Raw genomic sequence first — 242,168 nt, 5'->3', positions numbered from 1 at the left:
GCATCTTAACTTGAGGACTACACTTATTGTTATCCATCAGTATCTTAAAACTTACTGAATTGTGGTCACTGTTCCTGAACTACTCCCCTGTTGAAACATCGATAAACTGGCTGGGCCCATTCCCCAGTACCGGGTCCAGTATGGCCCCTTTCCTAGTTGGACTGCCTACATACTGTTTCAAGAAGCCCTCCTGGATGCTCCTTACAAACGCTGCCCCATCCACACCCCTAGAACTAAGTGAGTCCTAGTCAATATAGGGGAAGTTAAAATCTCCCACCACAATAACCCTGTTACTTTTACACCTTGCCAAAATCTGCCTACTTATCTGTTTCTCTATCTCTCCTTACAGAGGCTGCCAGGCCTGTTGAGATTTTCTAGCATTTTCTCTTTTGGTTTCAGATTCCAGCGTCTGCAGTAATCTGCTTTTATCCAGTGTTCTGCAGGGATTGGTTGTCTGAAGAGCATTCTTGTGTTTTAATCTCTGCAATCAAGTTTCCAACATGACAACAGCACCAACATAGCCTTAATTAGTTATAAATTTCACTTGCTTTCACCATGACCCTGGTTGATTCTGCAGGCTTCAAGAAGGTCCTCCTCCATAATGTATCATTCACTGTCCAACTCAATGCACCTGCCTCAGTTCTGTGGTCTATCTGTGATTAGATGTGTAGATCCTGTGTTGTTTGTCGTGTTCATTAATGATCTGGGCATGAATGTAGGAGGTATGATATGTAAGTTTGCAGATGACACAAAAATCGGTGGTGTGGTAAATGATGTGGCGGAAAGTCTTAGATTACAGGATGATATAGACGGGCTGGTTAACTGGGCAGAACAGAGGCAAATGGAATTTAATGCTGACAAGTGTGAGATGATGCATTTTGGGAGGAATAACAAGGCAAAGGAATACACAATTAATAGTTGAATCTAGGAAGTACAGACGATCAGAGGAACCTTGATGCCCATAGATCTCTGAAGACAACAGGATAGGTAAATAAGGTGAATAAGGAGGCAAGTGGGATATTTGCCTTTATTTACCAAGGCACTGAACATGCGAGCAGGGAGGTTACGATGGAGCTGTGTAAAACACTGGTTGTGCCACAGTGGGAGTATTGTTTGCAGTCCTGGTCTCCACACCGTAGGGAGGAAGTGATTACACTAGACCGGCTGCAGGAGAGATTTATCAGGATGCTGCCTGGCCTGGAGTGTTTCAGCTTTCAAGGGAGGCTGGTTCGGCTGGGGTTGTTCTCCTTGGAGCAGAGAAAGCTGAAGGGGGACCTGAGTGAGATGCACAAAATTAAGAGGGGTATAGATAGGATGGATATGAAGGAACCTTCCCCCTTAGCAGAGGTCTCAATAATCAGGGGGCATTGATTTAAGTTAAAGGACAGGAGGTTTGGAGATTTGAGGAAAACCAGAGGGTGGTGGGATTCTGGAACTCACTGCCTGAAAGGGTGGTAGAGGTGGGAGCCCTCACAACGTTTAAGAAGTGCTTAGATGAGAACTTGAAATGCCACAGCATACAAGGCTACGAGTCAAGTGCTGGAAAATGGGGTTAGAATAGATAGGGGCTTGATGGCTGGTGCAAACACAATGGGCAGAAGGGCCTCCTTCTGTGCTGTAAAATGCTATGACTCTATCTGCTCATTGGCACAGCATCTCCTCTTCCTTCAACATACATGGTTTATGGAATATTTGGCTCACCAGGTGTGGGTTCATGTGAATTTTGTTTCGGTGACTTTCTTGTAGTTTCTTGTATGTGGAATTGAAGATATCAGGAGAGTAACAAACCTGGAGCAGAGTGGGCAATGACAGTGCCATCATCCACAAACTGTAGATCATGTGTGTCTTTGGTGGTCAGTTTAGTTTTGACACGGAGATAACAGAGTTCTCCACCTATCACACAGCCTTATTTGACCTTGTTCCAGATCTTGAAGGCTCTGTTACAGACCTTCCACTGAAGACGGTTGCAGTTATATTAACATGTTTCAATGAGATTCCATCTCATTTTTCTAAACTCCAGTTAACTCAGGTCTAATTGACCCAATTTCTCCTCATGAGACAATCCTGCCATCCCAGGAATCAGTCTGATGAATCTTTGCTGCGCTCCCTCTTTGGCAAGTAAATCCTTTATTAGATAAGGAGACAAAAACTGCACACAATTCTCTGGGTGTGGTCTCACCAAGGCCCTGTACAGCTGCAGTAAGATATCCTTGCTCCTGTACTCAAATCCTCTTGCAGTGAAGGTCAACATACAGTTGCCATCTTAACCACTTGCTGCACCTACATGCTTACTTTTAATGATTGGTGTACAAGGACATCAAGGTCCTTTTGTATGTCAACATTTCCCAATCTCTTACCATTTAAATAATACTCTGCCATTTTGTTTTGCTTATCAAAGTGAATAACTACAGACTTCTCCACATTGTTTGACATCTGTCACGTATTTGACCTTTCACTTGTTTAAATTATCTTTGAAGCCTCTTTATTTCTTCCTCAGTCCTCACATTCCACCTAGTTTTTTTTGTCAGCAAACTTGGAAAATATAACATCTGATTCCTTCACCCAAACAGTTGGTCTATTTTGTGAATAGCTGCGGCCTAAGCACTGATCCCTATGGTTCCCACAAGGCACTGCCGTCCAGTCCAAAATAGATCCATTTATTCCCACTCTGTTCCTGTCCGCTAACTAATTCTCAATCCAGGCCAATATATTTCCGCCCAATCCCCTCGCTTTAATTTTTCACACTTGAGTCTTACATGGGACTTTTATCAAAAGCTTTCTGAAAATCCAAAGACACCACATCCATAGATTCTCCGAATAACCCCCGCAGCAAATTCTTTAAGGTGAAATGAAACTAGGATTTATTAACCCATTCAAAACCTCAGGAACGTACCATGACACACATTGACACTCACGAGCTTTTAAGGTAGAACGGCAGAGAAAGAAAGGGAAAGAAGTTACAAGTTATTGCAAGTTATTTTAGAAAAAAAAGGTATTGGCGTTAATTCACCTGGGCCGAATGCAGGGAGTCAATGTCCAATGAAAGTTCTTTCAGGTGACTCTTTCTGGCAGTATTCCTGGTCTTTGTCCTCGGAGGTTGGTTACAGGTTGAAGGTGTAGCCAAGTGTTCTTGTATTCCGGGAATTGGTTCACTCTGTTGGTGAAATATAGGATTCTATCTTGAGATCAGAGGCAGGCAATTAGCTGGAGGGTTTTTTTTTCTTTCGAGGTTAAATGGCAAAGTCAGAATTCAAATGCTATACAATTAAACAAATGCATACAGCCCAAGTCTCAGTCGTGTGACAGGGTGGTTTTGTGTGGAGCCATCCTGCTAATAATATTCTTTAAGGTCCCTCGTTTAAATCCATTGTGTTTTCAGCAGTTAACTGTGGAACCACTAGTGCAATGTTGGAGACCAGGAGTCACCAACATCTTGGCTATTGTTCAGAGCTGGCTGGTGCAGACATCTTGTCCACTACGCCTTCATGTTGGTTTGGCTGGAATGGTCGTATAATAAAAGTCACATTCCAGGAGGTTAATGAATTAAACTTTGACTTTTGAAATGGCTTAGAAGCTTCCAGAACTATCAGCATGTGAACAGCTGTAGCCATTTTATCAGCCCAGCAATCATCTGTTTTAAAAGAACTGAATTTGAATTAGAGAATATGGAAGAGAAACCCATTCCTTTTAGTTTTTTAATGTTTTCTCAGCGTGATATCATTTTAAACTTTAAATGTTTGCCGATTATCATGCTTTCTGTTGTAACTGGTTTATAAATTACTAGTCATTTTAATCTGTGAAATATTGCAGAATACTATACACCATTATTAAAAACAGTCAAACAGAATATTGCAAATTGGATAATTGCTAGCCTATTTGATATACGTGGTATTGGTAAAGTATGAAACAAAAGATGGTTCTGTATCGGGAGACACAGAACCTCTTACTTAATTAATTGCTTGAGAAAATAGTATGAAGAATCATAAATTGTAGCAGGTGTTTGTTACCTGTCTCTTTCTCTTTCTTCTCTTGTAAAATGTTGCTTAAAACCTTTGACCATTTCTGGTCTCCTGTCCTAATATCTCCTTATTTGTTTCAATGTGAAATTTTGTCTGATTATACACCTATTGAAGTGCCTTGAGATATTTCACATTGTTAAAGATGCTATCTAAATGCAAGTTGGAAAGTCTGCAGAAGGATCTAGATAGGCTGGGCGAATGGGCCAGGAACTGGCAAATGGAATTTAATGTTAGCAAGTGTGAAGTTGTCCACTTAGTTAGGAATAATGGTAGGAAGGACTATTACTTACATGGCGAAAGACTGCAGCATGCGACGGTGCAGAGGGACCTCGGGGTCCTTGTGCATGAGTCGCAAAAACCCAGCCTGCAGGTGCAGCAGGTGGTCAGGAAGGCGAATGGGATGCTGGCCTTCATAGCGGGGGGGATTGAATATCAGAGTAGGGAGGTCTTGCTGCAACTGTACAGGGCACTGGTGAGGCCGCAGCTGGAGTACTGTGTGCAGTTTTAAGAACATAAGAACATAAGAAATAGGAGCAGGAGTAGGCCATCCAGCCCTTCGAGCCTGCCCCGCCATTCAATAAGATCATGGCTGATCTGTCGTGGCTCAGTGCCACATTCCCGCCCTCTCCCCATAACCCTGAATCCCCTCGCTTATCAAAAACCCATCAACCCGCGTCTTAAAAATATTTAGCGAGGCAGCCTCCACCACTTCAACGGGCAGAGAATTCCAGAGATTCACCACCCTTTGAGTGAAGAAGTTCCTCCTCAACTCCGTTCTAAACCGCCCCCCCCTTTATCTTGAGGCTGTGCCCCCTAGTCCTACTATAGTTCAACTCCGGCCGGAGTTGAGGGGGTTGAACTATGAGGAGAGGCTGAATAAACTAGGCTTGTACTCGTTAGAGTTTAGAAGAATGAGGGGAGATCTCATTGAGACGTATAAGATGATGAACGGGATGGATAGGATAGAGGTGGAGAGACTCTTCCCGCTCAGAAAGGATAGTAGGACTAGGGGGCACAGCCTCAAGATAAAGGGGGGGCGGTTTAGAACGGAGTTGAGGAGGAACTTCTTCACTCAAGGGGTGGTGAATCTCTGGAATTCTCTGCCCGTTGAAGTGGTGGAGGCTGCCTCGCTAAATATTTTTAAGACGCGGGTTGATGGGTTTTTGATAAGAGAGGGGATTAAGGGTTCTGGGGAGAGGGCGGGAATGTGGAACTGAGCCACGACAGATCAGCCATGATCTTATTGAATGGCGGGGCAGGCTCGAAGGGCTGGATGGCCTACTCCTGCTCCTATTTCTTATGTTCTTATGTTCTACTGAAGTGCCTTGAGATATTTCACATTGTTAAAGATGCTATCTAAATGCAAGGTATTGTTGTTTAAGGCAATGGTATGTTGGCTGTTAACAGGAGAGTGATGACAGCAGGACAGCTTTAAATCAAATATACGGATAATATTTTAAAGTTTTTAAAATGCACAACTTTCTTCAAGTGCTTTTACATCAAAAAAATCCTATGATCTGAAAACATGGAGTTAACTACATGGAGACATAAGCAAAGTTACTCTAAATGTTAAAAATAAAGTTAATTGAATCTCCATACTCAGATATTTAATCCACGACTTATTCTCAAATATTATATTGTAGTTTTACGATGGGCTGAATGGTCTCCTGATTATAACAATTCTGTAATAATTTCAACTAAATAAGTGGAACTACAGAGAACCTCCCCTCGCTTCTGGTCCCCCTCCTGCTCTAGGTAGCGATCCCCTCCCTATGACACCTTCCTGCACTCTCATTACTGGTCTGGGTCCCCTGGCTATCCCAGACATCTGGTGGGTGCATTACCGGCAGTCACCACTTCTCCCAGTGGCGCTGCCTGCAATGAAGAGCTATTGATCTCTGACTGACCGGCAGTTCTTGGGGGATGGGATTGCCACCTTAATCCAGGAGAATGTCTGTTACTGGCCAGTTTATGGCAGGTTTCCCTATCAGAGGCAACATGTGGCCCCTGCTGGCTCCCCAGACCCCTGGTTTAAATTCTGCTACCCTCTTTCAATATCCCTTCACTGAGAAAATGTGTAATAATGCCCAAGATCTAGGAATGACAATCCACACGTGAATGTGGTGAGGAAATTACATAATAACAGCACCAAAACTACTCATCAATCATTGATTATGTTTAGAGGTTCATTTCATTCAAATTGCCTCTAACAGATCTTGCTACCTTCAACTGACTCTTTTCCTGCTGATACCTGTCACTTCCTTATTGGTTATATATCCACTGCTACCTTCCTGCAGCTACCAGCTGCCTGTTGATTTTTACCTGTTACCTTCCCACTCCTATCAATCCATTGTACCTGTCCACTGCTACCCATCTGTTGTACCTACTCACTGCTATTTGCTTATTGCTACTGCTCCTACTCCCTGTTCCTGCCTACTGCCTTGTGTTCCCTGCCAATACTGCCTGTTACATTACTGCCACTCCTACATCTCTACTCACTGTTACATGCTCGTTCTTACCTGTTACCTGTCCATGGAGTGGCAACTGGAGGGTAGATAAATAGGAACATTGTGGTAGTTGGAGTTGGTGGAGTCAGGGGATAAACACAGATCCCTGCGGCCAGAGCGAGATGGTAATATTGCCAGGGTTTGGGACATCTGCTCGGGACTGGAGAGGGATCTACAGTGGGACGAAGAAGATCCAGTTGTCATGGTCCGTGTAGGTGCCAACAACATGGTAGGTCTAGGAACAAGAGTTTGCTGAGGAATTATGAGCAGCTAGGGGCCAAATTAAAAACTAAAACTGCAAAATCAATAATGTCTGGATTATTATCTGAAGTATGACCAAATTGGCAGAGAGTAAATAAGATTAAAGAGATGAATGGGTGACGGGGAAGTCACTGTGGGAGAAACGGTTTTTGATTCATGGGGCACTAATAGCAGTACTGGGGAAAATAGGAGCTGTAGCATTGGGATGGCCTTCTCCAGTGGTCTGGGAAGGTGGCACAGTGGTTGGCACTGCTGCCTTACAACACCAGGGACCCGGGTTCAATTCCGCCCTGGATGACTGCTCTTCTGAGTTTGCACATTCTCCCTTTGCCTGCGTGGGTTTCCTCCGGGTGCTCCAGTTTCCTCCCACAGTCAAATATGTGTGGGTTAGGTTGATTGGCCATTCTAAAATGCCCTTTAGTGTCCCAAGAAATGTGGGTTTGGGGGATTAAGGGGGTAAATCCATGGGGTTATGGGGCTAGGGCCTGGGTGGGATGCTCTGTTGGAGAGTCGGTGCAGACTCCATAGGCTGAATGGTTTCATTCTTCACTACAGGAATTCTATGACCCCATACATGGATGTAGGAAGAACTTTAATCTAAATAGGATGCATCCTCTGTGACTAAACTTTTCCATCTCTGAGACTTGCTCTACTGACTTTTATATTGAACTTATATCAGATTGCATCCTGTTCCTCTTTTTTAAAATGAGGGATTATTCCAGTAGGACACTAATCATTAAACAATAAGACCCATTGATAATCATTAAACACTGCTTTATGCTACAACCTAACAGACACAGAAGATATCTTCACATGTATTAGCTTTGAAAATCTAGATTATTTAAAGTTATGGAGGTGTTATTTCATTATATTCTGTAATATGGCATTATAATTTTGTTTACATAAAATATTTGTTGTCTTTTTAACTATGTGTTTACATTTTACAATTTTTAAATGTGACTTTCAAGATAGACTCATACATAGTAATGAGCACAATGCCAACTGGCAGAATAAAAATTCACTTTGCACTAGGTTAATTAAACAAAAATCAGCTCTTTGGTTACATTCCCACGCTCCTACTTCAGGAGTAAGATTGGTAAGTTTGCAGATGACACAAAGGTTGGCCAGGTGGTTAACAGTCAGGCTTGGGTTACAAGAAGATTTAGACAAAATGGTCAAATGGGCAGATAAGTGGCAGATAAAAATTTAAGTCTGAAAAGTGTGAGGAGCTACACTTTGGAAGGAATAATTTGACAAGGAAGTTTTCAATGAACGGCATGAACCTAGGAAGTTCTGTGGAATAAAGCGATCTTGGCTTGTTTGTCCATAGATCTCTGAAGACAGAAGGATATATTAGTAGAGCGGTGAAAAAGGCTATGGGGCACTTGTCTTTATCAATCGAGGTATAGATTATAAAAATGGGGAAATCATGTTGGAGTTGCATAGAACTTTGGTGACGCCACAGCTAGAGTACTTTGTGTCGTTCTGGTTGCCACATTATAGGAAGGATGTGATCGCACTGGGGGAGTGCAGAGGAGATTCACCAGGATGCTGCCTGGGATGGAACATTTAAGTTAGGGAGAGAGGCTTGGATTATTTTTGTTGGAGCAGAGAAGACTGAGGGACGACCTGATTGAGGTCTACAAGATTATGAGGGGCATGGACAGTATGGATAAGGAGCAACTGTTCCCCTTAGTTAAAGTGTGAGTCACAAAGGAACATAGGTTCAATGTGAGGGACAGAAGGTTTAGGTGAGATGTGAGGAAAACCATTTTTACCCAGAGGGCGGTGGTGGTCTGGAAGAAGCTGCCTGGGAGAGTGGTAGAGGCAGGTTGCCTCACATCCTGGATGAGAATACGATTTTGATTTGATTTATTATTGTCACATGTATTGGTGTACATGTGACAATAATGAAAAGTATTGTTTCCATGCATTATACAGACAAAATACACCATTCGTAGGCCAAGTGCTGGTTGATGGGAATAGGTGGGGAGTTCAGGTGTTTCTCACGTGTTGGTGCAGACTCGATGGGCTGAAGGGCCTCTTCTGCACTGCATGATTCCAGGGGACACACTCTGATTGCTGGATAACTCCCCGCCACTTGTCATTGATTGGCTGACAATCAATGACATTTCTGAGGAAGGTTGTTCTTGCTCTCGAGGGAAGGTTTAGCAGGCTGATTCTGGGGATGGCGGGACTGGTGCATGAGGAGAGATTGACTAGGATTGTTTTTGCTGGAGTTCAGATGAATGAGGGAGGATCTCATAGAGACTTATCAAACTCTAACAGGACTAGACTCCACACTGTCTGTGTAGAGTTTGCATGTTCTCCCTGAGTCTGTGTGGGTTTCTTCCGGGTGTTCCAATTTCCTCCCACAGACTGGTTAGGTGCATTGACCCGAACAGGCGCCGGAGTGTGGTGACTAGGGGAATTTCACAGCAACTTCATTATAGTGTTAATGTAAGCCTTACTTGTGACTAATAAATAAACTTTACAGGGTAAATGCAGGGAAGATGTCCCCAATGGTGGGGGAGCCCAGAACCACGGGTTACAGTCTGAGGGTTTGGGTTAGATAGGACAGCGATAAGGAGACATTTCTCCACCCAAAGAGTGATGAGCCTGTGGAATTCATTATCACAGCAAGTAGTTGATGCCAAAACATTGCATGTATTCAAGAGGCAGCTGGATATAGCACTTGGGGCAAATGGGACCAAAGGTTATGTGGAGAAAGCAGGATTAGGCTATTGAGAGATGAATGGCGGAGCAGGATCGAAGGGCCAAATGGCCTCCCCCAGCTCCTACATTCTGACCCGCCCCCTGCCATTGATTGGCAGACACGCCACGCCCCTTGTAGTTGGTTGGCAGGGACTGGCCCCACCCCTTGCAGCTGGATGGCGGACACATGGCCCGCCCCTTTGTTATTGATTGGCAGGTACTCCGAGCCCCGCCCCTAGGACAGGCCCCGCCCCTCCCGATGATTGACAGTCGGGGCCCCGTCCCTCCGCCCCCGGAGCCGGCCGTTGGGTTCCGTTTGTGGAGCAGGAGACTGAGAGAGAGAGAGAGAGAGCGCGAGCGTGGGGCAGCTGTTCACAGAGAGACAGCAGCGTGGCCATGGCCGGGTTTCGGCCTCCTAGCGTCTCGTTGCTGGTCCTCGGCCTGTTGCTGTGGTGGCTGCTGCCGGGGAAGGTGAGTGCGAACCGGGCCTGAAGCGCCGACGGGAGGGCGAGGGAGGAAAGGCTTGTGAGGGTGACAGGCCTCGGCAGGGCCCGAGGCCCCGCGCTCTGCTGCGGTTACAGCCGGTGGAAGGCTGCCCTGTGGCGGCTGTGAGGAGCTGATCCTTCCCGCGGCTCCTCGGTGTGTTCAGCGCCTCCATTCCAGCAGCAATGGGAGATCAAGCCTCTGCTTCCGTCGCACAAGATTGCAAAATGATCCGAGTGGAGGGCAACGTGAAAGGCTTTATTTATCAGTCTGATCCGGTTATTTGAAATGAAAAGTGCAAAATTCTTTATGTCAGAACTGAGATCACTTTAATCCACTAAAGCTCTTCACTCCTACACAATAAATCACACCTAGGGCATCTTAATTTTTCTTAAAACTTTGTGTGGTGTAGCATCATCTTCGCCTATTCCAGGTTGTCCTGAGCGGGTGGTGGCACAGTAGTGAGCACTGCTGCCTCACAGCACCAGGGTCCTGGGTTCGATTCCCAGCTAGGGTCACTGTCTGTGTGGAGTCTGCACGTTCTCTCCGTATCTGCATGGGTTTCCTCCAGTGCTCTGGTTTCCTCTCATGGTAAAAAGTCTGACAACACCAAGTTTTAGTCCACTATCAAATAAGATACTATCAAATAAATCGGTTGGACTGTCAGACTTTTTACTGTGTTTACCCCAGTCCAACGCCGGCACATCCACATCATGATTCCTCTCATGGTCCAAAGATGTGCAGTTTAGGTGGATTAGGATCCATGCTAAATTGCCCCTTGGTGTCCCAAGGTGTGTAGATGAGTCGAGTAAATACCATCGTTACAGAGATAGGGCTTAGATAAGATGCTCCGTTGGAGGGTCAGTGCAGACTCAATGGGGCTGAATGGCCTCCTGCACTGGGAACTGTATGAACAACTGCAGTCTTTATCATCATTCCAGGTGATGACCCAGTGACAGTGTCTAAAATGTGATGGTGTGTGACTTGTCAGGAGAACCTGGAGATGATATTGCTCCCAAAACATTATTGCTCTTGTTCTCGATGGTAGCGGTTAGAGGGGAGTGAAGTGAGGGAAATGCTGTTGAAGTAAACTTGCTGAGTTTTTGTGGATCTTGTAGATCATATATGGGTGGTGAATCTCTGGAATTCTCTACCCGTTGAAGTGGTGGAGGCTGCCTCGCTAAATATTTTCAAGAAGCGGGTTGATGGGTTTTTGATAAGAGAGGGGATTAAGGGTTATGGGGAGAGGGCCGGAAAGTGGAACTGAGCCACAACAGATCAGCCATGATCTTATTGAATGGCGGGGCAGGCTCGAAGGGCCAGATGGCCTACTCCTGCTCCTATTTCTTATGTTCTTATGTTCTTATGTACATTATGCAGGCACAGTGCTGGACTTAACTGTTGTGTGCTGTTGAAACTCAGCTGCAGATGCTATAAATCATCTCTCCATTTGTACTTGGGAAAGCATTCAGTTAGGCCAGAGTCAACTTGCTTATGATTTAATACACAAGTCTTGTGTTGCAGTCTATTCCCATGTATTGAACCATTCCCACCTAAAACAGCGATAGGGATGTTCTGGTCGAGTTTAAGTTTGTTTATTTCTTAGTGTCGCAAGTGGGCTTACATTAACACTGCAATGAATTAACTATGAAAACCCCCTAGTCACCACACTCTCGCTACACTGAGGGAGAATAGCATGGTCAATGCACCTAACCAGCACATCTTCCAGACTGTGGGAGGAAACTGGAGCACCTGGAGGAAACCCACACAAACACTGGGAGAATGTGCACACTCTGCACAGACAGTGATCCAAGTGAAGAATTGAACCGGGGTTCCTGGCGCTGTGAGGCAGCAGTGCTAACCACTGTGCCATCCCTATAACAGGTGGAAAAATGATATGTCCAGCAAACCTCGGCATAAAAATTGACCTTCAGGAGAGAAAGTAGAAAGCAAAGAAAGTTGGCAAAAAGCAGAGGAAATAGCTTTGAAGAGCAATTTATGGTTTGCTTCTTCAAGCTAATGTACATAATGTTCTGTGGGCGTTCATTACATTGCATTCTTACAGGGTGAGAAGGCAGACAAGTATGCATCTCTAAGAACACAACATAAGAAAAAGAGACAGTAGACAATTTGGTTCCTCAAGTTTGCTCTGCCAGTCAATAAGATCATGGCTGATTTGATGGGAATAACTCCAGTTTCCTGCCTGTGCCCCTTTTTGATTTGATATGGTATTGTCACATGTATTGGGATACAGTGAAAAGTATCATTTCTTGCGAGCTATAGAGACAAAACATACCATTCATAGCATATAGGAGAGAAGAAAAGGATGGGGTGCAGAATAGTGTTACAGTCATAACTAGGGTGTAGAGAAAGATCAACTTAATATAAGATAGGTCCATTCAGAAGTCTGTTGTCAGCAGGAAAGAAGCTGTTTTCCTGTTGGCTGGTATGTGATCGCAGATTTTTGTATCTTCTTCCTGATGGAAGAAGATGGAAGCTGTCTACCTTGTAGATGTAGATCTGTCTAACTCAACCTTACTGTATTCTTTGTCCCAGCCTCACGTGTCTCTGGATGAGAGTTCCAGATATTAAAGATCCTCTAAGAGAAGACTGTTCTTTTTATCTTGTTCTTAAATGGGGGTCCCCTTATTTTGAAATTCCACCCTCTAATTCTAGATTTCACTCCACAAGGGGAAATGTGCTTTCTGCATCTACCCTGTCAAACCGACTGAGAATGTTGTATATTTCAATAAGATCACATCTCGTTGTTCTAAACTCCAAATAGTATAGGTTGAACCTTTTCTTATGAGATAACCCCTGCATCACAGAATTTGATTTGCGAGCCTTCTCTGAACTGCCTCCAGTGCAAGCATATCCCTCCTTAAACAAAGAGACCAAAACTATGCTGTGGTCTAGGTGTGGCCTCACCGATGCCCGAAACAATTGTAGCAAGAATTCCCGACTTTATAATCCACCATTGCATCAAAGACCAATGTTCCATTTACCTTCCTAATTACTTGTTGTGCCAGCCTGCCTGCCTGCACCATCTTTGCCGTTGAGATGAAGGTCAAACTGTGCAGACTCACTGGGTATAAAATCTACCCAGGTCACGGGAAGCGCTCTGCCAGAATTGATGGGAAGATTTTCCAGTTTCTGAATTCAAAATGCGAGTCAGCCTTCTTCTCCAGGAGAAACCCTCGACAAATCAACTGGACTGTCTTGTACAGGCACATGCACAAAAGGCAGTCTGAAGAGATTCAGAAAAAGCGCCCCGGCGTGCAGTGAAGTTCCAACAGGCTATTATTGGTGCCTCTCTTGCTGAGATTATGGCTAAGAGGAATCAGAAACCTGAGGTGCGCAAGGCTCAATGTGAACAAGCAATCAGGACCGCCAAGGAGGCTAAGAAGGCCAAAGCTGCAACAAAGAAAGTCAGTGCAGCTACAGCTAAGGCTACTCATAAAGCAGCACTCAAACAGAAGTTTGCCAAGCCAGTGAAGTCTCAGACTCCTCGTGTTGGTGGAAAATGCTAAACATTGTTAACTGTTGATGTAGAATAAAAATCACCGAATTTTTTAAAAAAAGGACACCCAACTCCCTCTGTATGGCACCATTTTGGAGTTTCTCTCTATTTAATATTCTGCTTGAGTGCTCTGAAGTTTAACTGGTTGTCAGGAGAATGGTCTTTGGTAACCAGCGCCTAATTTTTCTTCCTCACTTGAAGTGCTTTTCTGCTTCGTCCCATCTGCTGAATGAATAACCACAAACTCAGTACTTGCGTCAGTTGGAATGAGAGTTGGAACTGATGTCCTTGCATCTGTATCACAGCTCATTGAAGTGCTAGTGACCTGCATTTCTAGACACTTGTGGAGCCACTCTTGCTTAATTTTTAATTTGTTCATTGTGCTGTCCTGTATCAGGGTCCATCAACTAGAAATAGGAAACGGGAAGAACCTCTACTACACTATTCCTTGATGTGGTTTTGAAGTGTTCGGTTCTGCTTAAGAAGTGGTTGTGATTCTTTGTACTGAGATCCCCTCCTAAGGCTGTTCTTTGTCATATTTTAGTATCATGCCTTAATTACTGCAAATGAGCTAAATACCTTCAATAAGTTTTTAAATTAAAACTCTTTAAGACTCTGACAGAAACTGCCTTTTCCTTCAACTTGGTTCCTAATGTCAGATTTACACAGCAATGTAATGAGCTGTCAAAACTGATCAAAAATGTGGTTACAGAAATAAAACTCATCTGTTGACAGTAATTGCATCTGATTTATGCTTCAAAGAAAGCCTCTGGTACCACTTATTGGGCACACTCAGTACTGCTGGAGTCAGAAATGGAACATAGTTCACTGTGTATATGTAAGCGATTAAATTGATGTCAGGGAAACAGATACCTGACCACGCATGACATTCCCCAGTTTTTAGCACTTGCCATTTCGCATTGTATAGAATTCCTGAACCACACATAACAACCTAATACAAGACCTTGGCCCAAGCATAGTGTTCCCTCAATTAGGTTATTTTGTTATGCTTAGTAAAATTATTCCATTGCCAATTGCCTGCAAAATATCTAATTGTTCTTATTAAGTGCTCGATGTAAAGGTGATATTTTTCAGCTCATTTGGACATGTGTATCAGGATTGAGGTTTGTGCGCACTGGTGAAGCAGATTGTAAAATGTAGTGTTTACACAGGCAAGGTTTCCAGGAAAGGTGTAGGTGTATTTCATTCCCAACAAAACTGCTACATATGCCTTGGGATTAATCTGTTTGTGTATTTTTTTTGTGATTTCTCCCTCCTTTTGGTTTCCCTAAGCCGTGCACCCTTCTCTCCATCTAATATTCTGTCAGTGTCGCTCTTAAAATTGCGTGGTGACTATGCTACTTAATTACCTGAGCCTTTGAGGAGCTAGTTGGCACTCTTTCCTTGAGGACGCTGAGTTGAGACTGGGGACCAGTTTATTGTGGGATCAAACCTTCATACTGCTTGGTTAAAGCAGCATGAAGGTTTCAGTGTGCCACTCATGCTGCCTAATCCATTTTCCATTGTTTGTATTATTTTGCTATTGTGCACTTGTGAAAGCAGTACATTGTATCACAGCAGGCATTTTCACAGTCAGCACAAGGCCATACATATCGTTTTCCCTTGGGTGACCTGTATTTCTGAACCCAGACACAACTTTTTCTACAATTCCCCACCCCATTTCCTGATGTTTGTATAAAGATTGTATTGTATTACCAACCTGACCTTGGAAACCTTATCAAACTGGCATGAAAGCAAAATACTGCAGATGTTGTAAATTTAGAGTAAAAACAGAAAATGCTGTAAATATTCAAAGGTTTTGACAACATCTGTGGGGTGGGAAACAAAATTAACATCTCAGGTCAATGGCCTATTGTCAGAACATTCATTATACAACTTGAAGCAATATAGAACAAAAAGAAAATTACAGCACAGGAACAGGCACTGGCCCTCCAAGCCTGCACCGACCATGCTGCCTGACTGAACTAAAACCCCCTATCCATCCTGGGACCATATTCCTCTATTCCCATCCTATTTATGTATTGTCAAGACAGCTGTCAGAAACCTACAGGACATTACAATTAAGTGTGATCTTGTGCTCAATTTGAACACCTGCTGTGTTTTTAAAACTTGTCTTTCAAATGCTATGGGATGTTGAAACTAGTTGTACAAACCATCCTAAATGACGCAACTAATTCTTGCAGATCACGAGTAATCTGTGTAGGTCATTACCACACATGGTAACACATCCATTCTGTTAATCTGTCCTTTTAATGTAGTACTGCTTACTGTGGTTCGTTTGTTAAAATTGCCCAAAGTCACGCATAGATTGCCTTCTACTGTTATTACAAAAAAATGTAATTGCGGTTAATTTGGAAAAGGACAGAGAAAATGACTTAATTATTAGGTTTTCAGAACGAATGCTAAACCTTTGTGATAAGGAAATTGTATTTATTTTTCTATTTTGCCTTATTACATATCTCAAAAATGCCTTAGGGCACATATTAGAAATAGATTACTAATGTTCTCATTGGCATTTGAATGAATGTAGATTGTTGGCCATGACATCCGAAGAGCTCTTTGATTAGTGCCATGGGACCTTGTATATTTCTCTAGAGACAGCCTGTTGGGGTCTCATTTGAGTAACTGAATTGTAGCGGTTCAACAAGATTGTAGAAACTTGTCAGTCTTTGCTGTTCTGTGATACATGGAATGGTAGTGAGCCTGTATTAAAATGATTTGAAATAATCTCTGATGTTACGGTTTGTACGTGAATGGGTTAAGCATTTATCCTCTTTCACAGCTCAAAGTGGTGCAGCTGGTCTTTAAATAGGAGATGGTAGCTCATTTCTAGCTGTTTCATTCTGGTTTTGGATCACTATCAATAGTGGTATGTTGCAGGTGCCAACGGTGTGATCAGACATTTTGCTTGCACAAATGAATTGTGTATTTTAACATGTCCTCCATACCATCAAACAAACCATTGAAACGCATATTTTGCTGAGTGCCATGCACTGTCCAGTTTTAGTCCAAAATCTAGATGGCATAGTTCAGTTATTGATATGTTTTCGTTTATTGCTTTTTATCTCCTTCCTGGGAATTAAGCAGCAGCAGCCAGGAATTAGATCAGATAGGTGGATGAAGGGACCTTGCAGCAGGATGAATAATGCAATCAGCCATAACTCAGCTGGGAGCTCTCTACATCAAAAGGTTGTGGATTCAAGCCCCACTGAAGAGACTTGACCATAAAATCTAGGCTATTACAGCAGTGCTGTACTGAAGCAATGCTGCATTAATGGAGGTGCCATCTTTCAGATCAAATGTTAAATTGAGGCCCCATCTTCTCCGGTGGATGCAAGAATCCCCAAAGTGCACTTATTGAAGAAGTGTTGGGGAGTGCACCCTGCTTCCCTGGCCAACATTTTCTTATATTATCTTATCTTCCTAGGCATATGAACAAATGGGGCATAGAGGGATATTAGAGGTTGGTCTAGCTAGGACAACATGATCAGCGCAGGCTTGGAGGGCCAAAGAGCCTGTTCCTCTGTTGTACTGTTCCTTATTTTTTCTTTGTATTATGACAGTGATTCTGTTTCAAAAAGTAGTTTGTTCGATGTAATTGGAAGAGCTTTCTATTAGTGGGCAAGTTCTAAAAAGCATTGCAGGACAGATTAACACGTTCTTTTGATCAGAAGCTATTCATCATGTGAGAAAAGGAATTTTTAAAAAAACTTTTCTTTTGTGATCCTTCTCCATTTGCGATAAAGAAGTAGGTGGGCAACTTGCATTCAGGCTTCTGCCAATAGCGGCCTGTCTGGTGTTCCCAAGTGTGCCCGAGCTAAATGGGGTGAGTTGTGTCTTTTCTCCTCTTGCTTCCCCAGAGGACTGCAATTGGGAATTTGCTGCATAAAGATTGTAGTCACAAGCAAATTTATCTCTGCTGTTTTTGCAAGCATGCTGTGAGCACATTAGCTGCTGCTTTTGCCTGTGTAACAGCAGTGTTTGCACTTCAGAAGTGCAGTACTTAATTGGCTGTGAAGTGTTTTGGGACCTTCAGAGAATCTGAAAGGTTCCATAAAATTCCAAGTTATAGTTTTTCACTGCTTTTTATTAGACATTCAACACATTGTCACACTTTGTTTCTTGCATATAGTATTTTTCATGACTGGACTATTTGTCACTTAGTCCAAAAGGTCCAGTGTAGTAATATGCTATCTAGTTATAAAATAGGATGGAATGGGGAAAATTACATTGAAATCTCAGTAGTGAACATTTAAGTAAAAGTGATACTTTATTACTTAAATCTCAAGGAAAAGATTGGATGAATGCCCTGAACTTGGTCTTCAATTAAATGCCTTAATTAAGGAATAGGCTGAACTGCATCATCATTTCAGCACTTTTGTAAGATTATCTACAGGCTATTGTATAAAGTTGCTGTGTTTGTCCCACCTACGTTGAATTTGGAATAGTTGAAGTTTAGAAAATGGATCTGTTCCCAGTTGAGTTGAAGTAAAATAAAAATCTGCATTATGGATCCCTTTTCAAAATCTTAGGACATCTCAAAGTGCTTTACAGCCAATGAAGTACTTTTTCACAGACGAGCAAGATACTATAGATGCTGGAAATCTGGAATAAAAATCACAGAAAATGCTGGAAATACTCAGCAAGTACTGTAAATATTACTCTGTTGTAGGTGTGAGACTAAGATGTCACACCTTATTTCTCTAATATTTACATCTGCTCATTGCTATTTCTAAACTTTTAAAACTGAACAAAGACCTTTAAGATGGCTGAGTCAATGTCTGTCTCTGAACCCTGAACAAAAGAAGCTACCTAGCTGTTTTTAGAAAATGTGCACCTCGTTATCTCTGAGGAGGCACTAACAGCCACTTGAGGACTGCACTGCTCAACTTCAAAGAGAGCTACACAAGGATCATCTGTATTTATTAATTCAGGTTGGCCAACAGGAGTTGGATTGTCTGCTGAGACAAAGACTGCACAAGCTTCCTTTCAATTTCTAATTGCTGAGATGTTTAACAGTCTGTGGAATCCAGATGATCGATGCATATCCTTTGTCAATGATGGTAGAAAGGTGAGAATTATGTGACATGGGATTCTGGCTTGTGGAACTGCGCAGCTCACTGTTGTTTCCCATCTATGTAGCTGCCTCACAGAACGTGTGAAGTTTGCACATTCTCCTCTTGACTGCGTGGATGTCCACCGGACGCTCGATTTCCTTCCACAGTCCAAAAATGTGCTGGTTAGGTGCATTGGCCATGCTAAATTCCACCTCACTGTACCCGAACAGGCACCAGAGTGTGGTGAGTAGTGGGTTTTCACAGTACCTTCGTCAGTGTTAAGCCTTCTTGTGACACTAATAAATAAACTTAAAAAGAAGATATGGTGCTCTGCCCAGGTCAAAAACTTGGCTCAAGTTAATTCTGCTTCTGTGGGAAATTCTGTACCATCATCTACAAGACTGATTCATCTCTGAATGCCTATCTCATTATGTGAAGGCCACTTTGATTCTGGACTCTGGAACCCATGTGAACCAATGTTTATGTTCTCTGTGGTCTCTATACTGTAAAAACTTCTTTTCTCTATTCCTCTCTTCACTGTCTGAGTGTGGAGGCAATATTTGGTCTTCCTTTCATGTTTTGAATAAATTCATTAACCCTTGATTTGACTGTGGGATAAAAACATAAGAAATAGGAGCAGGAGTAGGCCATCTAGCCCTTCGAGCTTGCCCCGCCATTCAACAAGATCATGGCTGACCTGAAGTGGATCAGTTCTACTTTCCTGCTTTCTCCCCATAACCCTTAATTCACTTGTCTATCAGAAACCTATCTACCTGTGACTTAAATATATTCAGCGAGGTAGCCTCCACCACTTCAATGGGCAGAGAATTCCAGAGACTCACCTCCCCTGGTGAGTTGAGGAGGAAGAAGTTCCTCCTCAACTCCGATCTAAACTGCCAACCCCCCTCTTATTTTGAGGCTGTGCCCTCTAGTTCTGCTATCCTTTCTAAGTGGGAAGAATCTCTCTACCTCTACCCTATCTAGCCCCTTCATTATTCTTATATGTCTCTACAAGATCCCCTCTCAGCCTTCTAAACTCCAACGAGTACAGACCCAGCCTATTCAATCTCTCCTCATAGGCTAGCCCCCTCATCTCTGGCATCAGCCAAGTGAACCTTCTCTGCACTCCCTCCAAGTTCAATATATCCTTTCGCAAATGCGGCGACCAAAACTGCACACAGTACTCCAGTTGCAGCCTCACCAGTGCCCTGTACAGTTGCAGCAAGACCTCCTTGCTTTTATATTCTATCCCCCTCGCTATAAAAGGCCAACATTCCATTCGCCTTCTTGATCACCTGCTGCACCTGCAGGCTGGGTTTTTGCGATTTGTGCACAAGGACCCCCTGGTCCCTCTGCACCATGGCATGCTGCAGCTTTTCGCCCTTTAATAATCCCTCCTACTATTATTTCTACCAAAATATTAATTATTAATAGAAAACTGGATCTCACAAAAACAGAGGGGTTGGTAAAAATGTCACTGCTTATAAAGATGGAAGCAAATCAAAACATCTTTATGTTGATAGATGGGTAGTAGGGGGCAAAATTAATGCAATTTAAATTAATCCTCCCTCCTGTCTGTAACATAGGAAATACAGCCACCAGTTTGTTCATTGCAAGGTCAAAGGATTAACTCCTGAGTTGAACAAAACTAGCTGTCTGTTCAAACGTGGAGAACCTGACCTAAAAGATTGGTGACATTATATATGGAAACCAAGGTAGATAAATATTTGTAAAGGTTATCTGATGAAGGTGAATTTTATTTTGCTTCTACTGCAGTTTGTGTGGTACATTTCACTTTGAAATCTCTCATTTGTTTTACAAGGAGAGGAAAGGTGAGTTTGAGAATAATCAGATGGGGGTTAGTTATGATTCGGTCAAAGAGGAAGTCTTCAAAGGTAATGAAGAGTTTGGGCAGAGAATTCCAGAGGTCTGAATAATGTTTGAAAAATGAGCCACTGGCATTGAAGCAGGGAAAAGGAAGAGACACCCAATAGAACAGGCCTGGAAAGGAAGGTAGGACAATATTGTAGAAAATATATAAAGTGAAAATTCAGGAAGCAATAAATATCAGAACAACTTGTTTAGTCTTTGTCCCAGGTATTTTATGACACACTGGGACCCCAAAGTATGTGCGCAAATTAACCTCTGACTTTGTCATTTGAGATTGCTATTGCTTCATCTCCCACTTCCTGTATAGGTTCATAGCCTCTTTTGGAGTCGTGGGAGTTGGAAACCCCTCATTAGTATTCATGTCCTGTAACTATCAATTTCTGCCATGTTTCTGTGCTTAAAAAGCAAATTCAATACAAGTTAATATTCTATGCTGCTCCTTTGCAGCTAATGTTAGAAAAATGCAGAATAGCCATAAGCTTATGCAGCAGGAAAAATAGTCGGGATTTTATGGGACCTGTGGGCATATGATTGGTTAGGGGGAGGCCAAACATCAGGAGGGGGAGCCAGGGTGCAATGCCCATCCTCTTGCTACTGTTATAGCATTTAGCCAGTCATGGGGAAGATAAAGAATGATGGCCAATTGGCATCTTTTAACTGCAACTGACATTGCTTGGGGTTACCTGATGAACCCAGGCGGCTTCCCTGTGGGCTTGGGTGGTGGGGGTGGGCCACCAATCAGGCACTCTGGCCCACGGAAGGGGCTCTCCCTAGTGGGAGTGGTTACCCCTACAGTCTCCACCATTCATCTTCGGTCTTCCCCAACAACCAGTTGCTCCTCTTGCCCTACGCTTGCTGCGTTACTTGGCCCACTGCAGTTACGCTAGCCTGTATGTGCCCTGGGGACAGTTCTTTACCTCTAAGATGGGAGTAAAATCAGGCTTGGTTCCCCTCAAGCAGCCCAGGTGGAGTTCCCTCCGACTTCATGGCCCCAAAATTCAGCCCAGTGTGTGTCATTTGAAATATGATGGGTTCATCAAGTGCTGAAAGATTTAAATATTTCAGTCTCACAAAAGAGCTAAAAATACAATAGCAAATGTATTAATGGATCTTTCACATCCTTCATAGTCTTGTTTATTCTTCTACTTCTGTTGCAGTTTAATTGATCCTCCTAGATGTTTATAATTAAATGCTGGCTGCTCTGTAGTGTTGGAATGGTAGCTATTTTGATGAATCAGATGAAATCCAGACGTTAACTTGCTGTCTTTAGTCACTTCTTTCCCACCTTTTTGACAATATATAAATGTGTATGCTGACATCTTGTATAACTCAATAATAGACTGTAGAAAATGTAAGGGAGGAGTGTAGATGAATGTACAGTTTTTACCTGTAAAGCATTTTAGCTTTCAAATGATTTAGCTAGTTTGCAAAATATCATAGCGAGGAAACAGTCTTAGCTACTGCTGTACAGAGATACAATGCAGTAATTGATCCACATGCCATTCCAACTAAGACGAATATTTCTCTGTTAAAAACAAGTGCAGTTAGACATTTGGAGATGTCAGTGTTCTGTCTGTTATCTTAAGTATTCCCAATAATTTTCAAATAATAGAGTAAACTTCAAGGGTAAAATAAGCATTTGCTGATTATTCTGAGCATAGACAGAAACTAAAGCATGATTGTAGCAGAAATGGATGTTCAGATATTTGCATTTTACTGATGTGCATCTGTTAGGTAAGATGTTAAATGGAAGTCCTGCTCTGCTTGTTCAGACAGTAAAAAGTCTGACAACACCAGGTTTTAGTCCAACCTATTTATTTGATAATATACTCGCAAGCTTTCGAGGGGTTACCCTCTTCGTCAGGTGAATGGAGAGTTCTGGCCTCAGACAGAGCATATAAAGCACAGACAGTTTAGAGATTACTTCGGGTAAGCATTCTCCAAGGCGGCGACTCTGCGCTGTCGTGTGTTGTGAAGGCCGCCTTGGAGAATGCTTACCCGAAGTAATCTCTAAACTGTCTGTGCTTTATATGCTCTGTCTGAGGCCAGAACTCTCCATTCACCTGACGAAGAGGGTAACCCCTCGAAAGCTTGCGAGTATATTATCAAATAAATAGGTTGGACTAAAACCTGGTGTTGTCAGACTTTTTACTGTGTTTACGCCAGTCCAACGCCGGCATACCCACATCATGACTGCTTGTTCAGATCAGTGTATATTATCACATGTACTCTTTCAAAGACTAAATATTAAACCGATTCTGGCCAACATTTATTTCTTAATGACCATAACTGAAACAAGCAATTGCTCTGTGTTCCTTGTTGTACGCACGCTGGCTGTCAAATTTGCCTGTAAAATGGTTAGTACTTTTACAGGCAAATTTTTGAGCTGGCTAGGAAATTGAGCGGCTAGAGATAGATTAGTGGTAATGGACATGTTAAACATTTCTCTCTAGCAAAGGATGGCCGAAATTTGAAAATCTCTTTACAATTTGCTAATTCAATTGCTAAATTTTAAATTTGAGAGTGAGATTTATAAGAACATAAGAACATAAGAAATAGGAGCAGGAGTAGGCCATCCAGCCCTTCGAGCCTGCCCCGCCATTCAATAAGATCATGGCTGATCTGTCGCTGCTCAGTTCCACTTTCCCGCCCTCTCCCCATAACCCTTAATCCCCTCTCCTATCAAAAACCCATCAACCCGCGTCTTAAAAATATTTAGCGAGGCAGCCTCCACCACTTCAACGGGCAGAGAATTCCAGAGATTCACCACCCTTTGAGTGAAGAAGTTCCTCCTCAACTCCGTTCTAAACCGCCCCCCTTTTATCTTGAGGCTGTGCCCCCTAGTCCTACTGTCTTTTTTGAGCGGGAAGAGTCTTTCCACCTCTATCCTATCCATCCCATTCATCATCTTATACGTCTCAATGAGATCTCCTCTCATTCTTCTAAACTCTAACGAGTACAAGCCCAGTTTATACAGCCTCTCCTCATAGCTCAACCCCCTCAACTCCGGTATCAGCCTAGTAAACCTCCTCTGCACTCCCTCCAAGGCCAAAATATCTTTGCGCAGGTGCGGCGCCCAAAAATGCACACAGTACTCCAGTTGCGGCCTCACCAATGCCCTTTACAGCTGCAGCAAGACCTCCCTACTTTTATATTCAATCCCCTTCACTATGAAGGCCAGCATCCCATTTGCCTTCCTGACCACCTGCTGCACCTGCAAGCTGGGTTTTTGTGACTCATGCACAAGGACCCCGAGGTCCCTCTGCACCGTCGCCTGCTGCAGTTTTTCGCCTCGTAAGTAATAGTCCTTCCTACCATTTTTCCTACCAAAGTGGACCACCTCACACTTGCCAACATTAAATTCCATTTGCCATTTCCTGGCCCATTCGCCCAGCCTATCTAGATCCTTCTGCAGACTCTCCACACCCTCCGCACAATTTGCCGTTCCCCCAATCTTGGTGTCATCAGCAAATTTCGACACTCTACACTCGGTTCCCTCCTCCAGATCATCTATATAAATGGTAAAAAGCTGAGGTCCCAGCACCGACCCCTGGGGCACTCCACTAGTCACCATCCGCCAATCCGAATAGCACCCGTTGACCCCCACTCTCTGCCTCCTATTTGACAACCAATCTTCTATCCACGCTAACACCCTACCCCCAACTCCATGTCCCTCGACCTTCTGCAATAACCTCTTGTGAGGCACTTTGTCAAACGCTTTCTGAAAATCTAGAAAGACCACATCCACCGGCTCTCCTCTATCCACCGCCCTAGACACATCCTCATAGAAAAAATATCCTCACCAAAAATATTTATCCTCACCAAAAAAAATATCCTCACCAAAAATATTTATCCTCACCAAAAATATTAAGGGGCATGTAGCAAAGGCAGTAGGTACATGAAGTTATGTCACATGTTGGCCAAGATCTTATTGCAGCTATGTAAAACCTTGGTTAGGCCATTTTTGAAGGGAGATGTGCGGGGGAAGTTTTTCACACAGAGAATGATGGATGCCTGGAATGCGCTGTCAGAGGAGGTGGTGGAAACAGGGACATTAGCAACATTTTAAGAAGCATCTGGATGGGTGCATGAATAGGGAGGGAAAAGAGGGACTGAGTAAGGGCAGACGGTTTTTTTTTTAGTTTAGTTAGGGCACCATGATTGGCATGGGCTTGGAGGGCTGAAGGGCCTGTTCCTGTGCTGTACTTTGTTTGTTGAGTGGAACAGACTTAACGGGCTACAAGGCCTACTCCAGTCCTCATGTCCGATTTTCTCAACAGAAAGCAATTGATTGATTGTGATGTACTTTGGGATATCCTGAGAATGTGAAAGATGCAGTATCTCTAGTTTTCATTTTTAAATGAAGACATTATTTTGATTGCCTTTTTTCACCTTGCTGCTAGCTGCATTGAAAGGTCAGAACAACAATGGTTAAAGGAACCTGTTAGTGCTGGCAGGTGTGGAGACAGTATTATCTATGTTTCACCTATAAAAAATTACTGACACAATCTTGAATTTGGAACAAATGGTCTAATGTGGCTTTTATGTGAGATATTTGTAATGGGCCCTTTTCTTGTTGTTATCTTTCACCTTGTGTTTTTCTCCTTGAAAGCAAGTGACTTGGACAAAAATAGTGTATATTCCACAACCCAGATTAGAAAACTGGCACTCATTTACAGGGGTGTGATTCAAATGGACTTCCCTTAATACTGTAAAAAGGCTGTAGAGCTGTTGCAGGTTCTCTAATGAAACACAGATCTTTTTAGTAAATGGGGATCAAATACATTTTGCCATTTGAAATGATTCTAGCTGAAGATCCAGTAGCTATATTCAAATGCTGCAGCTGGACTGTGATAATTGAAACTGCATAGCAGAAACACTAATTGACTGAGGAGCTAATAAAAAGCATTGTATGACTAACACGGTGATTTTTTTTCCCCTTTAATGTAATAGCAAATTGATAATATAAATGAGTTATATACTGTTAGGGATCAGAATAGAAATTCCCAAGTTACATTATGAAGTTAGACTTGACCCCAACTATTTTTGATTTTGGCATTAGTGTGAGCATAAGATGTTCTGCTCCAGGTGGGATTTTATTGACCCTCTAGGAAGCTTTTGTCAAACAATACAGTCTAACTGTAGCAAAAGAATTAGCATACCTTTATTAGCATACCGAATGAGATACTTAAACAAGATAAGGTATAATTTTTAACTGCTCCTTATCTTCCCCAAAAACATAATATCCTCTTCAGCAAAACACACACGTTTACATGGCTTGCTGGTCTTCCAGTCTTTTAACACCTCTGGACAGATATAGAGAGAGAGATACCTATCTTCTGACTCTCAGACAGCAGCATCCAGAAAAAGACCTGTCTTCACAGCAGAGCTCCAGAGAGAGAGGGAGAAAACACCTTTGCATTTTGCAGACCTCTGGAGCAACGTACTTATTTTCTAGCAGGTCCCACATTTCAATTTCCAAAGAAAAGGAGAAAGAATGAACTGCTGCACCTTTCAAATTCAAACAGCAACTGCCTGCTTGTTCTTTCTGTATGCCTAGGTCTGTCCATTCACACAACACTGTTGTCAATCAGCTCTCATCTAAAATCCCAGGGCAAACTCTAAAAAAACACAGCTACGTTAACTCAGATTAAAATAAACACCCAATAACTAGGAGCAATTATTCTTCTACATGCTCAGCAAGTGGGCTGCCACTTGTAGACAAATCAACACTGTTTAAACAGAGTTGAACATAATAAGAACATAAGAAATAGGAGCAGGAGTAGGCCATCTAGCCCCTCGAGCCTGCCCCGCCATTCAATAAGATCATGGCTGATCTGAAGTGGCTCAGTTCCACTTTCCCGCTTTCTCCCTATAACCCCTAACCCCCTTGCCTACCAAAAAGCTATCTACCCGCGTCTTAAATATATTCAGCGAGGTAGCCTCCACCACTTCAATGGGCAGAGAATTCCAGAGATTCACTACCCTTTGAGTGAAGAAGTTCCTCCTCAACTCCATTCTAAACTGTCCCCCCCTTATCTTGAGGCTGTGCCCTCTAGTCCCGCTGTCCTTTCTGAGCGGGAAGAACCTCTCCACCTCTACCCTATCCATCCCCTTCATCATCTTATACGTCTCAATATGATCCCCCCTCATCCTTCTAAACTCCAACGAGTACAAGCCCAGTCTGTTCAGCCTCTCATCATAATTCAACCCCCTCAGCTCCGGTATCAGCCTAGTGAACCTCCTCTGCACTCCCTCCAAGGCCAAAATATCCTTGCGCAAGTGCGGCAACCAAAACTGCACACAGTACTCCAGCTGCGGCCTCACCAGTGCCCTGTACGGTTGCAGCAAGACCTCCCTACTTTTATATTCAATCCCCCTCGCTATGAAGGCCAGCATCCCATTTGCCTTCCTGATCACCTGCTGCACCTGTAGACTGGGTTTTTGCGACTCATGCACAAGGACCCCCTGGTCCCTGTGCACCGAAGCATGCTGCAGCTTTTCACCCTTTAAATAGTAGTCCCTCCTACTATTATTCCTGCCAAAGTGGATAACTTGACACTTGCCAACATTGTATTCATCTGCCAGGTCCTCGCCCACTTGCTCAGCCTATCTAGATCCCTCTGCAGACTTTCTATCTCCTTCATGCAAAACTTGACACAAATACACTTCTTAAAGGCACAGTTTCATCACAATACATGTCAACATGGATAAAGATGGATAGATTGGAGCTGCTTTGTTTATGTGGTTGTTACATTAGAAGATATAGAATCCTTCAAAATTTTAGTAAAACATGAATGAAATAGGCTTTCTGCCTGGATATGAGAGGTGAGGTGCAGGGAAAAATAAAGAGAAACAAATATTCTTTTAAAAAATAGTAACAAAAAACAAAGACCTGGAGTCCCATGTGGCTTGCTCGACGTCATGGAGGTAGAGGGAAAAGTAATTCTACCAAAAGTCACGGCGATGGTACAAGTCTGGTTTGCAGTACTTGGTGACAACCGCTCTGTTGGCCTATGTTTAAAATTGTAGTAGTTTGGGTTGTGAAAAATTAGCTTCTGACCTGTCTGTCTGATTTATGTTGGTAAGTCACCTGATTTGGAGTTTGTTCTTAAAAACAAAAACGAGGATCAGTAGTAGGCCATTTGGCCCTTTGAGACTGCTCTACTAGTTAATAAAATCATGGCTGATCTGTTAGCAACAACAAATCTGCATTCCGTCCACCCCTCGTAACCTGTCACCCACTTGCTTACCAAAAATCTATCTATTTATCTAATAGACCTTAAAAATAATCAAAGATTCTGCTTTTGCAACTTTTTCAGTAAGAGTATTCCGTAGACACTCAATCCTCTGAGAGAGAAAAAGAGCCTCATCTGGTGAGGAACCGTGGTTTGATTCCGGCATTGGGTGACTGTCTGGGTGGAGTTTGCATGTACTCTCTATGCCTGCATGAGTTTCCTCTGGTTGCCAAAATGTGCAAGTTAGGTGGAATAGCCATGGTAAATGCACAAAGTTATGGAGGGCCTGGTTGGAACGTTCAGTCGGAGGGTCAGTTCAGACTCGATGGGCTGGCTAACCTATTTTTCCACTGTAGGATTTCTATGGTTCTACCTCCATTTTAAAAGGCTGACTTTATTTTTAAACAGTGACCACTAATTCTAGATTTCCCAACAAGAAAAGACATCTTCTCCGTATCCACCCTGTCAGACCCCTCATGACCTTAAAAGTTTAAATTCCAGTCACCTTTCACTCTTTCAAACTCCAGTGGATACAAGCCAAGCCTGTCAACCTGTCCCCAGAAGACAACCCAGCCACTCCAGGTATTGGTCTGTAAACCTTGATACCAATACGTTTGCAGCATTCCTTAAATAAGGCAACCAATACTGTACACAGTACTCCGCATAGTCTCATCAGTGCTCTGCATCACTGAAGCATAACCACCTACTTTTGTATTCAATTACTCTCTCAATAAATGATTCTATTAGTTTTCCTAGTTACTTGCTGTACCTATGTACTAGCCTTTTGCAATTCATGCACTAAAATACTCAGACCATGTGAATCTCAGAACTCTACAATCTTTTACCATTTAGATAATGTGAACTATTGATACATCATAGGACCAACACATTTATTTACAGTATTATTATAATTTTATGCCCTTTTGTGGAACTACTTTAATGCACAACATTTGAATCATCTGCTTGTGGCTATTGCATTATTGATTAGTATTTGCTAAATTGAGTTTCTATCTAAAAATCCACTGTTTGGAAGTAGCTACAGGGTCTGTTTAGTGTAAGACAAAATGATTACAGTATCCCTTTTACTATGGTAGCTATTGTAAAGTCCTATTGTCCTGCAGTGGGGCTAATAACTGTGTTTTTTCACTGCTCACCCTTTAAATAAAGTTAAGCAAAACACTTAATAACCACTGTTTGTCAAAGTTAGTGACATATTATGTATTGTGCTTCCAGTGCTATAGATGGGGTGGTGCATGATGAGGGATTCTTTTGCTGAAGTAACTGTGCTGTACCATAGTGTTCTACATATGTCTTTGTGCATGGCCTTGTATTACAATTCTTGTCACATATACATGTTGACACGACTGTTCTCTACTTTCACATAACCTGTAAATTACATTCATAAAAATTGCCCTTCATTTTATTCACATGAGTTGAAAAGAATAACAAATGTTGTTCAGGAAAATTGGATGAGATCCTTTATTGAAGCTCTGCTGCAATCCTTTATTGAAGCTCTGGCCTGCATATCTGCAATTCTTGTATAATAATTTGCTAAACTATTGGACTTGATTTATTGTTATCAAGTATTAGTATACTGTGAAAAGTATTGTTTCTTGCGCACGATACAGACAAAGCATAGAGAAGGAAAGGAGAGAGTGGAGAATGTAATGTTACAGTCATAGCTAGAGAAAGATCAGCTTAGTATAATGTAGGTCCATTCAAAAGTCTGATGGCAGCAGGGAAGAAGCTGTTTTGAATTGATTGGTATGGGATCCCAGAATTTTGCAGCTTTTTCCTGATGGAAGAAGGTGGAAGAGAGCGTGTCTAGGGTCCTTGATTATGCTGGCTGCTTTCCCTAGGCAGTGGGAAGTATCGACAGTGTCATCAATGGATGGGAGGCTGGTTTGAGTGATGGACTGGGCTTCATTCACAACCCTTTGAAGTTTCTTGTGCTGTTGTACAGAGTGGGAGCTATACCAAGTGTGATACAATCAGAAAGAATGCTTTCCATGGTGCATTTGTATACAAGTGACAACAAAAAAGAACAGACAAATATAATAGAATAGAAAGTTTCCACACTGAATCAACAATAGTACAGGTACAAAGATTCAATATGTCATGGCACAGCTTCCATATGGAACTAACATGGAATATGGATAGCTTTAGCATGTAATTACTATTGCAAAAGGGACACTGTAACATGCAGCTAGTGTTGGAAGAGCATTATGCCTCCAAATTTCCTCCTCCTGTATTGATATTCTTATTATGCTTTGAAAAGGCTATTAACATCAGATAAATACATGGGATTTGGGGAAAGCACTCAACTAGTTGGAGCTATACTTGCCATGAACTATGATAATGGTTGTTGGAGAGGCCATCAGGGCCCAACCATCTTCATCTTCAATTACCGTCCTCCATGATAAGGTCAAAAGAGGGAATGTTTGGAGGTGATTGTAGTCTTTAATTCCATTTATGACATCTCATAAAAGAACAGTCTGTTCATGCATGCAGTGAGAACTGGGCAACAATCAGGTTTGGGCTGATAAGTGGTAAGTAATATTCACTCCTTGCAAGTGCCGGACAATGACCATTACCATTAAGAGAGAAACTAATCACTGCTCCTTTAGTGGAATTACCATCACCGAATCTCCCACCATAAATATCCTGGGGTTACCATTAACCAGAAACTTAAATATTGCAGCTACAAAAGCAGGTCAGAAGTTGGGTATTCTATTGCAATTAATTCTGATTCCTTGAAGCCTTTTGATGATCTACAAGACATTAATGAAGAGTGTGATGGAATATTATCCACTTGCCTGGATGAGTGCAGCTTCAACATCATTCAAGAAGCTCAATACCATCTTGGACAAAAGGGCCAAAACAAATGCTGTTCAGGCAGATTGGATGCGATTCTTCATTGAAGCTCTCAAATAGTGACTGGTCTGCATATCTGCAATTCTTGTATAGTAAGTCAAAATTGCTAAACTATTGGCAGACCACATTAAATATTGGCTGCCTCTGCCATTGACATACTACAGTGTGTATGGATCGCAGATATACTGCAGCAACTTAAGGCTTCTTTTATAGGGCCTACCAATCACATAAGCTTTACCGCCAAGAAGGACAAGCACAAAAGGTGCAAGGGAACACCACCACCTGCAAATTCCCCTCCAAGTTCAGCATTGTCTTGACTTGGAAATATATCACTCTGCCTTTATCATCACTGTGTCACTGTGGAGCTTGCTACCTAACAACACTCAAGTTTCTTCACATGGACTGCAGTGGTTCAAGAAGTTGGCTCACCATTATCTGCTCTTTGGAATGGCTCAATTGGCAGCATTCTTGTCTCTGAATTGCTTTGGATTCAAGTCTCATCCCAAGTCCTGAGCATAGAAACCAAGGCTGTTAACCTAGTGTGTATTTTTGGACGAGGTATTAAACCAAAGCCCATCCATCTGCTCGGGCTTAAAAAGATTCCGTGGCATTAATTTGAAGAAAAGCAGAGGAGTCTGCGTGGATTTCCACAGGGAATTCCGGTTTCCCCCCACATTCCAAAGGGTTGGTTGATTTGGTCATGCTAAATTGCCGTCAGTGTCCTTAGCTGTATAGGTTAGCAGAATTGGGTTCAAATCCCGCCATGGCAAGTGATGGAATTTGAATTAAGTAAAAATAAAATCTGAAATTAATAATCTATTGATGACCACGAAACCATTGTCGACTTTCGGAAAAATCCATCTGGTTCACCAATGTCCTTTAGAGAAGGAAATCTGCCGTCCTTGCTTGGTCTGGCCTACATGTGACTCCAGAGCCACAGCAATCCAGCACTTCTCAACTGCCCTTGGGCAACTAGGGATGGGCAATAAATGTTGACCAATCAGCGACACCTATGTCCCACAAATGAATTTTAAAAAATTAGCAGGATAAATATGTAGAACTATGGGGCTAGGGCCTGGGTGGGATGCTCCATCAGAGGGTTGTTGCAGACTTGATGGACTGAATGGACTTGTGCACTGCAGGGATTCTTTGATTGTCCTGGCCAATGTTTATCTGTTAATTAACTACACAATTAAACAACCTGGTTATTATCACATTGATTGTGAGAATTTCCTGTGCACAAATTGGTTGCTATGTTTCCTGTGTTAGAGCAGTGACTACACTTCAAAAGTACTCCACTGGCTGTGAAATGATTTGAGACACCTGGTGATTGTGAATACGCTACGTTAACGAGTCTTTCTTGAGGACCATGGGGGATGGCATTAACTGTTGACTGTGTCAGTGATAAACACATTCTGGAATGAATAAAGAGTACTTTTTACTTTTGGTTAAAATATAATTTGTTTTTTCTAGACTGTGATGTCAAACTTGTGGATCCCATCAATAGGACACAAGTTCAACAAAGTGGCCTTTTAGTAAATAGGAACAGAAAACAATTCAAGCCACGAAATGGCAGAAAGCAGATGAGTGTGGGGATGTGGGAAGTCAGTGGCAAATCGTCTGCTCCTACTCATCAGATCTAGAGGTAGTTCAGGGAGAACGTAGTGACTAGACACTAGGGCTGGGCCTAAAGAGTACCAGGAAAAGTAGCTGCAACCAGATTAATAATCGCTTTGCAATTGAGAATGGCGAGAGAAAGCAGTTTGGTTTATCTGATAAAAATTTGTTTCTGTGGGCAAAGGTTAGGTTGGTGGAGCCGCTTCCACTAAAAATTTATGAATCAGTGGAATGTGTGCCGCTCCTTGCCATCAGTATCACATCCAAACATCATTGTTATTGGCAGCTTTCTTGTCTTGAGATAGTGGTTTGAGCCTTGGTGGTCAACTCTGTTAAACATTGTCTGGCACTGGCATGGCATCAACTCCAAGCATTGCGATAATTTACTGCAAGCAGGCATACTATTGGTGGAACCTTGCATGCAAACTGCTTGCTGCATTTGCCTACAAACCAAAACTGACTGTATATGAAATGAATTATCTTAAGTTATCTTGCTTCATCTTATCAATCTTTATTTATTTCTTCATGTCACAAGTAGGCTTGCATTAACGCTGCAATGAAGTTACTGTGAAAATCCCCTAGTCACCACACTCCAACGCCTGTTCGGGTACACTGAGGGAGAATTTAACATGGCCAATGCCCCGAACCAGCACATGTGGGAAGAAACTGGAACACTTGGAGGAAACCCAAGTAAATTCGGGGAGAACGTGTAGGGAATCAAATCTGGGTTCCTGGAGCTGTGAGGCAGCAGTGCTAACCACTGTGCCACTACCATCCTGATCTGAAAGGAGCTGTATAAAACTGAAACTTGTTTTTTGTTTCAAATTATACTTTTTTTTTTGCATAATAGCAATGCAGATCGCTCTTTATAAGTAGAAGCATAGAGTACAAAAAGAAGGATGTTCTGATGAAGTTTTATAAAGGAAGAATAGAGTCAGTGTTTTGACTCAGGATGATCCTTCATCAGAGCTGAGCATTTGAGCTCTGATGAAGGGTCATCCTGACTCAAAATGTTGGCTCTGTGCCCTCTGTACAGATGCTGTCAGACCTATTGAGTTTCTCCAGCATTTTCTGTTTTTGTTTCGGATTCCAGCATTTGTAGAATTTTGACTTTTAACTTTTATAAAGCACTGGTTAAGTCTCAATTGGAACAATTCAGGGTATGACACTTTAGGAAGATGCAGAGGCATGAGAGTGCATGCAGAAAAGATTCATGAGAATGATAGGACAGAGAAGATGGACTTCAGTTACATGGATAGATAGATAACTTCCAAAACAATAGAGTGAAATAAACTAACTAGCAAAAAAGATTTGCTGCTAACTTACTTTAAATTGAATTTCTCACTTCATGGGTAAGAATATACATGTATTGTTCATTGGGTGATGTTGGGGAGATAACTTCTAAAGCATTTGTGACACCTGTGATCCATCAGAAAGACCTGGACAGGTTGGGTGAGTAGGCAAATCAGTGGCAGATGCAGCATAATTTGGATAGATGTGAAGTTATTCACTTTGGAAGCTAAAGCAAGAAGGCAGATTATTACCTGAATGGCTGTGAAGTGGGAGAGGGGCATGTGCAGCGGGACCTGGGTGTCTTTGTGCACCAGTCACTGAAGGTAAGCATGCAGGTGCAGCAGGTGGTAAAGAAAGCAAATGGTATGTTAGCCTTCATTGCAAGAGGTTTTGAGTACAGGAGCTGTTGTTGCAATTATACAAGGCCTTGGTGAGGTCACAGAGTATTGTGTGCAGTTTTGGTCTCCTTTTCTGAGGAAGGATGTCCTTGCTCTTGAGAAGATGCAGCAAAGGTTTACCAGGCTGATTCCGGGGATGGCGGGACTGATGTCTGAGGAAAGATTGATTAGGTTAAGATTGTTTTTGCTGGAGTTCAAACGAATGAGGGGGGATCTCATAGAGACTTAGAAAATTCTAAGGACTAGACAGGGTAGATGCAGGGAGGATATTCCCAATGTGGGGAAGTCCAGAACCAGGGGTCACAGTCTGATGATTCAGGGTAGACCATTTAGGACAGAGAAGAGCCTGTGGAATTCATTATTGTAGGAAGTAGTTGATGCCAAAACATAGAATGTATTCAAGAGGTGGCTGGATATAGCACTTGGTGCAGATGGGATCAGAGGTTATACTAGGCTGATACCGGAGTTGAGGGGGTTGAGCTATGAGGAGAGGCTGAATAAACTAGGCTTGTACTCGTTGGAGTTAGAAGAATGAGGGGAGATCTCATTGAGACGTATAAGATGATGAATGGGATGGATAGGATAGAGGTGGAGAGACTCTTCCCGCTCAGAAAGGACAGTAGGACTAGGGGGCACAGCCTCAAGATAAAGGGGGGGGGGGGGGCGGTTTAGAACGGAGTTGAGGAGGAACTTCTTCACTCAAAGGGTGGTGAATCTCTGGAATTCTCTGCCCGTTGAGGTGGTGGAGGCTGCCTCGCTAAATACTTTTAAGACGCGGGTTGATGGGTTTTTGATAAGCAAGGGGATTAAGGGTTATGGGGAGAGGGTGGGAATGTGGAACTGAGCCACGACAGATCAGCCATGATCTTATTGAATGGCGGGGCAGGCTCGAAGGGCTAGATGGCCTACTCCTGCTCCTATTTCTTATGTTCTTATGGGGAAAAACCAGGATTAGGCTATTGAGTGGGACGATCAGTCATGATTGTAATAAATAACGGGGTAAGCTCAAAGGACCAAATGGCCTCCTCCTGCTCCTATCTTCTATGTTTCTGTTATTTTGAGAGTAGTTTTATTTATTGTGCTTGGTGCCTCTGACCAGGTTACAAAACGGAAATAGCACAGAAATCTCTTCCCTGTGAGCACAGAACAATGGTCAACTAACATTTGCTGAGAGGAGCAGATCACTTGTGGCATTTCAGCACCAATTTCATTTTAATTTTCCTAATAATTGTGTGAATACCTGCTTACTGCACTATACCAAAAGCTTACTATTGAGTGAAGAAGTTCTTCGTAATATCTGTTTTTAATTTTAATTGTTGCTAAATTAAATGATATTTTTCCTTGTAACTCCTTTTGCACTTTTTCCAATGCCTCTGTGTCTTTTTACACTTAGGAAGCCAGAACTCTGCACAGTACTCTTAGGGAAGCCTGACCATTATACGCAAGATACATAGCGCTTTACTTTTTATCTGAGTGATAGTTTTTATCTGCCCAGGTACACAGCTGATTCTAATTCTTCTGTAGCTTTTTGCTTAGTGTTTGATTTTCTGAATGACAAAATGCAATAACAGTGATATACAAAAAGACATTTGTTTAAAAAAAATTCAGTGATTTTTATTTTGTATCAACAGTTAACAATGTTTAGCGTTTTCCACCAACACGAGGAGCCTGAGACTTCATTGGCTTGGCAAACTTCTGTTTGAGTGCTGCTTTCTGAGTAGCCTTAGCTGTAGCTGCACTGACTTCCTTTGTTTCAGCTTCGGCCTTAGCCTCCTTGGCAGCCCTGATTGCTTGTTCACGTTGAGCCTTGCACAGCTCAGGTTTTTGATTCCTCTTAGTTATAATCTCAGCAAGGGAGGCACCAATAATAGCTCGTTGGAACTTCACTGCGCGACGGGAGCGCTTTTTCTGAATCTCTTCAGACTGCCCTTTCTCGTGCATGTGCCTGTACAAGACAGTCCAGTTGATTTGTCGAGGGTTTCTCTTGGAGAGGAAGGCTGACTCGCATTTTGAATTCAGAAACTGGAAAACCTTCTCACCAATTCTGGCAGAGCGCTTCCTGTGACCTGGGTAGATTTTATACCCACTGAAACTGCACAGTTTGACCTTCTTCTCAATGGTGCAGGCAGAATGAGGAAAGACTAGCGATATAGGAATCTTTTGTTTACTTTACTGTTGATGGCTTCCTTTCTCTTCAAATAAATATATTGTGCAATGAGCTGAGACTTTAGGATCCAAATAAGCTAGCTAATCTTTAACTTGATTATGGTTAAATTGATGCCAAGTTCCACAACACAGTAAACAAATATGGATCAGTGTAGTGGTGGACAGTTCTCTTCTTAACAAGTTCTGTGTTTAGTTCTTGTGTGTGCATGTAATGAAAGTGATGCTGTAAGCTTCTAAATCCATATGTTGCTAATTATTTCTTCAGCAAGGTACCTTCAGAAATTTCAAACAAATAGTTCCTCTCCTTCGTTTTCAACAGTTTCTCTACATTACGTTATAACATCACTTTCTTTTTTTAGATCATTTTACTATTTATTATCAATTTATGTATATCTGTGCTTTAAATCCTTGATGTATACAACACACGAATCCTGTGCCCAATAACCTTAGCAGACAGGTTACTGCTGAACTTGGCATGCACCATGCCACTGTTTCCATGAGCACAGGTCACTTTATCCAAATGACACGAGTCTTTTGGTTTATCTCCAGGAGTGACAGTATTGCTCTTTGCTTTGTAGACGTAAACTCATCTCTTGCCCAGGTAAAATTCTGTTTCATTGTGGCATTAAACACCCTCAGTCATGAGGAGAGCAGTGTGCTCTCTTTGGTTTTGAAGGCCTCGTTTATAGCCAGTAAACACACTTTGCACCATAATCTGGGCATTGCGAGTGCGCTTGGGGCAGCTGGATTGCCTGCCCTGACAACAGAATGGAGGAAGAGTCATCTTTTTCTTGGCAAGCATTCATTCTGTGTGCAAAAATTGAGATTCCTGGTGAGATATTAAGGGGTTAATATCTCATGCAACTAAGAGCTTATGCAAAAACCAGCTGTTCGGGTAAATGACAAGCTTAAGACATCTGTGATTAATGAACTTGCCCATTAACAGTTCTCTTTCTTTCAACATAACCATATTACGACCTTAGATATGGTTAACCTGACTAGAACAAAGGGTGTCTTGTGATCAGCTATATTGCAAGAGACCGCATATGACCATGAGGATTGTAAAACTACATAAAGGGGGGCTGTCCCATTATTGAGCGCGCCTTTGCTAACTGACTCCCAGCACCGAGTGGAAGTTGGGTAGCAAATGCTTGCCAACTTGCATATGTAAGAAGAATAAAGAACTTTCGAATTGGACAACAGTTGGTGTTTGCCTTTGTATCAAGGACGGAAGAGTCTCGTGAAAAATGAACTTAATACTGGAAGGCAATTATGTGACTTTTCTAGGGGCAGAATTCCTGTAATAGCTGCAGACAGAATTTCTATTAGTGATTCTGCTGCCATTGATCTGTCAATTAGAAGAGGTTAAAATATTGAACTTGCAATATTTATAGCAATCCTCTAGAGTCACTGTTTTTAATATGTGCAGACATACCTGTGTACTTTTGATTCTGTGTTGTACTTAGAGCACAGTGCAACAAATTTAATGGATTTGGATTGTGGGTGTGAAAAAAAAATTATAATAGAAATCAACTTTTCACCTGATTTTGAGACTTTTTAATTTGCATAAGTACTGTTTTATTTACATGCGAAACACTACTTTCATGTTTTGAAAAATACCAAAAATTAAAAAAATCTCAATTGTAATGGGGGCAATGTTAGATGGTAACCCAAAACAGGAAGAGCTCAGTCATCATGGTCAGTTGTTTGGTTTTGGATTTTAGTGTCTGTGTAAAGTTTGTGCAGCATTGCTCTTGTGGTTTTTCATCAGAACTCAGTTCTTTCAACGTATTCCTTATTTATTCTCTGCAAAATGAAGTCCAGTTATACAGAGAACAGCAGATATCAGAATGTTTCCTAGCATTGCTTGTTTATTATCTTTGTGCACTGGGTTGAATTTTGTGTTGAAGTTTTTCATCTTTGGCCCTTTCAGAACCTGTCATTCTGCTCGGAATGTGCAGTGACATCCTGCAGGGGGAATTGAAATTGGGACTGTTTGAGTAATTGACTACAGCTGAATACCAGGGCATAAATCACTACGTATAGGAATGAATTATGTAACATACATACAATACCCCGGTCCTGTCATATAATCAGCACAGGCAGCCCGAAACGTAACACTAGATTCTATCTAAAGACACCTTAACCTTGCTACTTAGAGAACATTGACAAATACAATGTTATAAATTATATGTATAAATTCTGCAAAATCATACATGCAACTGAAAACTGTTGACTTGAGAAGGTAAGTTGGATTATTTTATAATGTGGTTTCAATTCCCTGATTGAGAATCTGCATGTTACATGGTTAATTCAATCTTTTTATAAAAATGTTGATCTTATGGTTTGATGCAATCTTTGTACTGAAGCCCATGTATCATGTGACTATATCTTCATTCCTTTCTGCTGTACTGGGCCACTTCTGTACGTGTTGCTAAAAGTTTGGTGAACGAGAGGGAGGTTTTGAGGAGGGTCTTTAAATGCGAGAGAAGTGGAGAGGTTTAGGAAGTAAATTCTAGAATTTAGACTGCAAGCGTGGATGTCAGTGATGGAGTGAAGAGAGTCTGGGATGCGTAAGAGACGGAGTGAAAGAACAGAAAAGTTGTTGGAGGAGATTGCATGGATGGGAAGGGGTAAAGTCATTCAGGGCTTTGAACATAAAATGAGACATTTAATACAGAGGTATTGGTCAAGCAGAAGGCAATGCAGGTTGTCAAGCACAGGGATGATGAGCAAACAGGACTTGTTCCATGCTAGAATGCAGGCAGCAGAGTTTTCAATTCATTTTATTTTGTACAAAAAGGGAGGCCTCCTTTCATGAATTAATTGACCCATTTTTACACTTGGATTATTTTAGCTGTTTAAGCTACTGGTTCATTTAGCATTCAGCTTCTTATTTCTGCAGCACAAACGGTCCAGTTAACTGTTGGTGGCACAACACATTGCAAACAAAGCAAAAAAATTATACTTGTACAACCTAGTCACTATTAGTACCCTGTAGAAAACTGGAGCTTAAAATCCTTTTTGCCTGTTTGATACCTTTCAATTCATAACATTCAGTAATTTTTTTTATTAGATTCTTCTGCACCTACTGTGGGCGGCATGGTGCATAGTGGTTAGCACTGCTGCCTCAGCGCCAGGGACTTGTATTCAGTTCTGGCCTCGGGTCACTGTCTGTGTGGAGCTTGCACATTCTTTCCATGTCTGCATGGGTTTCTTCCAGGTGCCCCGGTTTCCACCCACAGTCCAAAGACATGAGAGTTAATTGGATTGGCCATGCCAAATTAACCCTAGTGTTAGGGGGATTAGGGTAAATATGTGGAGTAATGGAATAGGTTCAGGGTGGGATTGTGGTCGGTGCAGACTCAATGGCAGCAGTGCTAGCCACTATGTTACTGTGCTGCCCATGGTGTAGCTTGTTTTAAGTAATAAAATGTAATGAGCAGTGAGAGAAGGAGGTGAATGGCTTGGTTCAATGTGCTAATACTGCACCAAACATGAACACCAAAAGGGATTGTGAAGACTTCCTCTTTGAAATAAGTGAGAAAGGGAGCAGCTACTGAATGATTGCTTATCTTGAGATCCTACTGCACATTTCACTGAGCCATTGCTGATGATTCACAGTTATGGGGATCATCAATGTTTTAAAAATTTGTCTCCTCTGAATTTTAGGTTGCTTGGATAAAATATCCAACTGGATGTGTTGGATTTAAAAGATCCTTTAATTGGTTTAGTCTTAGAAATACTGAAGGAGTGAAGTATACATGTACATATGACATTTTCTTTCTGGGTTAACTGACTTCCTTGTTCAGTGGATTAGCCTCCTTATGTTTTTCCTACAAGGTTACTTGAGTGTACCAGTGGAGAGAGATTATGGTTACTGCTGTTTCCTGAAGTCTGCGCTGGATATGGAGTGGGAACATGACTTGTGTTTGCTTTTCTGGGACAACCACCTTCACCGGGCAGCTATTGACTCATTTCACAGACATTAATATAACAAATTAATTTTTTGCTTTTAAGAAGGAAAGGAAGAAAGAGTTGTAATTATATATTTGTGCATGAATCGCCCTTCATAACCACAAGATGTCCTAAAGCAGACAAGTACTTCTGAAGTATAGTGAGGGTTGTAGGAGAAGTGATGGCCAATTTGTGCACAGCAAGTTCCCAAAAACAGCAATGTGTAATTTCTTAGTGATGTTGGTTGGGGGATAAATGTTGACCAGGATAAATGAGCCTGATCTGAGTGTTTCTGGCACTATCTGTTTTTATTTTGGATTTCCAGCATCTGCAGTACTTTGTTCTGTTCTGTTTACAAATCTTTTAAAAATATTTCTCAGCTGGCTTGCAAAGTCTCTTAAGCCAAACAGTTTCTTCTGGTTGGTCTTGCTGTGTTGAGTAGGATGTACTTTCTCTGAGTCTCTATAATGGGACATTCTTCTGTGAGGTGGTGCACAATTTTCTCTCTCCTGCAGGCACAAAGGGGTGCTGGCATTAATGCCTTCCCTGTGGAGGTTGGCCAAGCAGGGGTTGTAGCTAATCCTGAACCTGTTTAGGATGGACTACTCTTTCCTGGAAGGTTGAAACCAGGCTGCTGTTGTGTTGAGTTTGAGATCAGATATTTGTCATGTCCAGTGATTCCCATTCATTTGTCCAGGTGGAATTTGCATTGAAGTCCTGTGTGGGAGAGTTTTTCCAGATTGGTCGTCTTGATCGGAGTTGTACCAGGGTGAGTTGAGTAGATCAGCATTAAGTGGCAGGTGGGGGCATAGCAAACCTTTTCTATCATTTTTGTGGGTGGATATTTGGGGGAGGGATGTTTGCTAGGACTAGAAGCCAAGGGAATGATGGTGAGCATAATGTTCCAATAATGATATGCATGGTAGTATTCAACTGGTTACCAACTGTGTGTGTATGTGTGCGCGCGCATGTGCGGGACTTGACCAGACAGGGACACAGTATTCTGTTATTGAGTATGGAAAGGCAGTTTAGAGGATGGTGGTAGCAACATCCCACGTTCAACCAGCTGGTTTGGCAATCAAGTTTCTTGGCTGCAGTTGTTTTTAGGTGTTACCAAAAAGTTAGTTTCATATGTTGAAATTGGATGCGCTCTAACTTATAGCCATTCATTGAATGTTGAGCTCTTTATTGCCTTTTGCATTGCTTTGTCTGGGGAAGCTAATGATCTTACCAGCAGAATAAATTCCAAAGGAAACTTCACGAGAAGTTTGGTCAAAGCCCCAAAGCCAAATTACTTGTAAAGAAAGACAAAGATTGTAGGTAGGATCAATCTACTTTTGTCTATTTGTATAAAATCTCATTATGTAACTCGGTTTGGAGTAAAAATATAGTTATGTTTAATAACCTATTCATTTCAAACTGGGCATGTGGGAAGTCTTTCCAGCATCATGTTGGGGAGATGGAGGGTGGATGGTGGTTGAAGAAACTTCCTTAGATGTAATACCTTTGTGCGAGATGGATACATTGAGATGAGTGATTTTCCTGACGTGTATCCTTTGTCAAGTGGTAGCAAACCTTTCCAGCTGCTCTTAGTTTCTGATGTCTGTGTTTAGCATTGCAGGGAGTGCAAATGTCGGCTGGGGAAATGCAATCAGTACCAAAGGACTGTGATCTGCTAATGAAGCTCATATCCTGATATAAAAGTGTTCAAGTATTGGATGAAGAGTTGTGCCCTCCAGAACCATTAGGATTTATCCTGTGCTAGTAGACCAGAGAGAACTTTGCATGATTGTTTGCTTTGATTGGAAGAGTTTCGTATTATGCATGAAGTGTAATTCACTATGAAGTAAGTGTGGTTCTATGATTAGTTTTCATTGAACAGACCCTTAAATTGAGCTCAGAGGATCACTGTTATGTATTTAACTTTATTACAGCCTGTTACTCCCAAGGGAAAATCTGATGAACTAAAGTAGTGTTAAGTGATCGGCTAATCTTAAACCTCTGTATTTGGGTAACCCAGTTTGTGAATGGGAACCAAAGGAGCACAAATAAACTCCGTTCAAGAGAATTCGTCTTTCTTAGCTTTGTCGTTCCTCCACATCACATCTAATGTTTCAAAATTTATTAGATGGATTTGTGACCTTCTCCCAGATTACTGCCAGTGCTGCCTGGGTGAACTATGAAGTTTTGTAATGACGGGTCTAAACATTTCCTGTGACCATGGAGCACATCCCAAAATTGAGCTCTTTTCTAAGGAAAAGTAATATGCGCACAAGCCACATACCCAGCTTGAACTGAAGTTTAGCTTTTATAATATTGCATTGTATGCAAAAATTATATCTTATGTGATTTTACTCCATTTATGGAAACAGATATCTTTGAAACAGTTGCCCCCTCTTCAAGCAGCTTTTAAAATGCTAAAGTAGATAGCAGCTATTTTGTTGGAGCATATAATTTCCAGATAGGAGACCAGTGGTTGGGTGGGGGGAATGCTCGCACACTTTCATTAATTCAGTGGCAAAATGGATGATCAGAATTTATCACTCACCTGATGAAGGAGCAGCACTCTGAAAGCTTGTGATATCAAATAAAGCTCAGAATTTAACCTGGTGTTGTGAGAATTCTTACTGTGCCCACATCAGTCCAAAGCCGGCATCTCCACATCAGAATTTATTAGTGATTTTTTAAAAAAAATTCTAATTAATGGGAAGCATTTGGCCTCTACCCAACGCTTCCTCGTAAATGGAAACTAAAATTAGGATTGAAGAATTATGCTTCCACACCTACGTCCTGTGCTTCAGTGCTACTTCTTGATTCTGCAATAATATTGTTCATCTTGTGTTACGTTTTGAGTGCTGGATATTCATGCTATTCCATGAGGAGGCAGGCAGAAGGGGGGAAGTATATTGCCCTGTTTCTTTGGTGGTTGAAATCTGACCTTTCTGGCAAAGAAATTGAATATGGAGTAATCTTTTCTAAAGTTTCAGACTGATATTAATGGTGAAGAATGAACTATCTTTCTTGGATGAAGTTTATATGTCAATATTTGTCTCCAACAGTGCTGTGGAAGTTCAAGCACGGTGCTGCCCGAAACACTACTCTTTATATCAACACTGGATGGAAGCTTACATGCTGTCAGCAAGCAAACGGGCTCAATTAAATGGACCTTGAAAGAAGGCAAGTAGCGTCTTTTGTATCTTGGAAATACAAGAATATATCATTTTACCTCTACTTATAGTGTTGTTTTAATTTTACATGTTTGACAAACACTCTTCCTAAGCATGAATCATCCACCATTGGTTGGGAGGAATGCTCAATGCTTTCATTGATTTGGTAGCAAAACAGATGGCCAGAATGTTTTGATAATTTTTAAAAGAATTCTCATTATGGGAAGCATTTGACCTCTGTTCAGCAGTTCCTCATAATTAGAAACTAAAATTAGGATTGAAGAATTATACTTCCACACCTACATCCTGTGCCTCAGTGCTACTTGATTCTGCAATAATATTGCTCATCTGGTATTGTATTTGAAATGCTGCTTGCTACAAAATCGCATTCTTCTTCACTATTTATTGCAGACTCTTGCGTTTGCAAGATTCTTTAGATTGTACTAGGAAGTATATGATGGAAAGGCTAACATGAGACAGGATAACTGATATTTTTTGATAATTTGAAAGCATCTTTGTTTAAAATGATTACAGAAGAATTTTCATTACTGTTAAGAGGACACTTGAATTGATTGTAAAGAATGTGTGTGTTGGAAAGCATTCTGAAGGAATTTCAAATTCTAAAGACTTTTTGACTTTGCCCGCGTACATTATGTGGCTTTAGAAGCAATTTCTTCAAGAGTCGGAGTCGACCACAAAAAGTTCAGTTTAGAATTAGTATTTGGTGTTTTTGAATTTGATTTTGAATTTCAATTTTGGAAGTCTCGTATTGATGGCACAATTTAGATGCATTTTTTTAATCACCCTCTTTCTCTCTCACAACCATACCATTTTCTGGTTGGAAGGCTGGGCCCCATTGCCACAATTCTGCTTTCTGACTGGCTGATCAAAGGTTATAGGAAAAAGCTTGGTCAACTATATTGCAGCAACATGAATTCCCATCAGTTAATTTCTCCACTTGATGCATTAAACATGGCAGCTTTTACATATTGGTTAAATATAGTAATCTGTGTGGATCATTGAACTTTTGTCCTAGTGATTCATGTTATTACCAGAGAGAGGACTGGATGTTCCAGTGGGTCAGATATTGGCTTTCTTCATGTCTGGAATTTTCAAAACCAGCACGAGCTGATAAATTCAAACTTCCTTCTCTGTGTTGCCTGTAAGAGTCATAAGAGTTACAACGTAGAAGGGGGCTCACTTTGCATATGTCTGTTGATTACTAGAGGAATCCAAAATTGTCCCAGTAGCCTCCCCTGTTCAATCCTATATATTCTTCCCCTTCCTGTGGGAAATACATTTGATCTGATTTGCATATTTCTAGTTCACATGCCCTCATTTACAGTACAGAAGGCGGCCATTGGCCTCTCAAGTGTTTGCCAGCTCTCTTGTGGAGCAATCCAATCAGCCCCAAACCCCTCTGCTTCTTTCCCATAGCACTGCAAGGTTATTTTCTTCAAGTACCCATCCAATTTCTTTTTGAAGTGACTGACTATCTCTGCTTCCTCCACCCTCATGGGCAGCAAGTTCCAGGTTATTACTACTTGCCAGCATCTGTTGCCCAAAATCTGTATCCCCTAGGCCTAGACTTTTATCATCAGCTAATGGGAACAGTTTTCCTTTGAGTATCTTATCCAAAGAGAACAACCCAAGCTTCTCCAGCCTAATCTTGTAGTTACTATTCCCCATCCCTGGAACCATACTGATAAATCTCCTATGCACTCTGTCAAGGACTCTCGCATCCATCCTAAAACCTGTGGTGATCAGAACTGGACATAATATTGTAGTTGCGGCTTAATCAGAGCTAAAGGAAAGGTTTGGTGTGACTTCCAAATTAGACTTCCAATTGTACTCGATTCCTCTATGTATGAAGCCCAAGATCCCATGTGCTTCGCTCACTGTGAGCTCAATGTTTCCTGCCATCTTCAAAAATCCATACAGTGCACACCCAGGTCTGCTTGTCTCTGTACGTTTGTTAGAGCTGTGTCAACAATTGCAATAAATTAGGTCATTGAGGAGCAGTCAGTAAATGTAGCTTTAGTTTGTTTCCGTTCCATTTTCTGGAACTATTGACCTTGAGTTTAAATTTGCCACATTTCACGAAGTCTTTGGTTGGATGATTGGCTTGTATTCCATTCCCATCTCCTTGTGCCTTTATTCTGTATTTAAAAATCTATTTTCTCTCCTGTCAAATCCATGGCATAAAAGGTAAACCAATGAAAATATGCAATGGAAAACTGTTTTACTTGAGAGTGTGTCACATATTTGCACATTTCAAAAAGTGTGAAATGTGATGCTACTGCAAAATGCTGAATTTAATTTCCTCTGGGAGGCTATCTAACAAAGATCTTTCAGCTTGTCAAAGTTGTGACTGGTTGTGGGTGTGTGATGGGGAAGTGATCTCTGAACAGAGAAGCAAAAGTTTGAATGTGGTTATGCACAACTTGTAATAGCAGAGTTTTGAATTTATGAGCTGCTGTTAGTTAAATTAGTTCATCAGCAACAGCAATTAAACATTGCTTAGGATCCCTACAGTGCAGAAGGAGCCATTCAGCTCATCGAGTCTGCACCAACAACAATGCCACCTAGGCCCTATCCTTCTAACCCCAACTATTTACCCTGCTAATCCCCCTAACCTACACAGCTTGGGACATTAAGGGGCAATTTAGCATGGCCAATTGACCTAACCTGCACATCTTTGGAGTGTGGGAGTAAACTGGAGTACCCAGTGGAAATCCACGCAGACAAGGGGAGAATGTGCAAACACAACGCAGTCACCTGTGTTGTGCGTGTGTATGTTTTATGTTCTGCACCAATTTACCTTTTTTGTGCTTCTGAAACGGGAGGGGAAGTTACTGTGAATAAAAATATATACTTTCTATTTGATTTTGTTTTTAGAATTGATTGGAAGCAAAAGGTGTAATTTTGAGAATTCACTACACTCTATCTGAATTGTGAATATTGAACTAATGCCTAAAGTGCAGGACAGCAAGTAGAGGTGGTTGCCCTATATTGGAATTCAGTTTAACTTAACACTGTAACTAGGAGACCTGTCAGTAATAACAATTGTTTCATAATCAGTTTCAAATACTGCAACTATCCCAGTCTACAGTATGTGTGTTTGTTGAGCAAGTTTTTTTTCATTAAGCAGGGTGTATGTTCTTTATGGAACTGGTTATTCTGGAAATTGACAATCTCAAACCTGTATCAAAAAACAAATCGAGGTTATCACCTGAATCTTCAACTGGTTTTCTCCACAGATCCACCATGTATTTGAAGCCACATTAACATACCAATTTAAACGCTGACTTTTTGTGCAACTTGTTATGATCCCTGAAGAGGCTGATAACTTTTAAAAAGAGAAATGAATTTCCCAGTGAACGACAAAATTGCACTAGAAGATGCCATGTTTTAAGACTTTTACTGTAACACGCAAGCTAAGATAAACTATGGAAAGGTACTTTCCCCATTATCACATTAACACAATCAAAAAGCCTGCGTCATGGCACACTCAGCTGCAATGTAACCTTGTAGATAAAGTTTCAAATATATCCAGGCTTTTCATCAAGATTTCATCTCTCTGCCGCATCAGGACAAGTCTTCCTTTTACAAGTCCCTTCACTTAATCTCCTGAGTATCATTGAATTGACTTCCAGCAACATTAGTACATGAACCATGCACTAAGACTGAAATGTGTAAAGGAATGCGTTGGATTCAGCTAATGTGGCATCCAGTAATTTTGATCAAATTTGTCCTTTTTGAACAGACCTAATTGAGAAATTTCTGTAAGGAAAGAAGGAAGTAATGGACAATACTTACTGTGTTGTCTTAGTTCATAAATGATTGAAATAGTCTGAATGTCATTTTCAGGAACTTATGCACAGACCTTTTTGTCTCCTTGGCTATTTCCTTGCCAACTTTTGTAGAATAAAGAGTCACTTTTTATTCTTTTTTTTAAAGAGTGCTTAACCTTCTTTTAAAGGCGGTGCTCATTTTGAATTGGCTGAGCATACAGCAAGGAAAATATGTAGACAAAAAAACAGCTGCAGGAATACATACAATTGGGGTTATCACATGCAAATCCTTGTAGGTGGCAGGACACATTGCTAACACTTATTTGCTTTATAAATAGAAACATTCAGTGAGGAAATTATACTAAAGCTTTATAAATTTGCTTGGGCCTCAAGATGGAGTATTGTGTTCAATTTTAAGTACCATCCTTCAGCCAAGATTTTTGAAGAATGTTTAGAGGAGGTTTTTTGATGTACTAGGAGCTGAGTGAAGAGACTAGAAGGTGAGATTTTTTAAGTATTGGTGGTTAAGTGGAGATCTAATAAAGGTGGTTATTGTGATGAAGAGTTTCATTGATAGGAGGCTAGTTAACCAGAGGACACAGGTTTCAGATAATTGAAAGAACCGGGATTGGGGCAGGTATATTAGTTGAGCATTTTTAACGTGGCAAATGCTACATATTTGAGGTATGGGGCTATGAAATTAGCTTGTTGGAAATGGGTAGATGTAATTAGAACTACAAGCTTGCATGGAAGATGCAACATGGATTGTTTCTGATAATGCAAATTATGTTGTATAAACAACAGAATAGTGCATATTAGTGCTGGAAAACCTCAAATTAAGAGTGCATTGGAAATTTTAACACTTAGATGAACATACAGTATAGGAGTAGGAGTAGAAGTAAGTAGACCATTCAATCTCTCACTTGCTCTGCCATTCAATAAGATCGCAGCTGTTCTGTTTGTATTTAGAGTTCTACATTTCCATCTACCTCACACTGTTGATTTTCTTGCCTAACAAGAATCTTGTCTACCTTGGCCGTAAAATATTCAATAACCCCACCTCCACTGTCTTCTGAGGCAGTGTTCCAAAGTCGCACAATCCTCAGAGAAAATAAATTCTCTTCATCTCTGTTCTGTAAGGGCATCACAGTTCTGGACTCGCGTACAAGAGATTTGATTTGATTTATTATTGTCACATGTATTAACATACAGTGAAAAGTATTGTTTCTTGCGTGCTCTACAGACAAAACATACCGTTCATAGAGAAGGAAACAAGAGAGTGTTACAGTCATAGGCTGTTGAGAAAGATCAACTTAATGCAAGATAAGTCCATTCAAAAGACTGACAGCAGCAGGGAAGAAGCTGTTCTTGAGTTGATTAGAAGGTGACCTCAAACTTTTGTATCTTTTTCTTGAAGGAAGAAAGTGGAAGAGAGAATGTCTGGAGTGTGTGGGGTCCTTGACTATGCTGGCTGTTTTGAGGCGGTGGGAAGTGTAGGCAGAGTCAATGGATGGGAGGCTGATTTGCATGATGGATTGGGTACATTTATGACCTTTTGTACTTGCAGTCTTGCGCAGAGCAGGAACCATACCATATGTGATACATCCAGAAAGAATGCTTTCTATGGTGCATCTGTAAAAGTTGGTGAGAGTCGTAGCTGACAGACCAAATTTCCCGAGTCTCCTGAGAAAGTAGAGGCATTGATGGGCTTTCTTAGCTATAGTGTCGGCATGGGGAGACCACGACAGGTTGTTGGTGATCTGGACCCCTAAAAACTTGAAGCTTTCGATCCTTTCTACTTCGTCCCTATTAATGTAGGCAGGGACATGTTCTCCTTTACGCTTCCTGAAGTCGATGACAATCTCCGTCCTTTTCATCCTTTCTATGTCTACCTTGTAGAGACCATTCAGGATACTTCAAACAAGTCACACCTCATTCTTCTAAATTCCAGTGGAAACAAGTCCAGCCTGTCCCACCTTTCCTTATAAGGCAACCCATTCATTCCAGGTAGCAATCTAGTAAACCTCTTTTAAACTTCCTCAATGCAGTTGCATCCTTCCTTAAATGAGACCAAAACCACACACAGTATTGGTGGTCTCACCAAAACCTGTATAACTGAAGCACAACACCCAATTTGCATACCAAATTCAAAACCAACCACCTGCCACCAACTGGAAAGATGTCAGGGACAGTTGCGCAGTGCACTCTGCAGCTGCCGGCATGCTGCAAATTCAGAACAGTGCCTTGCAACTTTTAGGAGCTGGCTCTAATTATAAAGGTGACCTACAATAAGCTTAACAACCCTGCTTTTGGAGGGAAGAAATTAAATTTGGTTATTTTGGGCTCACTTATTGGTAAGCCACTGAAGGTTGATTATGTTACAGGTGATATTGGTGTGGGAAGTATGATATTAATATTATTGTGGTCATACTTGAATTAAATTCAGTTTCTAAAATTGGTCTCAGCAAGCTGTGATACATGTTCCATATGAACTTGCAAATTAGACTATGAATTAGGAAAACAAAGATAGTTTTAAGAGATATATATTTTGTTGTCGGTTTTCTGCTCGAGTTGGATGAAGTGGAGTTGAAATGCCTGAGCTTGGCGCGAAGAGCGGCGTGTCTCGTAAGGCGTCAAAGCAGTTGCTGACCAAGGTCACTAAGAAGCCGTCCAAGAAGCGGAGAAAAGCCCGCAAGCAGAGCTACTCCACATAGGTGTACCGGGTGCTGACCTAGGTCCATCTTGTCCAAGGCCATAAGCGTCATGAACTCTTTCGTGATCAACATCTTCGAGCGCATCGCCTCTGAGGCATCGCACCTCATCCACTACAAGTGGCATACCATCTTGGCCTGGGAGATCCAGAGCAGTCTGACTCATGCTACCGGGCGAGCTAGCCAAACACGCCGTCTCCGAGGGCACCAAGACGGCCACGAAGTGCACCAACTCCACCTAAGTCGACTACATAAAGACTAAAGAGTATATATATATATATGTAATGTTAAATACTATAAATAATGTAAAGCTTTAAGGAGGTTTAATATGTCTGTGAAAGGAAGGGTAAACCAATAGTTAGATTCATGTGAGACAAATGTATGTGCAGGTGTTTTGGTGTCAATTCAAAGTGCACTCTTATTGTGCTTAGAGAAGTTACTGTGTGAAAAGTAAACAAAAACTTAGAGGAGCATAGTCGTTGCTTAGCAGCCGAGGCTCCCTTGAGGTTGGAAGGCATTTTGAGTTTAATTTTTAGCTGGATATATTGCTGTTGAAGATAAGTTGCTGAGTGAACATCTCAGCTGTGCTAGGAAAATCAGACAGGACATGGGCTGCAAAAAGGCAAACTTTTCAAAAACCAGATAAAATCCAGATAATCTGGGAACTGGGACAATATAATGCCATGGCGAGATTGAAGTTAAAGGAACAGAGACCAAGAAGTTGAACACAGTGCTGTTCAGGAGAATTCGAGGGAAAAACAGATAAAGCCGTCTACGTTGAAGAGACATCTGCAGTAGCTAGATTTAAAGTAGGAAATCTGATTGTCAGAGGTAAATCAAACGGTTGGTGCTATCTTTATACAGTCTGAGAATTGATAATTAAACAAAGAAACCCTGAAAGGAGAGACGTAAAAACTTGAAGCAAATTGATGATGGAAGCAACTGAGGGAAAACTTTTATTTAAAAGAATATTTGAAAGGGTGTGTCTTTTGTGAGCGGAGTTTGGAAACTCGTGACAATCATCTGGGAATATTCTGAGAGAACTCCATGGAAAATCCGTTGAGTGGCATTGGCCATTTGGTTCAGAGTGGAGAGTGTCTTACTATAACCAGACTGTGTGTTACTAAGACTATTATAGCCTAAGATATACTTTGTAATACGTATTTATGTAGGTATTAAGGAACTAATATGAGGTTATAAAGGCAGTGCAAGTGTATCACAATAATTGACCATCAACTGGACTTGATGTTAGGTTCTATATCCAAGGTTAGCACAAGTTAAATTAGACTCTTGCTGGCCTTAAACTCTGTATATATTCGTGAAACAAAGGGGAGTACAGGAATATGGTACCATATCAAACTTTCCATGTTTAATACTTTTTTCCTTATTGTTCAAACTAGTTAATGGTCCTGTGGCACTCTTCCTTTACATTTTCTAGAGAAAGTAAAAAATTACAATCTTTTCAGCAAGGGTTCCATTCTGGGATTTTCCTGTCCAGTTATAACATCAACTGGGATTGTAACACATTATGGAACCATTTGAATTAAATCTATTTCTTACCCCATTCCCCAGGGGTGGCACAGTGGTTAGTACTGCTGCCTCACAGTGCCAGGGACCTGGGTTCAATTCCCGGCTTGGATCACCATCTGTGTGAAGTCTGCACCTTCTCCCCATGTCTCCATGGTTTCCTCCCACAGTCCGGAAGACTTGCAGGTTAGGTGCATTGGCCATGCTAAATTCTCCCTCCGTGTACCTGCACAGGCACCAGAGTGTGGTGACTAGGAGATTTTCACAGTAACTTCATTGCAGTGTTAATTTAACGTAAGCTTAGTTGTGACACTAATAAATAAACTTTAAACATTAAACATTGCTATACCTCATAACTATTCCTTTATGGCTGCCTTTGGACTTGTAAGAAATTTGTTTTTCTCCTATTTTTGCTGAGATGTACAAATTTTGGCACCGCACCCTCTAGCCCTCTATTCACATCACTTCCCAAAGTGAGCAGACATCAAACTAGAAATGAACAACCACCTACAGCAAACCACTCTTTAAAAACTGTCCTTAGTTTCTCTCTCTCTTCCCATCTAAACAATTTTGAATAATTTTTTTCTACCGCCAACCCTAATTCCATCCTTTAAACTTTGGTAGTAATCATCCTCCGTGTGCTTTCTTAAAGCCCATACAGCACATGTTACCACCTCAAAAGAATTTTGGGAGATTTCTCAGGCATGATTATTACTTTTGAAATTCCTACTAGTTACCTCTTTTTTTTTCTCTGTGATTATTTAATCCTTAATTAATGACTACAGTTCAGCTTACTGGCCTGTAATGATGTAGATTAGCTGTTTCTCTTAAGGCTGCTACCATTTCTCAATGGAGTCTGCCACAAAACTCTGACTGGGGTGATCAAACCTCCAACATACTAAAACTCTTCTAATTCATACCAAGAATTTGTCACGAAGAGGCAGCTGTGTCATTTATAATGTGCAAACATTGGCTTTGCATAGTGGATCTTAAACAGCTGGTGGAACCATGAAGATAAACTTGTCTGTTATTTTTTAAAGTAACAGCTAGCATGTTGTGCATGGCTATGTTCTGGACCTTGCTGACTCTGCTACTGGGTCAGTAAACATACTGTTCTGATGCCAGCCAGTTTACTGCAGCGTGTCCCATAGAATAACAGCAATATTTCTGTAATTATGTGACATTTGTGCTAACCAAGTTGTCAAATCACCCATAACTATTGTCATACCTTTCTTACTGGGTCCTACTGTTGAACTACTGTTTGGGACTTATAGATCACTCCCATCGGGGACTTTTTTCCTTTGCTTTTTCTGGTTTCTATCCAGATTAAATCTATATCTTGGACTCTAGTGTCTATATCATTTTTCACTACAGCACTGATCTCTTTTTAGCCAACAAAGATACACCACCTCCTTTTTCTTCCAAAATACTGAGTATCCTTGAATATTCAATTCCCTAACTTCATTTCCCTGCAACCACATCTCAGTAATCACCACTAATTTGTCTCTATTTGCAAAGTTAACTCATTAATTTTATCCAGGATGCTTTTTGCATTCAGATATAAAGCCTTTAAGTTTGTTTTGTTATCCAACTTCCCCCACCTGCCTTGTACGAGTCCTTGGTGCAATATGACTTCTATATAATATTATCACTCATATCTTTTTGCTTTTTTTTGATACTAGGAATTATCATTAACCTGCACTCCTTCCTCTTGTTGGTTCCCTTGCCATGTGCCACAGCCCAGTCAGGCAGCTATGTTCTTTAAAGCTTGGTCTGTGCTGGTACAAACATATATGAAGGCAAGTGGTTGAAATGGTAATGAACAGGGGTCATGATGTGGGTATGCCGGCGTTGGACTGGCGTAAACACAGTAAAAAGTCTGACAACACCAGGTTTTAGTCCAACCTATTTATTTGATAATATACTCACTAGCTTTCGGGGTTACCCCCTTCGTCAGGTGAATGGAGAGTTCTGGCCTCAGACAGAGCATATAAAGCACAGACAGTTTAGAGATTACTGATTAAAATGCGAATCCTTACACCTAACCTGCTGTTCAAGACCTGAAGTGGCTGATGATGTGAGTGGAAGGAGCACTGATCACAGTTTAAAGAGATGTGTATTGTCTCCAGACAGTACAGTAAGTGAGGTTTTGCAAACACCCCCACACCCCCACTTCTTGCTTTCAGACAACCACACAACCTCAAACAGACCATTGTTCGCAGCAAACTACCCAGCCTTCAGGAGAACAGTGACCACAATACCACACAACCCTGTCACAGCAACCTCTGCAAGACATGCCGGATCATCGACATGGATACCATCATCACACGTGAGAATACCATCCACCAGGTACATGGTAAATACTCTTGCAACTCGGCCAACATTGTCTACCTGATACGTTGCAAGAAAGGATGTCCCGAAGCATGGTACATTGGGGAGACCATGCAGACGCTACGACAACGGATGAATGAACATCGCTCGACAGTCACCAGGCAAGACTGTTCCCTTCCTGTTGGCGAACACTTCAGTGGTCACGGGCATTCAGCCTCTGACCTTCGGGTAAGCATTCTCCAAGGCGGCCTTCACGACACACGACAGCGCAGAGTCGCTGAGCAGAGACTGATAGCCAAGTTCCGCACACATGAGGACGGCCTCAACAGGGATCTTGGGTTCATGTCGCACTATCTGTAACCCCCGTGACTTGCCTGGGTTTGCAAAACCTCACTTACTGTACTGTCTGGAGACAATACACATCTCTTTAAACTGTGATCAGTGCTCCTTCCACTCACATCATCAGCCACTTCAGGTCTTGAACAGCAGGTTAGGTGTAAGGTGTAAGGATTCGCATTTTAATCAGTAATCTCTAAACTGTCTGTGCTTTATATGCTCTGTCTGAGGCCAGAACTCTCCATTCACCTGACGAAGGGGGTAACCCTGAAAGCTAGTGAGTATATTATCAAATAAATAGGTTGGACTAAAACCTGGTGTTGTCAGACTTTTTACAATGAACAGGGGGCCAGGGAATCGGCCTGACTAGGAATTTACATTTGGCAGAGAAATGAAGTGATTTTAAAGTTGGCTGTTGAATTTCAAAAGAAATGTATACAATTGGAAAATCATAAATGTGTGAGGCAAATTACTAAGTTTACTTTAGAAATATAAAGCAAGCAATATAAAAAACGTTATGCAGTTTTGGAAAGAGGACCATCTAAAGTTTGGAGTGGAAGATCAATGTGAAAAAGCATATTTAAAGTAAGACTGAAGGCAGTTGGGTGTCATGGTGAGATCTTGACTAAGATAGAGCTTGCTGAAGTCAGACCTGTGAGCACCATCCTCTGAAAGGAGAGCCTGGTTGAGATTTCCTGTAGAGCAGCAGGGCATTGTGTGGCAACGTTACTGGAAGTTTTATAGATTAGAAAATACATATGGACTATTGCCTTAAAAAGGGGTTTTACTTTGGAGTTTATTTCTGCCAATGCCTTGTACGAAATGTTGGTGGAAGAACTCTTAAGTATAAAGGTATTCCTGTCTTTTTAACTGTTCATTTCCTTTAATAGCTGTTTAAATTTAATATGTATTATTACCCTCACCCTTTTCTACATCTTCATCGCCACCATCCTTTATTTAGCCAAGAACAAGCTTCCCAGTGGAGTGGACATCATCTGTAGGATGGATGGAATATTTTTCAACCTCAACCTATTCAAACCCAAGAAGAAAACAACACTGACATCACTCATGGAACTCGTGCGGATGACATCGCCATGTCCACTCTCTCAGAAGAGAATCTCCAAGTCATGTTTGATACCTTCGTGGGAGCATAGCGAAAAATGGGTCTGTGCCTCAACCTCAATATTCAAGTCCTTTACCAACCACCCTAGGGAAAGTTCTGTTCCTCTTTCCTTCAAGATCACTGGAGAAACCCTCCCAAAAGTGGAACATTTCCTCTATCTGGGAAGCCATCTCATGTAAAGTTGACATTGATGCAGAGATTCAACATCACATTCAATCTGCAAGTGCCACTTTTGGACCCATAAGGACGAGAGTTTTCGATGACTGCAACATTTGTGCTGACACCAAGATCCTCATATACGAGGCAGTTGTCCTCCCAGCTCTTCTCTTCAGCTCAGAAACTTGGATTCATACAGAAGCTACTTCAAGGTCTTGGTGAAGTACCATCAATGTTGTCTGAGATGATTTCTCCGCATCAGCTGGGAGGACAGGCGCACTAACATCAGCGTACTTGAAGGAGCCAAGAGTACCAGCATCAAGGCCATGATCATCTGAAACCAACTGTGCTAGGCTGGCCATGTGCTTACGATGTCAAAGTCCTCACTGCCAAAGCAACTCTTCTTTGTCTAGCTCAAGATAGGCTCCTGAACAAGAGGACAAAAGAAGCGCTTCAGAAACACCCTGAAGGCTTACCTTCAAGAAATACAAATAGCGGTGTTGCTCAGAAGAGAGCTAGTTGGAGAAACCTCCTGAGTAAAGGGACACAATTCTTTGAGGAATCTAATGACAATAGGAGGCCTGGAAAAGGAGTCTGAGGAAGGAATACCAGCAACCTGGAGTCCAAGGACTGAACCCACCTCCAAGAAACATCTGCCATGTGTATGGTCAAAGCTGAGGCTCTATGATCAGGCTCATCAGCCTACAGAACCCACAGTCAGTAACTTGGAGCCTCTATTGATGCAGGCATGAACTGCATCAGTTCAAGAAGATAGCTGACAACCATCTTCTTGAGGGCAGTTAGGGATGGGCAATAAATGCTGGCCCAGCCAGTAACACTTCCATCCCATGAATGAATAAAATCAAATTGCCATTTAGTCCATTATATAGACATGTTTTTCCATTAATACTCTTGGTGCATTTTTTTAACAAATGTGAAGTGGTTACCTTTTCCTGAGCAGGGATTTGTATAATCTGGAACCTTGATAATTAATCTATGACTTTGTAACTTAATGAGTTTAAAAAAAAACTTTTAGGACCAGGAACGATGGAAATTCTAGGTGACTTCATAATTTGCATTGTCCTATTTATTTTTGTGTTACTGTGTAATTATAAACTTAGTGTCTTTTTTTTTGTCTTGTACAGATCCTGTGCTTCAAGTGCCCATGCATCTAACAGAGTAAGTTTTAGTGTGACTATACATCTGTTTACGTATAAGGTCAAGGACCCAGGGTATCTCCACTTACTGAGCGCTGGAGAACCTGGGCAAAGGGTGCACTCAAAGGGTGGTGAATCTCTGGAATTCTCTGCCCGTTGAAGTGGTGGAGGATACCTCGCTGAATATTTTTAAGACGCGGGTTGATGGGTTTTTGATAAGAGAGGGGATTAAGGGTTATGGGGAGAGGGCGGGAATGTGGAACTGAGCCACGACAGATCAGCCATGATCTTATTGAATGGCGGGGCAGGCTCGAAGGGCTAGTTGGCCTACTTCTGCTCCTATTTCTTATGTTCTTAAATGTTTAGACGGACAATGCTTTAAGACCTTAATGTCTTTAAGGGTACTGTTGCTGGAATTGAACCACCTGAATTAAACATGCAAACTAAAGGAACTCGCTTGACCTGTTTAGCTCAAGTACTGGATTAGAGTCTGCTGCAGAGGTTTTACTTAATTTCACATTTCTAAAGGAACTACAACGGAGTGTGCAGTATTGCGTGCACATGGCAGGATGTATGGTGTTCTTGCCATGTACTGTAATGAAGCAGTGTTACCCCCACATTATTTCATTATACTGCATGGCAGGGTGTACACTGTTCTCCCACATTGCTTCATTATAGGACATGGGAATAACATTAAATTTTGCTAAATGGGTAGGTATTGGCACTTCTTAACGGCAGTGTGCCCCTCTTCACAGAAAGGTAATGTCAGCAGTGTGTAATCCAGTTGGTTTTGTGTTTGCAACACCTGGGTTTTTGCTATCTGTCGATCTCTGTACTGTGTAGACAAATGGTCCAGCTGAGACTGGTGGTTCATCATTTTCTATAATTAGAAATGCTGTTGCCAATGAGTTGTTTATTTCTTCATTGCAGACCGGCATTCCTTCCTGATCCTAATGATGGCAGCCTCTATACACTGGGAGGCAAAAACAATGAAGGACTGACTGTAAGCTAATGCTCATATAGTCCCACCTGTTTGACTTTAAATGTGTGTCTGTTCAAAAAGATATTTTCTCCAGTCTAATTGCTAAATACTTCTACAATCAATAAGCAGTCTTTTAATTCTTGTTTTGAATTAGTTTGTTGACCTTAGTAAGTGTTAATGCTGGAATATTGGACTTTATGTATTTCAAGTATGAGCATCAAGCATTTTGGCTGGAATAATGTGGGTATAGTCAGGTTTAATTGGGCTGAATGGCCTCTTTCTATGCTGTAAATTCTGTGTAATTTTCTAATCTGCCTCAAAAATGTGTCTTTCACCAACTTTAGAAGAGCAGTTAATGCTTCATTGTGGAGGTTTATTAATGTCCCCAAACCAGCTATCCCTTGGCCTCTCTGAAGTTGCAGGCAAGGCCAGGTCCCCTCTTTCCAAATCAGTCCGATAGATTCCAGACCTGGAGATTTTATAGATACCTGATTTCAGAATGAATGTACTCTGCTGCTAGGTTTTAGTGCGTTTTTTTTATGTGATGCATCCCCTTTTAGTTCCAGTATTGCCTCACGTAAAACTTGTTTCCAGTTTCTGCAATTGAACTACAGCCATTGATTCTCTTTTACAGAAACTTCCGTTCACAATTCCAGAATTGGTTCAGGCATCACCTTGTCGAAGTTCTGATGGTGTACTATACATGGGTGAGTAGACTACCAGTTTCACAAAACACTACTCTTTAATTGTTTTCTGATTACAACTATTCCTGTCCAAGATAAATGTGCTATAGACCATATACCAAAACTGAGTGTGGAAGAAGACTTCAACATGCAATGCTCAACCACTTGTCTTTGTTGGAAGGAGGAAATCTTTGCAGGCATTGGACAAGTTTGCAAAATGTAGCCTTAATGTTTGTGATAAATAAATTTCAAATACACTCTGATAAAGCAAAATACTGCGGATACTGGCATCTGAAACAAAAACAGAAAATGCTGGAAAATCTCAGCAGGCGTGACTGCATTTGTGGAGAGTAGAGCTCTGACGAAGGGTCATCCAGACCCTCAATGATGGCCTTGTGGTATTGTTGAACTATTAATCCAGAAACTCAGCTAATGTTCTGGGAACTCGGGTTCAAATCCTGCCATGACAGATGGTGGAATTTGAATTCAATAAAAAATATCTGGAGTTAAGAATCTACTGATGACTGTGAAACTGTTGTTGATTGCCAGAAAAGCCCATTTGGTTCACTGATATCCTTTAGGGAAGGAAACCTGCTGTTCTTACCTGGTTTGGCCAACATGCGACTCCAGAGCCACTTCAGTGCGGTTGACTCGCAACTACCTTCTGAAATGGCTTAGCAAGCCACTCAGCTCAAGAGCAATAGGGATGGACAATAAATGCTGGCCAGCCAGCAATGCCTATGTCCCACAAATGAATAAAAAAGAAAGCCTGACAGCATCTATGGAGAGAGAATGGAGCTAATGTTTCAAGGTAGGATGGCCCTTTGTCAGACCAAAAGGATCATCCTGACTCAACTTTGGCTCTGTTCTCTCTCCACAGACACTGTCAGACCTGCTGAGATTTTGCAGCATTTTCTGTTTTTGTTTCAGATTCCAGCTGCTGCAGTATTTTACTTTTATAAATTGATGTACTGCGACTACATTGGCCATTACCCAGCAATAATCAGCTCCATGTTGGTTCTGTCTCTGCTAGACTGTAAGTTGTGAGATATTGTAAAAATTGGATAAACCTTTTCCACCTGTTGTTTATGGGTGACCTGGGGTAGTGGGGGAGAATACTGGTAATAAAAGTGGCTTATTTAATGGATGACATGATTGCTACATCACAAAGGTCTGGAAACAACTTTTGAATTAGTATCTCCAAATCGTATTCACTGCTAGTCAGCTGTGATAGTTTACTCAGAGATCTGTCACTCAAACCTTTTAATTCCAGTCAGACTGTTTATAAAAAGTCCTCAGTGTGAACAAAGCTTTAGGTAATCACTAATCTTTGAACAGTTCAATATTTGATTAGAACAGGTACCATAAATCTTTTTGTTCATGGACTCACTAAAGTGGATTGTAGATGTTGCGATTAAGTTCAAGAGTGCATTCTGTGATATTTTTATGGTAGCCCCCTGCAACTTAAATTAGTTCTTGCAATTATTGGGTTATAGGTGTTGTTTTGGTAAGTAAATTTAAAATGTAGGCTGTTGAGAAGTAATTGTTTTGTAAGTGTTCCTTAAGGGGATGTTATTTATAGATCAGTACTGTTCCAGTAGAACTGGCTGAGCAGCCTCTACAATCGTGTGACATTTAGCTTGCTTTATACCTGGGAGTACAAGAAATGGAAGGCTTGAATCAAGCTGTGAAGTTGTATCTGAAGTCATAGATATATACAGCACAGAAGCAGGCCCTTTGGCCCAACTCGTCCATGCTGGCTAGGTTTCCAAAACTGAACTAGTACTGTTTGCCTGCATTTGGCCCATATCCCTCTAAACTTTTTCCCTGTCCATGTTCCTATCCAAATGTTTTTTAAATTTGTAATTGTACCTGCCTCTACCACCACTTCTGGCAGCTCATTCCGTATGTGCACTACTCCTTGTGTGGGAAAAGTTGCCTCTCAGATCCCTTTTAAACCTTTTCCCTCTCACCTTAAACCTATGCCTTCTAGTTTTGCATTCTCCTAATGTGGAGAAAAGACCTTGGCTATTCACCTTGGCTAATTTCCCTCCTACGCTCCAGGGGAATAAGTCCCAGCCCTTTTTTTAGTTTAGTTAAAGCATCATGGTCGGCACAGGCTTGGAGGGCCAAAGGAGCCTGTTCCTGTACTGTGCTTTTCTTTGTTCTGTTTGTTCTTTGTTTTCTATCCAGGCTCTCCTTAAGTCAAACCTCCCAGTCCCAGTAACATCCTTGTAAATATTTTTGCACCGTTTCCAGTTTAGTAAGATTCTTCCTATAGCAGGATGACCGGAATTGTACAATGTACTTCAAAAGTGGCCTTACCAATGTCTTGTACAGTTCTAACATAACGTCCCAACTCCTGTACTCAATACTCTAACCAATGAAGGCAAATGCATTCTTCACTACCCTGTCTACCTGGGACACCACTTTCAAGAGTTTCCTTGTTTTGCTCTGTTTGACAACACTCCCCAGGCCCTACCATTAACTGTACAAGTCCTGCCCTGGTTTGTCTTACCAAAATGCAACACTTCGCATTTATCTGAATTAAACACCATCTGCCAATCCTGGCCCAGGTATATAACCACCTTTGCTATCTGCTGTGCCACCAATTTTGGTGTCATCTGCAAACTTACTAACGACGCCTCCTATATTTTCATCCAAATTGTTCATATTATTGACAAACAACAGTGAACCCAGCACCAATCTTTGCGGCACATGACTGGTCACAGACCTCCAGTCTGGAAAATCAACCCTCTACCACCACCCTTTGTCTCCGAGCGGCAAGCCAATTTTGTGTCCAGTTGGCTGGTTCTCCTGGATCTATGTCAACTGGTATGCCTTATGAAGAGTAGGTTGGTAATTTCTGAAGTAACGTGATGCAGTTTATTCAAAGGCAGTTTTATTTTATTTCCCCTCAGGAAAGAAGCAGGATATCTGGTATGTTGTGGACCCAATGACTGGTGTAAAGCAGCAGACATTAACAGCTACTTTTGCGGAAAGCATGTGTCCATCAACACCTCTCCTATACCTTGGACGTACAGGTATATTTGTCCCATGTGTGTGTGTGCGCTAAAAGCCAGCATGTAATAGCCTCTGAGTAAATTTCCCATGTTTGATGGGTTTAATTTTGAATGAAAGTGTCTGCAAAAGTTAATTTCCTCCTGTGGGCTCATCACCATATTGTAAAATCCAACGCAGCCTGATCATGGCAAACAGCTAGGTTACTCTAGATTCTGTTCCATTTCCCCATGGCATTCACCTTTTTAGTTTGTCCAGATGGGGTCTACCTGAGGAAATGATTTTAGAATGGATTTAAGTACTTGCCATTTGTCTCCTGCTTTGATTATAGTTGAGCCTAAAAGAGCACAGTGCAAGCTCAAGATTGGGTGATTATAGTTACTGTCCTGTGGGCTAGCTTGTTGAAGTTCTATTTATGAAACAGGAGCTGTCTTATTTGCATTTTGTGTAGCGGGGTAGACTGCCTAACATGAAAAGACGGTCAAATGCTGAATGCAAGGATGAGCTTAGTTTATTATTGTATGTATTAGTCACAAGTAAGGCTTATATTAGCATTGCAATGAAGTTACTGTGAAATTCCCCCACTAGCCACTCTCTGGCGCCTGTTCAGGTCAATATACCTAACCAGCCCGTCTTTCAGACTGTGGGAGGAAAGCGGAACACCTGGAGGAAACCCATGCAGACACTGGAAGAACATGCAGACTCCACACAGACAATGACTCGAGCTGAGAATCGAACCCGGGTCCCTGGTGCTGTGAGGCAGCAGTGCTAACCACTGTGCCCACAGCCCTGTGTCTGTCTATTGGCTGTTATTAACTTGGGTGTCAATTTGAGATAGTTTCAGATCACTTTTAGAAGCAAAAGTCTGGGGTAATATTTCCTCCTAAAAGCAAGATCTTGTCAAGACAAAAGTGCACCAATGTCAGTGGAGATGTTTCATCAACTGTACCCATAAACACGTTTGTAGGGAAGAGGGAGGTAGCAGGAGAATATCTTTCCTTATTTCTTCCTCTTATTTCTTTTTGTCCTCCTGTAGTTGGTGACTGCCGACAGAGCGTATTTTCATAATAGCTGCCCCTCATTGATTTTAATTAATTTTCTCCTTTTTAGGGGGAATGTGTATCAAGCAGGGACCTCTGGGAAAAGTTTAGGCACCACCTGTCAATCCATTTAAAATATGAATCAATTCATCATGATATATCTTTATATATGAACACTAATGTGTGTTGGAGAAGCCACAGGTGAGGGAGGACCACCCAAGTAACTTGAAAGAAGTGTTGGCTTCTTTGCTTTGGTCCAGTTGGGTGACTTTGGTTCCCCCCAGTGGCTCAGCATGTTTCTGCAGCTGCTTGGTCACATCAAACAGCAAGTTGCTTGGCAAATCCAGATTTAGCTGATCTCAAAGTAGGGTAGAGGCACTCGAACTGACCTCAACTCCCGTAAGTGAGGGAGAAGGGAAATGGGCCACGAATCTTGATTTCTATCCACTGTTGGATGTGGTGATTCCTAGCTGTGATGTGACCGAACAACCTTACACCTGCAATGGGAGAGGGGACCAAAACTGTCCTATCGCTGTTCACTTATGAACACTAGCCATTTAGAGGCAGGTACTGGAGGATAGTTGGAATATCAGTGTGAAAGAATGAGGAATTGATGCTTTTCAGAAAGGGAGAAAATTGATGAGGAAACCTGAATGTGTGGTGTGGAGCACATAGAGAAGATTGGGATTGTGACATGGTTAAAAAAAAAACCCCAAAAATTGGAACACATTTCATTCTGGCACGAGCCCCTGTCCAACTGGATTAGGGCAGTATCAGTGAAACTTGGCCACAGACCGAGGCAGAATGCAGTTTAATCTCAATGCACATGGAATTCCAGTGACTATAAATAGCACCCACAATCCCTTCTGTGCCCGAGTCCCAAATGGCCGCTTTGTGTTGATGTGCCGTTCTTGTTTTCAGAGTACACGATCACCATGTATGACACCAAGAACCGGGAACTGCGATGGAATGCCACCTACTTCGATTACTCTGCCACCTTACCTGATGAGGACACTGAATACAGTAAGAATACTTTGAGTTGAACAGTTTGCTTGTTCTGCTGCCTCTGCAGAGGCAACTTACTGTGCATTTTGAGAATTTTACCTGGCAACAGCAGATATAAAGTAATTGTACAGTCATGTGATCAGTTCTGTGCTCGTATTGTACCTAAATTGACTATTTTACTAATGAACACAAGCGTTACACTGCAGCTTGGAAAAGTTATTGTTAATTTCAGTTTTTAGTTTTTGCGAATTTGCTCCTTAGATGTGAGCTACACTGGCAATGGCTCTGTTTATTGTCCATCCCTCGTTGCCTCGAGGGCATTGAGTAGCAAGGACCAGGACTTGCTGCCCGGATCAGGCAGAGTGAGTTAGTTCTTCAAACAGCTGAATTTGCTTAACCACACAAATAGAAAAGTGCTGGAAAATCTCAGCAGGTCTGACAGCATCTGTGGAGAGAGAATAGAGCCAACAGTTTGAGTCAGGATGACCCATTGCTTGTTTATTTAATTAAAAAGAACAGTGGTTAGCACTGCTGCCTCTCAGCGCCAGGGATCCGGTTCAATTCCTGGCTTGGGTCACTGTCTATGTGGAATTTGCACATTCTCCCCATGTCTGTGTGGGTTTCCTCCAGGTGCTCCGGTTTTCTCCCACAGTCAAAAGATGTGTAGGTTAGGTTGATTGGCCAAGCTAAATTGCCCCTTAGTGTCAGGGGGATTAATAGGGTAAATATGTGGGATGACAGGAATAGGGCCTGGGTGGGATTGTGGTCAGTGCAGGCTTGATGGGCTGAATGATCCCCTTCTGCACTGTAGAGTTCTATTATTCTATGAACATTACAACAGATCCTAAAGTTCTCTTCCCTCAAGGACATTGGTGAACCTTTTGGATCTTTTGTTTGGGTACCCACAAGTTTTGATGTTCTGATGTTAGCCCACAAATGAGAAGATTTATTGAATTCAGTTTTACAGCTTGCCTTGGAGGGTTCAGCACACCCAATCTCTCGGTTGTTAGCCCACTGCTGTAACCACCAGGTAGCCATACCTGTATTACATTGCAACTGACATCATTTTTTTACTGTCACTGCCCGAGCAGCTTCTTTTAACTTCAGTGAAGCCCTGACAGAGATTAATCTTTACTAATTTTGCAGGAAATTTGGAGGATGGGGAAAGTATGAGGGCAAAATGGGAAGTGGGAGTGTGACATGTTTGCATTGTGTCTTGCGTGGAGGATGCAGCATCTCAGTTCTGAGTAACCATTTAGTGGCGTTTACTACCAAGTAAACCTGTTGGACTTTAACCTGGTGTTATGAGACTTCTTACAGTTGCGGTTTTGACACGTGTATCCAGCCCTCCAACTCCAGAAGATTGTCCTGATGTGCCATTTTTGTGTAGCCCCTTGTCTTCAGTAGTGTCATTTTGCTATCATGCTTTCGATGCACTTAAACATTTTGTCTGTACCAATTCTAACCACCTTGTAGAAATGCTGCACTTTGTGTCGAATGGAGATGGCCTGGTGGTGACAGTGGACAGCGAATCAGGTGACATTCTTTGGATTCAGAATTATGCATCACCTGTGGTGGCGATGTACATGTGGCAACGAGAAGGACTGAGGAAAGTGATGCACACAAATGTCGGGATTGAAACCCTCCGCTACCTCACATTCATGTCGGGAGAGGTGGGCCGCATCACGAAGTGGAAATATCCTTTTCCTAAAGAGGCAGAAACCAAACAAAAGCTGATGTAAGTATTCTATCACAGCTTGCTAAGCTAGTGAGTTCTGCAGAGCAATGTAAAACTGAACAATAGTCTTGTATCGTAACAATCGAAGAATAGCTGTATCAATAATACATCAGAATTGTGAAAAGGGACAATATCATGGGTGTAAATTTCAGTAGGATTTGAATGACCTTCATCGAACCATACCATGATTCCATCCTAAAAGCAAAATACTGCGGTCTGGCAGCAGCTGTGGAGACAGACTACAGCTAATGTTTCCAGTCTGGGCAACCCTTTGCCATGTTGAAGACAAAGAAAATGGGATAAGATTTATAGTGTTACGGTGAAGGGCGATCGTAAAGACAGAGGGGATGTAAATGTTGGTTAAAATTGGTACACACAAGGTGACGTGGTTGGACAGTGGTTAGCACTGCTGCCTCACAGTGCCAGGGACCCGGGTTGAATTTTGGCCTCAGGTCACTGTATGGAATTTGCATGTGCTCCCTTTGTCTGTGTGGGTTTTCTCCGGTTGCTCGGGTTTCCTCCCACACTCCAAAGATGTGCGGTTTAGGTTGATTGGCCATGATAAATTGACCCTAGTATCAGGGGATTAGTAGGGTAAATATGTGGGGTTATGGGAATAGGGCCTGGGTGGGATTGTGGTCAGTGCAGATTTGATGGGCTGAGTGGCCTCCTGTGCTGTAGGGATTGTATGAGCAAAGATAAGCAATATGTAAAAGGACAACCTGAGACAAGTAACAGGGGAATCTATCACATCTCCTTTCCGTTCCGTCCCAATCCTTGCAACTGGACACTTCCCTTCCCTGATTGCGTCCTGCTGCAACAGTGTGCTTATACTGACAATGTAACTATGGCCTGTTGTCACTGTTGCATTGTGATCATATGTTTGGGAATGAGGAAATTATGGAATGCTTCTAGTGAAGGAGATACTACTTCACTTTAAGGTAAGATACTGCTTCTCTGAAGCACTCCACCTACTAGAGGCTGGCAGAGAACTGAACAATGGCAAACAGTGCAAAGCAGATTTGGTGCTGAGCAGCAATAACCCTGTTTGTGGAAGCCCCATCCACGTTAGCTGATTACATCTATGACATTGCATTGAGTTTTTAACCATACTGAATGCTGTAACTTGTTTGAACAAACTAGCTGCAAGTTATAATTCAATGTAAAATCTGACATCAGGGTCTACGTAACCAATAACGAATGTCATTGGAGAAGCTGCTTTATTTGGCTTATGTATTTAAAAAGAAAAAAATGACCAAGCTATGGGTGAAAAACCTCAACGCCAGGAATCAAGGTTCAATTCTTGGTTTGGGTCACTATCTGTGACCTCTCCCTGCACTGTAGGGATTCTATGATTCTATGAACTGGCATAGACACAGTAGTCCGAGTGACCACTTCAGGCGCTCTATGAATTGATGTTAAAAATCCCATGGTATTACTTGTGGAAGAGCAGAGCTCTCTCCTGATGGACTGGCCAACATTCCTCCCTCAAAAACCCAGACCAAAAAACAGAACAATTAAATAGTCATCGCTGATCACAGGACATTATGGGGAAAGAACAACTGCTTACAATAACAACAGTCCCTACGTTCCACAGTCATTAACTGTGTCATAGACACATGCATTTTTGTTTGAATAATTATAGGTTCTACTTCAGGCATTCAACAGGAAGTTGGAGAAGCGCATGAGGAATAAACGGTTGGGGAGTTGTATGATTGAGGTTAGATGAAGGGGGGGTTGGGAGGAATCTAAACACCTGTCATATATCCCTCTCTCTTCTGTGAACACTCTGTAGTGGGGAACTGGACTAACAGGCCATCAGAGGGGTCAGGGATGTGTACCCAGTGATTCCCCTTGAGTTTCACAATACTGATGTTGTAAAATTAAATGGCCAATCAGCTGCGATGTTGAACTTGTCCTTGTAGCTGACTAGATCATTGGCGATTCTGTGAGAACAGATCACTTGCCTTTCCTGACAGTTAAGATGTGGCTTACGGATACTTTAAAAGTTAAAAATAGCAAAATTCCCTGACTATGTATTTTGTCACTGTGCACACTCTTTTCTCATAACACAAGACAGAGGATTCTGATGGCTCACTGAAATCCCTTTAGTCTTAACTTTCTTCTTCATTTTTAGGCCAACTCTGTATGTGGGAAAGTACTCAACCAGTTTGTATGCCTCGTCATCATTGGTGCATGAAGGAGTTGCTGTTGTAGTAAGTATTTGGAATTTTATTTATCCAGTTGCAAATTTGTGTACCATACAGTGTCCCCTCTTGTTTTAAAATGAAAGTTTTTGTTATTCATCTGTAACTTTATTGAAACAAAGGCGTTTGTTGGCATATTGCAGACATCAGCTACTGTTTGTTTTCCTCCATGGTTTATTTCCTCTTTGGTAAGGACCAGTTTGGACTTTTGCATTTTGATAAATGCCACTCTTCTTGTATGTATGACCATGCCTCATCCTCTGTCCACCCACTGCCCCATGCTTGAGACGGCTGCCTCAACATTCAGCAGGCTGGTGATTCTGGCTGATGGTTCTTTGCCCTTTACCAATCCAGAGATGCTAGAGAAAATTGCATTGCGTCTGTTGGTACTCTGGCTGGGCTCAGTTAACTCAGCAGAGATTGCTAATTTAACCGAATGCTTACTATTTTAACCAACTGATCAGCATTTCAATTACTTCCTTTGATTTTCAAAAAAATTACTTTTTTGAGAAGATTATATAAATTTTGATTCCAGCTTGCCTATTTTAGCTCACGTTTGTGGTCGGCTTAATGGCACAGTGGTTAGCTTCACAGCGCCAGGGACCCGAGTTCGATTCCTGGCTTGGGTCACTGTCTGTGTGGAGTCTGCACGTTCTCCCTGTGTCTGCATGGGTTTCCTGTAGGTGTTCTAATTTCCTCTCTGTCTGAAAGACTAGCTGGTTAAGTGCATTGGCTGTGCTAAATTCTCTCTCCATGTACCCGAATAGGCGTCGAAGTGTGGCGACTAGGGGATTTTCACAGCAACTTCATTGCAGTGTTAACGTAAGCCTACTTGTGAGACTAAGAAATAAACTTAAACTTTAAACTTATTGGGGCGTAAGGAACAGAGTTTGTTTGTGCTAAGACATCCCATTGCACAGTTCTCACGTGTGGTCAGGTTTTCTCTATCCTCACTTTATCCTGCTGCTTAATAATGACTCTAACTCCAGCTTTCAATATGAAATCTGTGTATTTTGTAAAAAAAAATTTCTTTGTGTTTAATGAGAGAACAAGATGCTTCCAAGAGGCAGTGCTTGAAGGAATAAAAGTTTTGCATTGTTTAGTGATTTAAGGGGTTATTTTATAGATAATCCTGATGCTATGTTTCATGTTCTTCTATAATTGCAATGCATTCCAACAACTTCTTTCAATGCTGTTTTTGTGTTCACAGCCGAGGGGTAGCGCATTCCCGTTACTTGAGGGTCCCAAAACAGAGCGTATTACAATCTCAGATCGTGGGGAGTGTGACACTACCCCCAGCATTGATGTGAAGTTCACACCGGGAGTCACAAATACGATTGATTACCTGAGGAACCAGTGGTTTCTAATAGGTAAGAATATTTACATGGTGTTCAAGTGCCCTCTGGTGGACAACATGATGCAGGACTTTCACAATATAGTGCAGTATTCCACTAGTTACATCTTTTCCACTCTGAAACGGACCCGTTTATTCCAACTCTCAGTAACAATGTTACTATTTTCAATCTATGCTAACACACTTCCTCCAATATATCTGCAGGTTTCTGTTAGTTCCTCAAAGAATTTGAACAAATTTGTCAAACGTGATTTATCTTTCATAAAACCATGTTGACTAGGTTTGATTACATTCAAAGTCATGATGTGGATATGCTGGTGTTGGACTGGGGTAAACACAGTAAAAAGTCTGACAACACCAGGTTTCAGTCCAACCGATTTATTTGATAGTACACTCACTAGCTTTCGGGGTTAGTCCCTTCGTCAGGTCACCTGATGAAGGGACTAACCCCAAAAGCTAGTGAGTGTACTATCAAATAAATAAGTTGGACTTAAACCTGGTGTTGTCAGACTTTTTACTACATTCAAAGTAGCAGGGGCTCTCCAGAAATGTATTTGATGGATGAAGTGGGGAGTGGTTTATCAGCTCAGAATGAGAGCTTTTCTGTGGCTAACATGACCAAAATTGCAAAATGAGTTGGAGGAAAAGTAAACTAGACCAGGAATGTCTTTTAAATCTGTACTCTGGGCTGTGTGAGCAATTGGTGGGGTGATATAGTGTCACAGAGGTTGACACTGTTGCCTTACAGTGCCAGGCCCCTGGATTCAATTCCTAGCTTAGGTCACTGTCTGTGTGGAGTTTTCATGTTCTAGGGCATAGGTTTAAGGTGCGAGGGGCAAGGTTTAAAGGAGATGTACGAGGCAGATTTTTTACACAGAGTAGGGGGTGCCTGGAACTCGTTGCCGGGGGAGGTGGTGGAAATGGATGTAGTGGTGACTTTTAAGGGGTGTCTGACAAGTACGTGAATAGGATTGGAATAGAAGGATATGGTCCCTGGAAGGGTAGGAGGTCTTATTTAAGTCAGGCAGCATGGTCGGTGCAGGCTTATAGGGCTGAAGGATCTGTTCCTGTGCTGTAATTCTGTTTGTTCTTTGTTCTCCCTGTGTCTGCGTGGGTTTCCTCCGGTTGTCCCCCTCAGTCTGGTTAGGTGCATTGGCCGCACTAAATTCTCCCTCAGTGTACCTGAACAGGCACCAGAATGTGGCGACTAGAGGATTTTCATAGTAACTTCATTGCAGTGTTAATATACAGTAAGTTGTTGTCCAGGTTAAAGTCCAGCAGGTTTGTTTGATAGCAGGAGCTTTTGGAGCACAGCTCCTTCATCAGGTGAGTCAGTGCTCTGAAAGCTTGTGATATCAAATAAATCTGTTGGATTTTAACTTGGTGTTGTGAGACGTCTTAACACCCTTAATGTGTACATAATTACAGTGCCCAGCAATCTTAAAGGGACTGCACAGTGCAATGAACAGGTGCGCAACAAAGAAAAATTAGATGCAATGTTGACTTACATAGAACACTGCAGCACAAACAGGCCCTTCGGCCCACAAGTTGTGCCGATCACATCCATACCTACCAAGCCATAGAACTATATCCCATATACTCATCCAGAAGTCTTTTAAAAGACCCCAGTGAGTTCACCTCTACCACCACTGACAGCAGCTGATTCCACTCACTCACCAACCTCTGAGTGAAAAACTTACCCCTAACATCTCCTCTGTACTTGCTTCCCAGCACCTTAAACCTGTGTCCTCTCATAGCGACCATTTCAGCCCTGGGAAATAGCCTCCGAGAATCCACCCTATCTATTTCTCTCAACATTTTATAAACCTCTATCAGGTCACCTCTCAACCTTTGTCTCTCCAGGGAGAAGAGACCTAGCTCCCTCAACCTATCTTCATAAGGCATGCCTCCCAGTCCAGGCAACATCCTTATAAATGTCCCCTGCACCCTCTCAATAGCTTCCACATCCTTCCTGTAGTGAGGCAACCAGGACTGCGCACAGTACTCCAAGTGGGGTCTGACAAGGATCTTATAAGTAGATTTGAATAAGTAAGTACAAAGGAAAAAAACACAGACTGTTATCTTTGAAAGGGCCGGGAAGTTTTAAGAAATATAATTTTCTTTGTGCTGATTCGAACATTAATGTCACTGACTTTAATGTCTTTCTGTTGTGGATAATGTGTAGTTGGATGCTCTCAATGACTGCAATGCAGATCCTTTAGCACAATGTTGTTTCATCTTTGGGGTCTGGGTCTGTGGCAAAGGCATGACTGATTCTTTGAAGCTGGAAGGACCTCATAGTGTTGAATTGGTCCAGCGTATATCATGCCATCCTTAATTTGACATTGATTGTCAGTGGTGCTTGAGAACAAAACAACTTAGAGAGTAAAATAGTGGTGGTGATGAGTATATTGGTGAGAAGGTGACGTACCCCACCTGTAACTTGTCTTAATGATTTGGGAGTTCTAGAAAGGAAACAAAGTAAAAATAGGGGAAGAATTCTCACTTTATTCACATGAATGTCTAAATTAATTGACCACAAAAGTTTTTAAGGCAAAGGTAGATTTGTTTTTGAACAGTAATGGAATTAAGGGTTATGATGAGCGGGCGGGTAAGTGGAGCTGAGTCCACAAAAAGATCAGCCATGATCTTATTGAATGGTGGAGCAGGCTCGAGGGGCCAGACAGCCAACTCCTGCTCCTAGTGCTTATGTTTACAAAATAAATAATGTGGTTACAGTGAAGCGTTCTGAAGTTCACACACCCGCTCTCCACTTCCAGCATTCATTTGTTGCTGAGAGAAAGAACAGCTCAGAGATAAAGCAAAAATAATTAAATTGTTGGCTTTATGTAAATTGAATTTATTCTTCAAAGGCTGTTTACTATGTTTTATTGCGCTAGGCAATGAAGCCAAATGTTTTGTTGCAGATTTAATAGAAGCCATCAAATTGACTGGATTTGATTGATTTTGTGTAGCAGGCTTACTGTAAAATAGAAGCCCCCCCACCCCAGCCCAAAAACATTCCGGTGCCTAACCACATTCATGTTTACACCGGTGTCCTATTCATTGTCTTTCCTTGAATTGAGTTCATGTTTATCATTTGTTGCTTCAGCTGTGTTGAGCTGTGGATTTGTTATTTTTAGGTCATCATGAAATGCCCCTAGCAGCCCACACCAAGATCCTAAGTGACTTTCCTGAGAATGTACAGAAAATTCCGGACGATGTGATCGCCACTAGCCCACAGAATGAGATATTTGAAGATGTATGTATGCCTCAATTGTTTCTTGCACTTGCATAGTGTGACCTGTAAACTGTGTTGACATATTTCAGAAGAAGGTGTGTTTTTGAAATGTGCAGCTTGGAAAAAGGAGGCTAGTCAGCCCTCAAACCTCTTGTGCCATTCAGTTAGATCATGGCTAATCTAAACATAGAACATAGAAAAACTACAGCACAAACAGGCCCTTTGGCCCACAAGTTGCGCTGAACATGTCCCTATCTTCTAGGCTTACCTATAACCCTCTATCTTAATAAGTCCCATGTACTTATCCAAAAGCATCTTAAAAGACTCTATTGAATCTACCTCCACCACCACCGACGGCAGCTGCTTCCACACACCCACCACCCTTTGAGTGAAAAACTTGCTCCTGATATTTCCTCTGTACCTACTTCCCAGCACCCTAAACCTGTGTCCTCTTGTGGCAGCCATTTCAGCTCTGGGAAAAAGCCTCTGAGAATCCACCCAATCAATACCTCTCAACATTTTATACACCTCTATCAGGTCACCTCTCATCCTTCATCTCTCTAAGGAGAAAAGACTGAGCTCTCTCAACCTATCCTGATAAGGCATGCCACCTAATCCAGGCAAATTCCTTGTAAATCTCCTCTGCACCCTTTCTATGGCTTCCACATCCTTTCCATAATGAGGCGACCAGAACTGAGCACAGTACTCCAAGTGGGGTCTGATACAGCTGCAGCATTATCTCCTGACTCCTAAACTCAGTCCCTTGATTGAGGAAAGCCAGTACATCATACGCCTTCTTAACCACATCCTCTATCTGTGAAGCTGATTTGAGAGTCCTAAGATCCTTCTGATCTTCCACACTGCCAAGAGTCTTACCCTTAATATTATAATCTGTCATCCTATTTGACCTGCCAAAATGAATCACCACACACTTAGCTGGGTTGAATTCAATCTGCCACTTCTCTGCCCAGTCTTGCATCCTATCTATGTCTCGTTGCAACCTCTGACAACCCTCCACACTATCCACAACACCTCCAACCTTTGTGTTATCAGCAAACTTACCAACCCATCCCTCCACTTCCTCATCCAGGTCATTTATAAACATGAACTCTTGCATCATTAACCAGCCTTTATTCAATATCTCTCAAAGCCCTTGCCTGACAATCTTATCTACTTCAAATCTTGAAAATTTCACTTGTTCCACAGCCATTTGGGGAAAGTTCCAGATGTCCACCACTGTTTCTGTGGAATAAAGAATGCTTTGATTTTCTTCCTGGATTGACTCTGTCAGATCTTATAATATCCCCATGTTCTCTACTCAGCTACCAGAAGGAATTATTTTCTGTATATTTGATTTGATTTATTATTGTCACATTTATTATCATACAGTGAAAAGCATTGTTTCTTACATGCTATATAAAGCATACCGCTTATAGAGAAGGAAATGAGAGAGTGCAGAATGTAGTGTTACAGTTATAGCTGGCGTGTAGAAAAAGATCAACTTAATGTGAGGTAGGTCCATTCAAAAGTCTGATGGCAGCAGAGAAGAAACTGTTCTTGAGTCGGTTGGTACGTGACGTCAGATTTTTGTATTTTTTTCCCGAAAGCAGAAGGTGGAGGAGAGAATGTCCAGGATCTATGGGGTCCTTAACTATGCGGCTGCTTTGACACAGCAGAAAGTGTAGACAGAGTCACTGGATAGGAGGCTGGTTTACGTGATGGATTGGGCTACGTTCACAACCTTTCGTAGTTTCTTGCAGTCTTGGGCAGAGCAAGAGCCATACCAAGCTGTGATACAGCCAGAGAGAATGCTCTCTATGGTGCATCTATAAAAGGTGGTGAGAGTCATAGCTGACATACTAAACATTGAATCCATTTTATTATTTTCAGCCCCCAAACTTTCAAAATCCAGGGAATACAAACCGAGTGTACGCAACAAATCTTCATATTTTAACCCTCTAGGTCCCAGTACCATTTTCACAAATGTGCACTGGACTCTTACCATTAGAGGGGGGAAAGGATGGAGAATATCCCCACAAAACCAGGAAACTTCCTATTCCCAAAAATGACATAGTACTTCAGATGGAATCTGACCAAAGCTCTGTACAATATTATGCCATTTGAGGAAGTGCATCTGTTAAGTCTGTTGGATTGGTGCAGCTATGAGAGAATTTATAGGGGACTGTTACGATTCCAGTTGGTGTTAATACTGGGTAGGAAGATTCCAGAATGGAACCCTGGCTCAAAAAATTGTAACTTTTCCTCTTTTTAAAGCAAACATGGACGAACAGACTCTCAGGGCTGCTGATTAGTTTTAACGACAAGAAAAAACATCCTTTACTCCTCCCTTAGCTTCGTAAATGTAAGCAATTTTCAAAATAGCCCCCCTCTGAATCAAATGTCTGATATTCCGTGGCTCAATCAATTCCCAGATGATTGTCAGATGACTATTTTCTCAAATTCCATTCCCAAAAAGACATACTTCAAAATTTTCTTTCAAACAATGCTTTCCATTTGCTGTTTTCATTGACAATCCACCCCAGCTTTTCCAAACTTTCAAACAAAACTTATGCTCCACCTTTGACAAGGAATCCAGCATCAGATTTTCCACCTCTCCTTTAAGTTTCCTTTGTCTTAAATGCTTTGATACCAACTGCGAGATCCAGCCACCAATTTCCATAATTATTTCAATTCGGGCTCCACAACTTGTAATAAAATCTCGTAAACCTTGAAATCACTTGAGATGTCTTTTGGCCTTTTCATTAGCTAACTTCTTCTCAGCTGTGTCTGCTTTTATTGAACAGTTTTCTGTTCTAGTTCCTGTTTCCTCTGTCCCTTTAGTCCCATACTTAGTGAAAAGTTCTCTTTATAACAGGAGACTAACCACTGATGGGAATACCTCTTCCTCACTTGATATCAACACGCGTACACTTGGGCCTCTAAATTGACAATTAGGAAATGTGCTGACTTAGTAGGGATATTCCATCCTTTCCTCTTCCTGTTAACTTGTTAAGGAGACATGATTGTGCTCAGTGTGCTTCACCAGCTTGGAACAGGAGCAACTGCTGCTAAAGCCTGTGACTTAATTGGTTCTGAATGACTCAGTACCAACTTTACCAACCTTCAGGTAAAGGAAGAAATCTCTGGATATGGCACTATTTCACAACACCAGTGATTCTATGTCACTAAATAACACGTTCTCTAAACTGATGTAATTTTGAACATGCATGCATTTCTGAAAACATCTATTACTGTAGCATTATGTATATTGATCTTTGAACAATTTTCTTACAGCATTTCCCAAACATTGATGATGTTGCAGAGGATTTTGATATTCTTAATGACCTCAAAGAAAAATATAGCAAATCGCAACCCAAACTCGAAGCTCCTGTGGATTCTGTATTGAAGGACATGGCCACAATTGTCTTTAGTACCTTTCTACTAGCAGGATGGGTGGCCTTTGTTATCACCTATCCTAAGGTAATGCTCACCACTGTGTCAAGTAACCAAAATAATGGATGATTTGTTTGGGGCATTGTTTTGGGATGGACAAGTGCATGAAGTAAAATCAGATAACATCCGAGTGACCTGCTCTCAGCGGTAATTCATCCTCGTTTTGTTGTTTTCACATATTCTCCTCCATATCCCACAGTTTGTTGGTTTGTAAACCTGACATCATTTTTAATGTGACAGTATATCCCAGGGGACTTCATAGAAGGGATTATCAAACAAAACTTGACACTGAATCATAGTGCCTGGATCTTGGAGTTGACATCAAAGCATTTAAGATGAGAGATATTAGAATATAAAAGCAGGGAGGTCTTGCTGCAACTGTACAGGGCACTGGTGAGGCTGCAGCTGGAGTACTGTGTGCAGTTTTGGTCACCGCACTTGTGTAAGGATATTTTGGCCTTGGAGGAAGTGCAGAGGAGGTTCACTAGGCTGATACCGGAGATGAGGGGGTTGGACTATGAAGAGCGACTAAATAGACTGGGTCTGTGCTCGTTGGAGTTTAGAAGGATGAGGGGGGATCTTACAGAGACGTATAAGATAATGAAAGGGATGGATAGGGTAGAGGTAGAGAGATTCTTCCTGCTTAGAAAGGATAGCAGGACTAGAGGACACAGCCTCAAGATAAGGGGGGGGGGGCAGTTTAGATTGAAGTTGAGGAGGAACTTCTTCACTCAAAGGGTGGTGAATCTCTGGAATTCTCTGCCCGTTGAAGTGGTGGAGGCTACCTCGCTAAATATATTTAAGTCACGGGTAGATAGGTTTTTGATAGACAAGGGAATTAAGGGTTATGGAGAGAAAGCGGGAAAGTGGAACTGATCCACTTCAGATCAGCCATGATTTTATTGAATGGCAGGGCAGGCTCGAAGGGCTAGGTGGCCTACTCCTGCTCCTATTTCTTATCTTTCTTATGAAAGAAACCTGAAAGGAGAGGTGGAAAACCTGGTGCTGGATTCCTTGTCAAAGATGGAGCAGAAGCTTTGTTTGAATGAATAATTTGGAAATCCTGGAGTGGATTTTCAATGCAAACAGCTAATGGCAGGCATTGTTTGAAAAAAGATTTTGAAATGTGTCTTTTTGGGAGTGGAGTTTGGAAAATGCTTCCCCATTAGGGAAAAAGATGGATAAGTTGCTTGAAGAGATTTTAAGGTGCGTTTTAAAGGAACGGAGAAAGGTGGAAAGTTTTTTGAATAGATCCAGAGTTTGGGGCCTCAGCAGCTGAAGGCTGTTATTTGCTGGGTACAATTTTACTGCAGCTGGTTGCTTTTTGGGGACACAGGTGTTTTTTGTTCTTTGATTTGATTTATTATTACCAGATGTATTGGTATACAGTGAAAAGTATTGTTTCTTGCACACTATACAAACAAAACATACTGTTCATAGAGTACATGGGGAGAAGGAAAAGAGAAGGTGCAGAATATAGTGTTATGGTCATAGCCAGGGTGTAGCGAAAGATCAGTTTAATATATGGTAGATTCATTCAAAAGTCTGGCAGCCAAGAAGAAGCTGTCCTTGAGTCAGTTGGTACATGACTTCAGACTTCTGTATCTTCTTCCTGATGGAAGAAGGTGGAGGTGATTGTATCTAGGGTTTGTGGGATCTTGATTTTGCTGGCTACTTTGAGGCAGCGGGAAGTGTACGTGGAGTCAATGGATTGGAGGTTAGGTTGCATGATGGACTAGGTTTCATTCACAACACTTCGTAATCTCTTGTGATCTTGATCAGAGCAGGGGCCACACCAAACTGTGATGCATCTGGAAAGGTTCTGTACAAATTGGTGACAGCCTTGGTGGACATGCTGAATTTCCTTAGCATTCTGAGAAAGTAGAGGTGTTGGTGGGCTTTCTTAATAATAGCATCAGTGTGGAGGGTCCAGGACAGGTTGTTGGTGATCTGGACACCTAAAAACTTGAAACCCTTGACCATTTCCACTTCATCACCGTTGATGTAGGCAGGGTCATGCCCTCCTACGCTTTCTGAAGCCGTTGACTATCTCATTCATTTTATTGACATCGATAGAGAGATTATTGTCACCAGTAAAATTGCTGAGCTTGACCTAAACCTCTTGTGGTAACATTTGATTTGTATGTAGTTGGGCGCCTGCCCCTTAAAGAGAATGGGTCAGGTGTTCCAGGGAGCAAGCCAGTGGAGCTTTCTACGGCACTCTTGTATTGACTGTGCTACTGACACAGCGTTGAATAAACCATTTCTTTTTGCATTACACATTTACCTCGTGGTCTCCTTACTGCCCATAATTAGACCTCATATTTAACAACTGCCGACGAGGATGAGTCATGGCTGCACGTGTCCACCATATTTCCAGAAGAAGGGAGAAAGATCAGATGATACCAAGATTGTGAAAACGGCAGGATTTGATAAGGTAATGGGGTAGGCTCACAGGGAATGGGCCTAGGTGTCAAGGGAAGCAGTCGTGAGGGGACCTTGGCTGCAGTTGATGTCTCAAAAGAAAAGATCCTCACTAGATATCGGGCCAAAGGCGATGGTCGTGAAGGGAGTTGGGCTGCAATCGACGGCCAGAATGAGAAGGATCCTCAACCAGGAGCATTGAGATGGTCATGGGGAAGCAGTCGCGATGGAATGTGGGTCGCATTTGATGCGAAGAGTAAGAGAGCTCAGTTGGCGAGGGAGTGGCTGGTGTGAAGAGTGCGAAACGCAATTTGTGAAAGGCCACTGAATGTGAGTGACGGGAACAGAAAATGTCAGGTCAGTTCAGAGGGATGGGACAGTTCAGCGAAGAAATGGAGAGCTGGTCAGTATATACAGCGTGTCTTCATACATACTTAAAATCCAGTGATGTAGATCTTGTGGTGGCAGTCTTTTTCAACACCGTAGGGAATAAGATGTTCACGGTGCGAAGAGATCTTGTACAGCCTGAAAAGATTAAAGTTCATTTATTAGTGTCACAAGTAGGTTTACGTTAACACCGCAATGAACTTACTGTGAAAATCCTGTCATCGCCACACTTTGGCGCCCTTTCAGATCCACTGATGGAGAATTTAGCATGGACAGTGCACCAAATCAGCATGTCTTTTGGACTGTGGGAGGAAACCGAAGCGCCCGGAGGAAACCCACGCAGACACAGAAAGAACACGCAGATTCTGCTCATACAGCGATCCAAGCAGGGAATCGAACCTGGGACTCTGGCGTTGAGGCAGCAGTGTTCACCGCTGTGCCACCATGCTGCCCCAAAAAGGTGACAGAGAAACTCCTGCCAAAGTTGTGCGAGGTGCTAGGCTCCAATTTTGCTCCAAAACCACTCATGATAGCGGAAGGTTTTTGGTTTTATAAAAGAATACAGCTGGAAGGGGAGTTCATCATTTAATTTGTGGCTGTGTTAAAAAGACAGGCAGAGCATTGAGAATTTGATGGCTTCCTGCAAGATGCTTTATGGGACTGTTCAGTTTGTGGCCTCTGTAACGAAGTGACCAATGAAAACTTTTAACAAAAATAAATTTTAGACTTTAAGGCAGCTTTTGAAATAGCTGGCGGCAGAGGAGCTAACTACAAATGAAGCAGAACACTTGGGTGTCGGTGCTCAAGCACGCACAGTAGCCAAAGTGCAGCAGAATGCGGTGTTAACCACAGAATGCTGCCATTGTGGCAAGTTTGGCCACAGAGTCAACATGCTGGACTCATGAAGCCCAATGCTGCATATGTAAGCGGATGGGGCATATTGTCCAGAGTTGTAGGATGCAACTCCGAGGAAAAGGGAGTCAGAGAGAGACTAACCTGAGAATTAGGCTTAAGGTGTATGCTGCTAGCCAAGAACGAAACAAGAATCAACTGAATCTGTGGAGGAAGCAGAGGAGCCGAGAACTATGGACTTTTATCAGTCAGAGGAGAAGTAATGGGTTCTAGGTCCTTCCCAAGATAGAAAAGAAGACCATTAACACAGATGTGGATACAAGGGCAGCAACGTCGCTGATTCCTGTACAGAAAGAAACTAAAAGCACTGTCATTGAAACCTGCCAAAATTACCTTGCGTACCTGTACAGAGTAAGCAGTGCCACTGAAAGGGTATGGACTGGCGAAGGTACAACTATGGGGTCAGTCTGAGGAATTACTGTTGTATGTAGTCAAGGGCATCTACCCTGCTTTGTTTGGCTGCTCCTAGTTGCAGAAATTGAAAATAAACTGGAGTGTAGTGAATAGGCTGGTGGATTTGAGAACAAGACGCCCAAGGTAAGTATAAGGAAGTGTTCAAGGAGATCCTGGATGAGATGAAAGGGGTCAAGATCAAAATTCAGTTGAAGCCAGAGACTTGTCCAAGGAGTCTGAAGGTGAGTTCGGTACCGTGTGCTTTTTGGCTGAAAGTGGAGGCAGAATTAGAATGACTGTTGAATAGGGGAATGCTGGAACCACCAGGTGGGCCATTCCAATTGTTCCAGTTTTGAAGATGGATGGCACAATGTGAATCTGTGGGGATTTCAGGGTCATCGTCAGCCCAACGACGTGTGTGGATCAGTGCCTGCTTCCTTTCATTGAGGACCTGTTTAGTGGATTGGCAGAAATTTTCAAAGATGGACCTGTCACAGGCCTTCTCCAAATGGGTGTTGTGGAAGAGTCCCAACCACTGCTGATGATAGTAACTCATTGGGAACTTCTCTGCTGCAGACATCTTCCCTTCGACATCATGTCAACACTAGTGCTAAGGATAAGAGTCTTCAGTAATGCGATGTGTGTCCTGGCAACAAGATCCTTGGGTACAAGGCAGTCGTCATCTCAAATCTCCTGTATGGCTCAGAAACTTGGTCTACATACAACTGTCATTGATATACCATCAATGCTATCTGAGATAAGTTGTCCACACTAGCTGGGGGGACAGGTGTACTAACATCAGTGTCCTCGGTAGAGCTAATAACACCAGCACAATCATCTGAAACCAACTCTGCTGGACCAGCCATGTGCTTAAGATGTCAGAGTCCCAACTGCTAAAGAAAATCATCTATGCCCAGCTCAAGGAAGACTCCTGGACAAAAGGATGAAGGAAGTGCTTCAAAGACACCCTGAAGGCTTGCATCATGAAATGCAACATCGAGGCCACCACCTTGGAGACCCTTGCTCAGAAGAGACCAGACTGTCCCTTTGAGGACACCTAACGGCAAGAGGAGGCCCAAAAAAGAAGTAGCCAGAGAGAGTAATACCAATGATCTAGAGTCCAAGGACTGAACCCACCTCCTGGAAACTCATGCCATGTGTGCAGTTGAAGATCTGACTCATCAGCTACACATAGACCTACAGAATCTATGACCAGTAACCCAGAGTTTCTTATGTGGACAGTCATTCTCATTAGCAAGTGATCACCAAACGAGGAGAAGAGGTGGAAACCGTTGCAACAGTTAAGAAACATTTCGACGAGCACTTGAAAATCCAGAGCATACAGGGCCATGAACCAAGTGCAAGAAAGTGGGATGGCTGGCACAGACACAGTGAGCTGAAGAGCCTTTTTCCATGCTATAAAACTCAGCCTCTGCTAACAAGTCGGACAAACACATTACTCCCATTGTGCTGCTCTGCTGTTCTATTTCAGGTTGTTCTTGGCACCATGTCCTGAATTCTCCTTATCCTTCTAGAGAGAAAGAGTCTTGCTCATTTGACAGTTTCCTGATAAGGGTTCCCACTCCTGCCCATCTTAAGACATCCTAGACAGGAGCATATATACTGATGCTCGATAGCTTATATACTGACGCTCGATAGCCTGTTGTAGTGACGCTCAATAGCCTGTTGTAGTGACGCTCGATAGCCTGTTGTAGTGACGCTCGATAGCCTGTTGTAGTGACGCTCGATAGCCTGTTGTAGTGACGCTCGATAGCCTGTTGTAGTGACGCTCGATAGCCTGTTGTAGTGACGCTCGATAGCCTGTTGTAGTGACGCTCGATAGCCTGTTGTAGTGACGCTCGATAGCCTGTTGTAGTGACGCTCGATAGTACTTGGTAATCTGCCGATCTGGCAGTTTTATTGTAGTCCCTCAGTTTGCCAGTCGATGTTGCATTCACTGGAAATAAATCTCCACAATAAAGGTGCTTGGTTGTTGTAATTGGTTTGAGAATTAAGGCTTCCTTATACACTTCATGTATTAGAAAGTGTATACTAGGATGTCCTCAATCGTGGAAACGAGCATGCAAGCAGTTTCTAATGTTTAAAAACTTGAATACATTATCTCTTTTATTGTGACTGAACTTATTGAAACATCTTTCATAAGTAACAAAAGAAAGACCACATTATTACGGATAGTTAAGCTGCTAAATGCTGTCATGGATGATGAAAACTTAAATGTGGATTTGTCTATAACAGTTTGAAATTTATATAAATTAATGCTATTTGCTGACCTGTGAGGTAAACAAGGAGTTTGGTGGGTGTTAAATGAGGGGTGGTGTGGGAGGGTATGAACTGGATTGGCAAAATGACCTTTTCTCACACCTCACTTAAACTTGGGTGGCATGGTGGCACAGTGGTTAGCACTGTTGCCTTACATCACCAGGGACCTGGGTTCGATTCCAGGCTTGGGTCACTGTGCAGAGTTTGCATATGCTACCCGTGTCTATGTGGGTTTCCTCTGGGTGTTCCGGTTTCCTCCCACAGTTCGAAACACATGTTGCTTAGGTGCCGGAGTGTGACGACTAGGGTAATTTTGCAGTAACTTCATTACAGCTTAATGTAAGCCTTACTTGTGACTAATAAATAAACTTTAACTTTTACCCTTTGTAATATAAAAGTTTAAGATCAGTTGTATTAGACCATCCTTTCGTTTACTTAAAATCGGATCCTATTATTACCATAAAAGCAAACAAATTCTGCCAAACTACGATGGAATGGATTATTTTATATGTTGCTGCGAGAGCTATCAAAATAGTAATGCTTTTTTCTTTCAGACTGTGCAGCAGCAGCAACAATTGCAACACCAACAGTTTCAGAAGCACTTGGAAGAAAGGCTGGAACTGATGCAGAAACGGCAGCTCATTTTTCGCCCCCCTCTCTTGGGTCCGGAATCAGACTTCCTGGAGTCGTCCAGATTGCGAACAGAAAGTTCCAGCACCAACACACCGAGTGCATCGCCACGAGCCTCTAACCATTCGCTGTACTCCAATCACTCTTTCTCAGAGTTTGGCAGCTCAGCCACAGAGCAAGAAGATGGAGGTAAAGCTTGATGGCAGCCTGTGGGATTTTAATTCAGTGAGATAAAGAGGCAATAATATCAGGAAAATAGAAGCAAGGGAAAAATAGAGCAGGGTTGTCCTGTTTTGTAGTTGGTGATAATTAAAATAGTATCAGCCAGCTTGTCCCACTTCATTTGCATACCCTGCAGAATTTGGCGTGTAGGACATATGATTGGGCAGCATGGAGATATAATTGGATGTAATGGGTGGCACAGTGGTTAGCCCTGCTGCCTCAACATCAGGGACCCCGGTTCAGTTCCTGGCCTGGGTCACTGTCTGTGCAGAGTCTGCACGTTCTTCTGCATGTCTGCGTGGGTTTCCTCCAGATGCTCCAGTTTCCTCCACAATCCAAAAGACGTGCTGGTTAGCTGCATTGAGCATGCTAAATTTTCCCTTAGTGAACCTGAACAGGTGCCAGAGTGTGGCAACGAGGGGATTTTCGCAGTGACTTCATTGTGGTATTAATATAAACCTAACTTGTGACACTACTAATTAAATAAACTTTAATTCAAACTGAATATATCTGAAAAAACTTGAAACATGCTAACGTAGCTTTCAGCTTGCGATTATGTCCCAATAAATGTTAGCAATATCCTAACTGAGTAGCTAGTCTATAGCGTCTCACTTGTGGTCAGGAAAATTAAACTCAACTAGTGCAGGTAAACATGTCATTGGTAAAGACCTAGCCTTGTTCAGAGAAATTCAGTCACTATCTTGCAACATGTTCAAGAGTGGAAACATCAGCTTTATCTACTTGCCTTTGTTCTCAGATGACGATTCTGATATTGTGAGAGTTGGAAAGATTTTGTTTCATCCAAAAGATGTCCTGGGACATGGTGCTGAAGGAACTATTGTATTCAAGTAAGTTTGATTCATTTTCAGAATGTATTACAGTATATTACAGTGCAGCTACCTTTAAGTAACTTTAATACAGATTACATTATAAGCTCTAACTTCTGTTAACTTTACTAACTTACCTTCTCAAGGGGCAAGTTTGATGATCGATATGTTGCAGTGAAAAGGATTTTGCCAGAATGTTTCAGCTTTGCAGACCGTGAGGTCCAGCTGCTCCGTGAATCTGATGAGCATCCAAATGTAATCCGTTACTTCTGCACCGAGAAGGATCGACAGTTTCAGTATATTGCCATTGAGCTCTGTGCAGCCACTCTGCAGGAGGTGAGATATCATGGAATACCTTGAGAGTGGCATGGTGACACGGGCCTGGGTTCGAATCTTGGCTTGGGTTACTGGCTGTGTGGAATTTGCATGTTCTCCCTGTGCCTGCACGGGCCTCCTCTGGGTGCTCCGTCTTCTCCCATAGTACAAAGATGTGTGGGTTAGGTGAATTGGCCGTGCTAAATTGCCCCTTAGAGTTGGGGGGGGTTGGGGGGGGTGGTGGCTAGCTAAAGTAAATGCATGGGGATAGGGCCTGAGTGGAATTGTGGTCGGTGCAGGCTCGATGAATCGAATAGCCTCCTTTTTCACTGTAGGATTCTATGAATATTCTCATTGGTTGCAGAAAATCTTTTTTTAGTTGGGAATGAGATCGAAAGGCAGCATCGAGGGATGTCCAGAATACAGTGCCAAAGAGTTGTAGGACCTGGCGTCTATTCCACACTTAAGTTCTGTCTGTACTGGGGAGGCACCATGTAAAAGATTTGGTGTATCCTGTCTGGCTCAGTCACTTGTCCAAATGTCTTCAAAGGGGCAAGAAATATATTTCTTAAAAGTTTAAGGAAAAGCTGAGAGAAGCTGCAGTGGGTTACACGGTGGTAGGTATCAGCCAGAAAGGACAGAGAGCAGCTAAAGGATTGGGGAGGCAAGAATATTTATGTTTAGTTCATGAAAGGAAGTTTTTCAAATCCTGAGGGTTTTTTTTAAATAATGTTTTGTGTGTCTGCTGGTAGTTTCCTTGTACAAGGAATAATTATTGTCTCTTTCTTAGTATGTTGAACAAAAAGACTTTGACCGGCATGGTCTGGAGCCTATTCCTCTACTTCAGCAAACCACATCCGGCCTGGCTTACTTACACTCGCTGAATATTGGTAAGCAGCACTCAGGGTTTAAATTGTCTCCAATGCACATAACACCATACAAGCACAGATGTGCTGCTTTATATTAACCAATAGTCCAGCTGTCATACTTGTTAGAGGCTGTCTTATATTTATGGCCTATAGTTACGTAGTTCTCCTCCGAGCAAGGTATTTTCTCTATGTCTCCCTTAACAAATCCCGTCCTTATTTTAAAGATCCCTGTTCAGTTAATCCTCAGTCCTCTGTTTATTGAGAAATAAGACCCCCCAACCAGTTCAGTTTTTCCATATAGTTAAAACTTCCCAGTCCTGATATCATTCGTGTAATGCTTTTATTGGACCTGCTGTGCCTTTATGTTCATTTTGTAATGTGGAGATAAACCTTGCACATTATTCCAAGTGTGGTTTAACTAATTATTATTTGCTTCCAAAGATACCAATATTTGCTGCTATAATTGTAGGTGGTGACCCTGTCTTGGTGCAGTTCTAGGTCACAAAGCAGATGTTTGTTAGCTGCCCGTGGTCAGGAGCAGGCACCTGATCTGTATTTGTTCTTTCCTCATTTCTACCCACCCAGTCTGAGACGAGCTGATTCAGCAGAAGTCAGGCATCAAATCTGGGGACCTTCTGTTGTGAAAGATTCAGATCATACAGAACATTAACCCAATGATCCATTTAGAGAGCAAAACTTGGGGCTTTCAGTAATGGGAATGATGAAGTGTTGATTCAGACGTGTTTGCCTAACCTTCCTGCAAGTAAACAGTGACAAGTCGTGTAAAGTACAGAATTAATTATGAGAGGATGCAGTAGTATAGTAATTATGACTGAACAAGCAATCGAACAAAAGCAGAGTTCCAGTGCCACTGCCACTGTGACAGGTAATGAAACTCTATTCAACAGTTGCTATTCAGTGGAACAAAGATCAGTTGGACAATTGTAATTTGATATGACTGACTGCATAGGGTAACTTAAGAGTCGACCACACAAGACAAGGACTTGGGAACAGAGGTAGGCTATTCAGTCCATTTACTGCTGTGCCATTCAACAAGATCATGACTGATTTCTCAATTCCACTTTCCTGCCTTATCTCCATAACCCTTAATTCCCTTACTGATTAAAAACCCTGTCTTATCTCAGCCTTCATTAAGAAGTCTCACAATACCAGGTTTATTTGATAGTAAATGCCACAAGCTTTCGGAACACTTCCTTCGTCAGGTGAGTGGAGAGTTCTGATCAGAAACAGAGCATATAAAGGCACACACAGTTTACAGAATACTGATTAAAATGTGTGTCTTTACAGCTAATCTGCTATTCAAGTCTTAAAGGTGCAGACAATGTGAGTGGAGATAGCATAATCTCTCCCTAGAAAAAAATCCCTCCATACCTGGGATCAACCTCATGAACATTTGCAGGACTGGATTAGGAACATGCATATAGGCCAGACTAGGCAAAGACAATGGGCTCCTTTCCCTAAAGGATATTAGTGAACAATTGTGTGTTCACAGCAATCTGACCACTTAATGGTTACTTTTTGCTAATGTTATTTTAAAAAATGTTTCGGTATTAAACTTGAATTAAATTCGCAAATTTATCATGGTGAGATTTGTAAAGTTCTTTGGACTATTTGTCCTATAATGTAATGACTGTATCTTTCTACAACTTGACGCTGCAATGCCTTTCAGAAGGGTTGGTGTAGCTGTAGTGATTCTCTGCCTTCTAGTCCTGTATGTTATCATTTTTCTGAAGTACCAAAACTCTTAATAGTTCACAGGGATTTGAAGCCGCACAACATATTAATCTCAATGCCCAATGCCCATGGAAGAGTGAAAGCCATGATCTCTGACTTTGGTCTCTGCAAGAAGCTGGCAGTGGGCAGACACAGCTTCAGCCGCAGATCGGGGGTGCCTGGCACAGAAGGTTGGATTGCGCCAGAGGTGCTGAATGAGGATTGCAAGGCAAATCCGGTGAGTTAGTGATTGGGGTTGCCAGCAGGTGGTAACTATTTTCTTTTGATTATCCCATTGTCTGGAGATGATTGGGAAGAATTTTACCAATTTGAAACATAGAACAGGATTAGTCCAAATTGGTGTCTTCTATGAAAAAACTACAGGTTGAGAAACAAAATGCCTTCAACTCGTCCATTTTAATTCTTGTGTTGTGCCATGTATCTTAAAGCTTTTTTAAAACATCCTGCTGAGTGAGATGTGATGGCCATACCTCTAGTCACGCAACTGATTAAAAAGTTTGTGTGGTTGTCATTGTTTGGCTTTACAAGTGGAGATGGCAAGGTTGGTTCAGCTGGGAACAGGACAAGACTTGGTTCTTCCAGAGTAGCAGCCCTGCTCTTTCTCTCTCAGAATTGAGCCATTTTTAAAAGAAGAGTTCAGGCCTCCCTTTCTGCCAGCTTGTTCCAGTTGTTGTGTTTCAGTGCTGACAGGGATTGATTAGGAATACTGACCTGTGACTAATCAATCTTCAATGCTACAGCCAATTATTCAGATCTGTCCCTCACTGGAAATAAAATTCTACTCCTGGGCCTTCAATAATAAGGGAACCACTGATGAGTCTTGAAAGGCAGTGCATTAAAATTCTGGATGGTTTATTTGAAAGTTGCAGATTCCGTCTCTGTTCGTACACTGTGTATGTATATTTACAACTCTAGACAGGCTCTAGCCCTCCTCCATCAACTCTCCAACTGAGCATCTTATCCAGTGAACCCCGCCTTATCCCTGTAATCTCATGTATTTGCTAAACCCCCTAACCTCCACATCTTGGGGCCATTTAGCCTGGCCACTCCACCTAATCTGCACATCTTTGGACTGCATGGAGAAACCAGAGGAAATCATGCAGACATGTCTGTTCCTGTAAAACCTCAGATACTTTTCACCAGTTTACTTATTCAAAGGTTTTACCCTGGTGTCCTTATTTGTAAGATGGACAAGGACAAACTTTAAGGTTTATTTACTTATTAACGTCACAAGTAGGCTTACATTTACAGTGCAATGAAGTTACTATGAAAATGCCCTAGTTGCCACACTCCAGCACCTGTTCAGATAAACCGAGGGAGAATTTAGGATGACCAGTGCACCTAACCAGTACATCTTTGGAGTGTGGGAGGAAACCAGAGCACCCAGAGGAAACCCACGCAGACATGAGGAGAATGTGCAAACTGCACAGACAGTGACCCAAGCACTGTGAGGCAGCAGTGCTAACCACTGTACCAAACACAAGTTCAGTAAGTTTGTTAATAGTACTATTAACCTTTAAATTACCCTCATAAAACAAGAGTATACCCCAGAGATGGTTTATTTAAACTGTAGGCCCGATCCTCTGGTCTGTATCACAAAGGTGAGTCTTGATGGCAGCTTCTTTCTTCTTTCCTTCTCTGGTCAGCCTTCTAGATGGCCATGATCATCATCCTTGTCAAGTTTTCACTGCTGATGTGTCTGAGATGTGTAGCTTTATACTCCTCCCTCCCTGACTTTCCAGAAACTTTTCTGGCTTCTGGCCAATGTGGTCTCACGCGTGTAAGAGGAATTTTTGAAGGTGTTTCCATAGGGTGCTCTGTACTCACTCAACCAATACATAGACCGTGAAAGACAGTATTTGGTTAAAGAATGAAAAGGAATTTATTTGCTAATACATGCATCAGGAGTGCGACAGTCAGTGAGGGTTGACTGTCCTCTCTGTGTAATATTGCAAGGTAAAATTATTATATTATTCTGAATATTTCAATATCCCACCCAGTATTATCAATTGGATTGGAAGGCTCAATCACAAAATTACCCATTATTACCTTAGCCAATAGGAATAGGAAATTATGAGCTTATTGCCCATGGAAATCAAACCCATGTCATTACCACTGTCCAAGGCTGTAGCCAACATCTGTGATTTGTAATTGGTGAAAGGAGTCACTCTTTCGCTGGAACCTGGGCCTCCTTTATCAGCTTGAGAGACTGCTCTAGCTTCAATACCCATGAACGAATTTACTCCTTTTAAATAGCAGGGCTATGATTTAAACTGATTTCCATGGATCCAAAAACAGATAAGAGAAGCTGCCTTTCTGTGCTCCATTGTGTTAAAAGAATTTGGTCTGTCTACCATTAGGTTCCCATCATACTGCATTCAGAGCGAAGTTGGCCAAGGCACATTACATATATATCGAAAATACAATTTATATTATAATACAATACTTGGTTAATTTGTGGTTGTACAGTTTATAATATCATTGCTGTTTATAATACCTTTGCATATTTTGTTCCAGGCACATTGTGAATTCTCACTATATGTTATATATATATATTTATTAGGCATTTTATAATTACCATAACCTAGTCTACTTATTACGGTAAAACTAAAATGAAAACTAAAATACTAAGAATTCTGTACTACTTTCCCTCAGTCCCTGCTTTTGACCCTTGGCTATAGCCAGAGATAAGGCCACAGAATAGAAGTGTCCCAATAGTTGTTTCTGTGACCTGAAAGATGACTGGTTCCCTTTGTACCCTTGCTTGCTCAACTTGCTGTCGCTGGTACCATCCCTTTTGTGGACTTGGACTCAGCAGCTGGATTGCAAGCTGAAGTGATTTGCAGTGCCTAGAACCCACTTGCTAACAGTGTTCTTGATCAGACAGTGCTGTTTGGCTACTTTCTACACGGGTCGGAGACTGGGTAATCTCAAGTCATTACAAGGCAATTTCTGATCAAAAGTTTCAGTGATGTGCTAAATCACGGGGTGTGCTTTACGTCTGTTATACATCAGTGTGATTCAGAGAGGTGACGAGGGAAATTGATGCAGTGACATGTGGCTTTCTGTAGATGGTGCTGTTGAGACGCTGCAGAGGGAGCTTTGCTGCCTCTGAACAGGGAGTGCACAGTATTTACGTTTAGTGGCAAGTGAAAGTGTGTTTCACTCATTCTAGTGACATTTGTCCATTCCCTGAACATCGTTGCTAACTGAAGTTAGGTTAAAAATACACTGGCAAATCTGCCAGTACTTGAGAAGGAGGTTACTGTTTTAACTTGTGTTAAAGTTCAAAATGAACCCTTTCCTTCAGGCATTGACTTGCTTGCGGTGTATTACAAGTTTTTTTTTCTGTTTTAATTTCGATCTTTAGCATTGGCAGTTTTAAAAAATCTATTTTTAACCAAGTATTTCAACTTAATGACTATCTCTTTTCCACCAAGATAGCACGCAGCTTAATTGTACAGAACCTGTGTGAAATGCTGCAAGCTACAGTATTAACAAGGAAACTTTCCAGCATTGAAGAAAATGATCTTATCACTGGCATTTAACCATGAAAAAGAATTTGTGTTCTCCAATCGTGATATGACAGATTAGTTTTTCTCAAAAGAGGAATTGAATCTGTTTCATTATCCATAATGTATTGAAATTTTGTTCGCAGACATGTGCGGTGGATATTTTCTCTGCTGGCTGTTTGTTCTATTATGTGATCTCAGAAGGCAGTCACCCATTTGGAAAAGCCCTGCAGCGGCAAGCCAATATTTTACTGGGCGTGTGTAACCTTCAGCATTTAAAGCCTGATGTACATGGTAAGAGTTATTAAATACCTTTCTCTCTTTTGCCTCTCGCTCTTTGCACTTCCCCGCCCCCTGTACTCCTGCCCTCTGGATCCCCTTACCTGTCTCAGCTGCAGTAACACCCTCCTGTCCCTACCACTTTCCAAATCAGCAGCCCCTAAGGTACAAAGCATCCAGGTAACACTCCACCTGAGAGAGAAATAGAGTTCAAGTTTCTCTCGCCACAGTTGCCAGACCTGCTGTGTTGATCCAAATTTTTCTGCTTTTGTTTCAGATTCCAGCATCGGCAGTATTTTGCTTTCATTTACTCAATTGGTAGGATGTGACCATTGTATTCACAAGGATCTGTGGTAGGGGTCTCATAGATTCACCATGTTTGTTAACAATTGAAAGGGTGGAATGGGAGACTACAGATCTATACTTGCCGATGGCACAAAGATAACTGGCAGTGTAAATAGGAACACAGATTTCCAAAGAGATCTTAGTAGATTGTGAGTGAGCAAAACCATGACAAATGGATTGCAATATAAACAAATATGAGGCCATCCACTTTGGAACTAAAAAAATGTACTCCTTAAATGACAAGAATCTAGAAATCCTGAGGGCCCAAAGAGACCTGGAGGTCGGGGTTAGATAGATTTTAAAATGTCACGAACTGGTACAGAGTATAATCACAGAGGCTGGCCTTTGTGCCTAGAAGATTAGAATGCAGGTCATACTTCTGCTATAGAGTGTGCTGGTTAGACCACACTTGGGGTACTGTGAGCTGCTTTGGATATCCCACCAAAGCATGGAGGTTACTGACCTTGGATAGAGCACAGTGTAAATTTAGCACACTGATACCTGGATAAATTATGAGAAAAGATTACACAAACTAAGTTTGTACTGTTTGGAATTTGGAATGAAATGGGGTGATTTAATCTAGGGTTACATGTACTAAGGGATGCAGGAAGAAGCTGCTTCTCTTGGCTGAGTCCAAGACGAGGGGCGTGAAGAGGTCATTCTGGAACGTAATTAGGAAATATTTCTACATGCAAAAGGTGGTGTAAGTTTAGATATGATCTGCAAACAGCAATTAATGCCTGATCATTGATCATTAATGTGAAATCTGAGACTGATATGTTTTTGTTAATCAAAGGTAGTAATTGACATGGATGGGTTGCAGATTAGCCATGATCTGAGTGGCAGGGAACAGTCTCAAGGAGTGAAGTGGCCTGCACCTGTCCCTGTGCAGGAGCTGTGTCTTTTCAGAGTTTTTAAACTGGTGGTGCTATTCAGTCCAGCTGACTGACTTCTGTTCTGTAATTTCTCTATAAAATGGTCCTTGTAATGCTTTACTCTGAATCATTATCACTGTCCTTTTGTGGGCCAGTTGACACTGCGTGATCAGGGTGATCTGAGACAGTGGGCATCCTTCCCTCATTTAGCGCTGTACAATTTAACTCCTCCTACCCTACAGATGTCTGGAATATGTTTTAAACTCTTCTGCTCTCGTGTTGACAGTTTGGATAAGCAACTCTGGATCCTGAATCCTTCCTGTTATCTTTCGAACAGCAGAATGTCATGCGGTTCTGGTCTTAGCTATCTAATTGTAGCGAATTACAATGGCTTCTCTTCCTGCTGTCGCACTGTTACCTCTTGTGGTCCCCTGTGGATACATTCTGGGCCTTCTCCTATTGCTTTGTCATCTTTAGAATCTTATCTCATCCCTTGATGACATTATCCAATGGCGCAGCGTTCATGCCGACAGTGTCCAGCTCACCACCGCTGCCTCCAGTGTTGTAAAATTACCTGACCACTTTTTCATTATCCAGTACAAGATGAGCAGAAATGCCCTCCAATTAAATAGAGGGAAGGTTGAAGACTTGATTGAAACTCCTTTCTTTAGCTGGCCATCTGACCTAATATCTCCTAATGTAAAATAAAAGCAAATTACCACGGATGCTGGAAGCTAAAACAAAAACTGAAAATGCTGGAAAATTTCAACAAGTCTGACAGTATATGTGGAGAGAGAATAGAGCTGCTGTTTTGACTCTGAATAGCTCTTTGTCATAGAGGCCACAGAGTCATAGAGGTTCAGAGGATGAAAAATCATTCAGACTCGAAACCCCTCTCCACAGATATTGTCAGAGTTGCCGAGATTTTCCACCATTGGGGTACTGTGAGCTGCTTTGGATATCCCACCAAAGCATGGAGGTTATCTCCTAATGTGGCTTGCTTGCCTTTATAAAGCTCCTGTGAAATGTCTTGGGATGTTTCATTACATATAAATATAAGTTGTTGTTGCCCAATGGCTGTTAGAGAGAATATTGTTTCCATCTCCAAACAATTGCCTCCTTCCTCCAGTGCAGCTCCAGAGGAATTCAGTTGTTTCTTGGTAGATTTATCAGTCGTTCCTTATTTCTCTTTCTAGAGGATATTATTGCTCATGATTTAATTCAAGAGATGATGAGCATGGACCCACAGAAACGCCCGTCTGCAAAATGCGTGCTGAAAAATCCTTTCTTTTGGAGTCTTGAGAAACAGCTTCAGTTTTTCCAGGTTTGTTTTTCATCCAGCGAGCGCACAATTCTTTCCCTAATTTATTATCTCCAAGAGCTGCTGCTAGTCATTTTCTTTGCTACGTGCTTTGTGCTATAGAGTTAGAAAAAGGGGGTATTTGAAGGGAAGTTAATTTTATGTGAAACGCACCTTCATTATGGAGAACTTTTTCCTCCAGTGCTTTTTCAAAATTGTTTGCCTCCTGCCAGCCTCTTTGAGAGAGGGCTAGGCTTTTTGACACTTCCTTCCATTGCTGAGTGGTCTGCTAACCATGTCTGAGTTGAAATAGCACATTTAAACAATTCTAGTGTTTGGCTCATAAGGTCTTAAAAATAAATATTATAACGGGAATAAATGATTTACAAAGTCAACCTGCACTCTCCTGTTTGAAATTCTACTGGAAAAACTGACTAAACCTCCAACCCATCAAGAGCAGCTTACGGGTTAGAGAAGAATTGTTGAACTCCTACAGTGTAGAATGAAACTATTTGCCCCCTTTGATTCTGCACCAACCGTCCAACAGAGAATCTTACTCAGGCCTATCCATGTAACCCTACAAATCTACTCCTCTGTCCCCTCAGTTTTGGACACTAAGGGGCAATTTGGCATGGCCAGTCCATCTAACTTGCACATCTTTGGACCATGGGAGGAAATTGGAACATCCAGAGTTAAAATCATTGAATCCCTACAGTGCAGAAAGAGGCCATTTGGTACATCAAGCCTGCACTGACAACAATCCCACTAGGCCTTATCGCTAACCCTATGTATTTATCCTGCTAATCCCCATAACAAAAAGGAGCAATTCACCCTAACCTGCACATCTTTGGACTGTGGGAGGAAACTGCATCATCTGGAGGAAACCCATGCAGCCATGGGGAGAACATGCAACTCCACACAGACAGTGAGCCAAGGCCAGATTTGATTGTGCGCCATGTTGTTCTGTAGAGCAGAGGTGAGACATCTTTAGCTTATCACAGACCATTCACACACAGACAAAATCAGTCACAGATCCCCCACACACTGAAAACAACATTTAATATTTTTAGCAAGAATCCAAAAAAGTTCAACTTATCCACTGTTTTATTGTGATGGCTGAGTTTTCTTTTCCTTAATGAATATTGTTATGTCTGCTGGCACTGATAATGTTACCTGTTGCAACTGTTTTACAAATTCATGCGCCTGTTAATCTGGCACATAGACAATTCTTTGCAATAAGAAGTTTTGAAAAAGTAACTGCTTATAGCAGTATATAGTTCCAAACAACAATGCAGTTCACAGCACGTCTCCACCTCCAGTTTATAAATTGATGTGCTTCTCGCTGTAGTGTCTTTCCATGTTGACGGTCTTCGTAACGGGAATCACTTTTCCACAAATCAGACACACAGGGTTTGCATTTCACCTCCGCAAAAAAAAGTTGTTTTTCACTTAAAACATGACAATCCACGTCCAGTTTTATTTGGTTTTCCACAGCTGTTTTTCAACAGGTAAACATACAGGGTTGGAGTTATCTGCAAACATGCTGTAGATGTGAGGATAAGAATGAGCATTGAGACATGACAGGAAAGGAGACATGAGATTTGAAAATTAGGATAGTTGCCATGTCAGTACTAAACACAAAACCAATCAGTCTACCATCAACAAATTTAAATGTTATATTAGCTATTAATATAGTAATTTAGCTGACTCTTTTGTCCAAAGCAAATTCAGTGATAAATGCTATTTTAAAGGGGCTACTGTCATAGGTCTATTTTTTTTAGAAAACTTTGCCACGGGCTGGATGAAATTGAGCAACAGGCTGGATCCGGTCCACAGGTAGGTCCCCCACCCATGTTGTAGACTGACTTGTTTGAATCTCCTCTTTCCCAATTAAGTTTTCTCTTCTCTCTTGAAGGCAGTAATTTGGATTGTGCTCCCAAAATTTATCCAAACGGTAGTCTAGCCATGGACATAGTTTTATGGTCTCTATGGTGGAACAACATGTCAATAAACAATGTCTAATCCTGTTTGTACCCAGACAGGAGTCATCCTTTAATGAGCTGGAACCATCAGCCAGTTTTTAGTTTCACCTCTGTCCCTGTTGTGGGGATATGTTAATGATAGAACCTTTGCTATCTCCAGCTGGAATCAGTGCATAGACAGATAATCTTTTCTGCAGGCCCAGTATCAAACAAACTGGGCCAGCCAACTAAAACACCAGGGGGAGGAAGGGCTTTTCGCTTTCATTTTTTTAAATGTTGACTGTAAAATCTAAAATGTACATCATTGAAATCTGTAAATCAAAAATTCCATTGCTGTTAAGAGCAGATGCACAACATCACTTGAAATTCATATCAGGAACCTGTAATTTTGTGTTAATGATTGCAGGATGTCAGTGATCGAATAGAGAAAGAGCCTCTGGATGGGCCAATAGTAAGAGAACTGGAGAGAGGTGGACAAAGTGTCGTTCAAGGTGACTGGAAGGCGCACATCACTGTACCTCTTCAGACAGGTGGGCTGATCATGTGTTCTGCTGTAACTGGTTGGTTAAAATTGTGCTGATTCATCCTCACGAGTACTGTACTCACTTCTGACCCCATGTTAGAGAGATTGGAGGTAGCTGTAAAATTATTTCCCTGCTGTTGCCATTGGTAACTGTTAATTTTTACTGTCCTGTCAATTTTTATTTCACGATTACAGGACAAAACAGCTAATGTAAAGTTACTGTTTTACCTGATTTTGCTCAGGAAAAGGGGATTTTTTCTTAAAGTGTGTTTGTGAGAGTCTTTGGAATGAGTCTTTTCCTTGATGCTGTTGAGTATGTGAACCTGCATCTGATCATCCTGACCCTAGTCTCTATGTCTGTCATTGAGGGCTGGACACACAAACTCAATTCCCTCTCTCCATTTACTGTTTGATCTCTATTCCTTTTGGTGCATGGTCACTAGTTGTTGTCCAGGATGCTGTGTACAACTGCCTGTGTTTCATCTCAGAATAACCAGAATAACTTTTCCTTTATAGATCTTAGAAAATTCCGATCATACAAAGGGAGCTCAGTGAGGGATTTGCTACGTGCAATGAGGAATAAGGTAATTGTACTAGTTCTTCCAGCATTAGTGCTCTAATCTGTAATAAAATGGGTAATCACTGTTTGGACAGTTATACATCTGAATTATTTGGTTCATGGGTTTAAATCTGTAACTATTGGCAGTAAATGGTGCTCCAAGTCGCTACTCAGGAATATGTGGCAATTATGTAAACTGCCATCTCCATCCACAAAGCCCCAGTCACTTTGGATAAGTGGATTAGGGCAACGCGACTCCTGACAGAGGAAAAATCATCTGGAAACAGATTAACTAATCCTTGAACTAGCAAATGATGTTTGTCAACCTCCAGCTATAACATAGCTGTAGCATCTTATAAATCAACAGCTTGCATTTATATAGTGCCCTTAGTGCTGTAAAAAAAAAAACCCTCAAGGTGCCCCACAGGAATGTTAACAAGCAGCTTACGATATTGCTGTGCAGCATTATCAAGGATAAGACTCTTGAAGACCAAACACCAAAAAGGCAGCGGTGAAGAGAGTCAGGGGAATCTTTTAAAGGCAACATTCGCACAAAATATCACATCTATAAGCCTCAAATATGAAAGTGATCAAAGTACCATTAAATGTCTTAATCTTGCATAAGAGGAAATGTCCTCTCCATATCCACCCTTTCGAGACCCCTCGCGATATTGTATGTTTCAATCAAGTCACCTCTAACTCTTCTAAACTGTGGTAGAAACAAGCCTAGTCTGTCCAACCTTTCCTTATAAGACAGCCTACCTATTTTAGGTGTTAGTCTGGTATACCTTTTCTGGACTATTATCAATGTACTTCCATCCTTCCTTAAATACTGTAGACAATATTCCAAATATGGTCTGACTGGTGCTATGCCAAAATGTTCCTCCTTCTGTTTGTAATTCCCCTCACAATAAATGGTAACAATTTGCAAATTACATGTCATACCTGCACACTAACCTTTTGTAATGTGTGAACTAGGACACCCAGAATCCTCTAAATCTCACACCTCTGCAATCTCTCATCATTTAAATAATATGCATTTTTAATTCTTCCTAACCTGCCAGTATGTTACCCTGGAGATGACAGGTTACATCATTGCCACACATTCCTGAGCAGTGATTTGGAATACCATCTACTGCCAATACAGTCACAGATTTTAACACATGTATAACATGAGATTTTATTTTCTGTAATAACCTTTGATGTGGCGCTTCTGTCTAATGTTTTCTGCAAATCCAAGTACATCCACTGATTCCCCTTTATCCACAGCATGTTACTTCCTCAAAGATCTCCAATGAATTGATTGAACATTACTTCCCTTTCACAAAACCATGTTGACTTTGCCTGATTACTTTGAGCTTGTTTATTTTCCCTATGACAGATCTTAAGCTAACAGGCCTGTAGTTTCCCACTTCCTGTCTCCTACTTTTTTGAATGCCAGAGTTGTATTTGCAATCTTCCAATCTAATGGGACCTTTCCAGGGCTTGAAGTTTTGGAAAATTAAAACCAATGCATCAACTATCTCTCTGACATTTCTTTTGAGACCTGAGGATGAAGACCTGGACTCTTGTAAACTTGTACGTCTAGCAGTTTACTCAGTACCAATTCTCTGGTGCCTGTAATTTTCCTGAGTTTCTCTCTCCCTTCTATTTCCTGGTTTGCATTCTCTATAATGAAGAAGAATGCAAAATACTGTTCACTTCATCTGCTATCTCCTTGTTTTCCATGATCAATTCTCCAGACTCACTGTCTATAAGACCAGTGCTTACTTTATTAACTTTTCTTTTTAAAATATGCATAAAAACTCTTACTATATCTTTTTATATTTCTAGCTAGCTTTCTCTCATATTGTGATTTTTCTCTCCTTTTTAATCTTTTCATTAGATGTATTCATGGTGTTGCAACCCTGTTTATGATTTAGAAGCCTCATTAAATAAGGGTGTCATTATTATTTTCGAGTGATGTAACTGCTTGAAGATCAGTTTTTCTAGAAATATGTGTCTCCCCTTACATTTCACTCGTGTTATTATTTTTTACATTAATATGTTTATCACCGTATAACGAAAGATCGCTGGAATACATTAAGTGAGCACCATTATTTTGACCTTCACTTGGTGGGATGAGACTGATGTGGAGATGCCGGCTTGGGCTGGGGTAAACACAGTAAGAAGTTTCACAACACTAGGTTAAAGTCCAACAGGTTTATTTAGTAGCAGAAGCCACTAGCTTTCGGAGCACTGCTTCTTCATAACTTGCCTGATGAAGGAGCAGCACTCCGCAAGATGGTGGCTTTTGCTACCAAATAATCCTGTTGGACTTTAACCTGGTGTTGTGAGACTTCTTACAGGGAGGAAAATGAACAGGCAATAGTGCAAAGGGTGAGGTGGAATTGGTTATTCTGACCTCAACTTATTCATCTCCTGATGACAGAGTGATGTTGGCATTGATCTTGACAGATGGACAGCCCCAGGCTCTGCAATGAAGAAGCTAATGATTTGTAGCACCTTGGGGCAAAACATCTCAACTATTAAATTACGATTAACAAATTTAATAGTACTTTGATCACTTTCGTATTTGAGATTTCTAGATGTGATGTTTTATGTGATTGTTGCCCTTAAAATATTCCTGCAGGCTCTCTTCATCTCCCACCCCCTCCTTTCTGGTGTCTGGTCTTCAGGACTCAGCCTTGGTGATGCCCTTCTGTTATTGTGAGGTGCCAGGTCTCCAAACCTAGCTGCGACTGATAGATTAATAGAGAAACTAAACCTATGTCCCATCATTCATGTGACACATCATTTAATCCACCACAGATTAAGATCTTTATTATTTTCTCTTCAATGTCTCAAAGTTTGTTAAAATTGACTCATTGTGGTGACTGAAGTGGCAGAGGATTTTATTCAAATAATTTGTCTGACTGTCCAAAGATGTGCAGGTGAGGTGGATTGGCCATGCTAAATTGCCCTTTAGTCTCCAAAGGTGTGTAGATTAGATGGATTAGCCATGATAAATGGTGGGGGAAATGGGTGGAATGCTCCATTGGGGAGAGTCAGTCTGGACTTTAATGGGCCAAATGGCCTCCTCCCTACACTGTAGGGATTGTATGATATAGTTATTAGTCATATGACAGCATATTTTTGCTGTTATCTAATTTGTTAAAAGTTATTGGAAGGTACAATCATAAAACCTTAGACATTTGCAACCAACCATCTCCTTGCTGTGTAGATATCCAAGTGCATTAGGATGAGAGTTAACTCTTGTAATGTGGAGTGCTGGGATAGCCTTGACATTTGATTAGAAAACAGGTATTACATTGCGAGGCAAAATTGGAAAATATTTGACTGTTCATATTTTCATGTTTTATTTTCAGAAACACCACTACAGAGAGCTGCCAGAGGGAGTGCAAGAAACTTTGGGCTCGGTTCCAGATGAGTTTGTTCGCTATTTTACCCTTCGCTTCCCCCATCTATTACGCCACACGTATTTTGCCATGCGAGTCTGCAGCCAGGAGAGACTATTTCATCCTTACTACTGTCAGGAGGCAGTGGAACCAAGTCAGTTAGCTGTCTGTGTCACTGATGGCCTTATATAACCAAGGGAAAGAAGGTTAAAGGGAAAATTGTTTATTTTTCAAAACATTCCAGCCAGAGGCCTTTTTAGCGCAGCACATACAAAGAGACTAAGTTTGGGAGATAGATGTTTAAAGAATGAAGACATCACTAAACTACTGTTAAGTGCCTTAAACTGCAGACGGCCTGCAGGATGATTCAAGACAAAGTGGTTCTCCAATTTAAGGACCTGCAGTCTGACTGCCACAACTACCTTTTTAATACAAGAAAATATTTTCCTTACAGGAAGAAAGTTGTCTTTTTTATAAAAAAAAAAGTGAGAAAAGCAATTGTGACTCTCTGCACTGTCAGATGCTGTTGCGTGTTTCACCATTTCATTTTTTTCAGGGATGTAAATCAAATGATTCTTCAGCCGAGGGTAACAACCATGTTATAACACTGAGATACCAAAACAAAGTGTGCATTCACAGATGCTGGTTAGGTTTTGAGTGGTTGCAAGGACTTTTGGCTGTGGTTGGCTAAATTATGTCAAGACAATTTGATTCATGATCTGAAGATCAGAGCAGTTGCATTGGTTCACCTAACTCAATAGGGCAAAATATTCAATCCTACCAAAACGGCATGATGACCCACAGCGTTCCCTGGTCTGTGACTGCTGAAACAGTAGGACAAAAATGCAATTAAACCAAGGAGTGAAGAATGAATGACAATCAGTGGGAGAGTGGTTATCCTCACAAAACAAAAAGCCTTTTTGAAAGCTGTGCTTTCAGATCTGCTTGAGCAGGGTTTTATACTGGGGCACTTATGGTATTTGTAGCTTTATGCCACCGTTCTGTGTTTGCAATTTAAATGTTTTCTTGAAGTCCAAAAACTGAGCATCAGTTACCAAGTTTTATGCGTTACAGATTAATCTCGTTAATTTTCAGTGTTTAACCCACAGACTCTTAGCTGAAAATGCTTGAACAGCCAACGTGTATGTTTAGTTGGCACAAAATACGCTGAAGATTGATTGCTTTTATTTCCGTCCTGTGCCTATTACAATAGATGGCAGATATATTTTATGCTAGGATATTATAGAAATGGTGAGATAATTTCCGAGCCATTGGATTGTCTCCTGTCCAACTTGAATGAAAGATCATTGTCTTTACAGTTGAAATTTCTATGGCATTAAATCATCTCTTTTGTATGGTCCCATTTTATTTTTCCCCCCACTATGCATTAATCCAGAATCAAGATGGCACAGCAAGTGACCTTATTGCAGGACCCAATGGCAAGTATCCTTCCCTCTCTAAAATAGGCTAAGTATTTGCTTAATGTTTCATTGACAGTGAAGCTGTGATAACAGACTCTCATAGGGAGCAGAGTCTTCTACAGTTCTGATGTAACATAAAATGTTGCATTTAATTTAAAACCTATTTATTGAAAATGTGTTCTTGTGGTAAAAGCTCAGTATTTGGTACTTAAAGGAAAAATCATTATCTCACAGGATAGTGCAGCTTATGTTTTAATCTTTTAAATAATGTGCTGATAATTAAAAACGGTAACTTATTTATTTATTGGGGGGTTTACCTTTACATCGGGTGAGTGATTGTTTTGTCTTTTCAATGTTTAATGTATGTACAAAGCTGATTTTAAGGCATCTGTACCCATCTTTGGTTTGAGGGGATTGTATCTGTGAGGTAGGATTAAATGGACATTTCTGATGTGTTAACTTTTGTGTTGGTTTGTTAGTTGTGAAAGAAGAGTGGCAAAAAATAATGTAAATGTCTTCATTTTTTAAAAAAATGTTTGAAATGTGATTAAATGCAATTATATATGTTTCTTTTTACGTTCTGACATTTGCACTAAGGTTTGATCTGCAGTTTAAAGGCTGGTGCAGAAGCTGATTGCAACAATTGATACAATTCCATGCTTAATTTTGTGATGATGCTATTGGACCTGAATTGCTGGTGACTTATTTTTGATTTGAAATCATTGGGAATTGTGATTTTAAATGTTCAAAGCAGACTTTTCACCATCACAAACAAATCCCAAAAAAATTGTGCTGTTTCCTATTTCAAGTGTAAATCCTACTCCTGATCTCACCTACAGTCTTTAACTACAACAAATTGCTGTAAGGACAGGGAATATTTCAAGACTGAGTTTGATAGCCAATTGCATCAAACAATATGGAAAATGAAGTTGAGGGATCACCAATCACAGAATCTTTGCAGTGCAGAAGGAGGTTATTAAGTCCACTAAATCTGCACTGACTCTGAAAGAACAATCTACCTAGTCCCAATTTTCTGCCTTATCTTTGTAACTTTGCAGATTCGTTCTTTTCAGATAGCAATCCAATTCCCTTTTGAATACCTCCTTTCAAATGTTCATTCCAGAATCCAACCACTCTCTGGGTGAGAAAAGACTTCTTCATATCACTTTTACTCCTTCTGCCAAATATTTGGAATTTGTGCTGTCTAGTTTTTGATGCTTTCTTGAGCATGAACAGTTTCTCACTCTTTACCCTGTCCATACCCCTTCAGGATCTTGGACGTCTCTATAATACCTCCCCTCAGCCTTTCTTCTCTCTGAGGAAAACAGTCCCAACCTCTCCAATCTATCCTTGTAGCTACAGTTCTTTACCCTGGGAATTGTTCTTGTGAATCTCCTCTATTCTGTACTCCAGTTTTTTATTCTCCCATCATTTAACTGAATAGCAGAAAACACCCAAGGAGGAAGATTGGCCTCCTCCTGTTACTGTGCCAGATGAGGAAGGTCAGATGACCCAGTATGTCTATCCGGAAATAGTCCAGTGCTCACCCACCTTGGCAGAGCATCTCTCTGAAACATTAGCTGAATACATTCCTGCGCACAAGGACATAATTTTCTACTTGGAAATTGATTTGTTCACAAGTCTAGTTTACACTTCTGAAATGAAAGAATAATTGAAACCGGATTATTCTTTTATCCATTAGATCTCGAAAGCACAGTTTGGAGGGTTTTGTAAAGATTGGCCCTTCAGACCTGAATGAAGTGGAACAAGGTGAATTTATTTAAGCTTTTACCACGTGCATGCAGGTGAAGCCTTCCAAGTCGAGCTCAGAGACGCCCTGTCGTTTACAGCTCATAGCTCTATATACATTTTTGCGGATCCAATGGATGGATGCACGTTGCTTCAAAATAAACCATGTCTCAATCAGGTGCCAATCCTTTTCCTTTTCTCTGTATTGCAAATTAGGTTAAACTCAGTTTGTGGGCCTCATTGTCTCTGTGGTTTGTCCTGTCACTTGTGGTTTCATCAGTATGTCTGCTTTTGTGTTAGTGATAATATTTGTCCTCGCCACCTGCTATCTGTTCCTACACTTCCCTTTGTGAGTCATAGTCATGCTGCATGATTGTTGGGGGCTCCAAAGAGGGTCCTTGACTCAGGTCACTGCTAATGGTTCTCTGTCATGATCGGGCTCATTATTGGTACTACCATTTTTCATAGTATCCTGCTTCTTTCCCTGTGTTTTCCTCTTTTTGCCCTCTCCCATCTACCTTGCCTGTCTTAACACTGGTCCATTAACACATTGTGCATGTGTTCAGGTTCTTGGGCAGCACAGTGATCACTGCTGCCTCACAGCACCAGGGAGCCAGGTTCGATTCCTGCCTTGGATCACCCTGTGCAGAGTCTGCATATTCTCCCCGTGTCTGCATGGGTTTCCTCCCACCCAAAAGACATGCTGGTTAGCTGCACTGGCCATGCTAAATTCTCCCTCAGTGTGCCCAAACAGGTGCTGGAGTGTGGCGATTAGGATTTTCACAATAACTTCACTGCTGTATTAATGTAAGCCTACTTGTGACACTCAAAGAAAAAAAACTTGATGGTGAATTCCATTATTTGAACATATCTTAACTGGAGTAAATGCCCACAGTCGGAAGTCTCACAACACCAGGTTAAGTCCAACAGGTTTATTTCGGTATCACAAGCTTTTGGAGCACTGCTCTTTCATCAGATGAGTGGAGTATGCTACCAAATAAACTGGTTGGACTTTAACTTGGTGTGAGAATTCTTACTGTGCCTACCCCAGTCCAATGCTGGCATCTCCACATCAGGGGTAAATATCAATAGTAGAGAGTATTTTCCTCTCTGAAATGACAAGCTTTTTGATTTCTTTTGTTTCCCAGCCAAAGTGTTTTTATTAAATGGTCTTGGTTAGCTGTATGGGTGCAGCTAAAGGCTATAAAACTGGGAGACCTCAGGCATTACAGTTAGATGTTGTTCAGAGGAGAGTTTGTTGAGATGCTGGGAGTAAGGTGATGGATCTTATCAGAAAGATAGCTAAAATACAGGCAGTAAGAGAACTGAGGTTCGGCTAACACCGTAAACCACAGGTTCATTAAGTGCCAGAACTGAAAGATCTACCTGTTAAAGCCTTTTAAATCATTCCAGCTGTATGTCCTGTGCTGTACTTGATGCACTGTGCCGAATTGCCAATGATATCCAATGACTATTAAGAAGATTGTCTCTTGCTATGCTGGGGTGATATAACAGTGAGTTAGACAAAGCTCTGATATCACCTACCTATAGTGATACGGTACATGTTTCATCCTGGAAAAAATTCATGGGTGCACTCTTACTGGCTGCAAGCAAGGGCAGGGAATTTGACACCCAGCTAAATCACCATTCACTGCAGTGGGACCAGAAAATCCTGCCCGAGTGAACAGCCGTAAGATTGCACCCTAGTTTGTAAAGATATAAGGTGGCTTTAAATATGTTTTGAAAACCATTTTTAATGATTCTGGGCTTGTGCAAGGAATAGACAAGAACTGCGGAGCTGTGCTTTTTGTTTAAACTGGAGACTACAATTTATGCAAGTCTGGACGGTTGCAATGGTAAATCATGCTTTAAATGTAATTTTTTATTGATCTTTGGATTAAAGCAATACAATATTAAAAATATCACATCTATTTGTGGTCTGCAGCTTTTGGCACCTCTTTTTTTATTGAAGTTCATATGGCATTTAGTGTGGAGGTGAAGGAGCTTATGGTGTAATTGGTAATGTTACTAAATTAATAATCCAGAGGCCCAGGCAAATGCTGTGTGAGTGCAGGTTCAAATCCCACCTTTGGGAAATAAAAGCTAGTCTAGTCTACTAATGGTAACCATTAAATGATTGTCATAAAACCCCATCTGGATCATTAATGTCCTTTAAGGAGGGAAACCTGCTGTCCTTACCTGGCCTGTGATTCCAGACAATGTGGTTGACTCTTAAATTGCCACTCAATTGAATCAAACAGCTACAGAAAAGTTGATAAGAAATGAAACCGAATGAACCCCCACCTGGCATCAACCCAGGCACCAGAAGTGATAATGACATTCTCAGTCCTGTCAACCGTGCAAAATCCTCAGTAACATCTGGGGCTTGTACCAAAATTGAGAAAGCTGCCTCACTGGCTAATCAAGCAACAACCAGATAAACTTCCCAAAGCCTTTCCACCATATACAAGGATCAAATCAGAATTGTGGTGGAATGCTCCCTACTGGCCTGGAGACTGCAACTCCGACTACACTTAAGAAACTTGAGACCATCCAGGATAAAACAGCCTGCTCAGTTGACATCCTATTCACAGCTCAAAACATTTACTCCCTGCACCACTGATGTACAGTGGCAGCTGTTTGTACCACCTACAAGATGCACAGCAGCAACTCACCAAGGATCCTTTAACATCACCTTTCAAATCTATCACCTCACCACCTTGAAGGACAAGAGCAGTCCTAAGAAACACAATCACCTGCAAGTTCTCCTCCAAGCCACAGCCCAACTTGATCACCATTCCTTCACTGTTGCTGGATCGAAATCTTGGAACTACATCTCCAACAGTACTGTGGTTGTAACCCTCATGCAATTGAGTCAAAGATGGGTAAGGAAACCTCCCACTGATCATCACCTACAACCACCCCAGGCATTATTAATTCTGTATTTGTACAAGAAATAGAAATGAACCACAGAACAGTGCTCCTTTTACTAAAGACTGCAATTTATGCAATACATGTTTTGAGCCTGGATTTATTGCCATGGTAAATCATGCTTTAAGCAATTAGGGATGAGTAATGCAGGCCTAGCCAGTGACATCCACATCCTGTGAAGAAATAATAACATTTTATCAAAGGTACCGATTCACCAATATTTGATAGCATGAGCTTTTGGAGCGTTGCTCCTTTACCAGGTGACATCTTCACTCAACTGATGAAGGAACAATGCTCTGAAAGCTTGTGCTACCAAATAACCCTGTTGGACTTTAACCTGGTGTTATAAGACTTATTACTGTGCCCACACCAGTCCAACACCGGCATCGCTACATCACCAACATTTGAATGCTGAATCACCACCACAAGGATTAATGGAAGAACAGCAACAGACTGGTAACAAAGGCAGCAACTGGACAACTTTGAAGACTGCTTGCAAAGCTTGAAGGACCATGGTTACCTCTGTCACTCAACATGGCATTTAGCGTACGATGGGTGGATTTGTGAAATGATTTACCAGAAAATACCATCAATGGATTCAAGAGGTATTAAACCTGTTTTTGGGGAGAAAGTTTAAGGTGGGTAGGTGGAACTGGATTCCTGGAATGGGGATTAACTCAAAAGCCTTATTCCTTATCCTGACATTCGGGGCTTTAGGCTTGACTCGAGTTTCTGAGCCCAATAGTGGGAGGCAAACTGAATTATTCATTTACTTGCGATATTTCAGTTTAATCAAAATATCTTTTGATCTCAGTAAAACATATCAACATGTGGATTATGTTTTCATCACCCACTGCTAAGAAAATATTAACCAAATAGACTAAAATCACACACACAGCATGAATTAATATGTGCATACTTTATTTGTACAGCCTATGTTTGGCCCAACCTTCGAGAAGTATATTCTTGTAGGGCAGCAACAAGAATCATCCCATACGCTTTCATCACCTCCGATTCCTCACCTATTAAGGCAAAAAATAGTTGGACCAGACGTAATGGTTTCTACAACAATTGAAGCATAATCTTAAAATTAGAATATGGCCATTGAATTAGCATACACTTCCAACCAAGATGTGGAGATGCCAGCGTTGGACTAGAATGGGCACAGTAAGAAGTCTGTCAACACCAGGTTAAAGTCCAACAGGTTTGTTTGGAATCACAAACTTTTGTAGCACTGCTGCTTCATCAGGTGAGCATTTAGCCTGGTGTTGTGAGATGGCTTCCAGCCAAAATTAGTAGAGCTCTGGTACTCTCCTCAAGGCTATGGAAGCTGGATGTCAATTCAAGCCTTGACCACTGATAGGCTGGGTAAGGCTATCAGCGTGTGGATACATGGTGAGTAAGTAGAGATGAGGCACAGCAATGTTCTAATTGAATGATGAAATAGGCTAAAGTAGGATTTTCCAAACTGGGTTCTGTGGGAGGTTCCCAGGGCTCCTGCGGATCAGCTGAAAACTAAGCCTTCAGATTTCCAGACCAGAGTGACAGTGGAGCAATGGGGAGAGCAGTGGGAGCAATGAGGAAAGTGACGGAGAGAGCGGCTGGTGGGAGTGGAAGGCCTTCGGTGGGAGAATGTGGCAAGGAGAGAAAACAGGACAAAGGTTGGGTGTGGGGCAAATTGGAATTGTGGGCATGTGGGAGAGTGAGAGCGAGGGAGAGGTTAACGTGTGTTTGCCCCACATGAGAACACAGTTTTCCCGGTGCATACCCCGCCCATTAACCAATTGAACCAAAGGAGCAGCATCCCTCCTCCCATTAAAATTGATGAACAGGTAAGTCTTGAGCACTTCTTGAAAAATGAGAACTTTTTTAATTATAAAGAGATGTGTACACAAAATAAATAAAACAGTCTTTTATAAACTAGGTTTTTGTATGTTTTTAATCGACCCATTTCTGAAACTATAGTTAAGAAAGCCCACCAACACCTCTACTTTCTCAGGAGGCTAAAGAAATTTGCCATGTCAGCTACAACTCTCACCAACTTTTTAAGATGCACCATGAAAAGCATTCTTTCTGGTTGTATCGCAGCTTGGTATGGCTCCTGCTCTGCCCAAGACCACAAGAAACTACCATCACGCAAACCAGCCTCCCATCTGTTAGCTCTGTCTACACTTCCTGCTGCCTCTGCAAAGCAGTCAGCATAATTAAGGACCCCACGCACCGCGGATATACTCTCTTCCACCTTCTGTTGGGGGAAAAAGGTACAAAAAGTCTTGAGGTCATGTACCAACCAACTCAAGAACAACTTCTTCCCTGTTGCCGTCAGACTTTTGAATGGACCTACCTTGCACTAAGTTGATCTTTCTTTACACCCTAGTTATGACTAACACTACATTCTGCACACTCCTTCTCTATGAATGACATGCTTTATATAGCATGCATGAAACTACTTTTCACTTTATGTTAATACATGTGACAAATCAAATTGCTTAAAAACAATGCTTCAATGTAAGGAGAATGTTTCTCAGGGTTCCATCGCTTCTCTTGGGAGGTCAGAAGGGTTTTGTGGCTGGAAACAAATTGGGGAAACCCCGGGCTAGAGGATCTGAATGGTTTTCTGTTGTACAGAAGAGCTGCAATCCCCCATTCAATCTCTCAACCTGTTGTGGGAGCCTTGCCTCCAGTTGAGTGAAGTAGATTACTTAAGTGCACTGGCAGTGGAATATGGACCGGCCTCCACGGCAGAGAGCTGCTTCTGTATAACAACCTGAGCTCCAATAGCAAGCTGCTGCTAGTTTACAGGATTGCAAACAGTGGTAGCTGACTGGATGATCAGGCACATTTTAAACAAACGCTTTGGCAGGATGTGACATTTGTGGAAAATCCACTGTTTATGATTTTAATCATAGAATCCCTACAGTGCAGAAGAGACAATTGGCCCATTGAGTCCGCACTGACTCCCTGACACCATAACTTATCCGGGCCCTCACCCCTGCTCTATCCCCATAACCCCACAAGTTTCCCATGGATAGTCCATCTAACCAACACATCTTGGGACACATAGGGGCAATTTAACATGGCCAGTCCATCTAACCTGCACATTTTTGGAGTGTGGGAGGAAACCAGGGTGCTCAGAGGAAACAAAGACATGGGGAGAACATGCAAACTCCACACAGTCACACAAAACTGGAATTGAACCCAGGTCCCTGGCACTGTGAGGAGACAGTGCTAACCACTGTGTGCCTGTTTTTTCTCTGCGGTTTTCAGTTAAATTGCTTCCTGATTTCCAGTAGCTGCAGATTTTTCCCTCCCTAAAGCACTGTGGATACACCTACATCTCAGAGACTGCAGTGGTTCGAAAAGGTAGCTCACCACCACCTTTTCAAAGGCAATTAGGGATGGGCAATAAATACTGGTTTAGCCAGTGATGCCCATGTCCCACAAATTAATTTTAAATACTAAAAATGCCAGTTGGCTGATCCTCTCCCACTCCCCCCCTTTTCCCTGAGCTAGGGCATATCACTCATTCCCAATGTCTATCATTTTAAAGTCAGTGTTGTTCCCAAACTTTAAGTGAACCAATTGCCTAACCCTCTTACTCTGGCCCTGAATCTGATAGTGTTGTTTGAACAGCAGAGATTTCTGGTGAAATGCCAATAACCTTTGGCATATCTGTAGGCGTTTTCACTTCCTCTAAATCAGTTTCAATTTCAAGTTTTTCTTTGGTTGTAAGCTGTCCCTGAGATGAACAGCGTTTAATTCCCAGCTTTAAAGGTACTGAAAATACTGTTATTTGAACTATCTGTACAATCATATCGGTCATTATTTCAATGAGGAAAGATTTTGCTAAGATTTGACCATGTCTCTGGGTATTTTTGAGGCTTCGTCTGTTGGTTGAATTCTCTGTTCCCCATCCTTTGGTCTCAGACTCAATTAAAGTGTGTGGAAGTGAACAGTAAATTTATTTTTAAAAAATCACATTTCGCAAAATTGGAATAAAATTGGCACTTTCATAGTGGAATTGGGTGATGTACTGAAGTATTGAAGGGTGTGGCTGCTGGAACTAAGTTCCGTCGTCATGAGTGTTGCTGTCAGAGACTCGGGTTCCATTGAATTGCATCTGCTGGAGGGGCAAGGAGAGGGGGAGCTGAACAAGTCTTTGAAAGAGAGATGAAGGAATCTCAGGGCAGTTGTGCCACAGGGGAGAGGAGAATGGCTAGACGTAGTTGAGAAGAAGAGGCAGATAGATAGGGATGGGGCCAGAGAAAGGGTAGCGATTGGAGAGGATGCCCTATACAGCTGCAGCAAGACCTCCCTACTTTTATATTCAATCCCCCTCGCTATGAAGGCCAGCATCCCATTCGCCTTCCTGACCACCTGCTGCACCTGCAAGCTGGGTTTTTGCGACTCATGCACAAGGACCCCGAGGTCCCTCTGCACCGTCGCCTGCTGCAGTTTTTCGCCCCGTAAGTAATAGTCCTTCCTACCATTCTTCCTACCAAAGTGGACCACCTCACACTTGCCAACATTAAATTCCATTTGCCATTTCCTGGCCCATTCGCCCAGCCTATCTAGATCCTTCTGCAGACTCTCCACACCCTCCGCACAATTTGCCGTTCCCCCAATCTTGGTGTCATCAGCAAATTTCAACACCCTACACTCGGTTCCCTCCGCAGCTGGAGTACTGTGTGCAGTTTTGGGCGCCGCACCTGCGCAAAGATATTTTGGCCTTGGAGGGAGTGCAGAGGAGGTTTACTAGGCTGATACCGGAGTTGAGGGGGTTGAGCTATGAGGAGAGGTTGAATAAACAGGGCTTGTACTCGTTAGAGTTTAGAAGAATGAGGGGAGATCTCATTGAGACGTATAAGATGATGAATGGGATGGATAGGATAGAGGTGGAGAGACTCTTCCCGCTCAAAAAAGACAGTAGGACTAGGGGGCACAGCCTCAAGATAAAAGGGGGGTGGTTTAGAACGGAGTTGAGGAGGAACTTCTTCACTCAAAGGGTGGTGAATCTGTGGAATTCTCTGCCCGTTGAAGTGGTGGAGGCTGCCTCGCTAAATATTTTTAAGACACGGGTTGATGGGCTTTTGATAAGAGAGGGGATTAAGGGTTATGGGGAGAGGGCGGGAAAGTGGAACTGAGCAGCGACAGATCAGCCATGATCTTATTGAATGGCGGGGCAGGCTCGAAGGGCTAGATGGCCTACTCCTGCTCCTATTTCTTATGTTCTTATGTTAATAAATGAGTGGAATCTGCAGATTGATGGGGAGGAGAGAGTGTGTAGGGAATGGTTTAAATCTGGCGAGGAGATGAAGTGGACAATTAATATAAATTAGAAGGAGGGAGAACATCAAGAAGGAAAGGGCAATGGACAAGGAGGAGAACTGGGTGGGGAAATGAAGAGCAGGTAGATTGATTTATAGAGTGTGTGTGACAGGAAGGAAGGTGGGAGTTGGAAATGGGAGGGGATTCGTGATGAAATGGGATCATTACATGGTAGAGTGGAATCAAGGAGGGGGAGATGGAAGATGAGATGTGAATTGGTTAAAAAAGGAAGAAGGGAAAAAGGAGGTGAAAATGATAGTCGTGTGGCAAATATGGAAGGAATCAGGAGGACAGAATTATAGTGGGTGTTGGGTGGGGGTAGAGAAAGGGAGAGTAAATAAAGAGAGATGAGAGGGTTGGATTGGGTGACCTTTATTCAACCCCACTGCTCTCTGCAGAGGTTGGGATTGAAGGGAAGGAAGGTTGGATTGTTAGATGTGGGAGATGGATAGGAAGGAATGGCATTGGCAGGTGGAAGAGGGAGAATTGGGTGGGGGGGGCAGAGAGGGAGAGAGTTTGGGAATTAATATGGAAAGTGAGGAGCGGGGGAGATGGGGAAGGTGTCGATGATTGGGTGTTGAGCTGGACATTGCCACGGTGAACCTACCTGGAGAAGAAAGGTAAACCAGAGAATAGCAAAAATGACATCAAGACCGGACTGTGAGGAAGGAAGAATGAGACAATACCTCATCAATGAGCCTTTATCAGTCCTTCAAGATACTCCTTATTGAAGAAACATGAACGTTTCTGATTCCCATGGCAATCACCTGGATGAGGTCGAGAACTAGATGGTAACACAGCAAGCTTATTTCATAGATTCACAGTATCATAGAATACCGAATAATGTCTTTTTGGCTTTTGTGCCTGCACGTTTTCCAATTTCCCCCCACTGCCCTATTCTTTCCCTATCATCCTTTTCAACTTTGCAAAACGTATCCAATTCCCTTTGAATGTTGCTATTGAATTTGCTTTCACTGTGTTTTCAGCCAGTACAATTCACATCGCAACATTCATTGTGTAAAAATTCACCTCTGTTTCTTTTAACAATCACTAATTTGTGTCTTTTGGGTAGGCACTGGAATTGGTTTCGCCTACTTTACCAGCCTGATTGGAAGTATATCGCCATTCCTTCACTGTCACTGGGTCAAAATCCTGGAACTCCCTCCCTAACAGCATTGTGGGTGTACCTACATCGCTGGGAATGCAGCAGTTCAGGAAGGCAGTTAGTATTGGGCAAGAAATGCTGGCCCAGCAAGAAATGCCCACACTCCCTTAACAAATAAAAATACTTTTGGGTTTACTTTTATGTCAGTTGCTGATCTATCTTGTACTCTCTCTTAGCATAATTTGGATTTGAATAAGGAAGAATTGCAGGACTATTTGGGAGAGTGTGTGAGGGAATGTAGCTAATTGGAAAGCTGTTTCAAAGACTTAAGGGCTTAATACTCTCCTTCATTGCTTTATTTTTCTATAACTCTTGCTCTCCAATTGTATCAAGGATCACTCATTCCTATAATGTTCCTTTTTTAAGATTTTCTCTTTATATATTCATATTGGTGTTCTGATGTAAAATATACCCTATATTTGTCATTACTCTCTTTTTTTTCCATTTAATTCCATATGTCATCCAGAGAGCTCTAGTTTAACATGTCCCTCCTTTCTCTCTCCCATGGGAAAGTATCTATTCTGCATCTCAATATGCTGTTTTCCACCAATTTTTTATTTCAATCCATCTAGCCCAGATCTTTCTCAACTTGCTATTGTTATCTCCTTCAAGTACTTTTATACATGACACTTCCTTGTGTGTTTGCCTAACCATTCTAAAGCTGGTAATATGATCACTATTCCTCAAATACCCTCTACTTCATTCCTAATAACAAAACTTAGAATTGCTATTCTTAATCATTAGCCACAAACAGGTTGATAAAGAAAGTTTTCTTGTATATGTCAAGAATCCCTCCTTTTTCTTTATACTCTAACAATAATTTATATTAGGATTTTGTACTTCTGCAGCTTTCTGTAATTTTCCTGAATGTTGCTCCTCTATCTAAGTGGCTTGGTAGACCATTTAGGAGGACAGTCGAGAGTCAACCTCATTGCTATGGCTCTGGAGTTGAGTGTAGGCCAGCGCAGGTAAGGACGGCAGATTTCCTTCCCTAAAGGACATTTGTGATGATGGGTTTTTCAACAATCGACAATGGTTTCACGGTCATCAGTAGATTCTTAATTCCAGATTTTTAAAATTCAAATTCCATCATCTGCCGTGGTGGGATTTGAACCCAGGTCCCCAAAGCATTAGCTGAGTTTTTGGTCTAGCGGTGACACCGCTAGGCCATCACCTTCCCCTAGAATGAATTGCAAACAGAAATGTTGCTGCTCTTTGTTACATTAATATGTTGGCTAATTTGTGCAAATTCTTTTCGCAGACAGCACGTGATTTCTACAACACATCTCCAGAATCATAATGGGTAGGTGTTGTAATCTTTGGAATTCTCTATCCCAGAAGCTTGTGGGGGGGCAATCATTGACCCTGTTCAAGACAGTGGTAGTGGGGAAAACTGGCATGGAGAAAGATGATTAGCTCTGATCTATTTGAATGGTGGAGCTAGTTTGATGGGCTGAATGGCTGTACTCTCATCTGTGCCAAATAATTGCTTTGTTAAATAACAGTTCCTGTATCTAGCCATAGTCCCAAACAACCATAGGTACTCCCTGCATTCTGGCTACTCATAGCTTGAAGTGCACCACTCAGCAAGCATGAAACAAGGAAAGGAGGCAGAGCCTCCCTTACAGACAGTATGGGGATTGAACCCACCTCTTTGATATTCTGCGTTGCCCTCTAGCCAACCGGGCTAACCAGCCTCGGGTTACTGTCTGTGTGGAGTCTGCACGTTCCACCCGTGTCTGCGAGGTTTCCTCGGGGTGCTCCAGTTTCCTCCCACAGTCTGAAAGACGTGCTGGGTGGGTGGATTGGCCGTGCTAAATTCTCCCTCAGTGTACCCAAACAGACACCAGAGTGTGGGGACTAGGGGATTTTCACAGTAACTTCATTGCAGTGTTAATGTAAGCCGACTTGTGATACTAATAAATAATGTTCTCTTCAAACAGTTGTACTTTTACAAGTCTGGATATTGTTGGTGGTTTGATAGCCTGAATTTCATATGTTCACAAAGTGCTTTTGATTTCAATTGTTTGCAGAAGAATTATTAAAACGACGATTGGAAGATTGGGATGAAAACCATGTACAAACCTGGTTACAAAATATTCGGGTAAAAGCTGAACACGTACAAACTTTGTATGAAGAGCAAGTCACAGGTGCTCTGCTGCAGGTGATAAACAAAGCTGAACTTAAAGACCTGCATGTACCAGAAGGTCAGATATTACTGATTTTGAAGAAAAGGGATGAGTTATTGAAGAGTCAGAGTTTAGAACTGTCCCATTGCAGCACAAGTGAAGTAAGAGAGCGGGAGAATGTTTCTTTAACACAAGATAGTCAGAAAGGCGCTTCCAGTCAAACACAACAGACAGAGACTCTGCCAAGCAAAGAGAAATTGAAAAGCCAGGTTCAGGTTACTGTGTCAGCATCAGAAACTCTGGCTAGATCTGCTGACTCTCAGCACATGAGTACAACTGAAGTAAATATTAACATAAATAGTCCTCGGATACGATGCAAACCTCGCCCATTTGGAAAGAATGATATTGACTTTAAATATGTCAGAAACCAAGTTCTTCCACCAGAAACTGGGGTTTTAAATTTAATTTGCCCTTGTCATGAATACAAATCTCTTGCCACTGCTGCAAAGTTGAACAGACAACCACTCCAAGCAAAGTTTGCTCATGAAGTTATCAGATTTGCCGCTGGTTGCATGAATATTCGAACTAATGGTACAATCCATTTTGGAGTTGAGGATAGTAACAGTAATTCTGGGTACACACATGGTGAAATAATAGGTTTACCTGTCAACGATCCCAGCATTTATGTTGATGCATTGGATCACATTGAGAAATGCTTCCCAAGATATGGTGAGGACGCAAGACTTTGCATTTCGCCACCTGTATTTGTGGAAGTGATCAGCAGAGATGGAACTGAAGGAAGATTTGTTATCGAGGTTGATGTAAACTCATCAGTAAGTATTGTGAAAAACAAAATTTATAGAATTCGTCTTCCAAATTTTAGTGAGAAGAAAAATAAAGTAGGACATGAGAAATTAACCATCTACAGGAGAAATGGAGCAAAAACTGAACCTGTTTGTGACGAAGAGCAGGATGAATTTATTTCGGGTATGCGTGAGAGAGACGCAAGAAGGGAAGCAGCTGAAAACTCAGAGCAGCCGAGCAATAGAGTCTGTAAGGATCTAGGAAGAAAACTCTCAGTCCTGCTAACTGGCGGGATGAAGAGCATGGATAACAGCCAATGGTATGTTATTGTCACCAACAAATGTAAACCAGAAGATTTACAGAAATTAAATTTCCTGATGCATTTGAAAATCTTTTGCGTGTTTGACTTTGATCCTGATTCTAAGACCAGTGGCTTCTTTGGACACTACGTAAAATATCACACAGCCAATGTTCACTTCTTACAAAATTACAAATGTGAGGACAGAGAGAGCATGAGTGACTTCAGGAAACGTTTGTGTTTATTCGATCAAACCAGTTGGATATTCTGCAATGGCTGCAATGATTATGGTGGTGATGAAAGACCATGTGATGTGAGTACATGGGTGAAGAGCAAAAAAAAGTACCTGAAGAGGTCTGTCTCCTTGATCTGCAATGAAATTCTACCAGCTGGTTCCTTTATTGTGCTTTTCCTCCTTTTGTCACCAGTGGAACAGCCTCTGGTGGACACGTTCCATGAATTCTATGCAGAAATGAATGGCAGAAATGACATTGTTTGTATTGCAGAGTGTGAAGACAACTATCAGAAATGGGCCAATCTTGTACAGCCTTCATGCAGCATTGAAACTATTGACGAGATGAGTGTTGTTGGGATGAAACTAAACCATGTAAATGACACAATCCAAAATATGCTCCCAACATTAACTGACTATGTCAGGCACTTACCAGTGTCAACGGGAGGTCTGTGTCTTCTCAAAACTGCAGATGAAGAAAGAATGTTCACGTTGGAAATACTGAGTGTCAATCAGTGTGAAGATGAAATCAACCATAAAGATCCAGATCAAATCACCAAAGTCGAGAGTGACTTTTATCGGGGTGGTAAAGTCAGATGGCTGAATTTCTTCTTAGCAGAGAGAGGATATTGTGAAGCGGTCATACAGCGAGATGCCTACAAGGATGTTGTTAACATTATTGATGGCATACTAAAGGGTTCATCAGGGAAGCAGTTAGTTGCCACAGTACATATGTTTCATCATCCAGGCAGTGGAGGAAGCACCATAGCACGGCAAGTTTTGTGGAATTCTCGAAAGGATCTGCGGTGTGCGATTGTTAAGCTGTCATGTGCTGTTGGGAAAGTCTGTGAACATGCCATCCAGCTGCTGGAATATGAAGAAACTGATATTCAGCAGTGCTTACCAGTATTACTACTTGTTGAGGATGCTGACGAAGATTACTTTGATGACATTAAGCATGAATTAATAGTTGCAATTGGCAGTAAAGCAGTCAATGTTGTGAGGACAGTTTTCATACTTCTGAATTGCAGGAGATGCAATAATCCTGAAAAACTGTGTAAAAAGATCCCACTGGAAGCTGTAGTTGTTACCCACAAATTAACAAAGGACGAAAAGATAGTGTTTTCTAACAAGCGTAAAATACTTGAGGAACATTTTAAACCAGAGTTTATACTGACATTCGTTCTAATGAGTAAAGAGTTTCCAGAACAGTACATCCGGGACTTTGTGAAAAATTCACTAAAAGGCATTGACTACTCCAAACCTGTCACTCAACTGATAAAGTATGTTGCTTTGCTGAATCATTATGTGGAGAATTCAAGCATTTCTCTGTCTCATTGTGAAGCGTTTTTGTGTCTTGGCATTCAAATAGATCACCTGCGCCAGCAGAGCTTCATAAACACCTTGAATGACCAGGCACACCTTTTGTTCATACACTTCAGAGAAGACACCACTGAGATTAGGTCAGTCCGAATTGTGCACCCTCTTGTTGCGAAGGAAATACTGCATCAGTTGTCAGATCAGCCTCCGAGTCAAATTGCGAAGGATCTCCTTCAGGAAATGGCATTTTCCAAACACAGGTTTGCTCGTGATGAGTTCTTTAAGTTCATTAGAGACTTGTTCATACGACGTCACAAAAGGAGCAAGGGTGACAGTACAGATACCATTTTCTCTCCTCTTATTGAAGATATTCGCAATGTGGAGCAAGCTCCAGAAAAAGCAGTGGAAGTTTTGGTAGCAGCTTATGAATACTTTGGGAAAGATCCATACTTTGCACAGCAGCTTGCTCGACTGCATTACATGGACAAAAATTTTGTTGATGCTATAAAGTGGGCTGAAGATGCAAAGTATCAGCTGCCGCGTAATTCTTTCATTTTGGATACAGAAGGACAAGTGTACAGGAAAAAGCTTAATGTACTATTTGATCTAACGCACTGGCAAACTGAGGAGGTTACTTCTGACAAACTGACAGAAGCAATAAGAATAGCTCTAAAGGCGATTGATTGTTTCAGAGCTGCTCAGTTGGCAGCACAGAAAGAGGCAGATTCTATGAATAACTCTGGTTTTGTTGGTGAAGTTGAGGTTGGATGTCATCTATTGCAGCTTCTTTCACTACTGGATGTCTTTAAAAAAGATAAAGATGACAGCTACACAAAACTGGTAGAGTACCTTCTGGGTAAAGATATTCCTGAAGAAATTAAAGAACCTTGGAAAAACTTCCATGGTAAATTGAAAGGCCTTCAAAAGGGAATACATGAGGCACTTGAATGGATATCTGAAGATTCAAGCTATTTTCAGACCAACAAGTATGAAGATGACGAAGATGAAACCAGGAGCACAGAGGACGCGGCACACAATCCGAGGAAATGGCTAATAAAGAAAGCAAAAATATATGCACGCTATTTCACTCTTTCAGAACAGCAAGAGCAAAACTTAAAACAGAGTTCCAATGATTATTTATCCCCACTGATAACTCAGCTACGAATTTACCAATATGGCGGAGGAAACATCACAGCAATTTTTTCTCTGTTGTCTGACCAAAAGACTGACCGAGTGGCAGAAAAACTGGAGAAAATAATCTCCCTGTATCCTGAAGACTATCAGAAAGAGAGACTAGATCTCGGTGATCTTGTCAACTTCACACTGAGTCACATTGCATTAGCTTGCATAGCACCAAGGTCTTCAAAGTTGTTAACGTATCAGAAGCTGAGGGAACTTAGTCTGCAGTTTTGGAAAAATAAATACTACACTCCAAGTGCCTGTTTTTTGCTTTCTCTGCTCTACTGGCCTGATGAAGCTGATGATCAGGAATCCAGTGAAACCAAAGGTAGAATCTTAAATACAGCACTTGAAACAATGAAGAGGCTGCATGACGACAAAATGAAGAACTTGCCTCCCAGAAAAAAACAAATCTATACACATTTTTTCTTGGGAAATGGGCGTGGGTTTGACAAAATTGTTCACAAAAGTTTCCTGGAAAAGCTAACTGCTAACCGCTTAACTGAAAGAAGACTGAAGTGGCTTACCGGGGAAGTATGGAAGAACTCCAAGGTCACCCAAAAGTTGAAACGGGTGAAAGGCTGGACAGAAAATGGAGCAATATTTGTACGTGGCCACTGGAAGCAGAACAATATCCGAATTTCACCGTTGCATTTCCCATCAATGCCTCACGGCAATGAGAATGTTACCTTTTATCTCGGCTTTACATATGCCGGACTTTTTGCTTGTGATATCCAAGTGCAACACTAAACTGAAATTGCCCACTCCCCAAGATATTTGCTTCTTGTTCTAAACTGGCAGGAGTTGCTGGGGCTTTTCTTTACTAGAATACTTATCATGCATTTGTTTATTTTCCTTTTAAACCGAAACGTGTTTTCTAAAACTGCATATTATAGCCTCTGGCTTAAAATTCTGTCTATTAATAGTTAAAGTGATAACGCTGAGAGAGTTTTAAAATTGAAATGGGTATCCACTGGGAGACTATGATTTCAGACTATAGTTCATAATAAATGTCTGGGCTGCAGCTGTAAACTCTCCCGCTCTCTTCAAATAGCTTTCTGGTCATCCTCAAATAATCTACTATTAGGAAAATAAGGTTAGTTTTAAGGGATTTATATTTTAAGGGATTTACATTAGAAATAAGATATAGTTTTATGTGGGTTTAATTTAAAGTCCTTGTATCTGGAAGGGTAAAACCTAGGGCTAGATTCATGCTGGACAAAGGTTTTGCATGTGTGGGGCTTGGTTTCAATTCCAACTATGATTCTATTGTACTTGGTGAGGGTCATGGATGAAGAATAAAAAAAGACATACATGTGTACCCATTGCTTTGCAACCTGAGGCCCTGTACGGTAGAAAAGCTTTTAAGTTTTAGTTTTAGCTGGATATATTGCGGTTGGAGACAGCACACTGGAGAGTGAACATCTCTCAACTCTGTCAGAAGAGAAACTGGATAGGACAAGGAGATTGCAAAGATGCTGGCTTCTTAAGTAACAAGTTATAACTCAGATAACCAGGGGATGGGGACAGAAAGAATGTCTTAAGATGACTAGACTAAAGGAACAAAGACCAAGGTATTCGGAAGAATTCAAGAAAAAGTAAACAAAGCGTTCGGAGTTAAAGAGGAAGATTGCAGTAACCAGATTTAAAGTGGGACAGCAAACCTCAGAATAAATCAAACATTTCATCCCATTTTGTTAGAGCCTGGGAATCAAGAGTTAAAGCACTGTGAACAATTTGTGCAGCAGAAAGAAATTCTAAAGGGGTTAGTTAAAATCCTGGCCTAGGTTCACTGTTAAAAGCAGAATGGAAACTTTGTTTAAAACTGTCATTTGGAACACCTGGACTGGATTTTGGAATTCAAACCGCGAAGGGAAAAAGTCATGAAGTGAGAAGATTTTAAAGTGTGTTTTTGGGGATGGAGTTTGTCACATGAAAATTTCTGAGGAGAAATCCACAAAAACCAACTTGGGTCCAGAGCAGTGTGTGTATTTGGCCACAGTCATTTTGTCTTCTTAAAAGTGACATTGTGTGTTAATGAGACCATTACTGAATCCTCAGTAATCTTAAAATGTACGTGTATTTGTTACTGTAAGGGGAGAATAACAGATTATAATACAGCTTTCTTTCATTGTTAATAAAAGAGTTTTATCAAGAAAAAAAATCAGTAATCCTCTGATTCTGTTCTTCCACGGTTCATAAAAACAATACAAGTTATGGTCCTTTAAGCCATTCTGGAATCTTTCCATTTGGTTTTAACACTAACTGGGATTGTTCCACCAGATTGACCAATGGTGATCTGGAGTGCAAAAGGAGGAGGAGGGAGAATGAGAAACACAAATGGATTAAGTGGAATTCAGTAATAGAATAATTAACACAGCCTTCAATATGTTGTCGTTATTATTTATGTTTTTGGATTTTTAGATGTTAATTTTCCTCATTTTTTTTAATTTTGGGAAGGTGATTAGTGGAATGTTTACTTAAAATAAATATTGAATCCATTGCAGTGGAAGGACAGATTGTGTAATTCGAAAAGCATGGTTAAAAGCAATTATTTCTTAACATTAATGATGATTTGAACAATAATTGTATTGTAAATTATCTGGTTAAGGGGTAAACAGGTAGTGGGGATTGATCGATTAATTGCCTTTGATGAAAGGAGATTCCTTCTTGGGAGCTGTAACCCTACAATTTAGTGTGGTAATATAATCGGGGCCGAGTTTTAAGGCTGATTAAATTGGATATCCTAAATTAAAGAATTGGGCGTATTAAAATCAAACACAGTCAAGCCTCAGGCAGGCTAATTGTACAAATACACAAACCTGTCTGGGCCTGACCCATCGATCTCTCCGCCCAGGTCTCCAACCGATCTATATCCTGCTGTATCCTCTGGTGATCCTCATCGCTATCCGCAAATCAGCCAATCTTTGTGTTGTCTGCAAATTTACTAATCAAACCAGTTACATTTTCCTCCAAATCATTTATATATACATTACAAACAGCAAGCTAGTTATGAACTTGGGCTGTTTTCCCTTGAGAGACGTCGGCTGAGGGGGGATCTAATAGAGGTTTATAAGATTATGAAGGGGATAGATAGAGTAAATGGTGGTAAGCTTTTTCCGCTATTAGAAATGGATAGAACGAGGGGTCACGGGCTTAGAGTGAGGGGGGCTAGGTATAAGACAAATATTAGAGGGCAGTTTTTCACGCAAAGGGTAGTGGGGGTGTGGAATGCACTGCCGAGTAAGGTGGTGGAAGCAGGCACGCTAGGGTTGTTTAAGAGTCACTTAGACAGCCATATGAGCGGGCTACATATAGGGGGATATAGTAGGCCTTACTAAACATTGTAGGCTTGGGAATACGTTTTGCCTCAGGGATGTTAGTCTTTGCCTGTTTAATAAAGAATGTTTTTGTCTCCACAGGCATTTAAGTCCAGCAAGGGGCATGCATGCAGCAGGTTGTAGTGGGCTGCTCTTGGACGTTGCTTCGGGAGTTGCCTATTGCTTCATGTCGTTAGTGTGCTTAAACTGGACCATCTCGAGGGCAACATGACAGCTCAGAGACTATCTCTGTTGCTGTGCGGACACATGAATTTGGGCCTGTGTCTGTGGGAGTTTGCACGTTCTCCCCGTGGTTGCGTGGGTTTCCTCCGGGTGCTCCGGTTTCCTCCCACATCCCCCAAAGATGTGCTTTTAGGCTGATTGATTGGGTACTAAATTGTCCCTAAATTGGACCTCCCTGATCCTCGCACGTTAGGTGTAGACTAAAATCATGAATAGGTCACAGACAGTGGGACGGCGGCGTGGGCTCGTTGGGCCGAAGGGCCTGTTTCCCGTGCTGTGTTGTTCTTTGTTCTTTGTTAGCAAAGGTCCCAGCGCTGATCCCTGAGGAACACCACTTGTCACAGCCCACCATTCAGAAACTCACCCTTCCACTGCTATCCTCTGTCTTCTATCACCGAGCCAGTTCTGTACCCGACTTGCCAGCACATCTCTGATCCCATCCGACTTCACCTTCTGCACCAGTCTGCCATGAGGGACCTTGTCAAAGGTCCATGTAGACAACATCCTCTGCCCTACTCTCACCAATCATCTTCATCACTTCCTTGAAAAACTCAAACAAGTTAGTGAGACACGACCTCCCCTTCACAAAACCATGTTGCCTCTCGCTAATATTCCACTTATTTCCAAGTGGGAATAATTCCTGTCTCGAAGAATCCTCTCCAATAATTTCCCTACCACATACATAAGGCTCACTGGCCTTTAATCACCTGGATTATTCTTGCTACCCTTCTTAAACAAAGGAACAACACTGGCTATTCTCCAGCCCTCTGGGACCTCCCCTGTACTTGGAGCTTACAATGTAGTCCGACAAGTTGACAATGGACTTCCCTGCAGTGATGCTGTTTTCTACTGTGGTACCCGGGGAGGCTTGGTCGCTGCTGGTGGTGATGCCGAGTTTCTCAAGTTTCCTGTTCTTGGTGTACACGTAGATGGTGTAATCCCTTTGCCCCGTCTGCTTGGCAGAGTTTCACAGCTGGTCTGCGTCCTGAGCGCATGTTATTAGGAAGCATGTGAACCGCATGGAGATCCTAGTCCAGCAGATCCTTTGGAGCCATTGGGAAGCTTTTGCAGTTGGCATGTGGGAGAGGGATGGATTACCTCAACAGCGCTTCAGGTGCCCTTTCTCCTCCAGGGTTCAGTCCCGGGCCTTCAGGCACACTAACCGAGGAGGGACAGTGGGTGAACATCCATGGATCACTCACTCAGGAATCGTCCACAAACTCCTGATCCCCTTTGCCTGTGATCTCTTCACCCCCTGTCAGTGCCGAGAGAGAGGGAGAATGGGATGTGGCTGGGTCTTTGTGCAATCGCTCTCTCCCGTGTGCTTTCCTGCACAAGCCAATTGTCTAAGTATCACATCGCAGAGTCTAACATTGTCAACAGTGGGGTCCCTTCCTGTTGTCCAGCTGAATATGACCTACATCTCTGCCCACTCAGTCACCTCCCATGGAGCACATCAGGATCTCCAACACCAGGCTCTTCTTAGTTTCAACTAGACCCCCCGACGTGGTGGTTGCAGCATTTTCCCTGCGCTCCAACACCGTTCGCTCCCCCCCCCGCCCCCCCCCAGTCATACGCACCTTTTCTCCATTACCCCCACCCCAGCATTGCATTCAATCTCCTCACTGTCACCCTCCAATCCATTCCCTTTTCTTTCATAATGTCCAAATCAACACTCAGGTGCCCTTCCTGCCTAAGAATCCCGCCTCTGTGTAAACCTGCCCAGCCCTGGTTCCATGTGTATCTATGTGTCTTCCCCATTGCCCCTCACTGCCCCTTCCTGTGACACCACTGTATCCTTTCCACCCTACTCTCTGCCCCCTGTAACACTCACTATTCCCTGGTGCCATGCCCATCCAGAGGTGGCTCCCAGCAATCAACTGTTGACTCCCCCAACCCCTCCCTGCGATCCCCTTCACACGGGGACACTGACCCCGCCCCCCATCCTTCACACCTGTACACTGAATCTCCCCAACTCCCACCCAACAGCCAACACAGACCCCACCGCCCCCCACTTTCATTCCAGCACCCTCAGCCAGTTGCAAGTCCCAGCTTCCACCAGTCCTCTCCGGAGTGTTTTCCTGCCAGCATTGCAGAGAATCGGACAGAGGCGGAAGATTCCGGCTGGGTGTTAATCTCATTATCCCATTAACAGGATAATGTGGAGATGCCGGTGTTGGATGGGGGTGGGTACAGTAAAGAGTCTCACAACACCAGGTTAAAGCCCAACAGATTTATTTGGTAGCACGAGCTTTCAGAGCATTGCTCCTTCATCAGGTGAGTGGGAGTTGGGTTCACAAACTGGGCAATGTATAGACAAAGACTCAGTTGCAAAATAATGGATGGAATGCAAGATTTAACAGGTGATTAAGTCTTTACAGGTACAGACAGTGCGAGTGGAGCGAGGGATAAGCTTGCAAAATCTCACTAACTGGTTTGGCTTGAGACAATTCACACTTCTTTAACCTGTGCTTAACCCTCTCTCTGCGCTGTCATTTCACATGGGTGTGAAACTGAATTTTGGACCCTCGATGAATTGTTCCCTGCCCACCTAATCATTGCCCACCCAACAATCACCCACCCAACCATCGCCCACCTAATCATCGTCCACCCAGCCATCACCCACCCAGCCATCACCCACTCAACCATCGCCCACCCAACAATCACCCACCCAACCATCGTCCACCCAACCATCGCCCACCCAACCATCGTCCACCCAACCATCGTCCACCCAACCATCGCCCACCCAACCATCGCCCACCCAACCATCGCCCACCCAACCATCGTCCACCCAATCATCGCCCACCCAATCATTGCCCAGCACTGAAACCACCAAAGGGAGAATTCCACCCACTGTCTCTTTCCAGAAAGATCCATTGTGTCTCTGCCTGGGTTCTTTTCTATCAATTTTGAAAATTAATATTTAATAATTTCCCATATATAAATTTATATCCAACAATAGATGGATCACCTCAACATCCCTTCAGGTGCCCTTTCTCCTCCAGGATTCAGACCCGGGCCTTCCCGCTCACTAACGGAGGAGGAACAGCAGGTAGACATCAATGGATCACCCACTCAGGAACCTCAGAGTCCAAAGACGTGTGGGTTAGGTGGATTGGCCACGTTAAATTGTCATGTAGTGTGATGGGGACCAGCAGGGTAAATATATAGGGTATATAGGAATATATATAGGAATGGGGCCTGTGGGCATTGTGGTCAGTGCAGGCTCGGTGGGCCGAATGGCCTCCTTCTGCACTGTAGGATTCTATAAAATCCTGTGAAGTGTTAAGGTTGAGTGGGGAATTAAAAAGTGGCCGAGAGGGTTAACTTCTTCATACTTTAGAAAAGGACGGAGCAGGCATTCTCAAATGCTGATTTCATCATATAATTTTTGGTAAGTGAAGTCATTTAATTTGTCCCAATTGATGGCAAATGAAACTGTGTGAAACTTTTCCCTCGAGTTTTGGTATCTGTTTAAATTTTCATAAGTTTTGTTTTACTCTTCCTCAAACCAATTCTTAAATTTCTGAGGATTGTGTCTAGTTAACCAGGCCTCGATTGTGGATTGAAACACTCTCCATCTTAGCTGGGAAAGGCTTCAAATGTGTCCGTCCCATTGGGTTAGGACATGTTTTCACATGTCTGTTAATTACACTGAGAACATACTGGAGAATCATCCATCTTTCAGAGGCACCGGGTGTGGCAGCTTCATATTTCTCTACAAATCCTCATCCTTCCTGGTGGCAAAGGAATTGCACTCACCCAATCTTAGTTACAGAAAGCTTCCAACGTCTGCAACATCCCAATATTACTGTATCCCCCTCTCTGTAGAAGATCTGCTGCAGTCACTGGGATTCTCGAGTCACTTGCCTGGGTGTTGATGGAGTCCAGCAACCAATCCAAATCTGTTATGTGGCCTCTATCACTGCATCCATCCTCTGCTCAGCTGGGCTTTAGGACTCAGCTGCACAGAGGCCCGAAAACTAGTGGCTTTTGCTACCAAATAAACCTGTTGGACTTTAACCTGGTGTTGTGAGACTTCTTACTGTGTTTACCCCAGTCCAACGCCGGCATCTCCACATCATGACTTCACCTGTGGCCAGCAAAGATTTAAGTATCTCTATTAGGACCCCTGCAATCTCCTCCCTTGCCTCTCATTGCCGGCTGGGATACATCTCACCAGGTCCCTGGGATTTATGCACCTTTGTCCCCACAGAAACATCAGATGCCTGTTCCTTAGTAACCTTATCGTGCTCTAGAACCTCACCATCTCAACTGAAATCTCCAGCGACAAAGTCTTTCCCCTGGGTGAATGTGGATGAAAAATGGTATTTTATGATTTCACCCACATCCTCTGGCTCCAAGCACAGATTCAGTCTCTAATGGACCTCATTCTCTTCCTTTCATCCTCTAGCTTTTAATATCCTTGTGAAATACCTTCGGGTTTTCCTTAATCGTATTTGCCAATGGGCACCTCTTTGCCCTCCTCATTTCTTTTTAATATTCTGGGTCGGTTGCCTGAAAAACATCCTATTTCGCTGCAAGGCAAAGGGAGTGGGTGTGCAGACCCTCTGCTCCTCCTTCAGAATCTCGACCTCAACAGGGAGCCACATAAGGTGCTGAACTCTTCCTCTGTAAACGCGGCTGGTTATTCATTGTTCCCTTTATTCTACTCAGCTTTGGCCTTCGCTCCCTTGGCCCAGCCTTGGGTGACCACATACACAGATCTTTTCTTGACTTTCCGAGAAGGAAGAGGTAGATCAGAGTTGGGGATTGGGGAGGGAAGTGGGGGGGAGGAGGATGTCCCCTATATTGCCCCAGAAAGGGCTGGGATCCCCTGCTGTAGTTTTGGAGGTGGCAGCCCCACCAATGATTGCTATTGGCTGATATGTTATTTGATTTGATTTGATTTATCATTGTCACATGCATTAACATACAGTGAAAAGTATTGTTTCTCACGTGCTATACAGACAAAGCATACTGTTCATAGAGAAGGAAACAAGAGAGTGCAGAATGTAGCGTTACAGTCACAGCTAGGGTATAGAGAAAGATCAACTCAATGCGAGGTAAGTCCAATTCAAAAGTCTGACAGCAGCAGGGAAGAAGCTGTTCTTGAGTCGATCGGTACGGGTCCTCAGACTTTTGTATCTTTTTCCCGATGGAAGAAGGTGGAAGAGAGAATGTCCGGGGTGTGTGGGGTCCTTAATTATTCTGGCTGCTTTGCCGAGGCAGCAGGAAGTGTAGACAGAGTTAATGGATGGGAGGCTGGTTTGCGTGATGGATTGGGCTACATTCATGACCTATTGTAGTTCCTTGTGGTCTTGGGCACAGCAGGAGCCCAGACCAAGCTGTGATCCAACCAGAAAGAATGTTTTCTATGATTCATCTGTAAAAGTTGGTGAGAGCAGGTTATTATCAACCTATTATCAATTATCAACCCTTCTTCGTCACTTAATACTAAATCTAAAATAACCTGCTCCCTGGTTGGTTCCATAACATATTGCTCTAAGAAACAATTCCTCATACACTCTATGAAATCTCCCTCGAGGCTACCTTTGCCAGTTTGATTAATCCAGTCTATGTGCATGTTAAAACCACCCATGATTACCATTGCGCCCTTCTCATTATTTTTTGGTTTATATATGAGAGCAGGTTGCTGGTGATCTGGACGCCTAAAACTTGAAGCTCTTGACCCTTTCTACTCGATAAAGTTGTTGGATTTGAAGTCAGCTTAGGATATCGTCTGCTTCTGGGCAGCCAACTGTGTTTGAACCAACTCTGTCAACTAAGTTCCCTTGCATGTTTTAACTCCTCACTAGATCTATTATTTTCTACCAATAATGTAATGTAATGTGGTGTATCTTTGTTCTTTTGTCCCTTGTTTCACTCTGTATGGAATGTATTCCCTGCTTGTGGAACACCTGACGCAGGATAGCAATAATGTTCTAATTCCAGACTCACAAGTTGATATTTCCATTCACCCTTTTGTTTTATTTCGGTTTACTCTCTCTGCTAACACGTCTTGCCCTTTTCAAAACAATTAAGTTTGTGTTTCTGGTGCCATTGACACCAAATGTTACAAAACCACATTTTCAAATGTTCCTTTAAATCCGAAGTGAAAGAGAATTTTCGGAAGGGTGTGTCTGGAATTCCTGGCAAACACCTTAGTTCAGTGAAATGTTGCACAGGAAGAGAAGGTCGGAAACCGAAACCCAGTGAGGTATCGAGGGAACAGTTTCAGCATGTTTCACAGTATCTGACAAAGCAGGAGAGAAGCTTCTGTTGAAAGCTGGGGTTCATCTACACCTGTGGAGAAACAGGACAAGTTGGTTTAATGATCAAATAGGAGACTTTAGAGAGTTCAGTTTCTGTTCAGGGAACAGAACAGGTGACACTCTCATATAATTGGCCAGTACGCTTCAATGATAGACGGATCTGGAAAACTCAGACGGAGCGGATCAATTGTTGAGAGACACCAGAGATTCCAAGCTGGAGTGGTGAGGAGAGGTAAACATCTCCATGTTTTTACTTGTTTACGGGACATGGCCATCGCTGGCTAGGCTGACAGTTGTTGTCCATTCCTAGCTGCCCTTGAGAAGATGGCGGGGAAACACTGCCTTAAACTGCCGCACTCCATGTGGTGTAGGTACACCCAGAGTGCTGTTAGGGAGGGGAATTCTTGCCTTTTGACTCAGTGACAGTGAAGGAACGGCGATGTATTTCCAAGTCAGGGAGGGGTTCTTCCAAGTGTTGGTGTTCCCATGTACCTGCTCCCCTTGTCCTTCCGGATGGAAGTGTTCATGGCTTTGGAAGGTGCTATCTAAAAGAATCTTGGTGAGTTCCTGCAGTGCATCTTGTAGATAGTACGCACTGCTGTCACTGTGTGTGTGTGGTGAAGTGAGTGAATGTTTGGAGATGGGGTAACAAGTGGGCTGCTTTATTCTGGATGGTGTTAAGCTTCTTAAGTGTTGTTGGAGCCGCACCCATCCAGGCAAATGGAGAGTATTCCATCACACTACTGTCTTGTGCCTTGTAGCTTGTGGACTGGCTGTGGGGAGTCAGGAGTTTAGTTACTTGCTGCAGGATTCCAGCCTCTGACTTGCTCTTGCAGCCACAGTATTTAAACGGCTAGTCCAGTACTGCTGGAGAGCTGAGAATGATTTCGAAAATGTCCCTATAACGCTACGTACCAGATCCATGGCATAGAATAGCAGTGTTTATAAGATGCACTTTGTTTAAATTAGTTTGTTAATGCAAAATGTACCTTTCTCCTCAGTTTGATACATAGATTGCTTGTTCATTAATGTTTAATCTATGTTGATTTTAGTTTGTTACAGTAAAAATGCTAAACAGTTTGTTTCTGTTGGTCACTTGGGAAATTTATCTCTTTAATTATCGTAGGAATTTCAACACTGGACATCCTCAGAAAGTTTACTGAGAATACAGTTGTAAACCCCAACTCTTTCTTCTAAAACTCTCAGGATCACCTCATACATGCCCACGTTCTCTGCCCTGTGAAACGTCAATGCCATTGTGCTCCTGGCTTTACTTAATCAAAACCCTTACCTTTTCTCAACAATGCTCACCTGTATTTGTCAAAGACTGTTACTTCTCACCATCCAAGCGCACGATTCGAAACGTTGCTGTGAAACCCACTTCTGACACCATTGTAAGATTTGGTCCAGGAATTACAGACTAACCAAAAAAGTATGGGAGTAAATATGTGGGGTTATTGGGATAGGGTCTGGATGGGATTGTGTTTGTTGCAGACTCGATGGGCTGAATGGCCTCCTTCTGCACTGTAGGAATTTTATGATTCTATTGGGTAATTTTCACACTAACATTTACTATTTGATCTTTCAAGTCAGGACTTGTTGGCAACGTCACTGAGAAAAACAAGAATGGGTAAGTACATTGGTAACGTTCTTAGTGTCAGTAATGTAAACACAACTTTTGAAAAGTTAAAATAACAACTATATATAGAACATATTCTCATGCTATAGACTGGAGGCGGGGAGGAAGAATAAGCCAGCACAAAAATCAGAATTTCCCAAGAGAATCATAAACTCCCAACTTGTATAAATTTCAGTAAAATGACTGTTTGGAACTTTCTCAACATCAATCCTACTTTGCCCCGGTTTCAGTTTATTTACTGAATTCCTCGATCATGCTTTTGTTACTCCTGGATTTGACTGATCTAATGCACTCTGAGCTGCTTTCCCATATTCCACACATCGTAAATATGAGATTATCTAAAACTCTACCACTGGCAGTGCTGAGTTGAGTTTTCTCTTTGTCTTTCCAAATGATCAGTCATTTCCTCTTTAATATTTGATTCCAGCAACTTCCCCACCGCAGAGGTCAAGTTAACTGCCTTACAGTTTCCTACTTTTTGTCTCTCTCCCATTTTGAACAAGGCCATCACATTCGCGTGTTTCCAATCCACCGAGACCTCACCAGAATCCAAGGAATTTTGAAATATCACAACCAGTGCATCCACTATCTCTGCTGCCATCTCCTTTAATATCCTTGGGTGCAGGTCATCAGTTCCCAGAGGCTTATCTGCCTTTAATCCCATTCGTTTATTCAGTACCTTCTCTCTTTCATGGTGGTTATTACACCAAGTTCCTCCGCATTAACAACAGTTTTTGGAAAATCTTCATTATTCTCTATCGTGAAGACAGAGACAAAATATTGGTTTAGTGCCTCTGCCATCTCTGTGTTCCCCATTAGTACCTCACCAGTATCATCATCTAAAGAGCCACCATTTACTTTAGCTATTCTCTTCCTCTTTTTATACTTATAGAAGCTTTAGGTAGCCGTGTTTATGTTTTCTGCTGGTTTCCTTTTGTAGTTCATCTCAACTGTTTTGATTTTATTTTTAATGGCTTTTTGCTGAAACTTAGGGTTCTCCCAATCCGCTGGCTTTTGCGGTTTGGTAGGGCCGAGGTTTAGCCTTTATGTCCTCTTTGACTTCCTTGTCTAACCACGTAACGTCTTTCTTCCTTTTACAATTCCTCTTCCTCTCGGGAATATAACTGAATTGAGAAGTATTCAATATCTCCCTGACCATCCACCATTGTTCCTCGACTATCTTGCCTCAATTATTCGCGCCCAGTTTACCTGGGCCAACTTTTTCCTCAGGCCTGTATAATGGGAAGGGTTATATGGCGCTCTCTTCTCTCACTCAATCTGAATCTGAAATTTGAGCACACTGTTACCACTCTTTCCAAGAGGATCTTTACCAACAAGACAAATTATCAACCCTTCTTCGTTACTTAATACTAAATCTAAAATATCCTGCTCCCTGGTTGGTTCCATAACATATTGCTCTAAGAAACAATTCCTCATACACTCTATGAAATCTCCCTCGAGGCTGCCTTTGCCAGTTTGATTAATCCAGTCTATGTGCATGTTAAAACCACCCATGATTACCATTGCGCCCTTCTCATTATTTTTTGGTTTATACTCTGCCCTTTGGAAGTATTGCTTGGAAGGCTGTAAATTCTTTCCTTTGATTTTATTTCCACCCAAGATCAATTCAACATGTTGGCCCTTAGTGCCAATGTCATTTCTTAATGCAGCCTTGATGTCACCTTTAACCAGTAAAGCAACTCCATCTCCTGTCCCATCCTGTCTATCCTTCCAGAATGTTGGACATTCGACTCCCAATCCCGGTCCTCTTGTTAGAATGGCAAATTTTCGTCCAAAAAAGACATTAGTGAACCAGGTGGCTTTTTCCAACAATCGACAATGATTTCATAGCCATCATTGGACTTTTAATTCCTGATATTTATTAAATTAAAATCCCACCATCTGCCATGGTGGGGTTCGAATACAGGTTCCTGGGTCTCTGGATTACTTGTCCAGTGACAATATCGTGAGGCCATTGTCTCCTCTATGTTGCACTGCAGAACTCACCAAGACCTCTAAGATAGCACCTACCACCTACAAGAAAAACACGAGGAAACATCAACACTTGAAAATTGCCCTTGAAACCACATCCCATCCTGACTGGGAACCATATCCTTCACTGCCGCTGGGTCAAAAACCCAGAACCCTCCCTAACAGCATGGTGGGTGTACCTACACCACATGGACTGCAACAGCCCAAGAAAGCAGCTCACCATCACTTTCTCAAGGGTAAATAGAGATGGACAATAAGTGTAGGCCAGTGAACCCCACAACACCAAAATAATTAAAAAACATACAGTCCATAAAGTCCATCTCTTAAATCAAGCTGCTGGTTTTCTGATCTGATATCTCCAAGGTGCATAATCATTCCAGAAACCAGCAAAGTCCGATTCTGGGCAGGTAAATTGGTGTTTGACCGGCGATGCCAATTTCCGCTGTAGTGTATGGCACTTTGTGTAAATAAAGCAGAGGCAGGAGTTCCATGTTGGCCGACTGGTCAGTCACTGATTCCCCCTCCCCACCAGGTTTCTATAATCCAGGTGGAATATTTAAAGGTTGCCCCTGGACACAGCGAACACTCAGCGAGGGAAAGGAATCTCTCCGGGAGTCCTGGCCACCAAATAGATGTGATGTGGATGTGCTGGCGTTGGACTGGGGTAAACACAGTAAAAAGTCTGACAACACCAGGTTTTAGTCCAACCGATTTACCTCGCTAAATATTTTTAAGAAGCGGGTTGATGGGTTTTTGATAAGAGAGGGGATTAAGGGTTATGGGGAGAGGGCGGGAAAGTGGAACTGAGCCACGACAGATCAGCCATGATCTTATTGAATGGCGGGGCAGGCTCGAAGGGCCAGATGGCCTACTCCTGCTCCTATTTCTTATGTTCTTATGTTCTTATGTTCTTATTTGATAGTAAACTCACAAGCTTTCGAGGGGACTCCCTCTTCGTCAGGTGAATTGGAGTGTCGCCCTCAGTGAATGGTCCTGTGGCAAGTTGATCCTCAAACTTGGCCTGTGGCCCAATGGTTCTCCAGTCCCATTACACTCAGCTGATTTTGCATTAAAGCTGGTGGAGAAATGAGTGGCCCTCCCAGGAATTCACGTTGCTTGAGTGGGCACAATAGCTTCAGAAGCCAGACTCCAAGCGTGGCAATGGAGCTTGTACTGAACTAGCTCAACTCTGGATGAAAAGTTTTGCCCATTGCAAGGCCCAGTTACCCTTTCCCCGTCCACACTGCTGCCCTTGTCCCAAGGTTCGCCTCATTCCCTTCTCTCTCTGGCACGGCATCACAAGCCAGTCAGGAAGTATCCATTGTATTGAACCCCAGTCGGATCTGTAAATGTTCTTCCTTGCACTGGGAGCCTCACGGGCGCTGTTGTGTTCACACACCTCTGAGTTCAGGTTGCCAGGTGCTCACCTTTCAAATCCATTCTGAATTCACACCATTCTGGTATTTACAAGCTTAAAATTTATTTATTACTGTCACGTGTCAGCTCACATTAATACACATGAATGAGGTTTCTGTAAAAATCCCCTAGTAACTACACACTGTTCGGGTTACACTGAGGGAGAATTTAGCATTACCAGTGCAACTAACCAGCACGTCTTTCAGACTGTGGGAGGAAACTGAAGCAGCTGAAGGAAACCCATGCAGACATGGGGAGAATGTGCAAACTCTGCACGGGTCAGGAACTGAAGCTGTGTCCTTGACACTGTGAGGCAGCAGCAGTGCTAACCACTGTGCTTCAAGGGGAATAGTTTTGCCAAGTGACCATAATAACGAGATGCAAATTTGTTAAAATTAAGTTCCTGTTGTTCGATGGTGGAAAATGTGGCCTGTGATTGATAGGAGGGGACTGGGGAGGGACCAATCGCTTCCTCGATTTATGTCACTGGGAAATGTGCTTTGAGCCTCTTCCTGGGATTTTCCAGTTTCACCGCTGAACCCGCCTAGCGGGTCAGGAAAATTCCAGCTTTTTCGTTTCAGCGTCTGGTTATATTTAACTACAATCCCAAGAAGAACTTTTAGAGATATTTTATTACCTTCAAGGTGCTATGACCAATGTAAAGGATTCTTACAGTATTTCAAGTTGAAACCTCAGATTCAGCATTAGAATTACCGGGCAATTGTGGTTTTGTTTTGCAAGTGTTGAAACTAACAGTGTAAACATAGATGTAATTACAACTTTTTGTTTCTCAGATAAAGACCCAGATGAAGTAACTCACTCGAATAGAACAGAAACAGTTTGCAGCGGCCTGGAGGAGAAGCCACCGGGTTACATTCAGTGTAACCCCTACCCTTTTGACAAGGAAGATGCGGAATTTAAGTATATAAAAGGCAACGTACTTCCGCCAGAAACTGGTAGCAAAAATTTAATCATTCCGTGTCACAAATTTAAATCTTTTCAGCTTGCTGCAGGGGAAAATGAGTTTGAGCAGAAAATAAAGTTTGCAAAGGGAGTTATTAAGTTTGCTGCTGCGTGTATGAACTGTAGAACGAATGGGACAATTCATTTTGGAGTTGAGGATGGTGGTGACTATAGACATGGTGAGATATTGGGTGTTCCTGTCCACGATAAAGAGCTTTTCGTTAATGCGAGAGACCATTATATCAAGCAGTGCTTTCTCGAAAAGCACCGTGCGCCTGCTGAACACTCGATTCGCCCGCCCAGGTTTGTTGAAGTGTCTGGCGGTGATACTGGGGAGCAGCACTTTGTTATTGAAGTGGATATTGTTCCATCGTTGTCAGTGATGAAAGGGACGTTTTATCCAGTGAAACTTCCTGACCCCGACAAGTCCAAAAAGGGAGCTGTTGCATATTTTCATCCCACAATCTACAAAAGGGAAGGAGCTTCTTCAGTCCGCGTTCCTCAAGATAAACTTCAGGAAATGCCTGAATATATTCGCGACAGGGATTTTGAAAGGGAAAAGGCAGAGCACAAAGAAGAGCTTTCCAATGATGAGGTTTACAGGAAACTATCTGAATTGTTCACAAGTATAAAGAGACTGATGAATAATGAAGTGAAGTATATTCTGGTCACTGACAGTTGCAAAAAGGAAGATTTAGAGGATCTGGGCTTTTTGTTAGGAATGAGGTTTTTCTGTGTTTTAGATTTTGACCCCAATTCTAAGCTGGGAGGTTTATATAGACTATACCCCAAAGCCAGTCCTCATTTCTTAGAAGATTGCATCACTGAAAGTGGTTCGGTGGCTGATTTTATAATGAAGGATTCATTTAGTCAAACCAGCTGGATATTTTGCAATGGGCAAAATGACAGCGATGGACAAAAACCTCACCATTCAAAAACCTGGATGGAAAACAGAAGGGAGCTTCTTGTTAAGGTGATATCACAAATCTGCAATGCAATCCTTCCCCCAGGGACTTTTGAGGTACTTTTTCTTTTGCTGTCGCCAGCGAATCAGTTACAAGCGGAGGCATTTCATGAATTCTATGCTGGAATGAATGGTAGAAATAACATAAAATGCATTGCGGAAGACAGAGAAAATTACAATCGATGGGCAAGTCTTTTGCAGAAGACATGTAACAGAGAAGCTCTTAATAACTTGAGTATTGTGGGAATGAAACTTAGCCATTTAGACAACATGATTCAGACCATACAAGCTTCAAGGTTGAGTGTCACACAATTGTTAGATAACAGTACAAATTATAAAGATTTGCTGCCTTATATTGAAGTACTGAGGTCAGATGAATACAGCTGTAGAAATACTGATGCAAATGATGAAGAGTGGCAGAAAGAAATCCAAGACGTGGAAATGCGTTTTTACAGAGGTGGTAAAGTCAGCTGGATGAATTTCTGGCTTGCTGAAAATGGACATTGTGGTGAAATTGTAAAGAGGGATGCGTATGAAACTGTGGCTGAGCATCTGAATCAAGTGTTAGGAAGAACAGATTCAAAAGAACCGGTGATTGCTGTGACAATAAGTCACCAGCCTGGCAGTGGAGGGAGTACTGTAGCTCGCCACATCCTGTGGGACTTCAGGAGAAGACTAAAATGTGCAATTGTCGACACATCGCAGCCTATAGAATCCATCTGTGATAAGGCAAAAACATTACAGAACAATGAAGGGAATGGTGAGGATTTACCAGTGCTTCTGCTTGCTGAAGATTGTGATGAGGAATACATTGCGGAACTGCAAATCCACCTGGGACAAGCAGTTACTGATTCCCCTTCAAAACCAAGCTTCATTTTACTGCATTGCAAGAGGTCTACATTAGCACAAACATCTGCCCCTGCATCTCACCTTGTATATGTCACTTATAAATTATCTGAGAAGGAAAAACGTTTGTTCGATTGGAAACTGAATGACCTTCAAAGGAACAGTAAATACAAAGAAAACTCTATCCTTACATTTGTTCTAATGAGTAAAGAATTCAATCCAAATTACGTTCATGAACGTGTGAAGAAACTGCTGGAAGGTATTGATCAGACACCAGGTACACTGGAGCTAATCGGATGCATCTCACTGCTAAATCATTACGTAGCAGATTCTTACATCACAGAATCACAGTGTGAGCCATTCATCAATCGACACCGAAGACACCCTAATTTTCAGAGTGTATTAAGGGGAACATCAGGCTGTCTGCTCTTTCACTTCTACGCAGCAAAGCTCCCGTGCGTTAGGATAATACATTGTAAAGTTGCAGAACAAATACTAAGTCAGATGATGACCCCTCTGAGTCAGATGGTCGCTCACCTTCTTGACAGAGATGTATTTTTCAATTACCAGACCGCCCCACAAGTAAAGAAATTCATCCGGGAACTGTTTGTTAAAAGAAATGACAACACAGATCAAGTCAAACTTCCCTTTCCTGCTCTTATTGAGCGCATACATAATCAGGGGGATAAAGCTGAAGTTGTTCTGGAAAATGCCTGTAAATGTTTCGATGAGGATGCCTTTGTGGCTCAACAATTCGCTCGATTCTTGACTTATGTGAAAAAGTTTGGAAAAGCTGTGAAGTGGGTCGAGACAGCTCGCTCATTACAACCATCCAGTTCTTACATTTTGCACACAGAAGGTCAAATATATAAGAATTGGTTCTTCAGCACAAAAGATCAAATTGTCGAGCAACTTCCAGAGGGATTTACAGAAGCAATAAAGCGGGCACTAAGCGCAATTGATGCTTTTCGGAACTCCCAGGAAGCATCCAAATCAGAGTCTAACTGGAATATTGCTGGCTATTTTGGTGAAGTACAGGTTGTGTGTGCTATTGTGGAATTAATGTCTAAACTTGACATATTTAAGAGCAACAATGGCTGCCATGTGAAACTGATGAAGTACTTGTTGACAGATTGGGTCCCTGAACAAATACACACCACCTGGGCCGAGTTCCATCAAAAGCTAAAAGGATTACACCGCAATGTTCTCGAAACGATGGAATCAATTTACGAACACATGGCCTACTTCCAGCCTGAGAAACGCAATGAGGAGAAAGCTTTTGAGAGATTAAACGCAGGGGCAGAACATTTCTCACGTTTGTTCTGTAAAATCATTGATTCCAAAGACCAGATAAAACAAGAGAACATGGAACATCTGATTTCTATACTGAAATGGCACAAAATTCATCATCTAGGTGGTGGGAGATTCACCAAAGTATTTTCATTGGCTCGTAACAATCTAACTAAAATAATAGAATTGTCCAAAAATGAACAAGGAAATTGGCATGAAACTGATTTACAAAACAGCATTTTATCACGGATTGCTCTGGCCATTGATCCTGACAACTTTTCTCAAGACAAGAATGATAAAAAGGAACTTTGTGAGCTTAGCGATCTTCTGTGTGAAATGAGTGATCCGACACAGTCCCCGATCCCATACTTCATACAGGTACTGTTATACTGGCCAGAAGCTGATTCAGGGGAAGAAGATAGTAGCCATTTAATCGATGCATTAAACGCCATGAACGTCCTGTACGAGGCCAAGAGAAAGGAGAACCAGGCTAAGAGAAAAACTGCCTACCCTCACTTTTTCCTCGGACCGGGAAAAGGCTTTCAGCGGTTCATCCGCAACAGAAACCCTGGAGCCAGTAACCCATGGGAACTGAGTCGAAACAAGCTACAGCGCTTTGAGGGATGGACTGAAGAAAGCAAGCTTTATATCCAAGGGCACTGCAAAGAAAGCAAGGTTCCGATCCACTGCGGAGACAAGTATTTGATCCCACCTTGGAGCAGAAGAGTTTCATTTTATTTGGGATTGACGTTGCGAGGCTGTGTTGCTTATGACATTAGGAATGAGACTGAGGATGGTGATGTCCAATCCGTGGGTTGCACTTAACTCCTGTCTTATTATTGGGTTTAACTGTGACCAATGTTGCAACATTCATTTTTCAATATTGTAAAAGGTGGCCATACAAAATGTGGAAACTGGAACAATACATATTTTGAGCAAATCTGATGGAAATTTGAAATGATTAAAGGATGGGATAGGTTATAGATATATTGCCTGGGATTTTACGGTCTCGCTCGCCTTGAAACCATAAGGTTAACAGAGTTTTTCATGGTCCGCCCCTCACCTGCTCTGATTCCTCTGCTGGGTGGGGCAATAAAATTCCAGCCTTCATGTAGATATACGGGTGGCAGAGTGGATAGCACTGCTGCCTCAGTGCCAGGGACCTGGGTTCGATTCCCGGCTTGGGTCATCATCTGCGTGGAGTTTGCACGTTCTCCCCGTGTCTGCGGGGGTTTCCTTCCACAATCCAAAGATGTGCAGGTTAGGTTGATTGACCATATTAAATTGCCTCTTAGTGTCAAGGGGATTAGCAGGGTAAAAAACATTGGCAGCGGAAGGGATATGGAAACAGGGCAGATAGGTGGGAGTTGGATTACTTGCTTAAATGGAAGGTCCCAGCAAACTGAGCTAAATAACTTCCCTTCTATGCATAAACAAGCCTGTAATTGAAAAGACCACTTGGATATTTGAGCCCATAAACCACAGACAAACTGTTGCAACTCTTTATTTAACTTACCACCTCATTTGAATCAAACAAGAGTCCTCAGTAAAACTTGAACTTGGACTTGAATAGACTTAAAAATTAAAAAAGAGACTTTCTTCTCTTTGGCCTGGTGATGATGGGTGAAGCTACTCTGAACAAAGAACAAAGAACAACCCAGCACGGGAAACAGGTCCTTCGGCCCAACGAGCCCGCGCCGCCATTTCAACAAAGCATTTTCCTACACCTATCCTGCCCCATGTGTATGTGAATGGTACCCCTAATGTAGCCAATTCAGGGGAGAATAGTGTAGGGTCAATTTGGTACACCAATCAGCCTAAGAGCACATCTTTGGGGTGTGGGAGGAAACCGGAGCACCCGGAGGAAACCCACGCAACCACGGGGAGAATGCGCAAACTCCCACAGACACAGGCCCAAATCCATGTATCTGCACAGCTAGCAGTGATAGTCACTGAGCTGTTGCGGTGCCCGTCTGCTGGTCCAGGATTAAGCACACACATCGACACGAAGTACTAGGCCACTCTCGAAACCTCCAAGAGCAGCCCACACACGACCCACCATGTGCATGCCCCTCGTTTGACAACAAGGTGGACCGACACCTGTGGATTAAAAGAGACAAAACGTTAACATGTAATATTACATTTCCTAGTTGAACCTAGTGGGGCAACTATGTGGGCATGAAAGCTGAACTAGGTGAAATGAATTGAATACTCGGACGGCTAATTGATCAATAAAGAAATGGGTTGCAGACATTTGACCAGATATTTCAGAATACACAGTATGTTCTTTCTGTAAAGGAACATTCTAAAGGGAGGAACCACCAGATATGGTCAACTAAAGAAATTAGGGAAAGCATCAAACTTAAGGAAAAAAGATATAATCAAAAGAAGGCACTGGAAGCAGGATCACTGAATATTTTTAAAGCTGAACTGGATAGGTTCTCATTAGGTAAGGGGATCAAAGATTATTGGGGAATGTGGAACTCAATATAAAGAGATCAGCCATGATCTTATTGAATGGGGGCAGGATTGAGGGGACAAACACGCTACTTCTGATTCTATTTCATATGTTCGTAGGCCTCATTTTAACTGTAGACTCATGGAAGTATGAACATGTATTGAGGTAGTTTTGAGATAACTGTGTATGTGGAAAAAGTTTCTTGTTACTTTGGTGGGATTGCTGTAGTGAATAAATGTTCATTCTATTCTAATGTGAAGGGTGCAGGTGGGAACAAAACCTATTTGGAATGTTGGTCCTGAAACTCCTGAATGAAGAAATGAGGAAGTGTTTTACTCTTGTAACTGAGTAAAGTGGCTTTGTCAGTTTATTGTTAATTATAGAGAAGAATTGGCATTCCACTGGCATCTGAAAACAGGTATTTCAAGCCAGGGCACATTTTAGGCTTGTTGTCTTCATTCCTCCACATTATTATTAACACAAACTTCCCCGAATACTTTCCCTTCCCTGTATAGGAATTAGGTTTCAGGAAGTTTAACTTTTTTATTCCATTTTTAAATTAGGTTGCTATGGTTTCAAATGTGTTAATAAAATTTTTGTTTCTTATTGTCAGTGTACTTTCAGCATTGGGCACTGTATTTTAGCAATGTTTAATGAGCGGGAAAGAATAGAAAGGTGCAAGGTTCTCTACGTTTTAATGCTTCTGAAATCTTGGAATTCAAAATGATCCAATCCAAAATGAAAATATTGGTGGATGTCTTTTTACTGATGATTTTTCAGAATTGTATATTCTTTGTGAACTTCCACATTGTAATAGTTGAGAAATAAACTTACTTTTGGATCTATAGAAATGTTGAATTTTTTGATTATTGGCATATTCATCTCATCAGTGGCTGTGCCCTTCACTTAGAGTTCATCAACTCAGTAGCTAATCTCACTTATATTACATTTATGGTTAGAATGAAATATCGAGAGGAGCCTGATGATAACATAATATTCATTTCAACTGTGGAAAATCCTTCCTGCAAAAATGAGCTTAGAGGAATGTGCAGAGACTCACATCCTCTCAAAATTTTTCATGTGTTGACTGGAAGGATCTAGCTTTATGCTGTTCTTTTGGCTGCCTTCATTTTACTTTGTTACGTAGAAATATAGGATGGGATTTTCTGCCTCCCCTCGCGACATATTTTCTGCCAGTGGGGATGCCCGGTTCCATTGCTGCCGATGGGGTTCTGTGTGCCCTGCACCCTCCACCTTTGGGAAACATGCCAATGGAGGTCACCATTGACGGGATTGGAAGATCCCACCAGTGGAAGGGCCAGAAAGTTTCAGCCATAAGAGCTGGATTAAGCCATTCGACCCTCGAGCCTGCTCTGCCATTCAACCTGATCATGGCCGATTCTCTATCTCAACACCATTATGCCCCTCTCTCCCCATACTGCTTGGTGCCTTTTATGTCTGAAGTTCTGCTTTGGATCAGAGTGTGAAAATTCTCCCACCCACTGAAATCACAAATAGCAATTTTGGTTTGCGTGTACATTTCCCATTCCACAATAAAAACCTGATTCAAATATTAACACCATCCTTTATGGGAAAAGATAAGGTATTTGAATTACAGTTGTTTCCCCATATTATCTTTTCCCAGCGGTCTAATGCAATGGTATTAAGAAGTAAGAAGGGATTGGATTCAAATCCTACTCTAGAATAAAGTTCCTGGATGACACTTCAGTGCTGTACTGAGGGACTGCTGCATGGTTGGTGCTGTCTTACTGGATGCGACGTTAAACTAAGATCCCATCTACTGTCTCAGTGGACTAAACTATCCCATGGTGTTGTTCCAAAGAAAAGTTGGTGCATACTCAGCGTAACTGAAAAAGAGATTTTCAGGTCATTATCACGCTGCTGTTAGTGGGAGCTTGCTGTGCACAAATTGGCCACCATGCTTCTTACATTACAACAATGACTATGTTCAAATGTGCTCTGTTGGTGTAAAGTTCTTTCAGAGATCCTGCGTTTGTTAAAGGTTTTATGGAAAGGCAAGTGTTTTTTTTTAAATTGCCAGGGAGTAACCAAAGGAGAGGAGGGAACAGTAAAAGTAGATGGTAGAAAAGGAGAAAAGTGAAAGGACTTCCGCTTGTATGTGTAGGGATCTGTTAGTTAAACTGAAGAGAATTGGAGATGGAAATGTTAGAAAGAAATCAACAAACAGATGAACAGAAATTGGAAGAAGCCGAGGCAATTCTCACATTTGGAACAATAAAGCAGAAAGGAAAACTTCCAAGATTAATGCTGAGAAGTGCAGGGGTGTAAGTAAGGTATAAAATTTGATTATAGGAAATAATCTTGCCAGAGCAGATGTACCCCAAGTGACCAAGGTATGGGAGCCCTCGTGGCTCTCTGTCCCATGGCTCACCATGAGATTAGCTCAATTTGAAAAATTAGCTTGTTTTGGAAAAACGATTTGGCAAAACCCTCAACTCAGTGACTTGAAATATGGCACATGGATTAATATTATTCAAGATGATTGGGAGAGGATATTCGAATGTCTGTTAAAAGCAAAATACTGCAGATGCTGGAATCCAAAACAAAAACAGAAAATGCTGGAAAATCTCAGCAGGTCTGACACCACCTGCGGAAAGAGAATGGAACCAACGTTTCGAGTCTGGATGACCCTTCGTCAGAGCTGAAGACAAGGAAAATTGGACAAGATTTATCTTGTGAGGGTGGGGGAGGTGCTGAAATTGATAGGAATGATGTTGACAAAAACAAAATGAATGTAAATGGTGATGATAAAGGTTAGGGATGGTGCTAAGAGCGTCCGTTCAGAGATCGGAGTTAGTAAATGGCAGAACAAAGACGCGGAGTGTAGAAATGCGGCCATTGGCCCTACTGGGGTGAGAGGAGGGGGTAAAACATGATAGAGACATCAAATCTATTTCTCTTCTAATGAAGTTTAAAGTTTATTTATTAGTCACAAGTAAGACTTATATTAACACTGCAATGAAGTTACTGTGAAACTCCTCGAGTCTCCACACTCTGTCACCTGTTCAGGTCAATGCACCTAACTCACACGTCCTTCAGACTTTGGGAGGAAACCAGAGCACCCAGAGGAAACCCACACAGACACGGGGAGAATGTGCAAACTCCACACAGACAGTGAACCAAGCCAGGAATTGAACTGGGTCCCTGGCACTGTGAGGCAGCAATGCCAACCACTGTGCCACCTTGCTGCCCTGACGTTGGCAGACCTTCTGAGTTTTTTCCAGCATTGTCTTATCTATAAACAGATTTGTTTCATCTACTTAATATGAAGCTTGTTGCTGGCCTGGAACGAGAATTGTGCCAAAATGAAGAGGTAAATTTGATAAGAGAATATGCATGTACTGGACCAGTGTTCAGAACTTCATCGATATCACTGCTGTAAATCCAGCTTTCTTTAAGTAACTTGGAGAAAACAGGACCAATACTTCCCAGTCTATAGACGGAGCCATATTTATTAGTCTATCCACACCCTGACTCTCTGTCCAATACCTGGTGACATCACAGTCTCCAATAAAATAGGTTCAAAGTTTATTAAAGTTTATTTATTAGTCTCACAAGTAGGCTTACATTAACACCACAATGAAGTTACCATGAAATCCCCTAGTCGCCGCACTCTGGTGCCTGTTCGGGTACACCGAGGGAGAATTTAGCATGGCCAATGCGGTGCAGGAGACCATTCTACCTTTCTGCCCTGAGCTGAACTTAGTTGAAGGGAAATTCACTTAGACGTTTTTCTATATCCCTGGAATATTTTTCTCCTTTGAATACTCCAACTGCCCTTAGAAAGCTATTATGGAATGTCTTTCCATGACTCTAACAGGCATTATGAAGACATGTTTCCTCTCATCAGTTGGTAAATCTTCTCTGCACTTAGAACAGCACCATTCAAACAGCTTCCTCACCTTGCTGTGACAAGTTGTTGCTTTTGACTGAAGAATATTTAGGAAAACACCATAATCGAAGACTCGCATCAGTTTTTGGGGACATTGGTCTGGTCCTGTTATTGTTAGGCCCCCTCGTCCTCATCCCTCCCTATCTTCCCACCCACTCCTCATTCACCTTTCATACACCACCCATACACCATACCCCCTGCACTCTGTACCTATTCCATTATCTTTAAGCCCCTCCGTGTCCCCATGCATTCTCCATACTCTCTGTTCCAGTGTCCACTGTATTCAGAACCAATGAGTCATTGGCAAATCTGGTGAATCTTGGAATGCTCCAGAACTGACACTAAAGGCAGGAGGTTTGAAAATCTCCTTGGACGAAACTGCTCATCTTACAAACTCTTACAAACTGCTCATCTTACAAACTGGACAAGCACTCTAGTATAAAAGGTTAATGTTTCAACCTTAATGCCTCTTAAACTAGTCCAGAAAAACAAACAGGGATTTGAAAACCACACCCAAAAAGAACAATTTACACAACTTCTTAGAGCTATCAATCAAACAAAGCACTCCCTCGTCATGAACATAGAGCTTCCACCGTTCAGTAAGATCATAGTTGAACTGATGAGTAGAAGAATGAGGGGTGATTTGATAGAGGTGTATAAAATTATGAAGGATTATAGATAGAGTGAATGCAAGCAGGCTTTTTCCACTGAGGCTAGAGGAGAAAGAAACTAGAGAGCATGGGTTAGGAGTGAAGGGTGAAAAGCTTAAAGGGAATATTGGTGGGGGTTCTTCACACAGAGAGTGGTGGGAGTGTGGAATGAGCTACCAGATGAAGTGGTGAAAGTGGGCTCACTTTTAACATGTAAGAAAAACTTGGACGGGTACATGGATGAGAGGGGTGTGGAGGGATATGGTCCAGGTGCAGGTCAGTGGGACTAGGCAGAAAAATGATTCGGCACAGACAAGGAGGGTCAAAAGGCCTGTTTCTGTGCTGCAATGTTTATGGTTCTATCTGATCTCAAATCTACTTTTCTGTCTGTCCATCATAACCCTTGACTCACTTATCTAAGAGAGAGAGACGGAAATTGTCCACAATATTTCAGATTTATAAACAGATTTATGCTGAGTTGAGTCCATTAGCCATTTCTGAATCTCAGCCAAGCACATGATGAGACTATCTGAGAACTGCATCAACAGGAGCAACTTGAACAGGCATCTAGACATTTACTTTACCAGATGGCCTCATTACGAATGCTCGAAAAATGATTAATTCAGCATGGGTCAGTTTAGGGGAGCTAGCTTTGTTTTACTGACAGCTTTGTGAGGTGTGATACATTATTCTTATTTTGATATTGTTATTATTTGTCTGCTTGTTTATTTGGATGATATTAAGAGGTAATATGAAGATTAATATTTTATTTATTGATACTATGGCTGTGATTGATTGACATTTTCAAGAGAATACAAAATGAGTCTTTTTTTCAAAAATCATTTTGGTCACAATTTTCCTGCTACGCTGGTGAGGTAGTGTGGCAGGGGCGGGAAATTGAAGCGGGAAGCCAAAAATGGGAATCGCAACCTTTATCCGGCCAGTCGTGATATTCCCATATTTCTGACATAATCAGCCTTGCACCGGGGAACAGTGCGAGGTTGATATAAATACGTGCATTGTCATTTGCATTTGTTCAGTGAACCCAGGACTCAATCGATTTCCACCAGCCAGGATCACAGGTGGTCACCAGCAATCGGGACTTAATGTGATGGCCTTGCTGGTGGGAACAGAGGCCATTGAGACCCCAGGATATCAGGGGGGGGCAGTGCCAGCCTGACACTGGCACTGCCCACTGGACATCCTGGCACCGCCAGCCTGGCACACTGGCAGTGCCTACTGGGCACAAGGTAGTACTAAAGGGGTGAGGTTTGAGGGAACTGGCTGGCATTTGGGCAGTGTCAGATGAGGCACAGCTATACTAGGGAGAAGCCAGGAGGGGAGGGAAGGGGGGGACTCAGGTTTGGGGGAGTAGGGGTTGAAGAGTAGCTGGCTATTAGAGATTGGGGGGGCCAGTGATCAGGACAATGGCCATGGGGGAGAATGGGTCCAGGCTGGCGATCGGGGAGTTTTGGGCTTGGCAATGTCTGAGATGCAGGTGGGTTAGGGCCAGTGATCAGGAGGCTGGTGATGTCTGGGTGGGGGGGTCATGCCCAATGGCCTCCCCACCGAGCAGTCTGCTGCCAACCTATCCAGCTGGTCACAATGATCCCAGGCCATCTTTTTCAGTATAATCTCCCTCTTGCTGGGAATAGTGTGATGCTGATTACACTATGCAAATACTTATTTGCATTTATTTATTGAGCCCAGGACATAAATGTCTGGGTTCATTAATGTTTTTGACCCCCTGCTGGAAGTCCACACCAGCAGGGAACATGTATGGTTCCCAGAAAAGGGGAGCAGGCATGATGGCTTCGCTGTTGGGACTAGAGGTTATTGAGACCCCCTCCCCCAGGAGGTCAGGGGGGCAGTGGGGAGCCCCTTGGGCAGTGCCAGCCTGATACTGGAGCTGCCTTCCTGGCACCCTGGCAGTGCTCAGTGGGCACTGAACTGTGCCACGGGGACCGAACCTGATGGGGGCAGGGCCAGATGGGGTGGACCTAGACCATGGGGATGGAGGAGGTCAGAGGGAGGGAATGAGGGGAACTCTGTGCGGGGGGGGGTAGGAATTGACCGTGTGGCCGGCACTTGGAGGCCAGATCCAGGCATCAGAATGGGGCCATTGAGGTGGAGGTGTATTCAGGGTTTCCTCAGCAGCCTGATGCATCTGTGCTGCACAGAGTGTTGTAAATTCATTTTATTAAAACCCACCCAAAAAAGCAGGTGGGAAAAATTCCGATTTTCCAGCCCTTTGGATACTTAGTACTTTTTTGGGAAAATCGCGCCCGTCATTCTCCATACTCGATACTAGATTGACAGACAGAACAGCTGGGCATCACACTAAAATGTTTATCTAACATTTCTTTGCTGTCTTAGTGCTTCAGGAAGTCCAGTTTTTAACTAAATCGTCATGGACAAACAGGAGTAGAGATTGGCATTCAGTAATCCTGGTCTATTCACTTAGAGAGACATCGCACTCAAAGTACAACCAATTTGCTGGTTAAAAATATACAGTAAATTCCATAATTGTCTCAATTAGTAACCAATCATTCCAGAAGGCTGTGAGCTGTTTTTACAACTTGTGTTGTGGTATAAATTACAGTTGGTGAGAACAATTAAAATCTACTTTTTTATCCCATTGGTGATGTATTTGTAAGGAGCAGATATATTCACTAGTTTTATTATGTATTGCTGCAACACTTCTGAAATCATTACAATTGTGTAAACCTGTCACAGGACTTTAATCTTATGACTGTATTATAATGTATGTTTGCTTCTCTTGAACTTTTAAAGCAATTCAGTGCCTCAGTTTTAGCTTTTGCCGTACCAATTTCATAGATTTTTAATTTCATCATCTTAAATCTCACTTGTTCAGCCAAGATTAAAATCTGACTTGGCTTGTAATGTGTTGTTATACTCACTTTGAAACTGGGGAGGTGATGGCCTAGTGGTATTATCGCTAGGCTGTTAATCCAGAAACTCAGCTAATGTTCCGGGGACCCGGGTTCAAATCCCACCACGGCAGATGGTGGAATTTGAATTCAATAAAAACAAATCTGGAATTAAGAATCAACTGATGACCATGAAACCATTGTCGGAAAAGCCCATCTGGTTTACTAATGTCCTTTAGGGAAGGAAATCTGCCGTCCTTACCCAGTCTGGCCTACATATGACTCCAGAGCCACAGACAGCAATGTGGTTGTCTTGCAACTGCTCTCTGACGCCCATGTTCCATAAATGAATAAAAATAAAAGTTTGCACCAAAATTATAAGAATCAATAAGTTTATTTAATCATATCCTTGTTAATCACACAGCATATTAGTGACATAAATCCCTTGAAACTTTTCCTAACAACTTAATTATGCATTGATTCACGGATACTTGCAAGTTCTTGTAAAGTTTCAATTCCACTCAAAGGTCAAGATACAAGGACAGAGCCAGTGTCTTTATACGCTCATTCCTTCATTAGATTCCTGTTTTTAAATCATTCCCGTTTTGACTTCTTGTCAGAAAAAGAGAGGGAATTTAAGTGATCGATATTTGTATTAAATATTAGAAATAAGTATCTTTAGTGTTTCTGTGTAGTGAAAGGTAAATCTGTAACAAAAACAGAACATGCTTGAAAATCTCAGCAGATCTATGGAGTGAGAACAGAGCTAACTCTCCCAAAAACATTTTGTGTTGAATCTTGATTAATTCACGCTGGTTTTTTTTTAGTGGGAGTTCAGACTAGAATCTCCCACACGCTGTGCATTGCAGAGGTCTCCAGCGTGAATATCATTAGATTTCAGGGCCTATTCCTACCCAGGAGGCTGAAAACAGCAGGCCTCTGTACATGTGCACTGACCCCAAACTGTCAGTCTCCTGTTTGCTGGCCAGCCTGATCACAGTGCTGCCCATAGACTGATCGCAGGTCCTGACCATTATTGGGTCCCCCATCACGGACCTTCCCGATCTCCAGCCTCCGCTCATACCCATCAGGCAGTACAAAGGGATAGGGCCTAGAGGACAGGGCCTATTAGGAGCATGGCCTAGGGGGTAATCAGTGGGGGGTTAGGGGGTTCCACTGCCACTCTGCATTGGGGGTAGGGTCTAGAGGGCGAACAGTGGGCATGGGGGGTCCTGATGCCATTCCGCATTGGGGATATCCAGCCTCTGCTCACGCAGTGCCAATCCCTCCCGGCAGACCCCCACTGTTCACCCCAGGCCCTGCCCCCAAAGTAGAATGGCATCAGGACCTCCCCATTCCCACCGTTTGCTCTCTAGGCCCTACCCCCATGCAGAGTGGCAGCGGAACCCCCCCAATCCCCACTGATTACCCCCTAGGCCATGCTCCTAATAGGCCCTGTTCTCTCGGCCCCACCCCTTGGTACAGCTTGATGGGCAGTGCCAGGGTGCCCCAGGCATGGGCACTTTGCCCTTAGGCATGCCGGGGGCACCCCTCATCAACTGAACCCCTGAGGGGGGCCCCAATTGTTCAATTGCCCCCCTTCACTCCATTGGGTCAGGCTGCTAGCTTCCCAAAAAAGGGGAGCTAGTGTAATCCCTGCTGGAGTGAAACACTATGGCGGAGTGGGAGAGGCTAGCGGGCTGGAGACTTCAGCCCTGGGCCTGCTAATCGTATTTAAATGATATGTGAAATACAATTTAAATGCTAGCTCCGCCTCCTGCCAGAACTCCAGCGCTGGGAGATGCTCGTGGGGCCTGAACGCTCGCAGGAATCCCGTGGATCTCACCCACCCACCCCCCCCCCCCCCTCCGGCCTACTGTGCTAGAAAAGCAGTGCAGCGGGATGGGAGAATCACCCCCAATATTTTGAGTCTTGATGATTGAGACTGAGATGAGGAGGGATTTCTTCTCTCAGTGGGTTGTGAGTCTTTGGAAATCCTTCCATTGGAGAGTCCAAGTGGCAAAAATAAGTTTATTTAGCAGGAGGCTGTCTGACAGGAGTCTGTCAGGACTCCAGGGCACAGCCTCAAGATAAGGGGGGGGGGGGCAGTTTAGATCAGAGTTGAGGAGGAACTTCTTCACTCAAAGGGTGGTGAGTCTCTGGAATTCTCTGCCTGTTGAAGTGATGGCGGCTACCTCGCTGAATATATTTAAGTCACGGGTAGATAGGTTTCTGATAGACAAGGGAATTAAGGGTTATGGGGAGAAAGCGGGAAAGTGGAATTGATCCACTTCAGATCAGCCATGATCTTATTGAATGGCGGGGCAGGCTCGAAGGGCTAGATGGCCTACTCCTGCTCCTATTTCTTATGTTCTTATGTTCTTACCTGACAGGCTAGGGCCTTATCTATTGCTTTCATGATATATTTCAGATAGAAAAGTAAATCAGCGCTCATCAGCATGGACACTGACCTCCTTGCTATCATTTTACTGAAATGTTGTTATTGTAAGTGAGATAATTTGAAACTGGTTTACACAAACGGTTAGTACAGATTATATCGCAGGGCCAATGGCAGTCATATAACAAATCATTGGTTTTTTTAGTCACACTGGCACAACAAAAAATAAGGTTGTAAATGTGCATCTGTTGAAATTAAACATTTGTCACTATTGGGTTTGTGGTTCCACTGTAATCAGACAGCGTTGGGAAAAGTTACTTGTTTCAGGTGATGTTTATTTTTGTTGAACACAGACAATGTAAAATTACAATCACTGCTCGCAACTCAAGAATGAGAATCTGACATGCTGTAAATTATATTATAAAAAGACATTTTGGTCTTCTGCACAGATCGTTGAGGTAATATTTTGAGTAAGTCATTGACCAATGCAGATTATTGTGAATCTAAAATTGCCATGAATTTTTTTTACAGATTTAACAAGAGGTTCCCACCTAACTTCTACTTCAATTTATGGGTAAGCAGCATTATTCTGAGGAATGTTTCAAAACAAATTTGACATCTTGGTCCTTAAGTCTTCTTATGTAAGTGTAATCTTTAACCACCATTAGCTGTTCAAGATTTTGTTTCAATGCTTATTCAGTTGTCAGGAGCGGAAGTAAGAAGCTTCTCTTTCTGTATAAATTGAGATCAATGGACATCATTAAAAATTAGTTCCCCATAGCATTAACAGGCTTTTAACGTGAGCAATATGGAATAATATTAAATATCAATGGAATACTGAGTTAAGTTAATATCAGCAGAGGTTTTGTTTTCTTTCACATGGGTTCACAATACCAGAGGGCAATAAAGAGGCAGTGCCAAGGTGCCGGGGGCAGCAGGCATGTCCTCCTTCTCCCAGGGGTTACACTTACCTTTGTGCCCCCAGCATAGTCCCTTTGGCAACTTCACGTGTTACAGAAGCTGTTGTAAACCTGTATTATTTGCAAACTATCTTCCACACATCAGTGAAATATATTTAAGCCACACACAGCATTCCAAATGTAACCTCACCAATGACTTATACAGGATTCAAACAAACCATTTGGAAAATCCACTTCAGAGGTTTCCCAAATTGATGAATCAATTTGCATTGCCTTAATATTTTAAGTTAATAATCAATGTCTCATTCTGCTTTGTCGATATAGATAAATTGAGTGCATGGGCAAAAATGTGGCAGATGATGTATAATGTGGGAAAATGTGAAGTTCACTTTAGCAGGAAGAATAAAAAAGCAGAGTATTATTTAAATGGAGACCGACTGCAGAATGCTGAGGAATTTCACTGTTCTCGTGCATGAGTCACAAAAAGTTAGCATGTAATCAAGAAGTGTCAGGGGAGTCGGTGGTGTTTCCACTGCACTGGTAATCCAGAGACCCAGGATACTGTTCTGGGGGTTTGATTCCCATCAGAATTCGCCATGATGCCATTATTGAAAACAAAACTGCCTCACTAACGTCTTTCAGGAAGGAAATCTGCCGTCCTTATCCAGTCTGGTCTACCTGTGCCTCCAAATCCACAGCAAGACTTGTAACTGCCCTCTGAAATGGCCATAACAAGCTAGTCAGTTCATGGGGCAATGAGGCATGGGCTATAAATCCTGGCCTTGCCGACACCTCATGAATGAAAAATAAAAAGTTGCCCTTTACTATGAGAGGAACTCGGCAGAAAAGCCAGAAAAGTAAAAGTAAAATTTATTTATTAATTACAAGTGAGGCTTACATTAACACTGCAATGAAGTTACTGTGAAATTCCCCGAGTTGCCACAGTCCGGCACCTGTTCAGTGCCTATTCGGGCCACTGCAACTAGCCAGCACTAGCCAGAAAGTGGGAGCACCTGGAGGAAACCCGCGCAGACACAGGAAGAATGTGCAAAGTCCACACACACTGACCCAAGCCAGGAATCAAACGCGGGTTCCAAGCGCTGTGAAGCTGCAGTGTGAAGCACTGCGCTACCGTGCGGCCCCAGGATGTCAGGACGTTACCCTTTAGTTATACTGAGCATTGGTGAGATCAAATAAGAACCTAAGAACTAGGAGCAGGAGCAATTCAGCTCCTTGGGCCTGCTCCGCCACTCAATATGACAATGGCTGATCTGATCTCACCTTGGCCTTATCTACACCTTCCCGCAAGCTTCCTGCCCACTCAAAGACTGTGTGCAGTTTTGGTCTCCTTATTTAAGGCATGATGTAAATGTGTTTGAGGTTGTTCAGAGAAGGTTTGATACCTGGAATGAGCGGGTTGTCTTATGAGGATAGGTTGGATGGGTTGGGCTTGTTTCAACTGGAGTTTAGGAAAAATGAGGGGTGACTTGATTGAAGTATATAAGATCTTAAGAGGTACTGACAAGGTGGATATTGAAAGGATGTTTCCTCTTGTGAGTGAGTCCAGAACTGTTTTAAAATTAGGGGTTGCCCTTATAGGACAGAGAGGGGAATTTTTTTTCTCAGAGAGTTGTGTGACTTTGGAACTCTGCCTCAGAAGGCAGTGAAAATGGGGTCATTGAATATTTTAAGGCAGAAATAGATGGATTCTCATTAGGCAAGGGAATCAAAGGTTATTGTAGGTAAATGGGGAACGTGGAACTCAATATAAACAGGTCGGCCATGAACTTATTGAATGGCCTACTTGGATTTGATTTAGTTTATTATTATTGCATGTATTAAAATACAGACAAAGCATGCTGTTCATAGAGAAGGAAATGAGAGAATGCAGAATGTAGTGTTACTGTCATAAGTAGGGTGTAGAGAAAGATCTACTTAACTCCATTCAAAAGTCTGACAGCAGCAGGGAAGAAGCTGTTCTTGAGTCGGTTTGTGAAGTTGTATGAATGAAGTAATGGCACGATGGGAAAATTAGTCAACTATTTGGTACAAAATAAGGAAAGCTGATCAAGCTATTCCAAAATGCCTGACCCCTGTAAGACCTGATAAAGCTGACTCTGCATAACCTAGGGCTGTATGAGAAAGACAAGATAAGGTCAGGGGTGAAGGAGTCACCAACCTTCTTCTATTTTATCAAAGGACAAGATAAAGATATGACCGATGAGACAAAGAGTTCCAGGAGGTCAACAGATTGTACCATGATTTATGACATTGCTTATGGTGCTACCGCTGATCGAATTCCTGAATAAGCTCTGGTCACGCAAACTGATAATGATTATGTATAAATACTGAACTGATTCTTTACATTAGCGCAGATTTGAGAAGGAATTAGCAAGTTGTAACGACTGCTCTCCAAATGCAAGTCACTGCCAATACTGCATGCAATCTTTCGTAAATAAAGACTAGTTATTTTGTTGGAATTACTTTTGTTGAGTCTCTATCACAGTCAAGAAGCAGGAAAATTTCCATTTCAAAAGGGTTGGTATGTGACCTCAGACTTCTGTATCTTTTTCCCGATGGAAGAATGTGGAAGAGAGAATATGATGTGGATGTGCCGGCGTTGGACTGGGGTAAACACAGTAAAAAGTCTGACAACACCAGATTTTAGTCCAACCGATTTATTAAGTATCAAATAAATCGGTTGGACTAAAACCTGCTGTTGTCAGACTTTTTACTGTGAAGAGAGAATATCCAGGGTGTGTGGTGTCTTTGACTATACTGGCTGCTTTGCTGAGGCAGCGGGAAGTGTAGACAGAGTCAATGGATGAGAGGCTGGTTCTGCTCCTATTTTGTAAGTTTGTAATTACAGAAATTTTTGCTTAGTGCCAGCAACTTATACCCTTACCTGCAAACTGGGAGGATTGTGACCAGTATTAAAGAACTTTTCAGGAGTGGTTTCTAACAGCTGTATGCCCTGTGGAGGAAGAATTGCAGTGACCATTATTACTCAGTCTGTTTCCCCATCCTTATAATAAATCCCATCTGGGAACCAGAAAAATCATCACATTTACAGAGGAAGTCTGGAGTGCTGAAACAGCAAATTTAGATAAGCAAATAAAATTAAGCAGGGCAAATGGGACGTGAATTTCCCACCACTTCCTGCCGTATCAGGGTGGGAAACGTAAGCGGGAACCGGAAGGCAGTTGGTAGGTTGCAAATCTGCCAGGCCATTTTTTTTTGCATAACCAGCCTTGTGCCAGGAAATGGTGCAAGGCTAACTGAAATATTCATATATGAATTTAAATCCTTTTAACAAATGCCAAATGGCATTGTCTGGGCTCACTTGGGTTTCCAATCCCACTGGTGAAGGTTTCCACCAGCGGGGATCAAAGCTGGTTTCCAACAATGGGGATTGGAGATGGTGGCCTTGCTAGTGGGACTGGAGGCTTTTGAGCGCCCATGGGAAGTTGGGGACGTGGGAGCAGTGCCCCTTTGATAGTTCCAGCCTGGGACCCTGGTAGTGCCAGCCTGGCACACTAGCAGTGCCTATCAGGCACTGGGCAATGCCAAGAGGGTGGGGCCTGAGGGGGCATGGCCTCACAGGAGTTGGGGAGAATGGAGGTGGAGTCGGGGGAAGGGGGAAAGGGGGGTGAGACTCTGCACCTGGGGTGGGGGCTAGTGGCGGGGCTGGCGACCAGGGATCGGGGCTGACCATCAGGAGGACGGCAATTGTGGAGGGGAATGTCAATTGATCTCCCAGTATACTGGCAGATTGATGGATGCCCAGTAGCCCCTTGAGCGCTGTGCTGCTGGCCTCTCCAGTGGGTTTAGGCTTTCGTTCCCCCTCCTACCCCAACCTATTGGCGTGAATCGCCTGACAACCTCGGTATTGCACAAAGTGCAGTAAATTCACTAACCTCAGCAAAAATATTCAGAAGAAGGAGGGAATAAGATTGCAAAACATATAAAGGCAAGTGTGAACTCTGGGTATGCAAATACACAACTTCTCGCAAATAAAATGGAAGTTTTTGAATAGATTAATATCAAAGTCTAATCTCTGAAGTTGGACTTGTACCCAGAACTTACAGAAACTAAGTGATAATAATAAATGGAGACTGCAACCTAAGGCAGCCATAAGGCATATGGAGCCCTCGGAACGACAGAAAGTTGAAGCCAATTTGTCAGTGAGGTAGAAACTGAAGATCATAGCTATTTGGGCAGTAGTGTTCCTTCACTCCATTATATATAACAAAGAACAAAAAAAATTACAGCACAGGAACTGGCCCTTCCACCCTCCAAGCCTGCACCGACCATGCTGCCTATCTGAACTAAACCCCGTACCTTTCCGGGAACCATATCCCTCTATTCTCATCCTATTCATGTATTTGTCAAGATGCCCCTTAAAAGTCACTATCGTATCTGCTTCCACTACCTCCCCTGGCGGTGAGTTCCAGGCACCCACCACCCTTTGTGTAAAAGACTTGTCTTGTACATCTCCTTTAAATTTTGGCCCTCACACCTTAAACCTGTGCCCCCTAGTAATTGACTCTTCCACCCTGGGAAAAAGCTTCTGACTATCCACTCTGTCCAAGCCCCTCATAATCTTGTAGACTTCTATCAGGTCGCCCCTCAACTTCCATTGTTCCAGTGAGAACAAACCAAGTTTCTCCAATCTCTCCTCATAGCTAATGCCCTCCATACCAGGCAACATCCTGGTAAATCTTTTCTGTACCCTCTCCAAAGCCTCCACGTCCTTCTGGTAGTGTGGTGACCAGAATTGAACACTATATTCCAAGTGCGGCCTAACTAAGGTTCTATAAAGCTGCAACATGACTTGCCAATTTTTAAACTCAATGCCCTGGCCGATGAAGGCAAGCATGCCGTAATCCTTCTTGACTACCTTCTCCACCTGCATTGCCACTTTTGGTGACCTGTGTACCTGTACACCCAGATCCCTCTGCCTATCAATACTCTTAAGGGTTCTGTCATTAACTGGATATTTCCTATCTGTATTAGATCTTCCAAAATGCATTACCTCAAATTTGTCTAGATTAATGTCCATCTGCAGAGATCTGAACCACCTATAACAGGCAGCTCAAAGCACTGAGTAAATATCACCAATGTTGTCTTTGCAAGATTTTCCAAACCTGATGGCATGAAAGGCAGTCCAAAAGCAACCTCCTCTCCCAAACCAACACACCCAACATGGAAGAGCTGAGCATTCAAAATCAGCTCCACTGAACAGGACATGTAAATGGTATGCCTAGCACCAGAGTCTCAAAGCAACTGCTCTGCTTGAGACTCGGTCATGGCAGGAAACTCCCAGGAAAACAGCAGAAATGCTTCAGAGATGTCCGAAAGGCGACCTTAAAGCCACCTCTATTCATGTGATTTACTGGCTTGTGGCCAGCTAAAATGGAGAAAGAATCCTTATCAGGAATTCACAGAGGCAAAGACAAAATGTGAGAGAGAGCCCACAAACCTCCCAAAACTCATTTACCTGACTGACCCCCCCAAGCACCACCTGTCTCTCATGAGGTAGGAATTGAGGATCAAGTATTAGATTTATCATTGGACTTATTTCAAAACCCATTAAATCAGAGTGGAAGCAAATCACCGTCGATCTCAGAGATCTGCCTAAGAAGAAGAAGAATCTTACTGATTCAGGCAGTGGTGTAGATGGTTTCTTCTTGAAGATGGATTTGTGAATGGTGTGATATATAGGAGCAATGAGAGATTGATCTAAATCCTGAGTTCCTCCTGTGTTAAAGAGAATAGGATTATTAATGATGATATCACATTCAACTGACTACAACAAAGACAAGTTTGAAGTTCCTAATTTTTTGATAGAAAATTGTTGTTTCTTGATTTGCACAGACAATATAAAATCCAAGCATTTTATGCCATGTAATTTTTATATTCAGAGTAAAGACACCACTTCACATTGCAAGTGAAAGAGGCTGTTTGTCACAATTTTTAAAAAAATTTTAACTTTTTAGACAACTGATAGTTTTCAAAAAATTCCATATTAAGCTGATAGGAAAGTTATGACAACGTACAGCCCTCATTTAAATCAAACAACACAACAGATTGAATTTCACTTATCATAAGTATGTGGATAAACTATCCCACAGTTTCTCACTGCAGTAAATAAACCCTCACTCATCTTTTAGAGAATGAACTGCTGGAACAGTGAATCATGCAGTAAGATTATGTAAGTGTGGTGTTCAAAGTAGAAGAATGAAATGAATAACACCAGCCAACAAGACTAACACCCCAGCGTCTAAATTAGACATATTTTTACTTTACTTACCAGTAATCAGACTGACTAGAAAACCTATTATAACTGAAGCCACGCAACCCACTGGGCTGTAATATGCATACGACAAGGAGGACATCTGTTCCCATATGTTGACCCTAAAGTAGATTTTTAAAAAGTTACTGATATTAGACATTCTTATGTTGAACTTTCAGTTTAAGTTAACATAATTTCAAAGTTCTAAGGATTTAACCAGCCCCCACTTTGTGAGAACACGGCTGGGAATTAGCCAGGTAAGTGGAATAATTTCTCCATTCCATTTCTATTCCCACCATGTCCCCAGGAATAAGAATCTTGTAAGCATCCAAACAGGACCTCTGTCACAAGCTGACAGAGCCCTTGTTAAATATGCAAATCTCAGTCCAAACACATTTGGGGGCCTGAACAAATATTTCACATCCTTGCCTGACCTACAGGAACAGCGATGATTTCCCTTTTTGATGTAAAATGCCAGGAGATGGATTGTGGACCAGAAGAGGATCATCCGAATAAGTTCAAGTTATTTTGGGGGTGGTGGAAAGGGGTGGATTTTGCCTTTGGCATGCTGCATGTGTAATAGCTAAGGAATTATGAATGGTACTGAACACTGTGTGGAGAACACTGCCACATTTGATCTTAGCTGAAAGCCAGGGACCGATCCCACAATCCCCTGTCTTTTGCTGCACTCTGCTTCAAATCTGTTGGACTTTAACCTGGTATTGTAAGACTTCTTACTGTACCTACCCCAGTCCAACGACAGCATCTCCATATCATGCCCACCCAATCTGGCAGTGTTTGGGCCAGACTCTGGAGAAAGTTATGGTAATGAGGTCCTTCTGTCACAGTCAGAAAGGCCTTCAGGTTACTGGGTTCCGTGGTGTGCCCCCTGTTTTGGGGTTTGTGAATACTATACAAGCACTTGCCCTAGAAAACCTTACTTTGGCCAATGGAGTGAGACTTTTTTTTATTTGTTTACAAGATGTGAGAATCACTGGCAAGACAAGAATTCATTATCCAATTAATGTGAGTTTCCCCCTCCCAAGGCTGCAATTTATTATTCACAGTATCGATCCAGCTGTTTAGTTGACTTTGCAATTTACAGAACCATGTGAATCTTGTGATATATTTATACCTGGTTTTAAGAAACAAATTGACTTACGTTTTGTCTGGTGCTGGAGGTGTTTCCATGGTTGTGAGTAAAGATGTCACATTTGTGGAGCTCGACAAAGTGATATTGTAAAGATGACAGTTTGCTGTTGATGTCTGGAGCTTCCTTGTAAACTTAGCAGCAGGTGGGTACATTTCGGAACCAATTCCCAACCACAAACTAAAGATAGAACTTATCATCATACCCACAAATGCTCCCTGGCATCAATGAAATAAAGAAAAGGCTGTCTTCAGGACATGGTATAGAATTACGGATAAATCCATTACCCTGACTTCTATGCTTGCTGTGGCCAGCTTCAGTTATTTTACTTTTATATACATAATTCAAGTTTCTGAAGGTTTCTTCCAATTTCCTGCCAACACTTTGACAGAAACCCGGAAGAAATAGTGTCGGCATTTACAGGCAGTCACGCACTTCATGATGTTTGTGTTACAGTGAATGGCATTTACAATGTTTATAAATTAACACCCTGTTTGGACTTTACAATGTTGGTTTTGACTTTATGATGCCACACCAGCTTGTTCATACAAAGAACAAAGTACAGCACAGGAAGAGGCCCTCCCAAGCCAATGCCAATTGTGATGCCCTTTCTAAAAAAAACCTTCTGCCCTTACTCAGTCTGTATCCCTCCATTCCCTTCCCATTCATATACCCATCCAGATGCCTCTTAAATGTTGCTAATCTGCCTGCTTCCACCAGCTCCTCTGGCAGCGCGTTCCAGGCACCCACCACTCTCTGCGTGAAAAACTTCCCCCACGCATCTCCCTTAAACTCTCCCCCTCTCACCTTGAACCTGCGCCCCCTTGTCATTGACAAGGCAAAAAGCCTCTGACTATCCACCCTGTCTATGCCTCTCACAGTTTTATAAACCTCTATCAGTATCCCCTCAGCCAGTGAAAATAATCCTCGTTTATTCAATCTCTTGTCACAGGCAACATCTTCGAGATCAGGAAACATCCTGGTGAACTTTCTTTGCACTCTGTCCGAAGCTTCCATGTCCTTCTGGTAGTGTGGCGCACAATACTCCAAATGCAGCCTAATCAAGGTTTCATATAGATGCAACATGATTTCCCAACTCTTGTATTCAATGCCCCTGCTGATGAAGGTGAGCATGCCATGTGCCTTCTCAATCACCTTGGCCACCTGTGTTGCCATTTTTAGGGAATTGTGCACACCCAGATCCCTTTGTATGTTAATATACGTACATGCACAGTGATGATTTGTGCTTCCCATCTATATGATCGGACAGATTGAACCATCTTTATTAGGTTGGAAATTCGTCTGTACGAATTATGAGAATAAAATAATGTCAGGATTTTTAGATCACTGTTGTGTTTTTCAATGTGTGTAAATGTTTACATTGTATTTAAAATATGCTCAAACATCACAGATGTTCAAGAATAGGCAACTGACAGTGATCGATGGCTTCACAATGTCCCCCACACTACCCAAGGAACTTGTACTAAAGCATGCAGACATCAACAGTCACCTCAGTGCCTTGTCAGGACAAGAGTTGAGAGCATTTCTCACTGCTGGGTGCTCTATGAATGATTTCCAGCCTTGCTTCAGGAACCAATCCCCCATTTATAACATTGTTTCTATGGGAAAATCGATTCCTACTTACAGTGTTTTGACATATTACTTAGTTTTCAGGAACCAATTGTGTCGTTAGTCCTCGGATTACCTGTACTTTGTTCCTCCAGCTTTCCTGCCAATCTTCCAATAAAGTTGTGGGGTGGAATTCTAATGATGGTTACCGTTGAGCATTGACTGGCAGTGGGCTGGACTTCTGTCCACCGTTGGAAGGAAGTCCCACCCGTGAGAACCGTTAGGTAGTCTGATTGGCTAACGTCTCTCTCACTAGTTCAGGCACAAGGCTGCAGTGCTCTACCTGCAACTGTTCTCAAGATAAGTCAAGGAGTCACATGGCATGATCTTACCTGCCGTTCAAGCCATGTTCCTGCTGCAGTGAGGTCAGAGAGTTTGGCAGCCAGACAAATCTCCATTCACTGTGGTGGGATGGGAAAATCCCAGCAGTGTGAACTGGGTTAGATTCCAGCCATAGAAACATACAGCACAGAAACAGGCCCTTCCGCACACCATGTCTATGATGACCATCAAATATCAATCTCTACTAATCCCATTTACCAGCAGTTGGACTATTATTTGCTATGTCTTGGCGATTTAAGTGTTTGTCCAGGATGCTCCTTCAATGTTACGCGAGACCCTGCTGCAACACTCCCTCAGGCAGCACATTCCATATTTCCATCACACTCTGAGTGGAAAAACTTTCCTCAAATCCCCTCTCAACCATTTAGTCCTTACCTTAAACCAATGCCTTCTGGTTTTAGACAGCTTTGTCATAAGGAAAAGATTCTTACAAACTACCCAACTATGCCTCTCATAATTATGTATACCTCTATCAGATTCCCCCTCAGCTTCCTCTGCTCCAGGGAAAACAGAGCCAGTCTATCCAGCCTTATCTCATATCTGAAACTTTCGAGCCCAGGCAACATCCTGGTGAATCTCCTCTGCATCATTTCCAGTGCAATCATGTTCTTCCAATAGTGTGGCGACCAGAACTGCACACTCCATCTGTGACCCAACCGATGTTTTATAAAGTTGTGCCAAGACCTCCTTGTTCCTATATTCTATGCCCTGACTAATGAAGGCAAGTATTCCATATGCCTTCTTCACCCTATCTACCTCTGCTGCCACCTTCAGGGATCTATAGACTTGTACACTAAGGTCCTTTATTCCTCAATGTTCCCTAAGGACCTACCATTCACTGTGTTTATCCTACTGTTATTAGACCTCCCCAAATGCATCCGCTTACACTTATCAGGATTAAATTCCATCTGTCATTGCTCTACTCAATTTACCAGCTGATCAATGTCAGTCTGTATTCTCAGACTATCCTCCTCACTTTCAACAACTCCACCAATGATCGTGTCATCTACAAATTTACTAATTATATCTTCTACATTCACATCCAAATTGTTAACATATACAAACAGCAAGGGTCCCAGCACCGATCCGTATGCTACACCGCTGGTCACAGGCTTCCAATCACAAAAGCAACCCTCCACTATTACCCTTTGCTTTCTACGAACAAGTCCATTTTGGATTCAATTCACCAACTTGCCTTGGATCACATGGGCTCTGACGTTTTGGACCAGCCTCCCACATGGAATCTTGTCAAAGGCCTTTCTGAAGTTCCAGGGGTCAGGAGGGAGGGTATACCCTGGGGGTGGTCGGGAGGGTGGGTGATTGTGCCATCTGGAAGGTGGGTGGGCTGAAGGGGGAGGTGGGAGGGGGACAGAGGACCAAGATGCTGGAGGGGAGGATGCTCCAAATATCGAGGGACCTTCAGATTGATACATTCAGTCCCCTTTCCCACCCGAGATGGAGAAAACTTTATTTCTCTGTTTCCCACTGTACTCTCACCTGCTCCCACCAGCCTAAAAATTGAGGCTGGGCGAGAAAATGCCATTAAATGACCAATCAAGTATCTTAAAATGTTAAAGGGTGGGTTTCTTGCCCAATGCTGTACCCACCCAGTCATAAAACTGCATCTGGACTGTAGTGGGCGAAATCTCAGGGAAATCAAGTCCATGCAATTTTACACTCCCCACTGCCTTACCTCAGAACCTTCCTGGAGTGGGGGGGGGTGGGGTGATGGTGGTTTGGGGTGGGGGGGATCGGGGGGTGTAAAATTCTGCTTGTGGTGTGAAAATAGAAGAAGTACTTGGAATTTCTAGTTTCAAATCTTTACAGTTGCAATAAAAGCTGCTAACAATTGAAGTGTTGAGAGATTTTATTTCAAGACTCCTTCAAAAGCCATGGTGGCAGTGGATGTGCCTCGATTGGCCATCGTATTCTTGGAAAAATTAACCAGGATTCTTGCGTTTGAACACTTTCCGTGCCGATAGTTCGCATACAGATTCCAGGATCAGACATTGGTTATCAATGAATGCCATTCATTGCTGGCCAAACGGATTCTGTTCAATGACCATGAGTAACTGAAAGGTCATTGGTCATTGCCATTTCAAAAAATGGAACACAGAGAGAGCTGATCACCCCAACAGAGGGATAGAATATCACCTGTCTCTGTGCGTGTGTGCTGTGCTAGCAGTGCAAGACTAAGGATGAATTGGGCATGTTGTTATCAAAGCATCCAAAGCTGTGGAACACCACAACTCTCAAAGCTTTCTCAATCACACCTTTAACCCATGCCCTCTGGTTTTTCTCTCCCCTAGCCTCAGTGGAAAAAGCCTGCTTGCATTCACTCTATCTACATCCATTAAAATCTTATTCACCTCTATCAAATCTCCCCTCATTCTTCTACGCTCCAGGGAATAAAGTCCTAACCTATTCAATCTCTCTCTGTAACTCAGCTTCTCAAGTCCCGGCAACATTCTTGTGAACCTTCTCTGCACTCTTTCAACATTATTTACATCCTTCCTGTAACTACGTGACCAAAACTGTACACAATACACTAAATTCGGCCTCACCAATGCCTTATACAACCTTACCATAACACTCCAACTTTTATACTCGATACTCCGATTTATAAAGGCCTACGTACCAAAAGCACTCTTTATGACCCTTTCCACCTGTGACGTCATTTTTAGGGAATTCTGTACCTGTATTCCCAGATCCCTCTGTTCATCTGCACCCTTCAGAATCCTACCATTTACCCTGTACGTTCTACTTCGGTTTGTCCTTCCAAAGTGCAATACCTCCATTTGTCATTTTTCAGCCCATTTTTCTAGTTGGTCCAAATCCCTCTGCAAGCTTTGAAAACCTTCCTCACTGTCCACTACACCTCCAATCTTTGTATCATCAGCAAATTTGCTGATCCAATTTACCACATTATCATCCAGATTATTGATGTAGATGACAAACAACAATAGACCCAATACCGATCCCTGCGACACACCACTCGTCACAGGCCTCCACTCAGAAGCAATCCTCCACAACCACTCTCTGGCTTCTTCCATTGAGCCAGTGTCTAATCCAATTTACTACCTCCCCATCTGTACCTAGCAACTGAACCTTCCTAACTAACCTCCCATGAGGGACCTTGTCAAAGGCCTTGCTAAAATCCAGGTAGACAACATCCACCGCCTTTCCTTCATCCACTTTCCTGGTAACCTCCTCGAAAAACACTAATAGATAGGTCAAACATGATCTATCGTGCACAAAGCCATGTTGACTCTCCCTAATAAGTCCCTGTCTATCCAAATATTTGTAGATCCTAGCCCTTATCACACCTTCCAATAACTTGCCCACCACCACCATCAAACTTACTGGCCTACAATTTCCCGGATTTGTTTTGGAACCTTTTTTAAACAACGGAACAATATGAGCCACCCTCTAATCATCCGGCACCTCCCTGTGCATATTGACATTTTAAATATGTCTGCCAGGGCCCCTGCAAGTTTACTACTAGCCTCCCTCAAGGTCCATGGGAATACCCTGTCCGGTCCTGGGGATTTATCCAATGATTTGCCTCAAGGCAGCCAGCACCTCCCCTGTGATTTGTAAAAGGTTCCATGACCTCCCTACCTGTTTGCCCTATTTCTGTAGACTCCATGCCCATTTTCTCAGTAAATACGGATGCAAAAAACCCATTTAGTATCTCCCCCATCTCTTTTGGTTCCATTGGTCTTCAAGAGGACCAATTTTATCCCTCACTATCCTTTTGCTCCTTACATACCTATAGAAGCTCTTTGGATTTTCCTTCACTCTCTGCCAAAGCAACCTCATGTCTTTTAGCCCTCCTGATTTCCCTCTTAAGTAGCTTCTTGCATTTCTTATACTCTGATCTGATCTGTTCCTTGCTGCTTGTACATTTCATACAACTCTCTCTTCCTCTTAATCTGTGTTACAATCTCCCTCAAGAACCAGGGTTCTTTATTCCTATTTATTTTGCCTTTAATCCTGACAGGAACATACAAACTCTGCACTCTCAAAATTTCTCCTTTTAAAGGCTTCTCACTTTCCATTTACATCCTCACCAGAGAACAGTCTATGCCAATCCACACTTCCCAGATCCCTTCTCATTTCATCAAATTTGGCCTTTTTCCAGTTCAGAGCTTCAAACGGAGGACCTGATCTATCCTTATCCATGATCAGGTTGAAACTAATGGCATTGTAATCACTGGATCCAAAGTGTTCCCTCACACTCACATCCATCACCTGCCCTAGCTCATTTCCCAATAGGAGATCCAATATCGCATCCTTTCTAGTTGACACCTCTATATACTGATGTAGAAAATTCTCCTGAACACATTTTACAAGCTCTACCCTGTCTAAACCTTTAACAGTATGCGAGTCCCAATCTATAAGTGGAAAATTAAAATCCCCTACTATCACAACTTTCTGTTTCTTGCAGTTGTCAGCTATCTCTCTGCTGATTTGCTCCTCCAATTCCCTCTGACTATTTGGTGATCTATAATACAACCCCGTTAATGTGGTCATACCCTTCCTGTTTCTCAGCTCCACCCACAGGGCCTCTGTAGACAAGCTCCCTAATCTATCCTGCCTGAGTACCGCTGTAACATTTTCCCTGACCAACAATGCCACCTCCCCCCCCACCTTTTATCCCTCTGCCTCTATCATGCCTGAAGCATTGGAACCCTGGAACATTGAGCTGGACATTATCTGGACATTGTAGCCATTAAAGCCATTTCCTGTCATATCAGGGAATGGCCAAATCATTGCTGAGAAAATGAGTTCTCCATTGTGTGTTCTAACCTGATGAATCATTAGGATTTGGTTTTAGATTTAGTCAGCAGTGACCTGCCAATGTGCTCAATCTGTCGACTCAAAGTCGACTGAGCAATAACAGTGATGTGAGACAAGGTTTGATGCAAACACTGCCATACACACCAAATTCGGGATCTCATTCTAAAGTGCACAGCTTGGGTTCAGGGAGGAGACCCAGGTACTGCTAGAGTTTCATTGCTGTCCCTTGATGTATAAAAGTTCAAATCTTTTACACTCCAAATAAATGTTAAACACATTTCCCTGACAATATACAGGGGTCTAGGGACTAGTTGAGGTTGATATTACATGTGTGTTAAACTCAGAATGGAACGATCTCACTGAGTGGGAAGCTGGCTAAATCTCAAGACAAGAGGATTCCTAAGTACAAATCACATTGCTTCCATTTGACTAGAACATTCACATACCCATCCAATGATTTTCAGTAAGTGCAATTTATTTACAGTAATAGCACACTTGTGAACCAGAAGCGACATAAAAATGTTTGAACTTTCCTAACTCTACAGCTAAGTGCAGCAGAGGTGGAGGCACCCAAATGCTACATCCTGGTTCCTGTGATGACCTTGGCGAAAGTCTTCTGGTGCTCTGAGGGCCTTATAGGGGTTTCCTGCTCAGGGGCAGAAATGCCTTCAACAACCTGTGCTGATAGAGTGGGTGCGGGCACAGGTAGCAGGCACTCTGAGAAGTTATACATTCTTGCATGCCCTGAGTGCAGGCTCCAGTATGTCTGGCTGACACTCATCCTCCTTTGAATGCAACTCAGGCATAAAGATCTGAGCTCCAAGAACAGGTACTACACCTGATCCCAGGACTGCCCCTATGCTTGATCTTTGCCAAAAGCATTCCTCAGTTCTACTGCATGCCTTTTAGAGTCTTTTTTCAGTGACTCAGCAGATATAGGACTGTGCTGTGTCCCAACTTTTAAAGATGCTGTTAATAGTCCAACAATAACATAATTTTCACAGCAGAAAAAAAACCCCAACTTCAAAAGGTTGTTGAGATCAGTGAAGTTTGCATAATAAAACAGCACAGGCCTTAGCATACCCGACAAAGGGGTTGGAATGAATGTAAATTGGGGACACAAAAGCAGCGGGGGTAGAATTTCAGTTCCCCCCTCCCACATGTAAATCAGATGGTGTAATTAATGGTTTCACGGACCTTCTCCATATCTGTTGCTCCTATTTCCTTTAAAAGTGTCTATGTCACCTTTTTTTTGTAGGGATCTATTCCACTTACCACTATCCTGTGAAGGGGAAAGTTTTTTCCAATCTCTAACCTTGCTTAGAGCTTGTGAATTTTTAATTTGTTACTGTACTTGTTAGTGAGTTAAATAATTGCTCATTTCAACCAGACCTGTCATTTTCTCGCGTAACAATTGACAGCATTTCAACATGATTATTTGCTAAGGAAAGACTTTGGAATGTTCTGGGGCTGTGAAAGGTACAAGATAATTCCATGCACATTCCTTGTTTGTTCATTTTTTCATTGTTGTAATGGCCTGCAGCAAGCTTCTCCTTGGTTTTCTTTTCTTTTGCGAACAAGTTGACGTGTACGAGCATTTCTTCATAATTTGATTCCCTTCATTCTCAAATCATTGTAAATTAAGCTTCCTTTGACCATTTTACCTTTATTTGAAGGTACTGTGATTAATACTGTAAGCTAGAACTGGAACCTAGGTAGAATAGGCACAGTGGCACAGGGGTAAGCATTGCTGCTTCCCAGTATCAGAGACCTGGGTTCGATTCCCAGCTTGGGTCACTGACCGTGTGGAGTTTGCATGTTCTGCCTATCTTTATGTGGGTGCTCCAGTTTCCTCCCACAGTCTGAAAGATGGGCTGGTTAGATGCATTGACCTAAACAGGCACTGGAGTGTGGTGACTAGGGGAATTTCACAGTAACTTCATTGCAGTGTTAATGTAAGCCCTACTTGTGACTAATGAATTAAAATATCAGTTTGAATTATTCGATTTGTGTTGAGTGATTTGTCTTATTTCCTCCAGCGCTACTCCCATGTCACACTTGTTTATACCTGGTTGTTTTACCCTGACTGTATTCTTCCAGTGTATGGACAATAACAAATCCCAAATCACCCTGAAAAGGGCCTCTGGCGACACTGCCAAATGTGCTTTCCAGTTAAACCCAGCCAAACCTTTACCTGCCTCATGACAGAGAGCCTCATGTCATCAACAGAATTAATATTCTAACTATGTCAATGTATTTAATTAATTAGTGTAAACATTACAACTTCTAGTATCTGAATGCAGAATGTACTTTTGTCTTTGTTTTGCCTGTCTGTTTGTCAGAACCATCCGGATTAACTAAATCTAATTAAACTGAAGGAATCTGCTGACTAAAGGTGATTTTAACTTTAGACACACAGCAAATTAACGTGTGGTACGGGGAATGCATCTTCCAGCTATTCATTGTTGACACAATGGAGATATGAAGTAGGGCAGCATGGTGGCACAGTGGTTAGCACTGCTGCTTCACGGTACCAGGGACTCAGGTTCAATTCCAGCCTTGGGTGGCTGTCTCTGTGGAGTCTGCACATTCTCCCTGTGTCTGTGTGGGTTTCTCCTGGGTTCTCCGGTTTCCTCCTACAGTCCAAAGATTAGATTGATTGACCGTGCTGAATTGCCTCTTAGTGTCAGGGGGATTAGCAGGGTAAATATGTGGGAATACAGGGATAGGGCCTGCATGGGATTGTTGCCAGTGCAGAGTCAATGGGCCGAAAGGTCTCGTTATGCAATGTAGGGATTCTATGATTTGAGCCAACTCTACCATTCAATCAGATCTTGGCCAATCTGTTTGTGTTTCAAGTTTCATATTCACATCTATGCCCAATAACGTTTGATTCCCTCGCCTAACAAGGATCCATGCATCTGTGCTTTAAAAATATATATAACCTCCACTTCCACCCCTCTGAGACAGAGGGCGGGATTTTACGAGATTGATTATAAGTCCCTAGCTAGTGTGAAAATGGGAGAGTTCCTGGTTCATTTTTGGGTGAGTTTTCACAAAGAACAAAGAACAACACAGCACGGGAAACAGGCCCTTCGGCCCAACGAGCCCACGCCGCCATTTCAACATTGTGGGTTCCCTCCTCCATCATGACCCTTCACATCCAATCTTATGCAATTAGTCATTGAAAAAATGGTGTAGACTGTTTCTACCTGCTTTAGGCAATGGGCTGGGCTTAATTCACCAGTCAACCCGTGGACAGAGCCACTGCACATGTACAGATCTCTGATTCTGCACAAACTCAGCAGGGGTCTGACAGAGAGCTGTCATGGCCCCTGCTGCAGCAGGCAGCAGACAGCCTCAACCAGCTCCCGCCCACCGCAATCGCAGGGGCCTAAGGCTGATCACGAGCCCCACAATGGATGGGAATCTAGCCCCATCAAGGGCAGAATGAGCTGGTAAAATTCCACCCACAGAGTCCCAAAGCCGCATGACTCTCCCCCAACCCTCACACAAACTCTCTCTCCCCCAACCCTCACACAAACTCTCTCTCCCCCAACCCTCACACAAACTCTCTCTCCCCCAACCCTCACACAAACTCTCTCTCCCCCAACCCTCACACAAACTCTCTCTCCCCCAACCCTCACACAAACTCTCTCTCCCCCAACCCTCACACAAACTCTCTCTCCCCTACCCCTCACACAAACTCTCTCTCCCCCAACCCTCACACAAACTCTCTCTCCCTCACCCCTCACACAAACTCTCTCTCCCCTACCCCTCACACAAACTCTCTCTCCCCTACCCCTCACACAAACTCTCTCTCCCCCAACCCTCACACAAACTCTCTCTCCCCCAACCCTCACACAAACTCTCTCTCCCCCAACCCTCACACAAACTCTCTCTCCCCCAACCCTCACACAAACTCTCTCTCCCTCACCCCTCACACAAACTCTCTCTCCCCTACCCCTCACACAAACTCTCTCTCCCCTACCCCTCACACAAACTCTCTCTCCCCCACCCCTCACACAAACTCTCTCTCCCCCAACCCTCACACAAACTCTCTCTCCCCCACCCCTCACACAAACTCTCTCTCCCCTACCCCTCACACAAACTCTCTCTCCCTCACCCCTCACACAAACTCTCTCTCCCCTACCCCTCACACAAACTCTCTCTCCCCCAACCCTCACACAAACTCTCTCTCCCTCACCCCTCACACAAACTCTCTCTCCCCTACCCCTCACACAAACTCTCTCTCCCCTACCCCTCACACAAACTCTCTCTCCCCTACCCCTCACACAAACTCTCTCTCCCCCACCCCTCACACAAACTCTCTCTCCCCTACCCCTCACACAAACTCTCTCTCCCCTACCCCTCACACAAACTCTCTCTCCCCTACCCCTCACACAAACTCTCTCTCCCCTACCCCTCACACAAACTCTCTCTCCCCTACCCCTCACACAAACTCTCTCTCCCCCACCCCTCACACAAACTCTCTCTCCCCCACCCCTCACACAAACTCTCTCTCCCCTACCCCTCACACAAACTCTCTCTCCCCTACCCCTCACACAAACTCTCTCTCCCCCACCCCTCACACAAACTCTCACTTCCTCCACTTCCAGATAAAGTCTCTCTTCCTTCTACCCCTCGTATACAGTCTCTCTCCCTCTGCCCCCTCTCACATTCGCTCGATTACCCCCACAACCCTCCACACCACCAGAGGTGTAGTTGAACATTTTGAGGAGTGTGATGAAAACATGTTGGCCATGTTATTTCTTAATCTTCTTTTATTTGGTTTCTTATGTAATAACCATTTGAACCCCCAAATGTCAGTAAAACTAAGCTTGTTAAATCAAAAATATGAGTTTGGGAGGCAATGGCCTTGTAGTATTATCAGTAGATTATTAATCCAGAAACTCAGCTAATGTTCTGGGGACCTGGGTTTGAATTCTGTCATGGCAGCTAGTGATCTGTCAACTGTGAAGCACCCTTGCTCTACATGGACTCTAACTATCCCATCTTGTTTAATCATAGAATCCCTACAGTGCAGAAGGAGGCCATTTGGCCCATTGAGTCTGTATCAACTGCAGGGGCCGCAGGGTATTTTACCCAGCTCTCTCCCTGACCCTATCTCTGTATCCCTCACACAGTTACCATGATTAATCCATGTGAGACAGCAGTGCTAATCATTGTGCCATCGCGCCACTGTGTGCACCGTAATACACAGAGGTGACACACGCTCCCTTTGAGAGCTTCAAAAGCCCCCAGTGACCATCAGCATTCCCTCTGCAGCCCAGGGACATCAACTCTAAGATAGCCCTGTGTTTTTCCTGCAAAGCACACAGCCCCTGCCCCTCCCTGCAGCTGAGGTTCACTAAGCTTCCAATGATTGCTCTTGCTGCTCTCCTGGACTGTCTTCTATCTGTGACTCCTGACTGTGAGGTCCACATAGCCCCGGGACTGCCTAACATTTCCTTTCCATTTCTCAAGAGGAATCACTGCACTCTGAGACTCCTATCTGCCAGCCCTGGAACTAAAGCAGAGCACTAAGGACAAGACTGAACCTCCCAATCCACACCAGCCCCAAATTCTGACTGTTGGTGCGAATCATCCCTAATCATAGAATCATAGAAAAACTACAGCACAAACAGGCCCTTCGGCCCATAAGTTGCGCCAATCATATCTCTACCTACTAGGCTTACCTATAACCCTCAATCCTATTAAGTCCCATGTACTCATCCAGACATCTCTTAAAAGACCCTATCGAATTTGCCTCCACCACCACCGATGGCAGCCGATTCCATTCACCCACCACCCTCTGAGTGAAAAACTTACCCCTGACATCTCCTCTGTACCTACTCCCCAGTACCTTAAACCTGTGTCCTCTTGTGGCAGCCATTTCAGCCCTGGGAAAAAGCCTCTGAGAATCCACCTGATCAATACCTCTCAGCACCTTATACACCTCTATCAGGTCCCCTCTCATCCTTCATCTCTCCAAGGAGAAAAGACCGAGCTCCCTCAACCTATCCTCATAAGGCATGCCATCCAATCCAGGTAACATCCTTGTAAATCTCCTCTGCACCCTTTCAATGGCTTCCACATCCCTCCTGTAATGAGGCAACCAGAACTGAGCACAGTTCTCCAAGTGGGGTCTGACCAGGGTCTTATACAACTGCAACATTATCTCCCGACTCCTAAACTCAATCCCTCGATTGATGAAGGCCAGTACACCATACGCCTTCTTAACCACATCCTCTACCCGTGAAGCCGATTTGAGAGTCCTATGAACCTGGACCCCTAGATCCTTCTGATCTTCCACAATGCTAAGAGTCTTACCCTTAATATTATATTCCTTCATCCCGTTTGGCCTGTCAAAATGTACCACTATACATTTATCCGGGTTGAAGTCCATCCGTCACTCCTCCGCCCAGTCTTGCATCCTATCTATGTCACACTGCAACTTCTGACATTCCTCCGAACTATCCACAACACCTCCTACATTCGTGTCATCGGCAAACTTACCAACCCATCCCTCCACTTCCTCATCCAGGTCATTTATAAAAATCACAAACAGCGAGGGTCCCAGAACAGATCCCTGGGGCATTCCCCTACAGACTGACCTCCATGCAGAAAAAGACCCATCTACAACCACTCTCTGCCTTCTGTGGGCAAGCCAGTTCTGGATCCACAAAGCAACGTCCCCTTGGATCCCATGCCCCCTCACTTTCTCAATAAGCCTTGCATGGGGGACCTTATCGAACACCTTGCTGAAGTCCATACAAACCACATCCACCGCTCTTCCTTCGTCAATGTATTTAGTCACATTTTCAAAAAACTCAACCAGGTTCGTAAGACACGATCTGCCTTTAACAAAGCCGCGCTGACTACTCTTGATCATACTATACTTCTATAAATGTTCATAAATCCATCTCTCAGGATCTTTTCCATCAACTTACCAACCACTGAGATTAGACTCACCGGTCGATAATTCCCTGGGCTATTCCTATTCTCTTTCTTGAATATAGGAATCACATCCGCAATCCTCCAATCCTCCGGAACCTCTTCTGTCTCCATTGACGATGCAAAGGTCATCGCCAGAGGCTCTGCAATCTCTTCCCTTGCCTCCCATAGTAACCTGGGGAACATCCCATCCAGTCCTGGCCACTTATCTATCTTGATGCTATTCAAAAGCTCCAACACATCCTCTTTCTTAATGTCCACACACACAAGCTTTTCAGTCCGCCGCAAGCCTGCACTACAACCACCCAGATCCTTTTCCACTGTGAATACCGAAGTAAAGTATTCATTAAGCACCTCTGCTATTTCTATCGGTGTCCCTATAGTACAGAGGAGGCCATTTGGCCCATTGAGTCTGCAACAACCACAATCCCACTCAGGCCCGATCCCGTAACCCCAAATATTTACCCTGCTAACCCCCCCGACACTAGGATCAATATAGCAGAGTCAATCAACCTAACTCGCACATCTTTGGAGTGTGGGAAGAAACTGGAGCATCCGGAAGAAACCCATGCAGACTCAGAGAGAACGTGCAAACTCCACACAGTCAGTGACCCGAGGCTGGAACTGAACCTAGATTCCTGGTGCCATGAAACAGCAGTGCTAAACACTGTGTCACTATGCCGCCACAGTAAGGAACACCCTACTCCCATCTATGTGCATCCTCTCCAGTAAACAATGTTGTGTCCCTTTGATCCCCCCTCCCCTTGCGTGTTAGTGTTTTAGGGTTCAGCTCCCCTCCCCACAGTCTTCCCTCTGCCTTCCATTGATCATTGGCCTCCTCCACTTCCCTGCCCCTCTACCTTCCATCATCCAGCTAGTCCTTCTGCCTCTGCCCTGGCACAGCCCTCCTCCCTGATTGGCCCCACTTGTATTTGCATTTCCCCTTCTGCCCTGGCACAGATCTCTGTCCCCGTTGCACCCCTTGTCCTCATCAGCCCCACATTCAACTTGCACCCCCCCCGATGAACTTTGGCTGAACAAAGAACAAAGAAAATTACAGCACAGGAACAGGCCTTTGGCCCTCCAAACCTGCCCGACTTAACTAAAACCCCTACGTTTCCGGGGACCATATCCCTCTATTCCAATCTCATTCATGTACTTGTCAAGACTCCGCTTAAAAGTCACTACTGTATCCACTTCCACTAGTTGGTTTAGCTGGAGGCTCTATGAGTGCTGCAGAACAAGGCAGTGTGTAAAGACAATGGTGTCAGGCACTGGGAGCAGAAGATTCCTGCAGTCCACAAGTCCAGCTACAGCACTAGTTAGGGTTGGTTCAAGCGGAGGGTGTATAAATCCTGCTGCACAATGCTGTCCATAAAGACCAGATTGGCATGGAGCTGGAGGACACAAACTGGTCTCTCACGGCAGGAGAGGCCCAGCGCTATGGTCGGTAGGTTATGTATGTTGCACTACCTCAAAGACTTGAAGGAACTGAGATCCAACTGGTCCTTTTCAAACAGGTTTGAGGCTGGCCTGACGCGGGTTTGGAAGATGTGGGGAGATTCTGATGAGCAGCTATTTTAATGAGCGTTCATGACGAGTGAATTAATGCAAATGGCATTGATGCCAGCAGGTAGTGGGAAAACCACCATTGAGAGAATTGCCCTGTTTTTATGTGGGCTTTTTTCAGGCATTTAGCTTCCATTAAATTCTCCCACAGTGTGCAACAATTGACATTATTCTTCAAATGGGTAGCACTTTCTAAACAATCCTGATTGTGTTAAGAGTTACACCAACTAGCAATTGAGAATTATCTGTCAAGCTTGCAGTGTGGCTTACTTATGTGTGCCTGACTCTACATATATTCACACACAAGACACTGTGCTTTGCAGACAGAAGGAGCATGTCCACAAAATTGTGTTTTTTTTCAACTGAACAGAAGTTTGAGGGGCAACCATTCCTTGGTTCATTCCTCATGGCAATGCCTTGACCACCCAGAGTCAACCTGCCTGGTTTGAATTTAAACAAAAGCTCAGCAATTAAATGTTCCCTGGCCACACCTCAACCAATCAGAGTCCACTTGCTAACAAATCAGCACTCTCTTCTCATGCAGTAAAAATCCTTGTTACCTTTCTGATCACCATTCTTGTGAATCTGTCCAAGGTGAAAAGCTTTGACAGCATGTCTCTTTTTTCTGCAATAATCAGGAGACCATTTATCCCATTGGGTGGGATTTTCCAGCTGCACTTGCCCCAAAACCGGAAAACTCTGCTCGAGGTCAATGGTCCATTCCACAGTCCCCCCTCGCCCCCATGATTCCCGTTGCAAGCGGAATGGGAAAATTCACCACATTGTCTCGGTGCTGGCTCTCTGAATAAGGAATGTATGTAGTATCAACTCCCTCACCTTCTCTCAGTAGATAATAACCCAACTCCCTCTTGAATGACTCGACTGAATGTGCTTTCACCACACTCTCAGTCAGCACATTCCAGACCATAGCCATTTGCTGCACGGAATGTTTCTCCTCATGCGCCACTGTTTCTTTTGCAAATTAACTTAAATCTGTAACTTCTCATCCTCAATCCATTCATGAGTGGGAATGATTTCCCAAACCCCTGGTGATTTTAAATAACTCTACCAAACGCAGGGCTGTGCAGGGGCAGTCCCAAGGGGTTGTGCTGGGGGCAGTGCCAGGGGTCCGTATTGGGGGCTGTGCCCAAGCATTGCCTGGTACTGCCCGAGCATGACCCTCTCCCCTCGGGGGTGTACTCACAAGCTTGTTGCAATGTATCCAATGCCTTTTGCAAATCTATGTACATCACACCAACAGTGTTATCCTCATCGACCATTTCTGTATTCACTTAAAATAAACACCAGTAAATTAATTAAACACGACTTTTCTTTAACAAAACTGTATCCCAAATTAACACACATTTTCCCAAATGGTTTTGTCTTGAATTAATATTTCCAGATGATAATGAATATCATGATAAACCAATAGTTCTTTCAACAAACATAAGTTTGATGTACTGAAATGCAAGTCACTGAAAACAGTCTTTAACATGTTTTTATTGTCAGTTTATGCTCTTACCTTGCCATTGCTCATTGGAACTAAAGCTGCCAAAGTAAATACACCCAGTATGGGTCCTAGAAATAACCCATCAATACTCCGGATTAGCTGGGGAGAAAGGTCAAAAGAAGTCATGTTACATCAACAGGAATAATGCTATTGCTGTTGAATATAATTATATAAATTAATCTACATCCAATGCATAATTGAACTTAATTATGTGTTTACCTGCATTACATTTTCATCAAAGAGAGAAGTTAACCCTGCAAGGCCCATTATCGAAATCCCAAAGATCATAGCTAAATACAAGAAGAAGAAAATCAACAGGAAAACACTATTCTTGGATATTTAGGATACTTTACTTTTTCTACTTAACAATTTGTTCCTGAAATCAGCACAAGTAGAACAATGCAGGGCTCAAATCTGGAATAATTTTGCTTGCCACAGCCCACTGGATAAACTCAAGGATTAGCTGTCTTTGGTGTGGGGTGATGACCATTTTTTCATAAGGGATTAAGTACCTGAGGGAATTTTGAATGAGTTTTTATGAATAGGTTTTTAAAAACTACAATAAAGGCTGTAATAGATACTTATGCATTTATTTTGTTTCATCTCAATGGGCTCCTGATGTTTGCCAATGATGTATATCTTATGAATTGGAATGGAAAGAGTAAGGGCAAAGATATGTAGAGGGACATGAGGTTGGCATGAGTTGGTATTAAGTTGGCATGAGGTTTATAAGAGATTTCGGTATGACAGTGTGCATGGGATGGTGCTCTCCTGCACCTGCCTACTCCCATCAGATAAAACCAAATCTGATGGAGCACTTTCTCCCAAGGTGGATGTGGTAAGATGGGAAAATTTCCCAACTTGCATGACCCACCTTGGGAGTGAAAACCCGCCCGTTATCTCAGTTGCCCTCTCTTCAGATGCTGCCTAACATCGTGAGCATTTCCAGCTCATTGTACTTTATTTTTGTCTAGAACAATTACAGAATAACTGAGTGCATTAAGGAATCATTCAGCTTTATCTTAAAAAGTATTTTTGACTGTCTGTTGGAATGGTTGTTCACTGCAGCTAGTTTTGGAATAATTTTCTTACCCCAGTCCCCTTGAGGCAATTGACCCCACAGTAGCTCATTAAAAATTAATCTGGGCCGGCACAAGAATATACACGTATCGGGGCATACAGGGATTGGAGAAACAAAGTCTTATTTCACCACTCATCAGGCAAGAAATTCTGGACCATACTTCCAAATCCATAATCAACTCAATTTATTTGGCGGCATGGTGGCACAGTGGTCAGCATTGAGCCTACACTGACAACAAAGCTACCCAGGCCCCCATTACCCCACGTATTTACCCTGCTAATCTCCCTGACACTAAGGGACATGAGCATGGCCAATCCACCTAACCTGCACATCTCTGTACTGTGGGAGGGAACCGGAGCACCTGGAGGAAACCCACGCAGTCCAACACTTCCAAATCTAAATGGTAATGTTCACAACTTTCTCCACTTAACTTACTGTACGTAAGTACTGCACAAATAATAGATAATAGATTCAGGAATTAAAGAATTGTTAGAAAAAAATGCAGCCACTTTCTTCCAAATTAATTCCTCAAAAACATAATAAAAGGCTTTATCTTGTTTTGAGATACATGTATGCCTATGTTTATCTATGAGCGACATGGTGGCACAATGGTAAGCACTGCTGTCTCACAGCACCAAAGATTCGGGTTTGATTCCAGCCTTGGGTGGTTGTTCTTGTGGGGTTTGCACATTCTCACATGTCTGCAATGGGTTTCCCCCGGGTGCTCCGGTTTTCTCCCACAGTCCAGGAATGTGCAGGTTAGGTGGATTGGTCATGCTAAATTGCTCCTTTGTGTCTCAGGATGTGCGGGTCAGGGGGACTAGGGGGTTAAGTATGTGAGGTTTCAGGGATAGGGCCTGGGTGGGATGCTCTGTCGGAATGTCAATGTTGACTTGCTACTGTTAACAAATCGCTAATGATGCTGAAACATGTCTGCTTGGAACCATGCCTAAAACAAGTGTTACAGTTTGACTGTTCTTCATACACAACAATTTACTTCAGTTCTGCGCATGATTATTTAAGCTACCCAACATAGTTAGACAACATAGCACGGTTTTGTGAGGGGTAAGTCCTGCCTCACAAATTTGATTGATTTCTTTGAGGAGGTTACTAAGTGTGTGGACAAAGGTAGAGCAGTTGATGTCGTATACATGGATTTTAGTAAGGTGTTTGATAAGGTTCCCCATGGTAGGCTCATGAAGAAGATAAGGAGGTGTGGGATAGAAGGAAATTTAGCCAATTGGATAAGTAACTGGCTATATCATAGAAGGCAGAGGGTGGTGGTGGAGGGAAAATTTTCAGACCGTAGGCCAGTTACCAGCGGTGTACCACAGGGATCAGTGCTGGGTCCTCTGCTATTTGTGATTTTTATCAATGACTTGGAAGAAGGGGCTGAAGGGTGGGTTAGTAAATTTGCTGACGACACCAAGATTGGTGGAGTAGTGGATGAGGTGGAGGCCTCTTGCAGGCTGCAAAGAGACATTGATAGGATGCAGAGTTGGGCTGAAAAGTGGCAGATGGAGTTTAACCCTGATAAGTGTGAAGTGATTCATTTTGGTAGGACAAATTTGAATGCGGATTACAGGGTCAACGGCAGGGTTCTGAGGAATGTGGAGGAACAGAGAGATCTTGGGGTTCATATCCACAGATCACTGAAGGTTGCCACTTAAGTGGATAGAGCCGTGAAGAAGGCTAATAGTGTATTAACAGGGGGTTTGAGTTTAAGAGCTGTGGGATTATGCTGCAAGTATACCGGACATTGGTGAGACCACATTTGGAATATTGTGTTCAGTTCTGGTCACCTCCTTATAAGGATGTGGAAGCATTGGAGAGAGTGCAGAGGAGATTTACCAGGATGCTGCCTGGTTTGGAGGGTAGGTCTTATGAGGAAAGGTTGAGGGAGCTGGGGCTTTTCTCTTTGGAGCGGAGGAGGATGAGAGGCGACTTAATAGAGGTTTATAAGATGGTCAGAGGGATTGATAGAGTGGACGCGCAGAGGTATTTCCTTGGGTGAATGTAGCTGTTACTAGGGGGCAAAACTATAAGGTTCATGGTGGGAGATATAGGAGGGATGTCTGAGGTAGATTCTTTACTCAGAGAGTGGTTGGGGAGTGGAATAGACTGCCTGCTGCAATAGTGGAGTCGGACACTTTAGGAACTTTTAAGCGGTTATTGGATAGGCACATGGAGCAGTTCAGAATTATAGGGAGGAGTTAGCTTGATCTTGGGATGGGACATAGCTTGGCACAACATTACTGTGCTGTAATATTCTATGTTTCTATATGTTTCTATGTATAACCAAACCAAGTAAGAAGTATCACAACACCAGGTTAAAGTCCCACCAGTTTATTTGATAGTAATCCCACAATCTTTCGGAATCGCTTTTCCTTCATCAGGTGTGTGGAAGGTTCTGAGACTCTGATGAAGGAACAGCAATTCTGAAAGCTTGTGTGATTACTATCAAATAAACTGATTGGACTTTAACCTGGTGTTGTGAGACTTCTTACTGTGTTTATCCCAGTCCAATACCCAAACCAAGTCACAGATAAAAAGCTACCATGGTAAATAATATCATTACTCTTCCTGAACTTTGAGCTTTCAGAGATTGAAAGACAACCTAGAAACTTTAGGATCAATGTCCTCTTGCTTTCGGAAAAATACTCCCATGATTTCCACTTTGGTTTTATAATATCTTCCACAACGACTGCAGTAGCGGCATTGATGCCTGAAGAGATTGTGCTATGGATAAGAAGGATAAAACAAGCATTATTACATCAAATAACAGACCAATGTAGAATGTAAATACTCATGCCAATATTGGCTGGCGCAATTTATTGAAGAGCGGTCAGTTTTTAAAAATCCAGTTGCCTTTTCTTTATCTACTTTGGAAATGAATAAGCCTTTTTGGCTTTTCCTCATTGTGAGGTGTTCTTCGAGCAAGATTTACAAGAATTTCAACAGTAGAATTTTACCATGTCTTTTTCACACTTCAGCAGTTAACTTGTATGAACAGAATAGAAATTAGCAAAGTGAATTCAGATTTGCCTGCGTTCTTCAGGAAATCATGGAATAGAATACGATCATAGAACCCTTATGGTGCAGAAAGTGACCATTTGGCCCATTGAGCCTGCGCCAACAACAAAGCTACCCAGGCCCCCATAACCCCACGTATTTACCCTGCTGATCTCCCTGAACTGAAAGACTGTTCTAGGTAAAAACTGTGAATCCTCATTTCTCGGGCAACACATCACATACCTCAGAGTGCCACTAAACGCACTAGCGATAAAAAGTCCTGGAGCTCCAGGTATGTGAGCTAAGATGTCCAAAACTAGTAATGCTGTCATCTTCAAAAAAACAATAAAATAAAAAGAATTAGTAAGAAAATAATTCTTGACATCTGCAGGACCAAGTTAAGCAATTGTTAGCGTTGATGAATTTGATCAACAAAAATACGTACAACACCAAATGTGATCATTTGAAAAGAATATTTAAGCTAGATTTCCAATAATTAAATTTACATTTTTTGGTATTTAATTCAAGCATGCCACAGTGTTCGCCAACGCTTGTCCAAATCACGCTGAAGCATCTCTGCATCCCTCTCACAGCTCACTCTTCCACCCAACCTTATATCATCTGCAAATTCGGAGATAAAATATTTAGTTCCCTCTTCCAAATCATTAATCTATCATGTGAACAGAGGGGTCCTACTACAGATCCCTGTGGAACCGCACTAGTCACTGACTGCCAATCAGAAAAAGACCCATTTATGCCAACTCTTTGCTTCCTATCTGTTAACCAGCTTTCTATCCATCTCAAGACATTACCTGTAATCCCACGTGCTTTAACTTTGGACAGTAGTCTGTTATGTGAGGCCTTGTCAAAAGCCTTCTGAAAGTCTAAATAAACCACACCCATTGGTTCTCTTCAGTCAACTCTACTAGTTACATCCTCAAAGAATTCCAAAAGATTTGTCAAGTATGATTGTCTTTTATAAATCCATGCTGACTTTGTCTGATTATACCACTGTCTTCCAAATGTTGAGTTATGAAATCCTTAATTATAGACTTTAGCAACTCCCCCAGTACCAATGTTAGGCTCACTGGTCCATAGTTCCCTGTTTTCTCTCTACCTCCTTTTTTGAATAGCAGGCTTACATTAGCTGCTCTCCAATCTGTAGGAACTATTCTAGAATCTAGAATTTTGGAAAATAATCATCAATGGATCAACTGAAAGTGAGGAGGCATGGGATACAAGGGGACATTGCTCTGTGGATTCAGAACTGGCTTGCCCACAGAAGGCAAAGAGTAGTTGTAGATGGGTCTTTTTCTGCATGGAGGTCAGTCACCAGTGGAGTGCCCCAGGGATCTGTTCTGGGACCCTTGCTCTTTGTGATTTTTATAAATGACCTGGATGAGGAAGTGGAGGGATGGGTTGGTAAGTTTGCTGATGATACAAAGGTTGGAGGTATTGTGGATAGTGTGGAGGGATGTCAGAAGTTGCAGTGAGACATAGATAAGATGCAAGACTGGGCGGAGAAGTGGCAGATGGACTTCAACCCAGATAAGTGTGTGGTGATTCATTTTGGCAGGTCAAATAGGATGACACATTATAATATTAAGGGTAAGACTCTTAGCAGTGTGGAAGATCAGAAGGATCTTGGGGTCTAGGTTCATAGGATGCTCAAAGCGGCTTCGCAGGTAGAGGCATTAATTTTAAGATGTGAGCAGCAATGGTGAAGTTGTAGGTTTATTTCTTTTATCCAGTTACAATCCCACATTTCTGAGTGTTTGGAGATAACTGCTTTGGAAATCATTGCAAATTTAGGTTCCGACATCAAAAATTGCCATGGGTAGAACTTCGATAATGCTGCAATAATGGCAGAAAAATAGTCAGGTCTACAAGTAAGACTGAACAATGCAAGCCCCTGGGCATTATTTATCCTATGTTCCAGTCATTCCTTGAATTTAATCTGCAATGCTGCAGCTGAATCATGTGAGGTAGCTGTACATCGTTTTGACTTTGTTCAAGACATGCATGCCTTTCTTCGGTTTCCACGCATTGGTGGAATTTGCTGCAATCACGCTTGGAGCAGGCACATGGAAAACATTTGATGGTCGAAAGAATTTGTGACAATAGGTGATCCGTTCATGCAGATGCTGTTTTGATTTTGAAAGTGAACTTTGTTGATATAAAGGCAATCTTATCAAACATAGCCATATCAAATTCAGAAAAATGATAGGTAAGGGAGGCAGATTCCTTTCCCTAAAGGGCCATTAGTGAGCCAGGTGGGTTTTACAACAATCAACAATGGTTGTCATTGCACTTCTAATCCCAGATATTTATTGAATTCTAATTTCACCATTTGCCACTGTGGGATTCAAACCTGGTGCTCAGAGTGATACCCTGTGACTCTGAATTACTAGCCCATACAACTACACCACTGCCTCCCTTTTAGGACACCAACTTGACATTCCGTTCCTTACACACACCATTCCAGTAACTTCTTTGAGTTTATACTTCCAATGATTCCAAACAACAGAAATTAATGGTTTTTTTTCAAATTGGCAGGCAGTAACTATGGGGTGCCACAGGGATCGGTGCTGGGATCCCAGCTATTCACAACATATATTAATGTTTTGGATGAGGGAACAAAATGTAACAACTCAAAGTTTGCAGCTGATGCCAAGTTGGGTGGGAGGGTGAACTGTGACAAGGATACGGAGATCCTTCCGAATGATCTGGACAGGTTGGGTGAGTGGGCAAATCAATGGCAGATGCAGTATAATTTGGATAAGTGTGAGGTTATTCACTTTGGAAGTAAAAACAAGAAAACATATCACTATCTGAATGGCTGTAAATTGGGAGAGGGCAGTGCTGCACAGGACACCTAGGTCCCAGTCACTGAAGGTAAGCATGCAGGTGCAGCAGGTGGTAAAGAAAGCAAATGGGATATCAGTCTTCATTGCGAGAGATTTTGAGTACAGGAGCAGTGATGTGTTGTTGCAATTATACAGGGCCTTGGTGAGGTCACACCTAGAGATTATGTGCAATTTTGTCTCTTTTTGAATCAATCATAGAATCCCTACAGTGCAGAAGGAGGCCATTCGGACCATCGAGTCTGCACCGACCACAATCCCACCCAAGTTCTATTCCCGTGGCCCCACACATTGACCCTGTTAATTCCCTTGACACTAGGGCTAATTTAGCATGGCCAATCAACCTAACCTGCACATCTTTGGACTGTGGGAGGAAACCAGAGCACCCGGAGAAAACCCATGCAGACATGGAGAGGAAGTGCAAACTCCACACAGACAGTCACTCGAAGCCGGAATTGAACCTGGGTCCCTGGTGCTGTGAGCCAGCAGTGCTAATTAATGTGCCACCATTTCTTTTCTCAGGAAGAATGTTCTTGTTCTCAAGGGAGGGCAGTGCAGATTCACCAGGCTGATTCCAGGGATGGCAAGACTGTTGTATGAGGCGAGATTGACGAGGTTAAGGCGGTTTCCGCTGGGGTTCAGATGAATGGGGGTTGGGGAGAATCTCATAGAGACTTATAAAATTCTAACAGGACCAGACAGGGTAGATGCAGGGATGATGTCCCCAGTGGTAGGGGAGTCCAGAACCAGGGGTTACAGTGTGAAGATTCAGGATAGACCATTTAAGACAGAGGTGAGAGACATTTCTTCACCCCAAGAGTGATGAGCCTGTGGAATTCATTATCACATCAAGTAGTTAATGCCAAAACATTGCATGTATTCAAGAGGCGGCTGGATACAGCACTTGGAGCAAATGGGATTAAAGGTTATGGGGAAAAGCAGGATTAGGCTATTGAGTTGGATGATCAGCCATGATCATAATGAATGGTGGAGCAGACTCGAAGGGCCAAATGACCTCCTTCTGCTCCTTTCTTCTGTGTTTCCATGTTTCTATGATTATTAAATTATAATTATTATTGATCCATGCACACAAGAAATTGGGTTGAAACTAAACAAACAAGACAGTTGGAACAATAGAATGAAAAATTAAAATTTGTCCTGTTGCTATGATTCTCAAAGAGGGGTCCATGGATCCCTGGAAATCCATAGAGACTTTCTAGGCAATCTGTAAACAATGTACTTACTGAGCGTGGCTGGCTTTACACATGGGCATGTAGGACCTAAAAAGCCTTGTTGAAGACTTGAATTTTAGCTTGCCATGACACAGATCTGCCTGCCAGTGTTTAAGAGTCATCATAGAATCTCTACAGTGCAGTAGGAGGCCATTCGGCCAATCAAGTCTGCACTGACTCAATCCCACGCAGGCCCTATTCCCATAATCCCATATTTTTACCCTGTTAATCCCTGACACCAGTATCAATTTATTATGGCCAATCAACCTAACCCGCACATCTTTGGACTGTGGGATGAAACCGGAGCACCCGGAGGAAACCCACACAGATACGGGGAGAATGTGCAGACTCCACACAGACAGTGGTCCGAGGCCGGAATTGAATCCAGGTCCCTGGCTCTGTGAAGCAGCAGTACTAACCACTGTGCCATCATGCTGCCCTTCTATTTTTGTTTAAAAGCTTCATATGGTATGATATGGTAAATGCCAACAAAATCTGGACCTCTTACACTGGTGCACTATCAGTCAACGAGACACAGCTGTCAAATTCATCTCAGACCATCTTTCAGCCAACCTCCTAGAAATCTGCAGGACTACAGAGGATTGGAGAATAGCCAATGGTGTTCCTTTGTTTAAGAAAGGTAGCAAGAGTAATCCAGGTAATTACAGGCCGGTGAGCCTTACATCAGTGGTAAGGAAATTATTGGAGAGGATTCTTTGAGACAGGATTTACTCCCACTTGGAAATAAGTGGATGTATTAGTGAAAAGCAACACGATTTTGTGAAGGGGAGGTCGTGTCTCACTAACTTGATTGAGTTTTTTGAGGAAGTGACGAAGATGAGTGATGAGGGTAGGGCAGAGGATGTTGTCTACATGGACTTCAGTAAGACCTTTGACAAGGTCCCTCATGGCAGACTGGTGCAGAAGGTAAAGTCGCATGAGGTCAGAGATGAGCTGGCAAGGTGGATATAAAACTGGCTCAGTCAAAGAAGACAGAGGATAGCAGTGGAAGGGTGAGTTTCTGAATGGTGGGCTGTGACAAGTGGTGTTCCTCAGGGATCAGTGCTGGGACCTTTGCTATTTGTAATATATATAAATGATTTGGAGGAAAATACAATTGATTTGATTAATAAATTTGTGGACAACACAAAGGTTGGTGGACTTGCGGATAGCGATGAGGACTATCAGAGGATACAGCAGGATATAGATCGGTTGGAGACTTGGGCTGAGAGATGGCAGATGGAGTTTAATTTGGGCAAATGTGAGGTAATGTATTTTGGAAAGTCTAATACAAGTAGGAAATATAAATGGCAGAACCCTTAAGAGTATTGATAGGCAAAGAGATCTGGGTGTTCACAGGTGTATAGGTCACTGAAAGTGGTAATGCAGGTGGAGAAGGTAGTCAAGAAGGCATACGGTATGTTTGCCTTCATCGGCCAGGGTATTGAGTTTAAAAATTGGCAAGTCACGTTGCAGCTTTATAGAACCTTAGTTAGGTCGCACTTGGAATATAGTGTTCAATTCTGGTCGCCACACTACCAGAAGGACGTGGAGACTTTGGAGAAGGTACAGAAAAGATTTCCCAGGATGTTGCCTGGTATGGAGGGCATTAGCTATGAGGAGGGGTTGAAGAAATTTGGTTTGTTCTCACTTGAGTGACGGAGGTTGAGGGGAGATCTGATAGAAGTCTACAAGATTATGAGAGGCATGGACAGAGTGGATAATCAGAAGCTTTTTCCTAGAGTGGAAGAGTCAATTACTAGGGGGCAAAGGTTTAAAGTGTGTGGGGCTAGGTTTAAAGAAGATTTTCAAGGCAGATTTTTTTACACAGAGAGTAGAGGGTGCCTGGAATTTGTTGCCGGGATAGGTAGTGGAAACGAATACGGGAGTGACTTTTAAGGGGCATCTTGACAAGTACATGAAAAGGATGGGAACAGAGGGATATCGTCCCCGGAAGGGTAGGGGGTTTTAGTTAAGTCAGGCAGTATGGCTGGTGCAGGCTTAGAGGGCCGAAGGGCCTGTTTCTGTGCTGTAATTTTCTTTGTTCTTTGTACATTTACCACATTGGCTAAATCAAATTTTAGTTTCAATTACATGGGACTTTATGGGTATTTTGTAAGAACTACATTCTGCAATTCCATCTATTTTTCGCTAATAAACCAGAATGTTGGTTTTTATGCAGAAGCCTTTAAGAATAACATGCAGGATAGGCAGACTCTGCGGTAAGAAGCCTCACAACACCAGGTTAAAGTCCAACAGGTTTATTTGGTAGCACAAACTTTCGGAGTGTCATTCCTTCTTCAGATGAGTCTGAGAAGGAGTGATACTCCAAAAGCTTGTGTTCCAAATAAACCTGTTGGACTTTAACCTGATGTTGTGAGACTTCTTACTGTGCTTACCCCAGTCCAACGTCAGCATCTTCACATTGTGAGAAGCAGATACAGCCCTATCTCACTGATAAGCATATCTATAAGTAAATCCATGTTTTCTTAAAATCAGCATGAAAACATTCTTTACATGTAGCAATTATGGGTCTTATATCGGATTTAGATGGGGACCCGTGACTGCTACTCTAGTTGAAAAGAGGTCCTCCAACCAAAATCATTTGCGAATCTCTGTCCAGTTGGACAGAACTAGACACAAAATTGGAATTTGGAATGAAAGGTCAGTCTGAAGAAAAGCAGCCGGAATTTGGTCTGAGGAAGTTTAATACCTCTCGCATTGGTGCACTGGAGATGCACTAAGCCTTATCTCAGATCATCTTTCCTTTTGTTTCCTGCTAAGTTTGTTTGTTACAGTAAAAGACTTTAAATATGAAATCTAGACTTCTGACTCCTTCTATTTGCTGTTGGAAAGTTATGTGATGCTATCAAGCTCCTCCAAATCATGCTGTAAAAACATGTATTTACTTGCCTGGTTAGCGTTACTGATTCTGTTTGCCTCCATTGGATCACAGTTTTCATAAATAGCATACATGACCAAACCACACATACAAGCTGCAATTGTCAGTGCGAACATACCAAACCAGTTCAGGAACAACGCCCTGTTAAATATGAAAACATTATTGGTCAGTACAAAAGCTACAATCAAAATGAAACATATCATATACCCTAACATTGTGAATAAGTAAATGTTCTGAATGAAATTCTTACAGGCCAATTTGACTCATTAAATTTACAACATATGACAGAGGTGTTTGTTTACTAGGTTAAGTTTGATACAATCAAGGACCCAATCCACACAGTCGACACATAGTTCTTCAAATGGAGCTAAAAGGAAATTATAAGTGTGTGAAGAAGGAACTGGAATTATTAATTTATAAATGAGCTTACCAGATGGGATGTGAAAATGTAATTATTAGGGCAGGTTGCATGGCAGCACAGTGGTTAGCACAGTCACCTCACAGCACCAGGGACCTGGGTTCGGTGTGGAGTTTGCACATTCTCCCCGTGTCTATGCGGGATTCCTCAGGGTGCTCTGATTTCATCCCACAGTCCAAAGATATGCAGGTTAGGTGGATTTGCCATGCTAAATTATCCTTCCATGTGCCAGGATGTGGTGACTGAGGGATTTTCACAGTAACTTCATTGCAATGTGACTGCAAGCCTACTTATGACTAATAGATAAATAAAGATAATGTCACGAGCTGCTCAGAAGTTCTATTTTACTTGGGCAAATGCAATCACTGGAGCCTTGCAGTGGGTCAAAGACGGAGATGAGAGTAAAATGCAGAACTGAAATGGCAAGCGACAACCAGGTTGGGGTCATGCTTATGGACTGAGTGATGGTGTTCCGCAAAACAGCTACACAGTATACGTTTAGTCTCCTCGATGTAGATGAGACCACATTGAGAGCAGAGAATACTGTAGACCAAACTGAAGGAAATATAACTGACACTCTGTTTCACCTGAAGGCCATTGGACAGTGAGGAGGGAGGAGGTGAAGGGGCAGGTGTTGCACCTTCTGCGATTGCAAAGAAAGGTGCCGTGGGAAGGGGATGAGAAGTTGGGAGTGATGGAGAAGTGAGCCCTGTGGAAGGCAGGCTGGTGGGGGCGGGGTGGGGGGCTGATGATCTACTCCTTTGTTTCCAAGTTCCCTTCCGACCCAAAAATCCAGTGCCTGTACACATTGGCCTATTTGTCCTCCATCTGCCTATCCCCTGAGCCAATATCTGCCTCTAAGTCCCTAAGAATGGTACTCGCCACTCCTTCTCATGATGTTGTTGCATCCTTCCACCCTATTGGCTCCCTCTGCTCTCTGTTACATTGACCATTCACTCCTACGACATCTACCCTGATCTTGTTTCCCTGCAGTTCACCGACCCTCCCAGTGCTCACCTTCACCTGGACATTCTCCCCCTCTTCCCACACATGGACTTTCCCCTCCACTCACCCTTACGCCTCTGCAAACAACGCGGCCTTGTTGCAACTCCTCCCTGCATCACATGGCTATACCCCTGTGAAACACTTTACTGTGTCCCCCAAACACCTCCTGCAGACCCCCTCAACCCCACTGCGTCTGCAGTCTTCCTAAATCTCTTGGATGATCCTGTTGACATTCCACACCAGTGTGAAAACTATTTTTGGGTCTCCCGCTGACTTTGCTCCCCCAGGCCTCCATCCCCCACACGCCATTGACCCCAGTGGCAGGGGACATGAGAGAATTCGGCCCAGAGTTAACATTTCAGATCAAGTGAACTTTCATGGGAAATAAATATTACAAGGTGAAACATTCACTCAAATTCTCTTTACAGACGCTGCCTGACCTGCTCTTCCAGCATTTTTAATGTTTCTTAAAATTATAAAATTCATTCAAGTTTTAGTAAGTGAACAAAGGAAAAAGACCAAAATGAAACAGCTAGGATGGTGATTAAGATTGCTCTCTGTCTCTGATGTCAGATCCATCCTATTATTAACTCATTTCCGCATAGATACAACTTTATATTTATCAGCCATCGTTCCATTTTGAAAACTCCTCAAGTGTATCAGACATTGATTGCATGAGGTTGGGTGGAAAGTATCACAGAATCCCTACAGTGCAGTAGGAGGCCATTTGGCCCATTGAGTCTGCACTGACAACAATCCCACCTAGGTCCTATCCCTGCAACCCGTCATATTTACCCTGCTCGTCCCCCTGACACTAAAGAGCAATTTAGCATGGCCAATCCACCTAACCTGCACATCTTTGGAGGAAACCAGAGCACCTGAAGGAAACCCACGCAGACACAGGGAGAATGTACAAACTCCATAAAAACAGTGATCGGAGGCTGGAATTGAACCTGAGTCCCTGGAGCTGTGAGGCAGCAGTGCTGACCACTGTGCCACTAAGTGTTGGTTCCTGATTGGGAAATCAAACGTATCCTTTAATTATCTGTTTAACTTACTTTATTGCCTCTTTTTCACTCTTGCAAGCTAAATATCTTTGTACTTGTGATTGGTTACAACTGTATATTGCGATCCATACAAATGAACCTCCTATCACTGTGGTCCAAAATGTATGTCTTCTCCTTGGGTCAGGGTCAAAGCTGAAAGAACAAAAAATATCTGCAACATTTATCTATTTTGCACAGATCTCTAAAAATGAGATAATATTACTATTAACAGAAAATCATCAGTGGGGCTGATACACACCCTGAAGCAGCATTTTGCATGTTATTTACTTGTTATGGATATCTAATTTTATGTTTCAAATGTTTCTGGATTCTATTTTTAAGTTTGGGAATGAAATTTTTAAAGATAAATGATATTAGAACCGGAATCTTCCATTCTGATTTGATTTTGATTTGGTTTGATTTATTATTGCCACATGTATTAGCAAACATTGAAAAGTATTGTTTCTTGTGCGCTATACAGACAAAGCATACCATTCATAGGGAAGGAAATGAGAGAATGCAGAATATAGTATTGCAGTCAAAGCTAGGGTGTAGAGAAAGATCAACATAATGCAAGGCAAGTCCATTCAAAGGTCTGATCGCTGCAGGGAGGAAGCTGTTCTTGAATCGGTTGGTACGTGACTTTAGACTTTTGTATCTTTTTTCCGATGGAAGAAGGTGGAAGAGAGTATGTCTGGGGTATGTGGGGTCCTTAATTATGCTGGCTGCTTTGCCAAGGCAGCGGGATGTGTAGACAGAGTCAATGGATGGGAGACTGGCAAGTGTGATGTATTGGGCTACACGACCTTTTGTAGTTCCTTGTGGTCTTGGGCGGAGCAGAAACCATACCAAGCTGTGATACAACCAGAAAGAATGCTTTCTATGGTGCATCTGTAAAAGCTGGTAAGTGTCTTAGCTGACATGCCAGATTTCCCTACTCTGGAGTTTAAACTCAGTGGCAGGCACGGAATTGGGAGTGTTTTACTCTGAGAGGGCAGGACAGCTGACAATGCACAATCTCACGCTGGTCAGCTCATTACATGTGCATCTGCTGTTGTTCCGGGGGGGCAGGCAGTAAGTTACCATCCCTCCCATTGTTTCACGGAGTCAGGGGTCTGGGTGGAATATTTCAATTGGACCTGGACAGCTGTGCATCCATCGGTGTGGGAACCCCAGATTGTGCTGATAGCAGACAACATGAGGCCCCCGTGCTTCAGCAAAGCCTTCCGGGGGATTCTACTCTGGGCCTTCCAGGTAAGACGGAAGATGCTATTTCCCAGGGATGACAGCCAGACCTTCTGACCACAGCAGCCCGGTGGAGGTCACAGCAGCGTATAGAACCTGTGGGACCGTCCCACAGTGCAGGAAGAAAATGAAGAATCTGTTGCGCTCCACCAGAGTAAATGGCTGCGTCATCCTCACTGCAAAATGACCTTCGTAATGGCATCAGGCAATCTAAGTGTGCAAGTGCAGAGTGATAGTAGACAGCAGTTTGGACAAAGCTATCACAACCAATAAGGTATAACCGTCAACAGTCTGCTTCCCTCTCAGCTGCGGATGTTAAGGTTACACCAAGACGTAGTCATTCGGAAAAGAAAGGTAAATACATTTTGAAGACACAAGTGGCATAGGTGTACAACAATGTGTGTACTTTTGTAAATAAGTGTCCACTTGCATAGTTTGGAAGTTTCCTGGATTCCATCTTGCAGCTAATTTAACCACAGGCATCTAAGCATGTGAAATCTGGGCCCATTTCAGAGTCCAATAATAAACTCCTATAGATTCAGTTCCCTCAATTATCAATATAGTGATTATTCAATAATCCCACTTGCACGTGACTCAGCAATGGCCATCATTTTGATGTGCATGACGCCAGCCACGTGCTCAGACCTCTGAAAATGTGTTCAGCAAAGTCACTGCAACTCCTGCCCTGCTGTGGGATGTGGGTAGGTGTCAGAAATACTCAAGGAGCGATAAACCTGCTGTGTGAGTCGTGAGGAACACAGTAAATGCAGTTTTAGGACTGAGAGAGTGAAACTCTACATTGTGTTCTTGACAATAGAAAACCAGAGGTGCCCTACATGTCTGGAGACAGCAATGGTGGCACATACATCATTAATGGTCTTCTTTGATAATTTGCCATTTTGGGCTAGCATGCTAGTGGGGTCCTAACGGACAAGTTAACTCTGACTGCAGGAAGGATTTGACTGTAGAGTTTAAGAGCTGTGTGCACAGTTGACAGAAGCTGAGGCAGTAGAGAGACTTCACTGAGGAGCATTCTGGGAGAAATTCTGGGTGGCACGGTAGCACAGTGGTTAGCACTGCTGCTTCACAGCTCCAGGGATCTGGATTTGATTCCTGGCTTGGGTCACTGTCTGTGAGGAGTTTGCACATTCTCCTCGTGTCTACATGGGTTTCCTCTGGGCGCTCCAGTTTCCTCCCACAGTCCAAAGATGCGCAGGTTAGGTTGATTGGCCATGCTAAAAATTGTCCCTTAGTGTCCTGAGATGCGTTGGTTAGAGAGATTAGCAAGTAAATCTGGAAGGATATGGGGATAGGGCCTGGGTGAGATTGTGGTCAGTACAGACTTGATGGGCCAAAAGGCCTCTTTCTGCACTATAGGGTTTCTATGATTTCTATGATTTCTAAGTCGGAGCAGTTATATCTACTGAAAAATGGGAAGTGGAAGAACTGGTGTCAAGGAGAGGTTAAGCCTTTACAGAAATGTTTCCCTCCCTCCACCCTCCTCTGACCAATAAAAGGACACAGACATTAGAAGTCAGAAAGTGATGTGAGACCAATGGATGCAGCTGATTGGTGGATATTTCCTAACCATATTAAATTGAAATGCATTGTTTAGGCAAGAGTAGGGAATTATTTGCTTTATTTCAGTTTCCTTTATAAAGTTTTTAAACTTGAGGATTTAGTCATGGCAGGAGAGCTCGAACCAGTGGTTTGCTCTTCTTGCTCCATGTGGGATACCAGGTACATTTCCAGTGCCTGGGCCAGCATGTGTGCAGGGAGTGTGTCCAGCTGCAGGTCCTGGAAGCTCGTGTTTCAGAGCTTGAACAGCAGCTGGGGACACTGTTGATCATCCGTGAGTCAGACAGCATTATGGATAGCACATTTAGGGAGGTGGTCACACTGCAGCTGAAGGGACATAAGGAATGAAGGGAATGGGTGAGTACCAGGCAGTCCAAGAGATGTAGGTAAGCAATTCAGGAGACCCCTGGGGTCTCGCTTGCAAATCAGTATTCCATTTTGAAAGCTGATGGTTCCTCCAGGGAGTGCAGACAAAGTCAAACTTTTGGCACCATCAGCAGCCTGTATATACAGAAGGGGTTGCAAAGAGAGGCAGGGCAATAGCAATAGAACCATAGAACAACAGAAAATTACAGCTCAGAAACAGGCCTTTTGGCCCTTCTTGTCTGTTCCAAACCATTTTTTGCCTAGTCCCACTGACCTGCACTTGGACCATATCCCTCCACACCCCTCTCATCCATGAACCCATCCAAACTTTTCTTAAATGTTAAAAGTGACCCTGCATTTACCACTTTATCCGGCAGCTCATTCCACACTCCCACCACTCTCTGCGTGAAGAAGCCCCTCCCTAATATTCCCTTTAAACTTTTCTCCTTTCGCCCTTAACCCATGCCCTCTGGTTTTTTTCTCCCCTAGCCTCAGTGGAAAAAGCCTGTTTGCATTCACTCTATCTATACCCATCAAAATCTTATACACCTCTATCAAATCTCCCCTCATTCTTTTATGCTCCAGGGAAAATAGGGGATTCTATAGTCCAGGTTACAAACAGGTGCCACTGTGGCCATCTACATGACTCCAGGATGACACGTTGTCTCCCTGGTGCAAGGGTCCCCCGGGATTTCACTGAATGGCTGCGGGGCATCCTGAAGGGGGTGGGATAAGTTAATACTAATAGCATAGTTAGAAAGAAGGATGAGGTCTTCCATCAAGAATTCAGGAAGTTAGGCAGTAGACTAAAAAGCAGGACCTCACGGGTTGTACAAAGAACAAAGAACAAAGAACAACACAGCACGGGAAACAGGCCCTTCGGCCCAACGAGCCCACGCCGCCGTCCCACTGTCTCAGTGACCTATTCATGATTTTAGTCTACGCCTAATGTGCGAGGATCAGGGAGGTCCAATATAGGGACAATTTAGTACCCAATCAATCAGCCTAAAAGCACATCTTTGGGATGTGGGAGGAAACCGGAGTACCCGGAGGAAACCCACGCAACCACAGGGAGAACGTGCAAACTCCCACAGACACAGGCCCAAATCCATGTGTCTGCACAGCAACAGAGATAGTCTCTGAGCTGTCATGTTGCCCTCGAGATGGTCCAGTTTAAGCACACTAACGACATGAAGCAATAGGCAACTCCCGAAGCAACGTCCAAGAGCAGCCCACTACAACCTGGCGCATGCATGCCCCTTGCTGGACTTAAATGCCTGTGGAGACAAAAAAATTCATTATTAAACAGGCAAAGACTGTAACATCCCTGAGGCAAAAACGTAATCCCAAGCCTACAATGTTTAGTAAGGCCTGCTATATCCCCCTATATGTAGCCCGCTCATGTGGCTGTCTAAGTGACTCTTAAACAACCCTAGCGTGCCTGCTTCCACCACCTTACTCGGCAGTGCATTCCACACCCCCACTACCCTTTGCGTGAAAAACTGCCCTCTAATATTTGTCTTATATCTAGCCCCCCTCACCCTAAGCCCGTGTCCCCTCGTTCTATCCATTTCTAATAGCGGAAAAAGCTTACCACCATTTACTCTATCTATCCCCTTCATAATCTTATAAACCTCTATTAGATCCCCCCTCAGCCGACGTCTCTCAAGGGAAAACAGCCCAAGTTTGTTCAATCTTTCCTTGTAAGACAGCCCTTCCATACCAGGCAGCATCCTGGTAAATCTCCTCTGCACTCTCTCCAGGATCTCTACATCCTTCCGGTAGTACGGCGACCAGAACTGGACGCAGTACTCCAAGTGAGGCCTAACCAACGTTCTATACAACTGCAACATCAGACTCCTACTCTTATATTCTATACCCCTTCCTATGAAGGCTAACATACCATACGCTTTCCTCATCACATTCTGCACCTGCACCGACACCTTCAGGGACTTGTGCACTTGCACCCCCAGGTCTCTCTGCGTATCTATACTCCGGATAGTTCTACCTTTTATCGTATAACTCCCCTCCACATTATTCCGGCCAAAGTGCATCACCTCGCATTTCTCCGGATTAAATTCCATTTGCCATCTATCTGCCCAATCTACCAGCCTGTCTATGTCCTGTTGCATTGCCAGGCACTGCTCCTCAGTACCTGCCAATCCAACCATCTTAGTGTCATCAGCAAATTTGCTGATCACACCACCTACCCCCTCTTCCAAGTCATTAATATATACCACAAATAGAAGAGGTCCTAGTACCGAGCCCTGCGGCACACCACTGGTGACAGACCTCCAATTGGAAAAGGAGTCTTCCACTACTACCCACTGTCTCCTCCTCCCAAGCCAGTTCTCCACCCATCTACATACTTGGCCTTGTATCCCATGAGCCTTCACCTTTTCTATCAGCCTACCATGAGGGACCTTGTCAAACGCCTTACTGAAATCCATATAGACGACATCAATGGCTTGTCCTTCGTCAACCGTTTTTGTCACCTCTTCAAAAAATTCCACTAGATTCGTAAGGCACGACCTCCCTGTAACAAAGCCATGCTGCGTATCCCTGATCAGATTGCAGCGCTCCAGATGTTCATACATCCTATCCTTGAGGATCCTCTCCATTAGCTTGCCTATAACTGAAGTCAAGCTCACCGGCCTATAATTCCCTGGGTTATCCCTCTGACCCTTTTTAAACAACGGTACTACATTTGCAATGCGCCAATCCTCTGGGACCTCACCTGTGTCCAAAGAAGAGACAAAGATTTGCGTCAGAGGCCCAGCAATTTCATCCCTCACTTTCCCTTAGCAGCCTGGGATAGATGCCATCAGGCCCCGGAGATTTATCCGTCTTTATACTGTCTAAAAGTCCCAACACCTCTTCCCTCGTGATGACTATTTCCCTCAACGGATCCTCAAACTCCTCAAGCACAGCACCAGACATCAGGCCCCTCTCCTGTGTGAATACCGACGCAAAGTATTCATTCAAGATCTCCCCCATTCCCCCAGGCTCCAAGCATAGTTCCCCTCCTCTGTCCCTGAGAGGACCAATCTTCCCTCTAACCATCCTTTTGTTTCTAACATAGGAGTAAAATGCCTTAGGATTTTCTTTAATCCTACCCGCCAAAGCCATTTCGTGGCCCCTTTTTGCCTTTCTGATGCCCCTTTTAAGTTCTCTCCTACATTCTCTGTATTCTTCTATCGCTATCTCTGTCCTCAAATGCCTAGATCTAATGTACGCCTCCCTCTTCCTCCTGACCAGGTCCTCAATATCCCTAGTTACCCACGGCTCTCTAATCCTACCCTTCCCATCCTTCCTCTTGACCGGCACATGTCTTTCCTGCAAAGATTTTAGTTTTCCCTTGAGAGACTCCCACATACCTAGCGTCGACCTGCCGTCAAACAGCTTACCCCAGTCCGTATCTTTAAGATCCTGCCTAATCCGGTTGTATCTAGCCCTCCCCCAGTTTAACACCTTCCCCTTAGGACAGGCTTCATCTTTATCCATTAATATCTTAAACCAGACAGAGTTGTGGTCACTGTTAGCCACATGCTCTCCTACTTCAACGTCAACCACCTGCCCAGGCTCATTCCCCAGAACCAAGTCGAGTATAGCCCCCTCTCTGGTCGGGCTATCCACATACTGCTCCAGGGATCCTTCCATTACACACTGTACAAATTCCTCCCCGTCAGCACCCTCTGATCTCGGCACCTTCCAATCTACCCCGGGGAGATTAAAATCTCCCACTACCACCACCCTATTCTTCCTGCTCTTATCTAGAATGTCCCTGCTTATCCCTTCTTCCACAGCCCTCGGGCTGTTGGGCGGTCTGTAGTACACACCCAACATAGTAACATCTCCCTTCCTGTTCCTCAACTCCACCCAAAGCGACTCAATTCCTATATCCTCTATACCTCCCTCCCTCTGCACTGCTATGATGCAATCCTTAACTTACAACGCCACTCCCCCACCTCTCAGCGGCCCACCCCTATCACGCCTGAAGCACTTATACCCAGGAACATTCAACTGCCAGTCCTGCCCTTCCTTTAACCAAGTCTCTGTCACTGCCACCACTTCCAACTTCCTTTCGAACATTATTGCCTTCAGTTCATCTGTTTTGCCAGTCACACTCCTAGCATTGAAACACATGCACCGAAGACCCTCAGAAACAATCCGATCCTTCTTCCTACCCTCCGGGCTTACCCTATCCCCAATCCCAGTTCCGTCCACCTCCCCACCCCCCCTCCATATTAGTTTAAACCCTGCCGAAACACTCCAGCCAACCTTCCAGCTAAGATATGCACACCCTTCCCAGTTAACTGTACCCCATCCCTCTTGTATATTTGCCCCTCTTTCATAAAGACTTCCCAGTGGTCTATGAATCTAAAACCCTCTGCCCTACACCAATCCTTCAACCACGCATTTAGTTGGAGTATCTCATTATTTCTAGCCCTGCTAGCCCCAGGCACCGGCAGCAGCCCAGAGAACGCCACCCTGGAGGCCCTACATTTCAGCCTAGCCCCCAACTCCCTGAACTGCCTACGTATGTCCCCCCTGCACTTTGTTCCTACATCCTTCTCTCCTACGTGCACTATCACATCAGACTCAATCCCTCCATCCTTCAAAATTCCCTCTACCCTTTCTGAAACATCCTGTACCCCTGCTCCAGGGAGGCAGACTACCATCCTGGAGTCCCGCTTTTGCCCACAGAACCGCCTGTCAATCCCTTTGACTCTCCCATCCCCCACCACTATCTCACACCCTGCACTCTTCCCTTCCTCCGAGGTATTCTGATCTCCCTCCCTTGCCTTCTCTACCCCAGCTGTCACCCCACCCTTGATATTCCGGGGTAATTCCTCCGGGGCGGTCCTAGTGCCATGACTCCTTTTCTTTTCACTCTTCCTAACTGTAACCCATCCATCTCTCCTCCTAGGTCCTGGTATCTGCTCAGTGTTACTGTCCCTATCCATTATTTCCTCATTTTCCCTAACTAAAAACATATCCTCCAGCCTCAGTTCCAGCTGCCTTGTAATCTTGGGATTACTCCTAGTGTCTTATGCTAGCGAGCACAAAAATAAGAGGATAGTGCAGATGAATGAATGGCTCAAGAGTTGGTGCAGGAGGGAGGGTTTTAGATTCCTGGATGGATGGGACTATTTCTGGGGATGGTGGGATCTGTACAAGTGGGAATGTCTACATCTGAACCAGAACAGGCCTAACATCCTTGTGGGATGTTTTGCTAGTGCTGTTGGGAGGAGTTTAAACTAGTTTGGCAGGGGGAAGGGACACAGACTGTTAGCAGAATAAGGGCGCGGAATCATACAGCAAAACAAACAAATCAGAATGAGTGCAGCTGTATTAAGTTTCAAGGGAATAAGGCCAGGCTGGGTGACCTTTATTTTAATGCCAGGAACATTGCAGGTAAAATGGATGAGTCAAGGGCAATGATTGACATGTGGAAGAGTTTTATAGTCGCCATCACAGAGACATGATTGAAGGAAGGACACAATTGGCAACTTAACATTCTGGGATATAGAATCTTCAGGTGAGATGGGGTTGGGATGGGGGTTGGAGGGGGCAAAAGAGAGAGGAGGCATTGCATTATTAATCAAGGAGTCAGTTAATGCAGTCAGGAGAGATGATGGGAGGAATTTTACGGACTCACTTGAGTGAAACCGGAAATTTCTGCCCGAGATCGACTGAGATTTCCATTGTCGGATCCTTGCCCGCTCTGATTTTGTGGTGGGTGAAATAGTGGAGTTCTGGTATACATCTTGAGGGAGCATCATTGTGGGTGGAGCTTAGAAATAAAAAAGGGGCTGCCACATTGTTCAGTGTTTATTATAGACTCCCAGATAGAAGGATATTGAAGAGCAAATATGTGCTCAGTTTGTGCAGGCGTGTAAAAACAATAACAATAGGGTTATTAGATTAGGTGATTTCAACTTTCCCAACATTAACTGGGATTTACAATAGTGTTAAGGCTTTGGATGGAGTAGATTTATTGAAATGTGTGCAGGAGAACATTTTAAATCAATATATGGAAGGTCCAACAGGACAGAGAGCTATGCTGGAGCTGATTCTGGGGAATTAAGTTGGACAGGTGGTTGAGGTAGTGGTGAGGGAGCATTGTAGTGATAGCGACCACGACATTTTAAGCTTGTATAATTGAAGCTTACTATCGACAAGGAAATAGATAAGCTGCAGAAAAATGTTTTCGATTGCGGGAGTGTGAAATTTAGTAAAACAAGATAGGATCTGACCAAGGTAGACTGGGAACAGCTACTAAAGGGAAAATCTGCCAAAGAGCAGTGGGAGACATTGGAAAAGGAAATGGGGAGGTTGCAAGCCCAGAATGTTCCCCCTCGGGTGATAGGTAGGAATAACAAACCCAAAGAACCACAGATGGCCAGAGATATTCAGGATACAATGAGAAGGAGAAGAAAGACTTTTAATAAGAACAAAGGAAGGAAATCAGTGGGAGACATTAGTGAGGTACAGAAAGTGCAGGGTGGAGCTTAAGAAAGCAATTAGGAATGCAAAGAGGGGATATGAGAAAGTTCTGATTGGTAAAAGTAGAGAAAATCCCAAGATATTCTATAAGTACACCAATGGGAAGAGGATAACCAGGGAAAGAGTAGGGCCCATCAGGGATCAAGGGGGCAATCTGTGGGTAGAGCCAGAGGACATTGGGAGAGTGTTGAATGAATACTTCACATCCATCTTCACCCAACAGAATGAAGATGATATTGGAATTCAGGGACAGAGACTGTGAGGTTCTTCAGCAAACTGACATAAGGAAGGACAAGTATTGGAGGTGTTGGCAGTCTTAAAAGTGGATGAATCTCCAGGTCCAGATGAATTGTGCCCTAGGCTGCTGTGGGAGGCAAGGGAGGAGATCGCAGGGACTCCGAGCCAAATTTTCAATTCCTCTCTGGCTGTAGGGGAGGTCAGTAAAAAGTCTGACAACACCAGGTTTTAGTCCAACCTATTTATTTGATAATATACTCGCAAGGAGGTGCCAGATGACTGAAGAACAGCTAATGTGATTTTGCTTTTTAAGAAGGGTTGTAGAGATAAAGCAGGCAATTACATTCCCGCGAATCTCACGTAGTGGTAAGGAAACTATTGGAGAAACTCCTGAAGGAGAGCATCTATCTCCACTTGGAGAGGCAAAGCTTGATCAGGGAGAATCATCATGGCTTCGTCAGAGGGAGGTCATGCCTAACAAATTGGATTGAGTTTTTTGAGGAGGTGACCAGGTTTGTTGACGAGGGTAGTGCAGTTGATGTAGTTTATGGACTTCAGCAAAGCCTTTGGCAAAGTCCCACATAGGAGACCTTGGAGGTAAATTCACATGGGATACAGGGTAATTTGATAAAGTGGATTCAAAATTGGCTCAGTTGTATGAAACAGAGGGTGATGACAGAAGGCTGCTTTTGTGAATGGAAACTAGTGTCCAGAGGCATACCACAGGGGTCTGTGTTGGGCTTTCTATTATTTGTCATTTACATAAATGCCATTGATAACCAATTGGGGGGGTAGGGTTAGTAAGTTTGCGGATGACACAAAGATTAGCTGGGTGGTTAACAGTGAAGTGGAGTGTCTTAGGCTACAAGAAGATATAGACGGAATGGTCAAAGAGGCAGGAAAGTGGCAGATGGAAATTATCCCTGAAAAGTGCGAGGTGATACACTTTGGAAGGAATAATTTGACAAGGCAGAATTCAATGAATGATAGGACACTAGGAAATTCTGTAAAACAAAGAGACCTTGGTGTATTTGACCACAGATCACTGAAAGCGGAAGGGCATTTGCGGGAAATTGTGATTGCAGCAAATCCTAACACACCTGCAGCCTGGCTTTTGGGATCCAGGTGAATTGGACACATTGGTGGGCTCTCCTAAAGAGGGCAAAGTCACTTCTCAGATGCATGTGTGTCATGGACAGGGAGATGCTACATAGGTCTCCAGTGGAGCCCTAGAAGGAGCCATTAGTAATGAATTTTCAGGTGGTTGTGACCTTTAATGCCACTAGTCTACGAGTTTTTGTGACATCAGGTTGTTGTGGAGAAACTGGCAAATGTCATCAAGCAAATCCTAAGGCACCTTCAGCATTGCCTTTCAGTCAGCTATACATAACTGTACTGCCTGCAATGTACCCATAGTCAGGCCAATACATGCCATTGTACTGATCCCTGGGCACTAACACCCTGATCCTCATGAGGCCCCACTTCCACTTGCTGTTCAGTCCGTTGTTTCTCCTGGCCTTGTGATGCAGTAAGGCAGGGTTGCCTGCAGCCTGCATTGTCTAGACCTCAGTGGATCTATACATAGATTGCAGTAATCTACCTAGTGGACATAACCGCTTCAGATTTGCCTCCATCACAAAGCCAGCAAGTCAATGCTAAGCCCTGTGCCTGGCTTTGGTCTAGATTCAATGAGAGTCTGTAACCTCATGGCCCAGCACATCCCCCTCTCTACCATTACCACCAAGTCACCAAGAGAACAGGAGGGCATGCCAGGAGCAGCACCACGGATATCTAAAAATGAGGTGAACTACAGAAAAGGAGTACTTGCATGCCAAACACCATAAACAGCAAGTAATAGACAGAACTAAGTGATTCCACATCCGATGGATCAGATCTAAGCCCATCCAGCCATGATTGGTGATGGGCAATTGAACAACTCACAAATACTCCCATCCTCAATGATGGAGGAGCCCAGCTCATCAGTGCAAAAGATAAGGTGAAACATTTGCAATAATTTTCAGTCTGAAATTGGATGAACCATCCCAGCCTCCTCCAGAGATCTCCAGCATCAGAGTCTTCAACCAATTTGTTTTGCTCCAAGTGATATCAAGAAATGGCTGAAGGTACTGGATACCGCTCAGGCAATGGGTCCTGACAATACCCCAGCAATAGTACCAAAGACTTATATTCCAAAACTTGCCGTGTGCCCAGATAAACTGTTCAATGCAGCTACAACACTGGCATGTACTCAGCAATGTGGAAAATTGCCCAGGGATGTCCTGTACACAAAAAAAAGACAAATCCGGCCAATTACTGCCCAGTCAGTCTGCTCTCGATCATCAGTAAAGTGATGGAAGAGGTATCAACAGCGCTATCAAGCAGCACCTGCTCAATTATAACCTGCTCACAGAAGTTTAGCATAGGTTTTGCCAGGGTCACCCATTTCCTGACCACATTACAACCTTGGTTCAAACACAGACAAAAGACCTGAATTCCGGAGGTGATGTGAGAGTGACAGCCCTCAAGGCACCATTTGACCAAGTATGACGTCAAGCGCTCCTGGAGTCAATGGGAATCAGGGGGAAAACTTTCCACTGGTTGTAGTCATGCCTGACACAAAGAATGATGGTGTGGTGGTTGGAGGTCAATCATCTCAGCTCCAGGACATCACTGCAGGACTTCCTCAGGGTTGTGTCCTAAACCCAGCCATCTTGAGCTGCTTCATCAATGACCTTCCTTCCATTATAAGGTCAGAAGTCAGGATATTTATAGATGATTGCACAATGTTCAGTACCACCCATGACTCCATAAACACTAAGGCAATCCATGTCCAAATACACCAAGACCTGGACAATATCCAGGTTTGGTCTGACTAGCGGCAAGGAACATTCGCACTACAGAAGTGTGAGGCATTGACCATCTCCAGCAAAAGATCTAACCATTGCCCCTTGACTTTCAATAGCATTATCAGCTGAATCCCCTACTATCAACATCTTGGTGGTTGACCAGGAACTGAACAGTACTACCTTTATAAATACAGGGGCTATCAGAGCAGATCAAAGGCTAGGAATTCTACAGCGAGTAACTCACCATCTGACTCCCCAAAGCCCGTCCAACATCTAAAGGCACAAGTCAGGAGTGTAATGGAATACTCCCCACTCGCCTGGATGAGTGCAGCTACAATGACATCCAAGAAGCTCGATGCCATCCAGGGCAAAGCAGCCCACTTGATTGCAAGCCCATCCACAAACATTTAATCCCTCCACCACTGATGAACAGTGGTAGTCAAGTATACCATCTACAAAATGCACTGTATATACTCACCAAGGTTCTTTAGACAGCACATTCCAAACCCACGATCACTACCATCTAGAACGACAAGAGCAGCAGATACACGGGAACACCACCATCTGGAGGTTCCCCTCCAAGTCACTCGCCATCTTGACTTGGAAATATATCGCCGTTCCTTCACAGTCACTGAGTCAAATTCCTGGAATTCCCTCCCTAAAAGCACTGTGGGTGTAACTACACTCCAGGGATTGCAACAGTTCTAGAAGGCAGCTCACCACCGCCTTCTCAAGGGCAAGGGGAAGAGAAATAACAGCTGGCCAGCCATGACACCCACATTCCTTCAGTGAGTAAAATCAACATAGTCTCCCCCCTGTCTTCCAGTGAAGGACCTCCTGGAGAAACATATAAGTGTTTCTCCCATTCTGACATGATTGTGCATGAAGACATTGTGCATTGACCAGGGTGATATATGTCATGCATGAGAACCCTAACACTGAAAGTATTCAGATTACCTACATGACTCTCAAGTCTCTATAGACAGACTTATCATATGGAAAGACTTATCATATGAGCTTTTGTCAGCTGTGACCATTCATGAGGGTGATTGGGCATTTGCTTTCATCCACTAAGCCCACGTTTTGGAAGCATCCACTTCCTCCTTCCCTTCATCCCTTCTTCTGAGCATATCGCACAGAATGAACAGCAGCTCCAGACGTTGCTGGGATCTCAATGCCATGTGCGCCATGAATTGGGACGATTGGGATTAAGGGCTATGGGGAGAAAGCAGGATTAGGCTATTGAATTGGATGATCAGCCATGATTGTGATGAATGGTGGAGCAGGCTTGAAGGGCCAAATGGCCTCCTCCTGTTCCTATGTTTCCGTGAGCCAGGGAGCAAACCTGCTGCAATGTAGAGTTCACCAAAGACAGGGAAACACAGCTTAGTGTGGGTGACATTCAGTTGCCTCATCATCATTGGAATATCGCTTTAGTCAGCCAATAATGCTCAGTATGTAACGGAACCTACGAGGGAACGAGTTATCTTAAATGTGGTGCTGTGTGACGAGGCAGGTAGAATTAGGGATCTTCTTGTGAGGGATCCTCTTGGGACGAGTGATCATAGTATGATTGAATTTCTGACGCAGATGGAGGATGAGAAAGTAGGGTCCCAAACCTGTGTACTCTGTTTGAACAGAGGGGAGTACGATAGGATGAGAGAGGAATTGGCGAATGTAGATTGGGGGCGCAGATTGGTTGGTAGGGCGGCTGAGGAACAGTGGAGGATGTTTAAGGAGATCTTTCTCAGTACTCAGCAGAAATATATTCCGATGATAAAGAAGGACTGTAGGAGAAGGGATAACCAGCCGTGGTTATCTAAGGAAATAAAGGAGAGTATTAAATTAAAAACTGATGCGTTCAGAGCGGCTAAAAATAGTGGGCGGTTAGAAGATTGGGAAAGATTTAAAAATCAACAAAGAATGACGAAGAAGGTGATAAAGAAGGGAAAGATAGAATATGAAGCTAAACTAGCTCTAAATATAAAAAATGACAGTAAAAGTTTTTACAAATATATAAAGAAGAAGAGGCTGGCTAGAGTGAATGTTGGATCCTTGCAGGATGAGAGGGGGGATTTAGCGGTGGGCAATGAGGAAATGGCTGAGGCTTTAAATAAGTTTTTTGCCTCGGTCTTCATGGAGGAGGACACGAATAGTTTGCCGGATATTAAAGATAGAAGGATGGTAGATGAGGGCCTTAATATGATTACTATGACTAGAGAGGTAGTGCTTGATAGACTAAAGGGACTGAAGGTAGACAAGTCCCCGGGACCAGATGGAATGCATCCCAGGGTTCTGAAAGAAATGGCAGAGGTGATGGCGGATGCCTTATTAATTATTTATCAAAATTCACTGGACTCCGGGGAAGTGCCGGAAGATTGGAAAACGGCTAATGTTACGCCGCTGTTTAAAAAAGGTAGCAGGCAAAAGGCAGGGAATTATAGGCCGGCTAGTTTAATGTCTGTAGTTGGAAAAATACTAGAATCCGTCATCAAAGAAGAAATAGCAAGGCACCTAGAAAAGAGTAGTTTGATCGAGCAGACGCAGCATGGATTCGTTAAGGGGAAGTCGTGTTTGACGAATTTATTGGATTTCTATGAGGATGTGACTAGTGCGGTAGACAGAGGGGAACCGGTGGATGTGGTGTTTTTAGATTTCCAAAAGGCGTTTGATAAGGTGCTTCACAAAAGGTTGCTACAGAAGGTTAGGGTGCACGGAGTTGGGGGTAAAGTGTTAGCATGGATAGAGGATTGATTGGCTGTCTAATAGGAAGCAGAGAGTTGGAATCAATGGGTACTATTCTGGTTGGTGGTTGGTGACTAGTGGAGTGCCACAGGGATCGATGCTGGGGCCTCAGCTATTTACCATTTATACAGATGATCTGGAGGAGGGAGCTGAGTGTAGGGTGACAAAATTTGCTGATGACACGAAGATGAGTGGAAAAGTAAATTGCGTGGAGGGTGTGGAAAGTCTGCAGAGAGATTTGGATAGGCTGAGTGAGTGGGCAAGGACCTGGCAGATGGAGTATAATGTTAGCAAGTGTGAGGTTATCCACTTTGGTAGAAATAATAGTAGGAGGGATCATTATTTAAAAGGCAAAAAGTTGCAGCATGCTACTGTGCAGAGGGACCTGGGGGTCCTTGTGCACGAGTCGCAAAAACCCAGTCTGCAGGTGCAGCAGGTGATCAAGAAGGCGAATAGAATGTTGGCCTTTATAGCGAGGGGGATAGAATATAAAAGCAGGGAGGTCTTGCTGCAACTGTACAGGGTACTGGGTTGCCGCACTTGCGCAAGGATATTTTGGCCTTGCAGGGAGTGCAGAGGAGGTTCACTAGGCTGATACCGGAGGTGAGGGGGTTGGACTATGAAGAGAGGCTGAATAGACCGGGTCTGTACTCATTGGAGTTTAGAAGGCTGAGGGGGGATCTTATAGAGACGTATAAGATAATGAAAGGGATGGATAGGGTAGAGGTAGAGAGATTCTTCCTGCTCAGAAAGGATAGTAGGACTAGAGGGCACAGCCTCAAGATAAGGGGGGGTGCAGTTTAGATCAGAGTTGAGGAGGAACTTCTTCACTCAAAGGGTGGTGAATCTCTGGAATTCTCTGCCCATTGAAGTGGTGGAGGCTACCTCGCTAAATATATTTAAGTCACGGGTAGATACGTTTTTAACAGACAAGGGAATTAAGGGTTATAGGGAGAAAGCAGGAAAGTGGAACTGATCCACTTCAGATCAGCCATGATCTTATTGAATGGCGGGGCAGGTTCGAAGGGCTAGATGGCCTACTCCTGCTCCTATTTCTTAAGTTCTTATTTTGAGCTCCACTCCTCCAGAAAGACCTTCGTCCCACTTTGAGGATTGCAGTTACAGAGCGACAGCCTGGAATCGAAGAGAGTGCAAAAATGGGGGGCATGTCACTTTCCAGACTCACTCCACCACCTCTACCTTCCTCCTGTCACCCACTAACTTCCCCCATCACCCACCCAATATAACCATTCTATTCTCCTTTCACCTTCAAACCTCCCCTGTTACCCTCCACGTTCCTTCTCTCCCCACTGAGCCCACACCTGTTATCATCCCCAATCCCACCCTGACCTTCACTCTTCCCATCATCCAAACTGCCTGTTTTGTCAGTTTCCGTGAAATCCCCATGAAACCTTCAGCTACCCAATTGTTACTCTGGACCTGCCACCATAATGCATCCCAATCACCCCTTCCGCTGTTAGGTTCAACCCTCAGTTTAATCCCTAGGATCCCATCGTAGACAGCACTGACACGGCCCTGAAGGACCATCTCTCAACCACAATCGCTGCCTGGAATCCTCCACTCCCAACCAACCACAGGGTCCCCAGAGACAACAAGCAAGGCCTTTCCCCCCATCCTAATTCCCCGCAGCCATGGATCCCCTCATTGCCATTGTTAATAGATCAATAATTGCATTTCAAAACTACTCACTCGAAGAAATTGAGGCGCCCGCCACTCTCCGCAATTCTCCAAACATTTCCAAATCCTCCAACCTGAATTAATCCCTGAATCAGCAGAGCAACGAGGCCAGCCAGCATTATACAAATTTGGAACACATCTGTCCACACAACAGCTTTAATACCACCCTATAAAATGACAAATAGTAATTAAACACTCCTTAATTTCTGAAATAAACCTATGAGCAAGGAATAATACATTAAACAGAGTACTGAATGCCTCAAACAAGATTGATAATATAGGTAAATGACAACCTGCAATAATAGGAACAGTGCTACTTTGAAAAACCAATCTTTTGGAGGAAGAAGCTGTCAGGTGAGTCACATTTGTTGATATTCGGCAAAAAAGAACAATTACATCAGATTTAAAAATGTTGTATCTCTATGTGAGTAGGTCCCCAAATCAGTGAAATACAAGGCTGAGATGGGGAGAAAAGCAAACAAAAGGGACAGCAACCATAAAATGCCACCAAGTCAAAGAGTCACCTGGACTCGAAATGTCAGCTCTTTTCTTTCCTTACAGACGCTGCCAGGCCTGCTGAGATTTTCCAGCATTTTCTCTTTTGGTTCCACTTTCTAGAGTGCCTAGGGCAGTACCAGGGCAGTGCAATAGAAAAGCCTGCTAAAGAGATTTAAGTGTATTTAAATGAGGTGCCTGCCCTTCCTAAGGAGGGTCTTTACTTTTTGGCCTCTTGTTGGATTCTGCATCCATGTCGCATTTGGACCACAGCTGTAGAATCCTGGCCATTGGCATGGATTGAAGTTTGACTAGCTAACAGGAAACAGAGAGTAGGCATAAATGGGTGTTTTTCTAGTTGGCAGGATGTGACAAGTTATGTGCCAAGGGATCAGTGCTGGGGCTGAATTTTTTGCAATTTATATAGATGACTTAGACAAAGGGACTGATGATATTATTGTTAAATTTGTAATGACATAAAGACAGGAAAATAAATTGTGAAAATAAATTGATGTAAGGAGGATCCAAGGGTAGGTTAAGTGAATGGACAAAAATCTGTCAAATGGAATATAATGTGGCAAATATGAAGTTGTCCAGCTTGGCAGGATGAAGCCCATTATCTAAATAGTGAGAGATTGCAGAGTTCTGAGGCACAGAGAGATCTGGATGCCCTTGTGCATGAATCACAAAAGTCTAGTTTATAGATACAGTAAATAATTAGGAAAGTTAATAGAATGTTATAATTTATTGTGAGGAGAACTGATTACAAAAGTAGGGAGATTATTCTTCGGTTGTACAGGGCATTGGTGAAACCATACTTTGAGTATTGTGTACACTATTGTTGTCCTTACTTAAGGAAAGATGTAAACATATTAGAAGAACTTTAGACAAGATTTACTGGACTAATACCAGGAATGGCAGGTTGTCTTATGAGGAAAGGTTGAGGGGTGGGGGTGTTAGGTTTGTATCCATTAGAGTTTAGGGGAGGAAGAGGTGACTTGATCAAAAACTTTAAGATCCTGCGGGATATTGACAGGGTGGAAGCAGAGAGGATTTTTACTCTGGTTGGAGAATCTAGAACCGTGGGTCACTGTTTAAAAAGGGGTTGCCCATTTGAGACAGAGCTGAGAAGTTTTTTCTCTTAGCAGGTACTGAGTTTTTCGAGCTGGCTATGTCTTGGAGTGCCGGGTGAGAGCTTGTTACCTGCTATCCTTCACACATGCCACCAGATATTGGGGGTGCCTGGAAGTGGTGTGGGAACCCAAAATGCTCACCATTTTTCAGTGGCTCTGGAGTCCTTACGATTAAGTAGAAATCAATTCTGTTAAATCTGTTTTTATTCTCGCTAATGCTGAGTATTTCCAGCAGCTTCTGTTCATTTCTTATTTCAATACACGTGGCAAGCTATAATGTGTCACTACTAAGACCTGACCCATTTTGGAAAGCAAATTTCGGATTATTTGCTTTAGGAGCAGCAGCCTTTTGGGGAGTGTCTATAGGAGGAGTGAAGAACAGTAGGCATGACTAGCAGTGTTTGACAGCAGTGCCTTCGAGTCAGGAGCAGTATTCCAGCTCCTCTTTTAGCAGCTGTTGGCCACATTGCATCTAAGAAACACGAGTGGAACAGGACTGACAGTTATAAACAATTACTTTCAACTCTCTACATGGAATCGCAAAATACCACAGCAAAGGAGAAGGCCATTCAGCCCCTTGAGTCTGAATTATTGCATGCAAGTTTACTTAGCAGCTCACTTCTAAAGTGATGACTGAATATGAAAGATAATGACATTATCCTGACATGATATTCACAGAATGTCATCTATTCAATAATTTTTTAAAACATAAATTGAGATTCCTTACTAGTGTTGTATACAGAGTACACACAGACCCGGTGGTTATGATGGAAATCCACAAGTTGATGCCCGTAACTGAAACAGACAATTATTGAAAAAGGTTAAATTTATAAGTAGAAGGTTAATCTATCTGAAAGCTAATTTGAGGTGGAGAGAAAACTGTATAGATAAGGATATGATACATGTGTGCAATCCACAGGATAACATGTAACCATCTTTCTTATGATGTGGCACAGTGGCACAATGATTAGCACCGCTGCCTCACAGCATCAGGGACCCGGGTTCAATTCCTGGTTCGGGTCACTGTCTGAGCGAAGTTTACACATTCTCCCTGTGTCTTTGTGGGTTTTCTCCAGGGTATTCTGGTTTCCTCCCACAGTCCAAAGATGTGCTGGTTAGGTGAATTGGCCATGCTAAATTCTCCCTCAGCGTACCCGAACAGGCACTGGAGTGTGGTGACTAGGGGATTTCACAGTACCTTCATTGCAGTATTAATGTAAGTCTACTTGTGACACGAATAAATAAACATTAACTTTACTTTAAATGAACTAGCTTAGGAGAAAAAAATCATAACTGTTCCATGATGTCAGGCCCAGCCTCTACTGAAAGAATCTGTGAAGAAAATGGCAGAAGGGATTGCACAGCAGGTACCAAGACTTTCTGATCCTTTATTAGAGACCGTAGTGCAGGCAATGGGCAGCTGGAACAATATCCTTTCTCCTAGTGTGGACGGGAGCCTGTTGAGAAGGAATGGGAGGGGGTTGCTCCTGATGCCAACAGCTGGAACATCATTCCAAGGACATTGATGAAATATATGAAAATATCAATGGCTTGGTTACAGAAGATAAAAACATTTAAAATATACTCTTATCACAGATGTACCTTTGTGAGATGAGGGTAGGAGGAGTGTGCATGTTATCTAGAGCCACTACTGTGCAGTCTCACCATTTGTTTCGAAGTTTAATTCAAGTAGATAAGGTAGTTAGGAAGGCATACGGTGTCTTGGCGTTTATTGGTAGGGGGATTGAATTTAGGAGCCGCAGCGTCATGTTGCAACTGTACAAGACTCTGGTGCGGCCGCACTTGGAGTATTGTGTGCAGTTCTGGTCCCCACATTATAGGAAGGATGTGGAGGCTTTGGAGAGGGTGCAGAGGAGGTTTACCAGGATGTTGCCTGGTATGGAGGGGAGGTCCTATGAGGAGAGACTGAGGGATTTGAGGTTGTTTTCGTTAGAAAAAAGGCGGCTAAGAGGGGACCTTATTGAAACATATAAGATGATTAGAGGTTTAGATAGCGTGGACAGTGATAGCCTTTTTCCTCGGATGGAGAAAGCTAGCACGAGGGGGTATAGCTTTAAATTAAGGGGGGGTAGTTATAGGACGGATGTCAGGGGTAGGTTCTTTACCCAGAGGGTGGTGAGGGATTGGAATGCCCTGCCTGCTGCAGTTGTAAATGTGCCTAGTTTGGGGGCGTTTAAGAGATCCGTGGATAGGTTTATGGACGGAAGGGGTTTGGTTTAGGTTAGAGGGTCATTGCTTTTTAACTGGTCGGCGCAACATCGTGGGCCGAAGGGCCTGTTCTGCGCTGTAATGTTCTATGTTCTATTCAGCAAAGTTGTGTTTAGGGTGCTCTGGCTTCTGAAAAGGTAAAATCAGGGCTTCCAACGGCTCTCTGACTCAGGTAGGTGGTGGGGCGAGGGGAGGAGGCAGGCCAGGTTATTCTCTGGTGAGGGGGGGAAGGGGGAGGGGGGCCAGGTCGTTGTCTGGTGGGGTGGAGGCTCGATTATTCTGTGGCGGGGGGAGTGGGGGAGGCCAGATCATTCTCTGGGAGGAGCGGGGGGTGGGGGGGGGGGTGGGGTGGGGGGGGGAGGCCCAATCATTCTGTGAGATTCGGGGAGGAGGAGGCAGGTCAGGTATATCTCTGGTGAACGGGAGGAAGGCAACAGGGCTGAGGGAGGCCAGATCGTTGTTTGGTGGCAGGGGAGGGCCAGATGGATCTCTGGTGGGCGGGGGTATCCGCTGCCACACTGTGGGCGATCAGTGGTGGGGGGAAGGGATTGTAATCGGTCTGGGTAGTGGGGGAGGTGGGTGGATTAGGAGGAAAGTTACATTGTAGGGGTGAGGGTGATGTCTGTGGGAACCATCGCTCCCGCTTTTCGCTCCTGAGCCGCTTTATCCGCTTTTAGCAGTCTGGGAGCAATGTGGCAGTGGTGCAATTTTCAATTTTTTTCCTCACTGCGCATGCAGAGGTCAGAGCTCCGATCGTTTCGGGTGTGCTAACCCCACCCACAGCGCGATTCAGATCTGTGATTTTTTGTTCAGGCTGAGTGCATTTGAAGGTGCCTGAAAGCAGATTTCCAAGTCAGATCTGAATTGTGCCCAGATTCAGCACTTAGAATCAAAATGGTAAAATTAGGCCCTAAGTGTCTAAATAGTGCAATCCAAATTGTAAAGGAAAACTGTAGTTTGTGAAGATATTGGGGGGGGGGGATTCTCCCAGCACACTGGATATTGGGGGGCGGATTCTCCCAGCACACTGGATATTGGGGGGGGGATTCTCCCAGCACACTGGATATTGGGGGGGGGATTCTCCCAGCACACTGGATATTGGGGGGCAGATTCTCCCAGCACACTGGATTGGGGGGGCGGGATTCTCCCAGCACACTGGATATTGGGCGGGATTCTCCCAGCACACTGGATATTGGGCGGGGGGGGGATTCTCCCAGCACACTGGATATTGGGGGGGGGGATTCTCCCAGCACACTGGATATTGGGGGGCAGATTCTCCCAGCACACTGGATTGGGGGGGCGGGATTCTCCCAGCACACTGGATATTGGGGGGGCGGGATTCTCCCAGCACACTGGATATTGGGGGGGGTTTCTCCCAGCACACTGGATATTGGGGGGGGGATTCTCCCAGCACACTGGATATTGGGGGGGGTTTCTCCCAGCACACTGGATATTGGGGGGGGGATTCTCCCAGCACACTGGATATTGGGGGGGGGGATTCTCCCAGCACACTGGATATTGGGGGGGGGGGGATTCTCCCAGCACACTGGATATTGGGGGGGGGATTCTCCCAGCACACTGGATATTGGGGGGGGGATTCTCCCAGCACACTGGATATTGGGGGGGGGATTCTCCCAGCACACTGGATATTGGGGGGAGATTCTCCCAGCACACTGGATATTGGGGGGGGGATTCTCCCAGCACACTGGATATTGGGGGGGGATTCTCCCAGCACACTGGATATTGGGGGGGGGATTCTCCCAGCACACTGGATATTGGGGGGGGGATTCTCCCAGCACACTGGATATTGGGGGGGGGATTCTCCCAGCACACTGGATATTGGGGGGGGGATTCTCCCAGCACACTGTGGTACTCTAGCAGCACAGCAGGCTGGGAGATTCAAGCAGAGGCTTTGTAGGGGGCTTCCCACTAGGCGCCATGGGCTCTGCGTGTTTCCAGCCACTGGGTTCCTGGGACTGACGTCTCCAGACCCCCTCCCACTGTCAGGAATGTTTCATTCCAGTGGACTTTACAACAGCTCCCACTACTGGGGAGCTGGTAGCCTGACCCCACTGGAGTGAAGTGGGGCCATGGAGGCCCCCCAGGAGGTCAGGGGGTTACCCCATGGGCATTGTCAGCTTGGCAGTGCCAGCCTGGCCCCCTGGCATTGCCCAAGGAGCAAAGTGGCAATGGGAATGGAGAAGTGCCAAGTGGGTGGGGACAGAAGGGGACAGGGCCTAATAGAGGGTGATTGGTGGGAGTGGATGGTCCCCCTGCCACGCTGCTCTTGGGCTCGGACAGAAGGAGGGACGCCAGGGATCGTGGCTGGATATTGAGGTTGGGGAGGCTGGCCTGCTGTGGCGGGGGGGGGGGGGGGGGGGGCGTGTCAGGACTGCGGGGGGAGGTCAGGGCTGTTGGTGTAGGGGAAGGATGGGATGATTGAGGCGGCCCAGGCAGAGGGTGTGTGGAGGATCGGGGCTGGCCCAGACACATCCAGGAGGTCAACAATCGGGTGGTGGGGGGGGTGGTGTGGTTGGTCGCACGGCCAATGATGTGGGTCACGGGACTGGCCAGTGATCAGGTGGCCAGCAGTGTGGGCAATTGCGCATCTGCGATCTCCACTATGACAGATTGGCAAATGCGTAGTGGCCCGCTCAGCACTTTGCTGTTGGCCTCTCCAGCTGGAATTGGCCCCGTCCTCAGATTTCTAGTGTGATTCATTCTAGGGCACTCTGTGATGCACAGAATGTGGGAGATTCATTTTGAAAATCCCGCTGAAAAAACCAGAGGGAGTTACTCCAGTTTTTACGTGAATTCGGCACTAAGAATTTTTTTGGGAAAATCCCATCCATGGTTTTCCCAACACCATTCATCACCTTATTAATTATAACACTCTCCCCCAATACCATGCTGTACTTTGCTGCCCTCACTGCACAAATCTTGCAGCCCAATATATCGCATTTGGGGACATCACAGGCATCAGCACACCCAAAGTACAATGGACTAGCCTCGTCCTGGACAAACCACCTGCTTGATCATGGTTTCACGTCACCAAATATTTTTTTCTTCATCCATACAAATGCAGCACTATTACAAATTTGATTTGCCAACAATATACATCTCACCCAAACATAATATCATCTATTCAATCATGAAAGCCATTGTCTACAAACAGCTTACAAGACTTGCACCAAACACACTCCTTTTGTCTTGCTGATGAAAGGGACTTTTAGGGTATCACATTACTTCAGCATTTTATTCTCCAGCCCTAGGGCACTGTCCCAGGAGGGTTAACCTGACTCCAGGAAAGACAATTGCTATTTACATTGTAGCAGAGCATTTGATGAAGTCAAGCGAGGATAAGAAGAATCCCTCATTGTAATAATATTGCACTGTAACTGTTGCTTAACTCACCTTCGCTGAGCGCTAATGCTGGTGTATACGTTGCAATGCCAAGGTAAATGAACTGAAAGGCAGACAAACAACATGTTAAAAACAATTGGCAAAAAACTTCCAATGAATCTTTCCCCAAATTCTCAACAGTGCAACATCTGCTGCTATAAACAAAACTCTCAATATAGTCAAAGCTAGCCTAGGAATAGCTTGGGAGCTCTCCACCACCTCTCTTCACTCCACCACCACTTCTCTGCTGTCAGGTTTAACCAATTTTACACCTACTGCTATTTGCTGCAATTGGACAAACTGGTCAGCACATGTTTTATTTTAGATCTTTAGATTACTTGAGTTTCATTCCAAACAGATTTTAATTATATAGATTAAATTAATTAGATTTAATTAATTAAACAGGTTATTAAAACCACATTAAATAAAACTGCTGGCCCCTGCAATCCCTCAGCCCATGATTTTGAATCCATGATATATGGTTCCCGATTTCTGGACCCAAACCCAGGCCTGACCTGGACTCTTTAACTGATTCCTTAACCCAGCACCTGTCCTTGAAGCTGACCATTTGGCTGAGGGCCACTGCAATATTAGTTGTGATCTGATCTTGATCACCTCTTCATCCGCAGACATTGCGTTGGTACCATTATAAAGAGGTGTGAAGCTGGTGTCTGGAGTGTCTCAGGTTTCACCATTCAAGAAGATATCCTGGTATTCAGGTTCACCTGAATCTCTGTGCTATAATTTATGAGTAGTCTCACAACACCAGGTTAAAGTCCAACAGGTTTATTTGGAAGCACGAGCTTTCGGAGTGCTGCTCTTTCACCAGGATTTCCCTCACCTGGTGAAGAGGCAGAGCTCCAAAAACTCGTACTACCTAATAAACTGTTGGACCTTAACTTGGTGTTGTGAGACTACTTACTATGCCTACCCCAGTCCAATGCCGGCAACTCCACATCATGGCTATAATTTATAATGTGGTATTGTCTGAAAATATGGGCACCATTCCCTCAAATTCTGTATCCAAATCACTGAAGAACATAGTGAATAGAAGCAACCCCAGAACAAAACCATATATAACATCATTTGACATCCTACATTACGTTGGTGTCTCAATAGCTAATGCAGATTGGTGTCCTGTAGTGTACACAGGATCCCAATGAAGTTTTGGAGATTTATTGGACAACAGGTGCATGCACACTCTATGAATAATAAAACATGTCTCTCAGGAGAGAGAAGATCCACAGGTGAACTCAGATTTGCTTGGATACAGTTTTTCGGTGGATATTGATGGTACTGAGCTCTCCACCACCAGTTCTCTGCTGCCAGGTTGCTTCCCCAACATTCAGTTCTGGCTTAGCTGCAAATTCCTTTAGCTAAACAATAGGAAAATAGAAGCCAACACCATCTGGCCCACCACAAAATCCTCACTCTTGTCACTTACACCATCCCATTCTCAAGTTGTTGTTTTAGATTTAACCACTTTGACATTCCATTATCACCCCATTGTTTTTTTCATTGTGAAGGCAGCTTACATCCATAGCTATAATATTCACCTTCCTCCACATTTACATCAGCCCATCTATCATCAAAGACCTCATCCACACCTTTGTCAGCTCCATATTTGACTACTGAAATGCTGTCTTAGTGGCAACATTTCTACAATGATGTTAGGTACTTTTACTCAGGAGAGGACAGGGCAGCAGTAAACCAGGATGTCTGCAGCTCAGTAACGGTGGAGGGATGATGCCAGTTGAAGCTGGGTATCTTCAATGTATCTGTGCAACTTGCAGGGGAGTCTGGAGGGAATGGGGATCCCCAGGTATTCCTACTCTTCAGCTTCTGAATCCGAGGACTGGAAACACTGGGAGTGATGGCTGTATTTTAAGGGAAAAAGTTGTGATTGGGGAAACTCATGTTCCCTGTGTCTGAATTGTGAGGCTTGAGAGGTTTGGGACTGAGTTAACATTGAAATATAGAAAATAGGAGCAGGAGGAGGCCATTCAGCCTTCAGCTCTGCTCTGCCATTCATTATGATCATGGCTGATCCGCTAACTCAATAGCCTGATCCCACCTTTCCCCATATCCTTTGATCCCCATTTACCCCTAGTGCTATATCTAATTGCTTCTTGAAAACATTCAATGCTTTGGCATCAACTACTTCCTGTGGTAGCGAATTCCACAGGCTGACCACTCTCTGGGCGAAGTAGTTTTCCTCTCATCTCTGTCCTAAACTGTCTACTCTGTATCCTCAGACTGTGACCCTTGGTTCTGGCCACCCTAAACATTGGGAAGAGCCTTCTTGCATCTACCGTGTCTAGTCCAGCTAGAATGTTACCGGTTTCTATGAAATCCCCCTTCATTTTTCTTAACTTCAGCGAATACAATCCTAACCGACTCAATCTATTCTCTTACGTTAATGGGGACCATAGAGTGTAAGGTGTGGGGATTGTAGTACTGGACCTGTGGTGCCGTTGAGGCTAGGATATGGTACTGATGGAGCAGCTCTGGGGGTTGGCTAGGTAATGGAAGTTCTGGATGGTAGATATACCGCTTTTTCAGTAATCTTCCCCAATTGTAATTCAAGAAAATCCAGAATAAGCATATTTGATGAATGAATCATTTTTGTACCAGGAACACAGATATTTTAAAAATCTATTTCAGAACTTACCATATATATCAAGAAGTAAGAAACAATTTGATACTTCACTGCTAAACCAAATCTTCTGCTAATATACTGTTGGAACAAGATGAAAAATTTGCAACATTTTTCTTTTAGCCATTTGTTAATTGTTCAATCCAAAAGCAATTTCACAAAAACTATACAAGAACTTGGTTGCTCATTTTCAATCTGAGTAGTGTTACATTAATATGTGCTATCCATGAAGATCTTTTGTAATAATCAGACAATTATCATGATAAAGTGGTCAGATTCATTACTGAACGAAATAAGCAAAATATTGAGGATGCTGAAATCTGGAACAAGAGGGTGCTGGAAAAACTCAGCAGGTCTGGCAGCATCCGTAAAGAGACAAAGCAGTTTTAAGTCCTTTGACTTTTCATCAGAACAGTAGGGAGAGAGAATGTGTTAGAGTTGTAGATTGCAACAAAAAAATAGCAACTTTAAAAGCAAAAGACAGATGGCCTAGTTGGTGGTAAGGGTCAGACTGAGGCAATACATGCATAGGATATTTTTAAAAAGGGGTTTAAAATGGAGGAGAATGGTCACGATCTAAAGTTGCCAAACTCAGTGTTGAGTCTGGAGGGCTATACCGTGCCTAACAGAAAGATGAAATGAAGTTTCTCCAAGCTTCATATTACTGAAAGGTTGGTTCACTGATGGGAAGTAAATTGCAAATTAAAATGAATAAACTTTACAAGCTAAGGGCAATCAGTAAACCTGCAGTCTCCATAATGCAGTCATTGTGCACAATGAGAGCTCAAGTACAATAAAGTTAGATGTTAGATTGTTTCATCAGATAAATCATTCTGTGAGAAGAAGTGGGTGATGTTCCAGGATAGTTACATTACATTAAATAGCTGGAGGCTTCACAAGTCCCGGAGTAGTTTAGTTTTGGTAATTTAATAGTGATCTTGTGTCCTGCAGAAACATACACGAATACCTCTCCTGTTAGCCAGTTTGAAGAAGCTTTTTATTTCTCCGGTGTTGTCTCTTTTGCAACATATTTTTGATATATTTAGGATCATTTAGAATGGTGGGTTCAAATTACAGATTTTCTCTGCATTGCATTTCTTGTTCTGTTCAATTTTTTGGTGTTGCCTAAAGTTGAATTCAGAACTGCATAACAAATTTATAGCTACAATAGGTCAGGTTTCAACTCAGCCCAACAAGTGGGCTAGTTATATAAACTACGCAGAGTCAGTACTGTTGTTTTTTCATTCTTTCAGGGGGTGTAGGTGCCACTGGTGAGTCCAACATGTAATACCCATCCCAAATTACCCTTGAAAAAGTGGTGGTGAGCCACCTTCTTGAACTGCTGCAGTCCATCTGTTGTATGTCTATGCACAGTGCTGTTAGGAAAGGAGTTCCAGGTTATGGACTCAGTGACAGGGAAATAACACCAATATTGTTTCAAATCAGGATGATACATAGCTTGAAGGGGAACTTGCAAGTGTTGGCATTTCCATACATCTGTTGCCCTTATCCTTCTAGGTGGCAGAGGTTGTGGGTTTAGAAGTTGCTGTCTAAGGAACCTTGGTGAATTGCTGCAGTGCATCTTGTAAATGTTACACACTGCTGCCACTGTGCATCAGTAGTTGAAGAACTAAATATCTAAATTGAGGATAGGGTGTCAATCAAGCGTGGGCTTCTTTGTCCTGAGTGCTGTCAAGCTTCCTGAGTGTTGTTGAAGATGCACTCATTCAGGTAAGTAGAGAGTATTGCATTATAGTCATGAATTCTGTCTTGTAGATGTTAGGGTACTAGATCAGAAACCACAAGGTATGTTATGAAGCCAGACTAGACCCCAATAATTTTGCTATTTTGGCATTAATGTGAGGGTGAGATGTTTCACTTCAGGTGAGATTCCACTGACAAACACAAAGGAGGGAGCTTTTAGTAAAACAAATTTTATGTAATGATGCAGTTTAACCATAATAAACGAATTAGTTTAACTTCTAACAATTGAACCATATGTAAACATGTTAGGATACAATCCTTAACTGCTAACCTATCACTATCAGTTCCAATCAAGCAATATTTCCCTTATGGACTTAAACCCTCTTTTAAAAATTAGTTAGCAAAACACAGGAATATTTGCTTGTTACTTAGGGAAAAAGTCTTGAAGTTTTCAAAAGCCTTTGGAGAAAGAGAGATAGCGAGACACCTGTTTCTTCTAACAGGTCCAGGCAGCAACTGCTTGCATTCTAAAATGAAAATTAAACTGGTCTTTTCTGCTAGCTTAGGACCTCTCATTAATCACATGATTCTGTTCCTGTCAATCAACCGAATCAAAACTCACTTGAACTCTGCATACCTAGTCTAAAATCCCAGCAGAACCTAAATAAACAAAAGGTCCATTAATTCTACAAAATAATATATACCTAGCCAAAACTGGTTATTAGCCAGCATTCTCAGGACTTGAGCTGCATGGCTTCCTAGACATATTGACTCTTGTTACATAACACTGCCTGTTAAAGCAGCACACATTACATGTAAAATACAACAGAATAGCACATTATCATCACATGGACTGGCTTTTGGAAGTCAAGAGGTGAGTTATTCGCTGCAGGGTACATAGCCCCTGATCTGTTCTTGTATCTATGCATTTATATTGCTGGACTGTTTCTGCTACTGGTCAAAGGTAACACCCAGGGTAATGCCATTGAATGTTAAGGGGAGTTGATTAGATTCTCTCTTACTGGAGATGGTCATTGCTTGGCACACATGCCACAAGTCACTTGTTACATAAGAACATAAGAAATAGGAGCAGGAGTAGGCCATCTAGCCCTTCGAGCCTGCCCCGCCATTCAATAAGATCATGGCTGATCTGTCGTGGTTCAGTTCCACATTCCCGCCCTCTCCCCATAACCCTTAATCCCCTCGCTTATCAAAAACCCATCAACCCACGTCTTAAAAATATTTAGCGAGGCAGCCTCCACCACCTCAATGGGCAGAGAATTCCAGAGATTCACCACCCTTTGAGTGAAGAAGTTCCTCCTCAACTCCGTTCTAAACTGCCCCCCCTTTATCTTGAGGCTGTGCCCCCTAGTCCTACTGTCCTTTCTGAGTGGGAAGAGTCTCTCCACCTCTATCCTATCCATCCCATTCATCATCTTATATGTCTCAATGAGATCTCCCCTCATTCTTCTAAACTCTAACTATCAGCCCAAGCCTCGTATCACCTGATCTTTCTGCATATGAGCATGAACTTCTCTGAGGAGTCATGCATGTTGCTGAATATTGTGAAACAATAAGAAGTTTCACAACACCAGGTTAAATTCAACAGGTTTATTTGGTAGCATGAACTTCAGAGCACTGCCCCCTCATCTGGTGAAGGGACAGTGCTCCAAAAGCTTGTGCTTAGGCTGATTGATGTAACAAATTATCCCTAAATTAGTCTTCCCTCAATCTTCCCCAATAGGTGTAGACAAAGGTCATAGGTAGAGGAGGGCACTCATAATGTTAAAATGGCGGCGCGGGCTCGTTGGGCTGAAGGGCCTGTTTCCCATGCTGTGTTGTTCTTCGTTTTTTCTTGTCCTTTGTTTGTTATCCCTATTCCTACATTCAAATCTCCTTGTTACAAAGGCCAACTTAATATTTGCACTGCTGTACCTGCACACTTACTTTCAGCGACTGATGCACAACAACACCAATGTCTCGCTGAGTATCCAGCTCTCTCAATTTATACTCATTCAAGCAATAATGTGTCTTCCTGTTATTGCTACCAAAGTGAATAACCTCACATTTATCCATCTTATACTACATCTGCCATGCATATGCCCACTCATTGTCAAAGGCAGTAACACTCACCTCACTTAGAATCATAGAATTATAGAATCCCTGTAGTGCAGAAGGACACCATTCAGCCCATTGAGTCTGCAACAACCACAATCCCACACAGCCCCTATTCCCATAGCCTCATGTATTGACCCTGCTAGTCACCCTGACACTACGTGACAATTTAGCATGGCCAAACACCTAACCTGCACATCTTTGGACTGTGGGAGGAAACTGGAGTACCCGGAGAAAATCCACTCAGACATGAGGAGAATGTGCAACATGTCTACACAGATGGTAATTGAACCTGGCACCCTGGCATTGTGAGACAGCAGTGCTAACCACTGTGCCACCATGCCAACCACTTCTGGATCATGGTTATAATGAGATCAGGAGCTGAGTGGTCCTGTCAGAACTCAAACTGATCTTTGGTGAGCAGGTTCTTGCCACTTGTTACTTTTTTGGGAACACTTTCCATTATTTTGTTGATGGGTGAAAGTAGACTGATGGATGGCAATTGGCCAGGTTGGATTTGTCCTGCTTTTTGTGGATTGTTAAGAGTTGAAATTCAGTCTTTGCAATACAAACTGTCTCACGAACAATAAAACCAATGAAGAGGAGTCATATTGGATTTGGAACGTTAACTCTTTCTCTCTCCACTTCTGGACCAGCTGAGATTTTCCAGCACTTTGTTTTTATTTCAGAATTCCAGAATCCATGGTATTTTATTTTTACTTTACTTCAATAAGAACATTAGAGTAGTACGGTGGCACAGTGGTTAGCACTGCTGCCTCACAGCGCCAGGGGCCTGAGTTCGATTCCGGCCTTGGGTCACTGTCTGTATGGAGTTTGCACCTGTGTCTATGTGAGTTTCCTCTGAGTGCTCCGGTTTCCTCCCACACTCCAAAGATGTGCACTTTAGTTGGAATGGTCATGCTAAATTGACCCTTAGGCTGGAATTTTACCAGCAAGCCAGCCCCGATTCCGGGGGCGGCATCGGCTCGGAGAATGGCATTCTCCGTTGGCCTCGGGTGGGATTGTGCGAAACTTGGGCAGACGTGCCGGTAAAATTCCGCCCTTAGTGTCCAAAGATATATAGGTTAGGGGGGATTAGTGGGGTAAATATGTGTGATTATGGGGTAAACCTGGGTAAGAGCTGGTGTAAGACTCCTTGGGCTGAATGGCCTCCTTCTGCACTGTAGGGCTTCCATGACTACCTTAATTTCCAATAGAAATGCAATGGAAATCTCACCGCCCAGTCTATTGAACTATTGCAAAGTTCACTTCTAACATTTTAACTACAAACACTGGGATTTGTATTTTTGCTGCTAATTATAGAGTGGAGTGACACAACTGGGAGAATTATCCCACCCATATCTACACCATATACATCTGAGGGTCTTGCAGGAATTCCCTATTGGCAAAGTTTTGTCTTCAGTCCCTGCCACAGGCTCCACCAGCCATTGACTCCATATCTTACCCTGTCAACTCTTTGAGGCTGAACCAGACTACTTGCACACTTGATATCATATTTAACCCCAAGACAGAGCACATGTCACAATGATCAGTAAGGCTGCCAGTTTCTACTTCTGTAACATTGCTCAAAATTGCCCCTGCCTCAGTCCACCTGTTATTAAAATTGTTATCCATCCCTTTGTTAACTTTAGGCTTTAATATTCTAACTCTGGCCACCTATGTTCGACACTCCATAAGGTTTATTTTCCAAAGCTCTGTCATCTGTGTGCTAGCTCGCATTAAATCCTATTCACTCAGAATCCCTACGATCCCTGAATTATATAGAATTCAATTTTGAAGCCCTTCCGTAACTCTGTAATCTCCTTCAGCACACCATCCGTTTGGATAGTCATGCTCATCTATTTCTGGCTTCTTCAGCAAACCTCAATTTCAATTGCTCTATTACTAACAGCTATGTTTTCAGCTATGGGCCCAAGCTTTGGAATTCTCTGCCTCTCTACCTCACTTTCCTTCTTTAAATTACTCCTTAAAATCTACCTCTGTTCAACTTTTGGTCATCTGCCCTCATATCTCCTTATATGACTCAGATTTCTTTCGACATGGGCCTCTATGTTTCACAATGGCATCATGGTTAGCACTGCTGCCTCACAATGCCAGGGATCTGGATTTAATTCCACCCTTCCATGACTGTCTATATGGAGTTTGCATATTCTCCCCGTGTCTGCGTAGGTTTCCTCTGGGTGCTCCACAGTTGAAAGATGGATGGATCCACAGCCAGGTGGATTGGACATACTAAATTGCCTCTTTGTGTCCCAAGATGTATAGTTAAGGGGATTAGCAGAGTATGAAGTGTGGACTAACATGGATAGAGTGGAGGAGAGAGCCTGGGTAAGATGCTCAGTCAGAGAATCAATGCAGGCTCCCTCCTTCTACATGATTCTACTTTAACACATTTTACTAGGTTAAAGGTCAAAGTGAGAGAGGTAACATTAGATGATATTATGGTTACACCCTGTAAATTTACTAAAAAGATTTGGTTGGCCTGGACGTTTAGTCCTGGCAGCATACTCTCTGTCCATCATCTGCAGAAATGACTGGAAATGATGAAAGAGATAGTAATGTATCATCAAATGTTACTTGCCACTGATCAGCCCAAGCCTGAAAGTTAGGTCTTGCTGCATATGGGCATAGACTGCTTCAGTATTTGAGGAGTTATATATGATGCTGGACATTGTGAAATCATCAGGAACATTCCCACTTTTGACCTTACGATGGAGGGAAGGTCAAGGAGTTGGACCCTTGGATACTAAGTTGAGTATGTTTGATGGTAGCTGACTTGTCCCATTCACTTTTTGAAGCAGGTTTAATGCTCCTTGAGTCTAATGTGTAGCCTGTGTTCTTTTTCCCCCTGTATAGATGAGTGTGCAATTGCATGGTCTGCTAAATATTCCTCATGTATTATGAGATGGTTTCTTGTCTTTCTGGGTACAAAGGAAGGAGTGGAGCTTCTTGGATGACTTATGTTGAATTTCTATGTTTGCTAACTTGAGAAACCAACAATTCAAGAAAAAGTAATTACTAATTACTTCACTCAGAGGGTAGTGAGTGAATGGAATCGGCTGCTGTCGGTGGTGGTGGAGGCGAACTCGCTGGGGTCTTTTAAGAGACTTCTGGATGAGTACATGGGATTTAATGGGATTGAGAGTTATAGATAGGCCTGGTAGGTATGGATATGATCGGTGCAACTTGTGGGCCGAAGGGCCTGTTTGTGCTGTAGTGTTCTATGTTCTAATTGTTTGGTAGAACAAAACTTGAGTATTGCTGAGATGTTGAAACTTTTCCAAGCTTTAGGCTTGCACTCAGCACAAGAATACCAATATAAAGGGAAAACAACAATTTATACTGCATGAAAAAAGAGCGCTGATTGGTTGACAAGTGGACTCTGAATTGCTAGAGGCTTTGCCATGAAGAATGCACTAGTTGATGGTGACTGATAATTTACTGCCAAGCATTGTTTGAAATTTAAACCAGGCAGCTTAACCTAATTGGTCAAGGCATTGCCCTGAGGAGTGAGTCAATGAATGGCTGCCATTTAGTTTGTTTAGCTGAAACAGGTACAATGTGTGTACATGTTCTTTCTGTCCAGTACTTGCAAATGTGAGCTCAGCTGACAATCTTAAATTGGTTGTCCGTATAAACCCAAGCACGCTGAGGATTATTTAGCAATGGGTCGGCCAATTGCAGAATTGCATCTAACATTTGCTCACAGTGGGCCCTATTTTACCATTTGGATTCTAAGTGCTGGGCGAACTTGAAACTGGGAGTGTTTCAGATCCGACTTTTAGACCCGTTCTCAGGTGCCCCCATACGCATGCTGCCTGCAAAAATATCAGCGATTCGGAATTGCGCTGCAGAAGCCTGTGGGTGGGGTTTAATGAACACGAAATCCTGCAGCTCTGATCTGCGCCTCCAATGGCGCAAGCACAGAAAAGAAGTGATAGAATGTGGCTCCCCTGCTACATCCCTCACAGGCCAGATAACGCGTCCTCCTGGCCTCCACAGAAATTGCCCCACTCCCACAACATTACTGACCCCCTTATCCCCCCACTCCCCACCACCCAGATCGATCGCAGGTCTCTCCCCTCTTCCCCCCACTGATCTCAGGCAGAATGGCAGCAGACCCCCCCCACCCCCCACCAATGATCTCAGGCAATCCCTCCCCACCGATCTCAAATAGAGATGCTAGGCACCTACCTCCTCACTAACTGGAACGCCCGAATTGGATTTCTATGGAACATGTCTGTTTTGCACCGATTCTGGATGGGCCAACGCAATGGTAAAGGGGGAAGTGCTGGTAAAGTTGGGCATGCAGCACATTAAATCAATTTAAATGCATTTTGACTGCTTAATCTCAAAGGTAAATTTGAGCACAGGGTCGAGTCCATTAAGACATGCCAAGAAATTATAGTATGCAGCTGCATATTTAAACATAGTGAACATATCACTCATATTTTAGAAATATGCAAGAGGTGGGAAGTTAGGTGTCATTCCACTGAAGAAATATAATGGTTGGTATGTAGGTCGTATGATTCAAATATGAGTGAATCATATCAAACAGCAAATCCCAGCCAGCTTTGGGCAATATACAGACTGTACCCAGCCAATCCATGCTTACAAAATGAAAAATGTAATGTCCTCAATTATACTGACATACTGATATGAATTGACAGGGCCCTGTTCTTTGCAGACAGAAATAACAGGTACACACATTGCACCTGTTTCATTTAAACAAAATAAGTGACAGACATTCACTAGTTCATTCCTTGGAGCAATGGTTCTACCAATCAGAGTCCACTTGCCAAACAATCAGCGCCCTCTGCATACTGTATAAATTGTTGTTTTTCCCGTCTACTGGTGTTCTTGTGCAATGTCTTGATGGAGGCATGAGGAAAACCTTTGACTTGTCTCTTTTTTTTTAGCAAGACTCAAATAATGATTAGCAAAGTTACGTTTTAGAAATCTGCAAATCATTGCACAAAAATGTTTATTTTCCTACAGCAACACCGACATCTGGAACGATCAGTCTAGGTTCCATTACCCTCTAAGGCGCATTCCATTTTCTATCATGTTCAGTTGGAATCTTCATGAAAAGCAACAATTAGAACATAAGAATATAAGAACATAAGGAATAGGAGCAGGAGTAGGCCATCTAGCCCTTCGAGCCTGCCCCACCATTCAATAAGATCATGGCTGATCTGAAGTGGATCAGTTCCACTTCCCGCTCTCTCCCCATGACCCTTAATTCCTCTGTCTATCAGAAACCTATCTACCCGTGACTTAAATATATTCAGCGAGGTAGCCTCCACCACTTCAACGGGCAGAGAATTCCAGAGATTCACCACCCTTTGAGTGAAGAAGTTCCTCCTCAACTCTGATCTAAACTGCACCCCCCCTTATCTTGAGGGTGTGCCCTCTAGTCCTGCTGTCCTTTCTAAGCGGGAAGAATCTCTCTACCTCTACCCTATCCATCCCTTTCATTATCTTATACGACTCTATAAGATCCCCCCCCCCATCCTTCTAAACTCCAATTGTCACTGTGTGCAATCTAAATGCTCCATAAATCCTACAGATAACCAACAAAGGAAAATTATAGCTCTGTTTGACCCGGCATGTTTTTAATACAGCACTTGTTCCAATCTCCAACTCTACAACTAAGAAGTTATTCTTAGTTTATGTTGACAGCATACTGTTTCTACCTAGACCTCTTTCTCCTGCGTACTTAAGCTCAAATGAATAGTAAAATGCGGTGGATTACACACAATTTATGACTTGCTCACTGGCACTCTGGAACAATTTCCCTGAATCTTACAATGCTCCATGCAATCACTGAGTTAAATTTTTGTAAAATTTGCTCTTGATATAATTATCTCTGGAAATATTTCATTATTATGGCAGCTACTGTATAAAAAAAATTGCACAATAATAAGAAGTTTGAAAATGTAAAGGGAGGAAACATCACCAGGAAAATGAATTGCTGCAGTTTATATTCTTTTATTATGCTGGTAAAAATATATATGTAATATATCTATGAAATCAATATTTTAGTGCAAATTATGCAGATAGGAAAAACTGATCTAGACAAATGCAGATCAATGCAGCAGTACAAATCCCAAGGCAGGAAAAGCAGGACTGAAAAATGATTGTTAATAAAGTAAGATAATAGGCAATGATTTGAGTAGGAACCGAAAAATAAATTACCTCATATGTGCTAATTATGTTTAGTCTGTAGAAGAGGGGGACGTAGATCACACTAGTGATTATCACTGTGATGAAACAAGAGGTGTTGTACATCAGAACCATTATCCCATACAGATACACCTCTACAGGACCTCCAAGCACTGTAACAACAATCAGAAATGTCGAGTGAGGGATCTGAACACGTCTGAAAATACTTTTACTAAACTTCCAAAAACTTGTAGTAAGCTGATATGGACTTTTATTATGCGAATGTGATCACATCGGTACAAATACCCAACGCATGCAGGGAACAACTTGAATTTACATCCCATCTTTCATGTGGAAAAACATTCGGAAGTGCTGGACAGACATGTAAAGAAAATCTGGATAACACACAAAGAAGGAAAAACTACTGGCAGTAACCGTAAAGTGGGATTTAGGGAGAATTCTCAGGTAGAGCCGTAGAGATGGAACTTTAGAATCTTTGAAAAACTACAGCGCAGAAGGAAGCTCTTAAGCCTTCTGTGTCAATGCTGGCTGGAAAAAAATATTGCTGCCCATTCTAATCCCACCTGGTCTTGCAGGTTACAATAGTTCAGGTGCAGATCCAGGTACCTTTTAAATTAGTCCAGGGTTTCTGCCTTAACCACCAAACCAGGCAGCAAATTCCAGATAAAAAGGGTGTCCTGATCTCAGTGGAGCCAGTTCCCTGTTCTAAGAGTTCCTGCCTTGCCAGACTGATGGCACAAACCATGCCTACTCTTCTTTTAGCAGTTGAAATAACAAGATCCATAGGAAAAAACTGACCAGTGGAGCTGGAGAATTCCAAGCCATTTTCTCACCAGAACTAACATTCTGCCAAATTCTCGTAAGATTCTGATGGAAGGCAGAGAGGCAAGGAGGAGGATGAAGAAGATGAACAGTGGAAGGCAGGGGGGAGGGCTGAGGTGAGGGAAGTTGACAAGACTGCATAGTGAGCTCAAAATCAAAAGCTCCGAATGGGGCATGGGTATCTCATAGGTGATGAGCTGGGGGGTGGGGGGGGCAGGGTATTTGAACTGCAGAACAGACTCCTTTCTGAGGTTGCTAGCCCTTTCCCTCTGGTTGCTGACACCCTGACAGGATTTTACGGCCTTGCTCATCCTGAAACTGTAAAATCCCGCACGAGATCAACAGACCTTTCCGTGGTCTGCCCCTCAAAGAACACGAAGAACAGCACAGCACAGGAAACAGGCCCCTCGGCCCAACAAGCCCGCGCCGCCATTTTAACATTCAGTGAATGCCTCATTCCAATCCTTCTTCTACCTATGACTTTTGCCTCTGCCTCTTGGATTCCACAATAAAGGTGTGCGAATTTAGAGAATTATATGTGCATCAGATTGAGGGAGGTCTAATTTAGGGACAATTTATTAACACCAATCAGCCTAAAAGCATGTTTTTGGGGTGTGGGAGGAAACCAGAGCATCCGGAGAAAACCCACGCAAGCACGGGGAGAATGTGCAAACTCCCACAGACATCGTCCCAAGTCAGAGATCCGACCCAGGTCCTTGTGTCTGCACAGCAAACAGTGATAGTCACTGAGCTGTCGTGTTGCCCGTCAGTTGGTCCAGTTTAAGCGAACACTAACGACGTGAAGCACTAGGCAACTCTTGAAGCAACATTCAAGAGCAGCCCTCGCACGACCCACCGTGTGTATGCCCCTTGTTGGCCAACAAGGCGGACCGAATCACCTGTGGATGTAAAAAAAGACATCAATAAACATACACAGCTTGTACAGACATTCACGGAAGATCCCCAGAAGCTCAAACGTAAGACAGGCAAGCCATACAATATGTTGGACGGCCCATAGGAATCTGTTGATTCCCAGGAATGACCTGAGGCTCTTGATCCTTATTTAGAACAGTCTTTTGTATCCCTCCATCTCTAGTCCGCTCATGTGCCTATCTTGGTAAGCCTTAAACAACTCTAGCGTGCCTGCCTCCACCACCCTACTTGGCAGTGCATTCCAGGGTCCCACAACCCTCTGCATGAAAAACCTCCCTCTAACATCTGAATTATACCTCACCCCCCTCACCCTAAGCCCATGGCCCCTCATGATTTTTGTATCCAACCGGGGAAAAAGCTTCCCACTGTTCACTTTATCTATACCCTTCATAATCTTATACACCTCTATTAGATCTCCCCTCATTCTCCGTCTTTCCAGGGAGAACAGCCCCAATTTGCCCGATCTCTCCTCATAGCTAAGATCTTTCATACCAGGGAGCATCCTGGTAAACCTCCTCTGCACTCTCTCCAGGGTCTCCACGTCCTTCCGGTAGTATGGCGAACAGAACTGGACGCAGTACTCCAAATGCGGTCTAACCAATGTTCTATACAACTGCAACATTAGATGCCAGCTTTTATACTTTATACCCCTTCCTATAAAGGCAAGCATACCAAAAGCCTTCTTTGCCACCTTCTCCACCTGTACTGCCACCTTCAAGGACTTGAGTACTTGCACACCTAGGTCCCTCTGTGTTTCTGTACTCTTAATAGTCCCACCATTTATCGTATAACTCCCCCCTACATTATTTCTTCCAAAATGCATCAACTCGCATTTATCTGGATTAAATTCCATCTGTCATTTCTCTGCCCAATTTACCAGCCTATCTATATCCTGCTGTATTGCCTGACACTGCTCGTCACTATCAGCAAGTCCAGCCATCTTCGTGTCATCTGCAAACTTGCTGATTACACCAGTTACTTCCTCTTCCAAATCATTTATGTATATATATATATATTTATATAGCAGAGGTCCCAGTACAGACCCCTGCAGCACACCGCTAGTCACAGACCTCCAGCTAGAGAAAGACCCTTCCACTACTACCCTCTGTCTCCTGTTACCAAGCCAGTTATCAATCCATCTAGTCACCTGTCCTTGTATCCCATGAGCCTTAACCTGTTTCACCAACCTACCATGAGGGACTTTGTCAAACGCCTTACTGAAATCCATATAGACGACATCCACGGTTCGTCCTTCATCACCTCCTTAAAAAATTCTATCAGATTCATAAGGCACGACCTCCCCTTTACAAATCCATGTTGCCTGTCACTAATCAGCTTGCCGTGTTCTAAATGCGTATATATCCTATCTCTAAGAATCCTCTCCAACAACTTCCCTACCACTGACATCAAGCTCACCAGCCTATAATTACCCGGGTTATCCCTACTACCCTTTTTAAACAACGGTACCACATTTGCTATCCTCCAGTCCTCTGGGACCTCTCCACAGAAGAGACAAAGATTTGCGTCAGAGGCCCAGCAATTTCATCTCTCGTCTCCCTAAGCAGCCTAGGATAAATGCCATCAGGCCCCAGAGATTTATCAGTTTTAATATTACCTAAAAACCCTAACACTTCTTCCCTCGTAATGGATATTTTCTCCAACTGGTCCACAATTCCCTCCAAGACACTTCCAGACAACAAGTCCCTCTCCTTCATGAATACTGACGCAAAGTATTCATTCAGGATCTCACCCATTCCCTCAGGCTCTAAACATAGTTCCCCTCCTCTGTCCCTAAGAGGACCGATTTTTTCTCTAACCACCCTTTTGTTCCTAACATATGAGTAAAATGCCTTTGGATTTTCCTTAATCTTGTCTGCCAAGATCATTTTGTGACTCCTTTTCGCCCTTCTAACTCCTCGTTTGAGTTCTCTCCTACTCTCTCTGTATTCCTCCAAAGCTCTTTCCATTCCCACTTGCTTGGACCTAACACACGCCTCTCTTTTCTTTCTAATCAAGTCCTCAATATCCCTAGTTATCCACGGCTCTCTAATCCTACCTTTCCCATCCTTCTTCTTAACAGGCACATGTCTGTCCTGCAACCTTATCAGTTGTTCCTTAAAAGACTCCCACATGCCAGACGTCGACTTACCCTCAAACAACCTCTCCCAATCAGTGGCTAACAGTTCCTGCCTAATCCGGCTGTAGCTAGCCTTCCCCCAATTTATCACTCTCCCCTTCAGACAACACTCACCCTTTTCCATTAGTATCCTGAAGTAGACAGAATTGTGGTCACTATTTGCCACATGTTCCCCTAATGAAACCTCAGCTACCTGAGCAGGCTCATTTCCCAGAGCTAGATCCAGTGTAGCCCCCTCTCTAGTCAGACTAGCTACATACTGCTCCAAAGAGCCTTCCAGTACACATTTTACAAATTCCCCCCCCGCCGTCCAGACCCCCAGCACTAGGCACCTTCCAATCCACCCCAGGTAAGTTAAAGTTTCCCACCACAATAACCCTATTCTTTCTGCACCTATCCAGAATTTCCTTCCACTTCTCACAGGCTAGTGGGTGGCCTATAGTATACCCTCGCTTGCTCCGATTGCCATGGCGGGTTGGGTGGGGGGGTAAAATTGCAGCCCCTGTCTGGTATGGTGAAGGCAGTGGGGCTGAAGAGTCTGATATGAGTGTGTTGGACTGGTTTTTAAAAATGACACTGGAACATTTGAACTCACCAGCTGATAGCAGGAGGATAAATCTAATGCTGCCCACCAGAAGACTCCGAGGGAACTCACCTGTGCATAATTAATAAGGTTACAAGTGCAGAATTTGTCTTGGGATTAGGCCTTTCTGGCCAGTGGGAAGGATACTGCTGGAACCTGGCATTTTCTTCTACATTCTTCATTGAGCCAGTGTTGATCCACTGATTAGATGCCAGGCCACAAGGTTACATCCTGCTACCAGAATGATGTGGAGGGTACAGAAAAGATTTAACAGGATGTTGCCTGGTATGGAGGGCATTAGCTATGAGGAGCGATTGGAGAAACTTGATCTGTTCTTACTGGAACAATGGAGATTGAGGGCGACCTGATAGAAGTCTACAAGATTATGAGAGCATGGACAGAGTGGACAGTCAAAAGTTTTTTCCCAGGGTGGAAGAGTCAGTTACTAGGGGGGCATAAGTTGAAGGTGCGAGGGGCAAGTTTAAAGGAGATGTACGAGGCAAGGTTTTTTTTACACCGACGGTGGTTAGGTGCCTGGAACTCACTGCTGGGGGAGGTAGTGGAAGCAGATAAGGGAAATCTGAACAAATACATGAATAGGAAGGGAATAGAGGGATATGGTCCCCGGAAGAGTAGAGGGATTTAGATCAGATGGCAGCATGGTCAGTGCAGGCTTGGAGGGCCGAAGGGCCTGTTCCTGTGCTGTAATTTTCTTTATTCTTTATGGTTGGAAATAATTCTGCTGCAGTTGAAGATTCAAACCAAAGTAGAATGTACAGGCTAAATGGTAGGACTCCAAAGAGTGCAGTTGAACAGAGGATCTGGGAATACAGGTACAGAATTCCCTAAAAGTGACGTCACAGGTGGATAGGGTCGTAAAGAGTGATTTTGGTATGTAGACCTTTATAAATTGAAGTATCGAGTATAAAAGTTGGAGTGTTATGGTAAGGTTATATAAGGCATTGGTGAGGCTGAATTTAGAGTATTGTGTACAGTTTTGGTCACGTAGTTACAGGAAGGATGTAAATAATGTTGAAAGAGTGCAGAGAAGGTTCACGAGAATGTTGCCAGGACTTGAGAAGCTGAGTTATAGAGAGAGATTGAATAGGTTAGGACTTTACTCCCTGGAGCGTAGAAGAATGAGGGGAGATTTGATAGAGGTGTATAAAGATTTTGATGGGTATAGATAGAGTGAATGCAAGCAGGCTTTTTCCACTGAGGCTAGGGGAGAAAAAGAAACAGAGGGCATGGGTTAAGGGTGAAAAGAGAAAAGTTTAAAGGGATTATTAGGGGGGGCTTCACACAGAGAGTGGTGGGAGTGTGGAAAGAGCTGCCAGATAAAGTGGTAAATGCAGGGTCACTTTTAACATTTAAGAAAAACTTGGATGGGTTCATGGATGAGAGGGGTGCAGAGAGATATGGTCCAAGTGCAGGTCAGTGGGACTAGGCAAAAAATGGTTCAGCACAGACAAGAAGGGCCAAAAGGCCTGTTTCTGAGCTGTAATTTTCTATGGTTCTGTCATTCAGAGCACTTCATGGATGCCCAGTTTTGAGCAATATTCTGTATCCCATTTACCACTGTGATTGTGCCACATGTCATAATGAAGGGTGCCCTCAATGTGAAGATAGGATGTTGTCTGCACAAGGGTGATGCAGTGATCACTCCCACTAATACTGTCTTAGACAGGATCATCTATCAATGGTCAAATAGAAGCTCTTCTTGGTTCTCTCAACACCTGCCTTGATGATGGACATTGAAGTCCCACACGCAGAGCACATTCTAGATCCTTGCCACCCATAGTGCTTCTTCCAAATGGTGTTCAACATACAGGAGTATTGATTCATCAGCTGAGGAAGAGCGGTAGAGAATAATCAGGAGGCGATTTCATTGCCCTTGTTTGACCTGATGCCATCAGACTTCTTAAGATCTGAATGTTGAGGCCTTTCAAGGCCAATCCCTCATTCCCAATTATGTACCACTGTACCACCACCTCTGGTGGTTCCGCCAAGTGGCACAGCACATAGCCAGGGATGGTGGTAGAGGAGTCTGGGACATTGGTTGTAAGGCATGATTTGGTAAATATAACCATGTCAGGCTATTGCTTGGCCAGTCTGTAGTACAATTCTCCCAATTCTGATACAATTTTCCAGATGTGAATGAGAACAACAATGTATGGTCAACTGGGAGAGTGTGCCTTTGCTGTTTCCAGTGTCTTGGTTGTGCTGGATGATCCATCTCTTTTTCATACCGTTTAACTTTTCAGATGGTTTGATAAAATGAGTGGCTTGCTAGATCATTTTAAGAGGGCATCTAAGAGTTAACAACAATGCTGTATGGGTCTATAATCACATGCAGGCCAGATAGGGTAAGGACAGCAGATTGTCTTCCCTAAAGCATGTTAGTGAACCAAATAGATTTTTATGACAATCTGTTCAACAGATGGGAATATTACATCATAAATTGAATTCTCATGTGCTTTGCATCTTGTAACTTTCAGTAAACCTGGCCATCATTTGAATGTTCTTTGCATTTGGTTACATACAATGACAGGTACCCTTTTCTCTTGAGGAAGTTAAGGGGATTATCATAGAATCGCTACAGTGCAAAAGGAGGCCATTTGGCCCATTGAGTCTGCACTGACCACAATCCCACCCACAGTAGCTTGTAGTGATATGTGCTGTGACCCACTGCTTTCTGCATTTGGGAACCTGTGATAAATGTGATTGAATTATAATGTTGTCATGCCAAAATATTGCCAAGCTTTTCTTAAGAAGGTGTTAATGACCCAATGAACCATAGAATTCCGACAGTACAGAAGGAGGCCATTCAGCCCATTCAGTCTGCATCAACCACAATCTCACCCAGGCCATATTTACCCTCAAATCCCCTGACACTAAGGGGCAATTTACCATGGCCAACCCATCTAACCTGCATATCTTTGGAACAAAGAACAAAGAACAAAGAACAAACAAAGAGCAAAGAAAATTACAGCACAGGAACAGGCCCTTCGCCCTCCAAGCCTGCACTGACCACGCTGCCCGAATTAACTAAAAACCCCTATGCTTCTGGGGACCATATCCCTCTATTCCCATCCTATTCATTTACTTGTCAAGATGCCCCTTAAAGTCACTACCGTATCCACTTCCACCAGCAACAAGTTTCAGGCACCCACTACTTTCTATGTAAATTTATTTTACAAAGATAATTTTGTGATAGTATATTATTCAAATAAGCCATAGATGCTACTCTGTATAATAGTTATGCATGTTGACAAGTGTGTCATTTCAAGGCAAAGAGACAAGACAACTGATTCTAGCAGATTAATTTTGATGGTTGATACAAATATCCTGATTTATAACATGAACTCCAACCATAAAGACTATATTCAGGCACACCAAAATCATTTGGGTTCGGGCAAGATTCTCCATTTGACATTCAATTTTGTACTTCCATCAACTTTTTACAAATAAAATTGTCATTATGAAGTATTTCATTCTCTTTTTTCTTCTGTTAATGTGTACTGTTTTCCAAGATGTAGACACAAACTTATGGCTCACTGAATATACATGAGTGGATTTTGTAATCTCTGTCCCAACAACTTGTGAAATGCTAAACTGTTAATTGTTCATCCATCTGCTAGAGTTTGACCATTGTGCATTATTTACATACTACCATCTTTAAGAAGTCAAAAGCAACAACAATGCTACAGTTTTTAAACATTAAACTGCTTCTGATAGATATATGGCTGTCAGTTCACAATCACGAGGGTCCAATGTGTAAACTAACTTCAGTTTGTAAGGTTGCACGCCAATTTGACTAGGAACTCAGAGAAAGGTCAAATAAATTCTAAATTACATACTTCATTGATTATTTTCCTACTTCTGCAAAATGAACAACATCCACTTACCAGTAATAGCAGACAGGAAACTGGCAGCCAACGAAAGTGCAATTGGGTACGCAGAAATTTGCCTGAAGCGAAAAACAACAGTCACATTTTCTCAGTGAAACCACTCCCATGCTGCCCATTCCTCCTCTCCTAACAGTGGTGATCTTATTATGTCCTGTCACACAAACGTTAACGTTCGTAGAGTCATAAAGGTTTACAGCATGAAAACAGGCCCTTCGGCCCAACTTGTTCATGCCATCCTTTGTATTTTAAACACCTAAGCTAGTCCCAATTGCCTGTATTTAGCGCCTATCCCTCTATACCCATCTTATCCGTGTAGCTGTCTAAATGCTTTTTACAAGACAAAATTGTACCAGCCTCTATTAGCCTTTGCTAGCTCATCTTTGGGTTGCATGTCTGAAAATGCTGATTGACAAGTTATTTGTATCTGAGTTAAACCGAAGGGTGTCCTCCTCCAACGTCTACGTAAGGCATCCTTGGCAAAAAGTCACTGAACGGTAGTGTGAGCTCTATCCCCACCCAACTGTATATTTTTCCAATATAAAAACAGAAAATGCTGGATAATCTCAGCAGTAGTTCTGAAGAAGAGTCATGTAGACTTGAAACAGAGGGCACGTTATTCTGACCCCACATGCCCCAAGACTGAAAATTCCTGTTCAAGCTCAACAGACTTTTCAGTGGTCCGCAGAACTTTCTACCTTGCCCACTAAGGCACCCACGGAGGACGAGACAGGAAAATGTTTCACCACAGATACTGCCAGATCCGCTGAGTTTATCCAGTGTTTTTCTGTTTTTAGTTCAGGTTTCCGGCATCAATAGTATTTTGCTTTCATTTCTATATTTCTATTTTGGAACTTCTGACTAATAGTGGTACAACCCCCATTGATCATAGACCTGATATTAAACCCTGCAACTTTTTATGAACTTGTATATAAATTCCTTCTCATGCCCCAAAATGTAGTTATTAAAGTCCTATTTTTTCATAATCCTCCAGTAGAATTTATAACACTTTGTACCTACCTGTTTCCTATTAGGAACTCTTCTGTAGTTCGTCCCTTTGTCCTTCCAGGTTTAAAAGCAAAGTAAAGGCCAATTGCAGTTGATACAACCAGCATAGCAGCAAACACAATGTAATCCCACACTTGCAAAACATTTTTCACAGACATAGCTGCTCCTTCTCCTGCTGTAAAATCCGAAAAGCTCTGACAGAAGTAGAATCAGGTTAAAAGTCCAAGATTTTACGAGCAACCACATGATCAAACTGGTCTTGTTGACCTATGATGGCAACATCTTGATTTGAAAATCTCTTTCTTGTTTTCAATCCTCTCCTTCATCTTGCTTTTGCTTCTTTGTAATCCCCTCCAGCATACCTGCACTCCATTGAATTCTGGCCTCCTGACCATCGCCACTTTTAATTATTCCATCACTGGAGGCCAATGCCTTCAGCTGCTGAGGAATGGGTTCTAGAATACTGTCCCTACACCTCTCTGCCTTCTTTTCCTCCATTAACACACTCCTTAAGCGCCATCTCTTTGACTAAGCTATTGGTCACCTGGCCCTTTATCTTCTTGTGTCATTCAATGTGATATTTAATTTTGAATGACTCTGCAAAGCACTTTGGAGCATTTTATTAGATTAAAGATGCTATATAAAAATCGTATTTGTTGACAGATTGCAAACCTGATCGATCGGCTGGCTTGGCATTAGGAGCTGGCCAATTTGCCACGTGCTCAGAGGTATGGAGTGACTTTGGTTAGCTTATTATCTACAGGCTGTATCCATCCAGAATGTAGAGGGAACAATTCTCCAATCTGAACCTCAATGATGAACAGAGTGTAAGATCCACTACAGTTTGCCTATCAGCGCAACAGATGCACAGCAGATGCCATCTCCCTGGTCCTCCACCTCCTCCACGATCATCCTCAACACCAGTGCTCCACAAAACTTTGTCCTCAGCCCCCTTGCTGTACTCTCCAACTTGATTTTCAAGTTTGCTGATGACACCACCGTTATGGATCAGATCTCAAATAATGACAAGACACAGTACGGGAAAGAGAGAATCTGGTGCAACAATGATAATCTCTCCCTTAATGTCAACAAAACAAAGGAGATGGTCATTGATTTCAGAAAGCGTAGTGGAGGACATGCCCCTGTCTACATCAATGGGGATGAAGTAGAAATGGTTGACAGCTTCAGGTTTTTAAGTGTCCAGATCACCAACAAACCGTCCTGGTCCCCCCAAGCTGATACTATAGTTAAGAAAGCCCACCAACGCCCCTACTTTCTCAGGAGACTAAGGAAATTTGACATGTCCATTACAACTCACGCCAACTTCTACAGATACACCACAGAAAGCATTCCTTCTGGCTGTACCACAGCTTGATATGGCTACTGCTCTATCAAGACTGCAAAAAACTACAAAGGGTCAAGATTGAAGCTTGCTCCATCACTCAAACCAGCCTCCCATCCACTGACACTGTCTATACTTCCCGCTACCTCGGAAAAGCAGCCAGCATAATCAAGGACCGTATGCACCCTGGACATTCTCTCTTCCAGCTTCTTCCATCGAGCAAAAGATACAAAAATCTGAGATCACATACCAATCACCTCAAAAACAGCTTCTTCCCTACTGCCATCAGACTTTTGAATGGACTTACCTTGCATTAAGTTGATCTTTCTCTACACCATAGATATGACTGTCACACTACATTCTGCACTCTCTCCTTTCTTTCCCAATGTACAACATGCTTTGTCTGTATGGCGTGCAAGAAACAATACTTTTCACTGTATACTAATACATGTAATAATAATAAATCAAATCAAATATATATGCTTCAGTAAAGACATCTTTATTTATATCTGCCACTTGCTTTTCAGTGCGGGGAGAGTATTGCATTGTTGGTGGTTGAGAGGGTGATATGGCAATTAACTTGTATGCATTGGGCTCCTTCTAAGCTGATCTGAGATACTGCAACATCTCAAGTTTGCAGTCTACTGATGAGTAAGGGAGGTCCTTGAGGCTTCAGGGCTGCACGCTTGTATGATCAACTATATGCAACTCAGAAGAGACGTTGGAGTGAGGGGAAAGTGGGATATGAGCAGGAGAATTAGGCTTGAGGATAATATTACCTTCTACAGTTTCAGGCCTACCATTAGCCACAATGGACACACCAATGATGCTGAGCACCATCTCCCCCATGGTATTAAGAATATGTTGGCAAGCTTAACTCCTGCTGCCTCCAATTGTTTGCCACTTTTGTCTTGCAGGAGAAATAGAAGGGTGTTACTGTATATGGTGAACTTTCTATGAGTGATATGGCTGTCTTGGTTGAATAGCTAACAGTATGTATTAGGTATGGGACGTGTCTGTGAGGTTTGACACAGGAAGAAATCTCACAACACTAGGTTAAAGTCCAACAGGTTTATTTGGTAGCAAAAGCCACTAGCTTTCAGAGCGTTGCCCCTTCATCAGGTAAGTTGGAGTTCTGTTCACAAACAGGGCACAGAATGAGACAAACTCAATTTACAAAATAATGGTTGGAATGCGAGTCTTTACAGATAATAAAGTCTTAAAGGTACAGACAATGTGATTGGAGAGATGGTTAAGCACAGGTTAAAGAGATGTGTATTGTCTCCAGTCAGGATGGTTGGTGAGATTTTGCAAGGCCAGGCGAGTCATGGGGGTTAAAGATTTTGTGATATGTACCCAAGATTCCAGTTGAGACCGTCCTTATGTGTGCGCTACTTGGCTATCAGTCTCTGCTCAACGACTCTGCGCTGTCGTGTGTCATGGAGGCTGCCTTGGAGCATGCTTACCTGAAGATCAGAGGCTGAATGCCCATGACTGCTGAAGTGTTCCCCAACAGGAAGAGAACACTCTTGCCTGGTGATTGTCGAGCGATGTTCATTCATCTGTTGTCGTAGCATCTGCATGGTCTCCCCAATATACTGTGCCTCAGGACATTCTTTCCTGAAGTATATCAGGTAGACAATGCTGACCAAGTTGCAAGTGTATGTACCGTGTACCTGGTGGATGGTGTTCTCACGTGACATGATGGCATCAGTGTCAATGATCCAGCACGTCTTGCAGAGGTTGCTGTGACATGGTTGTGTGGTGTTGTGGTCCCTGTTCTCCTGAAGGCTGGGTAGCTTGCTGCAGACATGTGAGGTTTGAAACAGGGCTGAGCATGTGAGGGTAAGGTGCAGCCATGAATCCTCGGTAAGAATCCTGATTGATCAAGATTTGTGGTAGATGAGTGATGGGGATGAGGTACATTGAGCAATGTTTGAGGATGACTTTAACTACTCCTGTGAGGTCATTGAACATTTTGTGCCCAGGTGCACAGGACTTTACTCTTATCCAGTCCCATGTACTGCCTTTTGAATATTTATTTGGAGGGTCTCCTGACCCTTTGTGGTTATAGCACTTCTCTCCTCCTTTGCATCACCTCCATCAATAATTCCAATAAAACCTGGGAGAACTTTAGAGAAAGCTATCTTCATGTGGTGCCATTATTCAGTCTTTTTCTACATCAGATGGACATAAACAATGAAACCATCATTGCACCAGTGTAGGGAAATAACTTATTTAATCTTTAATATAATAAAATGGTCCAAGGCGCTCACACCAGCATCATAACCTAAAATATAATGTCTTATGCCACAAAAGGAATTACTGGATCAGAACCTTGATCAAAGAGGTAGCCTGGAATCTTCCAGTCACACCTGCAGAGGGAAGCTTGATGTGGAGGGAGGTGGGGTGGGGGGTAGGAATACTGATTTTGACATAAGGCTCAAAAGCAATTTCCAACGGCAGAATGAACTTTTTGCAAGTATGTTTTCAGGACTTTAAAGACAGGTCAGCTTCCTGGGGAGTAATGTCGGGAAGTCTTTTGCATGCATGTCAAAGCCAACATTGCCAGAATTAATTTTCCCCTCCCAATCAGGTTCCCCACCAATCAGAAATTCAAACATTCACATTTATAGCTACACGTAAGTGGTGTGCACCCAGGCTGACTTCTTCTTGTACCTATCTTAAGGACCACATGGTAATGCCAGCTTCCTGATTAGATCGGATATCGATCGGCTGAGATGCACAGAGGCTGGACAGGGGAGGGATGATCAGGAAAGGCTGGGAAGTTATCCTGAGTAGGAAAACAAACTGTCCTGGGCTTGTTTAGAAGGATGCTCAGCGAAGTAAGCCAAGCTCTCCCGGGCGTTTGAGAAGCGAAAGAATGTTGCTCATGTCTTGGTCTTGTTGTAAGGTGCTGGAAGGCCTCTCAGGGCAGTGTGCATCATAGGAATGTGCCTAAACTGCTTGGACCATGAGTTCTTGAATTTGATTTTGAATTTGAGGTTCGAAGGAGGATATTGGGAGGGCACAGTGATAGAGGAGGGAGTTGAGTTAGGTACATCGGAAGTGGTAGGCTCATGATGGTGGTAGCAGATGGTCTTATGGTGGGAGGGAGTCATGGAAAATGAAAGTACAGCTGGCTGCAAGGACAGGAGGGAGCAGGGTCAGGAGCAGCATGGTCATATCATCACTGATGGGAAAAAGGATAGAGCAGGAAATGTCAACATAAATTATAATTGGATCCAGGGTCAAATGGGGAGGCTGAATGGCTACAAGAGGGAGGTGCTGGTTTTGGAGGAGGATGGGGAGTAATTGGTTGGTAACAGAGGAGATAGAAGGTGCTCAAGATGCTGGCAAACCTCACATCACCATCCTGAAGTTCTCAAGGTTGCTGCAAAGCTAGTAAAACCTCTTATGAATTTGCTTTGGGATGGGTCGAGTGAAGGGGCACTCCATTAGTTCAGTCCATGCAGAAACACAGACTCAGCTGAGTTCTATTCTTGAGGTTCCAACAACCAACAAACCAAAATTCAGCTCCATGATTGCATTCCAGTGAGAAGCTATGAAGGGTTCCGTGTTCATTCATGATATCATTTATCATGGAATGCAGGTCTGACTGCATATCAGCAGCCACTGTGCTTCAGGCTGGTCTCCAAGGTGGCTATCACCCTTTCCAAGGAGGCACCATGACCGTGGACAGAACACCAACAGATTTCTCCAGTCTGTGGTCCAGTCAGCACATGGCCTCATGTGTCTCTGCCTAATGTTTCCCTGCTTGTCCCTGCATCTCCAGCCGGTCTCTTAGGGCTGAGTCCAGAGGCTATCTGAATGGGGCTGAGCAGAGGCCTGTCTTCCGAGTGTGGATGCATGGCATTGCTGTTCTCACCAGATTATGACCCTGAGCCTTTTCTACAATAGACATCCACCATGATGCAATCTCTGAGGCTTCATCCTCAGACAGCACTGGGGGATGGTCTCCATTGTGGGCCTTCCTCCCTTCCTTGCTGGGACCTGGAATAGAAAAAAGATTTAATGGATGCCTAAGCTCACTCTGGGGTCCTGATACTCTTATGGTTGGGCAACATATAAGGTATGATTTACAGTAGCTGATTAAATAAGGACTGGGTTCACAGATTTAAGGGATAATCTGAGGAGTAACATCTTTATCAAGCAAATGGTAATATTCTGGAACTCACTGCTGAGGAGGAAATTGGATGAAAATATGGAGAGAATAAATTTATAGAGTTTGTGATGATACTGTGCCTTTCAAAATATATTTTCGTCATGTTTCTTATGCAGCAACTGTTCTATGTACTCAGAGCCATTTTGTCTGGATCCAGAAGCATTGCATTGTTACTGCAGCAGCATAATTGATCTTAATTGATGCAAAGTATTTTCCAAATTGGAGTTGGAACATTTGAACTCAGGAGGAGGTCTGGATAATTTATTAAACTTTATGGATAAGAGTTATCAAAAGGATGACTTAAGTCGTGTATGAAGCCTGGTCAGAATTTGATAGATTTCAGAAATCAGAGGATATTTCTATTGAAGAGTATGTGATGGAATTTAGTAGACTATATATAAGGCTGCAAAAACACTGGCTAGAAATTCCACAGTCCATGTTGGCATTTAAGTTACTGGACTGTGCTAAAGTTACCAATACAAATAGGCTCCTGATTTTGACAGGAGTTAAATTTGGAGACAAAGATACCTTATATGATCAAATGTCAGAGGTTTTAAAGATTTTATCTCCAGGGCTTCTATGACACAAATGTGTCAGTCAGTGATAAAATAGATGTAGCAGATATACTGTTAACAAGATGGTGAAATCACATGGGTACAAGCAGGCTACAAAATACGGCAGAAGATTGGGACCCAGATATTACGAGGACAGAAACCCCTTTAATGTCAATAACAGGAGGAAGGGTATGGAGAATGGTAACAGGAAAATGAATCCCAGAAATGCTAAGGTATGATAAAATAGTGTTTTCGGTGTGACTCTAAATTTCATTATGCTTTCAACTGTCTGAAACAATCTAATAGTACTTGAAGCTACACATGACATGGAAGAATCGGAAAAGGAAAGAGATAGTGAGCAGAAAGAAGACTTTGTCTTATTAATGAGAAATTTTACTCCTGTAATGAGAGTTTTGGTTGTAGAGTCCTTCAATTGTGCCGTATTAGACCGTGACAACACGTCTACTGTGTGTGGGATTGACTGGTTAAAATGTTACCTGGACTCTTTAAATGGTGAAAATCGGAACAAGGTTAAGGAATTTGAAAGTCCCGCAAGTTTCAGGTTTGGGGATGATAATACCTTGTCACTGAAAAGAGTGATGATCCTTTGAAATATTACTGTAGTGAATCATTTCATTAGCACTGATGTTGTGTCAAGTGAGATACCTTTGCTTCTGAGTAGACCATCAATGAAGAAAGCACACATGAAACTGGATATGGAAAATAATAAGGCAACAATTTTTGGAAGAACAGTAAACGCTAATTTACACAGTCAGGACACTATTGTATTCCATTAATGGCAAATAATTTGTCAAGTAAGGAGGCTAAAGAAGTGTTATTAGCACCCAGAAATGGGACATCAGCAGATAAAAAGCCCATTGTGTTGAAGTTGCAGTGACAATCTCCTCAGAGGCTGAAAATTTCATTAAAAGATGCAGGGGTAGGAGATGAGGACTACAGTAAGCTTATAGATCAGGTCAGTGATCAGCGTGAGGAAGTACAGAATGTCACCATCATGACCGATAGTAATGCTACCTTTGGCCAGAGACTTTAATGACATTGTTAACGTGGACTTAAGACCTGGGATAAAGCAGATGATATATTCATTTTGCACTTTGACTAAACCTGGTTGCTAAATCTACAATCAACCATTGCATATAGTAAAGAAAAGAGTAATTCTGGATCAGATCATGGAAAAATGGATAGGGACAGGGATCGGGCCACTAGCAAAGTTCCTTACAGACAATAGGGGGAGTTTGCCAATGATGAGGTTAGGGATATGCGTGAAAACAGGAATACCATAGTCATGAATATGGCTGTGGAAATTAGTAACGGGGTGTGTGAAAGAAACTGCGTTGTAATAGATGAAAAGCTCCATGAAAAATTTGGCAGATAGACCAAATTGCAAGTTAAATACAGCCTTAGCATGGGCGAAACTTGCAAAGAATTCATTGTAGATGGCTGGAGGCTACAGTCGCTATCAATTAATATTCGTTAGAAATCCTAAAATTCTGTCCATTCTGAATGATCAGCCTCCAGTTTGGGGAGGGACTACAATTAGCTCTGCCATTGCTTAGTATTTAATTGCATTGCATACAAGCAGAAGAGCATTTTTGGAATCAGGAGCCTCTGAAAGAATCTGCAGATCTTTTAGGCCATCAAAAACCCTTTTTTCAGCATGGAGACAGTGTATGCTATAAGAGAGACAATTTCAATGAATGAAAAGGCTCAGGGAAGGTTATAGGCACTAATGGCAAAACAATTGTTTTGCAACATGGTGTTCAGACTGTTAGAGTGCATTCACAAAGGACAATGGGTGCAGATTACAAACTTGTGAATGTAGTAAGAGCAAACATGATGAGGAATCAGGGTTATCTGAAACTCATGTGTTACAGAATCATGAGGACCAGTTAACTGAAATAGACAGGGTATTTGCTGAGGAACACAACACTTCTGATGAACGAGAGCAGGCCATTTTTTCTAAAGGACAACTGCCAAAAGTTGGTACAAAAGTGACTTACTCGCCTGAAGGGTCAATGGAAAGCTGCAAATGTCATTATTAGAGCAGGGAAGTCCACTGGAAAGCACAGATACTGGTTGAATGTACAGAATACAGGGGAGGATGTCAGG

General features: G+C 42.9%; 4 protein-coding genes and 3 pseudogenes across 5 annotated transcripts; 4 read left to right on the top strand and 3 right to left on the bottom strand.

The window, feature by feature from the left end:
* Positions 1-9,828: 9,828 nt before the first annotated feature.
* On the top strand, positions 9,829-103,919 carry ern1 (endoplasmic reticulum to nucleus signaling 1). The gene is made up of 22 exons (XM_080209343.1): positions 9,829-9,973; positions 43,076-43,193; positions 56,307-56,340; positions 57,249-57,321; positions 57,935-58,007; positions 60,905-61,027; positions 62,966-63,067; positions 64,526-64,787; positions 66,925-67,003; positions 68,205-68,364; positions 71,492-71,610; positions 74,884-75,069; positions 81,993-82,257; positions 83,048-83,138; positions 83,264-83,453; positions 84,223-84,322; positions 86,074-86,273; positions 89,715-89,862; positions 92,264-92,391; positions 94,756-94,879; positions 95,389-95,456; positions 98,800-103,919. The coding sequence occupies exons 1-22, from the start codon at positions 9,899-9,901 to the stop codon at positions 99,019-99,021; spliced, it is 2,940 nt and encodes a 979-aa protein (XP_080065469.1). The 5' UTR covers positions 9,829-9,898; the 3' UTR covers positions 99,022-103,919.
* Positions 13,046-13,515, top strand: LOC145356443 (large ribosomal subunit protein eL24 pseudogene; annotated as a pseudogene).
* Positions 35,535-36,302, bottom strand: LOC145356541 (large ribosomal subunit protein eL24 pseudogene; annotated as a pseudogene).
* On the bottom strand, positions 36,460-36,782 carry LOC145356442 (large ribosomal subunit protein eL33 pseudogene; annotated as a pseudogene).
* An 8,441-nt stretch (positions 103,920-112,360) lies between the features above and the next one.
* samd9l (sterile alpha motif domain containing 9 like) lies at positions 112,361-120,174 on the top strand. Its single transcript, XM_080209344.1, has 3 exons — positions 112,361-112,391; positions 112,685-112,726; positions 113,457-120,174. The coding sequence occupies exons 2-3, from the start codon at positions 112,723-112,725 to the stop codon at positions 118,133-118,135; spliced, it is 4,683 nt and encodes a 1,560-aa protein (XP_080065470.1). The 5' UTR covers positions 112,361-112,391; positions 112,685-112,722; the 3' UTR covers positions 118,136-120,174.
* Positions 120,175-126,154: 5,980 nt separating this feature from the next.
* Positions 126,155-137,217, top strand: LOC145356566 (sterile alpha motif domain-containing protein 9-like). The gene is made up of 3 exons (XM_080209340.1): positions 126,155-127,455; positions 128,813-128,853; positions 133,065-137,217. Exons 2-3 carry the CDS (start codon positions 128,850-128,852, stop codon positions 137,156-137,158), a joined length of 4,098 nt encoding a protein of 1,365 aa, XP_080065466.1. The 5' UTR covers positions 126,155-127,455; positions 128,813-128,849; the 3' UTR covers positions 137,159-137,217.
* An 11,761-nt stretch (positions 137,218-148,978) lies between these two features.
* On the bottom strand, positions 148,979-234,162 carry LOC145356576 (sodium-coupled monocarboxylate transporter 1-like). Of its 2 annotated transcripts, XM_080209352.1 has the most exons (18): positions 233,969-234,162; positions 232,949-233,010; positions 224,578-224,717; positions 214,555-214,620; positions 211,896-211,947; positions 206,980-207,047; positions 204,637-204,791; positions 187,412-187,552; positions 184,942-185,071; positions 178,176-178,264; positions 177,538-177,659; positions 174,059-174,129; positions 173,852-173,938; positions 157,042-157,247; positions 155,898-156,001; positions 155,244-155,344; positions 152,490-152,558; positions 148,979-149,396 (listed from the first exon to the last, which is right to left on the bottom strand). In XM_080209352.1, the coding sequence occupies exons 1-18, from the start codon at positions 234,112-234,114 to the stop codon at positions 149,361-149,363; spliced, it is 1,845 nt and encodes a 614-aa protein (XP_080065478.1). In that variant the 5' UTR covers positions 234,115-234,162; the 3' UTR covers positions 148,979-149,360. The 2 variants fall into 2 exon arrangements, with proteins under 2 accessions (XP_080065478.1, XP_080065477.1); XM_080209351.1 differs by lacking the exons at positions 224,578-224,717; positions 232,949-233,010; positions 233,969-234,162 and having other exon boundaries at positions 177,499-177,659; positions 214,555-214,617.
* Positions 234,163-242,168: the final 8,006 nt, after the last annotated feature.

This window comes from Carcharhinus amblyrhynchos, chromosome 21 (assembly GCF_965287045.1).
Source record: "Carcharhinus amblyrhynchos chromosome 21, sCarAmb.v2.hapA, whole genome shotgun sequence".
In the NCBI taxonomy this organism is placed as follows: domain Eukaryota; kingdom Metazoa; phylum Chordata; class Chondrichthyes; order Carcharhiniformes; family Carcharhinidae; genus Carcharhinus; species Carcharhinus amblyrhynchos.
Note: the sequence above shows the minus strand (reverse complement) of the source record. Positions and strands in the feature narration are given on the sequence as shown.

Bases quoted from the DNA above. Each gene is read 5' to 3' on its own strand.
- ern1 (XM_080209343.1), top strand. From the start codon at position 9,899: ATGGCCGGGTTTCGGCCTCCTAGCGTCTCGTTGCTGGTCCTCGGCCTG. The intron at 68,365-71,491 runs GTAAGAATATTT...TGTTATTTTTAG, and splicing joins GAACCAGTGGTTTCTAATAG to GTCATCATGAAATGCCCCTA. The intron at 84,323-86,073 runs GTAAGCAGCACT...AACTCTTAATAG, and splicing joins CTTACACTCGCTGAATATTG to TTCACAGGGATTTGAAGCCG.
- LOC145356576 (XM_080209352.1), bottom strand. From the start codon at position 234,114: ATGTCTGTGAAAAATGTTTTGCAAGTGTGGGATTACATTGTGTTTGCT. The intron at 157,248-173,851 runs GTAAGAGCATAA...CATTGATGCCAG, and splicing joins TTCCAATGAGCAATGGCAAG to GGAGCATTTGTGGGTATGAT. The intron at 155,345-155,897 runs GTAAGTAAAGTA...TCTTTAACACAG, and splicing joins TCTAGTCAGTCTGATTACTG to GAGGAACTCAGGATTTAGAT.